A 288,358-nucleotide genomic window follows, 5' to 3' on the forward strand; every position below is an offset into this window, starting at 1 on the left:
GTTATAGGAAAATACCACTTAGCCTGGCTTTTCCACATGGGTGCTGAGTATCAAAATGCAGATCCAAAGGATTTCACACAAGCACTTTATCCACCAAGTTATCTCTCTGGTTCCCAAAGAATTTTTTCTATCCTGGAATATTAGATGTATAGAAATACCAGGCCATATTCTATATGTTATCTAGCAGGAGACATCTCAAAGCTGCAGATAAGAAGGAAAACCACAGAGGTGAAGAATGAATTGTCTCTTACAAACTCCATCTGGTCATCTTGGTCTTCACTTTCTCCTCTCACACCTGAGTCAAGCAAGGGCAGCTGATTTCCTGTTGCTCTTCTTGTTTGTTAATCCTTATGACATTTTCATTGCAGGACTCAGAAGTACTCAGGAAACTTAATTACTATCAATATTAGTTTTTTTTTTTTTCTGCTGCAGCAAAATTTGTAATAAAATAAACTTAAGTAATAAAGTATTTTGGCTCACTTTGACGATACCATCTATGAAGGAGTGGGAGCATGAGGGCAGATTCTTGAGTCCCCTCAGTGCATCACAAGCAGACTGATGAGTCCCCTCAGTGCACCACAAGCAGACTCAGAGACACGGTCAGAGATTTGTTTCCTAAGTGATTCTCAATCCTGTCCAGTTGGCAGTTTATGTTACCAAACACATCATCATCATCCAGCTTTTATACATCTCAAAATTTCCTAACCTGATTTTGAAAATGAATTAAATACATTAAAACTTTTTGAGAGTTCTATAGCGCACTGAGAATTGGAGACTGGCTGAGTCATGGAGACACGTTTGGTTTGTATTACATCATATCCTCTGGGTTTCCCTGTGTGAACACATAGCAGAAGACATTCCTAAAGGAGATGTATCACCCGGATCAGAGATTGCTGTGTGCCAAGCAGTGCTTTAGGGCTTTGCTTTCCTCTACAGCACAGAAAAATGATCTTTCCCTTAAGCATTGAATTTGTGTGTGTGTGTGTGTGTGTGTGTGTGTGTATGTGTGTGTGTGTGTGTGTGTGTGTGTGTGTATAGGGGAAGTGTGGTACATAAGTGCCATCATAAGCATGTGGAGATCAGCAAGCAACTTTCAGCATTTATTCCTCCCCCTATAGCATGTGGGACCCAGAACACAAGCTCAGGTCATCATATTTGGTGGCAAACTCCTTTACAAGCTAATACATCCTGATGCATCTTCTTCCACTTGAAAGATAAGAAAATGAAATAGCAAAGAAGTAATTACACAACTTTTACATGTATAGAAATATCATCCTATACCTCTTGACATCAGTAAGCCTATTTAAAAAATAAAACTTAAAAAGATGATGGAGAAACACATGGATTGTTGCCCATGTCCATCCAATGGCAAAACAAATTATTCTTTCATAAATATGGATTAAACTATCAATCATGGTTCATAGATATTATACAATTTTACTTATCAATACATAATTATGAAGTCCTGAAATTTGGATCAAATCTTCTTATTCTCATTTTCCCAGAATAATATTTTAGCTTTCTTCAGTTGTTAAATCCCTCATAATATAGACATTATGTGCCATATGGTAGGTTCATATTGCTGTGAGAACTTTAATTTTTTATGTTTCTGACATTTTATTTTCAACTTGTCAATTTTATTGTGCCATTAATGCTGGAACTCTTTTTTAACATTTATTTTAAAAAGAATCCCTCAGTTTCAGGTGATGCAGAATAGCACATCCATCACACATCTCAGTGGAAAAGAAAATCCCAGGCACACACACATTTCTGTTCTCCTGGGGAAAGATTTTCCCATAAATCCGCTGTGCCGACATGCTCTTTATTAATGAGAAATAACAGGCTGGATGCTGGTTATTTCCTGCTCCTGATTTATTTGGAAATATTTCTTCTCCAACAGCACAGCCCTGCACTAGCTTCTGTACTGATTCTCGGTTGTGGTCAACTGCACGGTAGGCACTTTAGTAAAGAACAAAATGCTGTGGAAGCATCTATGGAAAGGAAGGATCAGGGCAACAGGGGAAGGGTGTCCATTTGGATAACTGAGTGCTAGCATATTGATATGCTTCTACTAAAAAACCAAGACTACAGACATATACCAGTCAAACCAGCCAGCATACAAGTATGTGTGCATAAACATGTATACTTATGCACACATGTATGTGTATGTACATGCACTTGCAGGAGGAGGTCAGTGGATGACCTCAGGTACTGTTTCTTAGATACCATCTATTTCCTTTTGAGACTGTCTCTTTCTCCACATAGAGCTCACCAATTATGTTAGGCTGATTCCTGAAAAGTGTGTGCATGCATGAACCACTCTAGATCGGGCTTGCAAGAATATACCACCACACTTGGCCTTAAAATATTTCTTTATATTGTTTAATTTATGTGCATTTGAGACGGTGCTAACTGAGGCTAAAAGAGGGTGTCTAATCCTCAGGAAATGGAGTTACAGGCAGTTATGAGCCACCTGACCTGGATGTATGGAACCAAAGTCAGGCCTCTGGAACAGCCATAAGAACTCTTAACTGTGGAGACATTTCTCTATCTACAAGTTTTGTGTTTTAACATGGTTCTGTGTCATCAAACTCAGGTCCTTATACTTGACAGATGAACACTTTATCCACTTTACCAATCACACCCTTAGTCAATAGCTTTTACTGAGAATATAAGATATGAAGAGAAAAACCATCAGGCTTGAGATAGTAACCACCAGTTACAGATTTATAGCCACTTAGACATATTAGGGATAAGTATGCTTATAGTTGTTCATGAACTTGAATTTTCTAGAGATACTAGTAGGCATTAAAAAATAACTTTTGTATTAAAATATTCCATAAATGCAAAGCATTTGTAAAAACCTTAACAATTTTAATAATACTTATATTTATTTAATTTCATCCATATAGATGCACATGAACCATACCATGTTTACAGAGGCCAGAGGGACAGCTTATGGTAGCCAGGCCTCCTGTTTCACTGTGTGGATCATAGGGATCAACCATGTGGGTGGCCAGGCCTACATGCTTGGCAGCAAGCATCTTAACCCACTAAGATATTTCTCCTGCCTTACAAATACACTTTTTAAATTATATATATTTTTAATTTTGCATGTATGTGTACCTGACTGTGCCTTCACAAGATTATGTGCATCAGATATATCCTTGTATCCAGAGAGACCAAAAGAGGGCATAAGATCTTTTAAATCTGAAATAGGCAGTAAGCAGCCTGATTTGTGTGCTGGGAAACAAACCCAAAGGTTTCTGCAATAGCAGTGTTTTTAACTGCTGAGCCATCTAGGACCTTATAAATATGTTTGATAAATGTTCTAAAAAGGTTGTCTCAGGTACACAGCTACTTTTGTCCACATTACATTGAAAATTTTGAATGGACACTTTTCATTTCTCAAGTGCTTTAGAAATAAAAAATGCTGATAAGGAAATGATTTGTTAAAATACTATGAAAAGCAGCATGAGTTACTTAGCTTAGGTCTTTCAAGTATGGAAATGCTTTCCATTCAACTAAGCAATTCTGCGCTCAATACACACTAGTTATCTCAGAAGGTTGGGAAAATTCTTCTACATTCAGCTCTCCATGTAAGAGCTCCTTGTCTATGCAAATTATTGTCTGACTTTTAAATCAGAAAATTGCATTTCTGAAAATAATTCTTATAACTGAAATTCTGGCTGTAGCTGAAGGTTATAACTAGGCAAAGTGGGACAGGATACACTGTAGTCTGAATAGAAATAGATTCTTTCTTGAATCAAAACTGCTGGGCCTGAATCTAGTGTCACTGGGAAATTCCTACTGTATCTCCTAAGACTATGTTCAGAGCAGGGAGAGGTAACATCTTTGAAATGCATTCTCAGTAATTGGATCAAGCAGAAGTATGCTTACTTCTCATATGTTATTCACCAGTGTCACTATTTTATAGTTAGTGTTGTTATATCACCATTGTTTAGTTGTGTCTATACAAGAACTTGGTGATACAGACATTTTCTAGATTCTGATGCCAAAACGGGGGCAGAAAGATGCACTGAGTGTGCCATTGAGAACACCACATTATGCCTGCAAGATGCTTGCCACTAAGGCTGGCAATTTATTTGATTCCAAGTTCTCACATGGTGAAAGAGACCCTATAAGCTGTACTCTGCCTTACACATGAGTGTCAAGGCATATATGCACCCCCACACAGACACAAAAAGAAAGATAATACTATAAAATTTACAATGCCATCAAAGTGTAAGGAAGCCAGAATATAAGGTCAATATATAATCAAAAAGGCCATTCAGTTCTGCCATCTTAAAAACATTTGGCAGTTTGGGCTTTTCCCTTCCAGTTCCTCTACTCATCCTCAGATATAGCCTTATTTCTCTCCAAATCATGTGAGCCATCTTTTCTGAAGCCAAATATTACATGTTTTCTCAGACTATACCCTTGAATATCTCTGACTTGAAGATCATATCTTCTACAGGGATTGGATTCACTTTTCCCTACAAGCTTAGCTTGAGACCCTAAGTGAGGATCCAGTATCTGAATCTTAGACTTACCTGAAATATCTATTTTTTTGTCTAATAGTGTTCTAGCATACCAAGAGAGAGCTGCAGCTTCCTGAGAGTTTCTGCCTTTGCACCCCAACATTGAGGTGTAGAGATGATCTCTCATGGAAGCATTTGGTTCCACGTGAAGATGTCCTAAACAAGATGGGAAAATATTTGAAATTTTCAAATTTTTCTTACGTTAGTTTCAATAAAATTCAAACTCTAATTCAGAAGTTGGCAGTCATTGTCTGAATTCATGGATGTCATGAAGTAGGAGAAAATGGCCCTAAGGTATGCTGACCTATGACCAAAGCGATCTTTCCTCTACTTGAGAGTCTGCTTCTTGCCATACTTCCCCAGAAGTCTCCACTAGAGCACATCTAACAGAGAGACTGGAAGCCCAGCTTCTCTTCACTGTTTCTCCCTTGTCTTTGTATGTGTAAAGTCTATTCATGCGTGTGCATGCAGTACATATTCTCTAGCACACATGTGGAGGCCAGAGGAGGTCCTCAATTGTCCTTCTTTGTGGCACTGTCTTACACCTTTGAGACTAGCTCTTTTGCAGAACCTGAAGACTGTGTTGTTTTCATCTAGCCTGAGAGCAAACAAGCCCCGTCATCTTCTTGTCTCTGCCCTGCCTAGTGCTGGGCTTAGAGGTGTATGTAGCCCCAATCAGCTTTTTATTCAGCTGTGTTCTGCTTTATAAAAGTGGATTCTGGGGATCCAAACTCAGGTCCTCGAACATGCATAGAAAACACTCCTACGAAGCTAGCTGCACAGCCCTGGACATTGTCAGTTTTGTAGTATGTTAAAAATACAGCTCAAATTCAGAGACACCTACATAGTTCTTAAACCCTTTATGGCTCCATTCAAAGGATGAAAGTCTGTCTCTCTCTCTCTCTCTCTCTCTCTCTCTCTCTCTTTTTCTCTCTCTCTTTGAGCGACATGGCATAAGAACTACACTCAAATATACTTTGTTATTATGTTGGCATTGCATGGGATGCAGCAATTTTTAAACCTGTGTGTATGGTATGTATGTGTTCATGTGCTCATGTGTATGAATGTGCATATATATGTGACAAGGAACATGTGTTGAGGTCAGATCATTACCTTAAGTGTCTGCCCTACCTTGCTCAAGGCTGACTTTTTTATTTTTTACTGCTGAGATTCTGGGACATTACTTGTCCTTGACTCCCATTTCACTAAATGAGGGTATAGTTAGAGACCCATATTGCATTTGTATTTCCTGTCTACTTAGTATCTGCCAACCTGTGAAAGATGGATCTTTCATGATCCGGGATGTTTGGAAAAGGCAACTTCTGTATGTTTTACAATGCGTAGACAGAATAAAGTAGAAATTCGGTATCTCGCAGAGGCATGAATATTTCTTGGCAACAATGACAGAGTGAGAAAATGACTCCACTCAAGTCTACCTTGGTGAAGCAATGAGTTTATCAGGGTTACTTTCAGGAACATGGTGAAGGAGTATTCACTGGAGTATGAGTAACAGAAAGATGGCTACAGCACCAAGTTCAGTTACGACCACTTACAGGAGCAATGATGAAAGGATTCCCCATTCCTATAGCAACCCAGCTGTACACAAATCTTTGGGAAGACTTTGGCTTTTATTGGCCTTCCCCCAGTTCCCATACATATGAATGGGGTTAAAAGGCTCAACGTATGCAGGTCTCTGGCTGGTAGTCTTAGCCACTGACAATCCCTACCTGAGGGACGACATTCATTCAATAACAAACAGTTTGTAAAGTTCAGACAAATAAATTGGATGTGTGTTCACTAATACCTCCCCACCCCAAACACTTCTATCACCAAAACTTTCCTCCAAACTGTACCTGTAGACTGGTTCTTCCTTTCTCATCCTCTGTAAACACAGAGATTTTTCTTTCCTAGCCTATTGTCCTCAAAGGTTTGTAATATAAGTATAGTCTTACAAAACATACCCTTTGGGTGCCTTCTTTCATTTCACAAATGGCATTTAGGAGCCAACCAAATTGCTGTATGAATCAATACCTTGTGCCTTTTAATAGAACTGGTATTTTAAGCATGACTGCAGCCCAGAATGTTTATACTTTCATGAGTGGAGAGACATCTGGGCTTTTTCTAGTTTGGGCAAAATGACTAAAACTGCCATAAACACTCATATACTTCCATGTGATCACAGTATTTTATTGCTCTCTGGAAGAAATATAACGCTATATTTTTTGGCTCACACTAGAAGAATGTGATCAACTTCAGGGAAGAGTCATGGTCCTCTTTAAGTCATCAGTTACATTCATCTGCAGCTCATCTATTTGGTTGCTGTTTCTGGCCAGTGAGTCCCAACGATCCCCTTGCTTTTGTATCACCAGTAGATAGATGATCCCTGAAAACATGCCTCACATTGTGGATTCCATGCATATGGTAACCAAAAGAAGTGAGTTTTTAAGAGCAGAAAGATTGCTGTTTCTTAGGCACATGGGTGTGAGTGGTTAGAAGGGGGAAAAGCAGCTTTTCAAGTTGATGATGTTCACCAAAATGATGGAGGCAAAACTGTGTGACTCCTTGTAAAGCCTTTTAAATGAGTATTTGGTGTGTAAATTGCAGGTTTGCTATGAATTTTCAATGAAAATGTTCATTTAACATAAAGATAGGGATGGTGAGTTGCTTATGGAAGTGCTTCCAGTGCTAGCATTAGATCTGAGTTTGGACCTCCAGGACTCCTGGAAATATCATTAATATAGATCCAAGAGGTAAGTAAGACAAAGCAGTTCATACCATCCAAACCCTTTCTAATGTATGAAACTTTCAGCCAGTGTCACTCCATTAGTTACTACCAAATCCTCATATCAGGTGCTTTTCATTCCGTGGTTATTTTTTGGCCATGCTGAGAAGACTTTGAAGCCATTTTACCCAGCCTCATGATGTGAGCAGTGAACTTTTATTACTTACTTGCTCTGGCAACATTTATTGTTACTTATAGTTTTCATTGTGAGATTACAATGCTTATTCTATGAATTGTAATACATATAATACATACCATAAGATGATGGAACTCCTCATGGCTGGGCACCTTCTCAATGGCCATAGGATACTTATAATCTGCAAAGTGCTAATGATAACCTGGTGCTGTTATTTCTGATCGTCTTGGAATAGACTTCTCCATGTCTGAGTTCTTTTTCAATGCTTTATCTGTTTTAGTTCTTTTGTCTACCCACTGTAATATTAGTCAGATTTTAATACATATACATATGTATGTCATACATATATATATATATATATATGTATGTATATGTATATATATATATATAATACACATACACACACGTGTGTATGTGTGTGTGTGTGTGCTTACCTCTTTATGTCTGCTTGGTCAGAGAGCTGCCATAGACCCTCAAACAGTATTGTTGATTCCCATTGACCTTGGTTACCCTAAAAAAATTGATAGTTAGGCTATATTGCTGAACAAACCATATGCTTGGGTCACAGAATACAAGAAATCAAGCAGTTACTATGCTGTACACAGAGTCCCACAAAGACCAGCCAAAGCCCACTGGTGCAAAAGCAAAGAGTTTTTTTTATTGTTACAAATTAACTCAGGACTCTCCATCTGTCTGATGCAGCAGCAGAGCAGGAGAAACCCCAAGTAGCAATGGGGCAGGGTTTTTAAAACAAGAGGGCTTGGGGTCTATAGACTACATAGAAACAGGCTTAGGATTGGTTTATATGAGTAGCAATCATGTTAGTAACTTTTAATTGGCTAGGGTTAGTTGGAGGTTACAGTTATCCATTTTGGGGCAGGCCTGGACAAGTCCCACGCTCTGTTCTTGAGCTGCCATGGAGGCTGGCTGGCCTAGCATGTTCACACTGACTCATGCATACAGCTCTAAGTTGCTGAGGGGTCTCAGACAGTAAACAATTGGCTGAACCTTGAGCAGGCAGAGCACATGCAGAAAGGGAGCTACTTTTGTTTATGGCCTTTCCAGAAGCTGCTTGCTCCAGTCTCAGGAAAGTGAAATTGAGGCCTGATCTCTGAGAGGAGACTGAGTAGCCTGTTATCATGTCTGTTTGGGCCTTTCAACTGACCTGGAAACTTCAGTCCTCTGAGTAGCTTGAATAGTGCTGAAAGGAAAAAAGTAATCATTAATCACACAGCAGGTTTGAACCCTGTGATATCCAGTAATGACTGGCCTGGCAAGACATGCACACTATTTTCTACTGTTTCTCATTATTCAAGGCTGGCCAATTTGTTGGATTTGGGCATATTTTCCATGTCTATTATTTTGATTGGTTATTTGAGCATTGACAGATTTTAGTTCATGTTTTTTAGTTTTGTTTTTTTCTTGGATGAAACTGGAGTCTGAACACACATCCAAGATCTTTGTCAAGGAGTAATTTATTGTTTCATCCTTTTGAGTTTTGTTCTCATTCCTGTGATGCTAAGGGCATCCCTCTCCCTCCTCCTAGAAAAAAATGCTCTCCTTGTTCATAGCTGAGGAAGAAAGGTCAGAAAATCCAGGTACCATTTCTGATCTATCCTTCATCTCTGCCCTGAGTACAGTGGGTGGTCCTTTGTGTTCTTTATGTCTCCAGTGTTCTTTGTATTCAGCTGCTAAGTTTCATTTAAAAAGAGCCTATCAATTTCTATGGTGTTCAGGGGTTTTTATATAGACATGAATGATTGAACGTGACCTTCACTAGTCTATCCACTGCTGAATAATCTCTTCTTACTGCATTTGGTTGTATAGTTCAAGTGAGTGTTTTGTTTCCCCTTGATGTCTTATCTGTTTACCAGGATTCAGTTAGTTGCTATGTAACTTCAGTTTTCAATACATACAACAAAAACTAGGCCCTTTATTCAGTGACAATAAAAGTAGTACTCATCCATATTTTTCTATTTTCTAGAATAGCTGCCATCAAATTTGTGTGAAAAATGACACTATGACTTGATATGAACATTTATTTCATTAATCAAAGTGCTTTGTAAGCATGTGATAATAAGAATCATAATGATAAAAATAATGAAAGTTGGTGTTTATTAACCTTTGTCAAGGGTTGTAGACTTTTTCAAAATATGCTCAGCTCTTTTGTCCTGAAGCCATATTTTAAAGGTTTAGTTTAAAGGTTGGAGATATACTTCAAAGTTTAAAAGCACTTGCTGCTCTTGCAGAAGTCTGGGCTTTAGTTTGTGATGCCTACATGTTGCCCAACAGCATCTATAGTTCCTGTTCCAGGGATCCTGACATTTTCTTCTTGCCTCAGCTGGCACCAGACAGACACATAGTGAACAGATATAAATACAATATCCACACATATACACAAAATTAGGAGTTATATATAAGCTGTTAAAAAGAAAATTTGTATGATAGAAATAAAATTGATGATTGTCTTTTTCAGTAATGTTCCCAACTCCCTTTACTTAGCATTGGTATCATTTACAGTTTCCCTTGAAGCTTAGGTGTTGAGTGTCTTCAATACCTTGGTGAAGTGCTTATGTCATTTAAAACTTTTTTTTTTTATTTTTTATTTTTTTGAGACAAGGTTTTTCTGTGTAGTTTTGGTGCCTGTCCCGGATCTTGCTCTGTAGATCAGGCTGGCCTTGAACTCACAGAGATCCACCTGGCTCTGCCTCCTGAGTGCTGGGATTAAAGGCGTGTGCCACCACCTCCTGGCTGTCATTTAAAATTTAACAGGCAAGATAATCCAGCATAGAGAACAGATTCCCAAAAACTAGCTAAGCACCATGGAAAGGTCCTGATCTTGCTGTGAGGAGCCTTACAAACAGACCAAGCTACACAACTGTCACACGCATGCAAAGGGCCAAGGTTGATCTCATGCAGGCTCCCTGTTTGCTGGGGTGCAGTTTAAATACCCTGTGGGCTTAGTCTTGAGCATCTCTGGGGAAGGAGCAATGTTTGGCGGGGGCTTTCTGAGGGGTAGAGTATGGACAGAGACATAGGGCTTCCGCCAGAATGTTCCAGCTTCTTTGGGCATGAGAGCCCAGGAGCTCAGGTCAACTATCTCTGTGGGTTCCCCCATCAGGACCTTGCCCCCCCCCCCTACCCCCCACCCCCCAGCTCATACTCTCCCTCTTCCCTTGGCTGTGCTTGGCTATGAATCTTTACATCTGCTTCCATCAGTTACTGGATAAAGGTTCTCTGATGACAATCATGATAGTTATCAATATGATTACATTAGATGGCCAATTCATGTACCCTCTCCGTTACTGCTAGAAGTCTTAGCTGGGGCGATCCTTATTGATTCCTTGGAGGTTCACTGGCATCAGGTTTCTCTCTACACCTGAAATGCCCTTCCCATCAAGAAGTCTCTTTCCATACTGCCCCCCTTCCTGCCCACAACCTGCTTCTCTCAAGTTCCCATTTCCCCCTAACCCTGTCCCCAGTTTTCCAGGAGATCTCTTCCATTTCCCCTTTCCAGGGAAATCCATTCATTCCTCTTTGGGCCTTCTTTGTTATCTAGCCTCTCTGGGGCTGTGGATTGTAAGTCGGTTATCCTGTACTTTGTTCCTAAGAAGCCTTGATGCAGAGGAAAGAGCTTGGTCCTAACTCAACTTAATGTGCCATGTTTTGTTCAAGTCCATGGGAGACTTACCCCTTTCTGAATGGAGGCAGAGGAGAGTGGATGGGGAGGAGGGTAGATGGGAGTTGAAAAGTTTGTGCACCCCAATAAGCCTCTCTCTTGACACAGCAATCCAAATCAAACCAAATTAGAAAAAGCCTCTATTTAATGGGTAAAGTGCTCCCTGGTGATTTTCCAGCTGCCCCCTACCCAGAGGAGTGAGGAAAGAGAGACAAAAAAACCAAAAAACAAAAAACAACAACAAAAAACAGGTGTCTGTTTTCTGGGGTGCAGTTAAAATACCCTGTGTCTCTGGGGTAGGAGCAATGTTTGGTGGGGCTTTCTGAGGGGCAGAGTCTGGGCAGAGACATAGGGCTTCCACCAGAATGTTGCAGCCTCTTTGGGCATACGTATGCCAGGGTGCCAAGGGCTGAGGTGGATCTTCCACCAGAACAGGAGTCAGGGAGTGAGGAATGGGAGGAGAGGAGGGAGGGGAAACTGAGGTTGGTATGTAAAACAAATGAACATAAAAGTTAATTAAATAAAAAAAAATAGTGGGAAAAATGCTAGAGAATAAAAAAGACAAAATTAGTTATTTAAGTGGCTTTTTACCTTATTCCTTAACTAAGATCTCCTTTATCTTTAAAACAAAAACCGTCTCTCTCTCTCTGTGTGTGTGTGTGTGTGTGTGTGTGTGCTTATGTGTTCACACTAATTTGTGTGAGTGCAAGTGTGTGCTTGCCACACTACGACTGTGGAGGTTAGAGAATACCCTGAGATGTCAGTCCTTCCCTTCCTCCTTGCTTAACGCAGGGCCTCTTGTCCACTCCCGAGGATGTCAGGCTACCTATATCCTTAGATGTTGGAGATTCTCCTGTCTTGACATCCCATGTCACAGTAGAAGTGCTGGGGTTCCAGATGCATGCTATCAAGTCTGATTGGACATGGCCCTGGGTTCTGACCTCTCTAATCCAGGCCCTATAGCACATCAAATGCTCTAACTACTAGACAGATAATCTCCTAGCCTTCCTCCATCCTTTATAAAGAAATCCCCCTTCCACTCTTTTTCAGGACTAATCAAGTAATTAAAACTTGACATAATACTTAGCAAATCTTCAATATTATAGTAACTTTTGATTTGGATAATGCAGAAGGTTGATATTCAAAGCCCTATTTCAGTAGTTTTGACAGTGTGGAATATTCCCTTTTGCCTTACTAGCTGTCCAGAAATACTCTTAATCATTTCTTTTCACTGCTTAAGCAACACTGTGGAATAAGGTTGGATCCCACTGTTTTTTCATTGGGAAGCTTTGCTAGTTCATGATTATCTTATTTTCATTCCTTGTCAGGATCTCTGAGTGGCAGGGTTTTATCATAACAACTGCAGACTTGATTGTCAGGCCTCCTTGGTCTTCTCAGCAACTTTGCAAACTCCTTGAGTTGTGTTTTTTATTTTGTTTTTACTTAACTGGATAGTTGTTGCCTACAGGCAGCCTGTGTCCATGTGTTTTCACATTCCTCTCCCTTTCATGTTTAACCTACTTAATGTGATATAACCTTTCATTTATTTCTATATGCTCAATGGCCCTTAAATTTCTTGAAATATGGCCACAATAAGTACTCTTTGAAAACAACATATATATATATATATATATATATATATATATATATATATATATACACACATATATGTATGTATACACACACACACACACACACACACACACACACACACACATATATATTATATAGTTCAAGTTTAATACGCTGCACGTGTTGCTCATCAGGATGCATTTGGAGTGCTTTATATTGAACAGTATTCATATTTTACAGTTCGCCCTTCACACTGGACATTTATTTTCATTTGGATTTGCATTTCTTTTATACCAATGATCAAGATTACATGTATAGAACAAAACAAAACAAGAAAACCACCTATGGTTTGTACAAATAATTGAAAGAATATAAAATACAATTACATGACCAAATACAAATCTCATTTAGGAAGTCAGCCCATTTCTCACCATGAGGAAGATGTAAACATGTGATTAAGTAATATTTCCTGCTGTCCAATGACTTTATTTAATGTTACAATCACATGATTTTCTGGAGTGTTTATTGAATTCTCCAGTTAGACCTAGTGTTCAACACTTAAACCTGTGCTATTTAGTACTGGCATGGTCCTCTCACTACACAGTTGTGGTACAGGTTGTAGAGGCAGCTCAATTGGCAACTGCTCATAGCGCAAATAGAATGATGTGAATTCTAGCTCCAGAACCAAAACAAAAAGAACCTGCCATAGAAGTGGTCCCTTGGAGTCCTGGCTCTGGAGATTCAGTCCAGTGAGTGAACCTATCTAAAAATCAAGGTATGTGGTGCTTAAGGCTTACCTCAGGCCTACACACACACACACACACACACACACACACACACACACACACACACACATGAGAGAGAGAGAGAGAGAGAGAGAGAGAGAGAGAGAGAGAGAGACATAGATAGAGAGACAGAGGTGAGATGGGGCAGAGAGGGAAAGAGGGAAGAAGGGAGGAAGGGAAAACAAAAGACCACAAAAAAAGAGTGGTAAATTCTCCATTTTAGAAGTTATGTGTTACTTTGTTCTTGGGAAAATAATGAGGAAAAATAAATCGTCAATTTGTTGGGAAGTTCAAAACTGTTTACTGTTGTCCTCAGGATACAAGTCCCACAAGCAAGACCACCACAGAACCAATATCGGATGCAAGCAAACAGAGGTTTTTAATAACAAAACAAGCAAGTTTGGTCCATCCAACATCCGACACAGCAGGTGGAGGACAATGGCCCTGACCACTCACTTTAAGGGGTTTATATAAGAAAAGTTTACATGCAGCTTGAGATTGGATAAGGGGGTTAGGGGCGAGGCAGTTCTTTGAAGTTCCTGGCTGAACTGTAAGCATGAGGTTACTGATGGCTAACAGGATTCAGGGTATCTACACAGACATAATTTTTTACTCCCTAAGTCCTGCTTTTGTTGAACCCAGGATATATACATTCAGATTTATTGTTCCAGTCCTACTCTCCTCTGAGGTCAACTTCTGGTCAGTTGAGCCCATTACTCCCCATATTTTGTTTTACCAAGTCCAAGATACATAGATTTATTGTCCCAGCCTTATAAGTTCAATTTTTGGTCACTTCTAAAACTGCTGGTCAGCAAATACCTTTGGAGGAGGAGAGGGGAAAGCATATCTCAAGATGGCTACTGATTTTTCCCTTTCATTTACCTCTGAACTCATCTGAAAGATGGAATTGAACCCATCAGAAAAGTAAAATTTTCAACTGCACTAAAAATTTGGGGGAACTAGACCTGATGGCACAGACTTTTAATACCAACACTTAGAAGGGAGAGGGAGGCAGATCTTTGTGAGTCTGAGTGCAGCTCGGTCTAAATAATGGGTTTCAGACTACTCAGGACTACATAGTGGAACATTATCTCAGAGCAAAATAAAACAAACAAACACAAATGTTGGAGTGGCTCAGTGGTTAAGAGCACTTGCTGCCCATCTGGAGAACCAGAGTTTGGTTCTAAGCTAACATGTTAGCTGGCTCACTTGTAACTTGTAACTCCAGCCTCAGGGGTTTGATGATCTCCACTAGTATTTGTGAGTCCTGTATATATCCAAATGTACACATGTACTCTTCTCTCTCTGTCCCTGTCCCTGTCTCTCTTGTCTCACACAGAGACAAACATCAATACACATAAAAAATAAAATAAATACTTAAATTAAAAAATAAAATTGCCAGGCAGTGGTGGTGCACGCCTGTAATCTCAGCACTCGGGAGGCAGAGGCAAGCGGATCATTGTGAGTTCGAGGCCAGCCTGGTCTACAGAGCGAGATCCAGGAAAGGTGCAAAACTACCCAGAGAAACCCTGTCTCGAAAAAACAAAAAACAAAAAAAAAATAAAATCAATGATGAGCTTTTAGCATTGACAGACCCACATATGTCATATGTATGTAATTCTAAAATTAAATAGAGTTCTACTGGCACTCTTCCCTGAATTGATTTAACAATGGACTACAGAGACAATTCCTCCCACCCCACTCTGGCACATACTCAGTCATTCAGTTATTGAAGGTGTATTCTGAATCACATGTATGTTGACTTCACAATGGGTCGTTCTTGTACCATCACATATAAAAAGAGTTAGCAACTGTTTAATTGTTACATTTTTGAAATTTGGGAACACACTGGGCTTTTTAAAAGAATTAACTTCTACGGTAATTGGATTTTATTTTATATGTATGTAGACATAATTATTTCCTGTGAAGTATGAATTAATAGATCATTGTTTTAAACCACTTTGTATACTACAGTAGTTATCAATTTAACAGGCAGAGATAATTCGGGTGGAATTCATATTTAAATTGTGCAATGAATAAATTTTTTTCTTACAGTTTTATGATTTTTTTGGACAACCTGCAGTTCTGCAGAATCCCTGATGAGAACTTTACACAAGATGGAGAAATAGGTCACAGAAGGTAAGTATGGGATCCTTAGGGATCTGTTTGTCATCTGAATAGCTAGTGAGCTGACAGGGACTGTCTGATGCAGCTATTTTAGAAATCTGGGATCAAATAGAACTGTAAAATAGCCAGGGGAGTACTTGGCCAAGAAAATGATGTATTTGAAGTCCAGAGAGAGGGCTCAGAACAGAACACTGGCTCCTCTTCTAGTGGCCCTGGTTTTGATTCTAGGCACATGTAGATCTGATTCCCACCTGTGGCCTGTGTGGACAATGCACATATGGTGCAAATTTACACACAGACAAAATGTCACTATACACACAAGTAAATGTTCACAGAAGACTGATGTATTTTGACAAATTTCAAGTTCAGCACACTACGCAGCTATGTTGACAGTTTCTCTTTCTATAGGTCCTCTATCTGCAATTCTTCTGTCTACAGGTCCTCTGTTTACTGGCCTTCTGTGTACAGCTTTTCTGTCTAGATAATCTCTGTAGCTTCTATCTCTAAGGTTTCTTTGCCCACAGATTCTCTGTCTACAGGTTCCTTGTCTACAGATCAACAAAATGTGGATCAAAAACAAGGCAAACATAATTGCCATTCTACTGAACACGCAGTAAAGTTTTATGTATCATTGTTCCATTCAGCCATGTATTAAGTAGCTATTTCTATGTCATTTGCATTATTTTAGTAAGAATATATGACCAAAACATTTTAATATGCAAAGTTGTATGTGAAAGTTATATACATAAAATATAATATTTTTTGGTAAAGAGCTGAGCACCTATATACTTGCAGTAGCATTGAAGAGTCCTGAAAAGAATGTGGCTATTATTCTTCTTTATCCACAGCTCTTCTGCCATCTGTCATGAGGAGCATAGCAAACATCATTTTGTCTTCTCAAAGTTAGGTAGTATGTGTTTTGATTGCTATTCAATGCTCTTTATTAGTGCATAAAAGGCATAGATGTCAACAATTTATAAGCCTGATTGTGGGAGCCCACAGTGACTCCAGCTCATGGTTTGATTCCATCTTGACTTAAGGTCCAAGAGTTCAAGTTTGTTTTTGCTCCTTAAGGCTGAATAACAGGATGATTGGCCAAAGGTATTATTATTCAGTGTTTTACTCCTCAAGGCCAAATGGCAGGATGATTGGCCAAAGGCTTAGTTACTAGAGGTTTTCAGAATTAAGGAGGTGTTTACACTTGTTTGTTCCTTGAACCATTGTAAGGAAGTCTTTTGCCTCCCACCCTGCTTTGGGTATAAAAAGACTATGACAAATAAATTCAGAGTTGTTGCAGTATTCACTGAGAGCCCTCCCAACTCTCTCTTCTGTCTCTTGTGTCTTTCTTTCTTAATCCTCACTTCCCTATTCAAGTGTTATTCAACAGGTCTTCAGGTCCCGACACCTAATGGAACAAACCAGGTTTTCAGGTGAGAAGAGATTAGAAGGACAGAAAATTTATAAGTTCCTGTCTATATGCAGTAACAGTCACATGGAAACATCAATGACTACTCACATGAAAGATTATAAATAGTCTAGTGAATATGATTGAAAGTTTCTACATACAAATCATTTAAGTTCTTAAAAAGAAAGTCATGGCTAACAAGATGTCTCAAGAGGTTAATCCCTTTGCTGACAAGATTGATGATTTGAGTCCAGTCTCCAGCACTCACATAGTAGAAGGAGAGAATCAATTCCTATAAGTTTCTCTCCCCACTGCTGTGGATATCACTCTGTATAAATAAAGTGCTGATTGGCCAGTAGCTAGACAGGAAAGATAGGGTAGACAGGACAAGGAAGAGGAGAAGGCTGGGAGGAGACACTGCCAGCCGCTGCAAGGAGAAGCAACATGTAAAGACACCGGTAAGCCACAAGCCACATGGCAAAGTATAGATTAATAGAAATGGGCTAAATATAAGAGTAAGAGCTAGACAATGGTAGGCCTGAGCTAATGGCCAAGCAGTTTAAATAATATAAGTGTCCATATGATTATTTTATACGTGGGTTATGGGACCACGGGGGCTTGGTGGAACCTGGAGAGAAGCTCTACAACTACAAATGGCACCCAATGTGTTGGCAAGAGTTTCCACCTAAAACCTAAAAAAAAAAAAGATTCTATAATGGAGCTAAAAGCAGCTTCCTAGTTGTCTCTCTCAAGTTAGCGGCAGCCTGCCGGCTTCAGCTACTATGGCAGGTTCCTGGCATGTGCATGTGTCTGACCTACAGTGTGGCAGGAATGAGGAATCTACAAGTGACACTTTACTCTGTTGCATGGTAGATTTAGCCTTTGCTAGTTAAAAAAAAAAAGTTTCTGGGCTATGCACTGCTTTGACAGAACAGCTTCTGATAGTTGATGGTACACATGGCTCCGGACCCAGAGCTGGCCGTAAACTGTACCCCGCCACGTTGGGAAGCTGAGGTGGGTGGATCCAACAGCCACAGTGGTGTTTCAGTCTTACAAAGATGGATATTATACAGAGAATCTGGTTTGTCTTGTCTTTGGGATTTTTAACTGCAGAAAAAGATTTGATTGTAAAAGCTGTTGAGTTAAACAAATATATAAATTTTAAAGGTACCTTAACTTCAAAATTTGGATATAAGGATATGTTGCTTTAGAAAAGAGTCTCTGCTTTTGTTTCCACAGAAAGCCGGAGGCTATGGATTTGTTCCAGATTAAGATACATCATGTTTGATCGGCCAAGACCACCTGAAAGGTCTCCAATGACACCATGGCCCAGATGATCCAACATCCAGAATGGTTTCAAGGCAACTGGCTCAGAGGTTTACCCTCACCAACTACTCCATAATCCTAAAATTTTCTTTGTGTCCCTATAAGATACAGCGCCTCCCCGCCCAGCAGGAAGTAGTAAGAAATACTACGCCCAAATTCCTAGCTGGCTTTGGAGATGGAATTAGCTCACTCTTTCTCTAAACCCAAACACATTGTTAAAAAAAAAAAAAAAAAGGTTAAGAGCTTCTTACGTCCCAAATCAGAAGAGCCCTCTGGTGTGGGACAGAGAAAAACCACTATTTTAATTATAACAGGTTGATTATAAATACAATCTCTTTCTAAAGATAAAAAGGGGATATGATATAGATATGATAGGATGAAAGGGTAGATTAAGGAACTTACTTCTAAAGAGCAATAACTCATTTAAAATGTTTTACATTGGTTATAGATTTTAGTCTATTGATACAAACTTAAAGTTAATTTTGTTATACTGTGTGTATATTTCTACTCTTGTTTAAATATTATGTTTGTACAGCTCATTTAAAATTGTAATGGATAATTAAAAATAGATTAATAACTGGCCATCTATGATAATCATACTCATAGCCATGTTAGTTGTGTCTTCTAGGTATACACAGAGATATTTCAGATAGACAGGTAATCTTCAAACACTTCAAAGGTCTACAGAATATGGCATTTAAAATATTTTTAAAATTTAGACTTTCTAGACAGTGAGACATGTCTGCTCCTGGCAGCACCAATTTACTTCGGAGAGGAGGATGGGCATTGAAGACACTTCATTTGGAGTTTATCTTTACCTTGGCAAAAATAGCCATTTGAACAAGAAACTGTTCTTGCCTGGACTGCTTGATCGCCTGGACATGCAGGACCCATAAAATGGTGACCACTAAACTTTGCTTGACAAAATGGTCCTTCAGTTTCCTGCTTCACAGAGGAAACTGCCAGACATTCTACAGGACATTGAGAGAAGTGACCAAGAGACTCTAGCCCTGTGGGCTGAAGACAAATGCCCTAACTTTACAAAGGAACATTAGATGACTGTCCAGGCTGCCATCTGTCTCTGTCTACTCTTGCAGGACTCCCAAAAAATGCTTGCATCCTTCTCCTGGTTCTCTGGTAATATTATATCATTCTGAGGCCTTGGATATGGTTGAAGACTAGATAGTTATAATTTCCTCAGTTATAATAAAAGATAAGTTAGATATAAAACCTTAGACTCACAAATATAAGATAGATAGGATATCTTCTTTAATATTGTAACTATAATTCTTGCTTGATAATTGTTTTATTATCTAAAATTCTACTATATAAAAGTTAAAACCTTGCCTTTAAAAAAAAAAGAAAAGGGGAAATGCTGTGGGACGTTCTGTATGTCAAATGTGTTGCTCTAATTGGTTAAAATAAATAAAGTGCTGATTGGCCAGTAGCCAGACAGGAAGGATAGGGTAGGCGGGACAAGGAAGAGGAGAAGGCTGGGAACAGGAAGGCTGGGAGGAGACACTGCCAGCTGCTGCTAGGAGAAGCAACATGTAAAGACACTGGTAAGCCACAAGCCACATTGTAGTTAAGAGTTTCCCTGCCTGGCCCAGAGTCAGGACAAATCTCTCTTACCCGCCAGGCCCATAGATGCTCAGACCCAACCAAGTAAACACAGAAACTTACATTGTTTACAAACTGTTTGGCCATGGTAGGCTTCTTGTTATCTAGTTCTTCTATCTTAAATTAACCCATTTCTATTAGTCTATAAGTTGCCAAGTGGCTCGTGGCTTACCATTACCTTACATCTTCCTTGTCATGGCAGTGGCTGGCAACATCTCTCCCCTCAGCCTTCCTATTCCCAGAATTCTCTTCTCTCTTGTCCTGCCTATACTTCCTGCCTGGCCACTGACCAATCAGAATTTTATTTACACAGAGCAATATCCACAGCACCACGTGGCAAAGTATAGATTAATAGAAACGGGCTAAATACAAGAGTAAGAGCTAGACAATGGTAGGCTTGAGCTAATGGCCAAACAGTTTAAATAATATAATTGTCCATATGATTATTTTATATGTGGGTTATGGGACCACAGGGGCTTGGTGGCACCTGGAGAGAAGCTCTCCCACTACACCCCACCATATGTATACTGTGGCATACACATACACACACACACATACACACACACACACACACTCAAATAAATAAATAAATAAATAAATACAACAAGAATTTAAAGGAAACACACAGAACCTGAAAATTAAAGAACTGTATGTCTAGTATTTCCATGACATAATATTTAGAGTGTTTATTCTAATCTAAAACAAGCATGCAAAGAGATAGGAAGTATTAAGCAACTGAATAGAAAAATAACTTGAAATAACCATTTCCTTTGTTTGTTTGTTTTTGAGACAGGGTTTCTCTGTGTAGCTTTGCGCCTTTCCTGGATCTCACTCTGTAGACCAGGCTGGCCTCAAACTCACAAAGATCTGCCTGGCTCTGTCTTATGAGTGCTGGAATTAAAGGCGTGCACTACCACCGCCACCGCCACCACCACCACCACCACCCGGCTCATTCCCTCTAGTTCTTACAGTCTGCTCCCAATGCTTCAATTGATCCTTGAGGAGGAGAGGGTGAAATATATGTTATATGTTATATTAAGGGTTGAAGACTCAGCAATCTTTCATTCTTTATATCTTGACAGTTGTGAGTATCTCAGTCATATCTACCATGAATAAAGCTTTTCAGATAAAGGTAGAAAGACTCCCAAACTGTGGGTATAACAATACATCATTATGAGTTAATTTAATACTGTTTATGTTCATTACAACAATAGTAGTGGGTATTCTGATATAGACTATGATCTGTTTAGGCACAGGTTCTTGCCCTGATAATGGTGCCAGGCATGGTTGATGTCTTGGGGAAAAGGACTACATGCAAGCAGAAAGTGGTTGGTTACTCTCTTGTTGTTTGTGACACTGTTGTATCAGCGAGCATGTCTTTTCAGGCCAGTTATTATTATAACTCCCAGGATTTATAGCTGAGCATGATTCATAATGGATTTTCTCCTGCAGTAGTATGCATGGCACCTTCAAATACTATGAAATACAGTCCCTAGGAATCAAGCTTCCAGGTCAGTTCAAAGTTGAATTTTTCATACTTTTCAACTCAGGTATGTGGTATCTTGTGCAATATCATCTTACTATCAAATTTGGACAGTGACAAAAACAAAGGTAATGACATGTATGATGTTTGATATTCTATGAGACCTCACTGGTAAATAAGTACTAAAGAAGTAGCCCACTACAAGCAAAGGCTTTTTGTTGTTGTTGACCTATGGTGTCTAGTAGAGACATTGTTTCTCCATTACAGGGAAATTCCATTTTAAATAATTTTCTATATGTTATTTTACAGTGGTAGCTGTCCATATATCCATTTAAAGAGGTTTTTGGTATTATTTATCTCTTCCCATAATTCCTCCTACACATTGCCTACTACTTTTCTACCAAAATATAAATCCTTCTCTTCCATTATTCCCTTTTAGCAGTTTGTAGTAGTGTATTCTATCTAAATTCCCTTATAAGCCTCTCTTCATGGATCTATTAGTAATTTCCTAGCCTTCATGAATGTTTCAAATGAAGAACATGTATCTGAAGATTCAAAGACAACATACATAAATGAGAAATAACATGATGCTTGTCTTTTTGAGTCTCTGTTATCTCATTAAAAATGATTGTTTCTGACTCTATCCATTTATTTGCAAATTTTATTTTTATTAAAGAAGAATAATGTTCCATTGTGTAAATATACTACATGTTCATTATTCATTTTTCAGTTGGTGGACATCTAGGGTATTTCTATTTTCTGGCTATTGTGAACAGAGCAGCAATAAACAGGAATTATCAGTATCTACAGTATAGGATATGGCATAGAGTCTTTTATACCTTCAAGAGTGGTAGCATTGGGTCAGGTGGTAGATCTTTTTTAAATTTTTTGGGAAACCTCCAAACTAGTTTCCATAGCATGTTCATCAGTGTGTACTCCCATCAGTATGAATACACATTCCTCTTTTCCCACATCCGTCTTGGCATTTGTCATCTTTGATTTTGAGAATTTAGCCATTTGGACTGGGATGTATGAAATCTCAAAGCATTTTTAATTTTAATTTTTCTAATGGCTAAGAATTTTAAAGACAAAGCAAAAACCAGAAATAACAATAAAAACATAATAAAACAAACCAATAAAAAGTTCCTCAGCTATTTGAATTTATCCATTTCAGAACTCTGTTTAGTCCTATGCCCTGTTTTTGTTGGATTGTTTTATGTTTACTTTTTTGAGTTCTTTGAATATTTTGGATAGTAAGCCTTTGGCAGATGTAATACTTGTAAGGCTCATTTTTTTTTCAATCTGTGTGTTCCTTCTGTTTTTGAGCTATTTGGTCTTCGTTGTATAAGAATATTTTGGTTTCAAATGGTCCAAATTTTAATTTGTTGGTCATAGTGCCTGTGCTGAGTCCTGTTCAAAAAGTGCTTTTCTGTGCCATTGAGCTCAAGTATATTCTCTACTTTTTTCTCTTTCACTGTAAAGGTGTCAAGACTTATGTTGATGTCCTTATTCCATCTGGGAGTTGACTTTTTATGTGGTGAAGTATAAGGATCTTGAAGAAATAATGACTAAAATTTCCCAAATCCTTTGAAAGTCTTGGTTATATACATATTCAAGAAGCTGAGTGAACCTGAAACTGGTTAAATATTAGAAGGTACGTGGTGAGACACATGAGAATCACATTTTTGAATTCTAAAATGTAAAACTGTGGGATCATCCAGAGATGACTGGTCACCTATCAGATAACAAAATCATGAAAAATCACAGTGAGAGCTTATTGGAGGTAGGGGAGGACAAATGGACTGTTGTAGTTATATTGTTTTTAATTGATTAATTTATTTTTTACTATTGTTGTGGTAAAATACTGAGAACTTTGGGAGGAAAGGTATCATTCATTTTATAACTATCAGGTAGATCCCATGGTTAAGGGAAGCTAGGGCATGAATTTAAGATAGGAACTTAGTGGCAGAAAATGATACCCACCACCTTACTCTCCTGCTTTCACACCCTTTCTGCTGTGGAGTGTATCCACTCAAACTGTGAGCCAATCTGAACTCCACATTCCTTGAGTTCCTTTGGTGTTTTGACACAGCAATGAGAAGAGCAACTGATAAGAAAGCTGGCACAAAGAGTGTGACGATGTTGGTGACAGAACTGGATGCATAGGCCTTGGAGTTACAGTCCTGTTATTACAACTACATTCTGTCTGTATCCTGAACATGTGAGTGAGACTCAATCCAGAAGTCATGGACTAAGTTCTGGTGGAGAGACTGTCAAGTCGGCATACTTGTCTGCTGTGACACTATTGTTCTCGACGCTTCCTTAGGTCTATGATAAGAAAAAGAAGAAATATATAAAAACAGTACAGCTTGATGAGGAAAGGAAGATGGCTGGATTTAAAAATGCTTTCAAGAGTGGTCTGTCTGGAGAAGGCAACTGCAACTGTTAAAGAGTTTTGGGCCATAGAAAATGATTTCTCATTCTCTTTACTTGGGCCATAAGAGCCCTGAGGATAAGACTTCATCCATCAAATGCTACAAATACATAAAAATACAAATTAATTCAAAATTGCAAATCTTGCCAAACAATGTCATTGAAGGGCCTTCTGCTTAGAAACAACCACCCACAGAAATGCTTTCCCATGTTCAGCTTAGGGTGTACAGAGAGGCCTTTCTGTCTGTGCTAGGAAGCTAGACTACAGCTTGAGCTAAGAGCAGAGCTGAGCAGTGTCATCCACAGGATTCTGATCTTGCAGCCATACAAAATGTAAGAATTACAAGGTCATGAAAGATTGTAATAAGGGTACAGAAATCCACTGAGTCTAGTTAATGTGTGGCAGGGTTATATTCCTTTCAAAAAAGCCCAGAAATGCCTGCCATTCCATGAGGATGTGACAGAGACTCCATGATGTTGGAAATGCCAGAACCATGGGACATTGCCATAGAAAGCTGCAGGCACAAAGTAGAGCTGGCCCAAGTGGGGCTGTATGTCTGATCTTATTGGAGACCAGATGATGCCACAACAAGCCTCAGATGATGGACATGAAGTTTCAGGGAATATCGAATGAGGAATATTCCCCTCCTCCTGTGGTGTTGTATGCCAGAAGAAGGTGTTCAGGTTTATTTGTTTGTTTGCTTTTAATTAGGACATTCACATTTAAGAAACTCCTTACAGTCTTAGAAGGTATCTGAGATATTGAACAACAAACACCAAAATTGTTAAGATTAGGATGATTCTTACAGAAAAACTGCATGCAAGAGTGGAATGTTATGACTTCAGGTTTTATGTTTGGATTTCAAGTTGTTCAGAGGGCAGACCTGTGATGGTTAATGTTTTATGTCAGTGTTACTATATATAGAATTAGTGGGAGACATACGTCTGAGCCTCTATGGTATATAACATACCATATGCTACATATGAGAGACCATCCACCATGAATGTGGGAGCATCATCCCATGTGCTAGGTTCCTGAAGTGAATAAAAAAGAAAAAGAGAAGAAATTGAGCCAAGAACCAGATTATCACTGCTTGAGCACTGTGAATACATTGTGGCCAGCTGGTTCACTCTTTCAGTAGCCCTTCCTAACTTCAGAGACTGTGCTCTCTCAGACAGAAACCATAATTAACCCTTTCCTAACTTGTTTCTGTCAATTGTTACATCAAAGAAATTATAAAAATCACGAATAAATCTACTAATTATAAGTTTAAGTCCACTGGAATGCAAAGTCTGGAGTACACTTGGTGACAGCAGAAGGAATGGGGTGTGTTCAAGAAACGGTTTTTAGTACTAGTGAAACTACAATGAAAATGAGCTTGAATTAGCAGTGTTCTTGAAGTTAATCACCACGGATATAAACAAAAATAACAGAAAATTAACAACTGGAATGAAAATACAGATTTAGAGCTAAACACAAAAATTACAATAATGAAAGAACTGAAGGAAAAATTAAAAATGAAACCAAATTAAAGAACATGCAGAGGGAGAGACAGAAAGACAGAGAGAAACAGTGACAGAGACTAACACAAGAAACAGAAAGAGAGAAAATAGTAAATTATGAAGTATATTTTTTAATCAAAAATGTAATTAAATTCATGTATTAAAATACAAGCTGGTAGATTAGGTTAAAAAGGTGAAAAATCTACAAAGTATGACTATAAAAATTGCACATTAAAAATAAGAACATAAAAATATTAAAAATAAAAGAATACCCCAAAATTAATCATTCAAATAGTAGCCAAAACAGACTGAGTTAGGTATGTATATTCAGATAAAATTTATTTTAAGTCAAACAGGTAAAATTCAGATGAGGAAAAGTATTATAAGTTGATCAAGATCTCACCACAGAAAAACATGTAACAAATATAAACCTGTAGTAGATGAAAACCAGTCCTCAAAATATGCAAAGAAAATGGGAAATTAAAAGAAGTGGCAAGTCATGTGGTGGCATGGATGGTGGAAAGATGCCTTTTCCCACTTCTTTGCCCCTTGCCACCTGTAGCAAGCAGGAGAACTGGTCCTGGGGTTATGAGACTGAGAGATCTGGCTCTGCCCCCCATCAGCTGATCAAAGCAGGCAATAAGGCTTATCTGGGCAGCACACTCTGTTGTCAGGGGACATGGAGAGCCAGCCATAAGGGCATGAGAGTGGGAGAACTGGCCCTGGTCCTCACTAATTGCAGCATTCAGGAGAGAGGGCCCTGCACCTTTCTAGGTCAAAAGAGTAGAATTGTCTCCAGTGGTGTGGGTTCAGGTGAGCTGGCCCAAGGGTGTGAGAGCAGGAGAACTAGCCCTTCTCCTTACTGCCTACTGCATTGGAGGAACTAGCTGAAGCATTACCAGAGAGCTTTCCCTGATGGAAACTTTGAGAGGAAGCTGGGAGACAGACCCATAACCAGGGCTATGAGTTAGCTCACCTCAACATCCATCTCATCTGTGAATTGCTGGAGCATTTGAAGCTCTACAGAACCAAAACTGCAGGATCTCCATGACCCAAGTCAACACCAGGATATCAAAGAGGAGCTCCAGTGAGTACTCAGTATCAACTTAGTGTAGGAGAAACAGGTGACCTTGAATCAGACCAATGACTTATTGCAATGAATACTTACAAGTAAAAATATACAGAGTAAATTATATACTGTGTGACTCACTGGGCCACAGCTTCCATGGCTAGAGTTTCTGTTGTTGTTGTTGCTGTTGATATTATTGTTTCTATTTTAAATTTTATTTTATTTTGGGGGACAGGTTGCCAGGCTAGATGACAGATATGAAGGATCAGGCGATGAATAGATTGGGATGCATGATGTAAAACCCACAAAGAATCAATGTAAAGTTTTTAAAAACAAGAAATGCTAAATCAAAACTACCATAGAATATCATTCTAAGACCATGTGACTGACAATCATGAAAATAATCAGACTTGCAGACTTTGATTGCAGACTTGCAGACTATATACATGTTGTTTTGAAAGACTGAAACTGTCTCCAGGAGATCAGGGAAAAGGAAGAAATTTCTATTTTTAACCTCTATTCTGTAGGTAGATCTAGCAGGAGCTAACTAAGCATGAAAAAGAAAGCAAAGCCATGAGTTGGAGAGGCAAAAGTAAAATTGCACATGGCTACAAATGACATGACTTAGAATTAGAAACATTCAAAGGTCTATATTTTTTTAAAAAATGCATTAGAGATTAAGGAACAAATTTATCCAAATTCAGTCCCACACAAATGCAGTAAAGAATCTTAAAGGGCTTTTGAACAGGCGAGGTTAGAATAGCAACAGCAAAGGACAAAAGATTTCTGAATAATGTAAACAAAGGAGAGGAAAGATTTGTAAACCAATTATTTCTAAAAGCATCTATAGTGATGAATGAGGACCTGATTCATGGAATGATGCTCTGATATCATTGGTTGGAGGCTGACACTGTCAGAAACAATTAAAAAAAGCAGGTACACTTTTGCTCTTCTTTGGGCTTTTAGAAAATCAAGAATTATTGTTTAATCAGAAGGTGCTCATGGTGATGAGAGATTTCACAGTTAGATTATTTTATGAATATAGGTGATGATCAAAATATTACTGTGTCCAGTATTCAAATGAACTTACTGTGTCTTTGTGGCCATGGTTGGTTCAGTAGGAAGGTTTTAGATTGTCAGCTTCCCCAAAGGTACATGCTTCTAAGCTACCAACCCACAAAGTTTCTGAATATCAAATGGGATTTTAGAGGCAAAGGTTGTACAGTGACATAGGACACTCCTTAGGGCAGAATCAGCTTTTAGGCACATGGTTATAATTACTTACAAAGCGACATGAAAACAATAACAGTAATGCAACACCACAAAAACCCTGGATGAGAGTATTAGTGACATTAATAAGTAGCTTTAGTATCTATGACTATTCTCCCTGTATTCAGGGCATAGTTTTCTGTCTTAAATTTCCTGAATAGCAAATAAGAAAATGTAAACTTACATGTTTCATTGGAATCATACAACTAACAAATCTCTTGGGGATGGGCCGGTGATTCATTTGGTAAAGTATTTGTCATGCAAGCTTGGTGATCTGAATTTAGACCTCTGACACCCATGTGACAAGGCAAAAATGGCTGTGTACATCTGTAATGTCAATGCTGAGGAGGCAGAGACACAATGATCCTTGGGACTTGCTGGCCATTCAGTCTAACTGAAACAAGGAACTTCAGGTTCAACTAAAGAGCCTGTCTCATAAAATATGGTGTAGAAGAAATGTTGACTTTTGGCCTTCACAAACATTAGTTCACATGCACCCATACTTGAAGCTCTTATGCAAATGAACATATACATATGCGAACATACATACAAATAAGCATTTTAGCAAATATGCAACTGTTCTTGTTGATGAAGCAGGTTATATCTTCCATCTTTATTTGCAAAGAAGAATATTGATGTTCACAGAAAATGTCTGTAGTAACATCTACATCACAGACAGCTTGTAGACTCAAGAAACCCCCATTTAAACACATGTCTAAAACATCTGTGAGCCTATGAAATGGCTTAGGTGTAAAGGTGCTTACCACCATTCCTAGCAATATGACATCTATCACCAGAAGCCATGGAGTAGAAGGAGAGAACAGGCTTCTGCAAGTTGTCATCTGACTTCCAGACACATGACAACACACAGAGACACACACACATTCACACTATTGTAATAAAATTATTCATCTATGGAGAAATGTGATGCTCTAATTAATCCCTCGACTAAATTCCACATGGGTTGATAGGCTTTTACTTCCTCTTTTTTCTTTAACCTTATTCCCTGTCTGACTTGAGGAGCTTTGGGGAAGCAGACTAATGTAATATAAGAACCCCCAAATGCCAAATTTCAATAAGGTTTCATTAGAATTGAGTTTTCATCACCTGGTATGAATGTCTCCCATGATCCCTGATACCCAGAGGGTCTCACATTCCTACTGTTTCATTTTTGATTCTAGATACATTGATAAGCACCTTCATACACAGAAATTTTCAGTACAACAAGATAAATAGAAATCTCTCTTTTGTTTCCCTAAGGCTGACAAAGCAGATTGAATGAAATACTTTGAAATATGACCAATTCCTTGAAGATAAACTAGAAAGAATTCTCTTTATCCTGCTGTATTTCCTATGGGTATCAAAACAGTAGCAGAATAAGACCTTGTCATTCCAAATTGACTATATTTGTGTATGACAGAAATATTCTTACAATGCTTCTGAAGAACATAACAGTTTTTCATTCACTTATTCAACTAACATTTTCATGAGTACATATTATATATTCAAATCTTTCAAGACTGCAAAATAGTCACCTCAACATTTTCTGTGGCAGAACTTGTAGATTAACAATCAGGAGTCCATGACACACAACTTCTCTAGAAAGCCTTAATAATGGCTCGAACAAAAATATGTTGATGATATTAAATCACTAGAAAACACATTTTAAAGATAAGGATAAAACCAGAAGAGTGAAATGATCTAAATTCATTACCAGATTCATTGGTTTCTATAACTTTTTGTACACAGCAGAACCTTCACATTAAATTACCAAGTTCTCCTCTGTATGCATTTCTGTGTGTATGTTTGTGTGAACATGTGCATATGGAGATTGCATATGTACCTATGCGTGTGGAAGGCTGAGGTCAAACTCAGGTTTTATTTCTTCAGTAGCTATCTATTTTTTTCAGAGAAAGAGTCTTTCCTTGGGACCTGGTGCTCTCTTATTAGGCAATGTGAGCTAGCCAGTAAACTCTAGAGGTCTACTGGTATGTTCTTCTCCAGCCCTCAGATTACAAGTATGTGCCATCATGCCCTCCTCCTTTTTCCCCACAGGAGTTCTGAGGATCAAACTCAGGTCCTCAGGAATACACAACAAGTATTTTACTGACTGAGCCATTTCCTCATTCCCACCCTTTTAGGTTTTTGCCATGACAGAAGTCTATGGCCTGCTTCCATAGGGTAAAGAGAAATCTCTTCTTCATCATGTAATTTATCTTAGCTGACTCCTGCATGCATGTCTAAAGAAAGGACAGAGAACCAGTTCTCTGCATTCAAGGAGGCAACAATACTGACTAAGAACTGATTATTAACTTTTACCATTTTTATGTTCCATGAGTCAGATAGAGATAAGCTGTAGTAGGAAAGGATACACCTAGGTTTTATGCAGATACTGTTCATTTGAAGTAAAGACTTGACCATATGTGGATTTAGGTAGCCATGAGATTCCAGGAATCATTATGGACACTATAGAATGACCACTCATAGTAATCTCTATTGAATGTAATACGTGGTGACTCCATTATATTAGATAGTAATAGTGAGATGTGGTTGAACAATGAAGAGAGTCATACAAGTGACTACATGGCCTCCATTCTCTTTCTATCATAACCATGCTTCTCTTAAAACCTGCCTCAACTAGTGTTTCTGTATTCTTCTACCTCTCTTCTTTATCTTTCTTTTCTTTCTCTGACTTCTCAATCACTCTCTGTTTTCTCTAGGGATTTTCTACACTGATTTTCTCACACACATGCTTTCTCTTCTTACTGGCTCTTACATGGGATTATGTTATAGAATGTTACTACTTGTGATACAATTTAACTATCTAATACACAGAAAGACAGTAGATATTCAAACCTCACTTTCCCACTACACATCTCAACAACTTGCAGCATGCTTCTGCTAAGCAGAGTTATGAATGAGAGAGAGAGAGAGAGAGAGAGAGAGAGAGAGAGAGAGAGAGAGAGAGAGAGAGAGAGGCAGGCTGGGTGATTGGTTCAAGAAAAGAGCTGAAACAAAATTCCCCTTCAAAGTCAGCTTTATTCATAGAGTCCCATGACCATGGTCAGAGAGTATGGATGGACATTGTCAGGCCTTGAAGTGGGAAAGCAATTAGTGAACTATCATATCATAGAAAACATGATGAGGCCCTGAAGAGATGGAAAGCCTTTCAAAAGCCAGATTAGGACAGAGCCCTGAAGGAGGACAGCAAGCCTTCGAGTCAGGTGAGACAGTCACCATGCATGACATGAAATGAACCTGAAGATAAAAAATCTTTCATATCACCCGAACAAAGGGAATTTATGATGTTTATATATTTCCAGACAGTGGGGCACAGTGGGGAGTTCCATGCCATGTGATTTTAATAGATGCCAAGGGGCACAGAGAGGCCTAATTGCTCACTGTAGAGGTTATCAGTTCTTTCTAGAAACAGATGTGGCTAGAGTAGCTAGAGGCTCTGTGATCTAACAAGAGGGAGCTCTAGTGACACTGACCAGGAGTCTGGAATGGTCACTGCCTGGGGCTGACCCTTTAGTAAGTCCATTGCTATCTCCTTAGCAGTTTCTTCATAAGTCACAAAAGTAGGTCTGATTGTTTCTATGCTCCTACCAGCTCTGGGAAATGTAACTTTCTTTCTTTTCTTTTCTTTCCTTTCCTTTTCTTTCTCCCTCCCTCCCTCCCTCCCTTCCTCCCTTCCTCTCCCCTTCCTTCCTTCCTTCCTTCCTTCCTTCCTTCCTTCCTTCCTTCCTTCCTTCCTTCCTTTTCCTTCCTTCCTTCCTTCCTTCCTTCCTTCCTTCCTTCCTTCCTTCCTTCCTTCCTTCCTTCCTTCCTTCCTTTCTTTCTGTTTGCATTATAAGCATGGGGATTATACTCCTTCACTGATTGAGGTAGAATGTTAATGCCACACTGGAAATCTCTTCACACAGCTGAATCTCCACAACTCCACTGGAAAGGGCCACCCACATTCCAGCAGCTGTTCACACCATGTACTTATTTATTGCCTTATTTGGTACAAAGGGCAGGAAAATAGAAGTACATACCATTTTTGCTTGTTCCTTTTTATACTCCTGGGGAGAAGCCTCCAGAATCTTTCAATTCTGCTTCCAGACCTGTGACCTATCATTTACCTCATGAGCCTGATTAGTCTCCTCTTGCAGGATGGAAGGAATGTTTCAATTCTGGGGAAATTTGAATAAATACCTCTGAAGCAGTCTGAAACCTGACTTGTTTTTAGTGTGCTAGTGCCCACAAGGACTGTAGTCCTTTTATTTATTTGTTTGTTTGTTTTAGAAAAAAGACAACTGCCAGGCGGTGGTGGCACACGCCTTTAATCCCAGCACTCAGGAGGCAGAGACAGCTGGATCTCTGTGAGTTCAAGGCCAGCCTGGTCTCCAAAGCAAGTTCCTGGAAAGGCACAAAGCTACACAGAGAAACCCTGTCTCAGAAAAAAAACAAAGCAAAACAAAACAAAAAACATGCAAAAGAAAAAAGACAACTGTGTTCTGTTTTGCATAATGTTGAAATATTTTCCATTATTTTATAAATATTGCTGGTTATATAGGGCTTAGAGTGCCTTCTTTGCTTGTATGTATGTAGGGGGTGTTCATATATGTTCATGTATGTGTGGATTTATATACATGTCTAAGCCAGAGTGCAAACAAATGTGTTTTTCTCCAGCATATCTGATCTTTTTTTTTCTTTTTAAATATGGGACAGGCAAGTTCCTTAATTGGCCTGGCATTTGACAAGTGGGCCATGCAAGCTGGTCTTGAATAAAACATTGCTTGCCATATTTGGATTGTGTGGTGTTCAGACTTTTTTTAATAGTTAACTGAGTATATAAGAGGCACAGCTGATTGAGCTGGAGGAAAGTAGAATATGACCTTGCCTTCATATTACAGTCATGTTTATTTATTTTAGTGAGATTTGTATGTTTCTGCTGTGGTTGAGTTTTGTCTGACTTATTAGGTTCTGATTTCTAGGGTTAACATAAAGTTTGATTAACAAAAATGTTTATGGATAACAAAATATATATGTTGCACACACCACACAGTACAATTGTACACTCAGTTCTTCATTCTATTACTCTATTATGCACATTTACACACCTGAGAAATACTTTGAAATCTGAGCTTAACGATGACAATGGTTGGAGCATTCCAGCAAACATTACATTCTAATGTTTCCTACTCTCAATTGATTAACAGTCAACTGTGAAGTACTAATGTTTGAGACTTTTCCTGGGGAGAGGTGATCAAATGTCTATCCATTCCAGACATGGCATTGATTGAAGATCAAAGAATGAGGTCACCAAAGTTCAACTGAGTATTTCAAAGAGTTCATTAGTGTTATTTACAGGAGTTTGGATGAGGGGTTGGTTACAGTAACATGGATGACTCAAAGCAACTGCATCACTGAAAATCTCACCCCAGCCTGATTACAATTCACAAAAGCTGCAATCTTCAAGTTTTCAGAAACTCTACAGGCCAGACTACACTTATAACTCATGGAAGGTTAATTTTTATGAATCTGCTAGGCTTTAGGGGCTTCCTGAGATTTCTGAATTGTCAAATCTAGAAGTTTAAAGAGACTTGTCCTCATGTAATGTGTCAATTGAAAGGAAATTACTATTTAACAGGTACCCACATTTACTACTGAGTGTCAAGAATTCAATTCATAAAATTCACAGGAACTAATGCCTTAGAAGTTATATTATGTGATGTTTTCTGGAGAGATGTAAACATACATGTATTTACCCAAGATAGGGCATCGAAGACAGACCAAATAAACAATTCTACTCCAGTGCACATGAGTGAACCAATGAGTTCTTTGGGATTGCATATAGGGGAATAGGTGAAAAGAGTTTCTTACAAGAGCATGTGTGACTCCACAGAAACTACACCACTGACTGAAATGCCACACAATATGGATGATGTTTTATGAACACTGTATCTTCCACACTCCCTGATCTACTTGTAGGCAGCTGCAGCACCTTCCCCCCTGCCACACAAAACTGTGTACTGATTTTGTGACTGTAAGAATGTAATGTTGGAATCAGCAGCTGCTTTGCAGTTACTGACAGGCAGCCCTACTGGGACATTGTCATGAACTAACAGCCACCCTGTGTCCTGCCATTTCACCTGGAAAGTGAACCTATGGCAAAGGGGTGCCACATCCTGTTCCCCAGCCCTTCTCCTGCCTCCAGCCTGGAATCAGAAAACCTGGCTGCAAGTCCTTGCTATTAACCTGCCCTCATATGCAAAAGGTACAAGAAGAAGCTCATTTCTCTGCTACACAGATTCTGATTTTCTTTGATGACTCTACAGTGTTGTGTGTCTCTGGTCCTGGAATCTGAACTCTTCTGAGGTCTTCCTTAAGGCAGCTGCTACTTTGTCTTCTTGTCCATGATGTCATTAAGTCTCATAAAACAAAACAAAATGAAACCCCCCCCCAAAAAAAAAAAAACCAATGAAAAACTTCTTATTTTCACATAATACACTTCAGTGTCATTGGAAACTAACTGCCTTGTCCTAAAAATGAGAATCAACTTGTACACGACCTCATGAATCTTGTCACTTTCCATTTCCTGGTGTTAGTGAGCTTGTTGAGCCCTGTAAATGTCCTTAGCTTCTTGAGTTCTATGAGCTCCCTTCTTCCTCTAGGAGTGATGGTGTAATTCTTAAGGAATATCTACAGAACAGAAATGAGGTATCTTATAAAAAAAAGAATATGAAAACAAGAATTCACGAGAGTGATGATTAGTGCTCATGTGACTTTTATGAAATGACCTGCTTTACAGTTGACCAAGATAGTTGAAAATGTTCTCTACTGAAACAGAATATGGTTTTCCTGAAAACAAATTCTAGGGATTCTATAATGACATTACACAGTTTGGTATCTAAAATATGGAAAGACACTTACTGGGCTTTCAGGATAATTGACAACCTCTAGAGACATTTTGTTCTTTTGAATCTGGGGTTAGGTATAAGTCTGCTACAAATGTAGTGTGCATTGAGGTGTCTTAATTAGGGCTTAGATTGTGATTGCTATGAAGAGATTCCATGACTGTCACAACTCTCTAAAAAGGAAAATATTTAATTGGGGTGACTTCCAGTGTCAGAGGTTTAGTCTACTATTGTCATGGAGAGACATAGCAACATGCAGTTAGATATGCTGTTGGAGAAGGAGCTGAGACTTCTACATTTGATCTACAGGCAACAGAAAGTGAACTGTGACACTGGACATTGTTTGAGCATAGGAGACAGCAAATTTCAACCCCACAATAACATATTTCCTTCAACTAGGCCATACCTACTACAATGAAGAAACTTCCCAAAAGTGCCATGCCCTTTGGGGGCCATTTACTTTCAAGCCACCACAAGAGCACAAGGGTTCTTCTAGCATCCTGCATAAAGGGAGAAGGTCCCTTAATATTCTCCAGAAAGAAATTTATTAAATTTATTTTTTAAATAATTATTAAAATTATATATGTATATGTATATTGTATGGATGTGTTGATATGCTATGTATGTGGCAATAAAAAAAAGTGTGTGCTTGATCTTAGCCAAAAGGCCAAGAAGCAATGGGATCTGTGGGTAGTATGTAGAGTGAGTAGAAAATTTCTTAAAAAAACAAAAATGAAAAAATAAAATAAAATAAAAAAATGTCAACTATGTCCAAAGCTCAGAACTATTTTTTTAAAATGTCAAAGGTATGTACAAGGAGATGGTGTAAATAAGAGATGGAATGGAAGTGATTGCTTAAGCTTAAGATTCAATTCTAAGGTTGGCCTTTGGTCATAGATATAAATGATTCACAGTTATAAACAGGACACAGTGCTCACACTTTAATACCTGTCTGAGCTTTGAAAGCAAAAGATCAAAGTTCAAACAGGGTAGTCTCTAACCAAAATGAGTGTTTCACATAACCCACATTGTGATAAATCGTATGACTAGTGAAAATTACTCAATTTCTATTTCAATTTTCTTGTTTGTAACAGAGAAGATTTGAAACAGATATTCTAATGCTCCCTTAATGTTAAGAAACTCTAAAATATTGTATCTATGAGACAAATTGTGAAAAACTCTTCTACATTTCTATCATTTTCTCATTTTCTTCCATCCTCTCCTTCTATTCTTTCTTTCTTTTTTGTGTGCTTTTGTGAGTTTACATGTACCAGTTCATTTTACTTACCCACAGAGAACTGAAAAAAATCCTAGACTATCTGGAACTGGAGTTAAAAAATTGTGAACTGTCTGGCATATGTCATTAGAATCCAACTGTCATCCTTTGCAATTGAGACATAAGTATGGGTTCTGTGTTTCAATCTGTTTACTAACACAAACATGTGTGCATATTGTCTCACTCAGTCTCCCTCAAACAAATGTACATACACACACACACACACACACACACACACACACACACACACACATTTGCTTCTCAACATTTGACTTTAAAAGCACAAAGTATAAAAGTAAATTACTGTAGGTTAGCTGGATAATTAGAGTTCATCAATGCTGATATAAGTTTCTTGTGAAATCTTTCAAATACTCATTTAAAGAAGTTCTTTATTCAACTTGAAATCAGGATGATAAACTGAATAAAATTAATAACTTAAGTGATGTTTGAGATAACTTCTATATTGTTTAGTCAGTTCTTGTTTTGTTTTGTTTTTGTTTTTGTTTAGTCAGTTCTTTAACAGTCATGAGATAGGGAAGAAATCTTTGTTATGTTTCTAAGTCATCATCAGCTATGATTAGAAGATTGTTACTTAAATTCATAATTGGTCATCACAGCAGCAATGTTATCTGACATTGTCATTGCATTTGACAAAAATATCATAATCTATCAAAAAGAACCTCATAGACATTGTAAAGGACTTCCTTAGGAGAAGTGTATGTGTATCTTATTATCACAAGAAATATATACATGAAACCAGTTTGTGTGATAAAGATTAAACATTTATGGGACCAGAAAGTGTAGAAGGGATTTGAACATCTTCAACACCTCTCAGAATAGAATTTCAAACAGTCCTTGCCTGACACAAGCAAAAGAGGCCATGTTCCCAGTCTTCTGATACTAGTGAGGAAGTTATCAGTTTGGCAGACTAGGTAGCTTAAGTGTAAGATGAGATATGAACACTCACAATACTGTCAGGTTCAAGTAACAAAACATTTCTTCAGGAACAGATCTATCACAAAGGATGAATCAGAAGATCCAAATCATATCACAATTTGTGAAGAAGCCGACAATTTGCTCACACTGGCAATAGGCAATGTGAGGAAATGATTTTATATTGAATAGATTTAAGAGAATGGAATTAGGAAGCATCTACCAGTTACCAAAATTCAAGGTTGTAGACAACTTCATATTTTCAAGATGCATATGCATGTGATTTTATCTCTGCAATTCATACAGTTTGTTGTCATCTTCTTCATGCATGTTGAGGAACACTGATTTTTAAATGCATGGCTTGGAAGACTGAAATAAAAAATTGAGCTCTGAGCAAACAGGAGAGGAGTTTTAGTTAAGGGTATGATGAACAAAGATGACAGCTCTGGCCTCAGGCAATTTTTAGAATTCTTGCAAAAACCATCTAACATACTCTTAGTTAACCCCTAAGCACATGACACACAGTGACATTTTACTGCAATGAGGTAGCATTAGAGCAATAATCTGTCAAAGACAGTGGATCCCAGTGAGAAGATGAGCTAGCAAAAGATAATGAGGAGACTGACACTAGAAGGCAGAGCAGAAAGATCAAAGTGAGAGATGGCTAAGAACCCAAAGCAGATGTCACTGCAGCAATATTCCATTTTTAATCTTAGATTACTTCATTTCTCATCTTTCTTGGGGAACACAACTCCTAAGTTTGAAAATGCAGTTTATATATAAATTGACTCAATGGTACATTAGTTGGAGTGGGACAAAGAGATAAATCTTTACCAATCTTTCAAGCAAAATGCATTAGATCTTAAAAAAAAAACAACAAAAAACCTTGTAGTAATATTAACACTGGATGTAGAAACATCATCTATCTTCCATCATCTGTGATAATCCATCATCTATTAATAATCTTTCCATCATATATCATCCCTTGTCTGCCCATTACCTATCATCTACCAATCATCTATTCACATAATTAACCATCCACTGTCTGTCCACTACCTTTTATCTATTAACTATCTGTAATCTGTCCAACTTCTCATCTAACTGTCTATTGTCTGTCTGTCTATCTTCTAGATGTCTATGTATCTATCTATATGTCTGTATATGTTTATATATCATTTATCTACTTATCTGCATAAAAAATCTGACATATTTTATTTTTATAATCTATCCCTAACCAATATATTTGTCTATCTACCTATCATCTATTTATTTACCTGTTATCTACATATTTCTTATCTATTTGTTTATCTATCATTCTATTTATTTTTACATGGCTGTATATCAAAACCAAGTTCTTAGAAACACAATATGGAGACTTCTTACTCCACAATATTTCTTCACCTATATAGTTAAAAGTCATTTCACCTCTGTGTAAGCTTCTTACTTATGTAATCTTACTTTCACACTCACTCTGTGGCTGGCTGGGTGGCAGGCCCCTGGCATTCTCCTCTCCTTGTTCTCTTTCTCTTTCTTCTTTCTCCTCCCAGATTTCTTCTTCTATTTATTCCCTATTCCTACCAGCTGTGCCTATCTTTTTCCCCTGCATCACTATTGGATATTCAGTTCTTTATTAGACTGTCAGGTGTTTTAGACAGGCACACTAACACAATTTCACAGAGTTAAACAAATGCAACATAAACAAAAGTAACATACCTTAAAATAATATACTACAACATTTCCCCCTTTATGGCTATTTGAATTTAGCATATTCAGAGAAAACAATATATTATTAGTCCTATCTTAGTGAATCCAAAGTTTTACATCTAGTTTACTTTCTATCATAACTAAGGAAAACTGCAACTATAACTATCTAGTCTTCAACTAGAAGACCCAGAAGAATGTAAAGGAATCTAACAACAGAGATATTTCTCTGTCTGTTCAGCACCCAGAATTCCTCTGCAATGTTGGAGCCTTGTCAGCCTACAGACCTAGAATATCTGGCAAACTTTCAGTGAAGCAGAAAATGTGAAGGACTATCCTGCTTTGTATTGCAAAGTTTGTCATTAGCTCTCCTCTGTGTCCTGCAGAATATCTGGGAGACTCTTCTGTGAAGCAGGAATTTTGAAGGATCTTGCTACCTTGTTTTGGCAAAGATCAACAGTCTTTCTCCTGTGTGTCCCACATGTCCAGTCTGTACAGCACTGTAACTAAAAATTTTCCTGTGTTCTGCCTGGCCCACCATCAGGAGATATCTCTCTCACCCGCCATTCCTGCAGTTGCTTGGACTCAAGTAAACACATAGAAGCTTATATTATTTATAAACTGTATGGCCATTAGCTCAAGCTTATTGCTAACTAGCTCTTATATTTAAATTAACCCATAATTCTTATTTATGTTTAGCCATGTTGCTTGGTACCTTTTCTCAGTTCTGCCTTCATATCTTGCTTCCTGTGTGTCTTGATGGTGACTCCTGACTCAGCCTTCCTCTTCCCAGAATTCTCCTTGTCTGCTTATCCTGTCTATACTTCCTGCCTGATGCCTGGCCACTCAGCATTTTATTTATCAACCAATCATAGCAACACATTCATAGTATACAGAGCAATATCACTCATCCTTTCTCCTTTTCTTTCTATATAAAAGAAAGGTTTTATCTTCTATATAGTGTAATTACATATAACAAAACAATTATCAAGTAAGAATTACAGTTACAATATCTAGTCTATTTGTATTTGGCAAAATTAAAGAAAATATTCTATCTATTCTATATTTGTGAGTCTAAAGTTTTACATCTAATTATCTTTTATCATAACGAAGGAAAATTATATCTAGTCTTCAATGACATCAAAGACCTCAGAAGGATACAATATCATCTAAGTAAATAGGAATAACATTGTAAGTAACTTCCAAAATTCTAGAACAACAGAGACAGCTGTCTTCCTGAACAGTCATCCAAAGTTCCTCTGAAACACTGGGCATCCATCTTCAACCCATAGGGCTAGAGTCTCTCAGTCACTTCTCTCTGTATCTTGTAGAATGTCTGGAAGTTTCTTCTGTGAAGGAGGAACCTGAAAGACCATTTTGCCTTGCAAAGTTCAGTGGTCACCTTCCTATGGGTCCTGGATGTCCAGTCAATACAACATTTTGTCAAGCAATCCAGACAAGAACAATTTCTTGCCCAAAGGGCTATTTCTGTTAAGAAAAAGATAAACTCCATATGGAGTGTCTTTGATGCCCATCTTTCTCTTTAAAGTAAGTCAGTGCTGCCAGGAACAGACATGTCTCTTGTCCAGAAAAGTCTAAGTTTTAAAAACACTTTATATGCCATATTCTGTAGGTCTTTGAAGTGTTTGAAGACTATCTATCTAATGAAATTATATCTATGTATGCCTAGAAAACTTAAGTAACATTATAATTTTTGACTATCATAGAAGACTATTAATCTGTATTTCTTAATTATATATTATAATTTAAATGAGTTATATAAACATAATACCTTAAATGAGAGTAAAAATACATACACAGTATAAAAAGTTAACTTTAAACTTGTAATAGATTAAAATCTATAGCAGTATAAAACATTTTAAACAAGTTATTGCTCTTTAAAAGTAAGTTTATTAATCTACTCTTTTATCTGATCATCTATACTATCCCCTTTTCTTCTTTAGAAAAATATTAACTATAACCAATAACAATTTGTAACCAACAACCTAAACAAAGACAAAAATCCATAATCCAGTGTTTGGTAATGTGGGTATAGTTTTCTAGGCTACTTCCTGCTGATAGAGGGCACTGAATTCTTGTGGGGATACTGAAAAAATTAAGAATTAATGGTCAAGTTCTGACTGGAGTAGTCTGTGATGCTGTATTTTCTGAGCCAGTGTCCTTGAAGTTGTTTTTGGATATTGGATCATCTGGGTCTTTCAGGGGTTCTTCCTTGATCAAACCTTATTAGCCTGGAAGTAATCCACAGGTTCTCATCTTCTATAGAAAAAAAAGCAGAATCTCTTTTCCAAAGCAACATATCCTTAGACATAAATTTTGAAATCAAGATATCTTTAAAATATACATATTGATTTAACTCAATAGCTTTTACAATTAAATATCTCTCTGCAGTTAAAAATCCCCCCAAAACCCAATATAATCCAGACTCTCTGTGTAATATCCATCTTCACATGGCTTTTTTAAATGTTACCTTTACAGTCTCTATAAAGATTTTATTTTTTAAATAAAAATCTTAGAGGTTTATTTAATATGAATCTGACTTAATGTGTGAATCTCTTGCTTTAAGCTGCAGTGGTCAGTACTGAAAAAGCAGCCTTGCCTCCTGACTCTGCTTGTATCATCTTTTGAACATGGTAGAGATAATTCACCACCAGCTTTGGGAGCCATGCTGTCAGCTGACTCTGGGAGGCAGTGTGTCTATGCTTCTATCAAAGCAGCATGTAGCCCAGAAACCTGTTTTTTTTTTTTTTCCTAAAATAGCAAAGGTTAAATCCACTATGCAGCATAATGTGTAGCTTGGACAGCATTCCATGAACCCGCCATAGAGTAGTAGCTCAAGCTCACAGGCTACGGCTGGCCTGAGACAACTAGGAAGCGGTTTTTAGCTTTGTTTTAGGATTTTTTTAAGGCTTTCTCAGATTTATGTGGAAACCCTTGCCCCACATTTGGCATTATTTGTAGCTGAAAGTTTTCCTGTGTCCTGCCTGGCCCACCTTCAGGACAAATCTCTCTCACCCACCAGTCTTGCAGTCGCTTGGACTCAAGTGAACACATAGAGGCTTATATTATTTACAAACTGTATGGCCATTAGCTCAAGCTTATTACTAACCAGCTCTTAAACTTAAATTAACCCATAATTCTTATTTATGTTTAGCCATGTGACTTGGTATCTTTTCTCAGTTCTGCCTTCACATCTTGTTTCCTCTGTGTCTGGCTGGCAACTCCTGACCCAGTCTTCCTCTTCTCAGAATTCTCCTTCTCTTCTTATCCCATCGATACTTCCTGACTGACTACTGGCCAATCAGAATTTTATTATCAGTTCATTAGAACAACAGATTCACAGAATACAGTACACTGTCAGTAGTCAAAGGCAAGAACAGTTTCTTTGTCCAGTGGCTAATCTTGCCACAATGAAACAAAACTCCATAAGGAGTCTCTTCAATGGATATCATCTCTGAAGTAAATTGGTGTTGCCAGAAGAAGATGTGTCTAATTGTCATGAAAAAAAACAAAAACAAAAACAAAACAAAACCTTAGTTTAACAAAAAAATTTTAATTCCATATCCTATAGGTCTTTGAAGTGATTAAAGACCATTTACCTATTTAAAATATACCTATTTAACCTATAAAACATTTCCAATGTGACTAAATTTTGATTATTATAGATTTACTACTAACCGCATTTCCTATTTATACATTGCATTCTTAAATGAACTGTATAGGTACCATATCCCAAACAAGAGTAGAAACATATATACAGTGTAACAAAATTGACTTTAAATTTGTATCAATATACCAAAATCCATGCCAATGTATAATATCTGAGGTTAATAGTCATCTTTTTATCCTATGTTCCTATATTCCCCTAAATTATAACAAGCATCCATAGCCAACCAAATAACCAAAGCCTCCCACATCCTCAACTCTTGGGAATGTGGGCATAGTTTTCTCCATACTGCTTCAAGTTGTCTGTGGGTGAAGCACCTTTACATTACAAGAGACAAAATCTGAGATAATGGTCAGGCCCTGGGAAGATCAGCTATAATCTTTGTTGATCACCTGTCAAAATTTAGGAGGTCTCCCCTTGTGAAACCTGATCCATCTGATTCCTGAAGGAATCCATGGACTCTTGTCTCTTGTGGGAACAAAACTCAAAAAAAAAATTTAAATTTACATTTGAAAAAAATATTTTTTTGACTTCTTTTAAAGTTAAGGCATTCCTGAAGTATCTAGATTGGTTAAATTTAGCAGTCCAGTTCACAATCCCATGTCCCTCAACAGTCATTATTTGCTTCTCAACATTTAAAAAGTTCAAAATCAACAGAATATTATAGAGGATCCAGGCTATTTGTGTGTGTCCCATATTTACATGGCTTATTGTTTTTTATGTTTCTTTTACTTCTCTCTTCAAAGACTATTATTTTTAAGTTATTTCTTTATTTCTATGACTGTCCATACATGTTTTCTTCTTCCCTTCCTTCCTTCCTTCCTTCCTTCCTTCCTTCCTTCCTTCCTTCCTTCCTTCCTTCCTTCCTTCCTTTCTTTCACCTATGTACATTGTAAAATACGCTGGAATCTGTTGAGAGGTTGTTTCCATCTGGATCCCTTTTACTATGTATCTCTAGTCTTTTTTGACCACGTGAGAATACCTTTAAACTGCTAACCCACCTGAATCCTCTAAGCACCTCTCTTGGCTGGATCTACCTACTTCTAGGTTCATGATAGCCAGGCCTCAAGCTTGCATTCTGGTTGGAGGTTTGTTTCTCCTAGAACCACATTCAGTGCCCCAGCTATGGAATGCCGGTGCCCTGAACTGCAGCAGACATTTTTTACTTACTTTTTGTTTCTATTTTGTGAAAAAACAAACAAACAAACAAACCCCTTTAAGTGTTCTGCTGTACAGCAGGGTTTCTTAAATGAGCAATGTCCTCCTTTCTTTCTTTCTTTCTTTCTTTCTTTCTTTCTTTCTTTCTTTCTTTCTTTCTTTCTTTCTTTCTTTTTTTTTATTCTGCTTTCTCAGACCCTAGTGATATTTGAGCCCCACATTGGTACACCGAAATAGTGTTGGTTGTTCTACTCTTTTGGCTCTTTGCCCTTTTGGGGACCTGCCACCTAGCTCCCAAATAATTACACACAGAGGCTTACTATTAATTATAAAAGCCCAACCTTAACTTAGCTTGTTTCTTGCCAGCTTTTCTTAACATAAATTAGCCCGTCTCCCTTTTGCCTATGGGCTTTTTCCTATTCTTATTTCTGTATCTTACTTTCACTTACTCCATTTGTTGGCTGTATGACTGGCCCTGGCATCCTCCTCTCCTTATTATCTTGCTGCTTCTTCCTTCTCCTCCAAGATTTCTTCTTCTATTTATTCTCTCTGCCTGCCAGCCCTGCTTATCCTTTCTTATGCCTCACTATTGACTGTTCAGCTCTTTATCAGACCATGAGGTGTTTTAGGCAGGCACAGTAATACAACTTTATAGAGTTAACAAATGTAACATAAACAAAAGTAATACATCTTAAAACGATATTCTACAACATATACCAAATTAGCTAACCCATGAACTGACAGAGAATTCATGTCTTTGCATCTCAGTTTCTATCATGAATGGGGATTTCAGAGGGCTTTGCTGATGAGTCTGAACTTTAAATGGGTTCTGGGCATCCACACTTGAATGTCGGGATTATAGAGCAAGAAATTTTACTCATTGACTCAAACTACCTCCCCAAACTTGGTATGTACCATTCTTTTTAAAATTTATTTTTTTTTAATTTGCTGTGAATATCTTTTTTCTTCTTTTTTATTAAGAGATTTTTTAAATTCATTTTACATATCAACCCCAGTGTTGGAAATTTCTTAAGTACTATATTATATCATTTCTGTTTTTTCTCCTCCCTCCAATTCTGCCTACATCTCCCCACATGCTACATCAAATGCATCACTTTCTCTTCTTTAATTATTATTAATGTACATAAAGAATTCTGAGAAAATAACTGATTCTCAGCGGCCATTGATTACTTATAGTACTTTATCTGTGACTGGAACTTTTGAAATTTCTCTCATTCACATGGATATGTCAACTGTTATCATTGTTATGCAGATCTTATTAAGGCAACTGTATTGTCATGATTTCTTGGATGCAGCCTCACTGTCATATATAGTAGACAATATCACACAACTGACATACTAGTCTCCAACTTTTACAATCATTCTGTCCCTCTTCTGTGATTTTTCATGACTCTTAAGTACAGGTATTGTATCAATTTGTATTGGGCACCCCATAAACACCATATAAATTAGTCAACAACATTTTTCAAATTTTAAAGCAGTAGAAATTGAAAGTAGATTAGTGGTTACTAGAAATGAAGCAGAATGAACACAAGGAGAATGTGGCAGTAGCTTTAAGAGGGCCATGTGACAGACATTTTGGGACATGGAACAGCATTATAATATGATTGTATTAACATCCATATTTTGCCTATAATATGGCATGATTTGGAAAATGTATGAAGTGTGATATCTCTGCGTGATTTTTGTCAAATGCATATGAGTCTATAATTATCTCAAAAATATAAAATATCGTGATGATGAAAGTAAAATGGATTGGGAACACAGGCTCTTGTAGCCTCCTTTCTTGAGTTCACACTGAAATAGAAGGAAGGTAAATATATGTAAATATCATGAAGAATTAAGCTGTGTACTCAAGAAACAGATAATTTTATAATATCATCAAAGCTCTGTTGTGCTACACATTGTAGATTGTACCTGATGTAAAAGTTATCCATTACCACACACATCACAACACCAAAGTCCAATCCTTAACCATCTCTGTATATTAGTTTCTTTATGTGAAAGATTTATTCAAATATGGGCTAGCAAGACAACTCAGCTAGTACAAGTGCTTATAACAAGGTCTGGTGACCTGAGTTAAATCCTTGGGTCCCACATAGTAGAAGGAAAGGGAACTGCCTCCCTGGAGTTTTCTTTTGACATCTATAGGTGTGTCATGACCTGCTTATGCTCTTCTAGCCTTATATAAAATAAATAATATGTGTTTTAAAAGAATTATTTTTGGTTAATTTTTTATTTAAAATTGTTTTTATTCATTTTACATATCAACAACAGATTACCCTCTCATCCTCCCAACCTCCCCCCCCCACCTCCCATCCCTTCCTCCAAAAGGGTAAGGCCTCCCTTGGGGTGTCAGCAAAGGCTAGTAAATTCAGTTGAGGAAGGACCAAGCCCTCTCCCCCGGCCCCCGCATTCATCAAGGCTGAGCAAGGTATTGCACCATAGGTAATGGGATTCAGAAAGCCAGCTCATGTACCAGGAATAGATCCTGATTTCACTGACAGGGGCCTCTCAAATAGAAAAGTACACAAACTGTTTCCTGCTTGCAGAGGGCCTAGTCCAGTCCCATGCAGTTTCCACAGCTGTTGGTCAGAAGTTCATGAGTTCCTAGGAGCTTGGTTCAGTTGTTTCTATAGATTTCCCTATGATGATGTTGACCCCTACTTGATCATATGATTCTTCTTCCCTGTCTTCTACTGGACTCTTGGAGGAGCTTGACCTGGTGCTTGTCTGAGATTCTCAGCATCTGCATCCATCAGTTAATAGATGAAGGCTCTATGATGACAGTTAGGGTATTCACCTATCTGATTACTGGGGTAGGATAGTTCAGGTATCCTCTTCACTATTGCTAGTAGTTTAATCTGGGGTCATCCTTGTGGATTCCTGGGAATATCCCTAGCAGCAGGTTTCTCCCTTATCTAATAATATCTCCCTCTATTAAGACATCTCTTTCATTGCTCTTCCACTATGTTCCTCCCCCAGCTCAACCACTCTATTCCTTAATGTTCTCAACTCTCATACCCTCCCCTCTACTACCCCCCCTCATCCCCACTTTACTCATGGAGATCTCCTCTGTTTCTCCTTCCCTAGGTGATCTATGCATCCCTCTTAGGGTCCTCCTTGTTTCCTAGCTTCTTGGGACCTTTGGGTTGTAGTCTGATTATCCATTGCTTTACATCTAGTTTCCGCTTATGAGTGGGTACATACCATATTTGTCTTTCTGAGTCTGGGTTATCACATTCGGGATGATATTTTCTAGTTCCATCCATTTGCCTGCAAATTTCATTTTTTTTTTTTTTACAGCTAAGTAATACTCCATTGTGTATATGTACCACACTTTCTTTATCCATTCTTTTGTTGAGGGGCATCTAAGATATTTCCATTTTCTGACTGTTACAAATAATGCTGCTATAAAGTTAGTTGAGCAAATGTCTTTGTGGCATGATTGTTCATTCCTTGAGTGTGTGCCTAAGTGTGGTATCAGTGGGTCTTGAGGTAGATTCATTTACAGTTTTCTCAGAAGTCACCATACTGATTTCCAAAGTGGCTGTACTAGTTTGTACTTCCACCAACAGTGGAAGAGTATTCTGCTTGTTCCATGTCCTCTCCAACATAAATTGTCATTAGTGTTTCTGGTCTTAACCATTTTGACTGGTGTAAGATGGTATCTCAGAGTCATTTTGCTTTGCATTTCCCTGATGACTAAGGATGTTGAGCAAGTCCTTAAATTCTTAGAATTCTGTTTAGATCTGTAGCTATTTTTAAATTGTGTTGTTTGGTATTTTGATGTCTAGTTTCTTGAGATCTTTATATATTTTGGGAAATCAGCCCTCTGTCAAATGTGGGGTTGGTAAAGATCTTTTCCCATTCTGTAGGCTGTCATTTTGCATTATTTACCATGTTCTTTGACTTACAGAAGCTTCTCAGTTTCAGGAAGTCCCATTATTAATTGTTTCTCTCAGTGTCTGTGCTACTGGTGCTATATTTAGGAAGTGGTCTCTTTGCCAATGTATCCTAGGCTGCTTCCTACTTTCTCTTCTATCAGATTCAGTGTAGCTGGATTTATCTTGAGGTCTTTGATCCACTTGGACTTGAGTTTTGTGTATGGCAATAGATATGGATCTCTTTGCAGTCTTCTATGAGTTTGACAGCCAGTTATGTCAGCACCATTTGTTGAAGAGGCTTTCTTTTTTCCATTGTAGAGTTTTGGCTTCTTTGACCAAAATCAAGTGTTCATTGGTGTGAGGATTAATGCCAGGGTCTTCAATTCAATTCCTTTGGTCATGTCATTTTTATACCAATACCAAGTTATTATTATTAGTATAGCTTTATAGTAGAGTTTGAGGTTGGGATGGTGATGCCTCCAGAAGTTGCTTTTTTGTAAAGAATTGTTTTAGCTATCCTAGTTATTTATTCCATATGAAGTTGATTATTGTTCTTTTCAGGTCTGTGAAGAATTTTGATGGGGACTGCATTGAATCTATAGATTGCTTTTGGTAAGATTGTATTTTTATTATGCTGGTTCAATCTATCCATGACCATGGAGATATTTGAATTTTCTGATATCTTCTTCAATTTGTTTTTTCAGGACTTAAAGTTCTTGATCTACAGGTCTTTCTCTTGTTTGGTTAGAGTTACCCCAAGATATTTTATATTATTTATGGCTATTGTAAAGGATGATGTTTCTTTGATTTATTTCTTGGCACATTTATCATTTATGTAAAGGAGGGCTACTGAATTTTCTTTTAGTTAATCTTGTATACCACCATATTATTGAAAGTGTTTATCAACTATAGGAGTTCCTTGGTAGAATTTTTGGGTTCACTTATCATATCCTCTTCAAATAGCAAAAGTGGCTTCTTCCTTTCTGATTTGTGTCTCCTTTGTCTCCTTTTGTTGTCTTATTGCTCTAAATAGAACTTCGAAAACCATATTGAATAGATATGGAAAGAGTGGACAGCCATGTCTTATTATTGATTTTAGTAGAACTGCCTTGAGTTTCTCTCCATTTAATTTGATGTTACCTGTCAACTTGCTGTAAATTGCCTTCATTATATTTGGGTATGTTACTTGTATTCCTGATCTCTCCCAGACCTTTATTATGAAAGGGTGTTGGGTTTTGTCAAAGGCTTTTAAACCATCTAATGATATGATCATGTGGGTTTTTTTTTTTGAGTTTGTTTATAGGATGGAATTAATTGGAAGATTTTCATATATTGAACCACTCCTGTATCTCCTAGATGAAGCCTACTTGATCATTGTGGATGACTTTTTTGGTGTGTTCTTGGATTCTGTTTGCCATTATTTTACTGAGTATTTGTTTATATCAATGTTCATGAGAGAGATTGGTCTGTAATTCTCTTTCTTTTTTGTGACTTTTTGTGGTTTTGGTATCAGGGTAACTATAGCATCATAGAAAGAGTTTGACATTGTTCTTTATGTTTCTATTGTGTGGAACTATTTGAGGAGCATTGGTATTAGCTCTTCTTTGAAATTCTGGTAGAATTCTGCACTGAAATTATCTGAACTGGCTTTTTGGAGCCTAGTACCTATGGTGAAACACTTTGTACAGACTTGGTGAAGGGAGGTGGTGCTTGGACCTACCTCAAATGAACGTACCAGACTCTGCTGACTCCCCATGGGAGACCTTTCCTTGGAGGAGATGGAAATGGGGAGTGGATTGGGGGAGGGCTCAGGGGTGGGAGGAGGGAGGACAAGGGAATCTGGAATTGATATGTAAAATGAATGGAAAATCCCTTGATAAGAAAAAAAAAAGTGAAAAAAAAAACATATTCAAGGTAGCAGCATTATTAAAAAACAAACTTCAACTAAAAAAAAAAAAAAGAAATTATCTGAACCTGGGATTTTGAGGCTTGGGGGAGGGAGACTTTTAATGACTGCTTCTATTTTCTTAAGGTTATAGGTCTATTTAAATTGTTTATCTGGTCTTGATTTAATTTTAGTATGTAGTACATATCCAGAAAATTCTTCATTTTTTTTTTTAGATTTTCCCAACTTTGTGTAGTACTGGTTTTTGAAGTATGATCTGATGATTTTCTGGATTTTCTCATTGTCTGTTGTTATGTCTTCTTTTTCATTTCTGATTTTGTTAATTTAGAAATTCTCTCTCTGGCTTTTGGTTAATTTGGATAAGGGCTTGTCTATCTTGTTGATTTTCTCAAATAACCAATTCTTTTCATTGATTCTTTGTATTATTCTGTTTGTTTCTATTTTATTGATTTCAGCCCTCATTTTGATTATTTCCTGGTGTCTACTCTTCCTGGGTGAGTTTGCTTCTTTTTGTTCTAGAGCTTTCTGGTGTGCTGTTAAGTTGCTACTGTGAGATTTCTCCAACTTTTTTTATGTAGGCATTTATAGCTATGAATTTTCCTCTTATTACTGCTTTCACAGAGCTCCATATATTTAGGTATGTTGTACCTTCATTTTCATTGAATTCTCAGAAGTCTTTAATTTATTTCTTTGTTTCTTCCTTGACCCAGTGGCGATTCACTTTAGCATTATTCAGTTTACATGAGATTTTAGGCTTTCTGTATTTGAGTGGTTGTTGAACTCTGACTTTAAGACTTGATGGTCCAGTAAAGTCCAGGAGGTTATTCCAATGTTTTGTATCTGTTGATATTTGCTTTGCGACCAAGTATGTGGTCAAATTTAGAGAAGGTTCCTTGGGGTGCTGAGAAGGTATATTCTTTTGTGTTTGGGTAGAATGTTCTGTAGATGTCTGTTCATGTTAATTTGAGTCATAAGATCTATTAGTTCCTTGATTTCTCTTTTAAGTTTCTGTGTGGCAGACCTATCAATTGGTGAGGGTGTTGTAATCTCCCACTATTAGTATGTGTGGTTTCTTGTGTGATTTAAGCTTTAGTAATGCTTTGTAAAACATTTACTTTGTGAAGCTTTTACAAATGTGGGTGCCCTTGTATTGGGGGCATAAATGTTCAGAATTGAGATTTTATTTTGATGGATTTTTTTCTGTGATGAATATGTAAATGTCTTTCTTCATCTTTTTTGTTTAATTTTAGTTTGAAGTTTGTTTTGCTAGATATTAGGATAGGTAAACCAGCTTGCTTCTTAAGTTCATTTGATTAGAAAGTCTTTGTCTAACATTTTGCTCTGAGGTAGTATCTATCGGTGAAGTTGAGGTATATTTCTTGTATGCAGCAGAAGGAAAAATCCTGTTTTTATGTCCATTCTGTGTCTTTTTATGGGAAAATTGAACCCATTGATTTTAAGAGATATTAATGACCAGTTATTGTTAATTCCTGATATTTTCTTTTGGTGACAATGTGTGTATTTCCCTTCTTTGGGATTTGTTGGTGTGGGATTTTCTATTATTTGTTTTATTGTGGATGCATCTAACTTCCTTAGGTTGGATTTTTCCTTCTATTGCTTTCTGTATGGCTGAAATTGTGGATAGCTTTTGGTTGAATCTGGTTTTGTTATGAAATATCTTGTTTATTTTGTAAATGGTGACTGAAAGTTTTTCTGGGTATAGTAGTCTGGGCTTGCATCCATGGTCTCTTCATGTCTGCATTACATGTGTCCAGGATCTTTTGGCTTTCAGAGTTTCCATTGAACAGCTGTGTGTTATTCTCATGGGTCTGCTTTTATATGTTACTTGGACATTTTCCTTTGCAGCTCTTAACAGCCTTTCCTTTTCTCTATGTGTTTTGTGGTTTGGTTATTATGTGGCAAGGGGACATTTTTTTTGGGGGGGGGGTCCAGTCTGGTGTTCTGTAAGCTTCTCATATCTTCGTATGCATTTCCTTCTTTAAGTTGGGAAGATTTCTTCTATAATTTTGTTAAGTACATTTTCTGTGCCTTTAAACTCTTCTTCTTCTTCTTCTTCTTCTTCTTCTTCTTCTTCTTCTTCTTCTTCTTCTTCTTCTCCTCCTCCTCCTCCTCCTCCTCCTCCTCCTCCTCCTCCTTCTTTCCTTATTATTCTTGGTTTGGTCTTTTCATGGTGTCCCAGATTTCCTGGATGTTTTATATTCTGACTTTGTTGGCGTTAATATTTTCTTTGACTGACAAATCCATTTCCTGTATCATATCTTCAATGCCAGAGATTCTCTCTTCCATCTCTTGCATTCCATTGGTTATGCTTGCATTTGTAGTTCCTGTTCATTGACTCAGATTTTCCATTTCCAGCATTCCCTGGGCTTGTGTCTTTTTTAATTGCCTCTATTCCAATTTTCAAATCTTGAACTATTTACTTCACCTGTTTAATTGCTTTTACTTTGTTTTCTTGACTTTCTTTAAAAGATTTATTGATTCCTTCCAATTTTTTGTTTGTCTTTTTCTCAATTTCCTCAATTTAAAGGAATTTTTAATTTCTTCTTTAAAGGTTGCTATCATCTTCATAAATCATTTTTAATGTTTTCTTCTGCTTCTTCTATGTTGAGATGTTGAGGTCTTCCTATAGCAGAAAACTAGATTATGGTGGTGCCATATTTATCTTTATGTTGTTGAATCTATTCTCAAGCTGGTCTCTAACCATCTCTTGGCCTGCCCCAGGAGACTTGCCTGCTGGCATGCAAATGGAGATGTAATGGGTTGTGGTACAAGGGCATGGGTTGTGCCCCTGGGTCTATAGCCTAGATGCTGGGATGACTGAATAGGAGAACAGGTATTCACCTCTTTGACCAATCACAGCTGGCAGAGTGTCTCAGGGAGCAGATGCAGTCTCAGGTGATTTGTGGGTTTGGGGGATGGAGTGCAGCTTGTAGATTACAGGGTCCAATGAGGTGTAGTAGTTAGGCCTACCTCCAGGAGACTTGCCTGCTAGCCTGCAACTGGGCCTGCAATGTGTAGGGGTTTGAGGGCATGGGTTGTGCCCCTGAGCTTAATGCCTAGAAGCTGGGATGACTGGCTAGGATAACAGTTATTTACTTATTTGTCTAATTGGAGCTGGCAGAGTCTATGTGGTCTCAGTGTATGGTTGGGTTTGCGGGACAGAATGGGGCTTGTAGATTACAGGTTCCAGTGGGGTGGGGGTAGTCAGACCTGCCTACAAAAATCTTGCCTGCTGTCCTGAAACTCTTAAAAAGAACTCTATACCTGTTTTTCATTGCCTTTTTCTTTTCTTTTGAAATTACATTTGCATCATTTTCCCCTTCCTTTTTCTCTCTCCAAAGCCTCAAATATAATTCCCATGTTCTCTTTCAGATTCATGGCTTCTTTTTTCATTAATAGTTATTGCATGCATATATGTAATGTCATATCTATTCCTAAATATAACCTATTAATTCTGAATAATACTAGCCATATGTATGTTTTCCGGGCTGACTACATGGTTTTGGATAACAAATTGGAATACGCTTCTCTGGGGAATATTTTTCTTACTCCTCAGCATCTGTCAGCTGCCTGTCCTTTTTTTGTGTAGGGCTGAGACCTCATTGTCTATTTCCTGTACATTTAGCATTCCCATTGTGTTGAACTTGTTCAGCTCATGCTTACATAGTCATTTCTGTGAGACTTTATGGATGTAGCTTCTGTCATTACTAGAAAATACCATTTCATTGTAAACACTCTGGTTTTCTGGCATTTACATTCTTTCTGCTCCCTCTCCTACAATGTTCCCCAAGTCTCAGTTACAGGAGTTCTTTTTAGATGTAGCCATTGGTACTAGGCTCCAGAACTCTGAATTTTATTTCATTAAATTAACCTTGGATTGAAGTCAAAATATTTCTGATTCTCATACACAAGTTTTTCACTGTTGTTTACATTTTCTTCTTTGCTTTTCTACTGACTTAGTGGATAAATCTTCTAAGAATGTAGCAGAAAAGTTACAAATGGTTGGGATATAATATATAGCTAAGAGCTCAAAATAATTTAATGTTTAGATGTGTATTCTCTAGCCTGTGACTTTCCTAATGAGACAAATATTTAGATTTAAAAATGAAATAAAAAGGAGTATTTTATCATTATCATATAAACACTTATCTAATTTTAGATTAAATTAGGGATTTAAGGAAACATTTTTACATTGTGTATGTGTGTTTGTGCATGTGTTTTTGTTCATATATGTATAGAGCACATGTACAGAACACAGAACAATGTTGCTGTTGTTCAGTGCTGAATACACAAGCTTGAAATCATTCTGCAATATTTGGTGAATTTCAAGCTTACCAGAGCTACATACTGAAACCATTTCAATCAAAGAAAAAAAAATACTCATTTACTCAAAGTATATCTGAAGCTCCACATTTTCTACATGTATTTTAAAGTCATAAAATGCTTTAATATGTTGTATTTGATATATAATAATGGCCACACTAAGAAATTATAGTGTGAAATTTGAATATACATGTCCTGTGTGAAATGACCAGATCTGGGAACCTGAAATTGCCATTACTCAAACTTTACTTTTTCTTGCTGTTAGAAACTCCTCAAAGTCCTCTGAAATTGACATTTTGAAATAGTCACTTACTTATTCTAAACATCATTATTAAATTGTGTTATTAGCATAGGATATTCTTCCTTTCTGATGTATTTCGGCATCCATTTACCATCCTTTCTGTCTTCTTTCCTCATGTCTACTTTTTGATTCTAGTAACAGTTTGTACTCTCTGTTTCTTAGAGATCTTCTTTTCTTGTGCGTGTCTTTATGTTCCATCCATGTTATGACAGAGATGGTTCATTGTTAATAGCTGAATAGTATTCATATCATCTATCTATCTATCTATCTATCTATCTATCTATCTATCTATCCCATCTATCTATCTGTCTGTCTGTCTATCTCTCTATCTCTTCTATCTATCTATCTACCTATCTGTCTATCTATCTATCTATCTATCTATCTATCTATCTATCTATCATCTATCTATCTATCTCTTAGTTAATTTCCTTGTTAATCAGACAATGAATACATGAGGTAGTTTACATTTTCATGATCCAGCAAACATGTGAGTATAGAAATAACATTAATATTCTCTTGAGGATTTGTTTGATGTTTACTGCAATAGAGAGTAGGCCAACTTGCCTAGAAAGTCATTTTTAAAATTAAAAAAAAATTTTTCTTTTGTTTGTTTGTTTTTCAGGACAGGATTTCTCTGTGTAGTTTTGGTGCCTGCTTGGAACTCACTCTGGAGACCAGGCTGGCCTCAACCTCACAGAGATTTACCTGGCTCTGCCAGTGCTGGGATTTAAAGGTGTGCACCACTGCCACCTGGCTCTTTAATTATTATTGTTACATGTATATACATATAAATATTTAAATAGAACATGCTGTCTATGTTTAGTGTGGCTCATATGTATAAGTTTTTAAGGCTAGCCTCTTGGTATTGGATGACCAATTAAGGGGCTCGTCCCCTGAGAAAAACTTACTTTCTCTTGCTTAGCAGTCATTGTTTTTTTGTAGCTCGTGATCTAGGGATAGGATTTACAATGTAAAGAACTCAATAAACCAAAAGTCAAGAAAGGAAATTATCCCATAAAATGGGCTATAGATCTGAACAGAGAGTTCTCAAAAGAAAAAGAAAAATGGCTAAGTGATGTCTCAAAAAGTGTTCAATATTCTTAGAAATTGGGGAAATGAAAATTATAACTACCCTGAAATTTTATCTTACCTCAATCACAATGCCTAAGTTCAGGGAAGCATTTGACAGCAAGTATAGGAAAAAGGGAACTCTCATTCAGTGTTGTGGGATTGCAGTCTTACATATCCCCTCTGGAAATCACTGTGGAAGATTCTCAAAAGGTTAAAAATAGATACACCATATGACCCATCTATAATTCTCCTTATCATATGCTCAAAGGATTCCATATCTTACCCCACATACAGTTTCTCAGTCATGTTCATTGATGCTGTATTCATAATAGCAAGGACACTGAATCACCTCTCCAGCCCATTTGAATTTTCTGTGAGGAACTCTGTATTGTTTATCACAATGGCTCTACTAATTTACATTTCCATCCATGGTACACTACCTTTATACCTTCAGCAATGATGACTTTAAACAGCACAAACTCCACCATGCTAGAGAAGGTATGGTAGGAGTGGATATTGCTGTGGAGGCAGCTAGCTCACATCTCTGGACGAGAAGCAGAGACAGGCCAGGAAGCAGAGACAGGCTATACAATCTCAATGCATCCTGTGTCTTCTAGCAAGACTATACCTCCCAAAGGTTTTAAAACCTCCCAGAACACACACACACACCATGAGCTGGATAAAAGTGTTCAAATTCATGAACCTGTGGGAGCATTTCACATTCAAGCCATTTGGCACCATTATGGTTGACATTTGAGATCCTTTGTCTTGGCACAAAGTTTATTATTTGTTTGGGGCCAGGTAGTCATTTTATGATAGATTTCAGTTATCTCAGATAGAGCCCTATGCCTTGTTCATTAGTAGCAACCCTGCTTTATTGATTTGGAAATTGAATCCAAGAGTGAAGGGTGTTGTCTAGAGTAATGGTTCTCAATTATTATAATGATATGACTCTTTACTTCAATTCCTCATGCTGTGATGACCCCCAACAATAAAATTATTTTGGGAGCTACATCATAACTGTAATTTTGCTTCTGTCATGAATCATAAGGGAAATATCTGATATGAAGGTTATCTGATAGTGACCCTGTGAAAGGTTTATTCTACCTCAAAGTGTTTCCAACTCACAGGTTGAGAATCACTGGTATGCAGCCAGATAGCAGACCACTGGGAAAAATTATGACTGTTGTACAGGCTGGTTGGCAGTAGCACAATGCACCCCAGCCATTCTCACACAAGGCAGTGCAGCCATTAGCCCAGCAGCAAACTCTTACTCTTGTACCAAGTAGCCATGTACAGTGCAGAACACAGGCTCAGCAGCCTGTGATTGGTTGGACCTTTTGCTGTTTTCTTCCTCTTAGTGATGCATCCTACTGGACTGGGAACAAAAAGAAAAAAGTAAGTGAACCAAATACCACTTTCAAGAAAGTGAGTGACAGCGGGGTTTGAATGCTCTGTTGTCATTTCCTTTCTGCTCCTTTGTATATGTGTGAGGTTCATGTTTGTGTTGGGAGAGATGAATGTGAGTGCATATGTTTGTGCAGTTGCACATGCAGAGGCCAAAGGAGGACACTGAATGCCCCGCCCTATCACTCTTTGTAGCTGGAGTTATCTCCAGTCTCACCCAGGCCCACAGCCACTCAGACGCAAATAAACACACAGACGCTTATATTATTTAAACTGTTTGGCCTAATGGCTCAGGCTTCTTGCTATATAGTTCTTATATCTTAAATTAACCCATTTCTATGAATCTATAAGTTGCCATGTGGCTTGTGACTTACTGGTACTTTACATCTTACTTCTTATGGCAGCAACAGTTGGCAACATCTCCTGACTTAGCCTTCCACTTCCCAGAATTCTCTTTGTCCTGCCTATACTTCCTGCCTGGCTACTGACTAATCAGCATTTTATCAGTCAAACAGAGCAAAACATTCACAGCATACAGAAAGACATCCCCAGCAACTCTTTGCCTTGTTCACTTGAGACAAGGTCACTCACTGAACCTGGAATTCTCCAAACTTAGGTTAGACTAGTTGGACAGCAACTCCAGTGATCCAGAGACCCAGTGCCCCTGTTTTATTTCCTCAATTGGTGGGCTTACAGGTTTGCATGAAACTGTACCCTGATTCCACATGTGTGATAGTATCTATACTCAGGATCTGATGCTTGCATAGCAAGTGATCTTACCCACTGAACCATCTCTCCAGCCCCTTCTTATTATGGGGTGTGAGTCATCTTCCTAAAATGTTAGTAATTGAAGAGTATTTCCCATGTCCCCATAAACCCCACACATAAGCACTCTATGTACACAGAGCCACTTGTTCAGACCCTGATTTATGCCAAGAGGTTTACTCTACCACCAAAGTCATAGGGACTTCCATTTTTTGAAAATTTAAAAATATAGGAGAAGATGGAATTATTAATTTAATACAATCAACCTATTCTTCCAGCATCAGAATAAAAGCACATGTAACATGCACAAAGTTTCAACAATTTAGAATTTGACAGAAAAAGTAACTTCATGAATATTTATTATAATTATAGATGTCTGTTTGACAACATTGAAGTAAGCCATTATTCACAACCATTAAAAAATACAGCCAGGAAACAAAACTTTAAAACTTGAGTTTCATCCTTTAGTTATTTGATATTCCATTTCAGGATGCATTTTCGTTTTCTGGATAAATAGAAATTCTTCTTTGTTCTGAATAGTCAGTCAAAGTTCAGTTATAATCAGTGAGAAAGAGAAGAATCAATACTGTAAGTTTAAAAGTATCTTACCCTCTCTCTCCCTGTCATTGTGTATGTGCATGTCTGTGTCTGTGTCTGTGTGTTTGTTTGTGTGTGTCTATATGTATGTTCTTGTATACAGGCACTCTTGTATGTATAGGAACATACACACACATGCGTGTGTGTGTGCGTGTGTGTGTGTGTGTGTGTGTGTGTGTGTGTGTGTGTGTATGTAGAGTCCAGCAGTCAAACTTCAGTACTGTTCATCAGATGCATCAACTCTTGTTTTGTGAGACAGTCTCATTGCTCTAAAGCTCAAAAACTTGACTAGACTACCTGGTCAATGAACCCTAGGAATGTAACTGTCTCTGCTTTCCCATTATATTGCCATGTTTGGTGTTTTCACATGGGTTTGGGGTATCAAGTTTAAGTTTTCAAGCTCCCAAGGAAAGCATACTACCAATTGAGTAATGCCTTACAATGCCCTTTATGCTATGACTGGACAGGCTTAATATTCAGAAAGTTACTCCAAAGTGTGAATTAATCAATCTGGAGTTTTTGTTCCTAGTCCAGGTCCTTTCAGTGTTTCTCTCCTCTTATATTCTCTCGAAGCCTCCGGATTGAAGCTACTCAGTGTGTGAAGAATGTGAGTCTCCTCAGTGGAATATTCCAGGCACTTAGCCTCTTACTCTATCAACTCCTCAGTGGCTGCCTTTGACATTTCATCCAGAACCTTGGAGCACTGCTGAGTGTGCTGTCTACTTCCAAAACACAGATGGCAGTAGAGGACTAAACTAAAGCCAGAGCCCTTTGCTAAAAAGGATGCTGGATGGACAAGGCATGCTCACTAGTGAAAGGAGATTTATATTCTTGACATTCTAGCTGGGTTGTTCTGGAAAAAAAGCTTATCTGGAGCATGGTTAGAACCAATGGCACAGCCTGAGCCAGTCCTGCATCTATTCTTTCAGGTAGGATTGGTTCCCATCCTCTATGTCATTGTTTACTCAATTTCTCAGTACACAAATTTTTATTTGTTCATCTTAGAAACAGGTTAAGTAGTTTATTTTATTATTCTTGGCTAATAAGGAATATATAATGGAGGACTGGAGAGATGGCTCAGCCATTAAAGGCTAGGCTCACAACCAAAAATATAAGAATATATAATGGAGATAGGAAGTGATGGAAAGGGGCTGTGAAGGGAGAGAAGACTATCCATTAACTCACTCCTTTAGTCAAAATATATAAGTAAATAATATAAGTTAATAGGACAATTTTCATAAAACATAATAATCAACTTAGATAACTTCCATTAGTATGTTGTCTTTTAGAATAAAGAAACAATGTCATGTTAAGGAATAAGTTCTTCATAAGGAAACAACACACCATGACTACTTTTTCTTCACATGTGTGGGAGTGTCTATGATGCAATGCTGATCACATGTGTGGTTAATCTCTGCTGTCAAGGTGACCAAATTTAAAATCACAAAGACTGGTGGAGTACACCTGTATGTGTGCTGGTGAGAATATTTCTAAAATAGATAAACTAAGAGGAGATGATCCATTTTGGATTTGGGAGGGACCATGCCATGGCTTTCAAAGGGGGAAACTGGAGACAACCAGCCAAGGTCTAGCATTCACCTCTCTTTGCTTCCTGGCCCAACAGGATTTGGGATGTTCTACTACATTGTAACCTCTCTTCTATCATAGAATGAACTTCCTGAAACAATGTGACAATATACATCTTTCTATGCTTGGGTCATTTCTGTAAGATACTTTGGTCATTGTCACATAAAAGTCATTAATGTGACATTCTTCCAAGGTGCTGTTTTGTACCTTTGTTTTATAATGGGTCTCTGCTCATAGACCATGACATCAGCTCTGATGTTGACTCATTTAGGATAAAAAAATTGAGCAAAGTGTCCCTGTGCAAGCCCAAGGTTCCAAACAGCCAGCTCATGCACTAAGGATAGGTCCAGGTCCCACTGCCTGGGTGCCTCCCAACCAGTTCAAGCTATTCAGTTGTCTCACTTATCCAGAAGGCCTGATTCAACTGGGGGCTCCACAGTTTTTGGTTCATAATTCATGGGTTTCCATTATTTTGGATATTTGTCCCTGTGCTTTAGTAGAGCAAAGGACACGGTCAACAAGACAAAGTGACAGCCTACAGAATGGCAAAAGGTCTTCACCAACCCCACATCTGATAGAGGGCTGATATCCTGAATATATAAAGAACTCAAGAAATTAGACATCAAAATGCCCAACATTCCAATTAAGAAATGGGTTATAGTACTAAACAGAGAATTCTTAACAGAGGAAGCTCAAATGGTTGAAAGACATTTAAAGAATTGCTCAACATCCCTCATTATCTGGGAAATGCAAATTAAAACAACTCTGAGATACCACCTTACACCCATCAGAATGGCTAAGATCAAAAGCACAGAAGACAGCTTATGCTGGAGAGGATGTGGAGCAAGGGGAACACTCCTCCACTGCTGGTGGGAATGCAAGCTTGTAAAGCCACTTTGGAAATCAATATGGCACTTCCTTAGAAAATTGGGAATCCTTCTCCCACAAAACCAGCTGTAGAACTTTTGGGCATATACCCAAGGAATGCTCAATCATAATACAAGGGCATGTGCTCAGCTCGGTTCATATTAGCATTGTTTATAATAGCCAGAACCTGGAAACAACCTAGATGCCCTTCAACTGAAAAATGGATAAAGAAAATATGGCACATATACACAATGGAATACTACTCAGCAGAGGAAAACAATGACATCATGAAGTTTGAAGGCAAATGGATGGATCTAGAAAAAATCATCCTGAGTGAGGTAACCCAGACTCAGAAAGACAAACATAGTATGCACTCACTCATAGGCACTCATAGGAGGATATTAGATGTAAAACAAAGATGACTAGACTGCTACACAACTCCAGGGAGGCTACCTAGAAAATGGGACCCTAGGAAAGACACAGGGATTGCCCAATGATAGAGAAATGGATGAGATCTACATTAACAACCTGGAGGAAAGGGGGAGTAATGAAGGGCAAGGTTCGAGGGAAAGAGAGCTTAGGGGAGTAGGAGATCCCAGCTAGATCAATGTTTCTTCATAATTCTTTGCTTTATTCACTAAGTCAGGGTTTCTCAATTTAACTTGACAACTCATATGAGTCTAGATAGCCACCAGCCTCCAGGAATGCTCCATCTCCACCATCAAATATTGTAATGACAAACAGCCCACCATAACCATGCACAGTGACAGGGAACTACATGGGTGTTACATGGTTGCTGAGAACAGCATTCTAGTCCTCATGCTGTTGGAAACTGCTTTATCTACTCAGTTGTATCCCCATCATGATTCTTAAAAAATACCTTTTACAAAAGTTACAAATTAGTATGTTTCTCACTTCTATTTTCAACTTGTTATGGCTAAATATCACATTGGATGGATGTTAGATATTTAATTGTTAAGTATTGAGTTACATGTATTCATCTCTGGAGATAATTTTATACTTTTCTCCACAATTGTATCAATGTAATTTTATATTAATATATTTCAAATGTTAATTTATGATTTTCTGTTTTCCAATGAAGTTGATACATGCTTTAAATTAATTTATTTACATAAATATTTACTAAGTATTATTAAGAGTATAATCAGAAAAAATCAACTATTCTCTTTGAAAGTAAATTTATTTGAAGAAGGACAAAGATACAGAAAAACAGATTATTTGTATTTACATATCACTGAATTTTCATAAAGATAATAACCTATGAAGTTAATGCCCCATTCTGGAAACGGAGCATTACAAGAACTCCCAAAAGCTGATCATTTTACATTTTATTCACTAGCTTAATTTACTATTTAAATTTATTGATAACTGATAACAGAATGTCATAAGAATTGAGCATATTTAAGGAGCACTGTGTGATGTTTAATACATGTTTAATACACCATGTAACATATATATCCAGTTAAGCACATTTATTCTTACATTTGCATGTGTGTGTGTGTGTGTGTGTGTGTGTGTGTAGGCAAGAGGAAAACCACAGGTGTCAATCATCAGGAATCATTCATTTTCTCTTCTTTGAATCATGTCTCACTGGCCTGGAAATTGCTGACTTGCCTCTGCTGGCTGGTCATCCTCTGGGAAATGCCCAACATTGTGATTACAAGTGCACACCATCATGTTCAGCTTTCTAAACACCGTTATTGCGATGTAATTCAGATCATCATAATTATGCAGCAAGGACTTAGCATTTGAACCATCTCTCCAGCGCCACATTTATCATTTTGACAATGAGCATATCCAGTATATTTTCTTTCTAGGCTTTTAAACTACAGAGCTGGTATCTCCAGTCATCCTATGGTGAAAATGCATAGTTGAGTGCCCCCTTTTATGGCATAGGAATGTTTATGTACTTCCCATGTGTGCAGATGAGATCACACAGTACTCATCTTTCTGTGAGTACATACATAGTCTGTATTCCATGATAATACCCAGTTCAATCTGCACTGTCACAAATAGCAGGGTTTCATTGTCTTTTGAACTAAATAGCATACCACTGCTTCAACTTTTTCCACTGTGGTGAATTTTAACCATTTAGATTAGTTTTTATTTCCTTCCTAAGGGATGCAGTACATAGTGCACATCTTCCCATCTTTTAATATAGCAGTCTTTGTTTCTCACCAACATTGTTTCATGTTTTTATTCTTGTTGTCCATTGGGAATATAATGTCAATTCTTAATTTTTATGAACATATTTGAGCAAACTTGTAATCATTTCTAGAATCTATTAATTCTTTTTTTAAAAATATTTTTATTTTATAATTAATTTAATTTTACATATGAGCCACGGATTCCCCTGTCTTCCCTCTTCTCACCCCTAGCCTTCCCCGCAATCCACCCCCCCACTCCACCTCCTCCAAGGCACGGTCGCTCCTGGGGAGTCAGCCCAACCTGGTGGATTCAGTTGAGGCAGGTTGATTCCCCTCCTCCTTACACAAAGGCTGAGCAAAGTGTCTCAGCATAGGCCAAAGGTTCCAAAAAGCCAGCTCATGCATGAAGGACAGGTCCCAGTACCACTGCCTGGGGGTGGGGGACAACATGGAGTGTTTGAGTTTCTGTTCTGACTTACTTAGATGATAAGCAGTGATGTAGAAGTATAAGCCAAATAAACTTTTTCTTCATCAAGTTCCTTTTGGTCATGCTATTTCATCACAGCAATAGTAACCAAAAATAGGCCAGGCCTCATGAGCTCCTTCTCCATCAATGCTGGGATTTGTTGTGGCTTGATCTTATGCAGGTCTTGCATAAATAAACAAAGTTGCTGTATATCCATGATTACAACAAATGTAATTTACACAAACTAATATTGCATAGTGCTTACCCTCATCATTTGAATCTTACTTTTTTGTTTCTCCTTCTCTATGATGATGCCTGAGCTGTGGAGTGGGAAGGGGTTTATAAAAAATACCCATTTTTGTCTGAGAACTCATACTCATAAGTTATTCTCAGCACTCTGACCAGTTATGTGTCTCTACACTGACATATAGAAATTATTTTACAAGTGGAATCATAATGCATACCTCTGTAATTCTCATTCTTATACTTAGCATACTGATTTTTAGCTTTATTTTATGTATAGATTTTTCCTTTAGATTACTGTGCATAATTTTAGTGTACACAGTTTGTTTAATCACACATGTGTTGAGGGATATTCATTTTATTTCTACATTTTGTCTGTCTACAGTATTGTTTATAGATTGTTCATAGAAGCCTTTGCCTAATCATGTGTTTCTCTCAGATAAATATTTATGACTAGAAGAGAAGTATCCTTTATAATATTTGTTTTTAAGAACTCTCTAATCCTAACACTTGGGAAGTTGAATTATGAGTCCTCAAGTTCATGGCTAATCTGGACTACACAATGAGATCCTGTCTCAAAAGCAAAAAAGAGCTAAGGTGTTTTTTGAAATGGGTTTAACATTACAGTTTAATTATCCCTCTAGTGGTGTATGTGTGTTCACATTCTCCCACATCCTTACAAACATGATGTTGAGGTCTTTCAGTGGAGGGGTTCTCTTAGCCCATCTATGCTATTAATTTTGATTTATATCATTCATCATATGCTTTTTTGCCTCTGTATTATCCCTTTATTAAAATAGCTGATCAAATATTCTACATACTTGTTTTAGTTTTGGCTATGTAGACATAGACTATTTCTGTAACTACCCAGGTACATTTAAAACTGTGAGTTCCTGCCTGTAGGTTGGATTCTATTACAACTCCCTATGATTAATTGTAGGTTTACTATCACCCATTTCTCTTTCTACAATTTTATCGTTGTTGATCACTGAATTTCATTAGCTTGATGCATTTATTTATTTGTATTTTCCATATATGTGCCTAGTCTGTTGTCATTTTGTCTACTTCCCTTTACCTGTAAACAGTTTGATCCTACCTAGGCCTTTGGGATAAAATTTTACCATCTTTAAACCTTCAGCCATTTGAGCATTGGGTAACTCATTGGGTTGCATAAATTCACTATGGGAATCACTGCTCCCTGACTTCCACCCTGGTGCCTAGCACAGAGAAGCTATTTTCAACTCCTCTCATTCTTCAATGGCTGTGTTCTTATGTGACTGAACATGAAAAAAAAGCATGGAAAACAAAAATAGTAGAAAAGCTAAAGTAAAAGGAAAGAGAAAGTAGTATATAGGAGAAAGAAAAAATATGAAGAAAAAGAAATTATCTAATTGCTCAAAATGGAAATATATGGAGATATAATATGTCTATAAAGTGCCTTAGCTAGCTATTGCCTCTTTCTGAACATGTTGTTATAGCATACCATTGTGGATATGCAACTCAGCACACTTTCTGATCTATCACAGTTTCTATCCTTGAGAATTCAATATGTATACTTTGTGGAGACCTTCCCCCACTTTTTCCAGGGTACTCTTGAGGAGAGAGAGACAAGAAAATATTAGGTAGAATGATAGACCTAGTCAACAAGAAGAAAGATGGAAACATAGAATATCTTTGGGAGGATCTACATCAAAATCCGCCAGCCCCTTCTGTCCCTTCAAAGGGGCTTTTTATAACAATGCTAAGGAGTGGAGCAAAAGACCTGCTATTTGCTACAATAAAGCATACCACACAGCCAAATGCAGACCCTTCCAAATACCTGGTTATTCATGTGGTTAAGTCATCCCCTTATGCAGCCCTACAGGGTAAAGCAAGCTCAGATCTCACTAGGAAACTTCTGTGCAATCCCACAGGTCCCCTTTATTAATATAATACAGGGGCTCTCAGAACCCTCAGACATACTGTGTCTGCCTTAAGTCATCTTTTTCAGTTAGATAAGCCTCATCTGTCATGGAGATACCCTTTCCCATCAAGCATATTCTGTCTTAGGTTGGCGGTTGGCAGTTGGCTAGAAGAACATTACCCTTCTCTGACTACCATACCAGCCTCTGGCAGGAGGGAGTACAGAGCTTCACTCAGCTGTAACTCAGATCCCTACTATGAGCTTGCAAGCAGCTGGAACAAGAACACTAACCCGTAGGGCTGCTACATCACCCAGTAAAGGAGTAGAGGATAATAAAGATGAAATGTTCTTTTTTGAATGGGTCTAAGATGTCTATAATAGCCTTAGCTGTGCCAAGCCCTTTTTTAAAATCAATAAACTCTTGATGTAAATGCATCAAATAAATTGCATCAAACTTAAAAGTTACCTTAGCTTCACCAAATTACTAATTCTAGTATGAACATTACTACACAACTAGCATGGATATTTACTATACATATTTATACTTCTTACAAACTTACATTCAACAGCAAACTCTCTATAGGACTATTTTGTAAATTTTAGCAAACATCTAAAAGACATCTCGTAACAGAATTATTTACAGTTTCTTCCAATGTGGTGATAATGTGTTCCTCAAAATGTTGTGTACCCTAATAAACTTATCTGGGGTCAGAGAACAGAACAGCCACTAGATATAGAGGACAGAAAATGGTGGCACACAAGCCTTTAATCCTAGCATTCCAGAGGCAGAAATCTGTCTGGATCTCTGTGAGTTCAAGGCCACACTGGATATAGCCAGTCATGGTGACTCATGCCTTTAATCCCAGGAAGTGAGCCTTTAATCCTAGGAAGTGATAGCAGAAAGCAGAAAGGTATATAAGGCTTGAGGACCAGGAACTAGAGCTGGTTAAGCTTTTAGGCTTTTGAGCAGCAGTTTAGTTGAGAGGCAACCAGTCTGAGGAAACACGACCAGCTGAGAAATTGGCAAGGTGAGGAAGTTGTGGCTTCTTCTGCTTCTCTGATATTCCAGCATTCACTCCAATAACTGGTACTGGGTCTGATTTTATTAATAAGAAATTTTAAGATTCTTGCTACATTCCAACACAACAGAGAGTATATGAATTGTGAGTCACCACAGTTAAAATTGTAGGTGAACTCAAAATTGTTTCATTTCTGATATTTGAAGTTCACAATCAGTTTTTGATAACATCCTTAAAGTTCCACTAACAGTGTGAAATCAGAGCCTAATTTGTCAGTTGCTTGAGAGTTTTTATGTCCAACTCTTTTGACCCTGGAATTTGGTGAATGCTGCTGCTAGGGGACTGTAACACTTGAAATAATGTCACTCCCCCAGAGCCACCTTTCCTTTTCAGCCCTCATAGACATTCTGAAACTGGCAGAATTGTGCCCAGCAGTGGACAGTTGCCAGCTGGGGAGCTGTTTCTTACTCACTGAAGCTCCCCTCAGTGTCACAATTCAAACAAACATTGATGAAAACTTCACTCCCCTCTAGAGTAACACTTTATGACAGTCTTTCCCAAGAATCTTGCTTCCAGGTGGGGATGGTCATGATAGTTAACTGAGCTGCCTCTCTGTTCAGCTAGTAGGACTCAGAAACTGCCTCTTAAAGGGGCCACACATTAATTTGCTGCTAGTAAACAGAAGCAGTGTGGCCCCAGGCTCCATTTCATTACCAAATGGCAATGAAACCTTTGTCCCAAGCTCCTTCTCAGCAGTCTGGGTGCTTCCTTAGTCTCCTGCTTTCCCCTGACTGCCCAATGGGACACAAATAACTGGATCATTGGTTCCATTAGCACATCAGAGCTAGCTTTCCTTTGTTCCATTCATCACACCAAGTGCTCAGGCAGCCATCAAGCTTCATTTGATGACTGAGTGTACAATTCCTCATTCTTAATTTTTTGAAGCTGCATTTAAGACTGCTGTGAGCTCTCTGAATGATGCCTTGTCTTTGATAGATTTCTATTAGCCCAATGCATCCCTCTTTTTCATGTCCAAGTTCTTTGTTTGCCCTTACATTTGTTCCACACCCAAAGCAACTTCCCAGTGTACCTACCACTTTTTTTTACCTTGTTTTCTAATGAGTCTTAAAGTGGCTTGACAAATGGCATTAGCATTTTAATTGTCTCCTAACAGGCAAGCTTTGTTCATCTGTTTCCATTTTCTAGGAGATAAGGCTAACAAAGCTTTGGAAAAAATGGCACTGTGGGGCTGGAAAAAAGTGGCATTTGTGGCTGTATTGGTAGCAAGCCATTTTGAACTCCTTAAGTTGTTTAAAAGGAATTTGGATCAGCATCCCCATGACATTTCCCTAGGTGTCTTGCTACTTTATTATGGGGCACATTTTAAAGCCTTATCTGGACTCACCATGGTCTAAAAAGGCTCTTTTTTCATGGTCTATATTCATATTGAAAATCAAGAACAAGCTTTTGGTATTTGTTATGGGAGGATTCTGTCCTCCTCAAGTTCATCTTAGGATACCTGCATTATTGTTTGACAGGTATATTCCTCAGTCAAACTCCCCACCTGGCACTCTCCCTGGAGCAGGTCATGCCCACCTGCACTGGTAGACAAGCATTTGGCACCAGAAGTGAGAATCCCTCAAGGCTTGCCTCTCCCACCTCACTGGGTCAGTGAAAACATGACAGGGATAGTGGAAACAAGAGCCTTTTTAGAGAGATTTCCTCCCTGATAGATCCCTTTTGTCCCTGCTGATTTCCTACCCCCAGATGCAGAGTCCCTGATGCTGCCTTCTGTTCTGGGGGCAGGGGCTTGTTTCTCCATTTCTGCCTCATAAGTATGGTCAAATGCAGCCCCAGTATTTTTCATTCTGCCATTGCAGCTATTGCTTGGGGCTTGCACTCTGCTCTTTTCATTGCAGGGAAAATTTCAAAGCCTCTGCTACTCTCTCTATTCCAAGGCTCATCCCACCTGGTGACTTGTCAGCTAGCAGCTTTACCCTGAGTTCTGCACCACCTCTGCTGTGGTTCCACCCTTGGGGATGCTGTCTGGTGACAGCAGCAACCCCAGTGTCCCTGGAACATGCTCAAACTCAGAAGTGGGAAGTGCCTGCTCTTTGGCTCTCTGCTAGTTGCTTACTGAATGCTGGCTTGAAGAGGAGACAATGCTAAACATTGAGGGTTTGCAATGCACCAAGGGGTTTTTGTGCTAGGACAATAATAGGTAATTTTCCCATTCTGATAGATGTTGCCTCAGGTGAATTTAATTCTGCCCCTACAGAAGGAAAAGAGACCTGAAGACCTTCCTGTTTTGAGTAAGAGAAATTACTAATTTTTAAGCCTTCCAGTTCTTCTGTTCTTTCATCCAAGACCTCTGTTCTCTAAACTTGGCTTCTTGGCCAAGGAGGAACTGACCCTGAGTGTACAGTGCTATAAAAGTGGTTTTAGGCACTGTTGGCAGAATGGGAGGTTTTGTCTCACCTGCATCTGCCTCAGGGAAAATATTCCCCCTGCTACTCAGGATTCAGATCTAAGGTGTCCATAGGCCAAAAGCTCCCACAGGAATAATTGCTGGTCCGTATTCCTCATAATATTTTTGTGTTTTGTGTTGGTTAAAGTGGTGATGCTGGTGGCTGGCTGGGCAGCTATGCTGACAGAGGGGTGTGCTGGTTGGCGGAAGAATCATGAGCCATGGTTACCTTTCTAGAGCTTTATTGGGATAGAGGGGAATACAGGAGGAGAGAGGGAAAGAGAAGGGGAGACAGAGAGAGAGGAAGAGAGACATAGAGAGACAGAGAGACCACGCAGAGGGTGGAAAGAGAGAAGGCGGGCACACAGAGGGCCTGCCCAGTTCTTAGGCTTGCCCATGTGCCAGGATGATGGTGTAATTAAGGACAGAACCCTTACATTTTGATTCCAATTCTTCCCCAGAAGTCTGCATCCAGAATCCTATACTTGGAAAACCAAAGACATAGTTCCTTTGTACTTGTTGCTTTTCTACCTTACTCTAAGTTTTTCTACATTATATTCCTATACATAAGCCCTATATTTTCCCTAATTTTAATAGATAGAAATTAAGAGAGAGAGAGAAAGAAACCTAGACAGACAGAGATACTCTCTGTAGCCTAATCCATTCTATATACAATTTTTGCTCCTGAAGAATAAAATACAACCACTTTCCCTTTTATTATAAAACTGGACATGTCTAACTGCTTCCCATGGAGTACTTTCCTACTCTTACTTAACTTCCTCAGCACCCAAGTTCCTAGTTCTGGCACAATCTGTGGGGGTTCCTGAACCTAAGTGCCATCTGTGGAGTAACCTTCCCCCACTTTTTCCAAGGTACCCCTGAGGAGAGATGGATAAGAAAATATCAGGTAGAATGATAAGCCTAGCTGACAAGGGGAAGGCCAGAAACACAGGATAGCTGCAATAGTACCACTATCAAAATACACTGGCCCCTTCTATCTCTTCAAAGGGGCTTTTTATAACAATCCCAAGGTAGGGGTAAAAGACCTCTCCCTTGCTAGATTAAAGCATACATCACAGCCAAGTGCACTCCCTTGCAAATATCTGGTAACCATGCATGTGGTCAAGTCATCCTCTTATCCTGCCCTGTTGGGTAAAGCAAGTTCAGAACTCACTAGGAAACCTTTGTGGGTTCCCACAGTATAGAATTTTAATTGTTAGATAAAATTGGACTGAGATACAGCTTAGTTGGTAAATGATTTCCTATCATACATAGAGCTCTGGCTTCCATCTCCAGCATTGCCTTAAATAATCCTAGCACACAGGAGGTGGAGACAAGGTGATCAGAAATCAATAATATTTTTGCTTACCTAATGAGTTTGAGGCAAGAATGGGCTACATAAAACCTACAATAAATTAAAAAGGAACAACAATGAACAAATAATGAAAAAGAAAATTATATACACTATACACAGATAATTTTGGAGATAGTATATTTTCTTGGGTGCTACCTATTACTAATTTTTAATATTCCTACTGGTCAGAGAATGCATTTTATGATGTATTCTGTATACACCAAATCAATACAGTTGAATGCTGGTGTTATTTACATTTAACTATTCTTAAGTTTGTGTTAACAGGTCTTCTGCATCACAATTAAGAAATGTGTGCCAAGCAAGAGGAAAGTCCTTCTGCTTTGAGGAATGAAGCTAGTATCTAATCTTTGGTGTAACACTGGGCTAATTTCTGACATTGGGTTATTTTCTGACTTAATGAGATTGGAAAATAGTAACTAGTCATGGATTCCCTATTGTAATCATCTTAACATAATAACATTGAATTACACATGTTTTTTAATATGTATATAATCATACATATGCATTTATTTAATGTATAAGCATATACATATGACTACATATATACCTAAGTACATATATATTTTACATGTAATGTCATGTATAATCTCAAATAGACAGAAATATATAGAAGAATAAAGACACATTATGGGAACATATAAATAAAAAACCTGAGCAAGAAGAAGAAAAAAACAAAATAACTACTGAAGAAAATGATGTGAGAAAAAGTTTTAAATTGACTTCAACTGAAATGCTTAATAATAGGTAATGCCTATATTTAATAATAATCTCTGAAAAATAGAAAGTGATAGTGGTCTGCTCAAATCACATTACAAATTTGGAGATCATTGAAGACTATATTTAAAGAATGTACAACAATTGTGTGAGAAAATATAACTATTTATTTATTAATTTAGCAAATAATGACAATTAGTTATTAAATCTTTACAACTAGCAAGTACTTAAAATGGTATATTGCAATGCTAGATGAATTGGAAGCCATATAAAATTGTCACTAAACATACAAATAAAAGCTAGGTGTTCATGTATTTATAATGCTTTCACAGGAATATTGATGTATTAAAAAACAAGTATAGAGAGATTTTAAAATGAGAGATCTACAAAGGACAGAGGGTAAAGGAATAAAGGAGAAAATATTTCCTTAAAGAAAATGTCTTAGAAATTCATACAAAAATTAATTAGTTAATTATGTTTTCTGTGAGGAAACAAATCCAGGGGCTCACACATGCCAGTCAAGGACTCTACCACTGCAACAAGAGCACAGGAGAAGATCAGAAATTTCTACTTATATCAAATTTCTGCCATGGTTTTGAAGAAGATACCTGAAGAGAAGTATTTCTATGGATATAATATATGTATATATTCTTTACACACACACACACACACACACACACACACACATATGTATATATATATATATGTGTGTGTGTGTGTGTGTGTGTGTGTGTGTGTGTGTATAGTGAATATATATAAAGCCTAAAATTATTTAATAGAAATTTGAAGATAATTATCCATGCTTGGATAAGTATTAAAGTTGTCTTAAAAAATATCAGAGGATGATGTTCAAGCTCTATCTTGTGGGAAAATTGTAATCAACCTCTGCCTCAGCCCTTAAATTAAGAATTCAAGAAAAATACAGTGTTTGAAACTGTACTAGTTTTGTTACTACATCTACGTAGTACATACCACAGAACAAATTCATTCACATTAACATCTTCATTTTTCCTTTAAAATTTAGAAAATTACTTCTTTAATACATGAAAATTTATTTTCTAATTTTTATTGAAATAACTTATTAAGACATTTCACATTTTATCATTATATGTGTATGCATTTAATGTGAACACATAATTGCATTATGTGACTTATTATCATTGCTGATAAAACTAATGTGATTACAATTGTTTACAGCTATAGTGAATTACAAATTAAAGAGATTCATTCTTTATTAATTATTTTGTTAGCAAAAAAAGTTTTATATAAGTAATACATGTAGTCATAAATGTGAGCACCCTGTCTTTAAATAGCCATGCATCATTTATTTGGAAAAGGGACCAAGCAAGAACATAATAAAAATCCAAACAATAAAGGCTACAATTAAGCTAGATATACATTTTTTGGGGGGGAAGAAATGATCCTTTAACCCAGAGATGTAGTGAAGAGTTAATCAAATCTGTTTTCAGAGGATGTTGGCTTCTTATCTGTGTTGTTCTTGCTTGCAGAGAATTATGTTAGACGTGTGTATGACTGCTGAAAGTTGTAGAAACTTATGAAAGCAGGCAAATCAACTTTCAGAGATGAAACAAATTATCTATGGCTTCTAGTCAAATGCAAGCATAATGGTTACATTTGGTAGTTGGGAAGAGGGGAGCAAAGCGTCAAAAGAGTTAGGCAGAGATGATTATATCACAGGGAGTTGTCTGTCATTGACAAGTATCTTTACAAATTATCCATCTGATAGATGGTCAGTGTAAAGAGATGAAGAAAAAAAAATCAAGAAAACAACACAGTTTAAAAACAGGGTACAATACTAAGCAGTGACCTCTCAAAAGATGAAATTCAGATAGAATGAATTCCTAAAGAAAGGTTCAATATCCCTAGGTAAGAGGGAAATGCAAATTAAAACTACTTTGAGATCTCATCTTCCCCCATTCAGAATAAATTAAACAAATGAGAGTACATGCTGGTGAAAAAGCCAGGAAAGAACACTTATTAATAGCTGGTGGGGGTGAAAACTCATACAGATACTATGGAAATCATTATGGAAATTTCTTGTTAAGCTGGGAAAGAATGTACTTCAGAATCCAGTCACACCACTTTTGAACATGTACTCAAGATGCTACATCCTGCTATGGAGATTCTTGATCATCTATGTCCATTGCTGTTGTATTGATAATAGCCAATATTTGGAAACAACTTAGATGTCTGTCAATAGGTGAATGGATAATGAAAATGTACATATACACAATGGAATATTATTAAGTTGTTGAAAAAAAAATAAAATAATGAAAATTACAGGTAAGTAGATGAAACTAGAGAAAACATCATGCCCAGTGAGGTTATCTAAATCCCCAAACTGTAAATGCTGTATGAGGATGTTAGCTTTTCAGCTTTTGATTCATGTGCTACCATCTGGATAACCCCAGAGGTTCTGTACCAACAGAGAGGAGAGACTTTCACAAGAAAGATAAATAGAACATAATAATTTTATGGAAAGGAAAAGGAGAAACTAGAAGAGAAGGATTAAATTGGAAGGGGATGGGAGATAAGTGTTTTGGAGGAGATAGATAGAGGGACAAGTAACACTAAAGAATATCTGAAAATCCATATAAAAACTACTACTGTAGAAGCTTCCTAAACATATACATATAAAAGACTCTAAGTTGATTCACCATGTAATAGGAAAGACAACTCCTTAATTCATTATATTATGCTACAAAGTAAAACTTCCAGTGCTAGGTAGGAATAGGTTACCTCTTATTGAGTCTTTGTCCAAAAGGTTCCCATGGAAACCTTGAAATATGGAGGCTTGATAAGGCTATTGGTTATTCTCCACAACCTGATAGTAAGGTCCTATTGCTAAATTTAGCACTTACTTATGTAACTGAACATGGACAAGTTGAGCTGGTGCCTAGAGGCTTCATCCCGAATGACTAGACTCATGGTGCTGGATGGTTCTTTGTACACTACCAGAGGAGAAAGACAAACACCAATAACACTCAACTACAAATCCCGAGGCTTACAATAATAACCTCCCTGCAAAATACACTGTTGCAAGAGGGGAACAAAAGTTTTGGGAATGGACCTAATGGAAAAATTTAATACTATTGTTTGGCTAAAGAAACATGGCAGTGGAATGACTCCTAAACATACTGCTATATGCAGAGATCATCAGAGATCATCAGTGAAGCTTTTACAATTAGTATATAGAAGCTAATACAGACACCTACCTCTGGACAATGTGCAGACAGTGCGAGATTTTGGAGCCCTAAATGGGATCTTTTTCAAGCTTTCTCTCAAAGTTTAAAAATTTACATGTGTGAGGAGGTAGGAATATTGTAAGACAGATAGATGACTCCAAGGAAACAATGTTTTATAGACACAATAGGACTGCTACACATATGTATATATAGAAACTCTGGCAGCAGGCACAGGGCCTGTACAGGTTAAAAAAATAAATACACTCAGCAATGAGAAGTGAATGTGTACTTAAAATCCCACCTGTAGACAAGAAGTCATTTGTAATTGCTATGTTCTTGGGAAGGGAAAATTTGCTTCCAACAATAGCGTGTCACTGGGTGTGCCAACAAAATTCCATGGCAGGTTCCATGCAGAAGAGAGGTTGGCCAACACAAAACAAACTCCATGTTTTGGTAGATGCTTTGTACCCTTTTTATTTGTTTGTTTTATTGGTCTTTTTGATTATTTTGATTTTCGGTTTTCCTGAAAGAAAGACAGACAGAACATAAAATTAAGTATATAGGGAGGATCAGGAAAGAGTTGGTGGAAGAGTAAACATTGTAAAACTATATTGTATAAAATTAAAAAAATATTTATAAAGAAAAATGTTTACATGTTAAGATGTGTGATTTTTTTGTGTCATGATCTGCCAAATTTAAAGTTCTGTAAACAAGCTGTACTTCCAACTATTTCTAGTCAATCACATGCCTTCTCCAATAAATCAGGCTAGGACTCCTCTAAAATCTCTCTCTCTTTCTCTCTCTCCTTTCTCTCTCTCTGTCTCTCTCTCTCTCTTTTCTTTAACATTTGCTGTTAATATTCTCTACCTGAATTCTTTCTTTTGTTATAAGACTTAATAGTAGGATAGAAGACCCCTGCTAGTCCACAGGCCTCATCAGCCACCAGAACTCAAGGTGGGCCACATGGTCATGGACTAACCACTCTCTCAGGATGTGCACATTTTACTCTGAATGGCTCCTCCCCTCCTCATCATTTTGTCTCAGATCCAACTCAGGCAGAGACCCTTTGATCTACCAGAGTTCACAACATCTGCAGACCTCTCCCACTCTCTGAGTATCAGCCCACTCTTTGCCAAGTTTCCCTCCACTCCTCATCACTGTTTACTAGCTACCTACTAAGGCACAGACAAGGGGAAGTCTTTTGTCTCTCCTCTTGCTAGTATATAAAAATCCCATTAGAAATGAACTTGAGGCTACTGGGTATTAACCAAGGGACCTCCCAAAGCTATCCTGTGTCTTTATCTTTTTCATTCATCTGCTTCTATATTTCCTATGTAGCATTTCTCAATTCCTCACTCCTGTCCTTTTAGTGGACCCTTTGATAGGTAAGGGCTGGACCCCGACACAGAATTCCCTTCATTTGATTCTCTCCACCAGAGGCCATATAGGCTTCCTGAACTACAGGAAGACTGCCAACCAACATGGCTCCTCACTTTTGAGCTGTCTCCCAACCCTATTTCCAATCCACCTGCCTGTCCTTGTAACTGTGTTCCAACCCCTAAGGCATGGAGAGACACACTTTTTTCACAGGCCACACCAGCCAGAAGATCAGAGAGGAGCTAGAAACTGAAGAAAAAACTAATATCCAACAAAGAAAATCTTTGAAATTTGCACCTAAACCCATAATCTCCCAAACTCATATGTCTAGATGCCATTGTAAGAACACAATCAACAACAACAACAAAAAAAACCAAGGTAATATGTCATTAGCACAGACAGCTATCCTACTACATCAAGCCCTGGATATTCTAACACAGAAGTAGTTGAAAAAAAAGACTTTATTAAAAAAAAAACAACTAACTTTATGAAGATGATAGAGGAACTTAAAGGGGAAATGAATAAATCTGTTAAAGAAGTCGAGGAAAAGATATACAAATACTTGGAGGAAATGAATAAATTTCTTAAGCAATCCAAGAAAACAAGAAAAAACAAAGAAACAAATGGTTGAAAGAAATAAGTAAAACTGTTTAGGACATGAAATCAGAAATAAAAACAATAAAAAATCAAATGGAGGGAATTCTGTGTCAGTATCCAGTGTTGGGGTCCAGCTCTTACCTATAAAAAGGTCTCTTAAAGGGGGGAGTAAGGAATTGAGAAATGGTACACAGGAAATGTAGAAGTAGATGAAGAAAAATGATAGAGTCACAGATAGCTTCAGGAGAACCCTGGGTCAATACCAAACAGCCTTGAGTTTATTTCTAATGGGATTTTTGAACACCAGCAAGGGGAGACGCAAAAGACTTCCCCCTTTCAAGATCAAAGTGCAATGTATAACCAAGTGTAGATTCTTCAAAACACCTGGTAACCATACCACATGGCAAAGCATCTTGTGATTAGACCTTGAAGTAGAAGACGCCTGGTAATCATGCTTTTGGCCCCTATCATGCAGCCTTGGAGAACAACATAAACTCTGACTCTCTGACCTTGAGTTAAACTACAAGTTGGAATCTTTGTGGGCCCCCACAATTCTAGAAATGAAAAATCTAGGTAATCTGGCAGGAATTAATGATGCAAACATCAGTAACAGAATACAAGAGATCGAAGAGAGAATCTCAGGCACTTAAGATATCATAGAAGAAATAGATGAATTAATTAAAGGAAATGATAACCTAATAAAATCCTGATATAAAAACAGCCAGGAAATTTGTGACACTATGCAAAGACTGAACCTAAGTCTATTAGGAATAGTAAAAGGATGAGAATCATAGCTCAAAGACCCAGAAAATATTATCAAAAAAAAAATCAAACAAGGAAAATTTCCTATCATAAAGAAGCAATGACTACAAAGCTAAAAGAAGTTTACAAAACAACAAATAGATTGAACCAGAAAAGAAAAACCATCTACACAATAATAATCAAAACACTAAATATACATAACAAAGAAATAATATTAAAAGTTTAAAGGGATAAAGGTCAAGTAACATATAAAGCAGACCTATTAGAATTTCACCTGATTTCTCAATAGAGATTCTAAGAACCAGAAAGGCCTAGAGAGATGTCTATCCAGATATCTATCCAGAAATCTAGCCCTATAGAAGGTACCAAATGGAAAAGTCCAACCCAAGGAAGTTAATTATATGCATAAAATCCCAGAAAATAAATAATCTTATACCAGCAAAGTCAAATGAATGGAAGAACATACACAAATGCACGCACACACACACACACACACACACACACACACACACATACACACACAAACATAACTACCACCATCACTAATACCTCCAACACCAAAAATAAAAACAAAAAAACCCCCAAGAATTAAAAATAATTTATCATTAATAAACTTAATATCAATGGACTCAATTCTTTAATAAAAAGAAACCAACAAACAGAATGGGAAAAACAAAACAAAACAGGATCCATCCTTCTGCTGCATACAAGAAACACACCTCAACATCAAAGATAGACATTATCTCAGAGTAAAGTGTTAAGAAAATATTTTCTAAGCAAAGGCACCTAGGACACAAACTGTTTTACCCATTCTAATATTTAACAAAGTAGACTTCAAAGCAAAATTAATCAAAAGAGATAGGTTAGGATACTTCATACTTTTCAAAGGAAAAATCCACCCAGATGATCTTTCAATTCTTATAATCTATGCCCCAATATCAAGGACACCCACCTTTGTAAAAGAAACATTACTAAAGCTTAAATAACACATATAACCTTACACATTGATATTGGGAAGCTTCAATATCCCACTCTTAACAAGGGACAGCTCATCTAGCCAAAAAGTAAAAGAAAAATTCTGTAGTAAACAGATATTAGAAACCAAATGCAGGATAGATAACTACAGAACATTTTATCCAAACTCAAAATAATATACCTTCTTCACAAAACCTTATGAGACTTTTTCCAAAACTGACCTCATATTGGGTCACAAAGCAAGTCTCAATAGACACAAGAAAATTAAATAATCCCCTGAATCCTATCAGACCACCATGGATTAAAGCTGGATTTCAACAATGGAAATAATAGAAAACATACAAAGTCATTGAAAGTGAACAACTTTCTAGTGAATGAAAAAATGAATTTAAACAGTAACAAAGAAAGAAATTAAAGACTTTCTAGAATTCAGTGAAAATGAATGTAAAACATACTCAAAGTTATTGGACACAATGAAAGTGGTGCTAAGAGGAAAGTTCCAAAGCACTAAGTGCTTACATAGAAACAATTGGAGAGATTTTTGTTTTGTTCTGTTTTGTTTTTCCAGACAGGATTTTTCTGTGTAGTTTTGGAGCCTATCCTAGAACTCACTCTGTAGACCAGAGTGGCCTTGAACTCATATGGATCCACCTGCCTCTGCCTCCTGAGTGCTGGGATCAAATGCTTGTGACATTACTGCCTGGCAATAGTAGAGGTTTTATACTAGGAACTTAGTACCACACCTGAAAGTTCTAGAACCAGAAGAAGTAAGCATACCCAAGAGGAGTAGAAGGCAGGAAATAATCAAAATGATGGCTGAAATTAATAAAATATCAACAAAGGGAACAATTAAAATAATCAAAGAAGCAAACAGTTGGTTCTTTGAGTAAATTAAAATGATAGACAAACCTTTATCTAAACTAACTCAAAGACTCAGATATAATATCCTTTTTTAACAAAATCAGGAATGAAATGGGGGCCATAACAACATACAGCACATACCATTTACCAAAGTTAAATCAAAATCTACTAATCTGAAAGCTTTGGTAAAGCAAAGGATACCTAAATAGGACAAAACAGGAGTATTTGGAATGGGAAATAATTTTCATCAACTCAACATCTGTCAGAGAGTTAATATCCAAAACATACAAAGAACTCATGAAAATAGACATCAACAAATCAAATAATAAATTTAAAAATGAAGCACAAATGTAAACAGAGTATTCTCAACAAAGGAATTTCAAATTGGCAAGAAACACTTAAAGGTATGTTTGGTGAATACCCTATCATCACAGAGCTTTTCTCTAGTGACTGATGGAAGCAGATGCAGAAATCTACAGCCAAACACCAGGCAGAGCTCCAGGAGTCCGGTCAAAGAGAGAGAATAGGGATTCTATGTGCAAGTACATCAAGATCATGCTGGGGAAATCTTCAGAGATGACCAAACCAAACTAGTGGGAACTCATGAAAGTTGGATCAGTGGCTGTGGAGTCTGCAGGGGACTGGGCTAGATCCTCTGCATGGTAAGACAGTTCTGTAGCTTATTCTGCTTGGTAGGTCCCCTGGCAGTAGGATCAGAATCAATTCCTGGTGCATGAGCAGACTTTTTGGAGCCTACTACCTATGATGGGATACCTCTGCAGCCTTGAGGCAGGGGGAGAGACTTGGACTTGCCTCTACTGGATGTTCCTCCATGGGAGGCTTTGCCTTCTTGGGGGGGGGGGGGGGGGAGGGGGGTTGTGAGGGGGATTCTGGGGGAACCAGAGGAGGGAAAGAGGAATCTTTGATTGGTGTGTAAAATGAATGGAAAAAATTATTAATTAAAAAAATAACAAAAATAACTTTGTTCATAGTTAAAAAAAAAAAGAAATGTTGAAATTCTTAGTCACCAATGAAAGGCAAAAAAAAAAAAAAACAGCTCTGAGATTCCATCTTATACCTATCTTAATGGCTAAGACTAATAACACAAGTGGCAGGTCATACTGGAGAGGAAGTAGAGAAAGGGAAATACTCCTGCATTGCTGGTGGAAGTGTGGACTTGCACAGCCACTTTGGAAACAATATGGCAGTGTCTCAGAAAATTAGGAATCTATCTACCTCAAGATCCAGCTATACAACTCTTGGGCTTGTAAGCAAAGGATGCTCCATCCTACCAGGAGGACATTGTCCCTACTGTGTTCATGGAAGCTTCACCAGTAACAGCCAGTAATTGAAAACAATGAAGATGTTGCTCAACTGAAGAATGGATGGAGAAAATGTGGTACATTTACAAAATGGATTATTACTCAACTGTTAACATGATAACATAATGAAATTTGCAGGCAAATGGAGAAAACTAGAAAAAAAAATATCCTGAGTGAGGTAACCCAGACCCAGAAACAGAAACATAGTATATACTCACTTATAAGCGGATATTAGCTATAAGTAAAAGATAATCATGCTAGTATCCACAGACCCAGAGAGGCTAATAACAAGGAGGAACAAAATGGAAAATAAGGAGGGCTGAAGGGGGGTATATGAATCTCCTTAGAAGGGGGAAATAGAATAAATTTTGTGGTCGATTGGAGGTGGATGGGAATAGGAACAGGAGGGACCATGTCAGGAGGTGGGAGAGACAAAAGGAGAGAGTACATCCAGGATGAGACAACTGGAATTAGCATACATTTGGTGGGCCATGTGGACACCTAGTACAGCAGAAACTTCCAGGATTCTGGAAGGGTGATCCTAGTAAGGTGCTTTAGAGTCTGAATTGGCCATCTTCTGTAACAAGACTAATTTCAGTGATGGGACTGGGAAACAAACCCAGAAGAGTGACAGGAAGAATTATTATAACAGCCAGAGGATTCAGGACACCAGGAGAACATGACCCACAGAATCAACTAAGCCGGGCTCTTAGGGACTCACAGAATCTGGAACAGCAATCACAGAGCCTGCATGGGTCTGAGTCAGATCCTCTGCAAATACGTTATGATTGTTAGGTTGGGTTTTTGTAGGACTCCTAGCAGTAGGAGTAGGGGTATCTCTGACTTTCGTCTTCTCTTGGGATCTTCTTACTTCTACTGGGTTGCTTTGCCCACCCCTGGTATGAGGGAGTTTGCCTAGTCTTATTGTAATTTATTATGCTATGGGTTCTCTGATATTGGAGTAAAAGGACACAGTTGAGTTCTCCATATTGGGTCCTCTTTCTGCCTAATATTTGGCTGTGGGTCTCTGCAGAGGGTCCCATCAGCTACCAGAGGAAGCCTCACTGATGACTATTGGGCTAGACACTGATCTGTGAGTACACAGAATATCATAAAGAGTCATTTTATTGATTGTTTTTATATCCTAGATCTGTAAACTATCCAGCCTCTGTTTTCTATTCATCCACATAGTTTTAGGCATGAGCTTTCTCTCATGGCACAACAAGTTCTGTGACTCCATTGTCCTAGCATATCTTGTAGGCAGAATTGATTGTAGAATGAAGGGGGAGAAGGGAGGTAAGAGGGACTTGGGATAAGTGGAAGGAGGGGAAACTGTTCTTGGGATATGTTGTATGAGAGAAGGATATAAAAGAAAAATAATAATAGCATGCTTTTTCCTAAGTGTTATTTAACTACTGAGTTTACTTCAACCATTTCTTGATTGATAGATACATAGAAAATAGATAGTATGTTTTTCTCAAGAAGAAACACCAGGAATATAGTTAATTACATAGCAAATACTCTGTATGTTTAGCAGAAAGTGAAAAACTTTCTTACACGAAGCTTTCCCTGTGAAGATGCAAAACTAATGTGTTTCAGTTGGGGTGGGAATGGAAAAAGTAATAAATCTCATTCAGATTCAGTGATGAGTGAGTCTGAGAGGCTGTTGACAGACTGTTTTGATCCCTGAGTAAAGCTAGCATGGCTGGTGACATTAGTCTCTCAGTTGCAAAACCAAATGTTCCAACCAACTCAAGCAACTTTGCCCATCTCTCTGCCTTGTGTGCTAGCTTCCTTGCAGAGCTGCCTGATACTGGGAGTGCTACATGGCTGGGAGTTTCCTTCATGCCTGTCTTTCAATATTAACCTTCAGGCCATCCAATTGCCTCAGTGAAGTACCATAAAATTCCTCCTTAGCTTATTACATTGCTCAAGTTATGCATCATGAAGTAAAAATAAACAATCATGTTTAAACCTTGACCATATATTTAGTGTAGTATGAAGAGGGAGTCAACAATAGCTTTGGAAGTTACTGAAACATGTTGCCTATTATTTCTCAATAAGGCATGACCTTACCTAAAGAAAGAACTAAAGGTTCGTGCAAATGATTATAGCACCTAAGTCAGGATGAGGATAAAGAATAGTTTTCTGGGCCATTAAGAGGGTTCAATTGGGTAAAATGAGTTTCTCCGCAAATCTCTTGAGATGAGTCTGACCCCCAGAAGTCAGAATTCACATGCTGGAAGGAGAGAACCAACTAAGGGAAGTTGTCCTCTGGCCTCTACATATGTGTCAGGGCATGCACAATCCTGCCTTTACTTACACAAACATATCCACATGCACCTAAACAAAAACATTTATCAATTTTTTTTTAATCAGCTTAGAATCAGATGGGCTGTGACTACAAATACAACTGTACCATCCTGGTTTGCAACATCAGTGTGGAAAACCTTGTTTGTAATTAAAAATTCCATGCCTCTGAAAAACATATACTGAAGCGTTAATCACCAAGAGGACATATTTAGAGATAGAGGCTATAGTTTAGATGAATTCATAAGAATTAGATCCTGATTTGGTAAGACTGACTTTCTTAGATATACAGAAAGTTGTAGCTGGAATTTCTCCTTCCTCAGATGAACTGGAGAAAGTGCAGACTGATTGACTAATACATTGAAGAATACCAAAAACCAACCCTAAGACCACCTAGAAATGGAGTCACAGTGTTTTATGAAGGCAGCCCAAGCAGTTTAACATAGATCTATCCAGTAATGTACTGGGGAAACTGAAACTATGCATGTGCATGCTCTCCTGTTTTTGCATGTGAATGTGCATGTCCATGTGTATTCAGGTGCATGTTTGTATAGTGTCCAGAATAAACTGAGGGTACTGTTGCTTAAGTAAAATATATGAATTTATCCTTTAACAGTTTTTTTAAATACTTTTCCATTTTCATATGCTCTACCACAAACACAAGCAAGTGTAAGCAAGACAACAGATGGGAAGATTAGGATGTGCTTTTTCTGTGCAAAATAGACAGACTTAATTCAGGGGTGCTTTTTTTGTTCCCTTGTCTTAAAACATTTCTGTAGACAAAGGGCTGGGACTTTGCAGGTGATTACAGAGGTAAGAAAGAGACTAATTTATACTAATGTTTGAATTTTATTTCTCCCCACTGACACCACTCACTTGTATTGCTTGTGTGATGTTGTACTGAACTAAATCCCATTCTTTATATGCAAATGGTACTTGGAGCTTTTTTCATATTGTAGTTGTTTCTTTATATATTCCATTTTTTCACTTCCAAGCAAAACTGGGTATGTTTGAAAGAGGAGAAATGATTATAAGGCTTTACACATAAACCACAGCCTCTATGTTTATAATTAAAGTCCTACACACTGGTGAAAATGCACAGACATGTATGTGCTTAACAGGTATCACATCCTCAGAAGTGGAATATGGGCAAGTCAGCTATTTGGTTGTCAGGAAATCTCTGTGTAGGATGTATCCCATTGCTACAGATTGGTATGTCTGTTCACATGCTCTGGGTGTGTCTTTCCTGTGTCAGAATCAGCATCAGATGGTGGGAGGCTTGGTAATTAGATTAGTGCAGGCCAGGAAGGACTGGTACTTACCAATCACTGTGTCTGCTTTTCTTTTTTCTGGTTGGATACCAAGATTTTATGTGTGATATTCCCATGTGAGAGTATCTTTATTTGATCATTTGAGCCCACAAACATCAGTAGCTGTGAAATACATCAATTATTTCCTAGTACAAAAGTGAATGCAACTCTTTTTATATTCAAGCAGAAAACGAAAATTTGAGCCGCTTGCCTATTACACTACTATTTTTTGTAATGCCAAAGCAGAACAGAAAGAAAGAGAGAGAGAGAAATTTATAGATGTGGGAAGCAGAAAAAGCTCCCTCATCCTGGGATCTGGGTGAAGACTCTTGACAGTTGAGAACTGGTAATTCCAACACAGTAATATGGGTTCAGATTTTCCATTTTTGCTAAAGCCTGTAACTATAGGTCAGGGGAATGGAGATAGATGGATTCCTGAACCAGAGAACTCGAGCTGCAGTGAGAGATGCTGTCTCAAAAAAAGAAAAAAAAGAAAAATTAAAGAGAAATATGCCCAACTTCAACCTTTGGATGCCACACACATCTACACAGACAATCACTTACCACATGCCCACATATATGTAGCCATTTATAGGCACGCGGGTGAACATTATAAGCATTTCCCTCCCACCCACCCTACACACTCCAATACAATTAAAGACATTTATGTTAACTTTTCAATCTTTCCAGATAAAACTTGCAGTCATCTAGCAATCTCACCAGAAAATCCTACGTTAAAGGGCACAGCCTCATGCCATGTTGCTAACATAACGCCTCCTGATTTTATCACATTGCAATCTCATCCAAGTCACCCCCAGAGCCCTCTGATAATCTTATTGTCGAAAGGTAGAAAACATTTTCTAGCAGCCCTAATTCAAATGCACCCTGAGAGTAACTACAATGGTGTCTATATGCTGTTATGACACTTAGATGAGATGCCTACATTTTCGTGTATGTAAAATGAATTGCTAAATAGTCTTATTAAAAATTAAAAAAACAGAGCCAGATAATGGGATAAAAACTGAGAGATCAGAGGAATAGACAAGCCACAGCCAACTTCACCTTACCAACTCCTCAGCTTCCAAAGAGATCTACTTCCTGTATACCCAGGCCTATATGCATTTCTGTCCCTGCCATCTCACTTCTTCTCATCACTTCCTCTTTTTTCCCAGCTCTGTCATTTCTTGCCTGTCTGTTCAGACCTCCAGACCCTTATGGTTAATTAGTGTTGGAATTTAAGGTGTGTGCCACCACGCCTGGCTCAGTTCCCGTGTGGCCTTGAACCCACAGAGATCTGGATAAATCTCTGCCTCCAAATGCTAGGATTAAGGGTATATGCTACCATTGCCTGACATCTGTGTTTAATATAGTGGCTGGCTTTTTCTTCTGATCCTCAGATAAGCTTTATTAGGGTGAAAAATATATTAGGGGACACAACATATAGCCACACATATATAATTTATTCTTTCTGAAATCCATAACTTTATGTTTTTAATAAATTCCAGCTCTGCTTCCTACTCATTCATTCTGAAATGTTCTTCAGTGTTGAAGCCAAGGATCCTGTTTAACCTGAGTCAAGACCTGTAAATGACTATGTGAACTCTTCATGCTGCTGAGGACAAGAGTGTGGTGGGCCTAATTCTCTGCCACTGCTGACATTACAACTCGATTCTTTGAATCAAAAACGTAATTATTGCTCTCATAATAAAATGAGAGAACAAATATTAGCAATGCATACTGCGTTGACTTTCATTGAACAAAAAAACTTACCTGCTGAGAATAATGCTAGCCCACAGAATGTGGGAGGATCAGACCTGGAATGTATGCTTTCTGAGAGAATGTTTTGATTAGAATCTCTTCAACTAACTCAGTAGGGCTTGATACAAGTACCTGTCAACCAAACTTAATACATCACAAATATTTCACAAGTTCCTATTCCTCTAGTGCATCTGATAGAGCCCCTGATTGACAGTAGTTAATTCCTGCTACCATGCCCACAGTCAGACCTATCTCCTCCCCTTGACTGTGTTCTCTACTTTCCTCAGAAGTAAACCTTGGGAATGAGAACAAAAAATGCCATTCTCTCCTATGGAAAAGCAATGAGCAACCTTGCAAAAATTATCAAAATCAGTGGTGGAAAAAACTCAGAATTAACTAGAGGCTTGCCAAATTGGTTTAAGAAAAGTTGCCAAATAGTAGAACAAGGGTAGTTTTAAAATAATTTATCCTAAATTTATGTATATATTATTTATTTACTTATTTGTGTGCGTGTGTGTGTGTGTGTGTGTGTGTGTGTGTGTGTGTGTGCCTGAGTACATCCATGTGCATGCTATGCTTGCTAAAATCACACAACTTTTAGGAGTTGATTCTTTTCCTTATACTATTTAGGCTCTGAAGATGGAATTCAAGTTGTCAGATTTTGTGGTGATATTTTATTTGTACTGAAATGTTAATAAAATTGACTTGGGTCAGAGCAAGCTATAGCAGAAGCTGGGTGGTGCTGGCACACACCTTTAATCCCAGCACTTGGGAGGCAGAGCTAGGCGGATCTCTGTGTGTTCAAGGACACAGCCAGCATGGGGACACCCACCTTTAATCTCAATACCAACCATAGAAGGCCTGGAGGTCTGTACAGACAGGCAGTGACTAGGAGGTCATGTGGCTGTGTTTACAACCAATGAGAAGGCAGAACAGAAAGTCTATATAAAAGACAGGACACAGGAAGTAGGTCTCTTGTGGAGAGGAAAGACTGAGCGGCAGTGAAGGGTAAGGTTTTCAGCTCTCAGCTACTGCTCTGACCTCTGGGCTTTTAACTCTGCAATTGGCTCTGTGTTTCTCATTTAATAAGATGGTTACATCTACGAGATTTGGAAGCAAGCGCATTTACTGCTGCACAGCGAGTCATCTACCTGACCCAGAAGAACAATTTTGTGGTATTTTTGTTTTTCCCTTTTCCTATCTCACCTTTAAGCTCTGGAGTAGTCTAGCAAACTGGTAACCCCTTTCCTAGGGGCTTCACTGGAAAATGATTAAGGAATACAAAAGTTGTTAACCTGTGACCTCTCTAGGCACAAGCATCCAAGGACATGTACCACTTCATTAGCAAGAACACAAATAAATGCACACACACAAACACATGTACACACACACACACACAAACACATGTACACACACACACACACACACAAACACATGAACACATATGCACATAGAGAGAGACAGAGAGAAAAAGAGAGTATTTTTTTGTCAAGTAAATTTTAAGACAAAGAGAAATCCAAGGTATACATATGATGGAATGTCAACATTGCAACTATGCTGAGTAGTCACTGAACAGAAAACAGTAACCATCTATGGCAGGGGTTCTCAGCCTCCTAAAGCTGTCACTCTTTAAAAGAATTCCTCAAGTTGTAGTGGCCCCAGCTGTAAAATTATTTTCATTGCTACTTCATAACTTAGATTTTTCTGCTATTATGAATCATAATGTAAATATCTGTATCTTCCAATGGCTTTAGGTAACCCCAGTGAAGGGAACATTCCACCAACCAAAGAGGTTGTGATCCACAGGTTGAAAAACACTGATCTATGGGGAGAAGGAAGTCTTTATCATAATGTTTCCTATTAACATTTATGTCTGTTTTTCAACAAAATTATTAGACATGAAAATGAAATAAAAACACTAGAAGGTGCTGCTAATATGCTAGAAGGATAATTGGTAAATATATACAAAGTTGGTGCATAAAAACTGCCCATAAGGAAGTCTAGATGGTAAAATAATTATAGGATAGCTCTAAATCAGTTAACTTCATATGTCCAAATGTAGAATAAACTATGACCAAGGGATGAAAAGAATTATGTGAGTGACAGTTTCTATAAACATTATAAAGAAAACAAAAGAGAAATTCTGGAGCTGGAAAGTACAAAACCAATTTTAAAAAACTTTTTTTTTGACTAAAGAGACTCATGCATAAATTTTAACAACAAGAGGATTAAATAAACTTAAAGATATAAAAATCGACAATAAATAGTCTGAAGAACAGAAAGAAAAGAAGATGAAAAACCATCAGGAGAGACTAAATAGTCATTTGGGTCACAATCAAATATACATCTCCACATGCACCTACAAAGTTATACGCACACATGTACATGTGTATAGATGAACATTGCCATATGCTTATTCTTATAATTTGGTGTATAAACATACACATTAGATGTCCAAGAAATGGAAAAAATGGCAAATTTATATCATTCTGCCTCAAGCCAGGTAAATCAAACATACCTACAACTAATTACAGTATAAAAAAAGAAAGTTCATATCTTGGAGTGAGGGAAAGGGAGAAAGAGAGGCTTGGGAGTGAGGGGAGACATAGAACATAGGAGGACAGAGCTGATTTCACATGAGAGTAACTTCTATTGATAATAACAAGTAATTCCCCTGGGAACCATCTAGACTGAAATCTGGGTGAGGATAGGAGAGGGCACATTTAAAATATTGACAGAAAAACTGCCTACTAAAGTTTTAGACTTCTTAAGCAATTCTTCACAAAATTTGAGATGCTTCCAGATGAATAAAAACAATAACAACAACAAAAAAATCACTGAAAAAAAATCTGGCATTATGTGAAATGAAGGGATGTTAGACATTAGCCTGAACCCCTCATGAAGCAATGAACAGCAAAATTAAAGAGCAAGCTCTTAAGAAAACATTAAGTGAGATACAGAAACCTGTAGAAACATGTCAGTGTAGCTCAGACTGTGCCTGTAGCAGACTCACTATAACCTGAGTAAAGTTGTAACTAGAAGTTTGAGGTTATACAACTATCAGCTGCAAAACTAAAGGACAGTATCAGGTAGTGCAGGGACATGAATCCAAAGTTGAGGTTAAATTAGTACTAATTCAAATAACTGTGTTATGAGTTGATCATCCTCAGGGAGGTTTGATACTAAGGAATTGACTAAAATTTTATAACAATCCTTAGGGATTTTTCTGCAATACCTAAGAAGACAATTATAACACAGTGAAGGGGGGTGAACAATGAAATGAATTGCCGTGTTAGAAATATCTGCATGATTACCTCATAAATCTAATCATGACTGTGCTTTGAAACATTTTTAAAGTATCTCTTTGTATTAAGTAAATGCAACTAGATGAACATATTATTTAGCTGAAACACATTGGTCAAAGGATGAACAATTCTCACACATGGCATGGGAACAAAGCTAACACTAGTTTTGTGCTCCCTCCATTGTTATAAAATCCATTCCTTTTTATGTCTATTTTAAACTTTTAATACTTGAAGTCATGTCAATTAAATCCGATATTATTGGCTTCTAATGACTCACAGTATCTGTCTGTGAAGAGTCTCAAATCAGCTGTTTCTCCTGTTCATATTCAGTTACATTCTGTAAAAGGATGTTGATGTACAGCACAAAATATCCTTGAGATTTTTATGTGAATACATGTATTCATGTATGTGTGTGCAGGCATGTGGGCACCTGTAAATGAGAGCCATAAGTCAATGTTGGTTATCTTCCTCTACTGCTGTCCACTGGATCTTGGAGCTAACCAATTCTGCAAGATGTGCTGCTCAGAAGGCCCAGGGACCTACCTTTCATGCTGGGTTGAGTATTTGGTACTACATCTATCACTTTGTATAGGATCCAAGTGTATGGTGCAAGCATTCTATTGTCGGAGCCATCTTCCCATTATCCAGAAGCCCTGTTTCGAGGCTTTGGTGAACACAGATATGGAAAGGTGAGTTATGGCAACCTCTCTATTGCTTAACTGTAAGCATAGGAAATAATATTAGAAACAAAATCAAGATCATCTCACTGCAACCATCACTTTGTCAAGACTTTACTTACATTACCAACACAGCCAGATTTTTTGAATTATTCATAAAATCCTAAGATTAGTGTTTTATAATCACTTGCATAAGAAATAAATGTCAGAATTTGTATGGGTATAGGTGATGCTGAGACCGATTTAAAGTTAAGTTATATTCCTGTTTCCCCAGAGGTCATTTAAAAGTAGTTGGATTTAGCACCCTCAAAATGGTAATTAACTGTGTGTCCTAATATGATTTATTAATAGGTGCTCAATGTTGAATAACAGCCCTTATCTATGGGGAATTAATTTGAACTCTGGGTCACCAGAAGTGAGGGAGATTCAAAACGGACAATGCTCCAGGAGCTGATGAAATGAGCTGCAATAGCTTCACATAAATCAGACTGCTTTAAGTCTCGCCTGTGTTGCCTTTGTGCTTCCCTGAGGGTGGCTGTGTCCACTCCTGTGGGAGGCTGGTGGTAAGAGAGCAGTGATTATGTTTTCGATATCCTCAAATGCTCAGATGGGTTCAGGATAAGTTGCATTCCAGTACTTGAGCTGAAAAACAACCGACTAATGACTTTTGCTTTGCACTCTTTTGCAAGAAAAGAGAGTTTTGAAGCCTCCTTCATAGTCAAATCTGTTACAGGGCTTTTTCTTATTGGGAAGAAGGTGAATGGTGGGAAAAGCAAACTATTTATGTAACTAGCACAGACATTCTTTCCAAAAATTATTTTATTAAATCTACTTATTTATTTAGTGTTTGTATACCTTCATGTGTTTACATGTGTGTTTGTGGGTGTGCAGGTCATGGCAACATGTATGGAGGCCAGAAAACAGCTTGCAGGAGTTGATTCTTTCTATCTTGTGGGTATGGGGGATTGAATTCAGGTTATCATGCTTATACAACAAGTACCCTTACCTCCTAGGCCGTCTCAAAGGCCTAAGCTATTCTGTATCCTTAGCTTTATACCTTGTGGTACTGGGAATTCATCCCAGAGTCTCATGTATCACAGGTAAGACCTTTGCCATTGAGCAAGATATTTGTAATGCAAATCTTTGCACAAGTTTGAGTATCAATGAGGTGTCCCCACTAAGTGTTTAGGGTTGACCAATGAAGGAAATTGTTAGGGTACAGATTCTTAGGGGATACAGATTCTTGCATTCCAGGCAAAGCAGCTAACACCAATGACAACAAAGATAATAATCAAGTGAACCTTTTGTCTTTTAAATTTCAAATTAATTTTGTTAGCATATGAAGTATTAGGTTTCATCTTATCATTTTTCTAGCGTAAGTTGTGCAGCTCCCTCCCCTACTTTCCTCCCTCATTCACTTGTCATATTCTTCACTTCAAGTAGTACCAGATCTGGTTCTATGTCCCAATCTTCTCAACACCCTCCTCCTTCCTCATGACCACCCACTTTTGGCTACTTGAATGACATTGTTCTAGAAAGTCTGAAGAGTAATCTATGATAGAAGTACTTTAAGCAAAAGTAAAGGAAGAACAAGGAACAGCTAAATAGACACCACTGATAGAACATAAAACATCATCAAATAAACTAACTATAACATCTGGCAGAAGCAGGAGCAAGCAAAAGCAGAAACAGCAACTGGACACTTAGAATATCCAGCAGAATTGACTGTGGAAATGGCAATCATACGAGTTCCCAATTAGAAGTCTCTCCATTGATGAGCTTTGAACTTCCTGTTCTCATAGCAGGCCTTTTTATATCAGGAGATAAACAGTTGTGGCCTTTATTGGAAATGATTTACTTTATAATTCTCAGGGACATCATGATAGCTGTTGGCTGTCTTTCCATTTCCTTCTTGTAGAGCCTAGGAGTGAACTTGAACAAGAATGGGGATGTGGGTGGAGTGTGGAGTTGATAGGACATTTAACACAAGTTAAGTTTTGCCTAAGTTATGCTTAAGTCTGAGAAAAGAGAGTGCTTCCTCCATCTTAGAGTTGACTTACAACATCCTCAGACAGCACGTGATGATTTATTAATACTGTGTATATTACAGACCTATGCTTGCAGAAACACCCAGATACATATATATGTAAACATTTAAAGCTGACTTTGTTCTTCTTCTAGCACAGCATATGTACTTAGCTATCTTAGAGAAACTTAGCTTTACATCCATTGAGCCTAAAGCCTTTATGCTGAAGTGGAGGGCTAGTAGTATACATTTTATCATCGGAGCTTAAGGAGGTCCTGTTAATTCAAATAGACAATGATTGCTGATGGACTTGATAGGCTTGTATTTCAGATAAATGAGAAAGATTTCTGACCAAGGGGTGTGCTCAAAGATTCATTCACATCCAAATGATATGATGTGCATTTATAAAATATGCATTCTCTCTCTGCCTCTGAGACTGCAACTCCCCCTTTTTTAACCTATAAAGTATGGATCTCAGCAAGGAGAGGTGTCTCAACCTGCAGTTTTCCTCAATGCTTCACGACTTCATGAGATGCACACAAATTTCCTTTTGTTGTCACTGAAAATTTGAGTATACACTAAATTGAGGGAAATTGATTTCTTTTTTGTCCCTTCTCACCCATAGTTGTGGACTTGAGTTCCAGGCTTCAGCACTGATGATCAATGTGGTTTGGAGCATGTCCTTTTGCACCACTGTGCACTCAGTTCACTTGGAGGGGCAAGTCTCTAAAAAGGTGGATTCATACCCTCGGTCTCAAGGGAAAGCAGGTCAATAATAGAACTACTGTAAGGGCAAAGGTATGAGATAAGCCCAAAGCAGGTTGGTTAGTTATGGGAAGACAAAAGGGGAGTCATTCTGAATTCTTCATGTGTGGTGATATTTTATTTTTGCTGAAATGTGATATTTTATTTATATTCTAATAAATAAAGTTTTCCTGGAGATCAGAGGTCATTGTCAGCCATAACCAGAAGTCAGATGGTGGTAGCACACACCCTTAATCCAATCACAGGGCAGGCAGAGTCTATCTGTGTTCAAGATACAGCCAAGCATGGTAACACATGCCTTTATTCCCAGTACCAACCATAGAGACCTGGAGGTCTTTACAGACAGGCAGTGATGAGGAAATTATGTGGCTGGGCTTAGAGCCAATGAGAAGCCAGAATAGGAAGGCAATAAAAGATGCAGATTAGACAGGAAGAGGCTTTCTTGGTAAGCTACTGCAGGACATGGTGAGCTAAGGTTAGTTGGCAGCTATTGCTCTGATCTCTATGGCTTGCACTCATGTATTTGGCTCTGTGTTTCTTATTTAAAAGACTGTTTAGAAATTCATCTACATTCATGTGTATGCATGTGTGTGGGTGGTCATGTATGTGTATGTAGTATGATATATCTTTAGATGTTCAAATATGTGGACATATTCAAGTGCATGTATGTGCATGTACAGATCACAGGTCAACTTCATGTGGCTTTCTCCATCACACTCTATGTTATTTTTTGAGTCAAAATTTCCCACTTATCTAGAATTTGCTGACTGGGGTAGGTTGACCTGCCAGCAAGCTCCAGAGATCCGCACATATCTACATACCCAGAACTGGAATTATAGGCTACATCTGAGTTTTTAATGTGGAAGTTGAAGTCAGGTGTTTCTGCTTTGGTGGAAACTACTTACAAACTGCTATATACCGGCTGAAGCTGTGTCAACCACAGTAAATAATCAAACAAAGTGAAGAATCAGGGCCTAGGGTGATGAATCTTTACCTCCTAAGATTGGACCTGCTAAAAAAGAAAAATGCAATAACAAATATAAACATTTACCCATACCTTGTATTATACCTTTTTCTCCTAATTGTTTTTATATGATTCAACATTTATAAATGCAGCCTTCTCTGTTTTCTCAGACATAGAAGTAAATATATAAGATAAAGCAAAGAACAAAAGACCTAAAAATTAGCAAAGCTTCTTCTCATTCTAAAATTCTAAGCCATATAGATCCATCCTGATGTTCCCAAAGATACTGGTGTTGAGGCCAAAGTTAGCATGTGCTTTGACCTTATTATAGGCTGTACAGTCACTTGTGCATAGGAGATAAGTTCAACAAAAGATAAAGTTATCATTCTCAGTGTCTTTCCAATATGGAACAATAAATAAATAAATAAATAAATAAATAAATAAATAAATAAATAAATAATCATATATATGAATGAAAACGTTTCAAGGTTTACTCACCCACTCTGATCACAACTGACTTAAAGCTTAAGGCAGCAGAATCTTCTTTACAGTAGGATACAAAGCCAGGAGTTCCTATACTTTTCATGAACATATTCTCATCTCCTTCATTCATTTCTCTAATTTTCACCTCAGATTATGTTCTCATCCACCCACTATCCCACTTCTGTGTCCACAGTGGGTTGAAACTATTTGAAAATGTGATAACATGATTTTGGTGGCTTGAATGAGAATAGTTCCTATAGACTTATGTATTTGAATGCTTTGTGGAACTGTTTTGGAAGGATTAGGAAATGTGGGCCTATTGGAAGAAGATGACCTTGGAGGTTCAATAGCCCATATCATTCACAGAAACCTGTGGTGATATTTGTTTGTGATCTAACAATTAAAGCTTGCTTAAAGATCAGAGTGCAGAAATAAGCCACTAGTTAGCCATAGAGGCCAAGCAGTGGTGGCACACAACTTTAATCCCAGCATTCAGTATGCAGAGGCAGGCAGATGTTTGTGAGTTCAAAGCCAGCCTGGGATTCACAAGGTGGATCCAGTATAAACAAGAAACATAGCCAGGAAGTGGTGGCACACACCTTTGATTCTAGCACTTGGGATCTCACACATTTAATTCCAGCACTAGGGAGGTAGAGATAAGAAGTGATATGGCTGGGCATGGAGAAGAATATAAGGTGGGAAGAGACAATCCTCCTCTTTAAGGTTAAAGATTCAGTAGAGGTAAAAACTAGTGACTGACTGATCTCCTTCTCTGGTCTTTCAGCATTTATCCCCATATCTGACTCTGGGTTTTTATTATTTAAGACCAATTAGGATTCCTGCTACAGTTACTGCCCTCCCCACACACTTTGCCTACTGCTTGTGGATCACATGTAAACTCCCATCTACTGCTTTAGTGCCATGTCTGTCTGCTCATTTAAAGCAATAGGGAAAGAGGAATTAAGAGATTTCAAGAAATGTGCCATGATTTGGTATGGACAGAGAGCCACAGTTTAAGGGTATGTGGAGGTTATTTGGAATTTCTACTATGTTGTACCATTTCACAGAAGGCCAGGAATCATTTTCATAATGATATGCCAAAACTGGAAGATCATGGAGAAAATGTTAATATAAAATTTTTATGTTTTACATATAACCAATTGAAAAACAGAGAATAATCCATCAATCACACACAAAATATCTAATACCTGAGAAGGAATAGAAAGATAAAAATTCTACTTATGTTTCAAAAATTATATACAGGAATAAATAAAAATGTAATAAAAAGATTTAAAGAGCATACTGGGTGAGGGGAGCTAAAAATTCTGTTCAGTGATTTTTTTTTTTTTTTCGAGATAGGGTTTCTTTGTGTAACTTTGGTGTCTGTTCTGGATCTCACTCTGTAGACCAGGCTGGCCTCAAACTCACAGAGATCCACCTGGCTCTGCCTCCAAAGTGCTAGAATTAAAGGCATATGACACCACTGCCTGGCCTATTTCATTGATTGTTTATCACACTGACTTGCTCTTATAGAGGACCCCAGTTTGATTCTAAGGAGCCACATAGTAGGTAATGTCCATCTATAACTCTGGACACCCCTCTGTGGCCTCCACAGGTACAGGCTGCATGCTGGGGCAATACCCAACTACATAATCAAATTAAATATATAAAAAGTTTATTGAAAGTGGATGAGATCTGCATGAGTGGACTGGGTGTGGCGGGTGGCAGAGGGCGAGGAGTGGGGAATGAGAACACAGGGAAATGGGAAATAGGAGAGTCAAGCTGGAACAGGGACAGAGTGGGAGGGCAGGGAGGAAGATACCATGATAGATGAGGACATCATGGGAATAGGAAGAGGCAGGGTGCTGGGGAGGCTCTCAGGAAATCTACAAGGTTGACCCACTTTGGTCTGCTGGCAGTGGTCCAGAGGGTGACTGGACTGGTCTACTTTGGTGACCACCCTAGCACATTACCTTGCTGTCATCTTAGAGCCTTTGTCCAGTGATGGAGGCAGATACAGAGATCCATGGCCAGGCACCAGGCTGAGCTCCAGGAATCCAAATGATGAGAGAGAGGAGAGATACTGCAGGTGAGGGACATCGAGTTCATGATGGGAGGACGTGCAGAGATGACCGGCCACACTAGTGGAAGCCCATGAACTGTGAACTGGTGGCTGTGGAGCCCCCATGGAACTGGACTAGGCCTTCTGGATACAGAAGACGGTTGTTTGGCTCGAACTGTTTGTGGGGCACCCAGGCAGGGGGATCGGGATCTGTCCCTGGTCTATGGGCAGGCTTCTGGAACCCGGTGCTTGTGGTGTGACACCTTGCACAGCCTTGGTGCACTGGGAAGGGGCTGAGATCTGCCTAGGCTCAGTGTGCTGGGTTTTGCTGACTCCCCATGGGAGACCTAGATTTGGGGGATATGAGGATGTGGGGATGTGGGGTGACTTAGGAAAGAGGCTGGGGGGGGAGGAGGAAGGGAATCTGAGGATAGTATGTGGAGTGAGTAGAAAATTTCTTAATAAAGAAAAATGAAAAAAAGTATATTTATATTTTTGGAAAGGTGGCACATCCACAAATCAGTTTATTGATTCAACATAATGCTGATAAAAATTCTTTTAAAGAAGGAAACTGAAATATTTGTTTTAAGGTTTATGCAGAATATGCAATTTTTCTTTCTAGAGTCTGCCACATAGTATTTTTTGAGGCTCATTGAAATTGTAGCAAGTGTCAATACCTTTATTGTGAAAGAACCAAAATATAATTATACTGATAGAGCATATTTTAACAGAAATGTTACTAGTTGAGAGATAATTGGAACCATTTTAAGCTCTTCCACAAGAAAAATAAGCTAACATCAACTTGGGCACATGATCCATTTGCCAGGACACTAGTTTTCAGTTCACTTGAGAATAGAAATAATCAACTAAATGCTAATCCTATCTTAATTTATGTATTAATTGTAATCTGGTAATTCTGCACTCAGGTACATGCTATAGTTTGAGCTTTAAGTGTCCTCCAATGTCCATCTATTCTGTGCTTGGTTCCCAGGGTAAAATTGTTGACAGCTGGTAGAATCCTTAGGAGGTGGCGTTTGGTCATATTTCCTTAGGTCTTTGTTGGGGGGCATTCTCTCAAATTTTGTGATGTAGGCTCAGTCTTTACTCCACGTCACAGAGGAAAAGTTTCCTCTAACATGTATACTTCATGCCATTAGCTCCCAACACTCCTGCAAGGGTCCACATAGAACTGCTTCAGCCAATCCCTTTATAACCATAACTCTAACTAGAGGCCAGAATGATGGCTCTGCAGTTGTCTGCTCTGGCAGACAACCTGAGTTTATTTCCCAGAACCCATGTCAGGTGGCTCACAACTACCTGCAGCAACTTCAGCTCAAAGAGATTCTGTCCTCTTGTGGTTCTATAGACATCCACATGCATAGGCACATTCACCCACAAGGACAGACATTAATAAAATAGACCAAAACCAAACTAAAATGTTTCTTTAATAAATTCTACCATTTGTTTTATTGCAGTGATGAAAAATTCTGTAATCCATAGTATGTAATCATCTAAAGATAACTATCAGGATACACAATGAGATATTCAGTTAAATAAAAATTTAGCTGCAATTCAAATATTAATAATAGAATAAATATTTTATTTTTATGTTTATCTATCTATCTGTTTATCTATCTATCTATCTATTTATTTATTTATCTATTTATTTATTTATTTAGAGAATGGCTCTCTCTGTGTAACAGCTCTGGCTGTCCTGGAACTCTCTTTGTAGACCATGCTGGCCTTGAATTCACACCAATCTGATTCCCAAGTGTTGGGATTAAAGGCTTGCATCACTACTGCCTAGTTTTAATATTTTGTTTGTTTGTTTGTTTGTTTCCACACAGGGTTTCTCTGTTGTTCTGCCTGTCCTTGAACTCATTCTGTAAAGCAGGCTGGCCTCTAATTCAGGGAGATCCACCTGCCTCTGCCTCCTGAGTGCTGGGATGAAAGGCGTGCACCACCACAACCAATCTGAATAGTTTTTGATACACTGAAATTTTGCTGTTTATATAAAATTGAAGTGAACAGACTGCTATAAAGAACAAATGATGAAAACTGACAGACTTGTGGAGTAAGGGAAGCCAGACTCTAAGTCATTTTTTCCAGTTTTTGAAATTCAACAGGAGGCAGAATTAGTTTTCAGTACTATAGAAGGGAGGAGAATGGTTAAAATGAGAAGAGGGGGGACAATAACTGGAAGAGTGTCTGCAGGTTTCTAAAGGAAGCATTATGTGTTTGAGTTGTCACCATTCACAGATCTTAAGATTCACAACAGGTGCATTTTTCTGAAAATGCTTTGTTTCAGTTGATGGTTTGTGAAAAGATGTTGATTATCAATAAATGCATTAGGACTCCTTTAATACAAGTGATCTGAATTAAATTATTCCCTGGCTTTTGCTGACATGGATGTCAACTAGTTATATAAGGGTCATGATGGTCTGCCTCAAGTTGCAGATCCAGGAAGAAGTGTTGAGGACTTTGTCTGGTCTTAACTTGATCTACATCAAATACACTTCCCTGAGTAAATGCTGATTTTATTTCAATTCTCCACTTAATCTCTTGATAGTTATTTTGTTTTCCAAATTTTTCTGTTTGATTGCTCTTGATTTACATTTCTGCCTAAGGAATCACTTTTGATTAAGAAGTAAATAGGGCCAGGTGGGTGGTATATACTTAAAATCCCAGCACTCAGGAGGCAGAGCCAGGCAGATCTCTGTGAGTTTGAGTCCAGCCTGGTCAACAGAGTGAGATCTAAAACTACATAGAGAAACCCTGTCTCAAAAAAAAAAAAAAAAAAAAAAAAAGAAAAAAGAAAAAAGGAAATTTAAAGAAGTAAATAGGTTAAAATTTCATGTTCTTTCTTTGGGTTTCCCCACATGTAGTTTCCTATGTACAGGTTGTATTTCTACTAAAAAACAATATAAGGACTTTGATGAAACAAGAAATTCATGAAAAGGAATTCTCCATAGTGACTGTTTGGAATTAATTCGTTAAGGTGCCCGATAAATATGTTTGAGGAGGGACATGAAGAATGTTTCTTCCTGGAATAAACAAACTCAAGAAAAAGTCAAGTCAGTGTATTTTAACAGCTCCCTTGAGGGGACACAAGTTCAAGCTCTATGAGTTTTATTGGCTCTTCTTAATATGGACCCTCTTTGGATCTGTGTGGTTTGGAGAAAATGATTCTCCAGAGCACAAGATTTTGTTTGGATGATACTATGGAGGGGGCAGGTTCTTAAAGTGAACAATCAGACTCCAGAGTTTAGGATACTTAGAATTTCCATTCAGCTTAGACTCAAATTAATAGCCATGAAAAGCCTAGTTAAGAGCCTTTAGTTGAGAGACTTGATGTTGTTGGGATGGAAACATAATTCAAGAGTAGAGAGCTTGAGTGGCATAGGTGAGGTTCTAGGTTCAATTACCAAAAGAAAGGAGAGAGAGAGAGAGAGAGAGAGAGAGAGAGAGAGAGAGAGAGAGAGAGGAAAAAGAGAAGAAATTACCAAGAAAAATGGGCAACAAGGAAAACATTTCACACTAGAAGTCAGTAAAAAACCCTGTCTTCTTTCTGTGATTGAAATATTACCATTTCACCCACTTCTATCTATGATTAATACTGGAAACAGACTGCCTAATCCATGAAGTATGATACTAATGTTCTGTTTTTTGTAACTTTTTATAACTTTTCATCATATTAAAATACTACTTTTTGTAAGTATGATTTTACCAAAAAGTATATAGCATGAATGTTTGAGACTCTTAAAGGAACTTTAAACTGTATTAATTTTTCTCAGATAATTACATATTAAACCTTCATTCTGTACAAGTCCATATTTACATCTAAGGAAACATGTAGATGATACTGTTAAATTCTCTCTACGTCATGATAATGTTTAAAGCAAGAAGACATCCACATTTGTGTATATGTGTGTGTGGTTCCACAGCCACCAGTCCACAGTTCATGGGCTTCCATTGGTATGGCCGGTCATCTCTTCATGTCCTCCCATCATGATCTTGACATCCCTCGCCTGCAGTATCTCTCCTCTCTCTCATCAGTTGGATTCCTGGAGCTCAGCCTCGTGCCTGGCCATGAATCTCTGTCTCTGTCTCCATCAGTCACTTGACAAAGGCTCTATGAAGACAGCTAGGTTATTTGCTAGGCTGATCACCAGAGTAGACTGATCCAGACACCCTCTGGACTATTGCCAGCAGATCAAGGTGGGGTCAACCTTGTAGATTCCTGAGAGCCTCCTCAGCACACTGCCAAAATTATATATATATATATATATATATATATATATATATATATATATATATATATGATTTTTCCTAATAAATTTGTTTCAGTGAACTTCATTTGAAACTTAGAGGAAAGAAATTCTGAGATGTCTGATTTTCAATGTAACATAATGATAATGCATGTATCATGTATTGAACATATAAGATTTATTGTCACTGCTCTCCTCATGATCTTTGCACTCTCATCTCCCTTTATATCTTTGAATGTCATAGAAGAAATAAGAGTCTTTGCAGGTCCCATGAGTCTTGAAACCCTCACATTTTTTTCTTTTTTCCCTCATTCAAACTAGAGTAACAGAAATATTGAAATACTGTGGAGCTTGCTTCAGATTTCCTATTTCACATTCAACACACACACACACACACACACACACACACACACACACACACACAAACACTTTGAAGGGTATGCTTGAATTCTCCTGCCATGACCTCCTCTATAAAAGAAGCGCCTCTCAGCAAGACATCTTCCAATTTTCCTCCATGTCACACCAACTTGGACTGTATCACCAAAGGACAGCACCCATTGAAGGTTGATCGAGGGGACCTCCTAGAATATTTCAGATTCTAATTTTATTTTCAAGACATCTATGGTTATTAAATTTTTTGTTATGAATTTAAAGTGATGCACCTAATTTTCTTCCATTCAATGTTATTCCATTGTTTTTATTCATCTTGGTGATATAGCAAAGTGCAAGAGGAAACAGAGGGAGAAGAACATGGAAAGAGAACGGAGTATAAGGGAGACACTGGGGACCTAAAGAATAGGAGGCAAAGGGTTTATTTATTTTATTATAAGCTGATGTGTTGGTCTGGTTTAATGCTGTCTCTCAAGCTGGCTTGGAACTCACTATATGACATAGATAAGTTTGAAACTTGCAAGGATCTTCCTTCCTTCCTTGAATTCCTAAGAGTTGATATTATAGGGATGAGCCACTGTACCCAGCAATGAATAATGGTTTCAAGTTACCACTTTTTCATGAACACCTTCAAGGAAGAGTGAAACAAGACAAAAAAAAAAAATGAGCATCTTGCGTTTCCTCACACATAGTTTTGTAGAGAGCAATTTGTCTGAGGACACAGATAACAACAACAACAAAACCTCCGTGGATGGTTTGGATATAGTAACATAGTCAATGATTCCAGTTCTATATGAACACATAGAACTGGATAACTGGAAGGATAAGTGCACAAATGTCAGAAATATATGCATTACAATCTTATATAATAAATTTGATTTTTGTTTTCATAAATTGCCAGGGTATAATATTAAAGAGGAATTTCTTGAAGGACACTAGCATGTTTATTCAGATATAGTAAATTAACTTGGTCAACAGAAATTACTCATGTGGCTTACAATGTAACCTCTCCTTCCTGGAGCACCTAAAGATTTGAAACATTACAGTATGGCATTTATATGTGTATAGATACCAGACTACATTATATAATGTCCCTCCATGAGCCTACAATTACTAAGCATTGGGAAGCATAACAAATGCTATTCTAAAGCCATGATCACAGGTGGGGAAGGACCCATAGTAAATAAATAAATGGCAATATTCTCTTTATATAATTCTTGCAGTACCTGGAATGGATCTGGTAATATACAAAGGGGGCAATCTGCTTTTCTTATTCCCCTATATTAATATCAAAAGGCAAGACAAAATTGTTAGAATCAATGTTGTCAGAATTCTTAATAATAGTAACAGTTTATAGAAACCAAGGACATATTGCATCAGGCAAGATGTAACTTGGGGTCCTGAAGAGAGAACTCAGCCACAAAAGCACATACTACTCTTTACTCTTGCAGAGGACACCACTTCCTGGAGATCTGATGCATTTAGCCTTCATGAGTACCCATGCTCATGTGGACATGACTACATGTAGATGCATATGTTCATTGATTTGGGATGTTCTGTGTGTTAAATATGTTGCTCTGATTGGTTAATAAATAAAACACTGATTGGCCAGTAGCCAGGTAGGAAGTATAGGCAGGAAAAGCAGAGGGAAGAATTTGGGAAAGTGGAAGGCTGAGGCAGAGAGACATTGCTAGCCGCTGCCATGACAAGTGAAATGTAAGGTAAACCACGAGCCATATGGCAACTTATAAACTAATAGAAATGGGTTAATTTAAGTTACAAGAACAAATAGCAAGAAGCCTGCCATGGCCATACAGTTTATAAGTGATGTAAGTCTTTGTGTGTTTACTTGGTTGTGTCTGAGCTGCTGCAGGACTGGCAGGACCAGGAAAATGCCAACTACAAATGGTGCCCAAGGGCTTGAGTTTCCACCTTAAACCTGAGAATATTAATAAGCAATTATAAACAGAGCCAAAACCAGGTTTCTGCTTTATGTCTCATACAGGTGGCTAGACACTGCAACATGTAGGTTTGAGCTACCATGGCAGGTTCTTGGCATGCATGTTTGACCATCAGTATGGAGGGAATGAGGACTCTACAAGCTGCTTTGATAAAAACATAGAACCATTAATATAAGAGTTGATGTCTCCCAGAGCTGGTGGTAAACATACCATCACCACCATGTTGGAAAGCTGAGGAGGGCAGAGACACCAGGCAAAGCTGCCATTTTAGCCTAGTAATGCTGCAGTTTAAAACAATAGATTCCTAATAAGATAGTTTCAGATGGAAAAAGACTTTAAATGCTTTACAATGTGTGTAAAAATGTACATGGGCTTGAAAGAGAGAGAAAAGGGAATATATAAAGTTATATAAACAAACAGATAGTTTTAAAAAATAAAGTCTTACTCCCACTGTCATCCAGGTTGTTCATGTAGATCTCATCCATTTCTCTGTCATTGAGTGATCCCTGTGTCTTTCCTAGGGTCCCATTTTCTAGGTAGCCTCCCTGGAGTAGTGTAGCAGTCTAGTCATCTTTGTTTTACATCTAGCATCCTACTATGAGTGAGTACATACCATGTTTGTATTTCTGAGTCTGGGTTACCTAACTCAGGATGATTTTTTTCTTTTTTTTTTTCTTTTGAGCTGAGGATCGAACCCAGGGCCTTGTGCTTGCTAGGCGAGCGCTCTACCACTGAGCTCAATCCCCAATCCCTAGCATGATTTTTTCTAGATCTATCCATTTGCCTGCAAACCTCATGATGTCATTGTTTTTCTCTGCTGAGTAGTACTCCATTGTGTATATGTACCATATTTTCTTTATCCATTCTTCAGTTAAAGGTCATCTAGGTTGTTTCCAGGTTCTGGCTAATACAAACAATGCTGATATGAACATAGCTGAGCAAATGCCCTTGTGCTATGATTGAGCTTCATTGGGTATATGCCCAAGAGTGCTACAGCTGGGTCTTGGGGGAGATGGATTCCCAATTTTCTAAGGATTTCCAAAGTGGCTGTACAAGCTTGCATTCCCACCAGCAGTGGAAGAGAGTTCCCTTTGCTCCTCATCCTCTCCAGCATAAGCTGTCTTTTGTGTTTTTGGTCTCAGCCATACTGACAGGTATAAGGTGGTATCTCAGAGTTGTTTTGATTTGCATTTCCCGGATAATTAGGGATGTTGAGCAATTCATTCAATGTCTTTTAGCCATTTGAAAGGGCAAGGTTCGAGGGAAAGAAAGCTTAGGGGAGCAGGAGATCCCAGCTGGATCAAGAACAGAAAGGAAGAACAAGGAATAACAGATTATGATAAATGATGACATGAAAACAGGAATAGGCAGAGTGCTGGAGAGGTCCCCAGAAATCCACAATGATACATCCTCTGTAGACTGCTGGCAATGGTTGAAAGAAAGCCTGTTCTGACCTAGCCTAGTGATCAGATGGCCAAACACCCTAATGGTCATGCTGGATCTCTCATCCAATAACTGATGGAAGTGGATGCAGAGATCCTCGCCCAGGCCCCAGGTGGAGTTCCAGGAGTCCAATTGTTGAGAAAGAGGAGGGACTGTAAGAGTGTGAATTGTTGAGACCAAGATTGGGAAATCACAGGGACAAATGAATGGAAGCACATGAATTATGAACCAATGGCTGAGGAGCCCCCAACTGGATCAGGCCCTCTGGATAAGTGAGACAATTGAATAGCTTGAACTGTTTGGGAAGCACCCAGGCTGTGGGACCAGGACCTGTCCTTAGTGCATGAGCTGGCTGTTTGGAACCTTGGGCTTACACAGGGACACTTTGCTCAGCCTGGAAGGAGGGGACTGGAGCTGCCTGTACTGAATCCACCAGGTTTAAATGAATCCCCAGGGGAGTCTTGACCCTGGACGAGATGGGAATGGAGGGGAAGGGCCGGGGGGAAGGTGGGAGTGGGTGCAGGAGGGGGAGGACAGGGGAACCCATGGCTGATGTGTAAAATTAAAACACAAATATAATAAATTAAAAAAATAAAGTTTTTAAAGAGACAGTAAAGGTAGTATAAAAAGTAAGCCATGTAAAGATGGATATTACACAGAAAATCTGGATTGTGTTGTCTCTGGGATTTTTAACTAAAGAGAGATATTTGATTGTAAAGACAGTGGAGTTAAACCAATATGTATATTTTTTTCAAGGTACCTTGACTTCAAAATTCGGATGTAAGGATATTTTGCTTTGGAAAGGAGGTTCTGCTTTTGTTTCCACAGAAAGCCAGAGGCTCTGAATTTGTTCCATATTAAGATACATCAGGTTTGACCAGCGAAGACCCCCTGAAAAGTCTCCAATGACACCATGGCCTGGATGATCCAACATCCAGAATGGTTTCAAGGCAATACACCCTCATGGACTACTCCAAAATCCTAAAATTTTCTTTGTGTCCCCATAAGATATAGTGCCCCTCTCTAACTGGAAGTAGTAAGAGAAGCTACACCCAAATTCCCAAATATAACAAGCTGGCTTTGGAGATAGAATTGGCTCACTCCTTCTCTAAACACAAACATACTGCTTAAAAAAAAAAAAAAGTTTGAGAGATTTTTTTTGGCCCATATCAGAAGAGCCTTCTGGGGTGGGACAGAGAAAAAACAATATTTTTATTTAAATCAGGTTGATTGTAATAGTGATCACTTTCAAAAGAAGAAAAGGGGATATTATATAGATATGATAGGATGAAAGGGTAGATTAATGAACCTACTTTTAAAGAGAAACAACTTGTTTGAATTATTTTACATTTTGCATAGATTTTAGTTTTTTGATACAAATTTAAAATTAATTTTGTTATACTGTATGTGTATTTTTACTCTTGTTTCAGGTATCATTTGTATACAACTTATTTAAATTGTAATGGAATAATTAGTGTTCTATGATAGTCAAACTTATAGTCATGTTAGTTAAGTTTTCTAAGTACACATAGATATATATAGACAGGTAATCTTCAAACACTTCAAAGACCTACAGAATATAGCATTTAAAATATTTTTAAAATTTAAACTTTCTGGACAATGAGACATGTCTGCTCCTGGCAGCACCAATTTACTTCAGAGAGGAGGATGGGCATCAAAGACACTCTATATGGAGTTTATCTTCTTCTTGGCAAAATTAGTCATTTGGGCAAGGAGCTGTTCTTGCCTGGACTGCTTGAAGAAATGTATCAACTGGACATACAGGACTCACAGGAAGGTGACAACTGAACTTTGATTGGCAAAATGGTCCTTCAGGTTCCTGCTTCACAGAGGAAACTGCCAGACATTCTAGAGGACACAGAGATAAGTGACTAAGAGACTTTAGTTCTGTGGGCTAAAGACAGATGCCCCAACTTCACAAAGGAATATAAGGTGACTGTCCAGGCTGTCAGCTGTCTCTGTCTACTATCATAAGACTCCCAAAAGTTGCTTGCATCCTTCTCCTATTTCTCGGGTAATATTATATCCTTCTGAGGTCTTTGGTGTAGATGAAGACTACATAGTTATAATTTTCCTTAGTTATGATAAAAGATAAGTTAGATATGAAACCTTAGACTCACAAATATAGGATAGAAAGGATATCTTCTTTAATTTTGCCAGATACAAATAGACTAGATATTATAAATAGACTAGATAATGTAACTTTATTTCTTGCTTGATAATTGTTTTGTTATCTGTAATTTTACTACATGAAAGTTGAAACCTTCCTTTCTGAAAAAAAAAAGAAAAGTGGAAGTGCTGTGAGATGTTCTGTCTGTTAAATGTGTTGCTCTAATTGGTTAATAAATAAAACACTGATTGGTATCTGTAATTTAATATGTGAAAGTTAAAACCTTCCTTGTTGAAAAAAAAAGAAAAGGGGAAGTGCTGTGGGATGTTCTGTATGTTAAATTTATTGCTCTGATTGGTTAATAAATAAAACACTGATTGACCAGTAGCCAGGCAGGAAGTATAGGTGGTACAAGCTGAGGGGAGAATTTGGGGAAGTGGAAGGCTGAGGCAGAGAGACGCTGTGAGGCACTGCTATGACAAATGACATGTAAAGTACCAGTAAGCCACGAGCCACGTGGCAACTTATAAACTAATAGAAATGAGTTAATTTAAGATACAAGAACAAATAGCAAGAAGCCTGCCATGGGCATACAGTTTATAAGTGATATAAGTCTCTGTGTGTTTGCTTGGTTGTGTCTGAGCTGCTGCAGTACTGGCAGGTGAGAGAGATTTGTCCTGACCAAGGGCAGGCAGGACCAGGAAAACTCCAGCTACAATGTATACTTAAGTAGAAAATAAAAATAAATAAATCTCTTTTAAAGATGCACTATTTGAAATATACAAAGAAAATAGGGCTATTTAAAAATTGTAGAGACTGTGTAAACAGAATGGAAACATTTTGAAAGACTTTTTGTATAGTCAGAATTTTGCTATCTGAATGTGATAGTTACTACTGATTGTCAGTTTGGTGGGATTTAGAATTATCTAGAAGATATATTTCTGGATATGCTTATAAGGGAATTTATAAACTGAGTTAGTGGAAGTGAGAAGACTCACCAAGTATGTGGACTGCTGTAGATGTATCCTGCTTGTTAAATAAGAAACACAGAGCCAGTTGCAGAGTTAAAAACCACGAGGTCAGAGCCAAAGCAGAAAACCTTACCCTTCACTGCTTCTGTGGTTCCTCCTCTCCGCCAGAGACCTACTTCTGTGCGTCCTGTCTATTTAAAGACTTTCTGTTCTCCTCCCTCATTGGTTGTAAACCCAGCCACATGACCTCCTCATCACTGCCTGTTTGTACAGACCTCCAGGTCTTCTATGGTTGGTATTGAGATTAAAGGCGTGTGTCTGCCATGCTGGCTGTGTCCTTGAACACACAGAGATCCGCCTAGCTCTGCCTCCCAAGTGCTGGGATTAAAGGCATGCCCCACTACTGCTCGGCTTCTGCTCTGGCTTGCTCTGACCTCAAGGCAACTTTATTGACATACAAATAAAATCACATTTCAATACAAATAAAATATCACTATATTTCCCCTTTTCTATTTTAATAAAAAGAAAAAAAGGAAAAAGTTATAACTAATAAAAGAAAAACTATATACAAAAGTACAATAACTATATATACCAAAATATACAAACAATAAATACCTAAACAATGTCTAGACCATTTGTAATTGACAAATACAGAGAAAATAATTCCATTATCTATCCTATTTTGGTAAGTCCAGAATGTACCTGATTCACTTTTTATCCTAACTTATATAGCTAACGGAACTGTCTTATAACGTCTTTCAAATTTATACACTTACAGCTCTTAGTGAGTTTTTCTGAAATCCTTAACAAAGATAATGATAACTATAACTAACTGATCTTCAACTCCCTCAGAGACCCAAGAAGGAAATAATACTACCTAATAAAAAATAAAAACAAGAAGTGCATGCAAGCAGCTTCAAAAAAAATGTGAGTTGACAGAAACAGCCAGCTGCCTGGACAGTCACCTGAGGTTTCTCCACAGTGTTGGGGCATCATCTTCAGCCTATAGGCTTAGTGTATCTGACAGACTCTTTTGTGAACTAAGATATATACAAGGTCAACAGTTTGACCTCACATTTGGTGAGAGCAGTCCATGTACCAGAAACACCTGAATTCCATTAGTGTCATGTCATGATTCAGGATTTTAAATTCTGGAAATTATTGATGTCTTTTCAATTCAGCTGTCCATTTTTCTTGGCTGTGTATATGTGGCTTCATCTTGGCATCCTGTTCTTCTCCACATCTCTCTATTAAATGCCAGTCTACTATTGAGAGAGGTGAGCTTAGTTATTCCTCAAGAATAACTGTTTCATCTGCTGTTCCATTGCATATCAGAAACCATTGGCCCACTCCCTGTTCAGCTGCCTTCGAAGAAAAGGGCACGGTACCTTTTACAGATTGCAAAGGTCACTCACTTCAGGGATGGTGCCATATTGTCCTGGCTTCAGAAGATGCCTTTTGTTAAAGCCACAACCACACTTGTTTTGGCAAGAATTGGTAGTCCTTGGTTTCATGTCCTGTCTGTCCTGTTTGTCAGCAGTTGATTCAAGGATACTTTGTTGTCCAGTGGCTGACTTTTGCAACAATGAAAGTTAGTTCCATATGCAGTTTCTTCAATGCCCATATTTTCTCTGAAGTAGATTGGTACTGCCAGGAGCCGTCATGTCTCATAGTCATAGCAAAAAAGAAAAATTCTTAAGTTATTAAAACATTTTAAATGCCATATTCTGTAGATCTCTGAAGGGTTTGAAGATGACCTGTCTATCTAAAATATATCTGTTTGATCTTGAAAACACACCTAATATGACTACAAGTTCAATTGTAATGTCTAACCACTAATTTTCATTTCTATATATCCTAATAGTTGGTAATTACTAACATTCAAGGATTAGCAAATTGCATTACATTGTTAAATGAATGGTATAAATACAATATCTCGAACAAGATTAGAAATACGTATATGGTATATTCTAACAATCTCAATCTCAATAATAATAATTTGTATACAATATAAAACAATCCAATTGAATGTAAAGTATTTAAAACTAGTAATTGTCTTTTTCTTTTTTTCTTTTTCTTTTTTTTTTTTTAACAAGCACCTTTTGCCTAGCCCTTTTCCTAACCCTTAACAACAACTTGTAACCAACCCTCCTAAACAATGAAAACTATCCCAGACCCAATACCCATAAAAAGACCAAAAAACCACCCACCCCACACCACCCCTTTGGGAATGTGGGCGTCAAATTCTTAAAATTGCTTCCTGCTGGGTATGGGCGAAGTTATCTTTATTCTGAAAAGAAAAATTTTGGGTTAATTGACAAATTCTAGGAAAGATAACTATATTCTTTGTTATCCATAATGCCAAAGTTCAGGGTTTATCTCAAGTCCTTATTCAAGCAGTCTTTGAAACTGAATCATCTCAGCTAGCCATCTCAGAATTGCTCTAAGCACTTTGTAGTCCAAAGCTGATCTGTAGATGATGTTTGTCAGCTTAGTGATATTATTTTCCACGTGGAATTGTCATTGTGGGGCCCCATCTTCTTCCTGGAGATTTCATTTGATGTTAGGCCTGGCCGTGATTTCCTGCAGAAAACTGAAAAGAGACTTGAACACAAAGACATGTATAGGCAGCTAATCGAAGCCTTTTCTCTAAATTAATTAGTACTCATATGACCATTATTATCTCAACAAAGTTTAAAATATATATATCTTGTGAATTCTGATATAAAATTCATACTTTAAGAAAAGTTTAAAGAATCAGAATAGAGTCAAAGAATTGAGATTAGTAATAGAATAGTCCCTCAATTAATTTGTTTTTTCTCCTGTCTCATGTCAGAAGATGGCTCTTTCTTCTGGTATGATACAGGGAGTTTTCATTTTCTTTTTAACAACATGCTTGAGTTTAAAGGAGGAGAGAGCCATTCTCCAACTCCAAAATCAGCTTGAAGCTTTAATTGAACTGGGACTACAAGAAGACTAAGAGTATTAATTTTTTAGAGAGGAGCAGAAACAAACATTTAGAAAGATTTATGAAATTTTGTAGATGATATACCAATAGGCCATTTTACTCTTTTTCCTGGGACAGATGATTTGTCCTTTTTCTTCGGTTTTCTCATTTGTCCAGTGTTCTTCAGATTCCTTAGCCTTCATTCTCCTAAAAGACAAAAACAAAAACCCTTCCCCAAGACTAATTTTGGGGAGGTCCCCTTTTGGCAAGTTACATCTGATTAAATGAAAAGGCATGTATTAATGGTATAAGTGAGTTTAAACTGGATGGTCATGTTGGTTGATGAACTGTCATCTTTTCTAATTAAGAGGTCTCTCTTGTTCAAATCGAACCTTTATCAGTTTTGATGGTACCCACAGCTTATCTTCTCCTGCAGAAACAAAAGCAAAACCTCGTCCCCAACGTAACACATGCCCTGGTTTCCATTCTGAGGTCAGCACATCCTTGAAGTATATAGGCTGATTTAATTCTGTAGTTTTTTTCTATTAACCAATGTCTCTCTGCAGCTGTTGTTCCTTTCTCATTAGCATTGAGAAAATTCAAAGTTAATAGAGCATTGTGCAGTCTATTTCTGGGGTTTTTTGTTACCCCTTTTTGTTTATTTATCATGTCCTTTAGAGTTCTGTTGGATCTTTCTATAACTGCTTGGCCTGTAGGATTATGTGGTATACCTGTGATATGCTTTATATTATAATAAGCAAAAAACTGTTTCATTTTAATAGAGACATATGCCGGAGCATTGTCAGTTTTAATTTGTGTAGGTATACCCATGATGGCCATAACTTCTAGCAAATGAGTGATTACAGAATCAGCTTTTTCAGAACTCAAAGCAGTTGCCCATTGAAATCCTGAATAAGTATCGATAGTATGGTGTACATATTTCAATTTTCCAAATTCTGCAAAGTGAAACACATCCATCTGCCAGATTTCATTCCTCTGAGTACCCTTTGGGTTACATCCTGCTGGTAATGGTGTCTGATTGTAAAAGAAACAAGTAGGATATTACATTAAAATTCCCTTAGCTTGTTGCCAGGTTATGGAAAAATCCTTTTTTAAACCTTTACTATTGACATGATGTTTCTTATGAAATTCTGAGGCCTCCAGCACATTTCCTATCAATAATTTATCAATCTCATCATTACCTTGTGCTAGAGGGCCTGGCAGACCAGTATGGGATCGGATGTGAGTTATATATAAAGGATGACTCCTTTCCCTGATTGTATCTTGTAATTGAATAAATAGTGAAGTTAATTCTGAAGCATCAGGGATAAATTCTGCAGTCTCAATATGTAATACCACTCTTTCAGCATACTGAAAGTCAATAACTATATTGAGAGGTTCTGAAAAATCCATTAATACCAAGAGAATAGCATACAATTCTGATTTTTGAACTGAATTATAAGGACTTTGAACCACTTTACTTAAATTTTCTGATTTGTAACCTGCCTTTCCTTGCTTGTTGGCATCTGTATAAAATGTCCGAACTCCAGATATGGGTTTTTCACGTACAATTCGAGGCAAGATCCAATCAGCTCTCTTTATAAGATCAATTCTATTGCTTTTAGGATATTTGCTGTTAATTTCTCCCAAAAAATTACTGCAAGCTCTTTGCCAAGGTTCACTTTCTGTCCATAATTTTTCAATGTCCTCTTTAGTTAAAGGTACAACAATTTCTGCTGGGTCTATTCCTGCTAATTGACGACGTCTCAATTTTCCTTTCAAAATTAAGTCAGAGATTTTTTCCACATAAGTTTTTAATTTTTTATTTGGTTTATTTGGTAAAAATATCCATTCCAATATAATATCTTCTCTCTGCATTAATATTCCTGTAGGAGAATGCCTAGAAGGTAAAATAACCAAAATGCAATCCAGCTTTGGATCAATACGATCTACATGTCCTTCATGTACTTTTTTTTTCTACCAAGGCCAATTCTTTCTCAGCCTCAGGTGATAATTCTCTTGGACTATTTAAGTCCTTGTCACCTTCTAAGGTTTTGAACAAATTATTCAGTTCATCATTTTTTACCCCAACAATAGTTCGTAGATGAGAAATGTCCCCAAATAATCTTTGAAAGTCATTAAGAGTCTGTAGGCTATCTCTCCTAATTTGTACCTTTTGAGGTCTAATTTTTTGTAGCTCTATTTTATATCCTAAATAATTAATAGAATCTCCTCTTTGTATCTTTTCAGGAGCAATTTGTAATCCCCAGCCAGGCAATATTTTCTTTACTTCTTCAAACATTCTTTCTAAAGTATCTGCACTTGAGTCAGCTAGTAAAATATCATCCATATAATGATAAATTATAGATTTAGGAAATTTTTTACGTATCACTTCCAAGGGCTGTTGTACAAAATATTGGCACAGGGTTGGACTATTCAACATTCCCTGTGGGAGGACTCTCCATTGAAATCTTCTAAACGGTTGAGAATTATTGTAAGTAGGCACCGTGAAAGCAAATCTTTCTCTGTCTTTTTCTTGTAGGGGTATTGAAAAGAAACAGTCTTTTAAATCGATAACTATGAGAGGCCATCCTTTAGGTAACAGAGTAGGCAAAGGAATTCCAGATTGTAGAGAGCCCATTGGCTGAATTACTTTGTTAATTGCTCTAAGGTCTGTTACCATTCTCCATTTACCAGATTTCTTTTTAATAACAAATACAGGAGAATTCCATGGGCTAGTAGATTCTTCAATATGCTGAGCATTTAACTGTTCTTCTACCAGCTCTTCTAAAGCCTGGAGTTTCTCTGTTGTTAAAGGCCATTGATGAACCCATACAGGCTTGTCTGTTAACCATTTTAAAGGTAGAGCTGTTGGTGCCTTTGGAAGATCATCAGTTTTTCTGCCCTGTTCTTGTATAATATGGATGGCTGGTGACCACTCATTAGAATAATACCTTCTAATATTTCTCTCAGAAACATGTGCTAGTTTATTATTTATTTCTGAGGTTGGAGGGATGTTAATCTGAGTATTCCATTGTTGTAACAGGTCTCGACCCCACAGGTTCATGGCTATGTTAGCCACATATGGTTTTAATCTGCCTCTCTGTCCTGCTGGGCCTATACATTCGAGCCATCTTGCACTCTGTTTAACTTGAGATAATGTTCCAATTCCTAACAGTTGAACATTTACCTCCTGAAGAGGCCAAGATGGATGCCAAAATTCTGGTGCAATTATGGTAACATCAGCACCTGTGTCTACCAGACCAGACAACAAAACACCATTTATTTTTATTGTTAATTGTGGTCTTTGTTCATTTATAGAAGTTTGCCAAAAAATTTTCTTTATGGTCTCTCCTGAATTTTCTGTTCTCTCTGTCTCAGTTGTTCCATTACTCTGAGTAGCCTGGTTTATTCCAATAGGCATTTGGTCATTTAACTGCTCTGAGTAGGGGTCTCCTCTACAATTGCAGGAAAAGTCTGAACTGGATTCACTGTAGGGGCCTGCCTGAGGCCCCTCTGGGAGTTTCCCAAAGACTGAGGCAAAGTATTACCTTGTCTGTCCCTTGTTGATCTACATTCATTGGTCCAATGTCTTCCCTTACCACACCTTCTACATACTCCTGAAGGAAGGGGCATTCTGTTGCCATTGTTCCTTGAAGAAACATTGTTTCTAGAAGTGCCCTGTTTACAGTCCCTTTTCAAATGTCCTTGCTTTCCACATCCAAAACATCTAACATTCCTCAAACCTCTTGAAATTGCTTCTCCTACCCACATATTATCATGATCATGAGCCTCAACATTAACTGTGTCTCTAATCCAATCTTCCAAGGGTGCAGATCTCGCCTTTAACGGCCTGATTATTCTCTTGCATGCTTCATTTGCATTCTCAAAAGCCAAAGATTCAATTATTATCTGGCTAGCTTCTGAATTTGGGACCATTCTCTTTACTGCTGAAGTCAGTCTTTGTAAGAAATCTGTGAAAGATTCTTTTGGGCCCTGTATAACCTTTGTAAATGACTCAGTTTTCTTCCCTGGTTCCTCAACTCTGTCCCATGCATTCAAGGCTGCCATTCGACATAGAATTAGAGTTTGCATATCATATAAACATTGTGTTTGTACTGCAGCATATTGGCCTTCTCCAACAAGCTGATCCTGGAAGATTTGTATACCTCTATCACTACATTGTTTTGCTATGGTTTTAGCTTCCTGTTTGAACCACATTTGCCACTGGAGCTGCTGTCCGGGTTCTAGAACCGCCTGTGCCAGCTCCCTCCAGTCCTGTGGTATAATTCTCTTATAAGTTGACCAGGAGTTTAACATTTGTTTTACATATGGAGAATGCATGCCATAAGATACTGTTGCCTCCTTAAACCTTCGTAAGTCTAACATTTCAACTGGAGTCCAAATATTTTGTGTAGTCATTTGACCAGGCTGCTATTGTATGGTTACCGGATAAATTAAGGGTGATTGTGTGAAAACAGGCTTTCTTTCTGTAACCTTATAATCCAATCCTGAAACAACTTCACTGTTAATTTCTTCTGTCTGAATCTGAATTTCTCTATAATTCATTTTATCAGGTTTAACAGGTTTTTCTAAAATTTTTATCCTGGCACTTAAATTGACTGTCTTTTTAAAGTGTAAAATATGGATAAGAAGAATAACAATGTACATAATTCGATCAACATTAATCTCATATAGTTGTTCCATTACCATACTGCCTAAAATTTCAAACAAAGCCCAATTTTCTTCCAATGTACACATAAAACCCATTTTTTTTAATGTGGAAAGAAATCTCTTTTAAATAGTTTCCTTTAAAATATCTGATATAAATGACTTACCAATTCTGCATAGAACAGTAGAAATCCGAGGGAATTTCCAAACAGCTACCTAGTGTCCGAGGTAGGAATCCAGAGAGAGAGAGAGAGAGAGAGAGAGAGAGAGAGAGAGAGAGAGAGAGAGAAAGCGTAGCCACGATCTGGCTAAAAGCTTGAATCCAACCGCTTCAATGTTCCGGTCTGAGCCGAGTCGAGCCTGGGCTCTGGCTTCCTTAAGCTCCGACCGACGGGGTGCGCTGGCATTTCAGCCAAAAGCAGCCTATCTGCAGTTGCGTGTAGCTCCTGCAATTAGCGGTAGCTCCCGCAGGCCTGAGTTGTTTGTAGTACCGGCTTTTTAAGCAAGTAACTCCAGCTGCGGCTGTAACCGCTTGTGGCTAAGGTAGGTTGGGCCTGAGTCCTAAGCTGAGCTAGGCCTGGGTTAGACTGGGGCTAAGCTGGAGCTAGGGAGCCAGGCCTGCCCAGGCGGGAAGCTGGACCCACTGCCAAGGCAAGCGGTTTTTTAATGAATTCTTGCCACATTGGGCACCAATTGTAGATGTATCCTGCTTGTTAAATAAGAAACACAGAGCCAGTTGCAGAGTTAAAAACCACGAGGTCAGAGCCAAAGCGGAAAACCTTACCCTTCACTGCTTCTGCGGTTCCTCCTCTCCGCAAGAGACCTACTTCTGTGCGTCCTGTCTATTTAAAGACTTTCTGTTCTCCTCCCTCAGTGGTTGTAAACCCAGCCACATGACCTCCTCGTCACTGCCTGTTTGTACAGACCTCCAGGTCTTCTATGGTTGGTATTGAAATTAAAGGCATGTGTCTGCTATGCTGGCTATGTCCTTGAACACACAGAGATCCACCTAGCTCTGCCTCCCAAGTGCTGGGATTAAAGGCATGCCCCACTACTGCTCAGCTTCTGCTCTGGCTTGCTCTGACCTCAAGGCAACTTTATTGACATACAAATAAAATCACATTTCAATACAAATAAAATATCATTATAGACTGCATCATGAGCTGGTGACACATATTGAAAAGAAAAATGTAGAAAATGAGCTGAGCCCAGCATTCATCACGCTCTGCTTCCTGACTGTAGATGCAACCGAGATGCTTCAAGTCCCTGCTGCAACAGTTTTTCCACCATGATAGATTGTACAATTGAATTACAAGCCAAAACAAACCTTCCCTTCTTTATATTAACTTTGTTAGGTATCTTGTTATTACAATGAGAAAAATAACTAATGCACTGTGCTTTAAATTATTTGATTCATTCACAGAACATGCATAACTAAGTGCTTGTGATGGTTTGAATAAAAATTGTCTCCTATAGGTTAATATTTGCATACTTGATCCCAAGTTGGTGGGGCTGTTTGGAAAGCTTTAGATGGTAGAGGTTTTCTGAAAGAAGTATGTGGGGCCTCTGAGAGTTCTTACCGTCATCCCATTTGTATTTTACCCTCTCTGCTTCTTGTTTAACAATGTGATCCCCAGTTTCTTGCTATTGCCACTATACTTACCCTCTACCTCCACCACATCTGCCTTCTGTAGCTATAATAAAGTATAATAATAGAGAGTCAAAATAAACTCTCTCTTATGTTGTCTTTCATCGTGGTGTTTTATCATAGTAATAGCAAAGTAACTAACACAGACTGTAAAGACAGCAAGTATAGTTAAGGAATTTAGGGGGATCTTAATGTTGGGTGTATTTGAAAATTGCAGGCCTGTTGCATGCAATGGGCATGCAATATTCAAATAATCCTACTCATGATCCTAATCACTGCTAATGGGTGGGAGGTTGGTGGGAGAGATTAAGCTTCAACATCTGCCTTATTGACTGACAGAATTACTCTTCGGATAACGTATACAAGAGACCACTTTTGCTGTAACAAATGTATCCAAATTTCAACTCTCCAAAGCTTCCATAGACTTTTTAAAGTTAACAAAAAGTGGTAAAATTTATCTACATAAGCAGGACCATTTTCTGTTTTAATCTGATAATCTGATTTGAAGTTCTCACTGTAGAGAAAACAATCAAGATACATCTGTAAACAGTCCAAGCAATCTCAAGTTTTTGATCCATAGTAAAATAAAATCTGAAAAGTTATCAACATTCATCTATAATAAAACAGAAATTCCCTGGCAGAAAATACAACAAATGGGGAGAAGAGCTTGAAGGGACAAAGACTGTTCTGGGGTAAAAGAATGAACAGTCTTTCCTTTGCCCCATTGTCCTCACACCATTACCTCAAGATGACTGGGTGGCTACAGACTGGGCAAAGATGCTTCCAGAAGAAGAAGAATCACATTTTACTCTATATTTAAAATGCAAATGACCAAAGAAAGTTTAAATTTATGAGCCTGTGACTTTGATAATTTTGGGTACTTATAAAGTTTTAGTAGCCTGTGCTTTTAACTGTTACCAAAGCAGATTGATCATCTATGATATCTCTAATGATTTAAGCAAAGGTTTAACATTGCTGTGTTAAATTTTGAACTTTGAAATTTTAACATTATATTGTCATCCTTAAATATCATTTTTCACATTCCTTAAGTCATGTCCTCAGACTCTTAACAACAGGATAAATCTTGATTTTTTTTTTCCTTAACACTCTAGAAAATTCCAGCTGCCTTAAACTTTAAACTTTGTACTTTTCCTTCACTCTGCAAACATCTAATCGTTTACCAGGGGACAAATGTGCTTGGCTACTGAGAGTAGTTGTTGAAAAGGCAAATCCTTATTAAATCATCGTTGGAGCATAAAAGCTAAGCAAAAAAATCATAATAAATAAATAAATAAATAATGCTTTAAGTCCTTAAAACAGCGAAAGAGTTTTGAGTTTGCTTTTTCTTCAAAATCTACTTCTGAGTTTACTTACCTCAGCAGGAAGCTTGTTAGCTCTAGGAAAAAGCTCAGCCTGCCTTTCACTCTTAAAACCAATTTCGGCTTGTAGGTAATTGAGCTTCATGTTTGAAGCTTTATTGTTTAAGAGACTTAGGTAATTTCAACTTTTTTTAAAGCTCTCAGACTTGAATTATCTGCAAGCAAAATGTCTACCCTTTGTTACCAAAGTTATTGTATAGTCAGAATGTTTTTTCCTTATATTAAAAATAGATATTTTTTTCACAAATACTATATTCTGATCATAGTTTCCCCTCTAGTACCTTCTTCCAATACTTCCATACTTCCTCTCCTATATGGATCCCTTCCCTTTCTGTCTCTCACTAGAAAACACGATTATACTGGATGATAATAAAATGTAACAATATAAAATACAATAAGATAAAGCAAACACTATGACATCAGAGTTGGATAAGACAAACAGAAGGAAAAGAGCCCAAAGAATAGGCAGTAGAATCCTAGACACACACATTTGTATACACAGGAATCTCATAAATACACTAAACTGGAAGCCATAATATATTCAGAGAAGACTTGGTGTAGGCCCTGTGCATGTTTATTCAATCTCTTTATGTTCATATGAGCTTTTTCATGTTGATTTAGAGGGCTTTGTGTGTGTGTGTGTGTGTGTGTGTGTGTGTGTGTGTGTGTGTGTGTGTGTATGTGTGTGTGTGTGTGTGTCCTCCATCCCCTCTGGCTCCAACATTCTCTTTGCCACTTCTTCTATGGGATACCCTGAGCTCTGAGTATAGAAATTTGAAAAAGACATCCCATTTAGGACTGAATGTTCTAGGGTCTCTTACTCTACATGTCTATAAAGTCAGAATATTTTCAAGGTGAAAACATTTTTCTTTGTCATTGTTGTATATGAACTGACCAGGAAGCCTCTGGAAAGATGGTGGCTGAGGCTAGCTTGATGCTATAGCAGCAAGTGACAGGGTGGCTAAATTATCTGATAGGCCCTGGGACAAGGTGGGCCAGCCGTTAATGCCCGTCAAAGATATGTGAGGAGGAGAAAATTTACCACAGTAAGCATAAGTAGGGACCAAGCCACCTCTATATCAATTAAAGGAAAGAGAGATTTATCCAATATTTGGACAGTTAATCTGGATTCCTCCATGTTAAAACACTGATGGTTTTCTTGGAGCTGTGATCCCAGGGCCATGTCAGTCTTAGACCATCAGGCAAGAGAAGTTAAGAAAGATTTTCTTATGAGGAACTTGGAGGGAATTACCTACCATGGTGAGGCAAAGAGGAGCAGGTGACCCTCCAGTGTCCTGCATTTCCACAGCTTGAAAGGGGCCTTTGCTCCAGTGAAGACATGGGTGGTGCATTTCTTTGCCCAGTGGCCAGTATTGCTATGCCTGAAGCAGAATCTTCATGTAGAATCTATTGACACTTCACAAGCTTTTGAGGAGTGCTTAGTTTAGGCTTTTGTTTATCAATTAGCCCTCTTTCTGTTTGCTCAATTTGAGTCTAGCCTAAGCTGAGTCCAGAATGACATTTAGGACACTGTTAGTGGCACTACCCTCTTGGAGCCCACTTTGCAACTAACAGTTGCCTTCTGCCCATTCCAGAGAACGTAGTTTGAGTCTAAATTTAAAAGTAATGGACTAACTTGTGGAATGGAAAAAATGTTAAAACAGCATAGTTTTTGTATTGCTGATTTCTCTTATACAGATCTACAGTGAAAACAGCCAGAGGGGCAGAAAGAAGTACAAAATGTAAAATTTGAAGACAAAAAGAACTGAAAGCTCACTGTTGAAGCCAAGATTTTTGCTGAAAGAGAGACTGATTGTCAAGGAGATTAGAACAGTTAAGAAAAGACCTCTTGCTCAGCACAAGAAGAAAGGGATGAATGCCCCCAGGGCAAGACCCCACCCAACTAAGCATGCAAATAATAAAAGAAAGCAAAAGGATATGTTTGCTGTTAGCAACTGAACACAAAATGTGCTGCCAATATGATTCAAGAGGTGAATGTCTACTCTAGCCTGGGAGCAGAACTTGACAGTGTCATCTGTGTGGCTTTAGAGGCATGAAGAATACAAGGATGGAGGGATCTGTGGTATCATAGACCAGCTGAGACCAGGTAGCACATGGCAGCAAACTCCCCCATTAAGGCCCTGAGAGGGCAAAGGCTGTGAGAGGTCATTGGGGATGATAAGAAAATTAAGCCTCCGTAGCAGTAGAGAACCCAAGATATGAGAAATGTCACGGCCACTAGACGCCTGCCAAGGGGAGCTACACACGGGCAATGAACCAGCCTAAGAGAGAGTTGTAAGCTGAAGACAGCAAAGCTGGATGGACAGAGAATTTAGGCCTTTAAAACTAGATTCCCAGACATCAAAAACAGGGATATAGATTTTGACATTTACCCTGCTTCGGTTAAGTTTTGCTTTGGGCCAATATTTCCTTACTATGTCTTTCTCTCTCCATTTTGAAATGGTAACATTTTCTGTATTACTACTGTATGTTTGAAGCATGCAATTATCTAATTATCTTTTTGTTTCATAAGGGGTTATAATTAAGAGATTGCTCTGAATCTCTAAAAACAAAACTATGGACCTTGGAATTTTAAACAGTCTTGAGCCTGAATAACTGGAGATTTTTGAAGTCGGACTATGTGCATTTTGTACTATGATATGCCCTTGAACTTATGAGGAGCAGCGAATGGAATGTGGTGGTTCGAATGAAAACTACCTCTTGAGGCTCCTGTATGTGAACATTTGGTCCCTGGTTATTAGTACTGTTTGGGAAAATTTCAGTGGTAGAGCCTTGCTGAAAGAAGTATGTCATGTGAAGGTGACCTTTGAGAACTTATAGCCTCATCTCACTTCCAGTTTGCTCTGTTTCAGGTTTTCAATTTAAGATGTGATCTCTCAGCTTCCAGCTCCTGCCACTGTGCCTGTCCCTTGCTCCCTTACGCCATCACCATGATGCACACCTCTGAAAACATAAACTGTCTTTGGTCATGGTATTTTATCATAGCAATAGAAAAGGTCACTAATATACTGCATTTTGCTCAGCCTGAATTCAGATGCTGTTCCTGTAATGAAGCCTAAACATAGAAGTCTTCTCTAAGACCAGTTAGACCTGCAATGAGAAATAGACAAATATTTCCAGAGCTCTTACCATCAGTCTCATGTACAATATTGTAAATGTGAATAGTAATCAAACTAATTAACACGTCACAAAACAAACAGATCATGACCCACTGAATCTTTCTTAATGTTGAATTGGAGGGGGTTGTGGAATATTCTAGGAGACCTGCCAAGAAGCCAGGGCTTGTATTGAGGTATTTGTAGGGCTCTTACTGTTGTACCCAGGCCACAAGACCCCCAAGCAAGACCACCACACAGCCAATATCTGATGCAAGCATGCAGAGGTTTTTTAATAACAAAGCAAGCCCTGGGCTTGGTCCGTATTCCAAACACTTGATATAGGGTGGAGGAGGATGGCCCTGAATACTCACTTTAAGGGGTTTATATAGGAAAGGTTTACATCTAGAGAGTTATACATCTTAGGATTGGATCAGGGGGCTAAGGGTGAGGTAGATCTTTGAAGTTACTGGCTGAACTATAAGCATGAGGTTACTGATGGCTGACAGTATTCAGGGTATCTATAGAGACATACATTTTTTACTCTCTACGTCCTGCTTTTGCTGAACCCAAGATGTGTGTAAAAAATATTCAGATTCATTGTTCCAGTCCTATTTTCCTATAAGTTCAATCTCTGCTCAGTTGAGTCCATTACTCCCCATACCCTGTTTTACTAAGTCCAGGAAATATAGATTTATTTTTCCAGCCTTATCTTCCCATGAGTTCAACTTCTGCTCAGTTCTAAAACTGCTGGTTAGCAAATACCTTTAGAGGAAGCAGGTGGGGGGAAGGAGCATCTCTCATGATGGCTACTAATTTTTCCCTTTCAGTACAGTTGTGACTTAACATTTAGCATTGGAAATGTTCCCCCAAAAGGAAGTTTAGTATGATCTTGCACAGTATACTTGCTTAAATGTCAGTCCTGCAGAAAAACAAAGGCCTATTCCTCTATGCTGTGGAGTTTGGCATCACAGGATTTATCCTGTGATATTACAAGTGAGGACGGTTGGAGTGATAACTTAGTAGGTAAACTGTTTATCATGCATTTCAATCCAATAGGTGTGGTGGATCATGCTTGCAGTCCCAGACATTGCTGAGGTATAGACAGGCTGATCCTTGAGGTTTTATGACCAGCAAGTTGCAGGACAATGAGAGACCCTGTCTCAAAAACAAGATGAACAGACCTTGCGAAATAACTCCTACTTGTAGTGATTAACAGTTAGTCTGGAGCACATGTACTTGAGGGTTAGAGAGAAGACACCAAGCTTTCAAGAAATTCTTGCATCTAGTGTGAATTTCAAATAATAGAGAATGATTAAATAATACTTCCATAAGAAATTACACTCAAATTTTTCCATCAAGGATTTATGAAGTCTCACTCCTTGCTGAGGAGCTATTGGTGATTGATGGCTGCTTATGAAAAGAGAGTAAGTTTTCTTCAGGGATGTAGCTCCTGGTAGGCTGCCCATGTTCCAGTGGATGGACCATGCACGTACCGGTGTCACTAAGTGGACTCAGTGAGTTTTCCAAAGAAAACACGTTGTTGGGAAGAAGTGGTGTATGAATTGGATATTAGGTACTTTCTTGTTGCTATGGTAAACTACTATGAACTCAGCAACTTAGAAGAGTTAATTTTCCCTTACAGTTTCAAATGTGTACAAGTCCATCATGTCAGAAAGGCATAACAGCAAGTGGTAGGCATAGTAGCAGGAGCAAGAAGCTGAATTATCACATGGCTAACCCTAAGAACAAATCCAAGAGTGCAAATAGGAAGTATAGGAAATATATATAATATATATATTCATTCATATATATATGAAATTCTCAAATAACAAAAATGGGACCTCTTAAAAATCTTAGCTGGGCAGTGGTAGTGTGTAGTGATATTGTGTTCCCCAATATATTGTGCACCCTAATAAATTTATCTTGGGTGAGACAACAGAACAGCCACTAGACAGACATAGAGGCCAGAAAATGGTGGCACTCCCACCTTTAATCCTAGCCTTCTGGAGGCATGGATCTTTGTGAGTTCAAAGTCACACTGGAAATAGCCAGACATGATGACTCACACCTTTAATCCCAGGAAGTAATGACAGAAAGCAGAAAGGTATATAAGGTGTGAAAACCAGGAACTAGGTGGTTAAGCTTTTAGGCTTTTAGCAGCAGTCAGCTGAGATCCATTCGGGTGAGGACACAGAGGCTTCCAGTCTTAGGACACAGAATCAGCTGAGGAATTGTCAAGGTGAGGTAACTGTGGCTTGTTCTGCTTCTCTGATCTCTCAGAGTTCACCCCAATACCCAGCTCCAGGTGTGTTTTTATTAATAACACCTTCTAAGATTCATGCTACAGTAGTACACTTTTTTAATTTCAGAACTCAGGAGGCAGAGACAGGTAGATCTCTGTTAGTTAGAGGCCTGCTTGTTCTACAAACCATATTCCAGGATAGCCAGGATTACACAAAGAAACCCTGTCTCAAAAAACCAAACACCAAAACAAAATAAAAATCTTGCCCTTAAAACTAAATTGAGAATAATAGAAAAGGGGGCAGGTTTAAACTGAGGAAGTGGTGCACTGTAGGGAGAGTATATTCAGCAGTCCAGAGGTAGAGAAGAACGTGCACCTACCATGTGCAGAGCTGTCAGTCCAATCCCTAGAGCACAAGAAAAAGAAAGAGTCAAGAAAGCTCAGAGCAATTGGAATTTGGTCAGAAGAGTATAACAAGATAAATGATAAACTCTATTTAAATAAATGTATGTTTAAACAAGTATCTTTCTCCTCATTAAGTAACATGGAATATTAGATTGTTCCTTTGCAGTTTATTCTTATATAGTTTTATAGTTGTGGCTATTTTTTACTTCATAACAAATAACATAGCATTAAGAATGACCTATGAACAGACAATAAAGTGGGTAACTGGAGAAGAATATTTGCCACATAAGGCATAATTTGAAAATCTCAATACCTGGAATACACACTAAAAATAAACAAACCAACAAGACATGGTGGTATACATTTCTAAATCTAGAACCCCTACAGCAAGGTGGAAGGTGTAGACAGGAAGGGAAATTGCCATGAAGTTCAAATGCAAGCTATCTCAGAGTACATCTGGTGAATTGGTAGAAACAAAGAGAGAGACTGCCTCAGAAGAAAGTGACAGGAAAGAACTGACTCCCATATGCTATACTTTGATCTTTACATGTGTTCTGTGGCCACACCACTCACACACAAGCATGTACATACATACTAATATAAACACACACACACACACACACACACACACACACACACACACACACACACACTGTCACTCATACATACCATTCATACACAGAGACATACAGAATTCAATATGAAATATGGGTACATTATTTGAGCTTTTAGGCTGGCATGCTACTACACGCTGGGTGAATGGATGGACAGAATCATAGTGATAATTTTGTTTAATGAGTTTACAGACTCCTGTTTGCACTTGTTCTAGGTCCATTGTCTTTCTTCAGCTCTTGTATAGAAGCATGCATCTGGTAAAGAGCAAGATTCTCAGTAGGCATTCCCATGAACTGGTTAACCTGTGTGTTACAGTTGTAGGAAGATGGCCCAAGCAGCAACTAGGAACACTCAACAACATAAAAAGGAAGAATGTGGTGAAAGACTTTTTCAAGTAGTTTTTTATATTTACTACTGAACAAATTTTGAAATACAGTATGTATTTATTTGGGCTAGGAATTAGAGATAGTATTGACTGTGACAGAATAGATAGAAAGATACATATGGGATTTATTAGATTGGATATGGAATGTGGTTATGGAGTTAGGGTAGTCTAACAATGGTTAGTTAATTATTGGGAGCCAGGAGCCTGATAGTTGCTCAGACCATGAGGCTGGAGGCCTGGAAGATCCTGGAGATACGTTGTTCTTCATTCCACATTGGAATGATAAAGAAATTTGCTCTAGTTTCAGTGAAGGAGTTGCCACAGCAACTGGATAGATTAACTTGCCAGAGAGAGTAAGGGCAAGCTGACAAAAATAAAAGGGTCCTTCCTTCATGTCCTTTTATCTGGGCTGCCACCAGATGTGCCATCAAGATTTAGGGTGGATCTTCCTGCTTTAATTTGATGAAGAAAATCCCCCAGGAGTGAATGGCAGCCTGCACTTTATTTTTTATTCTAGATCCAGATATTTTACAACAAAGGTTAGACACCACATAGGCATAGATTGCGAGATTTACAGTGAAACTTAAAAATGGTGACCTTATCTTTTTGATTCTTAGTTTCATATTCCTAAAATGAGTAAGTGAATATTCACCCCTTCACTGTTAGAAAGATGAATGAGGCAACTCTTTGTAGAGATGAATCATTTTTGTTTATGGTGTTTCAAACATTCTTAGTGTTGGGCTTGAGAAATAGCTCAGTCAGTAAAGTACTTACTCTGCCAGCGTGAGGACCTGGGTTCAATACCCAAAACTCGCATTAAAAACTTGGTGTTACATTTGCAATCCAGCTCTGGGTGAGAGAGATAGGTAGATCCTATGGGCTTGGTGATCAGGCAATCTAGGGAAATTGAAAAGTTTTATGAGAGAGGAAAGAGAGAGAGAGAGAGAGAGAGAGAGAGAGAGAGAGAGAGAGAGAGAGAGAGAGATTATTGAGATAGAGCACTTGCAGTTCTTAGAGGCCACACCTTTCTTGCTCAGCTTTCCTCAAGGAATGCCGAGTTAATTATTCCTACCTCTTGTTGGGATATTTGTGTATGTGAACTTCCTAGACATTTACCAGTCTCAATGAACTAAATTTACATATTTATCACTACCTTATACTTGAGAAAATTAAATGTAGGCATGGAAAGTGAGAAGTCAGTTGAATCTAGATTTTTCTAATTGAAGTTCTTAACATCAGACCTTTCTATCACAGAATCAGATCTGAGCTGAAAAATACAAACTTTCTTAACTTCTAAGAAAGTACCACTGGCACATGAGAAATAAAGAAGTTCATCTGCGTCACTAGAACATACAGTGTGGAGATTAAAAATGGAAATAACTAATACTTCTTCTCAGGTAGTATTGAAAGTTGTAAGTTTATTGGTAGGGATACAACAGAAAATATATACAAGTTTATACAGTAGCTTAAGGAAATATAATCTAATGAACCCACATCAATATTCATTGTCTTATATACATACCTCTGAACCTCATATTTACACACACTCACACAATACACATAAAGTATTTAAAAATTTATATTGCTAACTTATGTAACTATAATAATGCCTAAATTTTCATAACTATCTATAGCTCTAACTAAAAATTTATATACTAACTTACATAGTAAACTCAGTATTATATACAGCTAGGTTATACTCTAATTATATACTCCAAATCTTATATAATTATGTGTCCAGTTTTAGCATTATTATAACTTCTCTTTTGTGTTACTGTTATAAATTACCCTTGCAAAAGCAACTTGTGGGAGAAAGGAGCTATTTGACTTACAATTACAGTTTATAGTGCATTACTAAGGGAAAGAGTCCCAGCACATGCACGGTTTTGAGCAGAGAACAGCAAATTAATGAATTCACATTGTGCTCATCTGGTTTTCTCTACCCTTACACAATATATAATGCCCTGCCCAGGGAATGACACTCTCCATAGAGGTTGTTTCGACCACAATTAATATAAGCAAGCTAGTCCTCCCACAGACCTCCCCACAGTAAAAACTCATCTAGACAATTCCTCATTGAGACTCCCTTCCTAGGTGGGTCTACACTGTGTCAAGTAGACAATCAAAATTAGTATATATAACTTAGTTATACTACTAAAATTATGCAGTCATAATCCTTAAATTTAAATGAACATCTCAATAAATAATCTATACTACTATCTACTCATTTATCTCAGACTATTATAATAAGAAAGGATTATTTTAATTTAGTCAATACTAAAATTGGGAAGTTAGCAGCCAAGCCTAGGTGTCCCTCTGTGTTCTTCCACTAGAAACAAAGATCCTCATGTACAAGTGGCTCTACTGTCATTTAAAAAAATAAAATAATAATAAAAGATCTGAAGCTGAGGATTCCACTTGAAGAAGTTTAATCCATTTGTCCATCTGGTTGGTCCACATGGAATTTGTTGTTCTTATCTCACCATCTGTGCTAGAAACTCCCTAGTCTTGCATGGACTAATAATGAAATGAAGATATATAAGGAGGTTGAGCAATCACCTTGTGGCTATGACAGCTTTGTGTGGAATCAGTTTTGATTTGTGACCTAATTAAGTTTGTCTCCATCTCCAGTGAATCTGAGTAATTGCTTATCAGAATAGGAACAGAGTGGGATCCTGTGACTTCTGGGAAAATAAGAGAACAGAAAAGAGGACAATCTGACTACAGATGTCCCCCCAATCACCTAAAAATACAAAAAATAAACAATAAAAATTATAACATCTGGAAAAATGCTTCCCCATGTGTTTATTTGTGTGTGTTTATACTTGCATGTGCAGTACATATATATGCCTGCACATGGAGGCCAGAGGACTACCTTGCCACCATTCCTCAAATGTCATGAGCCTAGATTTTTGAAACATGGTCTCTTCCATCCTGGAATTCATTCACCAAGTAGGCTTGGTGGTGAGGGGGTGGGCTAGTAAGCATCAAAGATCCTCTTGTCTCCACCTCCCCAGTGCAGAGTTTTAAAATGTATACCACTATCCTGACTTGTCATTTGTGTGTTGGGGTTCAGACATAGGTCCTCATGCAATAGCAAATACTTTACTGATTGAGCTGTCTTCCCATTCCAACAACTGTCAAGAGCACCAGAGCTAAGATACCCTTCCACATCACTGACAGAATCATTGTGAGTAGATGGGTGGGTAGGCTAATTGTTTTGTTTCTGGCCAACAGGACCAGAAAATTAGCTGTCACTGGGAATTCTGCTTGTACATTTCACCCAAAGTTGGATGCTGCTCTTCCAAGTAAGGCCTATGAAGTTTTACATGTCCCCCAGAACCAAAGATGCCTTTCTGTGGGTGAACATTAAGAACATGTCTATTTCTATTATCTCATGTCAGCAATTTGGCTGCTAACACCCAGTGCCTCACATCTCATTGTGATAGCTTTCACAAGGCAAGGTATTACCAGCTACTTTTTAAAAATGTGTGTGGCATGGGGTTGTGTACCACAGCATGTGTGTGGAGGCTAGAATACAACTAAAAGTATGTCGTTTCCTTTCACTGTGTATCATCTGGCTTGCAGGGCACATGCTTCCACCCGCTTAGCCATCTTGCCAACAGTTTACATGCTTTTGTGAAGAAAGAAAAATCATCTGACTGAGATTTTCTTCAGGTCCATTAAACATTTCATTAGGGTTGGTGTGATGGGCCTGTGCCAATAGTAATGCATCTAAATGCTAGGCACAGTCCGCAAAAGCATAAAGACATACCCACAGTGTAAGTTAGAACATGAGTGGCTCTTCTTGTAATTATACAATTGGCATATTTAAAGGCATAAATCCAAATCTGTCTTTTTCTTGTTACAAACTTCTCTCATTCTAAGTGAGACTACCTTATATTATATCTTCAGTGAGCTTACATTTTAATGACTTCTGGTAGTTAGGAACTGTTTGAACAGTTAGAGCTCAATGGCAAAATGAAGTCTCAAAATGGAGACTCTTTAATGCAGAGACTGTATGATGAGACCTTTTGACACAATCCATCAGCCTGGTTCCTCAGTCCCTGGCTTCATCTGAGAAAGGACAAAATTTCTGATGATAGCCATGATGTTATGAAGTGAAAGTATTTGCTTGGTGTCTTAATTTTTTTTTTTGTTTCTGTGTTAAAAGCAAAGTGAAAGAACAAAGTGTTTGTTTAAGCTCACAGTTCAAAGTTACAGTCCATCATTTCAGTAGAAATCACAGCAGCAGGAGCTCAGACGGGAGCAATGGATGGCTGTCTGCTTGTTGCTGCTCAGTCCCCTTCATATGTATACAGTTCAGAATCCTCTTCACAGAATGAATCCACCAATCATAGGCAGGTCTTTTCATATCAATTGATGTAACAAAGATAATCTCCCAGACACATGCTTAGATAGATGTTCATCTCCAAAGTGATTCTAACATTCCTGAAGAAGACAATTAGCCCTAACCTGGAATTTCTATATTGAAACCCTGGTCCTGGGGTCAAGTTGGCTGGGCTGTGGAATGTGAAGATAGTGTGTAAATTATTATTTTTTAGTACTTCAATGAAGGTGTATCAGGAACAATGTAAATCTACACTTTGTAGATGAAGTTTTCCTGTGCTCGTCTGGCACCAAGGACCCACAGCCACTTATACAATTCCTGTGTCTCTCCTGGTCCTGCAACCATTCAGACCCAGGGCTTATATTAATTAAAACTATTTGGCCATTTGCTCAGGCCTACTATTTACTAGCCATTATACTTAACCTCAGCCCATTTCCATTAATCTAAATGTTGCCACATGTTCCGTGGCTTTACCTGCATGCCTTTACATGCTGCTCCCTGGATGGTGGGCTGTTGTCTCCTGACTCAGCCTTCCTCTTCCCAGAATTCTCCTTGTTTGCTTATCCCTCCTGTACTCCCTGCCTGGCTGCTGGTCAATCAGAGTTTTATTTATCAACCAATCAGATCAACACATTCACAGCATACAGAGCATCTGACAGCAATACTCTAAGAAAAGGTTTGCTCTCACCATGTGAAAGACATCAGTCCCTTGAAGAAATATAGAAAAAAAACACCAATGGCAAAAAGTGAAGGAAAAGATATTCTCCATCCTCTTTAACTGTGAAAACTACTTCCTGCTGGAACTCCTGATTCCTGAAACTTTGGAATTCAGAGTGGTGCTTCCCATACTTGTTGTCATGCCTTTGGACTTAGACTGAATTATACTGAGGACGTTGTCCATTCATTCTTCAGCTTGCAGACAGAATATTATGACAACTCTGAACCTCTACATTTATCAATAGAACTTATGAATTTATGCCCACATGATATCTCCATAACACACACATACACACACACACACACACACACACACACACATATATATATTGAAAATTCTGGACCATAGGTGACCACAAACTTTATGCTATATATATTTTTTTATTCTTTAAGATAATTATTTTCTTTCTAGGGGCTGATACATATAAAAAAGAAAATCATACAATATAAATTCTCCCTCTTGTTCTCTCTCACACACACACATACACACAGACATATATATGCATACATATATCCACATAAACACAGATTTATGTATTCTATGTATTTATATTTATATGTATTACATTCTATACACACACACACACACACACACACACACACACACACACACATATATATATATATTCAATAGGATAATCATGTATGTACATATATATATTGAAAACTGAGGGTGTTAGAAGTATAGCCTTTGAAAGATAATTATTCTGGTGCTGAAAACCTCATGACTGTGATTAATGTCCTTATAAGTGCAGACATAATAGAAGTAATTGAGATAATTGCTCTTTCTCCCAGCTAAGTGATAGCCAGGAAGCACTGCTCTGTGAACCATGTAGGATGCTTTGTCTGGAATGAGATTTAGGGATACTGTGACCTTGCTTCTTTTTCTTTCAGAACTCTCAGGTGTAAATTCTGTGTGTGTTTATGAATGTGTATGTGCATATGCTTGATATATTTTTGTGGAGTATATACACACATGCAAGTATGGTGGCTTGAGTAGTGTGCTCTACAACTTTCTGCTCTATTCCACTGAAACAACTTCTATTACTGAGTGTGGCAGCCAGCAAGCCCAAAGCATCCTTCTGTCTCTAACTTTATACCGAAGGGGTTACAGTCATACCTGGTTTTTTGTGGGGTGGTTAGGTACTGCAGATTTGAACTAAGATTATCACGCTTATACAGTAACAGCTCTTATACGCTGAGACATCTTCTCACCTTCAGGAAACAAATGTTTTCGAATCCCTCAGGCAGTTATGTTTTCAATTTACCCTGTACTAAGACATGAACAGAGTTGGCTTGGTGCTCACTCCATGTACTCAGATGTTGCTGTCAGCTTTCCCTGTGCTCCAATCTGATTTCATAGCTTTGAGTAGCTAGTTACCTGAAGAATAAATATCTCTGTTCTCAGCACAGGATTAGACTCCAAATGTTAATCAGTAGGAAAAGTCTGCCTGAGGCAAAGCTGGGCACACAAGTGCTGGCCCTCAAATGACAACAAACTTTAAAGTGTTTTCTTGGATTTGGGATGCAAGACAACTGTCTTCTTCACAGGGGCCAAGACATCTGGTAAGTCAAAACAAATGTTGCAGGGAGAATGCATAAAATGCTTGTAAGCTTCTACGGCAAGATGAAGATGTGGAACATTTATGCACCTATATAATCTTTGCCTTTGCTTTATACTTTTCAGATGGTTCTGCATTAAATAAATCAGAATGTTTTGTTTATAAATAAAAGACATAGGGAACATCTTAATAAATTTGCTGCTGATTTTGATTAGCAAATACTAAGAGGTATGCTTCAGTGAGGGGTTTTATTTGCTGTTTGGAACTTTTGTCTGGGGACAGACATGCTAAGCAGTACTGGAGTAAATAAGAAAGGCAAGCAAATACAGAGCAATGGGCCTGTGAGAGTCAAAGAGGTGGTTTAGAGGCTGAGGACACTTACTTCCAAGCATGACTACTAAAGGTTGTAGAGGGGTGGGGTTCAAGAGGTACATTGAGACAGATTACTAGGGAGTAAGGAGTTTATTAGAAAACCTATTAATACAATGGACAGGTAAACAAATGCATGGCAGAGGCTCTGAAGAGAGTTCAGGCCCCAGGCCAGTGGCAGATAGCATGGTTCAGTCTCTGAAGAGAGCAATGGGAGTACTTGTAACAGAGTTGGTTCTGAGAACTTTGTTCTGAGATCACATTTTCCATTACTTCTGTTATTTTATGATTGTTGAGATACAATTAGCAACCTTAATGGGTATTTCCCCCATGACCTTGAAAAATTGTCTTCTTTTGGTATTGAGTAAATAAGTGTACAGATGTCAATCATAGGTATTCTATTTGCAGTACTGGGAGGCTGTTTATCTCCCTACTGATTTCCTGCATGGTTGGTCTGTCAGTTCTGGAGTTAGTATCTTGGATTCAAATTGTGAATTGGCCTGTTTCACTTGTTAGTTTTAACAGTTTTTGCCTCATAAGTTTGACATTGTGATGTGCAGTACATATAACAATTTTGAAAAATCTTGCCATTTTGAAGAATTGTCATCTTTATTTTTAAGTATTTCACAAAAACTAGATATTTTTTGAATATTGTTTTATGTATGATATCTTTATCATAATTACCTGTCTTATTTTATTGTTAATTACTGATATTTATTTATTCTGTGTGCATGAGTATAGATGTATGTAGTTAGAGATTTCCTGCCTGGCCCACCCGTCTTGTTAAATAAGAAACAGAGCCAAATACAGAGTTTATAACCAAGAGGTCAGAGCAATAGTTGAGAGCTGAAAACCTTACCCTTCACTGCTGTTGCTGTCTTTTCTCTCCGCAAGAGATCTACTTCTGTATGTGTTTTCTTTTTATAGACTTTCAGTTCTGCTTTCTCATTGGTTGTAAACCCAGCCACATGACCTCCTCGTCACTACCTGTCTGTACAGACCTCCAGGTCTTCTATAGTTGGTATTGAGATTAAAGGCGTGTGTTGCCTTGCTGGCTGTATCCTTGAACACACAGAGATCCAACCTAGCTCTGCCTCCCAAGTGCTGTGATTAAAGGTGTGCACCACCACCACGCCGCTTCTGCTCTGGCTTGCTCTGACACCAAGGCAACTTTATTAACATACAAATAAAATCACATTTCAATACAGATAAAATATCACTATATTTCCCCTTTTCTATTTTAATAAAAAGAAAAAAAGGAAAAAAGTTATAACTAAAATAAGAAAAACTATATACAAAAGTACAATAACTATATATACCATATATACAAGCAATAAATACCTAAACAATGTCTAGTCCATTTGCATTTGACAAATTCAGAGAAAATAATTCCATAATCTATCCTGTTTGGGTAAGTCAAAATGTACCTGATTCACTTTCTATCCTAACTTATATTCCTAATGGAACTGTCTTATAACGTCTTTCAAATTTATACACTTACAGCTCTTAGTGAGTTTCTTTAATGAAATTCTTAACAGGGAAAACTATAACTACAACTAACTGATCTTCAACTCCCTCAGAGACCCAAGAAGGAAATAATACTATCGAGTAAAAAATAAAAACAGGAAGTGCATGCAAGCAGCTTCCAAAAAAAATGTGAGTTGACAGAAATAGCCAGCTGCCTGGACAGTCACCTGAGGTTTCTCTGCAGTGTGGGGGCATCATCTTCAGCCTATAGGCTTAGCATACCTGACAGACTCATTTGTGAACTAGGATGTATACAAGGTCAAGAGTTTGATCTCACATTTGGTGAGAGACCAGAAACACCTGAATTCCATTAGTGTCAAGTCATGATTCAGGATTTTAAATTCTAGAAATTGTTGATTTTTTTTAATTCAGCTCTCCATTTTTCTTGGCTGTTTATATGTGGCTTCATCTCGGCATCCTACTCTTCTCCACATCCCTCTATTAAATGCCAGTCTACTATTGAGAGGGGTGAGCTTAGTTATTCTTCAAGAATAACTGTTTCATCTGCTGTTCCATTGCACATCAGAAGCCATCGGCCCACTCCCTTTTCAGCTGCCTTCAAAGAAAAGGGTGCGGTACCTTTTCCAGATTGCAAAGGCCACTCACTTCAGGGATGGTGCCATATTGTCCTGGCTTCAGAAGATGCCTTTAAGCCACAACCACACTTGTTTTGGCAAGAATTGGTAGTCCTTTGTTTCATGTCCTGTCTGTCCTGTTTGTCAGCAGTTGATTAGAGGATACTTTGTTGTCCAGTGGCTAACTTTTACCAGAATGAAAGTTAACTCCATATGCAGTTTCATCAATGCCCATATTTTCTCTGAAGTATATTGGTACTGCCAGGAGCCGACACGTCTCATAGTCATAGAAAAAAAGAAAAATTCCTAAGTTATTAAAACATTTTAAATGCCATATTCTGTAGATCTCTGAAGGGTTTGAAGATGACCTGTCTATCTAAAACATATCTGTTCCATCTTGAAAACACACCTAATATGACTTACAAGTTCAATTGTAATGCCTAACTACTAACTTTCATTTCTATATATCCTAATAGTAGGTAATAATAACATTCAAGGATTAGCAAATTGCATTACATTGTTAAATGAATGGTATAAGTACAATATCTCGAGCAAGATTAGATATATGCGTATGGCATATTCTAACAATATATATATATATATAATTTGTATACAATATAAAACAATCCAATCCAATGTAAAGTATTTAAAACTAGTGATTGTCCTTTTCTTTTCTCTCTTTTTTTTTTTAACAAGCACCTTAAATCTAAGCTCCTTTGCCTAGCCTTTTTCCTAACCCTTAACAACAACTTGTAACCAACCCTCCTAAACAATGAAAACCATCCCAGACCCAAAACCCATAAAAAGACCAAAAAACCACCCACCCCACACCACCCCTTTGGGAATGTGGGCATCATATTCTTAAAATTGCTTCCTGCTGGGTATGGGTGAAGGTATCTTTATTCTGAAAAGAAAAATTTTGGGTTAATTGACAAATTCTAGGAAAGATAACTATATTCTTTGTTATCCATAATGCCAAAGTTCAGGTTTTATCTCAAGTCCTTATTCAAGTGGTCTTTGAAACTGGATCATCTCAGCTAGCCATCTCAGAATTGCTCTAAGCACTTTGTAGTCCAAAGCTGATGTGTAGATGATGTTTGTCAGCTTAGTTATATTATTATTTTCTACATGGAATTGTCATTGTGTGGCCCCATCTTCTTCCTGGAGATTTCAGTTGATGTTAGGCCTGGCCATGATTTCCTGAAGAAAACTGATAAGAGACTCAAACGCAAAGACATGAATAGGCAGCTAATCAAAGCCTTTTCTCTAGAATTAATGAGTACTCTATATGACCATTATTATCTTAACCAAGTTTTATATATATATATATATATATATATATATATATATATATATATACATATATTGTAAATTTTCATATAAAATTCATACTTTAAGAAAAGTTTAAAGAATTAGAATAGAATCAAAGAATTGAGATTAGTAATAGAATAGTCCCTTAATTAAGTTGGTAGGGTAGGCGGGACAAGGAGGAGGAGAATTCTGGAAAGTGAAGGTTGGGGCAGAGAGAGACTGCCAGCCGCTGCCATGACAAGAAGGAGATAAGGTACTGGTAAGCCACAATCCTCGTGGTAAAGTATAGATTAATAGAAATGGGCTAAATATAAGAGTAAGAGCTAGACAATGGTAGGCCTGAGCTAATGGCCAAGCAGTTTAAATAATATGAATGTCTGTGTGTTTATTTTATAAGTGGGTTGTTGGACTAACAGGACTTGGCGGGGGCTGGAGAGAAGCTCTCCGACTACACATGAGTCTATAAATACATGTGTCACAACCCACATGTGGCATGTTAATGTCAGAGGATAAGTTTCAAGAGTAGATTCTTTCCTTCCACTGCATAGAACCCAAGAACAGAACTCACATTGTCAAACTTGACAACAATCACTTTGTTAAAATTAGTGTTAACACAGTATGTGTTTATTATTCTCATGCTTTTAGTTTTACTGTGGGGAAAATAAATACAAAACATGAATCTCAACAATTTCAAAAAGGGATGATGTTAATTGGTCTCCTTGGTGTTCCACAGATTCCTAAACTTCATCTGGAGTGACTAGAGCTCCCACTGACAAGCCCTCAGCTCCTGGCAGCCAGCCTTCACTTTCATTACTTTACTGTCTTGTATTCTTCAGAAAAGTGGAGTGAGTTTGGTGTCTGACTTTTGAGTGGTCAGTTTTATCAGCATGCTTTATTCAAATATGTCTCTCCTTTTGACTTCCCAATTTTTATATTTAACTAGTTAGATTGGATCATGTTGCCTCTTTCCCATTTATAATCTGTGCCACAAAGCTCTGTATTATGATTGGTGTCATGTAAAAATATGTAGGTAAGATGATTATTGACTTGTTTGGGGTTATGCTACATCTCTGAATGTGTTAATTAGTTTTTTTCTGAAATTGTTTATGACTACGTGCCTCTTTGTTTTATCTTCTTCCTTTTTCTTTTTTTCTTTTTCAACTGTCACTCCAAATTCCCAGGAAGCCTTACGGTAGTAGGCACTGGTTCTTCTCAGCATGGCTGATGTCCTGTCAGAAAGTTCACAGTTAGTGATTGTTAAAGGAAAAGACAGATGAAAGAAAGGTTTGGGACTAGAATGAGGAATGCAACAAAAACAGAAAGGAGCGTGAGAAAGCAGCATCAGCAGTAAGAATGCTTGATAAGAACAAAACCAAAGATGCTACACTGTAATAAGAAGCCTACACATATTTCATTTAATTATCCCCAAATTCTCCATAAAAAAGACAGGCTTGGAAAGTCTCAAGATATTTAATATACTTTCCAAGAGCTCAATGTAATTTTCAGTGGCAGGACCCCACTCCGAGGCTCTGAAGTCTTCAAAGCTGACAGTCTAATTTCAGCAGACACACCTTTTCCTGGCGTGAAAATGAAACTCAGAAGGTTTTGATTAACCAGACCCCTGTTATTAAGCTCAGGTTTTACTTGGCAAATTAAGTGATCAGATTGTGTGTAAGAACCACAGTTAGAAAAACAATGTTCATCCAGGGCTGCAGTATGGCTCAGTAATGTGCTGCCAGTTTGCCATGCAGCATATAGACCCAGACTTCCTCACTGGGGAACCTCGGCATAGCTTAGCACACCTCAACTTTGGGGTTGACAATGGAGACAAGCAGAGCATTGTGTCTCCCTGGCAGGTCAGCCTAGTCAAATAATGAGATTCAGAGTCAATGAGATCCTGTCTCAAAAGACAAGGTGAAGAATGATTGAAGAATACATCTAACATTAACCTTTGGACTGTACAAATACACTGTGAATGTGTGCTTGCACACATTCTCACACAAGCATGTCCATACATCATAAACATAACCACATGTATTATTAATCCAAAGATTTATTGTAAAGATGACTTCTGCTTCCAAGTTAATAGTAATGATGCTTTTCTGTCTTTTTGTTTCTTGAGATATTTGTTTTATTTGTCATCAAAATCATGATTCATCAAACAAGCATGACATAGTCCCCTAAAATATATTATATACACAAAATTCATAGTTCCAATGTTGAGTTTATGTATGGAAACTATTTGTTCGCATGGACGAGTAAGTAAAATATTTATTTCTGGAAGGGAAGAACATCAGAAAGAAAGAAGACATACAGCAGCAATGAAAGGTGCCTCTCATGAGAAGATGTGTTCACATCAGCATAAATATGGTCAGAAGCAGAATAAACCTGGTATATAAATAAGTAAAAGGGGAAATACAGTGTCTAATATCTAATATATTTATCTGAGAACAGCGTACCACAGACATCACCTGTCTATCAGCAGCTCTTTGACTTTCACTGGGGAAAAAACATCTGGAAGTGAAGAAGTTAGGAAGAGAGAAAAAAATTGGAAATTTTAATGTTATGTTTGTATCGAAAATGGTAGGGGAAAGAACTCAATCTTAAAATACAAATTTTGAGCACAATTCAATCATTGTTAATACTGTCCTTCTAGGTACAATGGGGAATTTGCTGACTCCTACAAGTCTATCCATGATTTCCAGGCATGCATATAAAAACATACAGAAATATACATACATTCACAAATAAATAAACATCACAAAATACTTGTTTAAAAGACACAATATCCAATTTCTTTAGCATACTTTGGTTAAATTGGATGTAATAACTTAACTGAAACATTTAGTGATCTCTTCAGGGTCTCAAACTGCAACACTAGTAATTTCTTTATAAATGTCATGGTACCAATCATTACCTGTGATCTCATTTTTCGTAGTTTTATTTAGTTATATATTTCAAAACTCTGATCCCAGCTATGAACTGTAAGGGAGGGAGGCCCTCTTGGAGTTGGTGTAGGACACACACACACCCCAAATTCTCAGCACAAAGCAGGAGGGCAGGTTGCTGAGGAAGACAGCCAGCAGCAGTGGCAGCAGCAACAACAGCAGAATTAAAGTAAGCGGCAAGTGTTTTTGTTTATTTCTTTGTTTGATTTTTCCAGGAGTGGGTTGTTAAGGAGAAAAATGGGAGTCTGTGAGTTTGTAAATCCTAATTAGATATGTTAACCAAATAATGAATTTTGATTGACAGACTTGGTGTTGTGTCTCAGGAATGAGTAAGTGGCCAAACAAGAGCATGGACTTGGGGCCTGTCTTTGGGAATGTACTCTAACAGTTTTAACCGGGGAGAGGAAAGGGAGAAGAGGGCAAGAACTGGTGGCTCCATGTTTGCCATGATTGGGCTTATGACTGCCAATCTTAGGCCTGCTAGAACACTTCATAAACAATTTCTGAGTTTTTTTTTTATTTTATTTTTATTATATTTGTATTTTAATTTTACACATCAGCCATGGGTTCCCCTGTCCTCCCCCCTCCTGCATCCACTCCCACTTTCTGCCCAGTCCCTCCCCTCCATTCCCATGTCCTCCCGGATCAAGACTCCCCTGGGGATTCATTTAAACCTGGTGGATTCAGTACAGGCAGCTCCAGTCCCCTCCTTCCAGGCTGAGCAAAATGTCCTTGTGTAAGACCAAGGTTCCAAACAGGCAGCTCATGCACTAAGGACAGGTCCCAGTCCCACAGCCTGGATGCCTCCCAAACAGTTCAAGCTATTCAATTGCCTCACTTATCCAGAGGGCCTGATCCAGCTGGGGGCTCCATAGCCTTTGGTTCATAATTCATGTGCTTCCATTCAATTGGCTATTTGTCCCTGTGCCTCTCCAATCTTGGTCTCAACAATTCATGCTCTTACAGTCCCTCCTCTTTCTTGATAATTGGACTCCTGGAGCTCTACCTGGGGCTTTGCTGTATATATACTCCCTCAGACCAGCAAGATGACTCAGCAGTTATGTCACATACCAGCAAGGCAGTATTCAATACAATTTGAGTTTATTCCCAGGAATAAGCATGGTACAAGGAGAGGACCTATTCCTGAAAGTTTTCCTCTTACCCACACCCACAACTAAATAGATAAGTAAATGAAATATTTTCAGAAATAAAAGACTTTCTCTGTGTGTTGACAGTGATTTTTACAGATGGATGTATTGCTACATGACTCCATCCCTATGAGTAAAAAGACTGGGAATCTAAACATGAGGCCATAGGAAAGAAGCAAAAGAGAATGCTTACTTGGAGCATAAATAGAGTGGTAGAAGCTAGGAAATAGTTTCTAACCAAATTTGTAACTATTTATAGTTAAAAAATATTAAATGTAAAACTTGAATGTTTGGTTCATTTGATGCCCATGGATTTCTTTACAGATGATGGTGATACTATTAAATGTATGAAACTTGCTTATTTCTTGAAATTAAAAATAAAGCATGAAGTTTAGAAACAACTTGTCAGTGTAAGGTGATTAAATTGTTCCTTATTTTCCCTGAAATTGCAAAAAAAAAAATGAATTCTATCTTTTATTTGCTTCTAAAAAGTTATTCACAACATCCTTTGTTAGTTACTTAACTGTTTTATCATTCTTTCTGGAAATGAAAATTCTGAGATACAATAAATGCAAAGAAAGCATTAACAACTACTTAAATAATCATTTTGTACTCATCACGGAGACCAATAGAAATTTACCTTATTTCACCCCTGGCTCTTCCATTAGGGCAAATTGAAATATCTCTAATGTGCATTCCAACCTCATGTGAAGAGCATCTCTCAGCAGCTCCCAGAGGGAAAAATCCCCTCACAGTAGATGGTGGATTTCAACCTGACCCCAACACGACACTCTAGTATCACTGTGTCATAGCTTCTGTCCTGGACACTGACTTCTATTATGAGCCATCTATGTCTGCTGTTTTCCTGTCAGTCCTTGGAACCCGCCAGTGTTATTAGAGTTCTCACTTTCCCTTCTTGCATGTCTTCCATGTCTCAGTGACAGATTCTCTGAGAATACCCAGGCTTGTGAGATCCTACCCATGCTGCTGAACACTGGTTGTCAACTTAACAGCAGCAAACCCCACAAACTGATGAGTCTCTGGACATCTCCAGTAGAGTTTCTTGATTAGGGTACTTGAAATGAGACAATCTACCCTAAGTGTGAGTACCATGCCGTGTCCTGGAATCCTGGAGTGAATCAAATGAAGGCTCAAGCACTCTGGAAACTTAGTGATGCAGCTCTCTGTGAGTTCTGATCAACACAAAGTGATCAACACAGGGAATTTCAGGTCAGCCAAGGGGAATTAGCAATCCCATCTTGAGGAAAACAAAACAAAACAAAATAAATAAAAACAAGGAGAGAAATCTGCTTGGACACCAGCTTCTATCACTCTCTGCTTCCTAGCTCTGGTGCAATGTGACCAGTTCTTCACACTCCTTAAGCCTGGCCTTCCCTGCCATGATAGATTGTATCCTAGAACTATGAACCTAGATAAACCCATTCTTCCTTCAGGTATTTTTCTCAGATAGTCAAGAGCTAACATGCTAATCCTGCACAGGCTATTCCACCTCCTTTATGAATATTTGGGAAAAGTATGCTGAATCTCCCAAGAGATCAACTCAGAATTATTTTTGCAATGTCATGGCTTGTCAAATATGACCCTCCCAAGTAGTTTTCCAGTCAAAATCTGGTCGTCTTCTTGTTTAATTATAACATTCACTTTGATCCCTAATATCCCTCTTATAATTTGGATTCCTTTGTCTTAATTAATTGGTATAGTTCACAGTGAATGCCATTTGCTTTTATATCAAGGTGACTTTTTAGGGTCTCACTACTACAACCTCTGTGACAAGGTGACAGGGTACAGAAGAAAGCCACCAGATTTGTTCTGGTGCACAGGAGAGCATGACAGACCAGATCTTTTTCAGCAAACACCCTATCTAGTGGTATCCAGGGTGAGCTGCAAGGAACCATCACATGGCATCGTCCCTGGACACCTTTGTGAAAATGAAAATTAACATTAGCATTCTCTGGGCATTTGAGAGTAAGTGCTCCCAGAAGTACCTCATCTCTGAGACTGGAACTGTCATTCTTACACAGAGGGCCAGGACTGGAAGATGGAGCTCTTTGCCCTTGAAATATTTCCAATCATGCATATTTTTTGGTGGCTGACCATGTTGAGTTGCAATGAGTCTTTCCACATAGTTCTTTTCATGTGGAGGTTTATAGATTGAAAGCAGGTACTCGGTATTCTTTTCAAAAGTGATCATGAAACATTTCTTAATATGTTGCTAGCCCTGATAGCTAGACTCTGTTCCAAATCCAATAATAGCAGTCCACCAGTTTACATTGCCTATGGAAATTTTATTTAAGACTTTTTCTTCTTTTCCTTCTCCTTTGAAAAACCAAATTACTGGGATTGTGGGTGAAACTCAGCAGTAAAATAGTGGCCCATCATGTGTTAGGATATAGATTTAGCATCAGTTCAGAACAAACAAGACAACAATGAGGTATCTACTCATGTCAGCAAGACTTCTCCAAGCAGGGATATAATCTTTTTCTTTCTTTCTTTCTTTCTTTCTTTCTTTCTTTCTTTCTTTCTTTCTTTCTTTCTTTCTTTCTTTCTGAGAAGTATGTGTGTGTGTGTGTGTGTGTGTGTGTGTGTGTGTGTTTGTGTGTCATGTGTACGTGTGTCTATTGTGTGCACATGAATGTATGTCTGTAGTAATGTTTATATATAAGTGCATGTGGCAGCTGGATGTTGATACAGGATATCTTCCTCAATTGTTCTCCAACTTATATTTTGAAACCCATTTTTTTTTCCCAGAGTGAGGACTGAACCCAGGGCCTTGTGCTTGCTAGGCAAGCACTCTACCACTGAGCTAAATCCCCAACCCCTCCAATTTATATTTTGAGACAGGGTCTTTCAATGAACTTGGAGCCATCAATTCTCTATGCTGGCTAGCAGTGACCTCTGGGGATCCACCTGTCTCCTTTCTTCAGTATTATTGTTGCAGATACACATCACCATGATCAGCTTTTATATGAATGATAGGATTCACATCAGTGAATCACATAGGATTCACATCCTCATGCTTGTACAAAAGTCACTTTACTCCCTGGAGCTATGTTCCCAGCTTCAGTGTAATCATTTCTTGATATGATTAGACCAACCCATTCACTGGTCCCTAATTATAGAGCTTTACTGGGATTTATAGTGGTATTACACTATTACTCTCACTGACATTGCAACATGGAATCATATCTTGAATATAAAATATTCCCCACAGATTTGTGTTGTGAGCTTAATACTCAACCAGTAGTGATGTTTGGAAGGTGATTTTGATGTCTAGCCTTAGTTCTCAACTTAAATATATCTGGAATTAGCTAAAACCCAGCATCTTGTTATACCTGTAAGGAAGTACTCTTGAATGCATTGGCACCATGCATTTCTAAATATAACACCAGTAGCAGAGACACTGAGAGAAACAAGCAATCAATGGGACCTGTTGAAACTGAGAAGCTTTTGTAGAGCAAAGGACATGGTCAACAAGACAAAGCAACAGCCTACAGAATGGGAAAAGGTCTTCACCAACCCCACATCTGACAGAGGGCTGATATCCAGACTATATAAAGAACTCCAGAAATTAGTCATTAAAATTCCCAACAGTCCAATTAAGAAATGGGCTATAGAACTAAACAGAGAATTCTCCACAGAGGAAGTTCAAATGGCTGAAAGACATTTAAGGAATTGCTCAACATCCCTAATTATCCAGGAAATGCAAATCAAAACAACTCTGAGATACCACCTTACACCTGTCAGAGTGGCTAAGATCAAAAACACAGAAGACAGCTTATGCTAGAGAGGATGTGAAACAAGGGGAACTCTCCTCCACTGCTGGTGGGAATGCAAGCTTGTACAGCCACTTTGGAAATCAATATGGCGCTTCCTTAGAAAATTGGGAATCCATCATGTTCAATCATACCACAAGGGCATTTGGTCAGCTATGTTCATATTTGCTCAGCATTGTTTGTATTAGCCAGAACCTGGAAACAACCTAGATGCCCTTCAACTGAAGAATGGATAAAGAAAATATGGTACATATACACAATGGAGTTCTACTCAGCAACGATAAACAATGACATCATGAGGTTTGCAGGCAAATGGATAGATCTAGAAAAAATCATCCTGAGTGAGGTAACCCAGACTCAGAAGGACAAACATGGTATGTATTCACTCATAGTAGGATACTAGATGCAAATCAAAGATGACTAGACTGCTACACAACTCCAGGGAGGCTAGAAAACGGGACTCTAGGAAAGACACAAGGATCGCCCAATGACAGAGAAATGGATGAGATCTACATGAACAACCTGGATGAGAGTGGGAGTAATGAAGGGCAAGGTTTGAGGGAAAGAGAGCTTATGGGAGCAGGAGATCCCAGTTGGATCAAGAACAGAAAGGGAGAATAAGGAATAACAGACCATGATAAATGAAATCCACAATCATACATCCACTGTAGACTACTGGCAATGGTTGAGAGAAAGCCTGATCTGACCTACTCTGGTGATCAGATGGCCAAACACCCTAACTGTTGTGTGGAACTCTCCATGTTCAATGAGTTCTGTGGATATTGTTAGCAATGAGGCCTTGCTGCCCATTTACAGAGAGCAGTATATTATCTTTGCACCTGCTTGGGTTGTTCGGGGATTTCAATGGGACCCCTTTGGCCAACAACTCAATTGGATGTGACCCAGTTCTGGTACTAGAGTATTTGTTTGGTGAGAAAATATGGCCAATTGGTACTCCATCTCCTTCACTACTTGTTGACTTCATTAGGATCACCTTCATGTATTTCAGGAAGTTTCCAGTTCACCAGGTTTCTATATCACCCAACCAATGACCCTAAATTGCATCTGTTTCTCCCCACATTCCCTCCCTTAATTCTACCTTCCCTCCCCCTCTTCACCTGATTCACCCATTTCTATTTCCCCAGTCTCCTGTTCACTCATGGTATATAATCTATTTCCCCCTCCCTGAGAGATGCATATTTTCCCCCTAGTTCCTTCCTCTATATCTGGCCTCTCTGAGACTACACATTATAGCTTGTTTATAATTTATTTAAATGTCAGTATCCAAATATAAGCAAATTAAAAATACACTTACATTTTGGAGTCTGGATTACTTCATTCAGGATTTTTTTCCTAGTTCTACCCATTTGCATGCAAATTTCTTGTTGTTATTTTTAACACTTAAGCAATACTGTTTTAAGTAATTTGTGTAAATGGACTATAAATTTTTTATCCATTCTTCTGTTGAAGAACATGTAGGTTATTCAAAATTTTGGGCTGTTATGAATAAAGCATCAGTGAACATGGTTGAGAAAGTGCCCTTGTGGTAGGATGAAGCTTTCTTAGGATATACCTGTCTTGTCAGGGTTTCAATTGCTATAAAAAGACACCAGGACCATGGCAACTCTTATAAATGAAAAGAGTTAATTATAGTGGTTTGCTTACAGTTCAGAGTTTCAGTCCATCATGGTGGGACATATCACCTGGGGGTATGGTGGTGTGCAGGAAAACATGGTTCTTATATCTTGTATCTTAGATTTCTTATATTTTGACTCACAGGCAACAGGAAGGAATCTGAGAAACTAAGTAAGGCTAAGCATGTATGAGACCACAAAGTCTACCTCCACAGTGACATACTTCCTCCAACAAGGCCACACCTACTTCAACAAGACTCAACCTCCCAATAGTGCCACTCCCTTTGGGGGCAATTTTATTTCAAACAACCTCATTCTATTCCTTGTTCTCTAATATCTCAATGGAAAATTCAATTCATTCCAACTTCAAAATTTCCATAGTCTATAACAGTCTCAAACTTATTTGAAAGTCTAAAGTTCCGAGTCTCTTCTGAAATTCATGAATTCTCTTAAGTGTAATCTCCTACAAAATAAAAATAAAAATAAAATCACATATTTTTGCCTTATAATGGCATAATATATGCATTATCTTTCCAAATCACAGGTAATAGAACATAATGAAAAAATACTGGACCAAAGTAAGACCAAAATCCAGCTGGACAAAACTTCAAACTCTGTATTTCCATGTCTAATGTCAAATATTCTTCAGATCTTCCACTCCTTTCAGTTTACTTAATGGAAACATACTTCCTTATCCTGGGCTGATTCTACTCATATTTAGCAGCTCCCCCCAGCAGGTACCCTGGGGTGCTGGCATCTCCAACATTTTGAGGTCTGCAAGATAATCCAGACTTTAATTTCACAGCTTCACCCAGTAGCTTCTCTAGGCCTCTATTCAGGGGCAACCTTGACACATGTCCAGTCTCAGTATTTCTCCATATCAAAGGAGGCAAATTCCACAGCCTCTTTCTTCTATCCTTGACTCCAGAACGACATGGCCTATGCTGGCAACTGCTTCTGCTCAGTGGGGCTGGGACATGGGTCTCTAGGTCAATTATTTCTTCACCAACTTTCTGTTTTCAGTGGTTTCCTTCACTGTCTAACTTTGGCTGTCCTAAAACTGGATCTGTAGATCAGGCTTACCTCAATCTCAGAGACTCACCAGCCTTTGCCTCTGTAGTTCTAGGATTAAAGGCGTGCACCACCATAACCTTCTTTAAGCTTTTCTTCAATTTCTTTAACAAGAAGCAAATGTATTTGGGTGGGATTTTGCCCAGAAGTCACTACTCCCTTTATTCCATTTCTTAATCTCTTTATCTAATTGAATACAGGAGTTAGTTCCATTCCACTTTTGGTGTTTATTTTCTCATGAAACATTTTTTCATAGCTCAGTTTGTTCCTTTTCCTTATGCCTTGATTAGAATTAACAACAGTAACTACACAATGGAGTCTATGCTAAAGGTTTTGAGATTTTATTTGCCAAAAGAATTAATAAAAAAAAAACTCTTCATTTTAGCCTCATGCAAACTTTTCAGACAAGGGCAAAAAAAAGTCACATTCTTCAACAAATTATTACAAGAATGATTTCTAGGCAACATGTTAAAATTCTCCTCTGAATCCTCTTGCGCTAGCCCTTATCCCTAGCTCAAATCACAGTTAGCACCACTGTTTTCCATGCTCCTATTGTTATGGCCCATTAAGAACCACTTAAAGCATTCAACCACTTCCCTAACCCAAACTTCCAAAGTCTAACACCCTCCAAACAAAAGCACGGTCATATCTTTCACTGGTACCAACTTCTGTCTTAGGACTTGATTTGTCTGAAGAGACACAATGACATTGCCATCTCTTATTAAGGAAAACATTTAATGGGGTGGCTTACTGTTTCATAGGTTTAGTCCATTATTATCATGGTGGGACATGGTAACATGCAGGAAAATATGGTACTGGAGAGGAAGCTAAAAGTTCTTGCATCTTGACTAACAAACTTCAGAAAGTTATCTGAAACATTAGGTGTGGCTTGAACATATATGAGACCTTAAAGCATTACCCCCACAGTGACACACTTCTTGTGACAAGAGCATACCTCCTAATATTGCCATACCCTTTGGGGGGCCATGTCTTTCAAACCACAACAATGTTGAAGAGGAGTTTGTAGTCAGAACATCCACTTCTAATCTTGGTCTTCTGAGTTTGGAAGGTCCATCTTCAAGCTGTATCTTTTGATATGGGGATTGATGCATCTTTTATCTAGGCCATACCTTCTGCTGGCAACCTATTTAAAGACATGGAAGAAGAAAGCTTCGTCTCTGACACTGCTTGCCATCACTTTCACTGTCAAGTCTATTCTGTCACTGGCATTGTATTCTATTTATTTTGAACCTGGTTTATACTGAAGACCACCTGAGACATTAATCTACTGAACTGAACAACTACTCTCCTTTTGGACTTTGGTAGATATTGATTGTGAGACTGTCATAATCATAGCCTGTAAGCTGTTCTAATAAATCCCATATGTGTGTGTACAAATTTCTTCATATATATATATGTGTGTGTGTGTGTATGTGCAAATGTATGTATATATACATGTTTACATATATATATAAATGTGATAATTAATATATATCAATATGGAATAAGTTTTGCTCCTATAGAGAACCCTGACTAATACAGTCATAGCAATTTTCAAAGATGAGATATTACAGGAGCCATAAAATGGAACATCATGTTTGATCTTTCTCTCTTGTGTGCATGCTCTCTTTCTCTCTGTGTGTGATTACTGTTTTCTCCCACAAATGATATTGTGTCTCAAGTTATATCCAAAATTAATGCATCAAAGGATTATAGATGGGAATATATGAAAATCTCTATTGAAACAAATTATTTTTACTGCATAAGTTGTTTGCATCAGGAACTTTCTCACAGAAATGAAGAATAACACACTTGGTGATTAACTAAACTAGTTCTAGATTTCTCTTGTAGTTCTTGGTTTGGTTCCACTGTCCATTCCTTATTCATAATGGCAAGTTTGTAGTCAGAATGATGCTGATAACATTTACATAAGCTTGGTTGTTACTCTATACCAATAACTGTGTTGAAAAATATTAAATACATTAGCTTATTTTATTCACCTAGAGACCCATTTTAACATGAAGCACTTTTTTGACTTTTTAACTAAAGAAATGGAAGCTTCAAAAGGTAATTAATCCATCCAGTATAACACAATAGTTACATGATAGGTAAAGATTCCATAATGTGTCTATTGGACTCTTAAACTTGTATATATATTCTTTTCTCTTTCACATATAGAATTATATTTAAATTCTGGTATATTTAAGCAAACAAACAAAAAACATTTGAAACAATATACTCTTGTTCCATTGTGGCTGGCCTTGCTTTTATTGTGTAGGATGTAGTATTAATTAGGTTTTCTATTGATGTAAAGAGACACCATGAACATGGTGGCTCTTATAAAGGAAAACATTTAGTGGGGGAGCATTACAATTTCTGAGACTTAGTCCATTATCATCATGCTGTAAAATGTGAGTGTGCAGACAGATATTGTGCTGGAACTGAAAGTCCTGCATCTTGATTGGCAGGCAACACATGAACAGAGACCCTGGGCATGGTTTGAGCATATGCAATACACCAAAGCACTCCTCCACAGTGACAGACTTACTCCAACAAGGACATATTTACTCCAACAAAGCCATTCCATATGATCATATTGGGGCCGATTAGACTTAAACTACCACGTTCCACTCCCTGGACCCCATAAGCTTATAACAATACCAAAATGCAAAATTCATTAAGTCAAACTTCAAAAGTCCACAAAGTCTATTACTCTATCAAAAATATTCTAAAATACAAAGTTCAAAGTCTTTTCTGAGATTCAGGAAATCTCATAATTGTAATGCTCTACAGATAAAAAAAAAAAGCAGATCATATACTTCCAACATATAAAATGAATGTCACAGGATATATATTACCTTTCAAAAATGTAGGGAAGATAGCATTGTGTGGAAATACTGGACCAAAGAAATACTGAACACTAGTTGGGCAAATTTCAAAGTCTGCATCTCCATGTTTGATGTCAAAACACTCTTCAGATCTCTAACTCCTTTCATCTTTGTTGACTGAAATATACTTCATTCTCTTTTGGGGCTGTTTTCCTTCACTGTTAACAGCATTCCTTGGCAGGTATCCCAGAGCACTGCCATCTCCAACATCATGGGGTCTCCAAGGAATTCAGGCTTCCAATTCACAGCTCCACATAATGACCTCTCTGGGCCTGCATTCAGGAATAATTTTGACACATGCCTGGTTTCAGTGGCTTTACTTGTTCAGAGAGGCAAATTCCACATCCCCTTCCTTCTGTTCTTGTCCACAGAATTATATAGCTGAGGCTGACAAGTTCTTGGGCTTTATGGGGCTGGAACATGCCCTCTAGTTCAATTACACCTTCACCAAGTTTTGCTTTTCAATGCTTTCCTTCATTTACTAAGATTGATTTTCCTGAAACTGGGTTTGTAGGCCAGGCTTGCCTCAAATACAAAAATCCATGACCTTCTGTCTTCTGATTTTTGAGGTCAAATTCACATACCACCCTACTTTTCATTAAGCATGTTGTAAATTCTTTTTCAAAAATTTGAAACTTAGCTGGGCAGACTCCTGCCCTGAGGTCACCAATCCCTTTGTTTTATTACTTAATATGTTTTTCTCCTTGAACAAAAGAGTTAGCTCCATGCTACTAGCTAGTGCCCCACTTCTCAAATCATACATTTTGTATTTTTTCTTTCTCATCTTGATGCTTTTCATTATAAATCTGTATAAGAGTGAACAGGAATAACCACACAACAGAGTCAATACTAGGCTTTTTTTTTTTAATTTCCTCTGCCCACAGACTTCAAAGGGGGCTAAAAGAATTTCAGGAGGCCAAAAAATGTTTCATGGAGCCACTCCTGAGAAGTAGGTACTGCTCCAGTTTAAATAGGATTGTGAGAATGAAAATGCTTAGCTAGCATGCTACAGTTAATAAGTGGAGGTCAGTGATCTTCAGTGTTATACTTAATCTCCTAGGTGTCTTGGTGACACATTCTCAAACATACTTGAAAAACATTTACCATACCCTACCTTCTGGAGAATCCAACCATATGGCTACAGTCCCTAGGCTTACTTTAATGCTTGCCAAAGCTAGCCATATTGGGCTTTCAATCCCCATTGGCAATGGAAGGGGAGAGTTTTTCACAAAAGCCCAATAAGTCTCTTCCATGTTGGGCTTCAGCTGCAGCGACAGGACACACTCAGTGATCAGAAACCCAATGAGGAATTTCATTGTCCTTAATAGTGTAATGTTTCATTAAGGGTTGCTCAGTAATTGAGTAAAACCAAATCTTATTATAAGCAACTGTCATCCTAGGGTCCTCCATGCCATATATATATATAGCTTTATGGTTCTGTGTGTTGCAGTCTCATTGTTCTTTTCTTTCTATCTATAATCCACTTATGAGTGAGTACATACCATGTTTGTCCTTCTGGGTTTGGGTTATCTCACTCAGGATGATTTTTTTCTAGTTCTATCCATTTGCCTGCAAATTTCATACTGTCATTGGTTTACTCTGCTGATTAGTATTCCATTGTGTATATGTGCCACATTTTCTTAATCCATTCTTCAGTTGATGGGCATCTAGGTTGTTTTCAGGTTCTGGCTATTACAAATAATGCTTCTGTGAACATAGTTGACCATGTATCTTTGTGGTATGGTTGAGCATTCCTCGGGTATATACCCAAGAGTGGTATGGCTGGGTCTTGAGGTAATTTGATTCCCGATTTTCTGAGAAACCGCCATACTGACTTCCACAGTGGTTGTACAAGTTTGCATTCCCACCAACAGTGGAGTAGTGTTCCATTTGCTCTGCATCCTCTCCAACATTGACTGTCATTAGTGTTTTTGATCATAGCCATTCTGACAGGTGTAAGGTGGTATCTCAGAGTCATTTTGATTTGCATTTCTCTGATGATTAAGGATGTTGAGCATTTCTTTAAATGTCTTTCAGGCATTTGTGATTCTTGTTTTGTGAATTCTCTGTTTAGCTCTTTAGCCCATTTTTTAATTGGATTGTTTGGTATTTTTATGTCTAATTTCTTGAGTTCTTTACATACTGTGGAGATCAATCCTCTGTCAGATGTGGGGTTGGTAAAGATCTTTTCCCATGCTGTAGGCTGTCTTTTTTGTCTTATTGACCATATCTTTTGCCCTGCAAAAAGCTTCTCAGTTTCAAGAGGTTCCATTTATTAATTGTTGTGCTCAGTGTTTGTGCTGTTGGTGTTATATTTAGGAAGAGATCCCTGGTGCCAATGCATTCAAGAGTACTTCCTATTATCTCTTCTATTAAGTTTAGTGTAACAGGATTTATGTTGAGGTCTTTGATCCACTTGGACTTGAGTTTTGTGCATGGTGACAGATATGGATCTATTTGTAATCTTTTACATATTGACATCTAATTGTGCCAGCACCATTGGTTGAAAATACTTTCTTTTTTCCATTGTATAGTTTTGGCTTCTTTGTCAAAAATCAGGTGTTCATATGTGTGTTGATTAATGTCAGGGTCTTCAATTTGATTCCATTGGTCCATATATCAGTTTTTATACCACTACCAGGCTGTTTTTATTACTATAGCTCTATAGTAGAGCTTGAGGTCAGGGATGGTGATGCCTCCAGAGGTTGCTTTATCATATAGGATACTTTTAGCTCTCCTGGGTCTTTTGATTTTCCATATGAAGTTGAATATTGTCCTTTCCAAATCTGTGAAGAATTGTGTTGGGATTTTGATGGGGATTGCATTGAATCTGTAGCTTGCTTTTGGTAAGATTGCCATTTATCCTACTTATCCATGAGCATGGGATATCCTTCCATTTTCTGATATCTTCTTCAATTTCTTTCTTTAGAGATTTAAAGTTCTTATCAAAAAGGTCCTTCACTTGTTTAGTTAGTGTTATCCCAAGGTATTTTATATTAGTTGTGGCTACTGTAAATGGTGATGTTTTTCTGACTTCTTTCTCAGCCCTTTTATTATTTGTGTATAGGAGGGCTACTGATTTTTTTGAGTTGACCTTGTATCCTGCTACTTTACTGAAGAAGTTTATCAGCTGTAGGAGTTCCCTGGCAGAACTTTTGGGGACACTTATATATACTATCATATCATCTTCAAATACTGAAAGTTTGACTTTTTACTTTCCAATTTGTATCCCTTTGATCTCTTTTTTGTTGTCTTATTGCTCTAGCTAGAACTGCTAGTACTATTTTGAATAAATATGGGGAGAGTGGACAGCCTTATCTGTTCCTGATTTTAGTGGTATCAGTTTGAGTTTCTCTCCATTTAATTTGATAGTGGCTGTTGGCTTGCTATAAATTGCCTTTAGGAATGTTACTTGTATTCCTGATCTCTCTAAGACCTTTATCATGAAGGGGTGTTGGATTTTGTCAAAGGCTTTTTCAGCATCTAATGAGAAGTTCATGTGTTTTTTTTTTTTCCAGTTTGTTTATTTGGTGTATTACATTGACAGATTTTTGTATGTTGAACCATCCTTGCATCCCTGGGATGAAGCCTACTTGGTCATGATGGATAATTTTTTTGATGTATTCTTGGATTTGGTTTGCCAATATTTTGTTGAGTATTTTTGCATCAATGTTCAGGAGGGAGTTGTTCTGTAATTCTCTTTCTTTGTTGTATTTTTGTTTGGTTTGGTTATCAGGGTAATTGTAGCTTTATAGAAAGAGTTTGGTAGTGTTCCTTCTGTTTCTATTGTGTGGTATAATTTGAAGAGCACTGGTATTTGTTCTTCTTGAAAGACTGGTAGAATTCTGCACTGAAGACATCTGGTTCTGGGCTTTTTTTTGGTTGGGAGACTTTTGATGACTGTTTCTATTTCTTTAAGGGTTATTAGTCTATTTCCATAGTTTCCCTGGTCTTGATTTAACTTGGTATGTGGTATCTATCCAGAAAATTGTCCATTTCTTCCAGATTTTCCAATTTTGTGGAGCACAGGTTTTTGAAGTATGACCTAATGACATTCTGGATTTCATTATCTGTTGTTATGTTTCCCTTTTCATTTCTGATTTTGTTAATTTGGGTGCTCTCTCTTTGCCTTTTGGTTAATTTGGCTAGGGGTTTGTCTATCTCATTGATTTTTTCAAAGAACCAACTCTTTGTTTCATTGATTTTTTTGTATTGTTCTCTTGGTTTCTATTTCATTGATTTCAGCCCTCAATTTGATTATTTCCTAGCATCTATTTCTTCTGGGTGAGTTTGTTTCTTTTTGTTCTAGCACTTTCAGTTGTGCTGTTAATTTATTGGTATGAGATTTCTCCATCTTCTTTATGTGTACATTCAGGGCCATGAATTTTCCTCTTAGTACTGCTTTCATAGTGTCCCATAAGTTTGGGTATGTTGTACTTTCATTTTCATTGAATTCTAGGAAATATTTAATTTCTTTTTTTATTTCTTCCTTGACCCATTGATGTTTCAGGTGAGTATTATTCAGTTTCCATGAGATTGTAGGCTTTCTCTAATTTTTGTTGTTGTTGAAGTCTAACTTCAAGGCATGGTGGTCTGATAGGATGCAGGAGGCTATTCCAATGTTTTTGTATCTGTTGAGATTTGTTTTGTGTCCAAGCATGTGGTCAATTTTTGAGAAGGTTCCATGTGGTGCTGAGGAGAAGGTTATCCTTTTGTGTTAGGATGGAATGTTCTGTAGATATCTATTAGGTCATAACATCTGTTAGGATCTTTATTTCTTTGCTGAGTTTCAGTCTGGTAGATCTATCTTGTGGTGAGAGTGGTGTGTTGAAATCTCCCACTACTAGTGTGTGGGGTTTGATGTGCATTTTAAGCTTTAGTTATGTTTCTTTTATGAATATGGGCGCCTTTGTATTTGGGGCATAAATGTTCAGGACTGAGACTTCATCTTGGTAGATTTTTCCTGTGATAAATATGTAATGTCCACCCTGATCTCTTTTGATTAATTTTAGTTTGAAGTCTATTTTATTAGATATTAGGATAGCTACACCGGCTTGTTTCTTAGGTCCATTTGCTTGGAAAGCCTTGTCCCAGCCCTTGTTCTGAGGTAGTGTCTGTCTTTGAAGTTAAAATGTTTCTTATATGCAGCAGAGGGATGGATCCTGTTTTCTTATCCATTCTGTTAGTCTGTGTCTTTTTATAGGTGAGTTGAGACCATGGATATTGATGGATATTAATGACCAGTGATTATTAGTCTTGTTATTTTTGTGGTCTTGTTGTGTTGTCCTTCTTTGGTGTTTGTTGGTGTGGGATTATCTAATGCCTGAGTTTTCATACGTTGGATTTTCCTTCTAGTGCTTTCTGTAGGGCTGTGTTTGTGGACAAATATTGTTTAAATCAGGTCTTTATCATGGAATATTTTGTTTACTCTGTCTATGGTGATTGAGAGTTTTGCTGGGTATAATAGTCTGGGTTGGCATCCGTGGTCTCTTAGTGTCTGCATAACATTTGTCCAGGACCTTCTAGCTTTCATAGTCTCTATTGAGAAGTCTGGTGTTATTCTGATGGGTTTGCTTTTATATGTTACTTGGTCTTTTTCCTTTGCAGCTCTTAATATTTTTTGTTCTGTATGTTTAGTGTTTTGACTATTATGTGGTGAGGGGACTTTTTTTGGATCCAGCTTATTTGGTGTTCTGTAAGCTTCTTGTATATTCATAGGTATTTCTTTCTTTAGGTTAGGAAAGTTTTCCTCTATGATTTTGTTGAATATGTTTTCTGTGCCTTTGAGTTGGTATTCTTCTTCTTCTATCCCTATTATTCTTAGATTTGGTCTTTTCATGGTGTCCCAAATTTCTTGGATATTTTGTGTTACAACTTTTTTGTCTTTAGTGTTTTCTTTTACTGATACATCTGTTTTCTCTATTGTATCTTCATTGAGATTCTCTGTTGCATCTCTGTAGATGTAACCGTCTTGTTAAATAAGAAACACAGAACCAAGTGCAGAGTTAAAAACCAGGAGATAAGAGCAAGAGCAGAAAACCTTACTCTTTGCTTCTTCTACTCTCCTTCAGTTGGTTATGCTTATTTCTGTAGTTCCTGTTTGTTTAGTCAGGATTTCTATTTCCAGCATTTCCTCAGTTTGTGTTTTCTTTATTGTCTCAATTTCATTTTTCAGATCTTGAATGTTTTTCATCTGTTTCATTACTTTTTCTGGACTTTCTTTGATTTCTTCCAATTTTGTGTTTGCTTTTTCTTCCATTTCTTTAAGGGAATTTTCTATTTCTTCTCCAAGGGAGTTTTCACTTCCTCTTTAATGGAGTTTTTCATTTCCTCTTTAAGGGAATTTTTTATTTCCTCTTTAAAGGAGTTTTTCATTTCATCTTTAAGTTCCTCTATCATCTACTTAAAGTCATTTTTAGGGTTGATTTCTTCTGTTTCTTTTGCCTTGGTATGTTAAGGTCTTGTAGGTTGTGATGTTGTCATACAGGTCTTCATGTTCTTGCCTGTGTTTTTGCACTGGTGTCTACTTATCTCTTCCTCTGTTCGGAGCAGGCAGTGTCTGTGTCTGAAGGTGCCTCTCTTGTTCTAATTGTTAGTCTTGGTTCACTAGGATTTCTTAGTTAAATTGGTGCTGTTGGTCTCTGTTTCTATGGGATCATCTTAGTCAAACCTGTGTCTCTTGGAGCAGTTATTCCCAGTTGGTGTAGGGTATGCTTATGGTGTCAGTAGTTGTTAGGTTCATAGGGGTTAGTTATTTCTTTTGTTCTTTGTTTTGGGGGGCTCTTGGGTGGAGAGAGTAGGGAAAGGTAGCTGTATTGTCCCTGGGACTCCAATGGGTAGGGCCTAGGAGTTAGAGACCTTATCTGCCAGTCTGGAGATGGGAGCTTACCTGTTCTCAGTCTGTGAAATGTCACAATTCTGGTGATCTGGTTAGGTGGCTGGGTGGTACCTTCTTTTGTGTTCTCAGGTCACATTTTGCTCTTTTGTCAACTCCTCAGCTGCTCTTGTTTCTTCAGACTGCAAACTGTAGGTTTCTGATTCCTCTCCCAGATGGATTTCAGCTGAGTAGGGTTGCCTCAGTAACACCTTCAAGTTGTTGGGTATCTGAGGATCAGCAGCTGAGCCCTGGGTTGGCCTCAGACAGTGTTCATATCCATTCTGTTCTCCTCCCATGGAGATGGCTCCTTCCCCAGGTGTTGGGATTAAAGGCCTCCTTGTTCCAAGCTCTTGATTAGGAGCTTATTTTCACTAACTCCTCAGCAGATGGTAGCTCCATTTCTGGTTTTCATAACAATTGTGTTTTGGCCACCACCTGGCCACTCGACCTGTGTGCCTCTGCCTCTAATACCTTTTTAAAAACAACTAACAAAGAACATAATATACTAAACAAAAATACAATCTGTGTTAAGTGTATGTAGAGAAGAGCAGAAACAAATATTTAGGAAGACTTTTGAAATTTTATATGTGATATACCAGTAGGTCATTTCACCCTTTTGCTTTGGACATTTTGTTTTACTGGATGATTTGTCCTTTTTCTTCAGATGTCTCATTTGTCCAGTGTTTTTTAGATTCCATTACCTTCATTCTCCTGAGACATAAAAATAAAAACCCTCTACCAAGACTAACTTTGGGGTTGTTCCATTTTGACAAGTTATATTTGATCAAATGAAAAGAATTTATTAGTAGTATAAGTTAGTTTACAAGAGGTGATATTTTGTCAACCAATATAACCACTCAATTTCAATCAACTTATACTACTATCAAATGCTTTTCATTTAATCGCCTCTTCTATTCAAGAGGTCTTTCTTGTTCAAATCAAATCTTTTTCATTGTTGATGGAATCCATAGTTTTATTTTTTTCTCCTGTAGAAACAAAAGCAAAACCTAGACCACAACTTAATACATAGATTGGTTTAAAATTATGATGTCAGTATATCCTTAAAGTATATAGGCTGAATTAATTCTGTGGTTTTCCCTACTATCCAATGTCTCTCCACAGATGCTCTTCCTTTCTCATTAGCACTGAGAAAATTCAAAGTTAACCAAGTATTATGTAATCTATTTCTGGAAGATTTTGTTACCTCTTTCTGTTTATTTAGCATATCCTTTAGAATTCAATCTGATCTTTCTATAACTGCTGTCCTGTAGGATTATGTGATATACCTGTAATATCCTTTATATTGTAATAAGCAAAAAAACTGTTTCATTTTACCAGATACATATGCTGGATCATTATCAGGCTTAATTTGTATAGGTATACCCATGATGGCCATAATATCCATCTGCCAGGTTTCATTCATCTGAGTACCCTTTGTGTTACATCCTGCTGGTAGTAGAGTCTGACTATTAAAAAAAAAAAAACAAGTAAGACATATCCTTACAATTTTTTTGTCTTGATGCTAGATTATGAAAAATTCCTTTTTTAAAACCCTTACTATTGACATGATTTTTTAATGAAATTCTGAGGCCTCCACCACATTTCCTATCAATTGTTTCTTGATCTCATCATTACTTTGTACTAGGGGTCCTGGCAGACCCACATGGGACCAGGTGTGAGTTATATATAAGGGATGCTTGCTATTCCCGATTATATCTTGTTACTGAGTTAATTCTGACTCATCAGGGCTAAATTCTTCTGAGGTTTTGAACAAATTTCTCAGTTTTTCATTTTTACCCCAACAACAGTCTGTAGATGGGAAATGCCTCTAAAACATCTTTGAATGTCATTAAGAGTCCATAATTGATCTCTCCTAATTTGCACTTTTTGGTTGTCTAATTTTTTGTAGACCTATTTTATATCCTAAATAATTAACAGAATTTCCTGTTTGTATCTTTTCAGGAGCAATTTATAATCCCCAACAAGGCAAAATTTTCTTTACTTCTTCATTCTTTCTACAGTATCTGCATTTGAGTCAGCTAGAAAATATTGTCTATGTAATGATAAATCATAGACTTGGGAAATTGTTTAAGTATTACTTTCAATGTCTGTTGTATAAAATATTGGCACAGGGTTGTGCTATTTAACATTCCCTGTGGGGCAACCTTCCATTGATATCTCTTAACAGCTGAGAATTATTATAAGTAGCATGGTGAAGGCAAATATTTCTCTATCTTTTTCTTGTAAGGTTATTGAGAAGAAAAAGTATTTTAAATCAATAACTGTAAAAGGCCATCCTCTAGTTAACAGAGTAGGAAAAGAAATTCCAAACTGTAGAAAGCCCATTGCTTAAATTACTTTGTTAATTGCTCTTAAGTCTGTTACCATTCTCCACTTATGAGATTTTATTTTAATAACAAATACAGGAGAATTCCAAGGACTGGTTGATTCTTCAATGTGCTGAATATCTATCTGCTCTAGTACCAGCTCTTCTAAAGCCTGCAGTTTTTCTGTTGTTAAAGGCCATTGCTGAACCCATACAGGCTTGTCTGTTAGCCATTTCAAAGGTAAAGCTGTTGTTGGTTTCTTTGAATGTTCAGCAGCTGTTTTTCACTGTTCTTGTATAATATGGATGGACAGTGACTTTTTTTTTTTTTTTTTTTTTTTTTTTTTTACAATACCTCCTAGCATTTCTCTCAGAAACATGTGTTAGTTTATGTTTTGTTTCTGAGGTTGGAGGACTGTTAATCTGGGTAATCCATTGCTTTAATAGATCATGGCCCCATAAATTCATAGCTATATTAGCCACATATGGTTTTAATTTTTCCCTCTGTCTTTCTGGACATATACTTTTGAGCCACCTTGGACTCTGTTTCATTTGAGATAATGTTCCAGTCCCTAAAAGCTAAACATTATGCTCCAGAAGAGGCCAATTTGGATGCCAAAATTCTGGTGCAATTATTGTGACATCTGCTCCTATGTCTATAACACCCTTGAAGATAATGTCATTTATTCATATTTTTAATTTTGGATTTTGGTCATTTATAGAAGTTTGCCAAAAATTTGCTTTATGGTTTCTCCCAAATTTTCTGTCTTCTCTGCTATTGTGTTCTATCACACTGATCACTATGGTTTATTCCAATAAGCATTTGTTTATTTAATTGCTTTGAGCAGTGGTTTCATCTACAATGGCAGGAAGGGACTGAACTGAATTCACTGTGGGGGGCTTTGAGTTGCCCTTGAGGGAGTTTTCCAATGACAAAGCCAAAAGATTATCTTGTCTGTCCCTTATTGATCTACATTCCTTAGTCCAATATTTGCCTTTACCACACCTTCTGCATAGCCCAGAAGGGAGGGGTGTTCTGTTGTTATCATTCCTTGAGGAAACATTGTTTCTAGGAATGACCTGTTTACAGACTGTAGCATGAATCTTAAAGGTACTTATTAACAAAATCAAACCTGATCCAGGTATTGGGGTGAATGCTGGAAGATCAGAGAAGCAGAACAAGCCACAGCTACCTCACCTCACCAGTTCCTCAGCTGATCCTGTTTCCACAGACTGGAAGCCTCTGAGTCCTTATCCAAATGAATCTCAGCTGAATTACTTCTTGAAAGCCTGACAGCTTAACTGGCCAAAAGCTTCTAGTTTCTGGTCTTCACACCTTATTTATCTTTCTGTTTTTCCCATCACTCCCTGGTATTAAAGGGTCATTTCTTGGGATTAAAAGTGTGTGTCACCATGCTTGGCTGTTTCCAATGTGGCCTTGAACTCATAGAGATCCAGATGGATTTCTGCCTCTGGAATGCTAGGATTAAAGGCGTGTGCTACCACTGCCTATCCTCTATGTTTAATATTTTGGTTGTTTTGTCTCTGACCCCAGATCAGTTTATTAGGGTGCACAATATTTTTGGGGAACACAATACCACCACAACAGTCCCTTTTTGGGGGACCATGTTTACTTCAATTAAATCATCTGACATTATTATTTTTCTTCAAACCTCTTGACATCACTTCTATCTACATATCATCATGGTCATAAGATTCAACACTAATTAATTGTATTCCTGATCCAGTCCCCTAAGGGTGCTGATCTTATCTTTAATTACCTGATTACCATTTTGCAAACTGTATTGGCATTCTCGAAAGTCAAAGATTCAATTATTATCTGTCTAGCTTCTGAACTTGTTATCATTATTTACTGCTAAAGACAGCCTTTGTAAGAAATCCATGAAAGTTTCTTTTGGGACTTGAATAACTTTTGTAACTGATTCAATTTTCTTCCCTGTTGCCTTAATTCTGTCCCAGACATTCTTGGCTCCCATGCTGCAAAGAATTAACATTTGGTCACATTGTCTTTGGGTTGTTTGGATTGAACTGAGCAGTTGGGGGGTACCCAGGCAGGGGGATCTGGATCTTTCCCTGGTGCATGGGAAGGTTTCTGGGAATCCAGTGCCTGTGGTGTGATTCCTTACACAGCTTTAATGTAGTTGGAATGGGCTTGGACCTGCCTATGCTCAGTGTGCTGGGCTCTGCTGACTCCCCATGGGAGACCTTGATTTGGGGGATGTAGGGATGAAAGATGCCTTGGGAGAGAGGACTAGGGGGGTGGGGAGAGGGAGGAGGAAGGATCTTTGGGTGGTATGTGGAATGAGGAGAAAATTTCTTAATAAAGAAAAATGAAAAAAAAACCATTGTCTTTGTATATCAATATTCGCCTTCTCTAAGTAGTCGATCCTGGGAAATACCCACACCTCTAGTCCTCCATCTTTGTTCTATAGTTTTAGCCTCCTTTTTCTACCATTTCTCCTCTGTTACTGTCTATTGGCCTCTATTGTATCTGTAACCATTTTTTTCCAATCCTGAGGGATAATTCTATTACAAGTTGACCACAAATTTAACATCTGCTTTAAAAATGAAGAATGCATACAATACGATACTGTAGCTTCTTTGAATCTCCTCAAATCTAACATTTCTACTGGAGTCCAGTTAGCTTGTGCACACCCTTGAGCATTTTGCAGTTCCTGTAAGGATACAGGTAGATTAATGTTTGTGTCTGGCAAACTTAGACTTTTTCTGTAACCATATAATTCAATGCTGAGACAGATTCACATTTAAATTCTTCTGTCTGGGTCTGAATTTCTATACAATTCATTTTAACAGGTTTTCTAAAGTTTTTATCTTGGCACTCAAGTAGACCAACCTTTTTAATGCTAAAATAAAAAATGATCAAACAAATGATATTCATAATTGATGTTACATGCATTCCATCAACATTAATTGTCCTCTCACTTAATTGTTCCATTTTCAGACTGCCTAATGTGTTATCAAACAGAGACCAAATTCCTTCCATTGTAATAATGTTTTCCATTTTGTAATGTGGGAAAAAATTCTCTTATAGCTGATTCCTCCCTTTAAGATATCTTAATTGACTTACCAAGTCTGTCACCTGCACAGAACAGTAGAAGTCTGAGGGAATTTTGAAGCAGCTATCTAATGTGGTAGCAGTCCAAGATGGGAATCCAAAGAGAGCCTACTACCCACCAGGAGAGAAAAAGCCAAAGAGACTCTGGCCCACATGGGTGGAGATCCAACTGCATACAGCTCCAGTCTGAGCCCAGTTCCTTTAAGGCCACATGCAGATTTTTTTTCATGAATTTGTACCCCACAATTTGGATGCCAAATGTAACACAAATCTTAGAATGTCTTATTAAATAAGAAACCTGGAGCCAGATATAGGGGCTAAAACCTGAGAGATCAGAGGAAGAGGAAAAAAATCACAGCTAATCTCACCTCACCAACTCTGTAGCTTGCAAAGAGACTTACTTCCTATATACCCATGCATATATACCTCTCTGTTCTGTCACCTCCTTTCCTTTCTTCCCAGCTATATCACTTCCTCTTCTAGTCCAGCTTTGTTACTTCCTGTCTGTCTGTTCAGAACTCCAGACATTTATGGTTAACTAGTGTTGGAATTTGAGGCATGTGCCACCACTCCTGGCTCTGTTCCCACTGTGGCCTTGAACTCAAAGATATCCAAATGGATCCCTGCCTCCTGAGTGACAGGATTAAAAGTTTGTGCTACCATTTCCTGACCTCTGTGTTTAATATAGTGCCTGGCTTTTTCCTCTGATCCTCAGATAAATTTCATTAGGAAACGCAGATAAAATATCACCACACACCATGGATACATACCTACTAAGATGCCCTTTGGAAAAAATAGTCCATATTTTAAACTTACATATAAAATGTGCTTATCTTTCTTGTTTATGAAACACTAAGTGTCTATGTTAACCTTTATGTAGGTCTTTAACTACATTATAATGGGCACTAGTTTTCTAAAATTTATTTGCTATGATCATTTAATATGGTCAAGACAATCATTTATATATGCTTCTCTTTGAAGCAAATTCAGTGTAAAAGGTCACTTGAAGAGAGATACTTTGGACAGGCGAGGGGAGTTCTTAGTCAATGAAGTGCTTACTATGCATGGTGAAGGATTTAACTTTTGTCCTGAGAACCCACTTTTAAAATATTGGACATGGTGTTGCACTTTTGCAGGTCTTTCACAGGTGAAGCAAAGTCAGAGAGATCCTTGGGGCTTAATGATGAACAAATTTCAGGTCATTGGGACATCTTGATTCATAAAATATGAGAATAGTATAAGTGGTGGTTTGAAGGAGAAATAGCCCCTTGTCTGTATTTTAGCATTTGGTTCATGGCTAGTGCAACTGTTTGGAATTTTATGGTACCTTTAGAAGGTGGAACTTTGATAGAAGAAGTAAGCCTCTGCAGTTCAGTTTTCAGTACTTATAGTCTTGCTACTCTTTCTGTTCTCTTTGTTGCTTCCTGTAAGTGGATGAAATAATATGACCATCCAGCATCCTCTCCATCCCTACTGCTTGCTGCCATGCCTTCTCCACTACAGTGGTCTTTAGCCCGAAGGCACCATAAGCCAAAATACTACTTTCTTCCTCAGTTGCTTTTCTTCATGGTATTTTATCCTAATAAGCCAGTCTTGGAGCAGATTATTACAAATTACTCACCACTCATTGCATACTGTATTTCCCTTTTCTTTGCTGTTGTTTTTGTTTGTTTGTTTTATTTTGTGTTTTGTTTTAAATAGTGGATTAAGATGAACATCTCATCAATGGGGGATCTTTGTAATTTACTATCATTGTGTGTTGAAAGGAGCTGCCATAAAACACAGCTAACAAGGCAGTAAAAAAGCATTGAACAGAATTCAGTGTCTGAGAAAGATAATTGTCAGATTATGATAGCTGAAGTAAACAAAAACATATAAACAGAACAGATTGCCTCAACCTTTTGTGTGAAAGATCAGGATACCAACAAGAAGATGGAGTACGCTATGAGGAACATTTTTGTCCATTACCAAAAGCATTAAGAACATAAAATGTTTTGCTATGGTGCCAAATGAGTTTCTTCACTCACCATGATCTTTCCAACTACTTATAGCAGATTTGGAGAAGACTATGCCTTTGTGCCCTGCAGTGCATCCTACATTAATGGCAAAGAGTAACTTTATGCTCATGATTACCTTAACAGGACATGGCTACTGCCTTTCACAGAAGAGAAATCTGAGGTGTCATGAAGTTAAATGACTTGCCTATGAGGGTTTATGTTCATTGTCAACTTGCCCGGACCTAAAATAACCTTGGAGACTAGTCCCTGAGGGTTTATGTAAGAGAGATTTTAGATTAAGTTACCTGAGATGGGAATACATATCATAAAAGTCTTTAATGCATTTCCATGGTATGGGCTTCCTGACTACATGAAAAGGAAAAGAATGACCTACACATGATCTTTAATCACTCTGTTTCCTGATTATACGTGCAATGTGACCAGCTGACTCACACTTCTGTCACTCTGACCTGCATACCATGATGGCCTCTACCTGAAAGCTTTGAGCTAAAGTAAACCCTCCCTTCTTTAAGTTGATTTTGTAGGTAGTTTTTTTTTTTTCAGCAATGGAAAAGGCAAATAACCCACTGCCCAGAATGCCATCATAGAGGATGCTCCTTTTACTTCCATCCAACCACAAAGCAACATCTACAAATCAACGATAATTTACTCTATGATGTGAGGAAGCAGTCTCAGCTGAACATTGTGTATGTATTAAAATTGTATTATAATTACACACATATACAAACTCTTTTAATCTCCAGAGCATATAGGTATGCTAGATTTCATTATCATATCTTTATAAGAGCACAAAATAAGATGCAAGAAGATGAAAATTCTAGAAAAGACCATTCAGTTTGCAACTATCAGCAAAATATTTAAATCAGCATTTGCCTAGCTGCAAAGATTGTGTTTGCTCCACTAACTTCACAAGAAAAGGAATTGTATAAATGTCTTTTTATTATCTTTAAGAAATGTCCTTTAAAGTTCACAAAGGATATTGTTCCATTGAATATATTGATCATCCAAATTGGCAGGATTTCTCCATGAATAAAATGTAATTACTTCCCTCACTAAATTGTTGCCTTAGAGCATACTCTTTAGCAGAAAGCTAAAAGCAACTGGCTGATTCCTTCAATTTCAAAGTGAGGAGGGGACTTAATTATCCATCAGTATTTCAGGTAGGGTAATTTCCTAAAATCGCACTTTGATGTGGCTTTCAAGAAGCTGCCATTTCTTCCAGAATCATCTGTAGATTTGAGTAGAGGAAATGAGATGCTTTTCCTGCTAATATCCCAAGTTTATTTAATTGGTGTTCATAGTGGAAAGCCCTGGGTATCTCTGATAGCAGAGGCAGAAAGTAGAACAAGGTTGGGATCCCAAAGATGAATGATATCTGCCGACATAGAGTCTTTCAGATCTGAAAAACACAGGGCACAAAGGCATCAGCATGACACTTCTACAGTATTTTATCTTTCTGCTTTGGGACTCTGCTTTTGGCTGTGAGGGACTGAACAAGTATTTAGCAAGCAGCCCAAGAGCATCAGAGCTTTCATTCTATGTAGGGAAACAAATGAATAATTCACAGAAGGATATTTGTACTCCATGGAGTATCAACCCTTGACATACTCTTTCTGGGACTGGAACAGAGAACTGGTGTATTGTGTGTGCAGCTTCTTGGCATTCCTAAACTCTGCTGAGAGGACTAGAGTGTTTTTTAAAAATTATACATACAAGCCAAGTTCAAAGGGAACAAGCTTAATTTTTCAACAGGGATCTGTATCATGATTTATGATGCTGCAGAGACCAGCACTTATAAGTAAATCTCTATTTTTTTGAAAAACAACACCTCAGAATACCCCTGGGATATTTCTTCTCTTAATGTGTGATTATACTGAGTAAAAGAAAACATAAGAGATTTTGGCCATGTAGATGGCTCATCTGGTAAAGTTGTTTGCTGCCAAACCTGGACACCTGAGTTCAACATGGTAAAAGGAGAGAACAACATTTCCCAAGTTTCCCTCTGTCCTTCACATACCTGCATAGCACAGGAGGGCCTACACATGTGCACAAAAATAAATAAAACAAAAGAAGAAAACACAATTTTCATAGGCCCTAGAGACTGATCAATTAATAAACTGCCTATAACACAAGCACCCACATAAATCAGGTGTGGTGGCACAGATTTACAAGCCAAGTGCCAGCACCATGGAAATAGACAGATTCCTGGAGTGCCTTGGCTAATCAGCCTAGCCAAATGGGTGAACTCCAGGCTCATTGTGACTCTATCTCAAAGCATAAGTAAAAGCACTGAGGAATATATGTTACACCTAGCTCTGGCATCCATTTGTATATCTACACACAGCACATGTACACACATGATCCTATACACACATTCACATACACAGAAATGAGACCAAATTAGTTCAACTTCCTCTCTGATAAGCACAAACAAATCATATGCAAAACCCTGAATCTTATTTTGATTTCTCTATTTCTGTGTATGTCATGTATGTTTTTGATTGAGTGTGTGTTGTGTGTAAGTACAAGCATTTGCATGCCACAGCACAAATGTGAAAGTCAGAGGACAACCTCTCTGTGGCCCTCACCTCCTACTTTGTTTGAGACAGGGCCTTGTTCCCCTTTGTTTTCACTATGATTACTGGCCTATCAATGTCCTCCTGTCTCTATCTTCCATTTCACAATATGCATGTGGGATTATAGACACATACTATAGCATCCAGTTTTAGATGAGTTCTAGAGCTGTAAAGCTAGGTACTTGCATTTTCTTTACAAACACCTTCTCTACTAAGTCATTTCCTAAGCCCTAACTCTAAACCTTGATGATTTCATCTGAGTTACCTGTACTCACTATTTATGAAGCCATTGCGAAAGTCAGACAATAATAAGCTGATATCCACAGAGAAGGCAGACTTGTTAGCTCCTTGCTATCCAAACTGGGGTTTCACAGTTTACTTAGAAACTTAGAATAGTTAACTTAAAAAAACACGTCAGCTTCATTTTAAATCTGAGATTCTAAATACAGAAAGCATAAGGTTTTGTTTCTGTAACTGTGTATTTATTGAAGTCAAATCCAGTTATTAACAGTAAAACATTTACTCATTTTCTTTAAGCTAAAATGCATGTGCTAATGGAATATATCCATTTATCTTGTTAAAAAATATGCAAGCAACAATTCTTGTGTCATCAAATATTCATTCAGATATTCAAAAGTAGACTCAGATAGACTTACTAACATTGGTGCATTAGAAAGCCTTAAATATGGTAAATAAATTTCTTCCCAGCATTGCACAATCCCATGTTTAACTTAGTACTCATAGTTAAAAGTCATTAATTTTATACTTATGATCTTCATAATTTACTAAAGATAAAATCTTTTTCTACATTTATATAAAAACAGAATATCAAATTTTTATATTATTTATTTATTTGTGTGGAAGTTGGGGAACAACTTACAGGAGTTCTTTCTTTCTTTCTGTTATGTGAGTCCCATGTATCCAGCATGGGTCGTCAGAATTGATGGAAAGTGTCTTAACCCACTGAGCAATACTTCTTCAAGAGATAAGAAATTACAAGTATTCATTGATTGATGTCAGATCCTCTGTGTGAAGAAAGACTTTGATAAAGGAAGGAGAATCATAATCTTTATACAGGAGAAAGGAGGATACTTGTAACTGTAGGGTCAAGAGCAGAGGATGGGATGATGGAGAGGTGAAATCAAGTTCCTCTTAAACTAAGCAGGCTTGAGGGTTTTGCCAAAGGCTACTTCTGTTCATTGTGAACTTAAGAGCCACATTCCCTGTATTTAAATATGAGTTACATTGTCTAAGGCTCTATTATGGTTAGACTATTGGTTCCTGAGAAAGTGCTACAGATTTTCATCAGGTCATGCCTAGGAAGAAGTCTTTAGGCTTTTGGGAGTATGCCTTATAAGAGGACTGTAGGGTGCCAGTTTGTCTTTGTTTCCATTAAAACATGGAACATTAATTCTAATTTTTTTCTTTTTCTACTTTTTTTGAGTCAGGATCTCTCTTTGTAATCCTGGCTGTCTTGGAACTACCTATGTAGACCAGGCTGGCCCCAAACTCACAGAGATCTGCCTGCTTCTATCACTCATGGACTCAGATTAAAAGCATGAACCCTGTCCCCTCAGCTGTGATCATTATCTCTTATATAGGTTGATGGCATGTTGTGTTAATGACTTTCACCAGGAGCCACATCAGTGGATGAATGTACATTGGCCTTTGAATTTCCAAAACTCAGACCAAAATAAATTATTACTCTTTATTGTTAGCTGCTTCAAGTGTTTTACAATATTAATGGATAATTGAATAGAATAGTACCTAAGAATATGCAAACAGTTCCATTACTGTGAGATCCTATGATGATGTCATATTCAATGACCTCCACATAAACTAAAATGTCTTTTGAAGGCTGTCAAGATTAGATCTTCTTGGGTTCTACATAACTGGAACTCATCCTCTCCTACTAGACCTGAGAAACTTAATGAAACCAAGTGAGTCTGATATTTACAAGAAGGGGCACTTTAAAGTCATAGTGAAAATCATGAAGAAACTAGTTTGAGCAGCTGATCAAATAACCAGGACCTTGGCAAATTCAACTTACAGCCAGCCCAAAGTGACATGCCTTGAAACCCTGTGGTGCAGTGGCTGCCATTGGCGGTGGCTGGTAGACTCAGTTCCTGAGGTTAGTGAGTGTGCTCTGATTTTTCTCTCCTTTTTCTTTATCATCAGTTTTAGGTAAAGATTTTAGTAGGGACAACTAGTTGGGAGCTGAAAGCAAGTCTTGGCCTGGGTCCCAAGAGTAGAGGAGGCTTGACAAAATAATTATCTATCATTCTTTTGGCCTGTAGAAAAATGGAGGCTTCTGAAGCAGAATTTCTTCTATATTTAGGTTAAGAAAAAGACAGGCCAGATGGTGGTGGTGCATGACTTTAATCTCAGCACTTGGAAGGCAGAGCCAGATGGATATCTGTGAGTTTAAGGCTAGCCTGGTTTACAGAGCTAGATTAGGACAGACACCAAAACTACCAAAGACCCTGTCTTGAAAAAAAAAACAAAAACAAAAACAAAATGAAACAAAAACAAAACAAAAAAGACAGAAAATTATCTCAAGAAGTAATTCTTAATGTCCACTACTGGTTGCTGTAGCAATTATATTTTTTATTCAACAGTCCTCACCATTTCATGTTGCCACTACAGTATGGCTGCTTAGCGTCAGGTGGTAAGCTGCCTAATCAGTATTAATTTTGAGTAAACAAGGAAAGATTGCAAAGTTTCTTTTTCTACACACACACACACATACATACACACACACACACACACACACACACACACACACACACACACACACAAGGGGTGCAGGTATTTTTGTTGTTGTTGAGATACTTCTGCTAGTATTTTTTTTTTCCACAGCTGATTTTTACTTGTAAGTTATCAAATTAGTAACTGGCCAAAGATAATTAAATTACTATGGTGGACGTAGAGTTTGTCATAATTTTGTTTTCTATATTTCAGAGAATCCTCCTAACAAACATTAATCTGTAAGTTGTAAAAAGGCGTGAGAATGTCAGATGATGCAGAAAGTTTACAAAATGATCTCTACTGGCTGAAATTGGGGTTTTGAATGACTGAGTTTAAGTAAACCAAACAATGGATAAATAGAAGACAGATGATATACCGACAGATAGATAGATAGATAGATGATAGATAGATAGATAGATAGATAGATAGACAGATAGATAGATAGATGGATATCATCACATTATATTTTGAAATCATGTAGCAGAAATAAACTGGAGAAGCTCTATAGAGGCTGTCGTCTGGAATTCCTATTTGAAAGTCCTGGAGAGAGAATAGTGTCCTCTTGGATGAGGCTTTTAACTTAAAAGAACAAACAGGAACAGATGAAAATACCATAATCAAATCAAGTGTTTACAATATCTAGTAGAAACTGACTGGGGAATTTGAGGTAGTCAGCTGCAGTTCCCACTTGGGCATTCTCTCCAGGAATGAGTAACTTAGTCACTTTTCTGTTTCTGTGAAGAAACACCATGAGCAAGTCAACTTCTGAAAGAAATCATTTAATGAGAGGCTTGCTTAGAGTTTCAGAGGGTAAGTATGTTACTATCATTGCAGGGAGCATGGTAGCAGGCAGGCAGGCATGGTTCTGGGACAATAGCTGAGGGCTCATATCTTATCTGAAAGTTGAAGGCAGAGAGGGCTAAGGAATTCCAGTTTGCTTTGGAATTCCAAACCCCACCCCTAAGTGACCTACGTCATGCAATGAGAGCACGACTAGAAATCCTTACCAAAGAGTTCTAACAGGGAACCAAGCATTCAGATATATGAGGCTATGGGGCTGTTCTCATTAAAACTACCATAATAAGTATCCAGTAGCTAAGCTTCTTGTCCCTGTTTTCCACTGCTGCCATTTTTATATCATGAGATAAACTATAGTAACCTCTGTTAGAAATGGTTCATCCTCTAGCTGACCTCAGGGCATAATATACTGACTCATGAGCTGCTTTAGCTCTTCTCTTCCTCCACTGATACAGAGTTACTGATGTCAGCCTACCTCCAGAAAAGGCATCTTAGAGGACACTTGGCCTAAACATGGCTGAATCAGAAGTCAGAGAATGACAGCCCCCTTCAAGAGCTGGACTTACAGTGAGATCAAGCAAAAAATTACTGTCTACCAATATAATGTGCATTACAGTAGGCTGGAAGACAGTAATGGTATCATCCAAGGTCAAAACTTATAATGACCAAATCCTATAGTTATGAATGACCCACATGTTGTACTTTCATTGCTAGCTTTTCTAGGGTTTTGGTATACTGTTCTTGCAAACACAAACCTAATCCATTCCTCTTGTTTTTCTTCATAGTGCCATGGCTATAGACTAAGGGTGTTCTAAAACATACAAGAGTGTTAGTAAAAGGACTGGGGTGTGGTTTTGTTGGTAGAGTGCCTGTGTGTTATACATGAAGCCATGGGTTTAATACCATACGCTAGATGTTTTTTTCTCAGCACTTGGAAGGAGGAGGAAATAGTATGAAGACTTCAATGCTATTCTCTGCTACATAAAAAGTTTTAGGCCAGCCGAGGATACATGACACCCTGTCTCATAAAGAAACAAATGGTTAGGAGAAACTGACTGACCTTCATAGAATGCCCACATTCAAGGCTGTTTCACTCATCCCTAAAACGAACAATGCAGGAGAATGAAATTTGAAGGCCAGAAAAATTCCTTGAGATTATCATTTAACTATTGTTATTTGAATAATTTTTGCTTTGTTCAGTTTATATTTTCAAACAGGATACAAATGTTAGAGCAGCAATAAAGGTCTATTTAGGAAATTTTGTGGACAAGAAAACGGAATTTCTGGCTCAAGTGGAAACCTCACATTACAGTTAGGCCTTGTTAATCACCTGGGCAAATGATTAGCCATAGGAAAGCAGGTTCATTGTAACCCAAACTAAAGACAGACATGGAATAATCAGTTTTTTTTAATGAGATACTGCTCATTTCTCTCTAAGGATCCCTGGAACTTTACAGTGGGGCAACAACTACTCAGCTCTGAATGTCTGCTTACTTTTCTTCTAGGCATGTTTTTCTTATCATTTTGGCTTTCTCCAAAAATTTTAGGCTTGTATACTTTTTCTTCAGTGCCTTCCATACCTAAAGGATGTTCAATCATACTACAAGGACACTTGCTCAACTGTATTCATAGTAGCATTATTCATAATAGCCAAAACCTGGAAAAAACCTAGATGCCTCTCAACCAAAGAATGAATAAAGAAAATGTGGTACATATACACAATAGAGTATTACTCAACTGAAAAAAAATGACATCATGAAACTTGCAAACAGATAGAACTAGAAAATATCATCCTGAGTGAGGTAGCCCAGACTTGGAAAGACAAACATGGTATGTACTCACTCATAAGTGGATACTAGATGTAAAGCAATGGATAATTAGACTACAACCCACAGCTCCAGAGAAGCTAGGAAACAGGGAGGACCCTAAGAGGGATATATAGATTGCCTTGGTAAGAGAAAGAGATGAGATTTCCATGAGTAAACTGGGGGTGAGGGGGCAATAGAGGGGAGGGAGTGGGGGATGAGAACTTGAGGGAACTGGATGGTCGAGTTGAGGGAGGGACGGAGTGGGAGAGCAATGAAAGAGATATCTTGATAGAGGGAGGCAATTTGATGCTGGAGAAGTTCTCAGGAATCCACAAGGACAACCCCAGATTAGACTACTAGTGGAGAGGGTGCCTGAACTGGCCTTCCCCAGTAATCAGACTGGTGAATACCCTTCCTGTCATCATAGAGCCTTCATCTAATAACTGATGGAAGCAGATGCAGAGGTCCACAACCAGGTACCAGGCTCAGCTTCAGAAGTCCAGTCAAAGGGAAGATAGGTTATCATGATGGGGAATTCTACAGAGACAACTGAACCAAGTTCCTAGAAATTTGGGAACTTTTGATAGACAGCTCTGGAGCCTGCATGGGACCAGACTAGGCTCTATGTACACAGGAGACAGTTGTTTAGCTTGGTCTGTTTAAGGGCTCCTGGCAGTGGGATCAGGATCTATCCCTGGTGCATGAGCTGGCTTTCTGGAGCCCATTCTCTATGGTGGGAGCCATTGTTCAGCATTGATGCAGTAGGGAGGGGCTTGATCTGGACTCAACTGAATTTACCAGGCTTTGCTGACTCCCCATGGGAGCCCTTATCCTTTTGGAGGAGGGGATGGGGGTAAATCAGGGATGGGAGGGTGGAGGAGAACAGGAAAAAGGATGAGAGGGGGATCTGTGGTTGGTATGTAAAATAAAAAATTATTTCTTAAATAAATAAAAGCTTTCATTTTGAACATGTGTCTGCTGGCATAAATTTTAACTTACTTTCTTTAATCCATCCTTGTCTGGGATGTTACTGAGGGTTATAGCTTGCCAGTGACGAGTTAATGACTTACAGGCCTCAGGTCTATTCTTAAAGGCCTCAGAGGAAAAGGAAGATTCCAGCCGGAGACTGAAACCAAACTGTGTCTGATTCCTGGATGGTGAAGGGAGAGGGAGGAATTCTGGGTAAGAATGTGTGACTTTCAGGATGTGAAAGGCATGAGGAGGAGGGGTTTCCATTATCAAGGATCAGTGTCTTCACAGGCAGCCCTTGAAGCCCTGAGGTAGTCTGGTAACCTATTCTATAGCTTGATTCTCCTGGAACAGTAAGCCTGTGAAGTTTGTTTACTCACACAGACTGGCTCTTGGGAGAAATCTATCCCTTTCTTCTACTGTGGCTGTGATTGACAGGCCTCTGCAGGGGCATGACCCTAGCAGCAATCTGGTCTGAATTCCAAAAAATTCTCATAATGTTTGAAGTAAGTTTGAAATTTTGTGTTGGGATAATTTCAAGACTCTCGTCAACCAACTGAAGCACATGAACTATGGGTTACACATGCCTGAATATATCTGAAAAGCTCATGGGCTTAGGGCTTGTTCCTTTATGTAGAATTCTCAGAGAGGGCATTGGGGATGTGATTGAAAATAACTCTAATGTCCTGAGTGAATAATGAATTTATGAACTTCAATTTAATGTCCTATGACAGATGAGTATAAACTTGAAGTGGTGGGCCCTGCTGAAGACAGTTGGTCTTTAGCAACCTTTGGGTCACGACTCTTTGGAGGGTTGAATGACCCTTTCAAAGTGATTGCCTAAGACCATCAGAAAACACAGATGTTAACCTTATAATACAAAGAGTAGCAAAATTACAGTTATGAATTAGCAATGAAAATGATGTTATAGTTGTGGTGACACCCCAACATAAAGAACTGTATTAAATGATCAGAGCATTAGAAAAATGGAGAACAACTGTCCTAAGGTGTAGTTTTCTGTTGCTTCTTGATTTTTTTTGCCCTATACATTTGTCCCAATAGAGGTAAGAAGCTTCTTCCATTATTCACTCCCTGCCATGATGTTTGGCTTTAAGATGAGCCAGGCAGCCTGGTAATGAGAAGCTGGAACTTCTGAAAGGCTAAGCCAGTAAATTTTCCTTTTAAATTGTGTTCTCAAGCATTTTGTCATAGAGGCTGATTAACACAACAATCCACAGCAACAACAATGAAATCACTGATTTTATATTAGTAATAGATGAAGGATTTAAATTTTCCCAAATGGTACAAATGTTCTAAATCCACATGCATTCAAGCTTAGCCTTTCAGGAGCACCAATTCAGAGGAACTGAGGTGAGAAGGTTCTAATTTATTAAGGGGGCTTTAAAGGTTATCTAACAAACTCACGTATCAACATCTCTGTGGGCACTTTCTAGCCTTGAAGATAAGGGTAGAATAAGCACTATTTGCATAGATCCTCTTTGCACAGATAGGCTAGTATTTCTTAAAGAAGTGAGATTGATAAGTTTAAGATTTTTTTCAACTTCAGCTGTGCTAGGTACTTTGAAAATAGTTCTCTACCTTGTCAGAGACATAGTAAACTACAACAGTGAATGATGAATTTGAATTCAAAAGTCTTCCATAGACTCATGTTCCAGAAGACTTGTTTGCCAGTCAGTGGCACTATTTGGGAAGATTATGGAAACCATAAGGGGTGATGGTAATGGGTCAGTGGGTAGGGGGTGGTGCTTGAAGTTTTGTAGTATTTCCCAGTGGATATTCTCTCTCTGCCTCCTGATTGCTCATACATTGTGACCAGGTTTCATTCTCTTGCTGTTGTACCTTCGTGGGCATGGTGAATGAAAATATAAGCTGGAGGAAAAGGATCACATGGAAATAATTGTGGCTATATTATTATTTCAAAAATAAAAATAATATTAAAACAAACAGAAATGAACAAAACATACAAGCAAACAAACACAAGACAAGCCAGAATAACTTCTTTTTTCTTAAGCTGCTTTGGTTCAGGTATTTCATCACATGAAGGAAGAAAAGTGACAAATACCATGAGGTATTCCAAGTACTCATTGTTCCAAACTTTACCAACTAACTGTAGAGGCAATACCAGATTTCTAATATTTCCAGTGTGATAACTTGAACATATAACAGACTGGCTTTGATCAGTGCTGATGGGGGAAAATTCTTTATTGGTTGTTGTTATTTGTATATCAACATTGTAAACAAAAGTTTCACTGCCTTATGTTTTCATTCCTATTGACTTTCAAGATATTTTAAAACACAGTCAATGCTAATAATTTTTATTATATAACATTGCAAATACCTTCTTTTCCCTGTCAATGTCTTATACAAGACCTTTTGTAGTGGTGGTGCACAAAACATTCAAAACCTAATCTTTTTTTCTTTCAATAATATGTTTATCATGCCTTTTGCTTTAGCAATATCTCTCTCTGTCCATAAACTATTTTGAAAAAGATAAATATTATTTGTTATACCTTAATTACATGAAAAATTATTGTGTGTGCACTTGCAGGGGCATCCATGAACAAGGTTGTAGGGATGTCAAAGAGCATGTTTCAGGAGCCAGATCTCTCCTTGCTCCATGTCAGTGTGAACTTGAACAAGAAAAATAGTCAGCCTTGGTGGAAGCCCTTTACTTTCTCAGCCATATTAGCCTCATAAACATTATCTCTTGTACAGATATTTAATCGATCTGGAATTAATTGTTGATAATTGTGTGGAGTAAAAGTCCTGATTCTTATATATTTACAACCACATTTTCAAAACTACATAATTATTTCAACAAATGTTGGAGTTGGAAATGATGTATCAGTAATATGTCCACTTATTGTATGTGAAGGAGGCTGGTTTTAAGCTAATCTAATCCTATACTCTCACCTCCCCAATTCTCTGTTGAAAAATGTCACACTGTCATAAGAACTACACCTTCTAAAGAAAGCCTGGCATCTGACTGAGTGAGACACAGTCCTCCCATTCTTCCCTTTTGTGATAGTTTTTTATTTATTTCAACTTTACTTGACCTATAATTACCTAAGAAAGGAGCCTCAGGGCAGGCCAGTGATGAGTTACATAGATTAGTTTCTGGGGGGATTTCTATGAATTATTTTCTTGGTTATTTTAATTAGGGTAGAAACAGACACCCAAAAAGTGGGTGGTACCATTTCATGTACAGGTTCATGAACTAAATAAAAAAGAGAAATAGCAGCAATATCACTAACTATAGATACAGTGTGATCAACTGGTCCTGAACTTCTGATATCAATACCTTCCCTCCTTGAAACCATGTTTTCTTCTCCACCATGATGGAATAACCCCAAAGGCAATATGCTAGAATATACTCTTCCCTCCAAAAGTTGACTTCTTCATACTATATCATCACATCAACAAGAAAAGTAACTGTCATACTTTCCAATGGCATCTTGAAAATTTAAACACCCATGTGGATTTGTATAATTAAATCCAGTTGAGGTGTGGGTTGGGATTTCATCAAATTCATAAGACAGTTGGAAGAAAATAATTCCTTGTAATAGTGTTAATGTATAATTATGGCATTTTATACATGCATTTATATCATTTTAAATGATGTAAAAATTATAAAATGATATTTACATTGATTTTAACTATACTTTTGCTTACTTTATTTCTGAGTTCCCTATTACTTGAATGTCAGTAACATCTATTACTAAATTTATAACTTTAATAAGTTCTAGAATAAGAAGTCAAATGGAATGATATGAACATTAAGGCACACTATAAGTAGTTATACAGATAAATCAAGAATCAGGGTTAACCAAATTTCATGTATGTCTTCAAGTCCGGTGAGATCTCTTTATTATAAAAAAAACAATAAAATATATTACAAGGTTGTTTATGCTTTATATAAAGCAAAACATTAAGATGTTGCATCAGACTATGTAAAAACTACAATATATTATTAACATATATTTTAGTTTCTCTTCCATTCTGATATCTACATTATTTGCTATCATGTCTTAGTGGCTGGGCCATCATCACTACTACAAATGAGTCGTAGCAAATGTCAGCATCTTGTCCTTACTACTTATTTTTTAGAAAATGCTTTTAGTGTCTGGAGATGAACATGGTGCTTGTTGAGACTTTTGTAAACATGTTTTTCTTGAATTAGGAACTTGCTATTCCTAACGTCCAAAGACTTTTTATGAGACCATGCATGCTAAATAGTATTATTGAATGTACTATGGTTATACACTTATTTTTATTTGTAGTACTTAACCAATATGGATAAATGAGCATTTCTAAGAATTATATATTTTTTCTAAATATTATTTTAATTGCTTACTTATTTTATATAAAACAATTTTATGTGTATAAAATATACAGGGATTTAAATTTCCTTTTTTTTTTTTTTTGGTTTTTTGAGACAGGGTTTCTCTCTGTAGCTTTGTGCCTTTCCTGGAACTCGCTTTGGAGACCAGGCTGGCCTTGAACTCACAGAGATCCACCTGGCTCTGCCGCCCGAGTGCTGGGATTAAAGTCATGTGCCACCACCGCCAGGCTAGGGATTTAAATTTCATGTAAGTAATATACTATTTCTAATTTCACTTGGGTATGGTGGTTTCATATCAAACATTGAATATTTTGTTCTTATTTCATTATTAATTTACTATTGCTACTATTGCTTCCTGATTTTCATCAAGTGTTTAATAAATAAGCATTACATTGAAAGTCTTTATTGAATTTTTGTATGTTTTTGAAACTTATTTGTGTTTATTTTACATTTCTTCTAGCAACTTTATGTAAATTCTGTAATTATATATTTGGGTGTTAAACTGTAGATTTTAAAGATAAATATTTATAATTGCTTTATCAGTACTTTTAAAATTTTGAAATATCAAAAGACTTTACTATTACTTATATTAAATATTCTAAACATTTAATTGTAATGTAACTGAGTATTTAAATGTTCATTTCAATTAAAGTATTACATTTTAGATGTTTGAAATCAACTGTTTCATCTCTGTTACTATATCACAATTTCAGTATCTTATGACTAGAGTATTCATTTTCCTCATAGAGTTTTCTTAAATGAGTTTGTCTTTATTTTATTTGTGTGTTCATGTGTGCATGTTTGTGTGTGATATATGTGTATGTTGTGTATGTATGCAGGTGTACATGTGTGTTGATGCACATCTTTTGTATATGCATATGCCACAGGAGGACTCTGAGTGTCATCCTCTCTAGCACTCTCTTCCTCTTCCTTTGAGACAAGGTCTTGCTTTGAACTTGGAGGTACTGTTTATTTTAGCTAGACTGGTATTACAGATGTGCTTAGAACTATATTTGGCATTTATATAGGTATTAGGATTTAACTCTGGTCCTCATGTTTGGGCAACAAGTATCAATTTTACCCAAATCTGGACATATTAGGGAAATGGGAATTTCAATTAAGAAATTGCATTCATCAGATTATTCTGTGGGCATATCTTTGAGGCATTTTCTGAATTATTGGTTGATATAGGAACTCCCAGTCCATTATTGGCAGTGCCATACCAAGGCAAGTAGGTCTGGAGTATAAGAAAGTTAGCTGAAAAACTGACATGGACAGAGCAGTGATCTCTGTTTCAGTCCTGCTTCCAGGTTCATTCCAAGATCTCTGGTGCTTGCATCCTTCATGATGGACTTTAACCTATATGATGTAATAAGACATTCATTCCTCTCTTGACTAGTGTTCTGTCAACTTGATTCAGGGTAGAGTTATCTGGGAAAAGAAATCTCAATGGAGAAAACACATCCATCAGATTTCTTGGTAGATAGATAAGGAAATAAATCATTCCTGGAATGAGAAGAAAAGTCAGTAATAATTAATATTTGTCTGAATATATCAATTATGTTCAATAGATATTTTATACCTGAACTCTTACTCTATTACTTTACTGTGTGCACATGTGAGAAACAGAGAAAGAGAGAGAGAGAGGAGAGAGAGAGAGAGAGAGGAGAGATACATATGTATGCATGTGTACATATGTGCATGTGAGTGTGCACATTTGTTTGTACATTTGCATATGTGTGTGATGTGCAAATATGTATGCATGCATGTACATATGTGCATTTCAGAGAAAATCTGTGGCTATTGATGCTTTCTTTCTCATTTGTTTGAGGCAGATTCTCTTGTTCTCTGCTGCGTAAACCAATAGTTTCTGGGGATTCTCCTGTCTCTACCTCTGATCTCATTGGGGAGCAGTGGAACTACAGATGTTTGTTCTCTTATCCTTGTTTTTTTGTGAGTTCTGGAGATTTGAACTCAGGTCTTCACACTTGAGAATCATATGCTTTATCCACTGAGCTATCTTGTCAGCTTATGATTTCTTTCTTTTGCTCTGGCTTTCTTGGTTTTATGATTTTGTAAATATATATGTATGCCCAAAATGTAGTGTTATTTTCTAGTAAGAATGCCTATTGTCTTAATTAAAGTTTCTATTCCTGCAACAGAACACTATGACTAAAACAATGTGGGAAAAAAAGGGTTTATTTCAATACACTTTCAGGTGACAGTCCATCATTGAAGAAAGTCAAAGCAGAAACTCAAACAAGGCAGCAACCTGGAGGCAGAAGCTGATGCAGAGGCCATGGGCGAATGTTTCTTACTATCCTGATCACCATAGCTTATTCAGCCTGATTTAAATAGAACCCAGGACCACCAGGCCATGATTGGCACACCTAGAGTGGGCTGGGCCCTCCCCCAGCAAACACTAATTTATAAGGGTTCCTATTCTCAGATGACTTTAGCTCATGCCAAGTTGACATAAACCTATCCAGCACAATTGGCCTCTTCTCAATTTGACATACAAACATATCACATCACCTTTAAGCCACCTTTCCTTTGTCATTCTTCCCAAAGATATACTAAAAGTAACCACTTAAATATTATCATTTTGATGAAACATTAAGATTACTAAACTGATCTTCAGTTTGTCTGTTGTTGAAGGTGAGCTGAACAGAAGATTTGATTATTGAAAAAAGTCTCTACTAATGATGACCCATGTTTGACTTTCTGTCTCACACTGACATAGCATTCCCATACACACTCTTTTATAGAGCCCCAAATTAATTAACTTTGAAATATATTTTGTGAAACTTAGATCCAGTTGGATAAAATTTCATGCTTCAGTCTATAAACAGGCTGTGTTATCTTTTTCAGTTATGCCACTTAGTCAATGACTTTGTTTATAGGCACAAAGAGAACACTATGGGGAAAATATAAAGGAATATTTAGCCAGCAGGGAGCCCACTGTGCCTGACCTTGGAAAACTATAGGTAAAGATCACATGCAAAATTTTCTTTGCCCCATTGTTCTCTCTAATAAGTCATATTTAAATGCCTTTTAGAAGGTAGAGGTTATAGATATGTTATTTATTTTGTGATCAGACACATTTTATGGTTAACTTTGGCATCTGAGACTAATGTAGATAAATGTGATTAATTTAACTATATTCTAATAGAGACGCCTTTATAAAAAGAAATATGTCAGTTGTGGAAAGACTTGTTTACATCAAAGGCTATAACTAACCTTGCAAGGACTTTGAATTAAGGGTTGATTTCTCACCACTACTTCTTTGTCCTTAGCTTTCCTCTTTCCTCAAGTATCCCTTTGCTGATTATGATGGCAGACATTGAACACCAACAGAAATAATAAATTTAAGACTTCTTGATAAATTCCAGTAATTCCTGACTATTTGTGAGGCGACCATGCTGGTTTATGAAGAAATGCCAAAACTTCATATACTGGTCTGGCAGGATGGCAAGATGGCTTAGCAGGTTAAGGGGCTTATCACTAAATATGATGATGACCTCAGTTTAATCTCCTGAACCCACCACAGTGGTAGGAGAGAAGCAATTCCAGGAAGTTATCTTCTGAGTTTCACATACATGATGTGACATGCATATACCACCCCCTAACACACACACACACACACACACACACACACACACACACACACACACACAGAGAGAGAGAGAGAGAGAGAGAGAGAGAGAGAGAGAGAGAGAGAGAGAGAATAGGTAAACTGTAATAAAATATTACAGTGTAGAAGGGGCAACTAACTAATGGGATGATCAGGGTGAAAGCTTTCTCACTCACTGAGACCTATGAGTATGATTAAGGTGACATATATTAATGATAAATAAAATGGCACAGCATGTAGAGTCTGTAAGACTGACCTGAGTTTGATAACTAGGGACTTTATGGTAGACCCAGAAAAATGACTCTGTAAGTTGTTCTCTGACTTCCATATGTACATATGAACCTTGCGACACTCACACACGTCTCCCAAAGATATACATAAGTGAATGTGAGTTTATAAAAACCCTTCAAAACTCATGACAATGACCTGAAGTAGCACTCTGCATATGAAAATCTCACTGAAACAACTAGCCATGTTCTAAAAGCACTCATTAATGTTTCTTAAGGACTTAATATAGCAATGAAAAATAATAACATTGATATCAGAGTAACTGGAAGCCAGGCCAGCTCCTCCTTTCTTTGTGAAGTTGTTTTTAGATCAATTAATTTATGACGATGTCTGATGTGTCTTTATAAAAATTTGGAGTTTAGGAAAAATGAGAATTCCTACTGTTGTTGAAACTATCATTTATGTCTGTACACTGGGCTGAAAGCAGCTCATAACAGTATAGTTCCTCTTCAGTGTTACTATCTAAGGTCTAGGGTAAGAGTTGAGGGAATGGAGGATTGGAGACATATTAGCCTCTAAAATGTGCAAAGCTTTGTGTTAAGGCATGCTACCATGAAATTTTACTAAATAAATATTACTAGAAAATTTGTTTCAGCTAGTACAATATGAAACAGAAGAAAATAAGTAAAATAATAAAAAACCACCAAGTTTAGAGGTTGCAAAAAGAGGATAATTAATTCTTATAATTAATATTTTTTTTCACTTTCCCTGTAATTATCTATGAATGTAGGGGTGTCTAGGCTAGTAAGCATAAGCTCTTTACAGAGGCCCTCCCTTGAGGATGATAGTGAAATTTCTGAGGATGCATCATCATGGTGAGGATCAGAAACTGATAGTCATTTTGAATGTATTGTTTATTTGGCTCCAAATTTGGGGAGCTTCTAAGTAACTCAACTTATCACTCTACAAAACCAAGCTCATTGTGGCACTCTTACAGGGCACCAAGCCATAATTTAATGGTGCTCTTCAAGCTGCACTACTTTTCTGCCTTTCCCATTACATTGCTTCTAAAATATATGAGGTTATTACTTTCATGTTGACCACATCACACGAATACACCACTTGGCACATGGCCAAAAAAGAAAAAGCAATTTACTGTCCTTGACAATGTTACTAATTTGAAAACACTCTCCATTCATCTTCCCTTGTTAAGTCCACTACCAAATTCAATCTGTGGAGACTTAATTTCCCACTTTTTGACAATATCTGAAGTGGCCAAGCCTAGCCTTGGACACACTACATAGCTAAGGATGAGAACTTCTGATCCTCCTGACTCCACATCCCAAGGGCTGAGATTATAGCTATGGACCACTAAGCCAAGCTTTTGGTGTGCTGTGTTTCTCACCCACAGTACTGTGAATGCCAGGCAAGTACTGAGAACTGAGCTTCATCTTGCCTTAACTTTGTAAAAAGTGAAATTAAATATAACCATCCAAAGATCAAAGACATTATTTGAAGGTTCACAATGTGCTACTATTTTTCTAATAATTTTAATATAGTTCTAGATATTACTATAGAATATTGTCTGGGGTCTGATTGTGAACTTAAAATGTCCTTTAAGGTGAAATGACATTCAAACAGTAATAAGAGATTAAGGTCTAAGTAATCAAATAGCTCATTTTTATAATATGGACTAGAGAGTATCTCATAGATACAGCATAATTTTTTATGAAGCTCTCTAGGATATCTGTCTGTAAATCAACTGTCCTATTTATCTTTAATGGTAAACTTGACACAACTGAGAGTTGCCTGAGAAAGGATACTACATTTCACAGAATTATAGTTCAGACTGGACTTTGGGAGATAAGGTTGACTGTTGATTGATGTAAGTGGGCTGAGTCCACTGTGGGTGATGTCATTCCCTGATCTAGTAGTCCTGAGCTGCATAAGAAATCTAGCTAAAGCTGATATGCCTGTAAATGAGACAGCTTTGATTTCCTTCATAGTTTCTTCTTAACATCCTGCCATGTCTTCCCTCAAATGTGACCTGGAAATGGGTGCTGGCTTACATGGGAAATGCTCAGGTATTTGATCACTTTGTCCTAGAAGGTGGTTTCATGTGTGCAAGTTTTGAATATTTATGGGGTGCTGCCTTGCTGGAGAAAGTATATCACTGGTTTTAATAGCCTTTCTCTATTTCTACTTTACTGTTTCCTATTGGTGGATGTAGATGTGATGCCTTAACTTCCTGCTTTGCCCCTGTTGCCTGCATCCTCCACAATTATGGGATCTTCTCTTGGAACTCTAAACTCAAATAAACATTCTTCATAAGTAATGATGTTTTATCACAATGTTAAAAAGTGATGACCACATTGAATCTAATAAACTCCATCCTCCCTAAGTTACTTTTGATCAGAGTGTTTCAGCACATCTACAGAATAAATCATTATCTAGGAGGAAAGAAGTAAAATCTTCCACAAAATATTCAGAAATGAGAGTCAGAATTAAATCATAGAAATGTTCTTTGATGAATTTTGAGTTGGAAGATATATGGGAAAGCAAGGAATGAAGGGATGGCAATGTGTTCAGCATAGAAGAACAGATGGTATAATGATGCTTAAAATTTCCTATTGGTACCCAAGTCTGATTCTAGATCCACCTCTATCAGCTGTGATAGTTAATCTGTAGCAAAACTGCATAAGACCTTTTCAGTGACCTTCTGCTGATACCAAATCCTCTGAGGCAAGATTTCCTATTCCTGGGGGATGAGTTTGCTGGAAAATTCATACACTGACTTCTGAAGAGTTAATATTTTTTAGCTTCTTACTTGTGCCATCATTGCTTTGAGGGTCTTGTCTGTGATACTTCAGGAAAGAAAGCCCCAGAAACACCCATCAAATCAATTGCTAAGCATTATACAAAAGGCCCTTTCTGAACAGTACAGATGAGGTTCAAGGTTTTGAGGATCCCATACTAAGATAAATGAAGGAAAATATTTCACATCCAGTAGTTATTATAACAAAACAAAAACAAAAACAAACAAACAAACAAAAATCAAAGAAGATTTTTGGTTTTTTTTTGCTCTATGTAATTCCAGTTTATCTGGAAATGTATTTGAGACAGTAGGGATATATTAAATCAAGCACCTAGGTCATATATGTGTACAAACCAATAATTTAAACAAGAATGAGGCAGGTTGATTACAACACAAGTTCAAAGCCAGATTGAGCTATATAATGAATTTAAGGCTATCCAAGGTCTACATAGTAAGCCCTATGCTAACAGAGAAAAAGTAAGAGAGCATGAAAAAAGGATGAAGGAAGTAAGGAGAAAATTGAGTGAGGTAGGAAGACAAGAAGAAGGGAAGTGAGAGAGAAAAGAAACAGGAAAAGTGAGAGAGATTGAGGAAGGAAGGGAGGGAGGAATGAAAGAAGAGATGGAGGAAAGGATGAGGAAAAGGAGAGAAGAGGATGGAGGGAGAAAGGAAGGAAGGGAGAAAGGAAAGGAGGGAGGGAGGGAAGCAGGAAGGGAGGGAGGGAAGCAGGAAGGGAGGGTGGGAAGCAGGAAGGGAGAGAAGGAAGAAGGGAAGCAGGAAGGGAGGGAGAGAGAGCAGCAGGAAGGGAGGAAGGGCAGCAGGAAGGGATGGAGGGAAGCAGGAAGGGGGAGAGGGGAGCAGGAAGGGATGGAGGGAAGCAGGAAGGGAGGGAGGGAAGCAGGAAGGGAGGAAGATTGCAAAGGAAGGAAAGAAGCAAGGTAATATATCTTGAGCTTCTGCTTTTTCTTCAAATTTTCTTCTGCTCTTTTCTTTTCTCTGATTTTTTGTCTCCAATGATGGGTTTTTTGGCTTATAGTAAAGAAAAATCTGTCCCAAGAATATTGTTCACATGGTGATTGAAATGTTCTTGCATCCATTCTGCTCTAAATAGAAGAGAAGAAACTCTTTGCAGATAAACACCCAGACACTGAAATTTCTCAGTAGAGAAAGCCTTGGAACTAGTGGAATGTATGCAATTATAAATTCCATTGTTAAATCACAACACATCCCGATCACCCTAGCGTGTCACCCTTAATGGGCAATATATTCTTCAAGAAGTCAAGTGCCCTGCTAACAATATTGAACCAAATCATCAAAATTCAAAAACAGGACCATAAAATGTGAGATTCTATCAACAGAGTGCAAAGTGGGCTGCAGCATGTAGATTAATGGGGAGCCTGTCAGGTATTTTTATGTACACCTCAGTTGTTGAAACACATGTGTTGATTAGTAAAGTATTTGGCCTGAGTTGTAAAAGATATAAAATAAATTAAAGTCACGACACCATCAGAATTAATAAAGCATTTGGTTAGACAGTATGGATAAATCACATGTACAGATTAAATAACCCCATATCCAATGTGTCCTCCCAGAGCTAAGGACTCACACTGGCCTCTTCTCTGGAATCCTTCCAGCTGACAATGGCTGTGAAAGAGCCACTGTTAAAAGTCTCTGTAAAATCCCATATGAACAGCTCTAAGCCTTGAATATTAACCAACATCTGTAACTGGCATCACTCCTGTTCTTTTAAAGTTCCAAATATGAGATTTCTTTTTCTTAAGCCTGTGCAGACAGTCTGTCACCTGAAAAGCAATTTTCAGTATTTCCTTTGAAGCATGTCACTGAAAAAGCAGGAGCTGAAAATGTACAGCAGAGAAGTGATGGAATAAATAAATCCACATTTCTGTTCTCTCTCTGTCTCTCTCTGTCTGTCTGTCTCTGTCTCTCTGTCTCTCCCTACCCTTTTCCTTTTCCCTTCCTTCCCCGTCCCTCTTTCCCTTCCCTGTCCCTTCTTTCCCTTCCCCACTCTCTCTGTACCCCCACACCACTCTCTATCTTGTGTTTGTGTGTGTGTGTGTGTGTGTGTGTGTGTGTGTGTGTGTGTGTGTGTGTGTGTGTGTGTGTGTGTGTGTGTGTGTGTGTGTGTGTGTGTTATTATAGGCTTGTGTGCATTTAGGTGTACAACTATAGAATGCCATTTAAGAATTAGCTCTCTCCTCCTTCCTGGTTAAGGAGGCACCTCCTTGTGTTCCACAGTTCTCTACAGTTAGGCTGAAGCATCTGGTAAGCTTCCCGGCAGTGCTCCTCTCTCCACCTCATTTCCTGACATAGGAATCCTGGGTTGCTGTTGCAAACCACAGCATCTTACTTCTTATATGTATTCTAGGGACAGAAATCTGGTCCTCAGACTTACAAGGCAAGCACATTTACCCCTGAGTCATCCTGCCAACAAAATCCACATTCTTTCCAGTGGTTGGTGCATATTATAAGAGCTAGTAGACATGAAATTTAGAGGGTTTATTCAAGGAAATGAGTTCGGGTGACTAAGTTAATTAAGGTCAAGTCATCAGTCACAGGATTCACCTTATTACTTCAGTCTTCAGGAGCAGGAAGCAGAGAAGCTGTGATAATTTTCTTACAACCTTTAATACTCATCAATGAAACCCATTAGAGAACATGATAATTTGAAGAGGTAAAAGATAATCTTTGGAAGTAAATATTTACTGGAGAAAAGGCACATTATTTTACTTTTAATTCATTTCTTTGTATGTAATATATGCCTATGTGCATAGGTCTATATGCCCATGAGTGCTCATGTGGATATATAGAAGCCAACAGATACCGCCAATGGCTTCGTCTGTATTTATCTCCATGTTTTTTTTTTTTTTAAATCAAACATAGCTTATTGTTAAATCTGGAGCTTGGCATTTTGGTTGAAATGACTGAGTAGAAATGCCCAAATGATGATTATGTTCCCCCCCCAGGCCTGAGGTCACAGACTCATGTTACACTTACTTTTACTTGAGTCCTGAGGACTGGAACCCAGATATTTTTATGTTTTTATAAAATGCACATTTTCTACTGACCCATGTCTCTAGCCTGAACATTAGTTTTATGAGGAGTTATAATTTATCCATGTTTTCTGTTGCAAGATTTACTTTCATTTCAAAGTTAGGTTCAGCCTAGTATCAGGATTTAAAATTCATACAAAATACATTCATCCTGATATGAGAGTGGGCATACATTGCTTTTTTGGAATTCACTTTTGAGATAATTATAAAAGAATGTGCAAATTTCCCTGGCAAAAATACCAAAAGGATGCTCTGAGAATAAGTTGTGGTTTGTTTTATTTAACAAGAGTAGTGCTTGGGTGTTGGGGATGTTCTCCTCATGAAGAATGCCTCTGATGAAAAAATGAAGACAATTTTAGAGGAACATATGGAATTATCTGTGTTTTTACATAGAACAAGAGACACTCATCTTGAATAGGAAGGGCACCTAGGGTAACATTTGGATAATAGTTTCCAGAACATTTGTTTTTAATTATTGAAAGTTGATTTTATCTTTTCCCACAGATGAGAAATCTGCCAGGAAATTAATTTCATTTCTTCTTTAACAACTTTCAAATGATGAACCAGTTTCTGATGGCAATGAGCTTTCTATGAACAAAGCTGCTCAGATGTTCATTAGCAGCTTGGAGAATTGTTGAAGGGTTTTAACCTTGGCTGCCTGCATCCCTGTGAAATTAGGAAGATGCTTCAAGAGAGAAAAATATTCCTGGAAAGTTGTCCATTGGGAATACAGACTCCACAGACAGGCTCTGCTATCCTACCTCACTACAGACTTTTCAGTGTCCTTTGCCAGATGAATACAAATACCTGAAGATATAGTCAGATACCTTTTGAGACATGAAAAGACATTGTTCTTGGCCCAGAGAATGTGATGAACATTTTAACTTCTGTATTACTCACTGTCTTACTCTTCTCATGGCTGTGAAAATACCCTGACTAAAGCCACTTAATGCCAGAATATTTGGCTCACACATCAAAAGTGCAGAGTGTCCTAGCAAAGAAGGCATGGTGGCAGGAATGTAAAGCAGTCTATTATATCTACCAACTAGGAAGCAGAGGCAGATAAATGCTGCTACTAAATTTCCTTGTCCCCTGCCCCCCCTTTTTTTTTTAAATTTCAGGATGCCAGCCCATAAAAGTGTGCTACTCACATAGAATCTTCCTGCTTCAACTAACCCAATCTAGGGAAACCTCCAACAGACATGCCCAGAGTCTTGTTATCTAGGTGACTCTAGATCCCACTGAGGTGGCAATTCATGTGACCTTCATGGCTCCTTCATGTTACCTTCATAGCTCCTTCAAGTTACCTTCACAGCTCCCTCCCCTGTTATTATTTGACTAGGTCACGGAGGTTGATGAATTAAAGGATATAAATGATTTGGTCAATGCAAACTTCTGGATGCTAAAATAGACAGTAATAGTTAATAATGTCAATACCTATAAAACATCAAGTTTTATAGTGCATTTGTTCTTTTGTTCATGTTCTGACTGAAAAATCATTAAATGACTAGAAAGGGGATAAACATGAAAAGGATAATTCATACCAAAGTATGATTTTAATATCTAGCTAGCAGTGATTCCCCCCACAATAGCCATGTTAATTTGCAAGCACATTATTCCATACTGTTAAAAATCCTGTTAAATAATTTTTAAATTATTTAATTTTGATTATGAGTATGTCTGAGTGTCTGTATGTCAATATGTTCACATGTGGCCAAAAAAAAAGCATTGGATCCCTTGGTGTCATAATTGCAGATAGTTGTGAGCTTTTTGACATGGGAGTGTGGAGCTCTACATGAGTACTAGGAAATGAAATTGAGTCCTCTGCAAAGAGTGCCCAGTATTCTTAATGACTGAGCACTTCTCCAGCTCCACACACACATTTCTAATTTTGTAAAAGATAATCATCACCTTCACCTGTAACCAAGTGTTTCCCAGAATGCATTTTTTAAAATTCATGCAAATAGTTCATCTTTTATCTGTACTATAATTCATTTGCTCTAATCTCATTTTTTAATATTTGACCTACCAATTAAATCAATCTCGTATTTTCAAATGACACCTTTAAACAACTCAGCCATGTAAATTTCTTTTTAAGAGTTAAGAGAAGGCTAACATGGCTGCTCAAGTTGATGATGCCAGCTTTTATGAATATAAGCAGAAGGGTCGTAAATTTCAGGTCAGCCTAGGCTACATAGTGAGACTCTTTCTAAACACCAAGAACTGAGCATGTAGTTCCCTGGTAGAAAATTGTCTTAGCTTATAAACAGTCCTAAATCTATCAGCACAACAGGAAAGTTGAAGGGAAAAATAATGATCTTTTCTATTGCCAAAAGAAACACTAAATCTGAGCATGGTGGTGGCTCATGCTATAATCCCAGGATTTGAGATATGAAGCAGAGAAATAGCTACAAGTTTGAGGTTAGTCAGGTATACACAGTGAGTTTTCGAGTAATCTATGCTACAGAGTAAAAAACTACTTCCAAAAATGAGCAAGAGAGAGAGAGAGAGAGGGAGAGGGAGAGAGAGAGACAGAGAGAGACAGAGAGAGACAGAGACAGAGACAAAGATAGAGAGACAGAGAAAGAGGAGGGAGAGAGACATTGAGAAGAGGAAGTGAGAAGAGGAGGAAGAAGGAAGGCAAGGTAAAGCATGGAAAAAAGAAAATGAATAGAAGGAGATAGAGAGGAAGGAAGGAAAGAAAGGGAAAAGGAAGGAAGGGAGGGAGAGAGGGAGGGAGGAAGGAAAGAAAGGAAAAAGGAAGGAAGGAAGGGAGGGAGGTAGGGAGGGAGGGAGGAAGGAAGGGAAGGAGGACATGGAGAGTACCTGAAAATAAATGTCACTCTCATTAGAACAAACAAAACTTAGGAAAGGAATGACTTTTCAAAGCCAGTTTATATCTCATAATCTGATATCACAATTAACATAATAGAGACTCATTAAATTTTTCTAAGTTCAACAGTTTGGATGAGGAATTAAAAAATAACTTTTGTTAGGAGTTTTCAAAATAAATGTGTATGTTTTAACACATTTGTATTTGCATATTTTCTACCTGTAGAGGATTCTAAGACATATACCTCAATAAGACAGTATTCATGCATTTTGATGAAATTGCCAGCCTCCATCTTAGGCTTGACAGCCATCTCATAGTAAAGACAAACTAGGTTCATTCTTGTTTATGATTAAACTTCTTTTTCTCAAGGTTTGGGCTCTGCCCCACCTATAACCTTAATTGGAAATAGCTTTTGTACTACCTATCCAGGAAATGACAACCATGTTTTTCCTTCAAAAAATGTATTATGACCACCTTGGAACCTTATCTTTGTTTCATAAGGTTAATATAAACATCCTTTGTTATGACTACCTTGTTATAATAACCGTTTTATGATGTTCTGAATCTATAATCCTGCCTCTTTTTCTGTTGTGGGATGCCTCATCCCTAACAGGCTTGAGGGCCAGCTGGCCCAAATCAGTAAAAAGATACTTTCTGAGAGCCAACCTGGGTCTGCCTAAGGGCCTTAGCAACAGCAGCTAAGACCTGATCTGCAGATGACTTGGACCAATAAGAGGCAGCCACATCACACGAGCAGATGCATATTCATCAGACCTTCCCCCAGGGTGGGGTGGAGGGTATATAAGGCTTGCCTATTACCGAATAAACTGAGCTTGTTGTTTCAACACTCTCCCAGAGTCTGTGTCATTGACTCTGTGCCTACTTATCCCCCTCTCCCAGAGGGAACAACAGCAAGGACCCTGCCACATTCTGCCAACCCCCCAATTTGGAAATCACCTCCCCTTGAGCTGCGCCATTTGTAGTTAGAGGCATTCTCCAGCCCCTGCCAAGCTCTATTAGTCTGACAACCCACTTATAAAATAAACACACTGACACTTATATTATTTAGACTGCTTGGCCATTTAGTTCAGGCCTACCATTGTCTAGCTCTTACTCTTATTCAGCCCATTTCTATTAATCTATACTTTGCCACATGGCTCGTGGCTTACTGGTACCTTACATCTTCCTTGTCCTGGTGGCCACTGGTAGTGTCCCCCTCTCCATTCCTGTTTTCTCAGTTCTCTTTCCTGTTAGTCCTGTCTATACTTCCTGCCTGTGTACTGTCCAATCAGTGTTTTAATTATACATAGTGATATCCACAGCACTTCCCCCCCTTTTTTTTTCAAAAAGGAAGGTTTTAACTTTCATATAGTAAAATTACAGATAACAAATCAACTATCAAGCAAGAATTACAGTTATAATATCTAGTCTATTTATAATAACTAGTCTATTTGGCAAAATTAAAGAAGATATTTTAGATATCTTATATTTGTGAGTCTAAGGTTTCATATCTAATTTACCTTTATCATAACTAAGGAAAATTATAACTCTAGTATTCACCTACATCAAAGACCTCAGAAGGATATAATATTACCTGAGAAATGGGAGAAGGATGCAAATAACTTTCTGGAGTCTTGTAGGGTAGACAGAGACAGCTGGCAGCCTGGACAATCATCCAAATTTCTTCTGTAAAGTTGGGGCATCTGTCTTTAGCCCACAGGACTAGAGTTTCTCAGTCACTTTTCTCAGTGTCCTGTAGAATGTCTGGCAGTTTTCTCTGTGAAGCAGGAACCTGAAGGACCATTTTGCCAAGCAAAGTTCAATGGTCACCTTCCTATGGGTCTTGCATGTCCAGTTGATCAAGCAGTCCAGGCAAGGGCAGTTTCTTGTCCAAATGGCTATTTTTGCCAAGGTGAAGATAAACTCCATATGGAGTGTCTTTAATGTCCATCCTCCTCTCTGAAGTAAATTGGTGCTGCCAGGAGCAGACATGTCTCACTGTCCAGAAAGTCTAAATTTTAAAAATATTTTAAATGCCATATTCTGTAGGTCTTTGAAGTATTTAAAGATTACCTATCTATCTGAAATATATCTATGTATACCTAGAAGACTTAACTAACATGGCTACAAGTATGATTATCATAGATGACTAATTATTAATCTATTTTTAATTATCCATTACAATTTAAATGAGCTGTACAAACATAATACCTTAAACAGAGTAGAAATATACATGCAGTATAACAAAATTAATTTGAAGTTTGTATTGATAAACTAAAATCTATACCAATGCAAAACATTTCAAACAAGTTGTTGCTCTTTAAAAGTAAGTTCATCAATCTACCCTTTCATCCTATTATATCTATATCATATCCCCCCCTTTTCTTATAAAGAGACTGAATTTATAATCAACCTGATTTAAATAAAAATATTGTTTTTTCTCTGTCCCACACCAGAGGCTCTTCTGATTTGGGACACAAGAATCTCTTAACCTTTTTTTTTTTTTTTAAATCAATATTCCTGGGTTTAGAGATGGAGTGAACCAATTCCATCTCCAAAGCCAGCTTGATATATTTGGGAATTTGGGCGTAGTTTCTCTTACTACTTCCTGCTAGAGGGGTGCACTTGGGACACAAAGAAAATTTTAGGATTATGGAGTAGTCTATGAGGTTATATCTTCTGAGACAGTTGCCTTGAAACCATTCTGGATGTTGGATCATCTGGACAATGGTGTCATTGGAGACCTTTCAGGGGGTCTTGGCTGGTCAAACTTGATGTATCTTAATCTGGAACAAATCCATAGCCTCTTGCTTTCTGTGGAAACAAAAGCAGAGCCTCCTTTCCAAAGCAACATATCCTTAGATCCAAATTTTGAAGTCAAGTTGTCTTTAAAATATAAAGATTAGCTTAACTCCACTGCCTTTACAATCAAATATCTCTCTTTAGTTAAAAATCCCAAAGACAATACAATCCAGATTCTCTGTGTAATATCCATCTTTAAGTGGCTTATTTTTTATACTACCTTTACTGTCTCTTTAAAGACTTCATTTTTTAAAAAACTATGTATTTCTTTATATAACTGTGTATATATATATATATATATTTTTCCTCTTACAAGCCTACATACATTGTTATACACATTGTAAAGCATTTAAAGTCTTGTTCCATCTGAATTTGTCTTATTGTGAATCAATTGCTTTAAACTGAAGCATTTTTAAGACTGAAAGGACACTATAGCTTCTGGCTCTGCCCACCTCAGCTTCCTAAAGTGGCGGTGGTACAGTTTACAGCCAGTTCTGGATCTAGAGCCATGTGTACCATCAACTATCAGAAGCAGTTATATCAAAGCAGCATGTAGCCCAGAAACCCCCCCCCCCCCTTTTAACTAGCAAAAACTATATCCAACACACAGAATAGTGCACAGCTGGGAAACACCTCTGTGTAGGTCAAGCCCATGCACAAGCATGCCAGCAACCTGCCATAGAGTAGCTCAAACATGCAGGCTGCAGCTCAGTTGAGAGAGACAACTAGGAAGCTGTTTTTAGCTCCATTTTGAATTGCTTATTAAATATTGTCAGGTTTAAGGTGGAAACTCAAGCTGTTGGGCACTATTTGTAGTCAGAGTTTTCCTGCCTGTCTCACAATCAAGACAAATCTCTCTTACCCACCAGTCCCACAGTCGCTCAGATCCAACCAAGTAAGCACACAGAGACTTATATTGTTTACAAACTGTATGGTCATGGCAGGGTTCTTGTTATCTACTTCTTCTATCTTAAATCAACCCATTTTTATTAATCTATACTTTGCCAAGAGGCTTGTGGCTTTCCAGTACCTTACATCTTTCTTGTTTTGGCAGTGGCTGTCAGTGTCCCCCTGCCCCAGCCCTCCAGAATTCTCCTCCTCCTTATCCCGCCTACCCTATCCTTCCAGCCTGGCTACTGGCCAATCAGCACTTTATTTATTTTAACCAATCAGATAAACACATTTGACATACAGAACATCCCACAGCACCTATGTCCCTTGCTGATCTCTTAAACATCACTGTAGGGGCAGGCAGCCTTTGTAAACTAGTAAAAAAATTACTTTTTTTAATTCATTGTTTTAATTAATTTGGAGATGATGATTTGGGTTGGTGGTCTTTCTACCTGTATTTTGGGATTAAAATTTTCAGTTACCTCCTAAAATATTCATCAGCATTTGTTAATAACAATTAATTTTAATATTTCTTTCAGGTGTGGTGGCACATACCCTTAACCCCAGCACTTGGAAGGTGGAGGCAGGAGGATCTCTGTCAGTTTGATGCCAGCCTCATCTACATAGTGAGCTTCAGCATAGCTAGGACTCCATAGAGAAACCTTGTCTACAGAAACAACAACAACAACAAATCCTTACTATTTCCATTATCTTATTGTTGAAGGAAAACATTTTAAAGATAATAGACTCATATAAAAAAGAATTAAAAATGCCTGGAACATTATTTAGTTTATAAATTAATGAGCCTAAAAAGAAATTATAACTGATTCAGATGATTTGAAATGCACATTCATCACTTGTACAAAAATGGTTGCATATCAGAAATATATCAAGGTAAATTTATAGATACAAGTCTTTATTCTTACTTTCACCTGTCAAAATTTATTTAATGATTTAAATTCAATGCTAGAAGACCTTGATATATTTCCTTTTCCTCATGATCTATATAGCTGGCCCATATTTTATCTTGAGCTATTTATTTATTTCTGAAAAAGTATGGGAAATCTTTATGAACTTTATAGTATTTGCTACCTTCATATAAGATGTGTCTTCATAAAAATCCAATAAGGTACAGTTCTTTGATTAAGGTATCATGTATATTTAGCACAACATTCATACCTTCAACTATCTGTGGTTGTAGATCCCCATGTCATTTTTATGAAGACTTCACAATTGTTTGGGCTCAAGGTTTGATCATTGTCCCAGTAAATGATAGTCTAGTAAACAATGACTGTTTTCCATTTCATCCAGACTGGCCCAAGCTCTATTTACTATCTGTCTTTGTGAGTTTGTCTGTGATAGGCACTGCCCTGTCTGTAAGTGGAATCTGCATGATGGCTTCTAGGTTTCCCTCCATTGCACTGCATATCAAAAATACACTGGCTTCTTTTGACCTGAATACGATGCACTCACTTTATATATGATATGGTTTTGTCTATTCATTTATTAATGTGCAGCATCTAAGCTGACCCTACCATTGACTATTAGAGATACTGCTACTAGGAGCACTCATGTAAAGTATCTCAACCTGTTGCTTCATTTCCATTATCTTGGGGATAACTGTCAGAAGTAGGGTTGCTGAGTCATATGATATGTATGCATTTATTTTAATAAGTGCATCTATTGTGCTTTTATGTTCTCCCAACCTATGTGAATGATTTTCTTTTCCTCTTTCTTGGGAAGCTATCCTTATCTCCTTCCTGACAAATGTGAGGGGGTATCTGCAAGTTCTTTGGCATGGTCTTGCCTGAAGGTTGGCAATGGTAAGCACCTGTCCTCTGCCTTGGACTTTGTCAGCTTTGGGAAGTCTTTACTGATATCTTTGTCTCTTTTTAAGTTGGTTGTGTTATTTATGTTTTTGTACTCATGAGTTCCAAGTATATATTTTTTGAGTTTCATGTATATTTTTGATATAATGTGATGGTTAATTTTGATTGGCAGCTGGACTGGATTTGGAGTAAACTAATACACACATACACTGGTCAGTCTTTCCAGGGTTAATTGAGAGATCATTTGCCCTCAGAGTGACAGGCCTTATCAATATGTTTAATGATAAAGCAGTGCTGTGTGCCTGCCTTCATTGCTCATCAGTGGATGTGTCCACTCTGCTGCTGCTGTGGCAGCTGCCCCTGCACTCCACACCTTACTCTAACTCATACACACTTTCTACCACCTCTCCCACAATTTTGCCTATAAAGTCTCATTCTTAAAGTCAGTAGTTCCCTATAACATGACCTTATTGTGAAAGTAGAACATTGCACATTCTTATTCCAAGAGTGATGTGTTAATGCACATAAATGGGAGGGTTATGGTATTGGGGAATTTTACAACATAGAAATTCAACAACTGTAATAATAGAATTAATAGTCTAGAATAACTAACATGAATTGAAATAAAAGGCAAGACTTTAGAATTAAAGAATAAAATAAGCAAAATAAAAACTCTGATAATAATTCATTAACAACATAGTTTTAATTCCTGATATTAATAACCTATAATTAAACAGAAGAAAGCATCTAGAGTCAATTTGCAAAGGAAAGAATTTTATATAGAATGCATTATAAAGGGACAAATACAGTGTTAAAAATTAAAGTAATAATGAAATACACAATTGTAATATTTTTAAATATTGTATTGACATATTTTGCAATAATTTCAAACTCCATAAAATCATATATTCCCAAGAAAAAAGGTATAAAATGAATATTTCCTCAAAGTCTCTGTATGTAAATGTGACTTCATTCCATCCCAAAGACATAACTTGGTGCTCTAGATCCTGTCAAGTTAGCAATCAATGTTAATAACCATACAGATATAAAGTTACATATAATAGGTACAAAAATCTGACATTTACTGATAATACATCATAAAAATGACTTAAAGTAATTCTGTGGCATACATATAACTTGAGGATTTATTAAAGACAAAAGCAAGTTTATAAACCAATGAGATAGATTTCCTTGTTTACCTTTACATAGGGAATTCTCAGTTGAATGTCTGATGCTACAGAACCAAGAATGTCCTCAATATGTCTCAGAGATGAAAGACGATTTAACTTTATTATCATCAAAGCTGGAACACTGTTTCAAAAACAAACTTTGTAAAAAAATGGCGATTTTAGACATTACTGGAAACTCAGCACTAATCCTAGGCCAAAACATATTCAGTGTTTTTTTTTTTTTTAAGAAACTGATATCAACAATTCAAACAGTTGAACAAGATATCATCCAAAGATGTACTAATCTGATACTTACCTGAAAAGAAATGGCACTAAGATATCTTAAAAACATGTTCTTTATAAACTTCTATCTTCCTATGAGAGAAGAAAGTTTGCATGTCAGTAAAAACACTTCAGTTGATAACACACAATAGTCTTGATTCTGAGTCAAATTATTTCAGGCAGCATTATGTGTGTCATGTGCAAAGTGCACATGTCTACTCAGAACAAAGGCTGCAATGAAGTCTGTGGTGTGGCTGTGGAGAGCACTGACAGGTATTCCTTGGGTTCATTATGTGCCGTTGTTGTCACCAAAAAGTTTAGTCACCAAAACCTTTAAATTTGTAAACTACTTCCAAAATTTACCCAGGTTATTCTTTAAAACTTTTTACAGTTTTGTAAATGGAGAAAATCTGCCAGTTTAATTTTGAGCATCCTGTACTTCTTTCATAAAATTATACTTCATAAATCACTTTAAAATATAATTTATTCCTTTTTTGAGACTCCAAAATTTACATAATAAAGACTCTTTCCACATAAGTTTTATGAAATATATTCTAAAAGCATTTTGGTTTAGTTGGCAATAAGCACACTTAGAGGTAAATATTTTGACAGTGACTTGTCATTTTTATAAGTGTGCGTGTGTTATGTCCATGCCCACATACTTATAGGAGAGATGTACACATGTTGGTTATGCAGGGCTCTCTGTGTAGTGGATAGCTATTCTGTCGCTCACCTCAAAGAACCGCCTGAAGAGATGCAGCAGGTAACTGCTCTATCTGCCTATAACATTGAAGTACATGCCTCAAGGGCATGGCCTCTCGACTACCCTTAAGAGTTGAAACATGTAGGCATACACTCTTTATATTCCCTCATGGGATTTGGATGCCGGACTGACTCAGAAAGTCTGAAGAACACTCGAGAACCTTCGTTAATTCTGTTCCATACAGTGATTTTTTTTCTCCCTTAATAAATTTCTTTGCCCTTTGAGCAGACTCCATTGTTTTTTTTGCATTATCTGTGGAAGTTTAAGGACTACCTTGGGTGTTTTCCTCAGAAAGGCTGTCTATCTCCTTTGAAATACAGTCTTTCATTGATCTGGAACTCAACAAACAATAAGCTAGACTAGATAGCCACTGAACTCCAGGGATTCTCCTGTGTCTACTTCTGTGATGCTGGGGTTACAAGCACATGTCTGAGATTATCATCATAGCAGGCATTTTTATACCGATAGTGGGATCAGTTAAACTCAGGTTCACATACTCAAAAGGCTAACATTTTACAGACCAAGCTACTTTTCAGTCTATATCATCATTTTTGATTGAGGGTGTTCCTGTGAGGACTCTTTGCTTTTCAGTTTCTTTTCCTGTTACTATGTTAAAATACCATAGCAAAATCAATATAAGAGAAATAGAGTTTCTTCTGCATCACAATTCATGGTAAAGTCCATCACTGTCAGCAAGGCAAGGAAGGAGGACCTTGAAGTGGCTCATCACAAGGCAACCCTTGTTAGAGTACAGAGACTAATGAATGCCTTCTTGGGCTCAACTTGCTTCTTTCATGTATACAGCCTCAAAGCTTCTGTTTGGGGAATGGTCTTGCTTATAATTACAGGAATCCTCCCACAGTAAATAATTTAATTAGAGATGACAGCTCAAGGACATTTTCAGAGACTAGACTTTATTTAGATAATCTTCCAAGTGTGTTCCTTGAGGATTGTCTCATGGGTATTCTAGGTTCTGTCAACATGACAATTAACACTAATAATTACACTTTTATGTATTTGAATATATAGGCATTCTGTTTCATTTATATAAAACTCCTCAGTATTCACTTGCCAATAAAAAACCCCATAAATTCAGTTACTGATTGCAAATGTACTAGCACCCAAAAGTTTAGTAAGTATTAGTTTATAAATAATGTAACTAGAGGTCTATGAGAAAGTACTTGTTGTGTTGTCTGAGTTTTGTCTGTCATTTTGGCATCTGACCTTCTACTAGGAATCCATCTCTGGCTTCTGAGACTGGTTCAGTGCCTTTGACAGATGTTTAAGGATGAATTAATCTAAAATTTTTGTCATCATTAGTTATAAAAAAGCCATATTCCATTTAAAAATATTTCCAAAACATTCTGAAAGCAAAACAATAACAACAAAACTTCATTGTATCAAGCTTGCATACTTGATCATCTCTTTCCCCCTCTTTTTCTTCCTCTTCCTTTCCCTCCTTCTCCTTTCCTCTTTTCATCCTTACCCAAAGGAATGACATACTTCCACTATACTTACCAAATTTGACAAAAACTGCAATTTGAAGTCTTCCTGAAGATTTTTTTCATTGACTTGTGATTATAAAAATTGCCTTTGCAATGTTATATATTGGATCTAATACATTTTATTAATTGTTCAAGTTTGATAACTTGAAAGTAGTTTCATAGTGATATCATGTGATGGTATTGTTCCAAATCTTATAATAAGAGACCGTTGTCTATATTGGTTTTGACAAGCATTTGGAAAAGTGTCTATAAAGAGTTTGTTAATAATCTTTTTTTAGCAAGTCTTTATCAGTATTGCTGCCATGTCTTGTGTGTTCTCCTATTCTCCTTTCCTTCCCTCATTAGTGTGTTCTCCATATGAGAACACTGTATTCATATTTCATATTCAAAGTTGTTGTCTTCAATTTCCAGGGGAGTTACAACATTATATCCATTCACCCAACATAGGTACCAGTGACACTCCAAACTCCACCTGCTTAGACCAAGAGTCAATTTGGCATCCCAAAAAAGTTAGGATGAAGAATTACTTATAGGAGTGTAAGTGATAAAAACACAGTTGCATTGTCACAAGGTCCAAACTAATCATTGATAAGAATTGATGAAAACTGTCTCATGGAGTCTGGCTTTTAATTTACCTGCCAGTTTCTGTGCTCTGTAGTATCTCTGGAGATCACTTGCTGTTGGTCAAGAGATTAATGGTTAAGAGTTGTATTCCAGGGACAGGGTCTCCTCACCCCACTAATACATGTCATAGCTCCATTTCCATAGACCCAGACACCACTTTGCTGTTTTGCCTCCCTTATGGTTGCTACAGGGCAAAGTTCAAAATGGCATCCTATCATGACCAGTGGAAAACTTTTTGTGAGTATTGAAGGTTCCTCCTTGTGATCAAATTTCTGTGAATATTCTTAGTTCAGAAACATTAGAATCTATGATATATTTGAAAGTGAGTTATGCCAGTAATATTGCTTAGAAAAATATACTTGTTCACTGTTAATCAATAGCACAGGTAAAGAAAATTAGTTTAAGAATTTATTACAAATAAACTCATTGTGAGAATAACTAGTTGTACTTTATTTCTTTTCTCCCTAATATTAAGATGGTATTATGCAAAACAAACAAAACCCCAAAACTTCTAGTCTTACACTTTTCAATATATCTGTAACTGAACTTAAATTGAACATTTTTATCCTTGGGATAAGTAAATCTTTAGCTTTTGTTCATTAATGTTTGGAGGGTATATGGGAGATTTAACCAGAAATTAAAATTGTTATATTATCAATACTTACTGTTTTCTCTTTAACACCTGCATTTTATGTATATCTAATTTATCACCATGTCTCCAAGGTAATATGTAACTTAATTCACAGCCGATCTCCAGAAGGTAAGTTCAGAAATGGGAATTACATTGTAAATTTCATGTCAGATTATTATATTATCACATGGAAAGTTTTGGAACAAAATGCTGTAGACAGGAGTCTGTGTTAATAAAGAGAAGGTACCTCAAAATTCCCTAAGATCAGACGCAAAATTGTGAGACTGATAGTGTAGTGTAGTTCAAGATCAAAGTGACAGAAATATATGGAAGAACACGCATGCCTTCATATACTGCCATGTATTCTCTGGGAACAGATATGCTATTGAGGGTTGAGGTGCAAGACAGATCCCAGATAAGCAAACAGATGCCAGACAGGGAAAAGCTCCACAGACAGACAGGAAAGATGACAAGCATCAAGATTGTTTCATGTCTGAGATATCACCTGACCTGAGAAAAAGGAATAGTGGACTTTGCCTCCCTCCAGCTGTGTCTCCTTTCTAGTTCATCAGTCCAAGATGCACAGGATGTTCAAGGCCAGTCCTGGACATGTTTGCCTGAAGCTGCGGGCATATCAACTCCCTATGTATATTGACCAACCCAATCCTGAAGAAATCCTTATCACCATAAACATGATTACTAGAAAGAGTGGTCCTCTGAGCTCAATTTTCTTTATTTAAGATGAGTAACCCAAAATTACAGACAGGGGACTCATCCCAAGCCACTCCAAACATGTAAAACCAGCAACCATCAAAAATCTCTCTCTGCTTTGTAGGAACTCTCTGCCCATCCTCCTCTTCTTTCCTCCCCCTTCATCTCTCTCTGTGTTTGTGTTTGTGTGTCTTAACTTGTAATGATATTGTTACCTGCTGCTTCATGTTCTGTCTGAGATATTTTTCCTGCTTTGTAATTTTTTAATTGGCAGAGAAAATGTCCTTGATCAAGAACCTCAGCTGGTAATATTGTTACTCCCTTCTGGCTCATTCAATCATCTCATTATTTCTCCTTCTTCTTCTTCTTCTTCTTCTTCTTCTTCTTCTTCTTCTTCTTCTTCTTCTTCTTCTTCTTCTTCTTCTTCTTCTTCTTCAATTCCTTGTATATCTATGTTCCTCTGAGTGACTGTGGTACATATACACTACAATATGCATATGGACAGTAAAACACAACCTCACTTTTTATTTGTTTATTTGTTTGACATGTAATGCTTTCTTATTCTTTGCATAGATCATAGTAACTACACTGGTAACTTCTAGGGATTCTCCATCTTACACCTTGCCATAGGAATATTTTGAATTTATTTTTTCTGTGTCTGAAGCAACAACTTGGATCTATACCTCAGCTTATAGAATGCATATCAAATCCTCCTCATGCTCTAGCAACACTCATATAGTTTAGTACTTTTTGTATGCTTATCTTTTTCATAACACTTTGCATAACTCGAATCTGTGACCTTGATCTTCACAACTTTATTCAAGTACCCTGAATTACCAGGCTGCCAGGAATTTCCTCAGGATAAAAATGGACTCCAGAGAGCTGGGTGGTGATGGTGCATGCCTTTAATCCCAGCACTCTGGATGCAGAGGCAGGTGGATCTCTGTGAGTTCAAGGCCAGCCTGAGCTACAGAATGAGTTCCAGGAAAGGCACAAAGCTACACAGGGAAACCTTGTCTCAAAAAACCAAACCAAACAAAAATGGACCCCAGAAAGAAGAGGTAGATACAATAGGGAGTCATTGGCTGTCTCCTTCTTTATAAAAATAGCACCAAAGAACATCCTTTACACATTTTTGAACATACAGAGGAAAAAAGATTGGAAGGCAACCTGATTTCTGCATACCTATTTATTTATCTGCCTCCTTCTGCTCACTCAATGCTTTCTTTTCACAATGATGTGGATGTGGTATCCAAAAGAAAGTGATTCCCTCCTGGGCCCCTATCTATAAGTGTTGAAAGGATCTGGAGGGTGAGGAGTGGTTGACTAGAAGTCAGTCCATGAGACAAAGAATTGTATCATCTGGAAGGAAAACACGGAGATACAAAGAAAGTAAAAGTGAAAGATGTGAGGAGCAGAAAAGCCAAAGGAACCAAGAATGTCATAGGTGCGAACAAAGTGAAAGAAGAAGCAGCAGACAGGGAGGAGAGAGAAGAAAATAGAATGACAAATGTTATTACAGCAAACAGCTGTGATGAGGACTCATACCAGGGCTTTGACTCCTACAAAGGGCCTTAGGGATGGAGATTTTATAGGATACTGGGCACCCCCTTTCCCGAGTCCCTCTTTTTGTGTCTTGTTGGTTCTGCTCAGATATCCTTTCTTGGGTGGTCTCTTCTCACCAGATGGCTCCCCACCCCCCAGGCATTAAGACTTGCACCCATTGCTAAGACCTGGTGGGGTAAGAAAAAGCCCCAGGAGTAAAATGTTCAGACACTGAAGCCTCTGTGGGATATTTCCCTTACAAACAGTAAAAGAGGTTGCTCTAATTTCTCAAGCTCAGGATGCCTGTGAATTGTGTAATTGCTAATTTATTTCTCCCTCTCCTCCATTCAGAGTGAAGGTTAAGAGCAAAAGTTGGATTTTGTTTTTCAGCACTTTATTCTAGCAACTTAATAATCAAGTCAAATACATTATAAACTCATGAAAGGGAACCTTTGCTACTGAATAGCAGTAGGCAGCCTGCAGGGAAGCAGAATGAGTGAAAAGTAGACTGTTACTCCAAACTCTTTTCATCCTTCCCAAAGAATACAAAGACCCACAGCACAAGAAAACACACAGATGGACATTTTATCACTTTGAGTACCTTCTTCCAGGTGCCTGCCCTGACTTTCTTTGATAATGAACTATGATGTAGAACTAAATTTACAAAGTCTGTTACACAATATAGTGACCTTAGGAACTCTAGAAATAAGTACTACAACCTGTATTTAGAAGCAATTTTAATGTTCCCATTCCACCATGAAAACACCACCGAGACTAGAAGTGCCCTGCAAATAAATTTAGGAACATTGTTGATAGACAAGTAGACAAGGACACGACAAAGGTGTGTGGTTATTATTTAATGACTGGAGACAGAAATGTTATATAGGATTATATGTTAGATGCCTGCAGAAATGCCTTGTTCCCCCCAAGGATCTGAGATTAAATTGAGTATGTAGATTTAAATATAATATGTGACTCCTCTTAAAGGGACACAGCCTTCTTCCTCTGTCAGCTGAAGTCCCCCCCCCGCCCCATGCCCTCATAAAACACATCATAAAATGTAATACTAGAGTAGAATTTTATTGAAATATGAATAAAATTATGAGATTTACATGGAGATGGATGAATCTGGAACATGTAATATCAAGGGAGATAGCTGCACATTCTCCTGTACCTGTGTGATGGAGATCCCAGGCAGGACCTGTTAAACATGTGTGTGCAGCTTAGAAAGTGTGGGTAAAGAACAGGGAACAGGAAAAAGACCAGTGTGACTGGAGAGAGGGGGGGGAGGGAGGGAAGAAGGAAGGGAGAGAGAGACAGAGACAGAGAGACAGAGAGAGACGGAGAGACAGAGAGAGACAGAGAAGCTGAGAATAGTGCGTTAAAGAAAATGAAAGAAAATAGAACAAAGAACAATGGCAAGTCCTGGACCCAAAGAGTATAGGAGAAAAAGAGGGTTGGGAAGTGGAGTTTGGATATGAAAAAAAATGACATGTCCATGAAAATCTCATAGGGAAGGAAACCTGTTAATTTGTAAGTTAATTTAAGAAATAAAAATAGGGCAGAGGAGATGACTTTGTTGGTAAAGGTTCTAGAATCACAGCAAGACTGATGAACTGGGGTCCTTCTCCAGGATCCACATGGTTAAAGGAGGGAACTGACTTCCTCAAGGGTTCCTGTAATTTCCACATTAGTGCTGAGGCACGTGCACACACACATACATACACACACACACACACACACACACATACACACACACACACACACACACACACACACACAAGTATACATGCATGTGGAAAAATGAATATACAGATACATTCATACACCTATGAATGAATCACAGCAAAATAAAATTAATAAGTGTAGTTCTTAAATTAAAACATTTTAAAGATATATATTCTTCTTTTTAATGAAAGAAAATATGTTGTTACCATGTCCTAGAAAGGAAAGAAAAACTCCAAAAGTCACATGCCTGATCTTTAGTGAAGCCAAAAGAAACATGAAAACTCTAAGCTCTCTTCTCACCATGATTGGCAGAGAGGGTTTGACTTTGCCTCTGTCCCAGTGCTTAATGACCTTGACAATTAAGAGAATTATTTTTTTTTCTGGGAATTTGCAGTCACAGGAAAAGTTCAACCCTTTCAAAAAGAGTTACATCATCTAGTTCCTGTCTAATTTCTGTCCTTCTGTGTGGCTGTAACCCTACATTTTCAAAGGTTAGAGATCCCAGTAATACTTTATCTGCAAGCAGGTGGGAGGCTCTTCAAAGTTACCATTTTTAGGACAAACACAAAACTGATCTCAGGGACTGTGATCACACAGTCAAACCTTAAAGGCTGGGTTTACTTGTCAAAGAACAGAGATGAAACGGAATCAGAAACAATCAGGAGATGAGAACAATGACTAGGCATTAGTAGTTATCATATTTTTGAGATTCTGTAGGAGCCAGTCACTGTACAGTGTGATCTATGCAGCTCTTTCCTACAAGAATGTGTCTACCATCCATTCCACGATCCAGCTTCCAAATGTTGAATTCTTACTTTTTGTTTCTTAAATTTCCTTTTTGCGAATAAAATCCAGACTGTGTTTATCTTAAGCTCAATAAGTAAATAAAATTATTTCATCAGTTGAAGAAAAAAAAAGCAAATCATACACTCTGTGAGGAAGGCACATGAGTCAGTTGTAACTCAGTCAAGAACCTGTCTGACTTTGTGAAGTCAGAGACATTTGCCCATATTCCCACTAAGGAAAAGTGCATGGAGAGAAAAGGGAAAGGGTCAGTGAATGGGCTTAAGTTTTCTAAGCTGAGAAAACTGCCTCATTATGTTGTATAGCAGTTCCTGACAAAGCTCCTTAAGATTTAAGATGTTCTGTAGGAAACATGGGGAAATAAACAATTTAAGACTCTAGAAGTTCCTAATGCTGACCTGACAAATGAGGCCTCCAAAGACTGTATAAACAGTAAAGGACTTCTGAGGAGACAGAACCCAATAGGTCTTCCAGGATGACAGCTGTGGAAGGTGCAAGAGACCAGGCTAGCTTCCTAGAAGACACGCCAGGAGCTGTGCAGCTGCCTGCAAATCATTCAGAGCCCCAGGTGTCCAGCTTCATGAGTCACCACCTCAGCTAGGGTGAACTTTCAGCTGCCTTTGAGTATATTCTGCTCCTGTAAGCAAACATCATCCTAACTTCTAGAAGGAACCTCAATAAAGTCAATGCTTCCCTAGTTGGACTTTTTTTTGGCATCTAAGGATCTATTGCCTTAATCTATTGCCAATTCCCAATCTGGGGTGAGTAGACATTTCTTCTTGACTCCTTATGAACACTGTCACACAATACAGGACTACATACTCTGACAGCCTGAAGTAGACCATACTACATATTATTTTAATGTATATAGTTGTTTTATATATTTTTTAACTTCCAGAATTGATACTGAATGTTACTGTCATTACAGTATCACAGTAGTTTGAAATTTTGGCATATTACATTTTATACTGCTTTTACTTTCTAATGCTTCTTATTTTAATTATGTATCTTTTTGTGTCATGTTCTCATTACATAGCCCAGACTAACTTCCAACTCTATCCTCCTGCTTCATTCTGACACCTATACTGGCATGCAGCACCAGGTTCAGCTCTCTTACATTGCTATTTACCCTTTGTTCATCCGTTTTAAACTCACACATGTTGCAGTCCCATTTTCGAATAGCTATTATAGCTCATTATACTGGTTCTGGTATTTTTTATATAACAACTCATGGCATTTACTTCTTGTTTGAGACAGATGCTCTGCTGAATCATCTTATTATAAAGCATTATTAGGAAATGATGTTACTGTGACTGTCTTAGAGGAAATTGAAGGTTCTAGAAGATAGGCAATATTTTCAAGATCAGCCAGTTATTGACAGGTTCAGTAGAGGAAGTCAGGCATAAATTTAATTTATCTGCTTTCAGATTGAATATATAACCTTCATTTACATCTTACCAACTTAAATTTATAAAAAGTCCTTTTATTGAAGAATCTACAGTTAATTTCAAATTGTAAGAAAGTGATTTCTTAAGATATTGATAGGTTTTTGCAGCAAATCCTGATTATCTGAGTTCAATCTACAGAACACACATGGTTGAAGAAAAGAACCATGTCTTGGCAGCTGTCCTCTGAACATCACGTGGGGTATAACATGCTTACTACCTCCTATCACCAAATACATAAATACATAAAAAATGAATACCTTTCCTTACTCTAAAGATAAGACCATTTATCTTTTGAAGACCTATTGATGTGTTTTCAGATGACAAAACAGAGTAGCTTAGGAACTATAAAATGGAAGAGAAGAGGACACATTTGTGAATCATTTAGAGAAATCTCATGGACTGAACTGAGAGGGAGGGAGAGCAAAGAAGGGACCAATATCAAAAGGAACATGCACAGGCAGAGGCCTGTCTCAGATGATATTCCAATAAATGGAATTGGTTTTGGCAAGAGAGTAAAATTATAAATTTTAAAATTCCAAGACAATGCTGTGTATATATAATCTACAAAGCTAGGTGAAATTCAGAAATACTTGTAAATGATCTGAATTTCATAAGAAAAATATTTTGGAGACTGAAGATCTAGCTCAGTTTACAAAGCACTTACCTTTCAAGAATGGAGCCCTGAATCTGATTCCTTGAGCCACATTAAAAAATAAATAAAAATAAAAGCCAGTGATGGTAGATTTTGTAATCACAGTGCTAGGCAGGTAGACACAATGGATCTGGGGCTCACTGGCCAGTTACTGGAGCATTGACCAAGAATGGAGACATAAAAAGAATTCTGAGTGCTTATGAGAAAATTCCAAGAAAACAGGACAAGAGTCTTGTGACCTCAAATTCTTCAGAATACCTAATTGTTCTTGGAATGTGTTTTTGTGCTCTTTTCAGGTGAACCAGATAGGAGTTAGCTTACTTCAGCTGTTGTTGGATTCATATGGCTCTTTGGAAAAACCTACTTTGCCACATATGGCTGTCCTTGTGATTGAACACATTATTCATGTTATTCTTCTAAAACTGAGAGTGTAAAATGCTCACTGATCTGAATAAAGATGGCTATTGCATGAGACTTTTTTTGCTCTCAGTTTTAGGCCTAACTCTCCCATGATCATGGTCAGCACTGACATTATAAAGTCAACCATCCCTGGCATTTATTTATTCATTTATTTTTTATTAATGATTATGCTGCCAACTAGAGAAGTAAACAGGCAGTCACCTTGGTCTTCTTTTCAAGTTCAAGTCCAGTGAGAGACCATGGATCAAAAAATTATAGTTGATGAGTGAGGAACAACACCCAAGGTGCTCTCCTCTTCATATGCAAGTGTGCATTTACATATACCCACACACACTAGAAGGCTTTTGATATGTTCCATATATGTCTGTTGTTGAAACGAAACAAATTTACATTTATGAAGCATATAGCATGCATTTTAGAACAGTAACTAAAGTTGATGAAACAGTTCCTTGCCCTTTTATAATCTTGACCATTTTAAGAGTGACTATTAATAATTCACAGATCTCTGTTCTTTGATAACCAGAATATTTTAAGAACTGTTTGTCACACACCTGCACATACAGGAATGGTGAAATTCAGCTCTTGTCTTTAGCGCAGCTGAAGTAGGAAAACAGCTACCACAGTCTAAAGAGCACATTCCTGGGGCACCTCCTATATGCTAAGGATTGCACAGGCTAGATGACACTGTCATTGTCCATGACTTCCTTATTACTGATATAAGGAAGACTATGACAATGGTGTTTGTTCCTGTATTCTATTGCTTTTCCTTTTTCTTTTCCTCTGTAGTCTTTTGATTTTTGTAAGATCACACTTTAATTACTTTTTTTCTTCACTTTCCTTTCCTCTGTTCCTCCTCAACCACCTCTTTTTCTTTCTTCTTTTATTTTAACTTTGTGTGTACAAGTGTGGGCAGTAAGATGTTTACACAGTAAGGTCTCTTCCCAGCCTATGCTCCCTCTCCCTTCCTTTTTTCCTTTTCTTCATCACCTCCTTCTCTTTTCCTTCCTTCTTTCCTTGATTTCTCTTTATTTCTTTTTTCCTTTCTCTTATATTTTATTTAAAAGCTTTATTTTTTATTTTATTTTTAATTAAGTGAAAGTCTGTGTGGCTATGTGAATGTAGATGCCATCAGAGGTCCCTTGGAGAAGTTACAAAAGATTTGAGTCACCTATTGTACAATCTGGTTTTTGAACTTGAGTCTTCTTTAAGAACACTATGAACAATTAACTGCTTATCCATCTCTATAGTTTTTATTTCCTTCCTTCTTCCCTTCTTCTTTCTATTCTTTACGATCATCCTTATTCCTGCCCCTAGTTTTCTATCTTCTCGTTTCTCTCTGCCATTTTTCCTTCCTCCCTTTCCTCCTCACCTTGTGCTTTCTCTTTTATTGTTTTTGAGGAACATATTTTTAAATGATGTTATTTTTATTTAACTAAATATTTCTTCTGCTTTATTCATTTATATTCTGATGTTGAACCCTCTCAATTTTGAATTCTATTATTGAATATTTTAGCTTCAAATATTTCATTTAGTTTCTTTTCCTCCAGCACAGGGTATGCAAAAAAATCCACAATGTCAGCAAGAACTAAGAGGAGTAATAGAAAAGAAAACACAAGTGTTCTGATGGTAATTTTCTCTTTTAATTCATTTTTGAAAACTCTCCTCTGAAAAATCTTTCTGTCTCCACACAGCTACATATCTCCTTACACAGCTACATATTTTTTCTATCCAGCTACATATCATTATTCTACCTGGCTACTCATCTCTTTTTTCACAGCTTTCTCCAATGGCAAAAACACTGGGCACACATGAGTTACATTTTGAGGGTCAGAGCATTCTGATATCACATGGAAAATCACACAAATTCTGTCAAGGTACTTGGCTGTTAGTCAAATTCCCTGATGTGCAGTCTGTAAAACAGAGTGAGGAGGCCATAGGCTGAGTATTGAGGATTTCCCAATGGAGCATGACATTGAAATTCAGGACCTAAACAATAAACAGTTAGTTGGTTGTACCTTGAGTCCTTCATCATAAAACTGATGTTAGAGGTACATGCAGTCAGTTGCTGAGACAATCTGTGCAGGGAGTTACATCTTTAATGTTATCAGCCAGACTTTTGCAAGTGAAGAATTGACACTAAAGTTGTTTTATGGCTGATCTTGTTTCAACAACCTGGGAATCTGTTCTTGTGCAATTCATTTGAAGTGGCAACCAGTCCACTTAGAATTTTCTCTGAGGTCTTAAGTCAGCTAAATGTATAAACAGTTGCCTATGTCAGTCTTAGCTATGAAAGGTGTCCTAGTATAATTTCTATTTATCAAAATCATGTAGCTTAGGAAGACATCATCTTCCTGACCATCCACAGTTAGGTGTGTGTCCAATAGATGTAATATATACACAAGGTAAACACACAGGCAGTGGAGAAAATACCCATAGCTATTTTTTAGGAAAGAAATGTAGTGGAACATGAGAAAAATAATAGACAGAAGCAACCAGTTTTCAAAGTGTGGTCCTGTAAGCATTTCTTGATGAGGTTCCTCCCTTAGAAAGTTGTTCATCTGGTGGGTATATAATTAAATTATTAATTGCCATCATTGTATTTATTTTATGGCCTATGACATTTTTGTAATCACTTTCTACATGCATTATTTTTCTGAACACACAGAATATATATGTTACCAGTTAAATGCTATATTCAGTAATTCATACGCATCATTCCTTACCTATGGTTCCTCCAGATCATTGACTTCTATGCTTCATGAATATCTCTGGTTTCAGTTACTAATGGTCACCCATGGTTTGAAACAGTTAAGTAAATATTATAAAAGTTCATAGTATGTAGGTTTTTAACCATGCACTTTGCGAAACAAAACAATATAATTTTGAATTATCCAAGTCTGTTTTGCCCAAAATATTACTCATTATTTGTTCAGTATAGGCTCACTCAGTGTCTAACCTTCCCACTAGCTGACTCACTAAAGCTGAGTTAAATATGCTGGAGAGATGCTAAGTGGCTAAGTACAATTGATGCTTTGACAGAGGAACTTGATTTGGTCCCTCTCCTGTGAGGATGACTTCACTCATTTCACTATGACAGGGTACCATATTCACCAATAACTATATTGCTATTGATATAATAAAACCAGATAACATCAGCAGAGAATGAGAACAGAATGAAATTCTGAACCATAATGCTATGATAGGTCACCTGCAAGGGGCTGCTCAGATGCCCCTGAAACAAAATGCTCTTTCTTTCTTTTCTGTGTGAAAGTTAACAGATCTTGCTAATTGAATGTTAGAAGAATGCTAAATGTGCATTGGCTAATTACAGAGCAGCATAATGATCAAAGAGTATTAGTTACTTTCTCACTGATATGAAAAACACTCTTACAACAGAAACTTGTGGAAGAAAACATTCATCATAACAAAGTTATCACATCATGGAGAGAAGTCAAGGCAATAGGAGCTTAAAGCATCTGGTCACACTGAATCCAGTGCCACAATACAAAGAACAATGAAAGTATGAACACTACTGCTCAGCTTATCTATCCTATCTATGTGAGTTGAAGTGCCCTGCCTAGAAAATGGTCCCTTTCACAATTAATATATGTTTTCATGCATCAGTTAATGTAATCAAGGGAATCCCTTACAGAGGTTATCAGACAAAAGCCTAAATCTAGCTAATCCTTCACAGTTGTGCCCTGACTTTACCCAGTGACCATTTCCAAGGTGATTGTAGATTATGTAAAGTTCACAATCAACACTAACAATGACAATTCCACTCCTTGTCAATCTGATACTCAAGAATACCACATTTAAGCCATGATCTTACACACCTTGTTCCTATAAGCTCATAGACCTTATAATATAAAATGTGATAAGTTGAGCATCAAAATCTCTATATTCATTAACAGTTTCAAGACATTAAGTATGAGTACCTACAAAATCAAAACTATGTTATATGCTTCTAACATATTAGTATTAATAATATAAACATTTCTGTTCCAAAAGAAAATAATCAGGCCATATCAGAAAAATGACTGAAGTGAAACAAAACCAAATTCAGTAGGTAAAACACCAAATCCAGGAACTCTGAGTCTAGCATCTGGACACATGATGGAAACAGCTCAGCAATAGGAGGAGGCATGTCCCCTACTCTGTTGCTGTTTGCAATGCACAACCTCTGTCTTGGGTTGAGTCCACCATTTGTGTTCAACCGTCCTTGGCACACTTCCCATGGCCCTGGCATCTCCAATAATTTGTGGTCTCCAATGAAGCCAAAACTTCACCTTAATAACTCCATGCATCTTAATCTCAGGGCCTCCTTGCAGGGACCTAAATTTTACAAATTGCTTCAACATAGTAACTGTCCAAAATGATGAAGCTAGACTCTGAGACTTCCTCAATTTTTCATGATTCATCTCTCCATAACAAGACTATGTGAATGATACTGCCAGATTCTGCTGCCAGGATGGCATGGATCACAGTTATTTTAACCTCTGTGTACTGGGTCAGAAGAACCTCTATAGGCATTTGTGTTTCAGAAGCAGGGAAAAACTTTGGCATGTTTAACTTAGATTATTTCTTTTCAAATATCCTTTCATTTTCATGAGTTGGAGCCTTCAATGGGTGGCTTCTTGAATTTAAGTAACCTTTATTATTTTTTCTGTGCAAAGTCGTTTCTCTTTAATGATGCTAATATCATGAATAATTATAGCTGCACAATAAAGCTTAACATGTGACTATGCAGAAACTCCTTTACAAAGTTCATGTGAAGATGAACATGGGGTCTATAGCTAAAGGGTCTAGAATCAAGTGTGGTCTCTGACTGTGCAATATTAGAGGTCAGGGGGCCATTAATTACGTGTTCTCCTAAGGATGAGGTCTATCTATAGAGGGAGCATCTATGATAAACATTCTGAGTGATTTGTGTGAGACCTGCTTCTGAAGCCAAAAGGTGGTGAGGTTTGCCTCCACAGATAGCCAAGAGGTCATCAGCTTCTTAACAAAATGCACTCTCACCTTTCTGGAAGGAATTAGGGTATTTGATTTTATCTCCCCCATTCAGGACCACTGCATGATTAACACTCCTAATTCCCTAGTACTCTGTGGACTTAGTGTCCCCAACAATATAAGGGAAAGAGAATTTAATGTGTCCATCATCTGAAACAAGTTAGGTTCTCTGATAGGCTTTTCATTTTAGTTGATCTTACTGGAACTATTTGAAGTAGAGATGGCTAGTTTTATTTTTAATTAGAAAAGTGATGTTTATTCTATAAGAAACACTAAGTGCAAAGTGATAAACACCAGAGGCTCTAAAATGTAAAGATACAATGTGATACTGAAGCCTAATATTGTTGTAAATTTTGCTGGATCTGGAATTATTTAAAATACAAGCCATTGGACACTCCCATGAGGGATTTTCTTGATCAGATAATTTGAAGCATCAAAACCCATCCTACATATGACTGGCAACTTTTGGTGACCACACCCAGAAGAGGATAAGAAAGAAGGAAACTGCAGCTTTTACCTGCTTGCCCTCACTTTTTCTGGCTAATTCACCTATTCTGTTCCTGCAGCTTGCTTTTATCAGCATTAGAACCAAATTTGTCAGGCTTCCCATGTAGACAGAAGAGAAGAAACCTCCAGGTCCTCAGCTCCAGATTTGAACTGCTGAAGCACCAAGACTTGTAGACTGAACAACGACCAAACTTGTCCATTATGAGAAGTCACTGTTGGACTAGCTGAACTACAACTTATAAACCAACTAATAAACCTCAAAAACACAGGTATAGACACATAGATACAGACACAGACACAGACACACACACACAGACACACACAGACAGACAGACACACACACGTATATATCCATAAATGTACATATATTTTTCATTACATTGGTTCTGTTTCTTTAGAGAACTTTGAACAATACATTGATGAATTACATTTATTTTTTTTCTCATTATTATTTTTAGCAAACTACACCCTCATGATTAACACTTAAAATCAAGAACATTTGAATGTTGAATTTGTCATGAGATTAAATAGCATACTTTCAAAAACTTTGAAAATGTTTATATGTTACTTGGTGGTTATTGTAACAAATATTATTTTCAGTATTTATTAGCTTCCTGAACCAATAAAGTATGAAAATCAACTACAAAAAAGCTGAGCAGTCCAGCACAGGTGAAATCTAGATGAACTTTTTCTTTTCTCCTTGACATTTGAGAGTCATAGTTCTTGCTCATATTCAAAATGTTCTTTTCAAGGGTTACTGTGTGATAGCAGTAGTCATCACTCTATCTAATCCATCAACTAGTTAACTGGTTAATGAGTTGCAGGTAACTGTGCAATAAAATAGGCTGAAAATAACTAGGGGATTTACCAAATTATATCTTTAGAAAAGCAAACTATCCTTGTGTTGTTGGCTGTAATTTTCATTGTCTTTCAATAAAATGATTGAGCCTGTAGCATCATAAAAACAAGATATGAAGAAGGGCAGAAGGATGAGCCTGAAATTACACCTAAACATAAAGGTACAAATGGGAATGGACACCACTAAGGTAAATAACAGATAGATACAGAACTTCATAAAATTGATTGTGTAGGGGGAGCCTTATCTGTATGTGTCTCTCTCCACTACAGAACTGTAGCTGTGTCTCTTTTCTGGGAGAGGAGGAGGCAAGGCTTCATGTTTCCTCCTATCCATGGAGACAGTGGACAGAGGGGACACATTCCCAGGAGAACCTACGGCAAAGGCTGAGTTCTGTGGGGAGCCCCACAGCGGACTACCATGAGGCTCGCCGGGCCTCTCTGGATTTGAAGGGAATCCTTTGGAGTCCTGTCTCAAAGCAAAGAAAGCAGCAGAGGATTCTGAGAAGACAATGCCATCTCTACTTCTTCCATCTCTTCGTGGGATCAGAGAGCCATAGATGGCAGGTTGGGAGGCCCTCTGTGGTAATTCTGAATGAGAGAAAGAAAAAGACTTTCCCATGGAAAGACTTGCACGATATCAAGCCAGTCAACATTATAGCATTAAGGAGGGTAGTAATCATGGGACCTGCCTCTATATGAGCTATTTAGTGGGTGAGAGTGGGAGACTGAATCAAGAGTTTCAAAGGCTGGTCTCTAGTATGTTGTCCATGTTCCAGTGCATGACTCTAAACATATATTCAAACAACACTAATTATACTTAGAGAGTTATGGAGGGTGCACATGACATTAGAGGCAGGATACAGTGAGGATCTCTGGGGAAAGTTTGACTATTGAGGTGATGAGTATGAACAAAATGTATATGCATGAGTTCTCAAAGAATAAGTAAAAATATATTTACAAATAAATAGTATATAATACAACTTTCAAATATATATTAGAACTTTTCTGTTTTCATTTATAAAATAAGGTGCTGTATGTTGGGTATGCCAGTATGTTGTTAGTTGGGTGTGTTATAGTATCTCTGTTACAGTTCTACTGTCAAGTTCTAGTTGATACTTAATGGACAAAGAAGGGACTGATCAAGGCCTTCATGAAGTTCAGTTATGAATAAAAATAATATTTGTCTGAGGTGAAAAAACAGGAGAAGGCTCTAGGGAGTAGGAAAGCATAAGCAATGGGATATAAACACAGAAGGTCTCAGCACGATGGAGACTATCCAATGAGAAAATGACATTACCCATCATGTTATTACTGAGAGATCATGTCAAGTGCTTGTCCAGTGCTAGCATCACATGTCACACTCCATTCCCAGCATTTTCATGTGGGTTCTAAAAGAAACTCAAGGCTTTCCTCTTTACTAACTTATGTCTTTGTTCTCTAAGCAATCCTTTGACCATCTAAAGACCATTCAGGTCTGTGGCATGTACTATTCCATGCTAAAGAAAATAGTCCTTAGCTATTTTATAATTCCTTTTTAAAAACACAAACTTCTTGTTTTCTTTTCTTTTTGTTAAGAAATTCAGGTTTTGTTTTGTTTTTATTTTTTGTTTTTAGTTTTGGTTTTTCAAGACAGGGTTTCTCTGTATAGCTTTGTGCCTTTCTTGGAACTCACTTTGTAGACCAGGCTGGCCTCAAACTCACAAAGATCTGCCTGCCTCTGCCTCCCAAGTGCTGGGATTAAAGGCGTGTGCCACCACCACTCGGCCCTAGAAATTCGTTTTATATATCAACCACAGATTCTTCTGACCTCCCTCCTCCCATCCCCCAGCACCCTCCCACACCACCCCTATTCCCACCTCCTCCAAGGCAAGGTCTCCCCTGGGGAGTCAGCAGAGCCTGGTATATTCATTTGAGGCAGGTACAATCCCCTCTTCCCTGTACCAAGGCTGAGCAAAGTGTCTCAGCATAGGCACTAGGTTCCAAAAAGCCAGCTCATGCACTAAAGATAGGTCCCAGTCTCACTGCCTGGGGGCCCCTAAATAGTACAAGCTAAACAACTGTCTCACTTATCCAGAGGGCCTAGTCCTGTTCTATGGGGGTTCCTCAGCTATTGGATCACCATTCATGTGTTTCCACTAGTCTGGATAGTTGTCTCTCTGCTTTTTCCAATCATGGCCTGCCTCCATATCTCTTGTTCATATGATCCCTCCTCTCTCTCATCGATTAGGTTCCTGGAGCTCTGCCTGGGGTTTGGCCGTGCATCTCTGCATCTGCTTCCGTCAGTTACTGGATGAGGGTTCTATCATAACAATTAGAGTGTTCAACCATCCAATTACCAGAGTAGGTCAGCTCAGGCACCCTCTTGATCATTGCCAATAGTCTATAATGGAGTCATCTTTGTGGATTCCTGGGGACCTCTCTAGCACTCTGCTTCTTCCTATTTCCATGGTGTCTTCATTTATTGTGGTATTCTGTTTTCTTGTTCTGTTCCTGATCCAGCTAGGACCTCCTTTTCTCCTAATCTCTCTTTCCTCTGACCCTTGCTCTCCATTACCACCCTCATCCCCAGTTTGCTCACATAGATCTCATCCATTTCTCTATTTCTGGGTGGTCCCTGTGTCTTTCCTAGGCTCCTCTTTACTAGCTAGCCTCCCTGGAGCTGTGAGTTGCAGTCTGGGTATCCCTTGCTTTACACCTAGTATCCAGTTTTGAATGAGTACATTCCATGTTTGTCATTTTGAGTCTGGGTTACCTCACTCAGGATGATTTTTTTCTAGTTCCATCCATTTGCCTGCAAACCTCATGGTGCCATTGTTTTTCTCTGCTGAGTAGTACTCCATTGCGTATATGTAACACATTTTATTTATCCATTCTTCAGTTGAAGGGCATCTAGGTTGTTTCCAGGTCTTGGCTATTACAAATAATGCTGCTACAAACATAGTTGAGCATGTGTCCTTGTGGTATGATTGAGTATTCCTTGGGTATGTGCATAAGAGTGGTATTCCTGGATCTTGAGGAGGATTGATTCCCACTTTTTTAGCTGTATAGCCCATTTTTTAATTGGACTGTTGGGTAGTTTGATGTCCAGTTTCTTGAGTTCTTTATATACTCTGGATATCAGCTCTCTGTCAGATGTGGGGTTGATGAAGATCTTTACCCATTCTGTAGGCTGTCATTTTGTCTTATTGACCATGTTATTTGCTCTGTGAAAGCTTCTCAGTTTCAAGAGGTCCCATTTATTAATTGTTACTCTTAATGTCTGTGCTACTGGTGTTATATATAGGAAGTTATCTCCAGTTCCAGTGCATTCAGAACTACTTCCTACTTTCTCTTCTATCAAGTTCAGAGTAACTGTGTTCATGTTGAGGTCTTTGATCCACTTGGACTTAAGTTTTGTGCACAGTGACAGATATGGATCTATTTGCATTCTTCTACATGTTGAAATCTAGTTATGCCAGCACCATTTGTTGAAGATGCTTTCTTTTTTCCATTGTACAATTTTGGCTTCTTTGTTGAAAATCATATGTTCATAGGTGTGTGAATTAATGTCAGGATTTTCAGTTCAGTTCCATTGGTCCACATGTCACTTTTTATGCCAGTACCAAGCTGTTTTTATTACTGTAGCTCTATAGCAGAGCTTGAAGTCAGAAGTTGCCTCCAAAGATTGTTTTATTGTACAAGATTCTTTTGGCTATCCTGGGTTTTTTGTTTTTCCATATGAAGTTGAATATTGTTCTTTCCAGGTCTATGAAGAATTGTTTTGGGATTTTGATGGGGGTTGCATTAAATCTGTAGATTGCTTTTGGTTAGATTGCCATTTTTACTATGTTAATCCCACTTGTCCTTGAGTATGGGAGATCTTTCCATTTTCTGATATCTTCTTCAATTTCTTTCTTCAGGAATTTAAAATCCTTGTCATACAGGTCCTTCACTTGTTTAGAGTCACCCCAAGGTATTTTGTAACATTTGTGGCTATTGTAAAGGGTGATATTTCTCTGATTTCTTTCTCAGCCCATTTGCCATTTGTATATAGGAGGGCTACTGATTTTTGTGTGTGTGTGTGTTAATCTTGTATCCTGCCACATTACTGAAGGTGTTTATCATCTGTAAGAGTTTCTTGGTCGAATTTTTTTGGGTTCACTTATGTATACTATCATGTCATTTGCAAATAGTGAAAACTTGACTTCTTCTTTTCCAATTTGTATCCCCTTGATCTCCTTTCAATGATCTAGCTAGAACTTCAAGCACCTTATTAAATAAATATAGGGAGAATGGACAGCCTTGTCATTCCTGATTTTAGTGAAATTGCTTAGTTTCTCTCCACTTATTTAATTTGATGTTGGCTGTTGGCTTGTTATAAATTGCCTTTATTATGTTTAAGTATGTTCCCTGTATTCCTGATCTCTCCAGGACCTTTATCATGAAGGGGTGTTGGATTTTATCAAAGTCCTTTTCAGCATCTAATGATATGATCATGTGGATTTTTTTTATCAGTTTCTTTACATGGTGTATTACATTGACAGACTTTCTTATGTTGAACCAACCTTGCATCTCTGGTGTAGAAGTAATTCTAAACAGTCTTATTAAATAAAAAACACAAAGCCAAATAAAAAATTAAAAGCCAAAGGGGTCAGAGCAGTAGTGAATAGCCTTTAGATTACCAGTTGCTGCTGCCCTTCCCCTGAGAAAAGAGATCTACTTCTTGTGTATCTGTATTTTTAATTGACTTTCTGTTTTGCCTTCTCATTGGTTCTCAACCCAACCACATGACTTCTTCACCACTGCCTGTCTATACAGACCTCCAGGTCTCTAAGGTTGGTACTTGGATTAAAAGCATGTGTCACCAACCTGGCTATATCCTTGAACATAGACTCCACTTGCCATGTGATCAGATTAAAGGCATGTGCTACCACTGCCAGACTTCTGCTAAATGCCTTGCTATTAGCTCTGACCCCAGGTAACTTTATTTATTAACATAGAAATAAAACCACATTCAGCACAAATAAAATTTCACCATATCTCTGGGATGAAGCCTACTTGATCATGGTGGATAATTGTTTTGATGTGTTCTTGGAGTCTGTTTGCCAATATTTTATTGAGCATTTTTGCATCAATATTCATGAGGGAGATTGGTCTGTAATTCTCTTTCTTTGTTTGGCTTGGAAATCAGAGTAACTGTAGCCTCATAGAAGGAGTTTGGTAATGTTCCTTCTGTTTCTATTGTGGGGAATAATTTAAAGAGTATTAGTATTAACTCTTCTTTGAAGATCTGGTAGAATTCTGCATTGAAACAATCTGGTCCTGGGCTTTTTCTGGTTGGGAGACTTTTAATGACTGTTTCTATTTCCTTAGGGGTTATTGGTCTATTTAAATAGTTCATCTGGTCTTGATTTAACTTAAGTATGTGGTACCTATACAGAAAATTGTCCATTTCTTTTAGATTTTTCAGTTGGGTGCAGTACATGTCTTTGAAGTATGACCTGATGACTCTCTGGATTTCCTCGTTGTCAGTTGTTATGTCTCCCTTTTCATTTCCGATTTTGCTAATTTGTATTCTCTCTCTCTCTCTCTGTCTCTCTCTCTCTGCCTTTTGGTTAGTCTGGATAAGGGCTTGTCTATCTTGTTGATTTTCTCAAAGAACCAACTCTTTGTTTCATTAATTCTTTGTATTGTTCTCTTTGTTTCTATTTTATTGATTTCAGGTCTCAATTTGATTATTTCCTGGTGTCTATTCCTCCTGGGTGACTTTGGTTCTTCTTATTCTAGAGCTTTCAGTTATGCTGTTAAGTCACTAGTATGAGATTCCTCCAACTTCTTTATGTGGGCATTTAGTGCTATGAATTTTCCTCTTAGCACTGCTTTCATAGTGTCCCATAAGTTTGTGTAGTACATGTGCTTTCATTGATCTCTAGGAAGTCTTTAATTTCTTTCTTTATTTCTTCCTTGACTTCTTGGTGATTCCGTTGAGCATTGTTCAGTTTCCATGAGATTGTAGGCTTTCTGTAATTTTTGTTATTGTTGAAATCTAACTTTAAACTACAGTGGTCTGATAGAATATAGGAGGTCATTCCAATGTTTATGTATTGGTTGAGGTTTGCTTTGTGACCAAGTAAGTGGTCAATTATAGAGAAGGTTCTATGGGGTGCTGAGAGGAATGTGTATTCTTTTTTGTTAGGATGGAATGTTCTGTAGATATTAAGTCCATTTGAGTCATAACATGAATTGAGCCCCTTATTTCTCTGTTAAGATTTGATTTGGCAGATCTGTCCAATGGTGAGAGTGGGGAATCTTAAAAGGTCTTATTAATAAAATCAAAACTGGAGCAAGGTATTGGGGTGAATTCTAGAAGATCAGAGAAGCAGAACAAACCACAGCTTCCTCATCTCACCAATACCTTAGCTGATCTTGTTTCCTCAAAGTGGAAGCCTCTGTGTCCTCCAATGAATAAATCTCAGCTGAACTTCTTCTCAAAAGCCTGAAAGCTTAACCAGCTCTTGTTTCTGGTCCTCATGCCTTATATACCTTTCTACCTCCTGTCACCACTTCATGGGATTAAAGGCTCTTGTTACCATGCCTGGATCTTTCCAGTGTGGTCTTGAACTCATAGAGATCCAGGCAGATGCTAGGATTAAAGGTATGTGTGCCACCATTTTCTGGCCTCTATATCTAATGGCTGTTCTGTTCTCTGAACCCAGATAAGTTTATTAGGGTGTATGATATATTGGGGAACAAATTATCACCACAGTGGTGTGTTGAAGTCTCACACTATTAATGTGTGGGGTTTTATGTCTAATTAAGCTTTAGTAATGTTTCTTTTATATATGTGAGTGCCCTTGTATTTGGGGCATAAATGTTCAGAATTGAAACTTCATCTTGGTGGATCTTTCCTGTGATGAGTATGTAATGTCCTTCTTGATATCTTTTGATTTATTTTAGTTTGAAGTCTATTTTGTTGGATATTAGGATAGCTATACCAGCTTTCTTCCTAAGACCATTAGATTGGTAAGACTTGTGCTCTGAGGTAGTGTCTATCTTAGAATTTGAGGTGTGTTTCTTGTATGGAGCAGAAAGCTGGGTCCTGTTTTTGTATCCATTCTGTTAGCCTGTGTCTTTTTATAGGTGAATTAAGTCCATTGATATTAAGGGATATTAATGACCAGTGATGGTTAGTTCCTGTTATCTTTTGGTGGTAGTGTGTTGTATTTCTCTTCTTTGGGATTTACTAGTATGGGGTTATATATTGCCTGTGTTTTCATGGGTGTATCTGACTTCCTTAAGTTGGAATTTCCTTTCTAGTGCTTGCTGTAGGGCTTGATTTGTTGATAGGTATTGTTTAAATCTGGTTTTGTCTTGGAATGTCCATCTCTGGTGATTGAAAGTTTTGCTGGGTATATTAGTCTAGGCTGACATCCATGGTCTCTTAATGTCTGTATTACATCTATCCAGGTCCTTCTGGCTTTCAAAGTCTTCATTGAGAAATCGAGTATGATTCTGATGGGTTTGCCTTTATAATTCACTTGGCCTTTTTCCTTTGCTGCTCTTAATATTCTTTCTTTATTCTGTATGTTTAGTTGTTTAATATTATGTGGCAAGAGGACATTTTTTGGGGAGGTTTAGTCTGTTTGGCGTTCTATAGGTCTTTTGTATCTTCATAGGTATTTCCTTCTTTAAGTTGGGAAAGTTTCCTTCTATGATCATATTGAATATATTTTCTGTGCCTTTGAGTTGGTATTCTTCTTCTTCTATGCCTATCATTCTTAGATTAGGCCTTTGTAAAATACAATTTTATTTATTTATTTATTTATTTGTTTGTTTGTTTATTTATTTATTTATTTATTTGTTTATTTATTTATTATACAGAAGATGGTACCAGATCTCATTACAGATGGTTTTGAGCCACGATGTGGGTGCTGGGAATTGAACTCAGGACCTCTGGAAGAGTAGTAAGCGTTCTTAACCTCTGAGCTATCCCTCTAGCCCAGATTTCGTCTTTTTATGGTTTCCCAGATTCCCTGGACATCTTGTGTTATAACTTTTTTGCTTTAGTATTGCTTTAAATAATGAATCTATTTCCTTTATTGTATCCTGCACACCAGAGATTCTCTCTTCCATCTCTTGTATTCTGTTGGTTATGCTTGTATCTGTGTTTCCTGTTTGTTTACTCAGATTTTCTATTTCCAGCATTCCCTCTGTTTGTGTCTACTTTATTGTTTCTGTTTCCCGTTTCAGGTCTTGAACTATTTCCTTCACATGTTTAATTGCTTTTTTCATGGTTATCTTCGCTTTCTTTATTGATTTCTTCCAATTTTTTATTTGTCTCTTCTATTTCTTTATTGATTTCTTCCTATTTTTTGTTTGTCTTTTCCTTAATTTCACATTTCATTTTTTCTTGAAAGGCCTCTAGCATCCTCATGATGCTATTCTTAAGGTTGCTTTCTTTTGTTTCTTCTACATTATGATCTTCAAGTCTTGCTGTTGGAGGAGGGCTAGGTTCTGGTGATGCTGTATTGCTCTTTATGTTGTTGGATTAATTTTGCCTTGACGCCTTCCCATCTCCTCCTCTAATAGGTATAAGAGGTGCCTGTGTCTGAGTGAGTTGCTATTGGTCCACTCTGTGCTTGTTGTGTCTGTGTCTCAGGGGGCCCTTCTGGGTCCAGTTGTAGTTCTTGGTCTAATAGGAGCAGTGGATTCTGTGTTTCTGGAGCTGCTCTTGGGTCAACCCAAGCTCATTGATTCTGTGACTCACTGAGCTGCTCTTGGTCTTATCAGGGCTCCTTGGTCCATTCAGAGTTGACAGATTCTGTATTTCAGAAAGACTCTCTTGGTCCAATGAGAGGTAGCATATTCTATATCTTAGAAAACCACTGTTGGTCTCTTGGTCCAAGGAGAGCTGGAGGTTTGATTTCCATGCCTCAGAAAGTGGCTGGGTTCTCAGGCAGATGTATATGGGGGCAGGGCATGTAGACTGTATGGTCAGTAGGAGTTCTTGGTGAGGGAGGGACCTTCCCCAGGTGTCCTGCCTGCTGGCTGACAATTGGGCTAGATTTGGGTGGGTGTTCCTGGAGAATGTCTGTGTCACAGGAATGGGTCCAAGGGACAGGACTCTCTGGGTATGAGCAGAGTCACTCACCCCTTGGTCCAATGAGAGCTGGCTGTTTGGTTCTAAAAACACAAACTTCTTTATCTTAATATTTTGTTTCCTTTTTAGTGAGATGGAAATTGTATCTATACCCTTTTTGCCATGGAAAACTCCCTAATGTTAAGACAAATTACAGCCCATAATTTCATTTAAGAAAGTGTATTAGATATATAGGGGTAAGGCTCAGTGTTTAAAGTACTAGCTGTGTACACATGAGAACTGGAATTTGTAAGTACAGAACCCACATAAATGATCAGTACAGAGCCCACATGCAATTCTAGCTTCTGAAAGCAGAGCCTAGTGTATCCCCAGGGAAAACTGGCTTGCAAGATTAGTCATTATGAGCACTCAGACTGAGAGACTGTAGTTGGAAAGTTTATCTAGTCCCACCAAGCCTCTGAAGCCTGCTTTTAAAATAATCACTCAGAAGCTTATATTAATTATAACTTCTCAGCCATTAGTTTAGGCTTATTACTGACTAGCTCTTACTTTTAAATTAACCCATAATTCTTATCTATTGTTTAGTCATGTGGCTCGGTTCTGTGTTGTCATCTTGCTTTCTCTGTGTCTGGCTGGCAACTCCTGACTCAACCATTTCTCTTCCCAGAATTCTTGTCTGCTTCCCCTGCCTATACTTCCTGTCTGGCTACTGGCCAATCATCATTTTATTAAACCATTGTACAAAAGCATTATCCCACAACATTTCCCCTCTTCTGTCTAATCAAAAAGGAAGGTTTTAACTTTAACATAGTGAAATTACATATAATAGAACAGCTATCAAGCAGGAATTACAATTACAATATCTAGTTCACTTGTATTTGGCAAAATTAAAGAAAATATTCTATCTACCCTATATTTATGAGTCTAAAGTTTCATATCTAATTTATCTTTCATCATAAGCAAATAAAATTATAATTATAACTATATAATCTTCAACTGCATCAAAGACCTCAGAAGAATATAATGTTACCTGAGTAAATAGGAAATGCATTTTAAGCAACTTCAAAAATTCTGGAAAAGACAGAAACAACTGCTTGCCTGGACAGTCATCCAAAGTTCCTCTGTAATGTTGTGGCATCTGTCTTCAACCTATAAGCCTATTCTTTCAGTCATTTTTTTGTGTGTCCTGTAGAATGTCTGGCAGTTTCTTCTGTGAAGCAGGAACCTGAAGGGCCATTTTGCCTTGTTTTGGCAAATTCAGTGGTCATTTTCCTATGGGTCCTGCATGTCCAATCAATAAAATATTTTGTCAAGCAGTCCAGGCAAGAAAAGTTTCTTACCCAAATGGCTATTTTTCCCAAGAAGGTAAACTCCATATGGGGTGTCTTTAACACCCATCTTCCTCTTTGAAGTAAATCGGTGTTGCCAGGAGTAGACATGTCTCACTGCCCAGAAAGTCTAAGTTTTTAAAACATTTTAAATGTCACTATCTGTAGGCCTTTGAAGTGTTTGACGATTACCTTCCTAATTGAATTATATCTATGTATACCTAGAAAACTTAACTAACATGACCAAAAGTTTGACTATCATAGAAGACTAATTATTAATCTGTGTTTCTTAATTATATAGTACAATTTCAAATAAGCTGTACAAACATAATACCTTAAACAAGAGTAGAAATACATTATAACAAAATTATCTTTAAATTTATATCAATAAACTAAAATCCATAGCACTGTAAAACATTTCAAACAAGTTGTTTCTCTTTAAAAGTAGATTCAACAATCTACCATTTTATCCTACCATATCTATATCCTATATTTTTATATCAAATCCCCTTCTTCTTTTAGAAAGAGATTGACTATGACCAATAACAATTTGTAATCAACAACCTAAACAAAGACAAACATCTATAATCCAATTTTTGGGAATGTGGGCATAGTGTTCTAAGATACTTCCTGCTGATAGGAGGCACTGTTAGTCTTATGGGGATCCTGAGAAAATTCAAGATAATGGTCAAGTCCTGGAAAGACCAGCTATAACCTTTATTGACAGGTACTATCTGTTAAGGTTCAAGAGGTCTGACTTGATCAACTCTGATCCATTTTAACCTGGAACAAATCCATAACCTCTTGCTTCCTGTGGAAACAAAAGCAGAGCCTTCTTTCCAAAGCAACATCTCCATAAACACAAATTTTCAAGTCAAGATACCTTTAATATATATATATATAATTTAACTTATCAGCCTTACAATCAAATATCTCTCTACAAAACTCTCTGTGTGATTTCCATCTTTATGTGGCTTATTTTTTTTATTACTTTTTACTTGCTCTTTAAAGACTTTATTTTTTAAAACTATTTATTTTTATATAACTGTCTATCCTCCTTTTCCTTTCTCTTCCAAGCCTACATACATTTTATACACACTGTAAACCATTTAGAGCTTTATTTTACCTGAATCTGTCTCATTGTGAATCTATAATCCTTCTCTGACCAGGAGTGATTTTAAACTTCTAAGCTGCATGTTTAGGACTGAAGTGGCAGCCTTGACTCATTTCAGCTTTTCAACATGGCTGAGGTAATTCCCCTCCATTTCTGGGAGCCATGTTCTCCACTGACTCTGGGAGGCATTGGGTCCATGCCTCCATCCCGCAGCATCTGGCCCAGAGACATCTTTTCTTTTTCTTTTCTTTTCTTGTGTCTGTACTAGCAATAGCTATATCCATTATTTACCATGCTGCATGGCTTGCAACCACCATTGTGTACAGTGGCAGAAATCTGTCATGCTGCATTCAAGCCCATATGCTGTGAACCTGCCATACTGTAGCTCAAGTCTGCATGCCATTTCGTCTTTGTGGCATCTCTGTATATAGACCCCCATGAGACCTAAAGTAGAAAGCTGTTTTTGGCTCTGTCACTGGGTGTTTAGAAGCCCATTTTAATATCTTTTAGGCCTTATGGAAATTGGAGAGCCCAGTGTTGTTACACCAAGAGACATTGATTTAATAATATGGAAAAATTAGTAGTGACAGGGAATGATTCCCAAGAGCAAACTTGGCCCTCTTCATCCATGTCATGTACACTTTTTGTGTATACACACATGTAGACATGCATACAAACAGAGGTGAACACACATACACAAACATACATGTCTGTGCATGTTCATACACATACAGAGGACTTCATAGAAGATACAGGCAGAAAGAAGTTGAGAGCGAAGATTTAGGAGGGACTGCTGCAGAGCAGTGTCTTCTGGACCTTACAGTCCATTGCACTTACACACTCACACTAGCTATGGGTGCCTGCACAACCACATGCACGTGAAAACTGAATAAAAAGAAGAAAAGGAAAAAAGAAAAAAAAACATTGTGTTATTTTTTTTCTAATTATTCATTATTATTAAGTGTTTCCTTTAAAATTTTGTTAATATGGAAATTAGCCTTCAAAACCAAAAGTATATAAAATTTCTTAGGAATCTATACAGTTTAGTTAGGAGAATAGATTTTCAGCAGAACTCAGTAACATGAAAAAATGCATAGAAAACATTGAGATGCCTTAAAGCTATTCTTTATTTTAATTCAAAGGCAATTGCATAAATTCATATTGAAAAATAAAGTTCTAATACTTGCATCTTATTCCTGGAAGAGTTTAGACTTTATTCTACTGTTTACATGAAATAAATACATTGTAATGAAAATGGCTTTCATAAAAGTTTCCAACCTCCTGCTACCTGCTGTGTGCTGACAGCAGAGGCAGCCATTCTGCTGATGCAAAATGATACCCAATCACAATATCCCACATCCACAAACAATTCAGGTGGAATATGTGGATAAGGCTAAATTTACAGACTCCTCTACTACCCCATTGACCTTGTGGTATTTGTTAGCTTTGATGACTTCCAGGAACTTTGGCAGAAGTGGAATAAGGATTCTATTTGAAGGTGTGATGCTTACACAGTTCACATCTGGGACAACATTTCAAAAGTGGAAGGATTCAGAAAGCTTGCAGGTGAACAAAGTCTCACAGAGGGAGCTTCAGGGTAAAAGAGAATCTCTCCTGCCCTGAGAGCTGTTTGCATTCTATTTGTCCAGTAACATCCTCTGGCAGCCATTGGAAAGATACAGACCTTAATGAACCAGGGTGACAGAAAGGGAGGGGGTGGAAGGCTTCATGAGAGGATTGCAGCATGTGTAAGTGCAATGGTACAGTTAGGTCCAGAAGACACTACTCTGCAGCCGTTCTTCATAAACCTTAGCTCTCAATTTCTTTCTGCTTGTATCTTCTATAAAGCCCCCTGTATGTGTATGAACATGCACAAAGATGTATATTTGTGTATATGTGTGTTCACCTCTGTTTGTATGCATGTTTACATGTGTGTATACACAAAAAGTGTGTGTGTGTGTGTGTGTGTGTGTGTGTGTGTGTGTGTGTGTGTGTGACATGGATGTAGAGGACCATGTTTGGGATTAGGAATCATTCCCTGTCACTACTAACTTTTCCATCTTATCAAATCAATGTCTTTTGGCATACTAACACAAGGCCCTCCAATTTCCATAAGGCCTAAAAGAGATTAAAATGGTCTTCTCTGAACTGTTATCCAGCCCCAATTGAATGTTGTCCTTAATAAGCATTGCTGTGGTCATGGTGTCTCTTCAGAGCAATAGCAATCCAAAGAAATCAGTTGCTATTGTGTGCGAGGTATTGCTATGATAGTCTGGACTCTCTTTCTTGAAGTAAGGTTAACTCTGATATTTTGGATTAAGAAAGCAATTGAACACTTAATAGGCCATAATAGTAGGAGCAGAGAAGACATTGGTTTAGAGAGCAATTCAGATTATGACAGCCCTGATAAAGAGGTGTCAGAGGAGAATAATGTGAGAATAACATGACTGTTTTCTGCCCTTGTCCACAAAATCTGCCTGAGGTTAAATTGAAAGATTTTAGTTTAATGACATTGGTATAAGAGATTTCAAAACAGCCTAGTATTGACTATGTTGTGTGGCTATTATTAGTTACCGGTCTTATGCATATCTACAATAATAAAGAGCAAGGTGAGCAAAGAAAAATACAAAATGGGCATCTTAAAGAGAAAATTATCACCATAAAACAGTTTAAAGAAGATCCTGATTATAAATGGAATAAAGGAAGTAGTGAACTCAGGGTAAGAATCCACCCAGCTAAGTTTCCAGTTTATGAAATGGAATTTAAAAAAAAAGCTTGTTGGCATAAATGTTTAGTCCCAGAATTCAGGAGGGAGAGCCAGAGGCTGGTGAATCTCTAGGTTTGAGGACATATTGGACTAGAGAGCAAATTCTAGGACAGCAAAGCTTAGGCAGTGAAGGAAATAGAAATCTGTTGAAAAACATAAATCTGGTGAAAATATATATGAATGAGAGTCCATGTTCCAGTCCCAATAAGCAGAAGAACTTGTCAGCTCTGTGCACTTTGTTCCAGCCTTAGAGTCAAGAATACAAGAAGGGGTTGTGGACTCTCCTTAAGTGACTAAGGAAAGCTGATGAGGCCATGCATATGTGAGGGGTGTCCCTGCATGGAGACCCAGAAAGGACATTTTGTGAATCTGTGAAGGTAAAGCCTGGATTGCCTTGCAGTCTCCAAAGTGTTAAACATGACAAAGTTGTGGGGTACCTGCTAAGGAGAATTGTTAAGAGAGAGTGGAACAAGCCCAAGAATGAGAAATGTTTTGCAGTTAACAAGGCTGAAAGGAGGTAGAAATCTGAAGAGCATTTAGACATCAGACCTGGAGATAAAGAGATTATTGTTTGCCCACATGGTTTTCAGTCTTGCTTTAATCCAGCATTTCCTCTATATGCTCCCTTTATTCCCCTTTGAAATAGTAATGCATATTCTGTGCCATTTTATGTTGGAAATATGTGGTCTACTTTTTTTTTCTGCTTCATGGGATATTACAGTTAAGAGATTGCCTTGAGTCTCAGAAAATACTCTTTACTTCTCATTTTTTAAACCTTGTTGAGTCTCTTACAGACTGTGGTGACTTTTGAATTTGGATTGAATTAAATTTCTGCATTGTGATATGGCTCCGAGCCTATATGGCCTGGGAGTTGAATGTGGTGTTTTGAATAGGAATGCCCCCAATAGGCTCATGTATTTGAATGATTGGTCATTAAGGAGTTGAGATATTTGACCAGAAATTAAGAGGTTTGGCCTTATTAGAATATGGGTGGTCTTGTTAGAGGAATTATGCCACTTATTTTGAATGCTCAAGATAGGCCCTGTATCTTTTTCTTCTGGCTACCTTCCAAATGTAGAACTCTCAGCTACCTCTCCAGCACCATCTCTGCCTGCAAGCCACTATGCTTCCCATCATGATGATAATGGAATAAACCTCTTAACCATAATCCAGCCTCAAATTAAATATTTTCCTTTATAACAGTTGTCATGTTCATGGTGTCTCTTCACAGCAATAAAACACTGTCTTAGACACATTTCATTTTGCACCTTCCCACAAGGCCTGGCCCACATTAGGCTAGCTGTCAATTCTTATTGGATAAATGATGTAGCCTCAAGTGTGGCTAATACATCTTCTGGCAATAGAAACAAATACAAGTAGCATGTGAATCACATTTAGTTAGTTTGACCTTCCTACCTAACATAGACATATCTGCTGGGGTGTGAATGGGAAGGGCAAAAGGCCAATTAAAAAAGATGATGTCAACTTAGGAGTGTGGGTCATGGGCCCTGGAATAATGAAAAAAATACAGGATGGTAAACTCTTCTAATCACCCACATGGACCTTACACTGGAATCTCAGAATATAGCATATTACTAGTAGAATCTGTGGTCAACTGACTCTTGGCAGTATTTCTCTATTCTTTACTTTCCCAAAGCACAACAGAAAATGCATTTTCTTATTAAAATCCACCAACATCAGTGTTTGAATTGCTATGAATCAGTATAGGGTTGTATTACACAAAAAAATAAGGGTTCTATCCATTAAACTTTGGTTCGAAATGCCATTCTAGCCACTCCCTAGTTGTAGATCTTTGGCCAAGTAGTATGCAATCTCCACATAGTGAAAAGTGATAACAGCAGCTATCAATGGTTTTACTGAGGTCATTTCCTGAATCCAGGCATGTGAATGGCTGATAATAAAGAAAACATAATGCAAGCTATGAAGTTAAGCCAGCATTTACTGAGCAGTGCTGTCTGCTCCTACAGACACTCTAGGATGGCCCCCAAAACTTGGAACACACACTCACCCTCATAGCATGGCTCATAAGGACATATGCTGCCCATTCCACTCTAATGTTCTCTAAGCAGCCACTGTGGACCAGGCATAAGTTCCAAGATGTCAAGAATTTGAAAAGAGATTGGGTTAAATTTTTATACATTCTAGATAGGTGGTAAAATTTAATTGCAACAAAGTATTAATCTACTATATATTACATTAATAACAAGTGTGAATCTACATTCTAAATAATGCCAGAGTTGTGGGATACCTGCTGAGGAGAGCTATTAACAGGGAATGTAACCAACCCAAGAGGAAAAAATGTGTTGCAGCTAAGAAAGTTGAACAGAAATGGAAATCTGAAGAGCATTTTGTCATTAGACACAGCAATACAGAATTTGGAGTTTTTCTAGCTTTGGCCTTACATTGGTCCAGTATTTGTTTACTATGTCCTCTTCCCTGTATTTTGGATTGGCAATGTATGTCCTGTGCCATTATATGTTGGAAGTAGGTGATCTGCTTTTTTATATTGATTTCTACAGGGAGATTAGATTTAAGAGATTGCTATGCTTCTCAGAAGAGACTTTGGACTTTGAAACAAGTTTGACAGTGTTATAGACTATGGGGACTTTGGACTGAATGCATTCTTTGCATTATGATATGGTTATAAAGCCTTTGGGGGTCAGGGAGTGGAATGATGTGGTTTGAAAGAAAGTGGTTCCCAAAGGGAGTGACACTATTAGGAGGCAGGGCTTTGTTGGAATGGTTATGGCCATGTTGGAAGAAGTATATTATTGTAAGAGCCACAGGCTTTGATGTTTATTTTGTTCAAGCTTTGCTCAGTGTGAATTATATAACAAAAACATACAACAACGTTTCTAGAAGTATTCATAAGAACCTAAAACATCTGATACTTTGCAAAACAAAATGTTCAATTTTTTTCTCTTAAAACTTAAATGTATTAAAGCGATTGTTGTTCAAATATAAGTACCTGAGCTGGAGCCATGAAAGCCATGTAAAAAGGTGAACACCTGCCTCTTCCTGTAACTGTAGCACTGATGTGAAGGAAAGGATAGACAGCAACAGCCAAATATTTCCCTTGTGCTGGCCAACCAGCCTATCAGAGCCAGCCTACCTGAGTCATGACCTACATATAGTTTCAGTGAGATGTCCAAGAAAATAAGATGGCCTTCACATGCATATGCACAAGCAGGCACATCAGTGTGTGCAAACACACATTTATATAGCATACCCACATGCATATAACACTCACTCATATGTCACATGCACAGGAGAGTATCCATAACTTACTAAGGATCCAACCAGGTCTCTAGCTCTGTTTCATTCTTTGCTCTGACTGTCATTTCTCTTTCCTTTTCTTAATACTGTTTCTCCTTTATTTATATAATTTTATTGTGTTTAAAGTATACAATTTGGTGTCCTGAAGTACACCTTCACTGTTCTATAGCTACCAGAACTATTAATTTACAGATTCAAATAATTCAAAGCAATTACACAATCACAGATAAACACACTGTATCAAGATACAATCCAGTCATTGAACAATCCCCCATTTCTTTCCTGACATCCTTCTACTTTCTGTCTACATGCATTCTATGCACCTGAAGCATGCTTTTTAAATGGAATAGCATAATATTTTATTTTTAAGTAATGTCCTAATATATCCTGTAACAAGCATTTGAAATTCAATTTTTCAGGCTGAATATTTCATTGCATGTGTTTGCCCAGAACCATTCATTTACCTACAAATTTATTAGTTAACTCAACTTTTTTCCTAACTATTGTAAACAGTGCAACTATATGCATGAGTGTATAAGAATCCCCTCAAGATCCCGGTTCCCAGACTATTAAGGATATACCCTGGAGTATGACTGCTGAATTACAAGATTTGATTTCAAATGGTTTAAGGAAATGCCACAGTGCTTCATATGAGCTACAGTACTTGCTCTTTCATGGATCCTGTGTGTGGTTTCCTTTTCATACAGTGTGTGATGGTTATTGCAAAGGCTTGTAAGAGATCAAAGTGATGAGAATATCTGACTGTTAAGTGCTTAGTCCTAAAAAGGACGTCTATATCATCTTCCCAAGTGAAAGAAACATCACAGAAGAGGGTGTAGAAAGGATAAGCGGGTGTGGTAAGGGCCAGAGGATGGGGAAGACTTTGGTGAAGTGCTGTGTTCTAGCTATGATATCATCTTTGTACATATGAATAGATAAAATGTACATATATACAAAAAAGAGATTAGCTAGAAAGAGGAATCATATCCCCCAGAGTGGGGGAGATAGGAGAGAGTAATGGGGGAGATATGATACATCACATGTATAGATGAAACTGTCAAAAAGTTGCAAACAACTACCAGCAACTAAGGAATGCCAAGAGTGGGAGAAAGTCTTCCATGGAAAGAATACACCAATTGGTTACCTTATACCAAATAGTCAGTCATGAATGTATACATACAAGTACAGACTGGACAGGTAATATTTAGAAATCTATATGTATAAATGCATGTTCATATATGTATGTGTGTATGTATATACTTGTGGTTTGAATAAGAATGTCCTCCATGTATTTGAATGATTGGTCACCAGGGAATAAAACTGTTTGAAATGATTACAAATATTAAGGGATGTGGCCATATTGGAGCAAGTATGGCTTTGTTGGAGTTGAGTTATTGGGAGTAGGCTTTGAGGTTGAAAAATACCATGCCAGGCCCAGTCTCTTTCTCTCTCTGTCTTCATAGTAATAGAACAGTTACTAAGACATATGTATGTGACTATATAAATACATATATGTATATAAATTAATGAAATTCAAAAGCATGAAAGAAAGGGTATATAGAAGAGTTTAGAGGGAGGAGATGGGGGAAGAAATTATGTAATTATATGATAATCTCAAAAATAGAAGAAATTTCTAAAATTTGAAACCATTTTCAATTTTTCATCACGTTCTTCCTACCACTTGTCACTATCCCTCTGTTTTAATGGGCATTCTAAAGGGTGCACATGTCATTTCAATTTTAACTTTCTCTTCTTTCATAAAATAGTCATTAAGAGCATCATCTCACATGCTTATTTATTTTTTATATGAGTCACTTCAACTTTGCCCTTGATTAGAAAGATTTGGGGCTTTTGTTTTACTAATGAAGTGTAGCAATGCCCCACATATTCTGCATATCAAAATAAATCAGATTCAATGAATGTACTTGAAAATATCATAAGTGTATGGCTACCAATGAATGCTGAATAAAAAACAAAACAAACAAACAAACAAACAAAACCAAAGTTTTGTTAGTTTAATTGGTTGGTTGGTTGGTTGGTTGAATTTTTTATCATGGAAATAGGAATAAACTTCTGTCTGTTCATTCTTGGAGAATACAAAAACAGAGAATGGCAGAGTGTAAGAGAGTAACCTGCACAGGTTCTACCTTGTCTCTACAGCATTGTTTTCCTGCTTATTGTTACTATTTATTATTATTATTATTATTATTATTATTATTATTATTTGAACAAAGTTCTGTACTTTGGTGTAGTATTATAAATTCACTTTTGTCTTTTCTTGTGTGTTTATGGTATATTCTCTGGCCAAATTAAATGTCTTGGAGATATTAGAAGTTGTAGAATTTGGAATCTCTTCAGGCACCTGATTGGTTTTGAATAGAATAACTAAGATACAAGTTCATTCTTTTGTGCATTGATTTTCACTTTCCCTAGCACTGCTTATTGAAAATAAATCCTTTCTTTTCTAACCACTCACAAATGAAAAATTAATTTTCTCCAACTGGTTCTCACTAGAGATGCAAACTACTTCTAAGGAGAGCACCCATGTACACACCCAGAAGAATATAATATATACAGAATGAATTCAAGGCATCTATGGAGTTTCTTTGTCTCATAATGTTGTGTCATGTCCTACATTTCTTTCTTTTTTTTCCCCCCATACTCCTTGTTTCTTTACCTTACAGGTCCTTTGTGTATATATTATAGCTTCTAGTTTTGTATTTTTATGGGATTCCTATATGTGTGAACTTGTCTTTGTGTATGTGTGTCTCTTGTGATTTTTATTGCTGTTTTGGTTCTTTTGTTTGTTTTTTCCAATTCTGAATTTTTGTTTTTGTTTTAATTCATTTTATTATTTTCTTAGTTTTTTTTTTTTTTTTTTTCCTAATGGTACACAGAAATGGTATATATCCAAAGGGAAGTGGTGATGATCTGATGAGTTAGAGCATGGGAAATCATAGTCAGAATATATCTAGTGAAAATTTGTTTTTGAAAAAAGAAATTAGCAAAAAGATAGAATCCTGTCTTTTACTAATAGGATAGCCTGGGGACATTTCTCATAATGACTGGTGCATGTGGGCTTTATTTCTGGTCCCTCCTCTATCCTCTGCTCTTCTATATTTACCTTTATCACACTGCCAGGTTTTGTTAACATATCTTGTTAAGTGTGGTGTTTTGAATAAGAATGGCCCCCCATAGACTCAGTTTGAATGCTAAGGGTGTGGTATTAGGAAGTGTGGCTCTCTTGGAGTAGGTGTGGCCTTGTTGGAGGAAGTTTTGGTATTTAAAATGCTCAAGCCAGGCCCAGTGTCTCCCTCTTCCTACTGCCTGCAGATCCAGGTGTAGATTTCTGCTTCTTCTCCAGCATCATGTGTCCCTACACACTGCCATATCCCACCATGATAATAATGGAATAAACCTCAATTAAACGCTTTCCTTTATAAGAGTTGCCTTGGTGTCTCTTCACAGCATTAGAAACTCTAATTAAGACAGTAACAGTTTTGAACCAGAACATATAAAGCCTCCAATTTACTATTTGTGTGTGTGTGTGTGTGTGTGTGTGTGTGTGTGTTATGCAATTATATGCACATGCAATTGCCCTAACATGTGCACATTGAGGCCAGGGATTTACTTTGAAATGTCTTCTTCAATTATTTCTCCTCTTGATAATTTTTTAAGACAGAATCTCTGTCTGAACCAAGAGCCCACTAGTAGCCAGACATGCTGCTCAGTGAGTATCCTAGAACTACCTGTTTCTACTCCAACATGTTATATATGTAGGCCTGTGCCAACATGCCTGGCTTTTATAGGGATATTAGGTATTGGGGATCTGAATTCAGAAGCTTATGCTTAAACAGCATTCAAATTACCCAATGGATAATTTTCCAAACCCCTGCTTTTCCATTTAAATAATGATTAGGTTATTGCAAGATGGCAATATTCTGAAAATATGTTCACATGAATTTTATGTCCACATAATGTCTTGAGTACTACTGGCCATGTCATGATGGTGAGTTTTTCAATTTGTGTACATTGAACACATCTCTAAATACTTAATCTTTAATGTCTTTCAACAATTTTTAATTTGTTTTAGGTAAATTAATAAATTCTCTCTTAAATTTTGAAAGATTTTTATTTATATAGATATGTTTATATGCACATATATATGCTTACATGAATGCAAGTGCTTACAGAATCTAGGAGATGGCCTTGGGCCCTCTAGAATTAAAATTATAATGCATTATGAGCTGCCTAATGTGGGTGCTGGAACACAATTCAGGCTTACGTAAGAGCAGTATACATTCTTGACCACTGAACCATCCCTCCAGCTTGTTATCTCTTGTTTATTTCTAAATAGTTTAATCTTTCAAATTATTTGGGAAATAGTTTTTTTTTTTTGTAGTCATGTTTGATGGTTCATTGTTAATACATAGGAAGAAGGACTACTTTTGTGTGCATCTGTTGTTTTTCACACTTACCTTCATTGCTTTATGTATTTTCACATTTAACACTGAAAAATGACTCTTTCCTACACTTATTATCTTTCCTTTGAATTATTTTGTTTCTATTTAGTCATTTTGTATACAAAATAAGTATGCACACATGGACACACACACACACACACACACACACACACACACACATACACACACACTACAGCACATATGTGAAAATGTGAAAGTCAGAAAACAATATCTGGGAGTTGGTTTTTTCTTTCCATAATGTGTATCACAAGAATTGAACTCAGGTTGTTAGGCTTGCTGGTAAGTCCCTTCACCTACTGAGCCAACTTATCAACCCACAATCTCATTTTGAAAAGAGAAATCTTATACTTATAATGAATTTCTCTATTGTGCATTATGGAAGTGACTTTCCATAGTATGATTACAGAATGGTAAACAGGTTTATGTGGATTATTCTGAGTGACCCTGGCAAGCATTTATCTTTTCTTCACTTGATCTATTAGCAGAAGGTTGCCTGTAAATGGACTTTATTTTGATACAGTAGGTTCCTCTTATTCCTGTGTCACTAATTGTAACTTAAAAGACTGTCAGATTTTGTCAAATGCTTTAACAATAACAATTGAAATCATCACGGACTGCTGTTTCCATTTGGTTACCATGGTATCTGATATTGATAGATTTTCATATGCCAAACAATTCTGGCACTTCAGGAATAAAATCTACTTAGGAATGGTGTATAACCCTTCTAACAATAACAATTTTTTCTTTTGTAGGATTAGGAGAAAAATTTTATGTCAATATTCATCAGGGATAAAGATCTATGCTTTATTTTATAGTCTGAGTTTAGTGTCAGTTTTGTATGTCATTCTGTGTCTCTGTCTCTATCTCTGTGTGTGTGTGTGTGTGTGTGTGTGTGTGTGTGTGTGTGTGTGTGTGTGTGTGTGTGTGTGTACCAGTGAAGGCCAGAAGAATATCTGTGATCTTGTAGCTGGGATTACAGGTGGTTTTGAGCCATCTAATGAACACTAGCAACCAAACTCCGACTCTCTGCAAGAGCAGTTCATGCTCTTAGCTGCTGAGCTGTCTTTCCTGTCCCTAGCATGCATTCTGACATATTCCCTCTCCCTCAAGGTTTTGGAAGAATTTTGAAAAAGTTATTACTGATATTCCCTATTTTTGAAGTAAGGAATCATTAGTCAAAGCCACCAGCCACAAGTCTGTCATTGTTGAAGTGTGTTGTTTGTAATTCCTCAGGCTTCAGCTGTGACATAGCCCATTTAACAAGGATGGATTCATTTTATTTACTTTAAAATGTTTTTCACAATGTTGTATACTTATTCCTACAAAAACATTGTTGTGTCTTCTTTAAATTTATGGTTAAGTGTGTTGTCTCTTTTTAAAATGTATTTTGTTTTGTTTTTAGCTGCTCTAGTTTTCTAATTTTTTTCTTTCTAAAGAACTAGCTGTAAGGTTTGATTTTTCTATTTTTTCTGTCATTTGTTTTGCTGTCTTTGCTCTCTACTTTCTTATTCCTTTCCTAATGTTAATTTGAGATTCAATTTGTTTTTCTTTCTGGTACTTCAAAGTATAATATTAAGTTTTGAGATTACATTAACAATAATTCTTAATTAAAAGTATGTAAATTTAAACATATCCTATGATTACTGCTATTGTTTAATCTCTAAAATTTTATTTTGCTTTTAATCTTAATTTCTTAGGTAATCTATAAATCTTTTGTGATTTCTTCTTTTGGTAATTAGTTAAATTGTATTATTTAATTTCCATATTTAAAAAAATGTTTGTATAATTGTGTGTGTGTGTGTGTGTGTGTGTGTGTGTGTGTAGACAAATTTTAAATGGTCTTACTGAATAAAAAAAAACACAGAACCAGATATTGTGGTGAAAAACTGAGAGATCAGGGAAATAGGGAAAGCCACAGCTAAACTCACCTCACTAACTCTACAGCTTCTCAAAGGCAAGTTACTTCCTATCTACCCACACCTGTACACCTTGCTGTTCTACCATCTGATTTGTTCTCTCTGCCCAACTACATCACTTCCTCTTCCTGCCCAGCTCTGTGACTTCTTGTCTGTCTGTACAGACCTCCAGACCTCCATGGTTAACTAGTGTTGGATTTTTTTTTATTAAGAATTTTTTTAGTCACTTTACATACCAACCACAGATCCCACCCCTTTCTTCTTCTCAGCCCCTACCCTTCCCTCCCAAGCAACCCCCAATCTTCACATTTTCCAAATCAAGGTCTCCCATGAGGAGTCAGGAGAGCCTGGCACACTCAGCTGAGGCAGGTCCAAGCTTCACCCCACTGTACCAACACTGTGCAAGGTATCACACTCTAGGCACTGGGCTCCAAAAACCCTGTCCATGTAATAGCGATGGATCTGGTCTGTGTTGGAATTTAAGGTGTGTGCCACGATGCCTGGCTCTGTTCCCAGAGTGGCCTTCAACTGACATAGATCCAGACAGATCCCTGCCTGTCAAATGATAGAATAAAAGGCATGTGCTACCAGAACTCACATAGATCCAGACAGATCCAGACAGATCCCTGCTTATCAAATAATAGAATTAAGGGCGTGTGCTACCATTGCTTGATTTCTATATACTGCCTAACTTTTTCCTCTGATCTCCAAGCAAGTTTTATTGGGAGACACACTATATAGGGGGACACAATACATTACCACATGTGTGTATTTCCTGGTGGGTATGGCATGGATTTACTACAACATTTGTGGAGGTCAAAGGACAGCTTACAAGAATCAGTCCTTTCTGTCCAATATATTGTTCCATGAGATTGAACTCAGGGCATCAATCTTGGCAGCTAGCACCCTCACTAAGCCATCTCAACTATTCTGCTGAGCCATCTCAACTGTTTTGTGCACATTTCTTTGTCTTTCTTTTCACACCTTTTGTTTTTAAATTGGTGAAGATTTTTTGTACAGTTCAAAGGAGGGAAAGATATGATTGTGAGAAAGTACATGGTAGAACTACCTATGAAGTGATGAGTTTCTGTTCTCTTTCCATTTTGGTTGGGAATATACACCATATAAGTTCAATGCCTTTGAATTTGTTAGGAATCATTTCTACTTAGTCTGTAGAATTTGATGAATGTTCCAGATGAGTTTTAAAATGTGCTATTTCTTAGGTCAAGTAAGGCTATTGTTGTGGAGTAGGTCCAACAATGTTGCTGTCCAGGCTCTGTTTTCCATGTACCCTGGGTTGTGATCTTACCTAAATCTCTGCATCCACTGAGCCTTCAAACCACCCTCAGTGCCTTTGCCTCACATAGAAAGGAGTGTTGTGCACACATCAACTTGGACATCTCGTTAAGCACTGCCTTTCTTTGTCACTGATCATATTGTGCTTTTGTTTTGCTTTATTTTGATGTTTTGTATTGTTATGAGCATTGCTTTGAGAGAGGATCTCACTCTATTCTTTGTTTGCCTTGCATTCTCTATGTAAATCCAGCTTTATTTATGTTCTCTGTAGCCCTATATACTGTGATTACAGCTATGCTGCTAACATCCTTTTCACCTGATATATGCAGTTAAATATTAATATAGCAATGGTCATTCATAGGGCATATACTTTTCCAATTTTTTCACTTTTAACTCATGCTTATCCTGAAATCAAAATTAAAAAAATGTCCTTGATGCTTTCTTCTGGTGCTGGGAATTTAACTCAGGGACATTAGCATTAAATGCTTAGTTCATTTTGGGGCTGGATTCTAGCCCCCAAAAGTAAAATTCCTTCTTGGATGGTCTCACTTTTACTGCTCAAGGGAGATTCTGACATGGATTATTTCTTTGGGTTAGAAGATTTTTAGGATAATTTTTTTTACCCCATGGAAAGATGGAAAATCAGGCAGGTCATGGCTTAAGTCAAAGTTGGGGTGACATTTGATATCTCTGGTAGCTCTTAACCACCTTGCTTCTTCTGGGAAACTTACCTGCTGCCATGGTTGCTTCCATTCTGAGAGGAATTCCTTGTCCTTACCTTACCCAGTCTGCAGAGTTTTGCAGCTCTCTCATGCTTCAGGGCCATTCACAGTCTGATGTCTTCCAACCAATTCCATCAGCACTATAAACAAGAAAGATAGAGGAAGGTTTTTTCCTACCATGGCTAAACACGGAAGAACAACCAAGCACACTATGACCACTCCTCCTCCTTCTCTTTTCTGTTTGCATCTGTTATTTCACTCATTCGTTGAGGATTTCAGGCATGTATACAATGTGTTTTTATAACATCAACTCCCCACTCCTCCAATTCCTTACAGACCACATTTGCCTCCCGTCATTACATCCTCTTTTCGTGGCCAACTGAATCTATAAGAGCTTTTCATGTTTGCATGGGCCTAGAATAGTGGTCCTCACCTTTCCAAATGCTCTGATTCTTTAATACTTTTTTTATGTTGTGGTGTTCCCCAATCATAAAATTGTTGTCGTTGCTAATCTATAGCTAATTTTGCTACTGTTTTGAATTGTAAATATCTGTGTTCTCTATTGGTCTTAGGTGATCCCTGTAAAAGGATCCTTCAAGCCCTCAAATTAGTTATGACCCACAGGTTGAGAACCACTGGTCTAGACCTATCGAGAGAAGCATGGGCAACCTGAATGAGCCCACTTCCAAGACTGACTTTTCGTCCCCCGTCTTCAACTTCCTTTTTGAAGTATGAGTTTCCTTGACTGCAACATTAACAGTGGACAGTTGCCTTGTGCAAATCACATGCAGGCAACCAGAGCTACAGTAAGTTCATGAGTTCAATGGCCTTGTTGAACTGAGAAGACCCTGCCTCAAAGCAGTCCTTCCTGATGGCTGGCTCCTACAGTCTTTCTGGCCCCTCTTCTTCAATGGAGCTCTTTCCACTCTGAGAAGGCGCTAAGACTTGCCTGTCTTCCTGGCCATGCTTCATTCTGTTGGTAATGAAGCTGAGGATATGCAAAAGCAGCATAAATTTTTGTGACATTTTGTGTGTGCCTTTTCTTGCATAGACAATTGTTTGCTACTGCAACTGCTTGTCTGGTTCCAGTGGGACCACAAGGCCATTTGTCCATAACTGGTTACTTGTTTTGGGATTCTGTGGTGAGATGCAGGCCCATATCTCCACAGTATGAAATATTGTAGAGTTTCTGGAATTCTCTGTCATCATACTCCATTCTTCTGATAATTATGTGTGGTCATTATGGGCATTGTAGACTATACTCTAGACATATAAATGTTTTAATTGTGTTGATGCTTCCTTAAATACAATCTAATAAAAATAATGTGCACAAAGACTTTTACTCCCCTTTTTGTCATGATGTTATCAATTATACCATTATTGATATGTTTATGCCTAATATTATAACTATATTATAAATTTACTTTTAATTCAAACAAAAAGTGGACAGTGAAGTTATAAATCCTAATTTTATTAATGTTGCTCTCTTAATGTCCATGAAATAAAAGGGACTAGAGGTTCTTATATTTTCATATATCTATGAGCTCCAGTCAACTATATTTTTATTACAACTGAAGGATTCTTTTTTGTCTTGGTAGAAGGTTGTTTAATAGTAATAAACTTTCTCAACTATTGCATACCTGAAAATGTTTTATGTTTTGCCTTCTCCCGCCTACCTCATTCAGCATCTATGAGAATGTAGTAAATTATAGACATATAATCACAAATTCCAAAGAGAAATGTGTGTTGTGGTCATTGTCCCTAGATGAGGGAGTCCACATGCACAATTTCACACACACCTGGAGACCAAAGGTCAAATGAAAGTATAATTTCTCATATATTTGTCCATTTTATTTTGTGAGACTGGTTCTCTCCCCAGCCTGGAATGAACTGATTAGGAAAGCCTGACTGACCTGTAGGCCCCAGAGATGCACCTGTCACTGGGCCATGGAAGTGGAATAACAAGGATGCACATGCACACCACCATGCTTAACCTTTAAATGTAAGATGCAGGGGTTGAACACAGTCTGTCATGCTCATGGAGCAAGCACTTTTTCAACTGATCTGTCTCCTAGCCCTAGAGGGTTTCTCACTTAAGTTTGTTGACCACTACACTATACAGTACTCTTAAGAGAAGATTTATCGGAAGTGTTTTATTCTTCAGAACATAAGCAAATCAAGAAAAAAAAAGTAAAAAACACTCACACTCACATGCACACACACTTAAGCAATCATACAAATCAGAAGGAATGAATCAAGAAAGGGTAGAGAAGTTCTCCACATGCTAAGTGGTGAGAATTCTTTGCTTTCTTTCAATTTCACAAAACATCTTGACTTAATCAATGTACAATAGTCTCCAGTGCCTTTTCTACAGAATCAAGCAGATGTCAAAATAGCTGGAAGTTGCCTCTTAGCAATTCTCTGGATCTGTTTCATCTTCTTACAAGAAAATGCACAGCATAAGGTTAACTGCAGATCTATGTTTGAAGAGCAGTTTGCCTATCCACTTGAAATAAATAACAGTGTTGCTCAAAAGTTCATCTTCACTTTGCTATTGGCTGGTGGAATCTCCAGAATAATAATATTTAGCAGAAAATATTCAGAATCTTTAAGGGAATGCAAGTTGATAGAATCTTAAAGAGTAATTCTGTCCAGCAAGATGGCTCAGGTTGTAAAGCTATTTGCTCCTTGAGCCTGAGGACCTAAGTTTAATCCCTAAAGCCTATATAAAGATGGAAGGAGAGAACCTGTTCTTTGATGTCCACATACTACATTGTGTGGCATGTGCACATGCATACACCTATTGTTTATGTTTGTGAGCCTATGGACACACACACACACACACACACACACACACACACACACACTCATTAATAAATAATCCACCAGCACCCCATCCTGAACGAATTTCACTAGTCCAAGGAGAAGTAACAAACTTGTTTTATGCTTTGATCTGTTTTAAATAAGCAAACTTAAACAGTGGAAAGTACCTTAGCCCAATGACCTCTGGGCACTTTGAGGTACTCCACCCTGTGCTGTAATGCCTTCTTTAACTGTGTGCTCCCTGCTCAGAAAAGCAATTATGTGGTCAACTAGACTGTACTTCAGTTTATCTGTGACTGTTTCCATAGCATTAGGCATTAAGCTTCATTTAAATAAGACTAAACAAGGACTACACAGATAGCTTGTTGATAAAGTGATTGTCATACAGGAAAGAGGACCTGTGTTTGAGCCTCTGTACTCATACAAGAAGCCTAACAAACAGGTAGAGGCAAGAGGATTTCTAAGGAGTTCTGAAGCTCTGTTGTCCAGCCTAGTCAAAGTAGTAAATTTCCAGACAGTGAGGGACTGTCACAAAATTCTAGGTGGAAAGCTTGTAAGAAGCAACAACTGTCTTTTGCACTGTCCTCCACACGAGTGTGTACAGGTGCACATGCACCTACTCATGCACTCACGTAGACACACACTCACAAAAACATTCTTCCTTCCAAAGGAAAGTACATAAAAGGCTATGAGAATTGTTGTGCACTAACTACCAACAGAACTGACACATCTCTCTCTATGAAAGGGTTATCAATGAGAAGTGCAGCTGTGAGCCTTCTGTGCTATGTTGTCTCCTTGTGTATCACTCAGAGATCACTTTATCAAAACTTTTAACTTGGAGTGTGAGAGGAGATCTCTCACTGAACCTAGAATTCTCTCCATGTAGGCTAAACTGACTGCCCTGTAGTCATTAAAGTGCCATTTGTCTCTAACTCCCCATTGCTGGTCTTACAAATACTGGCCACCACAATTGGCTTGTATGTTTGTGTGGTTTTTTTTCATTGTTGTTGTTTTGTTTTTGTTTTTGTTTTTTGATTTTTTGTTTTTTGTTTTTTCAGAGCTGAGGACTGAACCCAAGCTCTATCACTTAACTAAATTTTGTTTTGTATTTTTAGAAGACTGGGGATTGAAACGTGATCATCATACACATGCAACAAGCACTTTGCCCTCTGAGCCATCCAGCTGACATATATTCTTTCTGATTGCCTCAGAAGGCACAGAATCTGCTTTGTCAGAGTGTACCTCTATTTTGAAGATCTAGTAAGAAGCCAGGTGAATATTTGTAGACAATGGCATTCTACAAATTTGAGCCTTTAGGAATATTCTGGCCACAAATGGTATGATGTGGATATTTTGCCAATTGATTGCAAATGGAGTTCATAGTTGCCAACCTAATACTCTGGGCTCACTAATCATTGCACCTATAGAAGAAGTGTGGTCTCTGCCCACAAGTGGATACTAGGATGTAAACTTAGGTAGTCAAGCTTGGTGGCATGTTCTTTTACCAACAAAGTCATCTCATCCCTTGTTTATAAGCTATCTGTGGTTCATCTCCTCTTGAGGCAGGTTTGGGACAAAAAGGATTAGAATCACATATATGATGTAATAATAACTCGTACATGTCTAAGCAAGTCTTCTGAAATCTTCTTTCCTTCTTTTGTCAAGACATGGTTGAAAACATGAAGCCAGTTTTACCTGTATGTGGTATATGGGGTTATATGTCTGTGTGTGTCTGTGTGTGTGACACACACACACACACACACACACACACACACACACACGAGAGCATGCCCCAGAGCAGAAGGTAGGCATTTCATCTGGTAACCTTTGGAGAGCAGATAGTTAGAAGAATTGGAACCTACAAAGGGCAACAGGCAAGGACATTGTTTTCTCTGGGTTCATATCTATCAAAATAATTGGTATTTTAAAATTTACACAATAAGAAAAAATCTACAAAAAATAATTTCCCATTTGTCATGAATAAAAACATTACATCACAATGGGTAATTTCATTATATTAAACTAAATCTAAATACAACTATATTTGCAAAACACTAAATTAAATTGCTAGCACTTACTAATCAATTATCCTAATCCCAAAGATTTATTTTACAGAACCCATTATGCTAATTTCAGCTTACTATGGAAAGATTGCATAAGATATCTGTTAAAACTATAAGGTCTTTAGAAATAGGATCATGAGCTCATGGACTTGCTGAAGAATAATGTACTAAAAAAAATTTCCTATATTGCTCCTGAATAGAAGGTGAGTCTCTAACACTGAAGCATCCTGAGAAGAAGGCTATAGACTGCAGGTGGAGGGAGAATGCTGGGATTAATTTATATTTACATAAAGATTATCTGCTTGAGCATCTATTTGAAGGATTGTCATTAAAAATATTGTCTTCAGAGGTGGGGGATATAGCTCAGTTAGCAAAGTACATGAAAGCCTGAGTTTGTTCCCCAGAAACAACACTAAAATGTAGCCACATATAGTGGCATGTACTTGTAATACCAGCTGTTAGAAGGAGACAGGTCTCTGTGGATCCCTGGCCAGTCAACCAGCAACTGTCCTCCAGCACAAACATCACATACACACACAGACACAGACACAGACACAGACACACACACACAGACACACACACGAGAGAGAGAGAGAGAGAGAGAGAGAGAGAGAGAGAGAGAGAGAGAGAGAGAGAATGGTGTATTCTATTTAGTTTTGAAATTTAAGTAAAAAAAGATCTTGTCAAAAGCTGATCAAATGAAACTGGAAAAAAGAGTTACTTCACTTATCATCTGCAAGTTGTAATCTCTTACTTGACAAAGCCTTTACTTTGGAATATTTTTATCCACTGACAGGTCAATAAAAGCATGTGACATTACTGATTTCCTACTAAATGTGTGTATCTAACCTTCCAAAGTCAATTTGCTGACATGGAAGTATTGGGCACACTGCAGTTCTTCCTTGTGGAAGGAGGTTAAGCAGTCCATGGAGCATTAATTTGAGACTGAGCTGTGTTTTCATTGCAGTAGAGCCCTAGCACTTTGCAGACAGCCATGGTTTAGAGGTGAGGCGCTGTAGGGCATGACTCTGTTATTCCCATTCCCCTACTAAATAATGTTTTCACAAATGATTTCTTCTGCTATGGAAGTATGAATAGATGAATGAAAAGCTGCATCCCAGAGGACTATAGAAAGTGGGAGCAAATGAGTTTTTCCTCTCATATTATGAGAATACCATATTTTAATTTAAACATTAGGCACTAAATGGCTGACAGGATGGCTTGGGAGGTAAAGGGCCCTGACACCAAGCCTTATGAGCTGAGATGATCCCTGAGACTGGCAGTACTTTCTCCTGCCAAGTTTCCTCTGACCTCCACATTCACTCTATGGTATGTACTTAAACAATCATACACACAGATGGAGAGGGAGAGAGAGAGAGAGAGAGAGAGAGAGAGAGAGAGAGAGAGAGGAAATAAATATGTAATGAAAATTTGATATTGAAAAGACACAGGAAAAACATTACAAATTAAAAATCATAACATTTATTGAACTTTCAGCACATTTTATCCAACCATATTTTATTATAGTCTATTTAGTATACATGCTGGCATATATATATATATATATATATCATGTTTAATTAAATATTACTCCACATTTGTTTCACCCTTTGCTTCTATAAGTGTTTATATTGATGAAAGCAATTTGGAAATATTTCAATGTCAAGACAAAACTCCAGAGATTAAGGTTTTAATTGCTATAAATGGAGTATTTAGAATTCTTTAAATTTCTATACTAATAAATAACATCAACAAAAATAGTTCTATAATTTTATGTAGGTTGTCCAAAGTAGAATAAAATTAGTATGCATGTTGTAGAATATTATTATAAGTCATGATACTTTTGTCTATATTGCATTTGCTTAACTTTGTGAAGCTGTGATACTTTGCACAAGTGGTCTAATAAGAAACTGAACATCCAAATACAAGGCAAGAGAAAGGATAGGTGTGGCTGGCACACAGAGAATATAAATAGAAGAAGAAATCTAGGAGGACTCCAGGGGCCAGCCACTCAGCTATACAGCAAGCCATAAAGTAACAGTAAGATTTACTAAACTAAAAGAATAAGAAAATCCCAGAGGTAAAAGGTTGATGGGATAATTTAAAGTTCAGGAAATCTGGCAAGAATCAAGCCAAGATAAGCTGTAGAACCTGTATAAGAATAAACCTCCATGTGTGACTTATTTGGGAGCTGGGTGGCAACTCTGCAAAAGAGCAAAATTAAACAACAGATGTATAAAATTATATTTTATTTATCTACCATCTACCTGTGTACCTTATATAACGTCTCATCTCTATATGTATCTTTTTATCTGTCATCTATCTATCTACATACCTACTATCTATTTATCTATCTATCTATCTATCTATCTATCTATCTATCAGATAGCTTTCTTGTTTCCTAACAAAGAAATTTGTTCCAGATTAGAAACCATGAGCCTATGGAAATTCTTATTTAGAAATAAAGGCATTAGTATATTTTTATTATTCAATCTTTAACTGGAAGAGCAAAGGTGACCTCTTTGGAAGAGCAAAGTTGCCATAGAGAACTATCTTAATACCCAGCAGACATCTCAGGAAAGACTTCTTTCCATGACTTTAAATTTATGTCATTAGTGCCTTTATATTGTGCACTCAACATCTGTTGCATTTGTTTATTTTTAATATGAAGCACTGATCCATGTAGGTTACCCGGCCAGATGAGGGATAGAAGAATGTTGACCATGCCCTGTATAGTTCTCAGAACATAGCATGGAAGGACTGCTTGCTGCCCAAATCAGGCCTAAGCCCATTCAACTCCATAGGAACAAAGTCAGTTAAAGTCATGTTAAAGTCAGTAAATCTTTGGTTTCCCCACCAGAAAATTGGCTCCTCAGACATCATGTGACCTATAGTCTGCCAACTGATATAGCTGGAAAGTGTCTTCCTCCCCTAAAATGTTCCCTCCTTGCACTCCCTCCTGCAGGTTTTTGCTATTGGATTGAGGCATTATTAATGTTCGCTAGCCTTCAACCCTGTAGGCGTATGCAAATTAGGTGCATTCCCTTGTTCTTTTGTCCTGCCTTCCCCCCTGACTACATAAGACAGCTCAGTCACTCCAATAAAGGAGCTGTCCTCTAACACACTCTTCTGGGTCCTGATTCATCCTGTCTGTTTCCTGAGTTCCTCCTCCTCATGAGATCGCTGGTGTACAATGCCAGCAGGGGCAGGGGACCCACAGATTCAGTGCCTTTCAAGTCTTAGACAAACCCTGGACCACTGATCTGTGGCCACAAACCCTGGTTATTTGGAGGCAGGATCGTTCTATGTAAGTAAATCTAGCCTTGAACTTGATATCAATGCCAGGCTGGCTTCAAATTTTTCAGATTGTTGCCTGAGCTTTCAAAGGCTGAGATTGTAGGTGAGCACTGCCTATCCTAATTAGTTTAAATGACCATGCACAAGGTTCTTGATCATGGTGCATCTTCTCAAACTGAAAAACTTGAGAACACTGTTAACAGTTATTATATATTTCACAGAGTTGATGTGAATATTCCCAAATTCCACATGGAATGTTTGATGACATCATTCATTTTATTCTTTTTCTTAGTTACAGAAATTCCTTACACACCAGGCAATATTGGGAGAAATAAATTTCAGATATATTTTCAGTCAACTAAAGCATCAACTTCAGGATGCATAATGTTTGGTTTATTTTCCTGTGATGTGGGAGAGATATGACCTCCCCATTTGTGGCAAGAGCTTAACCACTTCTGTCCCTAGGCCAGCATTTTAAATTTTCAATGGCTATTTTTTAAATATGCCTTATATGAACATGTTTTCTTTTAAAGAAGTATTTTTTGTGTGTAAATGCAATAAATAATTATAAAATTTATGAAATCGGGAGTCTACTGGATGTGAGTTTGTTCTCACATTAAGTTGTTAAACCTACTTAAGGCCTTAATACCTTCATTACCTAGAAGTGTAAGTGATGGTTTTCTTTTAAAAACCTGGTGTGGTGTGTAACAGACTCACTGGAAGGATCTCCTGGTGATGATTGTAAAGCAGTAGATGTACTGTATATAAATATACTCTCCGATGTCCTTTCTTATCATTTCAAATGTAAAGCATCTTTTCAAACACATAATGAATCGTGACTTATGTTATTGGTGGGACAAGTAAGAAAATACAGAGATCTTTAGGTAGAGCCATGGGCAGTCCCTTGAAACTCAAAAAGGGAAACAGAGCTGAAGTTTAAGTAGAAAGAATGGTGTCAGAATGAAATTGACGGCTGTTCTGACAGGCATGGACTCTAGAACCAGATGAGCCCAACTCCAGCTCTCTAAGAGAACATGGTGCACACTTGTCTTTCCACTGCCTCAGTTCCACTTGGAATAGCTCAGATTGGGTTAGTGAAGTGATTTGTTGGCTACACACATTTGCTATGAAATCCTGTTGGCCAGAGTTTAATTCCTCTAGGGGATTACCCATGTAAAGTTAGAATGTAAAAAATAGTAGATTTCATAAATTGTCTTCTGGCCATCAAACATGTCCCATGCAATATGCACCCCCAACATACATTATACAAACTTATTAGTGATAAAATAAAATTTAATAAAAGTATCTCAGATATTTGTGTGTATATGAGTATGTGGTTTTCCTGTCTTCACAGCAATGAGCTTCTACATATAGGTGTTGAAAGCCAGAGGTCAACCTTGAATGTTGTTCTATAAGATGCCATCCACCTTGATTTTTGAAACAGGGTCTCTTAGTCTAGAATTTGCCAAGTCTGATATGTTCACAAGCAAATAAACCTCAAGAATCTGTCTGTCTCTAACTTCTCAGTCTTGTTAATAAAAGCTGATACTTGGCTCTTTTAGGCTGTTGCTGGAGATCAAACCCAGTTTCCCATGCATCTTTAGTAAGCAGTGGACTGACTGAGCCACATCTCCTGCCTGAAATTGCTCAGATTCTAATGTCTTAGAATTACTTTAAAAGCAGGCTTTGAGTAACAGTAGTATCATCCTGATTGTTAAATATGACAGGTGAAAGAGGTGAATAAAACATCATGAAGCTTTACTTTATACTTTCAGTTAATCTGGCTTGGGCAACAGCAAATTCATATCAACTGTGCTTTCAAAAACCATGATAGAATTGCTCTTCATGTTTTTAAGAAGGAGAGTTCTTCCTCTGCCTCTAACCCTAGCCAAACTGAAGATGAATCATAAGATGTAGAGAAAAGAAAGACAGTGAATGTTCTCTCTTCTCTCTCTCTCTGTCTCTCTCTCTCTCTGTATATATATATAAAATACTTATAAAATTTTCATGTCACTTTACAAACTTTTATAGGGGCAGGAGAGATGGCTCAGGCATTAAAAACACTGACTGCTCTTCCAAAGGATGTAAGTTCAGTTGTCCAGTTGTCTTCACCAACTCAGGTGGCTTATGGCCACTTGTAACTCTAACTGCTGGGAGATCTGATGACTCTGACCATACATGGTACCTGCACTCAAGTATTCATATATATGTGCACGTCTCTCTTTATATATATATGGACACACATAATTTTAAAAATTAATAGATTAAAAAAAATATATTTTTAGTTTGTAAAGAAGGTATAAAGGCAATATTTCATTTCCATGAGTAAGTCATGCTATGGAAGTGCTTTCCTCTGTCTCCCTATCTGTTCTATCCCTTCAGACTCTGGCAATCAGGAATTGACAGAGAAACATCTAAGAAAGCTCATAAATGCAGCTGAGAAGATGACTTACTGGGCAGGAGAATTTGCTGTGTGTGCAAGCATGAGGACCCATGTTTGGACCCAAGCACCCAACCCTACAAAAAGCCAGTGCAGTTGTACACAAGTCTGAAACCTTAGCATCACAGGGGTGGAGACAGGAGGATTGCTCAGGCCTCCTGGTTGCCAGCCTACCTTTATGTTCTGTGAAAGATCCCATCTCAAAGCAACAAAGTAGGGAGTAAGAGAGCAGGATACCTAGTGTTTCTTTTGGCCTCTGCATAAGTTCACAGTTGTACACATCTGTATAGTGAATATACATACACCACACACACACACACACACACACACACACACACTCTCACACACATACTCACGCACACACACATATCCAAGAGGAAAAAAAGAAAGAAAAGAAAATGCATAAACTAAGAGAGCAAGATTCTCTTTGGAACATTTATTTCTTAAATAACCCATGGATCACAAATAGGTATAGGAAACCATGGTTATTTCATTTGTAACCCTGTCTATAAAAATAACGGTAGGTATTGTGTTTGGTAACATAATGGATTCTGATCCTGTATAGGATGGTTTCATATTTATTATTTATCATTTTCTGTCCACACAACAGACTCTGCAAAATACTGAGAAATCAGGCAGCTATCTTGATAGAAAAGGCTCATGTGGCTTCACACATTCTCCTTGTTATGCTTGGGTGGAGAAACCTGACCAATGCTTCATCTTTACAAATATCTACCAGGGAGAGTATACAACAATTTGTGAAGAGAAATGATTTGCCAATAATGATGCAATATTTTCTTAAAAATGAAAAATTAAGTTCAGCAGCCTCACCTTTAATACCAGTCAACGATCTGCTGGTTTCTAGCTCTGTTTTTGGATTGATGGGGAAAAAAATTACAAGCTCTGTTGTTACTGGAGTTCTTGGGGTGAAGTATGAACTCTTGCACAATAACAACTGAGAGTTAGCCACTCACTCTCTATAGTCCAATTAAATAGACAAAGTAACAGTGAAAAATTAAAAAAAAAAAAAAAAAGACAAGCAGAGAAGTTCAGTGACCCCATATTCCATCTCCAGGTCTTAGCATGAGGTTAAGGTTTACATAGAATACAAGAAGAATTCAAAATTATACAGCTCCAGTCAAACGTAGCTCCATTCTCTTCTGCAAGATTAGGAAAAAATGCTGGAATGGTAGGAAGTCTCTTTTCCATCTACAAGTTCCATTTGACTGGTACCTGAGCCCAAGTCCTTTCCTTTACACAGCAGGATATTTCCGGGGAAGTTCCTGTTTCTTGAGGTCCATCACTTCAATAGTCTGATGAACAAATGGAGACACAAGCATGTCGCCTTACAACAGCTTTATTCCCGCCAGGGAAGTTACTCTTGATGTGAAAACTATGGGGCTTACATTTATTACAGCTGCACTAAAACAAATGGAACCTTAGGACATGAGGAAGTTTTAAATTAACATCTGGAGTCAGCTAGAGAGAAACAAGGGGTTTTAAAGATATCCAGCTGTGTTATCTCAGCAAACGGACAAATATAGAGTAATCACATGTGTGTCTGGTTGAAGTCTAACCTAGGAGCCTTGAACCAAATGGAAGCACAGTGATTGATTTAGTTAACATTGAAGTAGTGAAATCAGAATCAAACAAACATATCTGCAAGTACAGTTCAAATTCCATCTCTTAACTAAAGGGTGAGCCCTGATTTAGACAGAAATAGGCAGAATGCATTCATTTAATTTCAAATACAGCTCACTGGGGCAAATTCAGCTGGGCTAGAGAAGACTCATATGGGTTTCTGTGTTGAAAAGCACTATTTCAAGACATTGAGCAATGAGGAAGACTAAAGAACCATGCAAGCATTAGCCTTCATCAGCCCCAAACTGTGACTTAATCTCCCACGCCTGCCTGGTGTCTTCTCTCTGCACTCTCTTACTCACAGGGACTTTCTTCAAGGCTCAAAGTTCATTATGTTTATGCTTCATCAGAACTTGAGTTTTCCTAATGTAAACATGTTAGCATGAGGGTTTGTGCTGTGGAAACACTGACTTGGCCATTTCTGCTGCTTTCCTCAGACCAGTTTGAGTAAGAGTCTACTGGGTCTCGACATTTGCCAGGTTAAGTCATCCTGATTTTGTCCATTACTAGCCATTTTGGGTTTGGAGTTGAAGAGATGGGTCATTTGGAAAAATGCTTTCTGCTCAAGCAGGACGACTTGGACTTGATTCCCTGGGTCCCTGCTAAAATTAAATAAACAAAGTTATGGCATTGTGCGCTTGTAATCTAGCACTGGAGAGGAAGAGATGGAGAGTCACTGGGACTAGCTGGTCATGAATTCTAGCCTGACTGGTAAGCTTCACTTTTTGTGAGAAACCTTATCTCTAGAAAATGTGAAGTGGGACAAAGGAAAACTTTGGATGTCAACCTGTTGTCTCTATTCTGCCTTTATACATGCACATGTAGAAACAATCTCATGCATGAAATATGTATTCACAAATAAATTATTTTAAAATAATTAAGTAGAAAAGCAATGTTGTGTCTGTAAAGAGATTTGTTAATCAAGTAAAATGAAAATTCAAAGAAAATGAGCGCTCCTTAAATATTTTCCAAAATAACCCTTTGGCAGAAATACATATTTCAAAAAGCTAATAGGTATTTTATAAGCAGACAAATGTGTCTATTTTTTGTAAGTGAGTATTTAAGACAGAGCCACCTTGAGATCATAAAGATGCACATGGTGGGCAACTAAGAAAATACATGCATGGTGGGCAACTATGGAAATGAACATGCTGTGGGTAGCTAAGGAAATGCACACATGGTGGGCAGATGAGGAAATGCACACATGGTGGGCAACAGGAAATGCACACATGGTGAGCAGCTGAGGAAATGTGCACATGGTGGGTAGCTAAGGAATGCACACATGGTGGGTGGCTAAGGAAATGCTTACATGGTAGGCAGCTAGGAAGTCTGCAGTAGCTGGAGAGAGAGAGTTCAGTAGTTAAGAGACTTGATTATATAACAAAAGATTGGAGTTTAATTCCTAGCTCTTACATCAGGCTGCTCATAACTGTCTGTAACTCCAGAGCCAAGAGACTGACATACACATTGCCACACAATGGCACACATATATAAACATTAAAATAAAATTAGCATTTCTTTAAAAAAAAGAAAAAATAGTGTTTTGATTTGTGTTTAACATTGTAAATCTGTACATAAAGATAAATCTTAAATAATAACTTCACATTGATTAACTTTGCCAGATTCCTAACATGTAGGACAAAAAAAAATCTATGTTGCAATTTTATTTTTCTGGCAGATTGCATATTTAATAAATGTTAGATATTGCTAATCTTGAGTGTTGATATTTTTATTTTTCTTGGGACAAGGATAACAGATTGCTACATTCAGTATTAAATGGCAACGTATTATTCTACTGACATGGCATCAGTAATTGGCCCAAATATAGTAGAAATCTAAAAGGCAGCAATCAAGAAACCTAAGACTTTGTGATTACTGCTTTCTCCAATGTCTTGAAACATGAACAGATAATGAGAAAACTTTGAGAAAGGCCAGATATGAATCTCAAAATTACCACTTACTAATTCAGTGACATTAGGGGAATTGTAGATTTCTATAATACAAACAGACAAAGGTGTGCATCACCTCATGACACGGAAGGCTAAGCAAAGGAGATTAGATTTAAGGTTCTTGTTAAAAAAATACATATAAATGATAGAATAGAGGGTAGATTATTGAATCTACTTGGAACAATAAAGAGAAGATATAGATATAATAGATAGTTGAATCTACTTTTAAAAGACAACTACTAGTTTTAAATACTTTACATTGGATTGGATTTTTGTATATTGTATACATATTATATATTTTGAGATTGATATTGTTAGAAAATGCTATACATATATTTCTAATCTTGCTCAAGATATTGTACTTATACCATTCATTTAACAATGTAATGCAATTTGCTGATACTTGAATATTATTATTACCAACTATTAGGATATAAAGAAATGAAAGTTAGTAGTTAGACATTACAATAGAACTTGTAGTCATATTAGGTATATTTTCAGCATTGAGAAGACATATTTTAGATAGATGGGTCATCTTCAAACCCTTCAGAGATCTACAGAATATGGCATTTAAAAAGTTTTAATAACTTAGAAAAATGTTTCTTTTTTTTTGTTATGACTATGAGACATGTCGGCTCCTGGCAGTACCAATCTACTTCAGAGAAAACATGGGCACTGAAGAAACTGCATATGGAGTTAACTGTCATTGTGGCAAAAATTAGCCACTGGACAACAAAGTATCCTCAAATTGAATGCTGACAAACAGGACAAAATGTACAGAGAGTACATGAAACAAAGACTGCTGATTCTTGATTCTTGCCAAGACAAGTGTGGTTGTGGCTTTAACAAAAGGCATCTTCTGAGGCCGGGACAATATGGCACCATGCCTGAAGTAGCCTTTGCATTCTGGAAAAGGTATAGTGTCCGGCCCTTTTCTTCAAAGGCAGCTGAACAGGCAGTGGACCAATGGCTGCTGATGTGCAGTGGAACAGCAGCTGAAATAGTTATTCTTGAAGAGTGACTAAGCTGACAGAGTCTAACTTCGCAATAGTAGACTGGCATTTAATAGATGGATGTGGAGAAGAACAGGATGCCGAGATAAAGCCACACACACACAGCCAAAAGGAATGGACAGCTGAAGTAAAAACAAATCAACAATTTCCAGAATTTAAAATCTGGAATCATGACATAACACTAGTGGAATTCAGGTGTTTCTGGTACATGGACTGCTCTCACCAAATGTGAGGTGTACATCCTACTTCACAAATGAGTCTGTCAGATATGCTATGCCTATGGACTGAAGATGATGCCCAAATGCTGTGGAGAAACCTCATGTGACTGTCCAGGCAGCTGGTTGTTTCTATCAACTCACATTTTTTTGGAAGCTGCTTGAGTGCACTTCCTGTTTTTATTTTTTTTAGGTAATATTATTCCCTTCTTGGGTCTCTGAGGGAGTTGAAGATTAGTTATAGTTATAGTTGAAGATTAGATAGTTATAGTTAGTTAAAGTTTAGATAGTTATATTTTTCCTTGTTAAGAATTTCAGCAAAGATACTCACTAAAGAGTAAGTGCTGTGGATATCGCTCTGTATAAATAAAATACTGATTGGCTAGTAGCCAGTCAGGAAGTATAGGTGGGACAAGTAGAGAAGAGAATTCTGGGAAGTAGAAGGCTGAGGCAGAGAGACCTGCCAGTGGCCACCATGACAAGGAAGATGTAAGGTACCAGTAAGCCACAAGGCACGTGGCAAAGTATAGGTTAACAGAAATAGGCTGAATATATGAGTAAGAGCATGTTGGGGATTTAGCTCAGTGGTAGAGCACTTGCCTAGCAAGCACAAGGCCCTGGGTTCAATCCTCAGCTCCAAAAAAAAAGAGTAAGAGCTAGACAATGGTAGGCCTGAGCTAATGGCCAAGCAGTTTAAATAATATAAGCATCTGTGTGATTATTTTATACATGGGTTATGGGACTATGGGGGCTTGGTGGCACCTGGAGAGAAGCTCTCCAGCTACAAGTAAGTTTATAAATTTGAAAGACATTATAAGATAGTTCTGTTAGTAATATAAGTTAGGACAGAAAGTGAATCAAGTACATTTTGCAATTACCAAAATATGATGGATAGTGGAATTATTTTCTCTGAATGTGTCAAATGCAAATGGACTAGACATTGTCTTGGTATTTATTGCTTGTATATATTGTATATAGTTATTGTACTTTTTGTGTATAGTTTTTCTTATATTAGTTATAACTTTTTTCCTTTTTTCTTTTTATTAAAATAGAAAGGGGTGATATTTCATTTGTACTGAAATGTGATTATATTTGTGTGTTAATAAATAAAGTTGTCTGGGGTTCAGAGCTACTAGCAAGCCATAGCAGAAGTTTGGCAGTAGCACATGCCCTTAATCCCAGTCACATGACAAGCAGATCTCTGTGTGTTCAAGGACACCACCAGCATGGAGATACACACCTTTAATCTCAATATCAACCATAGAAGTCCTGGTGGTTTGTATACACAGTCAGTGATGATGAGGTCATGTGGTTGGGTTTACAACCAAAGAGAAGGCAGAACAGAAAGTCAATAAAAAGACAGATACACAGGAAGTAGCTCTCTTTCTCAGGGGAAGGATGGCAACAGCAGCTAAGGGTAAGAAAGGCAGGTTTAAGTCTCAGCTCTTAGCTACTGCTCTGACCTCTTGGGCTTTTAAATCTGCATTTGGCTCTGTGTTTCTTATTTAATAAGACTGTTACATCTACAAGTGAGACCTAATATTAATGAATCATACATTAAAAATCACAGGGTTGATTAAAAAATATTTTAATGGTATTGAAAATTATCTTCAAATGGGGTTATTTCACCTCTGGCACTGACCAACAGCTTCATGAATCCCCTACCCCGTATATGTGTGTGTGTGTGTGTGTGTGTGTGTGTGTGTGTGTGTGTGTGTGTGTGTGTGTGTGTGTATGTGTGTGTGTGTGTGTGTGTGCAATATTATTCATGCTTGTTAATTTTAATCATCAATTTTACATAACCTATGATCATCTGGAAAGATTATTTTTTTAAGACAAGATTGTTTTGTGTAGCTCTAGCCATCCTATAGCTCAATACATAGACCAGGCTAGCCTCAAACTCACAGACATGTACCTGCTACTCTCTCCTTAGTCCTGGGATCAAGGCATATACCATCACACCCAGTATTGGAAAACAGCCTTAATAACTCTCTGGATCAGGTTGGTCTGTGGTGATATTTTATTTGTGCTGAAATGTGGTGATACTTTATTTGTATATTAATAAACAAAAATCAGCCATTTTAGGGAAACAAGAAGTCAGGAAGCACACACCCTTAATCCCCCTAGCAGGTAAGATCTCTGCGTGTTCCAGGCCACACTAGGGAAGAGAGCCAAGTGTGGTGACACATGCTTTAATCCCAGTACCAACCATAGAGGCCTGGAGATCTGTACAGACAGAGAGAAAGTGACAGAACTGCATAGGAAGAGGAAGTGAGGTAGCAAGGTTAAGAGAGCCATTGAGAGGGCCGAAAACCAAGGCATATAAAATCTGGGTAGACAGACAGTTGACAAATTTGGAACCTGCAGAGTTGGTGAAGTAAGGTTGGCTGGTCGTTTTCTGTGATCTTTCTAATGCTTGAAGCCAAATTTCTGGCTCTGTGGGTTTTTTTAAAATTATTATTATTTTAATAAGACAATTTGGAAATTCGTCTACATTGGCCTATAGACATACCTCTGTAGGACTGTCTTCATTACTAATTGATGTAAGATGACCCATCCCATTGTGGGTGGCACCATTCCCAAGGCAGGGGAACCTGAATAGTACCCAGTTGAGCAGAAGCCACCAAATAAGTAAGGACCCATACCTTTGTCCTCTTTCTTCTATTGGCTGTAGATATGATGTTTAAGAGTCTGCCTTGACATAAGCTGGAATTTTAAACCAAATAAACCCTTTCTTCCTTACATTGTTTTTACCATGGATTTGTCAGAGCAAGAGCCATAAAACTAGGACAATTTTTTTTTTTAAATTACTAACCTAACTTTTTATACAACAAGAATAATCACATGTTTGCTGTTTAGTTCTCTTTTCTGTTGCTGTTATAAAATACTCTGACAAAAAGTTTAGGGAAGAAAAGTTTTATTTTGATCTTCCAGTTCAAAGTAAGAAAGTCAAGGCAACAGGAGGCTGAAACATCTAGTCCCATCACTTCAGCAATAAGGAAGCAGAAGGGGATGAGTGTTACTCAGTGTCTTTTCACTTGTACAGCTCAGCATCCCATTGAAGGGCATGGTGCAACCACAATGAGTGGGTCTTCCCACCACAATTAATGTAACAGATTTAATATTCCATGGGCACGCTAGGAGGCCTGATGCCCAGGTGAATCTAGATTCTGTCAATTTGATCATTAACATCAATGATGAATGCTTACTTAATGCCTTAGCATGGATTCTCTTCAGATCCATCATCAATCTTTTGGCTTGTAGTCAACTATGTGTTCACATGTTATGCAGTATCATAAAACTATACAAAATATACAGCAATAGCACACTGACATATCCCCAGTCAGAACCCCACAGTATTATTAAACAATAAAATCATCGTTTGCTCCTGTTGACATGCAAGATAGAAAAAATGAGAAAATTAACATAGTGGGCGCCTGGGGCATGCTGAATAAGGAATCAACACATCAGTTCTACCTTAAGACGTAATACAAGAGGCTTCGTCACCAGAACAATTCCATATTGCAGTATGACTTCTACTGGGGATCTACAAACTATGTCACTCCAGCCAGACAGAGAACCAAAGACAGACTAGAGTCATTATTCCATCAAAGTACAACTTTCCAAACCAGCAAGTTTATTAGGGTTACTTAACTGTCTGTGAGACCTTAAGGCAGTGGCATCAATGAAGAACACACCTAGCCTGGGTGCTCAGTGTCTCATAAAAACTATATATCTAGATCTTTCTGAATGACTTGCAGGTAGTTGGATGGGTAAGAGCTTATCTCCACCAGGCTTAGCTATAAGCATCTCCTCTTCCCTGCAGTATTTCTCCATAAGATCTTCCGTAGTTTTAAAAATCTTGTTAGTTTCAGTGTTCTCAGACTTGTGAGATGTGGTAGGTGAATCCACTTGTAGTTGAGACCCTTGAGGCAGGAAAACACACATTTATCTGGGCCACACCTTCTGGAATGGTATGTAAAGATATGGAAGAAGGAAGCTTTTCTTCTTTGCCGGCTTGTCCTTACCTTGCTATCACATCTATTCCTCCACTGGCATTGAAGCCTACTTATGCAGAAATCCAGGATAGACTGAAGACTACCTGAGACATCCAGCCTTGTGAACTGAGCAACTACTGGACTCTTGGACTTTCCATTCACAGACAACAATTGTTGGATTATCTGGGCTGCAGCCTTTAAGTCACTCCAATAAACCCCGTGTGTGTGTGTGTGTGTGTGTGTGTGTGTGTGTGTGTGTGTGTGTGTGTGTATGTATGTATATATATGAACATATATGTATATGCATATGTGGGTGGGGGGTTATACATATTCTACAAGTACTGTTAGCCATCAGAGGCTTACATACTTCTTGAGCCTCATGTGCTTACCTCAGCACCACCAGGAGGGAATGTTTTGAGTCAGAGGAAATTGCTGGGGAACATAGTTTTGTCAGATAAACATGAAATATCTCTTTAAATTCTGAACTGTCTAATAAACCTGGATTTCAAATAAGCACATGGTTTATTTGATAAAACAGTGATAATAAATGGTTCTATACTACACCAAGTTTAAACAGAAATAAAAGAATATAATTAACATTTGTCCAAAAGGTCATGAAAAGTAATTAAAATGGAGCTAGGAGATGCTCATTTGATGAGACATATGCTGGACAGAGGAATTTAGCTTGGGTTCCCAGCACCCTGGTAAATGGTGTACGTACACTGTGGCCTCCAGGGAAGATAGACATAGGACTCTCCAAGCTGAATCTTCAAGGTCTGGGTTCAAGTGAGAAACCCTGCCTCAAGAGTGAGGTAAAGAGAAGTATTGAAGGAGGAAAATATTTGAAGATAACAGCATGACTCTACACACATGTGCACCCATAAATATGTCAACACACAAATGCACAACACATATGGATGCACATCTAAAATAAATAGACATAATACGAACCAATTATAGTAGAATATGCAAAATTCAAATTTCTTTTTAGATTAAAAACTTCAGAGAAGTCTCCATGTGAATGTGTTAGTTTGTTGGTTATAAAAGCAGACAACATAAGCAGCATGTATAAGTTCTTAATCTGCTCATGAATAAACCTACTGATGATCTTTGGCACTGGGAGCCCAATTAGTATTTGCTTTTGTTTCTTTTTTATTTTTAATTTTCTCCATTCATAGCTTTCTAACTCAGTAGGGAAATAAAAAGTGTGTGTTTAGGAAGTAATTTTCATTAACTTTTAAAACATTTCCCTGAGTAGAAAAGAAAATTACCCCCTTGCAAGGGCAGAATGGGAGTTAGCATCATGCTAAATTGGTTTTCAGTATGACTTCCCCATTTTATAGATGTCAGAACTAGGGTGTATTAAGAAACATCACTTTTCTCACTCTATTCTGCTGTTGTTATTTTATTCTTGTGACTCTTTGCTCTTAGGGGCCCATCTGCCAGTTCCCAAATAAATACAGAGTTTTATTATTACTTAAGTATGCCTGGCTTTAGCTTGGCTTATTTCTAGTCAGCTTTTTTGGTTTTTTTTTTTTTAACTTACATTATCACATCTATCCTTTGCCTTTGGGCTCCTTTGTTTCTTACTTTTGTAATCTTACTTTCACTCGTACTCCATGGCGGGCTGTGTGGCTGGTCTGTAGTGTCCTCCTCTCCTTGTTCTCTTGCTCCTTTTTTCTCATTCCTTGGCATTTCTTCTTTCTCTCTTTTCCCCCTTTTATATATTTTCTCTGCCTTCCAGGCCTACCTATCCTTTCTCCTTCCTCGGTGTTGGTCATTGAGTTCTTTATTAGACCACCAGGTGTTTAGACAGGCAAAATAACACAGCTACACAGAGTTAAACAAGTGCAATGTAAACAAAAGTAACAAAAAATAATATTCTACAAAAATACTGGTAATCCCAGAATTCAGGAGGTAAAGGCAGGAAGATCATAATTACAAGGTCATCCTGTCAATCTAGTGAGTTCCAGCTGAGCCTGAGGTTCCAGGTTAGCCTAAGCTACATGAGAGTGTGTCAAAAATAAACAAAACTTCCCTGGTATTCAGCATACCAATTTTACTACCTAAGTAAAAAAAGAGGCAATCTAATTTAAAAAATGAAACTTAATAACAGCATCTCACTATCAGGCCATTGATTGAGATATATAGCAAGAACAGTGAACACTTTGCCAATTAAAAAAGGACATGATGTTGGTGATCTATGTCGGGGGAGAGAGGAATAAGTATATTAATGCATTGTAAACTTTCATAATTTCTATGTTTTCAAACAATATAAATGCATATCAAATAGTTTGAAGGTCAGAAATATTAAGTGTTTCTTATATGACAAAATCAAAGTTCATATAGGGCTTCTTACCTTCTGCTTATTCTAAGAGAGATCAATTTTTTATGTTTTTTCTTTCTAAGTGTGTGTATTCCAGCCTCATCCACTCTTCCTCTAGTTTCAAAATACGTCTCTAACCTGTGCTTAATCTCACATCATCTGTTCCATTCTGGTCCTTTTGCCTCTCTTTTACTTGACACATCACTATATTAGACCATTCCCAAATGAGCTCCTCATAGCAACATTGTTAACATCTGTCAAGTCCCTTTACTGGGGGATTAAGATTTGGACATCTTTGGTGCTGCATTATTGAATATATCCCAAAGAACTAGGTCAGAATACATTTGAAGACAGATGGTTGATCTGATTGAGAAATTATGTGGCATGTTTCTTAAATGGTAGTAAGAGAATCCAGAAATGAAAAGAAGAAGATGTATATCAAAGTTTAACACTTAACATACATGGTCATTTTAATGTAATTCAATACTAACAAGTGAAATGTCCCCTGACAAATAGAAAATATGGAATTTCCATTAGGTCTCCTTTGTAATTACAAGATGCATTGTAGGAAGTATGTCATACAGGTATCCCATTTGTAAAGGCTATTTTTGGGGAAAGAACTAGAGGGTGTGATTTAACTGTATTATGCAAATTAATCTTTTGTTCCCAGTCTGTGCCCAGTTTATGAGGATAGAAATTACAATTTTCTTCCAAACCTTTAATTTAAAAATGTTACATAAATTTTCCCCAGGAAATAGATATACATAAACCTGATATAAATGAAATTCCATCAAAAATGAAGGAGTCCATGGGAAGTTACTGTTTATAAATTATTTTGATATTCTATATCAAGAGAGGCTTTCTGAGAGACAAAGCTAAGTGCATGCTCTACCAGGTAGGTTTTAATTTGACTCTGAACTTTATCACCTGAAATACAGGTATACATATGCCTTCTTAGTAATGTTTTTGTTATTAAAGAGAATAATACAGTAAAAGTACTTGGGCTTTCAAGAAAGCTCAAGGTGAAAGGACTTACCATTTGTGCCTGGTGACCAGAGTTCCATCCTCAGCACCAAAGAGGAAAGAGAACCAACTCCAGGAATTTATTCTCTGACATCTCCATGCACATTGTGGGATGCATGAGGGTGCATGCATGTGCCCACTCACCAAACACACACACACACACACACACACACACACACACACACACACACACACACATAAGTTGTCCTATGACTCATGTACACATTCACTCTTGCAAGCAAAATAAGTAAATAGATCCTTTAAAATTAAAATAAAACTAACAAAATTATCTTGCAGTATGATTACAGTTGGTTATAACTGAGTCATCTAGTTCATGGAATCAGTGTCCTTCTACAAATGTTCGTATAAGTGTCTTGCTAAGCATCCATTGACAGATGTGATGCACAGGCAAAGTATTTTTGGTGTATGTGCACAATAAAGGTTTCTTCCTCCACAAAGGAGAATAGAAGTATGTCATTTTCAGACAATGAATACAACTTGAGATCACCTTGAGTGAAATATCTCAAACTTAAAAGACAAATATTTAATGAATTCTCACGTATGTTGGCCATAGACTTCATAAAGGTGTATATACATATGTATATCAAAGTGAAAGGAAGAAAATTTGGTAAGAAAGGGTACTAGCAGCAATGTGTAACCAAAACACATCCCAGGGGAGAACTGGACCACTCCCTATGGAGCTCATCAGGAAGAGACAGCTTCTTTACATCAAACTCACCTTCTACTAGAGTGGGGAAATGACCACCTAGCTGTAAAAGTTCACACTATTGAGGGCACAACAGAAGGATTTTGCGGATCTGAAATGGAGAAAGCAGAGTGTCTTTCACTATGACAAAGACCTTCTATCCTGAAAATAAGCAATAACTCAGAGGTATGAGTTAGAGTCCAGTATAGCCAGCAGCCACCAAAGTCACTCATAACACTGGCTGATGAATTGTTTGTGCCCAAACTAGAAAAATGAAGTTCATCAATATGAGGTTGAAGTTTATCATACCAGCCTGAGGGTAGATTTCATTATGTGAACCAATGTTAAACATTCAAGGATTCTGAGTAGAAACAAGTAACCAGGACATGCTAGAAACAAGGTCACAAGATTTTACACCTTAAGTAAGGCCCTGAAATTGAATGACATGCTGTGGAATAATCCACTTGTACACTGTAAAGATATGTCACTTAAATTGGTTAAATAAAACACTTATTAGCCAGTAGCCAAGCAGGAAGTATAGACAGGACAATCAAACTGAGAATGATGGGAAGGAGAAGGATAGAGTCAGGAGTTGCCAGACAGATGCAGAGGGAGCAGGACATGAACATGCCTTGCTAATAAAGGTACCAAGCCACATGGTTAATCATAGATAAGAATTACAGGTTAAGTGTATGAGCTAGTTAGTAATAAGCCTGAACTATCAAATGAGCATTTATAATTAATATAAGCCTCTGTCTGTTAATTTAGGAAGTAGCTGCTGGGTATTGGGAACAGGTGGTTTGGGCATGAAAGGTCTGATTACAAAGAAGTCAAACTTCTTCCCTTGGAAAGTATGAATAAAATTTAAATGTAGATGAATGCTTACTCAAGATAATGGAAAATTACAGATTTTGTTATGAATTCTAAGTGGTCTAAACTTGTCAGGATGGGTTTCGCTTTCTAACTAGCTAATATTAGTCTTGGACATATGAATTATAGAATCACATTCTACTAATAGGCAGAATTTGGCAGACAGGAAGAAAGTGTAGTGGTATCATGTCATTGCTTCATGACACTTTTTGAAAATCAGTGAAACTTGAGTATTCTTGGTGATAAAAGCAGAACTAACAGCTACTTGGTATGTAAGGATAACACCACAATTTCTGAATTGTTTATGTACACGGTAGAAATATTAAACTTAAGAAAAAATTTGTGGAACTAAGAAGATGGCTTAGCAGGTAAAGATCCTTGCTGCCAAGTCTGAATATCTAAGTGCAATTACCTTGACTCACATGGTTGAAAGAGAGACTGCATCCTATAAGTTGTCGATGGAACCCCTCAATAAATGAATTAATAAATACATGTTATTTGAAGCTTAAATAAAATTGATTTTTTAAAAAAAGAATTAAATTTGTGATTTCCACATATGAATGGTAAATTTGAAGTATATGTATTCTTACTTTGTCTTTTCACATACTCAACAAAACAAAACAAAACAAAACAAAAACCAGATTAATGATGAGGTGTTGGAGAAACAGGAAAGAAGAAGCAAAGAGATTTTTCTGTTGAGGTGGGTTTTGTTTTGTTTTGTTTTAATTTTGCTTTTTCTTTTGTTTACTTGCGCACACTTTGATTTGTTTCCTATGTGGGGAGAATAGCAAGGATGTGGGAAAGAGTATGGGGGACTGGGAGGTGAACAGAATTGGGGTGCGTGATGTGAAACCTCCAAAGAGTTAATAAAGAAATTCAAAAAGGAAAATAAAGAAAAATGCTAAATAAATCATTTTCTGCACTCCCATACTGCAGACAACTTTACAAATAAATTTTAGTATTCCAAAATAAACCAGACACTATTTAATTGAGAGATCAGATGTGAATAGATTCAGGAGTAAAGAGACCAAAAAAACCTATGCTGGATTTGGTAGGAGTCCTCAGAAGACACTGACTGAAATGTCACATGGTCATGTCATATGTGATTTATCCTCCCAATTGAAGAAACATATTTCCAAAGTCTGGAGCTAAGAATTAAGATGCCAGCAGGGTACAGGACAAGCATTTTTTTTTTCAATTTAGTGTAACTAACAGCCAGTAATAATGAAATTCAGGTGTCAGGAAATATATATAGATATAGAAATGGTAAATAATTAGGATATAAAGTTTTAAGGTACTCACAAAAAGTACTTTGAATCAAGATAATAAAAATAATGAATTTGCAAAGAGATATATCTGAAATGGAGTATAGCAATGGTAAGAAAATTATTTCAGAAGTAGTAGTTTGTGGGATTATTTTATTTTATTTACTTCTCTGTGCTCTTGGAGGTTTTGCTTTTCTCTTCTCAAAAGGGATATCAGAACTGGTGAGATGGTGTAATGGGTAATAATGCCTGACACACAACTGTGAGGATCTGAATTCAGATCCTTAGGACCAGTATAAAAGGCCGAACTTCAGCATTTGGTGAGGAAGGTGCGGGAGGACACCTGAAGCTTGAAGTCTTCCAATCTGGCCCAGACCCTTTTGCAAGAGAATAAAGTGGACTGATAGAGCAGGATACCAGACATTCGCATGTGTTTTCCATAGTCAACTGTGTGCGCATACACTACATCCAAGGACACACACCACCACTACCACCACCACCACCACTGCATGCTTACCTCCACCACTGCCAACACCAAAACAATTAAATAACCTACCTCAACTTCATATGCCATGCTTTCTAGACACCTATGGGAAGCCTGCCCCTTTCTTAATGAAGATAGAGGAAGAATGACTTGGGGAGGGGAAGCAGACAGGATTTGGGGGAAGGGAAAGCTGTAGTCAGGATGTAAAATAAATAAATAAAAAATTAGTCAATAAAAAAATGAATGAACAGTTACTTTAAGAAGGAAAAATCAGAAAGGTATGGAGATGGTGCTAAACATGTGCCATGTCTTGGTAGCCAATAAAACCTCACTGGGATGCCCTATGGAATTCAGATCCCTTAAGTGTGCAGTGATCTAATACCCTTGCCAGTTCTGAGCTATGTTAAGGTTCTAAATCCTCCAGGTTTAACTAAATTCACAATGAATTGGGCAATTAATGGATCCATTAATGCTTAAAAAATATGTGTGGAAAACTGTTCAGAAAATAATGTTAAATCAAAGCAATCTGTATACACCATACTACATATGCATTGTTGGTAATTTTAAAGAAACAGAAGTATGCACTAAAATGATTAGAAGAGAATGTAGCATAATATAAATAGGTGTTACCTTAATTTCATAATTTTTAGTAAAATTGTGTAGGACAATTTTTAAGAAAAGAAAATGTACACCAGTAATTATGGAAACAGATATTATAAGATCTCAAAGGAAAGTTCTGATCACATTCTAAATATTTTTGTTATCATAATGTGTAAAATAGAACATACAAAGAGCATATTCCTCCATGTGTAGTGAACATTAAACTAATCTTGGACTCCTGACCCATGCCAGAGTGAAGACTCCATTGATTCGCTCCAGCCATCAGAGAAAAGCCAGATAAGACACAACTGTGCCTGGAGGCTTGGATTTATTATATTTCTAGTAAAAAGCAATTTTTGAAATAAAATGATACTTTTTCTCTGAATTGTTTCATTAAAATTTGATCGGAGAGAAGAATGCTTCTACATTATCTAGAAAATGTAATTTTGGCTTCCTGCCATAGACAGGGCTGTTCATGATTGCATATATTGCCTGGGTGAATTATATTTCCTTGTAAACAGTTAGTCGAAAAATGTGGCCTTTGGGAACAGACACCATGCTGCTCAAAGGCCTTGCTTGGTGAAACTACCAACTTGTACATTATAGGTGTTGATAATATCTGCTAGCAACCTATTTATTCCACATGATCTCAAGCATTAAGAAGTAGCAATGTCATTTCAAAAGAAACTTTCTTGTGCATTAAATATGTAACCATTCCTTTTGTATCCTGGAGACATCTTACAGGCATAAGTTCTGTGCTTGCAAAGATGGGAGAGAGGACACAGTTTTGCTCAGTATTCAATTTCATTGAGACAAAAATTTTAACTTATCTAACTGAAAATATTTACTATAACACCAATTTAATTTTGTGCATGCTTTGGTTAATACCAACAAGACATTAAAGAGCAAGATTAATAGTATTTAAAGAGTAGAAAGGAGGGAATGCACTTAGAACTGTTATCAGTGAGAGTATTTCTCTCTGTCATATATCTCCTGCAGAGTAATAATTGGCCAAGGGGTGTTAAGGAAAGAAACTGATAATAACAAATGGACAAAGCAATTGTAAAACACATCACAACAAATGGATAGAGCAATGGCACACCACATCACAGGGAACAAACCAACATTTTAAGTCTGTTGCTCTTTAATTTGACTCAGAAAATTAGAACCAGGGGCCTATGGTTTAAAATGTAAAACTAACTGAAGCAAAAAATATGTCTTTAGTCTACACATACCTAAACACACACTCCCCACACCTCCAAAAAACAAAACAAAACAAAAAAACAAGCAAACATCTCAATAGATATGCAAACATACTCACAAATACCTAAACACTATCAAAAGCACAAACACATAAAACAAATACACATAAACCAAGCACACACATGCGTGCACACACACACACACACACACACACACACACACACACACACACGCATGCATGCACACACACACACAGAGCAACCCAAAGAGCAACCCAAATTTGAGGACTGATAGGTAAAATACTTATTATCTTTGCCCCTGGTACCAATTGCAATATGTTGCAGTTAATGGGAAGATGAGATTAGCTCAATTTGGCTATGGCTGGGCACATCTATGGAAAGTGAAGTAGTAGTGTGAGTTCAAAGCTACTTGAAACTGCACAAATATATCCTGAATTGTAAAGGTAAATAGCTGAAAGGGTAAAGAAGGACAGAGTGGGTACGAAAGGGAGAACTGGAGAGCGAGGGGAAAAAGAAGGTGGAGAAAAGGAAGAAGAAAGAGAGAGGAGGAAGAAGGGGCCAAGGAAGAGGAGGAGGAGAAAGAAGAATGTGATGAATATAAGACAGCTTTAAGGGATTCATTTCTACTGGGTCAGTGGGCAAGTCTCAAGCACGGTTAAAATCATTTAAAATCACTCTTAATTCTAATGAATAGAACTTTCCAGATGTACTATAAACACTCCTTCTGTTGCTCATTCTGGGAGTCCTTGCCTGTGCTGCCTCACTGACATTACAACATCAGGTCCAATCAAAGGCTGCTCTTGAAGGTTTGTCCTTTGAAACATTTAGTAGTATAGGCTAAAATGCAAAGAAAGACACAGCTATCCTGCATCAGCTGTGGTGGCTGAGAAGTCCCAGGCCTGAGCTCCAAAAGCAGCAAGGCAGCCAGCTGCTGGACAGCTGGAGCAGCAGAGTTGAACAGAACAGGAGCAGCAGGGGCAGAAAAGAACAGGAGGCAGGGGGCAGGGGTAGTGGAGAACTGAGGCGGAAGAAAGGAAGGGAAAAGTGTAAGACAGTGACAAAAGATCCCGATGTCAGTAGAGAACACTAGGGCAGATTGTTCCTCGAGGATACAGATTTCTTTAACTTCAAAAAGAAAAAAAATGGTGAGCTCTCAATAGAAGGGAGAGGAGTTTGAGACCACCAGAGTAGAAAAGGATGTCAGTTTTAAGGCTTCGTGGTATGTGTGTTGGGGGTGTGTGATGAAGACATGGAGCGTGGGGAGCTGGGGGTACTGGGAGCAGGCAGGAGGCATTGCACAGTCAGGAAAGAATGTTTTTAACATTATACTTAGAGATGGTGTGTAAAGTGGGGGAGGAGGGAAAGAGTAGTCAATATATCCATTATACAATAAGAATTAAATACCACAGAACAGGGAGGCGCTCGGTCCTGCCTCAACTTGATATGCAATGTTTTGTTGACTCTCATGGGAGTCCTGCCTCTTTCTGAACTGAGAAAAATGGATGAGGGGTAGATGGAAGGTAGGGGATGGAACAGGAAGAGAGGAGGGAGGGGATACTGTGGTTGGTATGAAAAATAAATTTAAAAAAAGGAACCACCATAGGGTGCTTTTCAGTTTCCCGAGCTTGGTTATGTGGGGAGCCTTTGAAGCAGTGAGGATTACAGAATTTACAGACAACCCCTTCACAAGGTGCCTTTCACTTCCTCACAAAAGTGCAAATTAGAGTAGCTTATGAAGGTAGAGATGTACAGAGCAAAAGATGAATACAACCTGAGCAGCATCTGGTCTGGGATAAAAAAGTGGAAAGGTCCTGATTCCCAAGTGTCCCAGATTACTATCATATCTGTAGTGCCCTGGGGTACCAACGCCACAGGCTAAGAGCTATAACACTAATTGGGTTAAATCCCAAAGCATCTGAACTCCCTAAGCCCTTACAAGCTTGCTGACATTGGCTAATGCAAAGGAGTAAGAAATACCACTAGCTGGGCCATCTCAGAAGTTATACAGTAGCAACAGTTAATGACTGAAAAATCCCAATTTATTATACAAACAAGAATCCCATAGCATCTGAGGCCATGGAACCATATAAGAACTGCAGCACTAAAGCATGACACCTAGTATGTCAGCCAGCTTGCTGCAACCACTCATTGCTTACAATTACCAAGGGAAACACAATCTACCAATGCTCATCACTGAAGCAACTTTCCCTTGCCTGCCTATGATTTCCATCTGAGCAGAGTAACAAAAGAATGCCCCCTAGATGACTGGATAAGGAACAAAAATGGTACATTGAAGGAAATGCATAGAATAATCATAAAGTACCACACACTCATACTTCTCTCAATGCCATACCTCCCCACTCACAAATAAGTTCCTATAAAAGTGGTGAAGGCCAGAGCTGGAGAGATGGCTCCACGGGTAAAGCACATACTAAGTAAACATGAGAGCCTAAGTTCAGATATGCAGAACCCAAAAGTTATGTCTTCTTTTTATCTTAACTTGACACATGCTAGAGAAGAAATCTCAGTTGAGAAAATGTTCCCATCAGGTTGGCCTGTATGCAAGCCTGTGTTACTTTTTTTGATGACTGATGATTGATATAGGTGTAGTTATCCCACAAGAGGTGGTGTCACCCCTGGGTGGGTGGCCCTGGATGGTATAAGAAAGAAGGATGAACAAGTCATAAGGAGAGATTTAGTAAGTAGCACCCATAATTGGCTTCTACATCAGTTCCTGGCTCTAGGTTCCTAAACTTCTTGACTCCTGGTCTGACTTCCCTCAGTCACAGACCTAGAAGTGTAAAATGAAATAAACTGTTTCCTCCCGATGTTGTTTTTGGTCATAGTGTTTTATCACTGTAATAGAAACTCTATGTAAGTCCACACATAATGTTGAGCATGGTAGATTGTGTCTATAATGCCAATAATCTACAATGAAGTAAGAGGGAGAGATAGAAGAAAATTGCAAGCTAGCTATCCTTATATACACAGAGGCAAACAACAAGAGATCATATCTCAATTAGGTGGAAGGAGAGAACCAACGTCTGTGTTTGTAACCTGACTTCCACATGAGCTCTGTGGCACAAGAGTGCCCACACTTAAGTATACTCTTATACAATAAGCATGTGTTCATGGAACACACACACATACTCTCTCTCTCTCTCTCTCTCTCTCTCTCTCTCTCTCTCTCTCTCTCTCTCACACACACACACACACACACACACACACACACACCATACATACACAAGAACACAAATGTGTAAAGTAGTTTTTGAGCAGCACAAATTAGTTTGGGTTCTTAATCTAACTATTAAGCACACTTCTGAAATTTCTTACATGAAGTTATACATAGTTTGTCCTTAAAGGAAGTTTATCAAAGGGCAACTGAAATTTTTTGATTTTTAAAAAATTAATGTTTAATATATATATTCTTTTTAGTAAATCATATAAGTGTGATGAATCCCAGAGCTCTTTCTTTTTATTTTGGACAACAGAAAAATAGATTGATTCCCATTTTGCACTTATCACTTGGCCAGATAATTTATAAAATGCTTTAAAAATACTATGCAATATAATACCTTGACTGATGAATAGAAATGTTTATCAGTATTTTCAAGTGACAAACAATGTACTTGATCCTCAAGAAATAAAATGACTCATTCTAGATCACAAATTTACATGGAACAAGAGAGAATGTGAAGATCTAGCCATTGAAAAATAACACTTGTCCACAAAGGACCAGAGACTAATGAAGAATGAAGTGGGAGAGGCAATCTTAGAATCCTGAGACAGATCTTATTTCTTCTTACTCCTCTTAGAGTAAAGATGGGGAAAGGCAAGATATTTAGGGGAAGTTCACTGACCTCCCATAAATAGTTCATGGAATTAAAATTATATGAATGCATAAAAATGTCACATTTATTCATAAAATTATCCAACTAACTAGAATCGGTCTTTGTGTTTACTGACTATCGATTAAAATCAAACACTCACATGGCTCTCTTGGTGATTTGAATGAGAAATGCTCTCCACAGGCTCACATATCTGAACACTTGTTTCCCAGTTGTTCAAGCTGTTTGGGACAGTTACAGAGAGACACAGCCTTCTAGAGGAAGGACATTGCTGGGGACAGGTTCAGTTGTTCACAGTGTTTGGGACAGTAATAGGGAGGTGCAGCCTTGCTAGAGGAAGTCCATTGAGGGGACTGGTTTGGGGAGTACACAGCCTTGTTTCCCCGGCAGTCATCACGCTCTGCTGTGTGTTTGTAGTTAAACATGTGAGCTCTCAGCTTCCTGCTCTCACCATCATGGCTGTCACCTACTGCCATGTCTTCAGTCCATGATAGACTCCTATCTTTCTAGAACTGTAAGTCAAAATAAGCTCTTCACCTTCATTTGATTTTGGTCATGGTTTGCTATCACAGCAACAGAAAGGTAACTAATATAGTTCCTAAAGCCTAACACAAATATCAGGGTGTTTTATTAGGAATTCTACATAGTCTGACTCATTGATGGAAGTGACTGCCAAAGACTTCTTCAGTAATCTGTGTTCAGGCTAGGGACTGGCTTTTCTCTTTATTTCAGCTCTTAACAAATGGCACAGACCTGCCTACTGATAGAAGGTATTTAGTTCCAGGCTCTTCTGACTCTCCATGGGAGACCTTGCCTTGGAGGAAACAGGAATGGGGGGTGGGTTGGGGGAGCTGGGAAGGGGGAGGAGGGAGGAGAGGAGGATCTGTGGTTGGTACATAAAATAAATAGACAATTTCTTAATAATAATAATAATAATAATAATAATAATAATAATAATAAAATAAATCTGTAAAAGAAAAACATTCAGAATATGTTGATTCACAATGAAAAATAAAGGAGGGTATTAATATAACAAGGGACTTAGTATATAATGATATCTGGAACCTGTTCCTACTAACATATGCTATTTAAATAAACATGTATTTAAGCAGAATGATATAGATTAATAGGTGAGTGCTACATTAAGTATCATGGTGCAGAAAGGTCTTTGAGGTGATGTCTCTTTGTGTTTGTATCTGATGATGCATTATTCAATATAAAGCAGGTCATTGTGAACCTCTGTTTAGTGAGCAGGTCTTCTGAACTTCCATTAAGAAAAGTCAGTGCCACTACCCCCATTATCATGAAAAGAGAAGAACTTAATGAGTTGCCAAGCAAGGTTCAGAGCATATGTGCCCAGGAAATCCATGAGGGAAGCTTGAAGGACATCTACAGCATGACAAGGCAATTCAGAGGCTTCTTCTGCCTGTTAGACCATATGTTCCTCTTGTGCTTTCCTGAACCATCTGGGAGGTTTATTGGTGGCTTCAGGATAAGAGTGAGTTATAGTTAGAGTTTTCTTGCCTGGCTCACACTCAGGACAAATCTCTCTCACCTGCCAGGCCCATAGACGCTCAGACTCAACCAAGTAAACACACAGAAACTTACATTGTTTACAAACTGTAGGGTTGTGGCAGGTTTCTTGTTATCTACTTCTTTTATCTTAAATTAACTCATTTCTATTAATCTATACTTTGCCACATGGCTCATGGCTTACCAGTACCTTACATCTTTTTATGGTAGCGGCTGGCCATATCTCTCTGCCTTCGCCTTCCACTTCCCAGAATTCTCCTCTCTCCTTGTCCTGCCTATACTTCCTTCCTGGCTACTGGCCAATCAGAATTTTATTTATACAGATCAATATCCACAGCAGTGAGTATGTTCTTAAAGAGATCAGTCCATGTCAGAGGTAAAATAAACTGCTGGACAAATATAAGTATATTTAACCTTCAACAATGGAAATTTCTTGTTGTTCAACTTATTTTATCAAATAGATCAGGGGCTGGCAAGATAGCTCAGCAGGTCATGGTGGCTCCCACCAAGGCTAATAACCTAAGATTGATTCCCAGACCAAATTTGGTAATGAAAACATAAACTCCAACATCTATATGTGTACCATGACATGTGAGTGCTGCCCCAACACTCATGTTCCCACTTACAAGCAAGTAAGTAAATATGACTTACAAATAAAAAGAAAAGATCATAGTGGGTTTGGGATATAGCTCAAAAAGTAAAGTACTTGCTGCATGAGCATCTGCTTTTGATCCCCAGCACCCACATAAAAGACAAGCTTTGTGATACCCACATGTAATCTCAGCACGAAGGAAGCAGACTGGAGAATCTTTGAGCCTCTTGTCCAGTGCAGCTGAACCAGTGGCCTTCAGGTTTCTGAGAGACCTTTCCACAAAAAGAAAGAGTGACTGAGGGAAATGTGGATGCGATATTGACCACAGCTCTGTATAAGCAAGTGCGTGCGCATGTGCGTGCACGCACGCGCACACACACACACACACACACACACACACACATACACAAATTGACTTGGGCTGTATATAAGCAAGTGTGCATGCACACACAAATCACATACTACACACACACACTTCCTACAAGCACACAAAAAATAAAATATAAAATACTTTAAATTGTAAAAGTAAAAAAATGAAAAATAACCTGAAAATGTACATTTCTTTTTCTTCAAGCAAATAGTGCAGATGCTTTGACAGCTTGTTGTGAGCTGTACAACAAGATTTAACAAGCAGCTTGTCTCTACTCACATAAGAAATAGACAAGTCTTGCTTCCTAGGCCATCAACAGGGTTTATCTGCCCATGGCTTCTACCTACACAGTAGCAAATGAGCATAAAATATGGAATCTCCTAACTTTCTGCCGGGAATCATCACACCATTCACTAGTTCTCATTAAAATCATTTTCCTGCTGATGCCTATCTTAAATTTCCTTTCATTAATTTCTTCCATTATGCCCAGTCATGCCCCATTTTACGTGAATATATGTGTGGCACACTTTAAAAATATCCTTGCCAGATTATTTGAGGAGAATATTTGATTATAACACTTGAGGGAGCACAGACTTGGTCCTTTTATACAAGTTGCTGATTCATATGAATGTTCATGGCCTGTTCATCATAAACAAAATCTTTTTTATTATGCAAAGTTTTAATTGTTAATAAAATTTCAGTAGTATATATCGGGGAAGCTCAAGAAATTCAAGAGGCTCAGTGAAATGTAAAAGATCTGCTGCAGTGTGGAAGCAGAAGGAGGGTCAGACATCATTTATCACTGCCAGGATTAATTGTGGGGATGGCTAAGCAGGTAACAAAGCAGGGTTGATTTTATTATTCATATTAAAATAATAGCAATGTTGATAAGCATGCAAACATGTTTTTATTGTATCTGTCTTTTATATATAACTGAGTTTACATCACACTTACTCTTTCCAACAACCAGAACATTCTCTCTCTCTCTCTCTCTCTCTCTCTCTCTCTCTCTCTCTCTCTCTCTCTCTCTCTCTGTGTGTGTGTGTGTGTGTGTGTGTGTGTGTGTGTGTGTGTGTGTATTGCTTCAGGGGAATGTTTATAAAGCTCTCTTACTTAGCCTTCATATCCACTATTAAATCCACTCGACTCCTTTATATCCAGAATCTCAAATCAATTTTTTTGATTAGGCTTTGAATGTCTGTATGCTATGTGCAATATTTGCTATGATCTACTTTTTGCCATGACCCTTCCTTCCCCCTTTTTTTTAGGGGGTGGCAGTTGAGACAGGGTTTCTCCGTGTAGTTTTGGTGCCTGTCCTGGATCTCACTCTATAGACCAGGCTGGCCTCGAACTCACAGAGATCCACCTGGCTCTACCTCCTGAATGCTAGGATTAAAGGCATGCACCCCCTGCCTGGCCTGCCCCTTCATACTCTTGCATATTGAAACACTTTCTACATAAAACTTGTGTTAGTTTTGGGAACATGGACAGGAGACAGGATTTAAGAAAGAAGCATTGTTCGTTTACTTTTTTTGAAAAAGGTCTTATTAACCCAGGCAACAGAAATCAATGGTCTTATAGAGAATTTACAGCCAACAGGTGAAACAAGGTGGCATTTTTAAAAGATATATTTTATATTTATTTCTTCTGCTAAGAATAACATAATAACTGAATGGAGTCTTCCCTGGAACTTCAGGTAGGTTATTTGCTATTCTCTTGCCTGTCTGCCTCCTGTTAACCCTACCCACTACTAAGTCTGGCACCTTGCACAGGCCCCTGGGAAGATTTCCTCAGAACTCTATACATATCTCTGTGACCTATTCCTCTGCCTTCCTGCCTGTTATCCACCCCATACAACACTCTAATAGGCACCCTTCCTGCTTGGTGACTGACTAGAACTCTAAAATTAGCATTTTATAGGTATGACCAGGAACTCAAACTTGTGCTATCCAAAACCACTATCAGAACAAAATGATCCCTATACAGACTTATGAATATTGGCAAAGAATACCTTCTAAGCCTACAAAATGTTACTGCCTAGATTCAGAAGTTGCACCAATCCCTATAAAAGCGAAAACAATTTCCTATGGTTACACTGACACACAGACTCAATACTGAACACCATGCAATGTTTAGCTGGTTTACACCCTGACAACTTGTGTTAATCCAAAAAGTTATCCAAACAATTGCTTTCAAAGGGCAAGAAGAGATATCCCACAAAGAAACACTGCTGAGTGCCTAAGTCAAACTACAAAACCACAATGTGAATTAAAAAAAATATATTTCCTTCAATATTTGAAAATGTAATTTAACAAAGATAATTTTTTGAGAAAATCTAACATGAAATAAAACTGAAAATTAAAATGTCAATAAGTCCAACAAAAAGCTCAGTCTCACCAATAAAGATCATTAAGAAGAAAGAATATTAGTTCCGGAAGACAATGCATAAGAAATTGATCACAAAAAGACATCAAGGTATGTCTAAAAATACCATGGATGGGCTGCATAAGCTGGGGACACAAACAAACAAAAAACCTAAACAATCAGTTACAGAGGAGGAGGAGGACCAGCTCAAAGGCAGAGAAACAATTTCAGCAAGATGGAAGTATAAAATTTTTCAACACTTGGGATGCTGATAACTATTAAGGTCCAAAAAGCATACAGAACAGCAAACATAGAGGAATAGAAAAGTACTTTTGAGTTCCACATTATAATCAAAACGCTAAATGTACATCAAACAGAAAGGATAATGAAGGTTACCAAAGAGAAAGACCAAGTCACAAAGGTAAAACCATCAGAATAACACCTGACATCTCAATGGGAGCTTGAAAACCAGAGTGGCCGGGATTGTTGTTCTTCAAGTTCTAATAGACCATAGATGACAGCCCAAAGTACTACACCCAGAAAAATTATCAGTTTTAATTGTAAAATTAAAGAAAATTTCCAATATATAAACAGGTTTAAGGAACTTATGTACCCAAAGCTACAGGGATATGAGAAAGTATATATTGTCTGAAGAGAATAATAAACATACCCCAGAGGAATATATAATTCTAGAAGAGTTACCCCCCCCAAAAAAAACCTAAGAAATTACCACTAAAACCCATAGAAAACCTAGATTATTAAAATTACTCAATAATTTTCAATATTAATGATGCTAACTTCCCACTAAAAGGACATAGACTAACAGGTAGGATTAGGAAACATGATCTCTTTTTTTTTCTGCCTCTAAGGAACACTCCTCATTACCAGTGATATAGCCCATCTTATATATAGTACAGAAAAAAAATCTCCAAAGAATGGAACCAAAAAACAAGCAGGTTTCTCTGTCCTGAAAAGAATAAACAACAAACCAAAATTAACCATAAGATACAGAGAAGTGCATTTTACACTCATTAGGAAAAATCCATAAAGAGAATATTATTATTCTAACCATATATATACCAAAAACAGGTGCCCATTTTTATATAAAAATGAACTCTATTTTATCTAAAACCATAGATTAATCTCAACACAGTGAGATTGGGTGATTTCAATAATCCCCTTCACTAATAGACAGATCATCCACAAACAAATTAAATAGAGAAGTTAAAAGACATCATAAACAAAATGCTTCTAATAGACATCAACAGAAAATTCTATTCAAACAATAAACAATAAACTTTCTTCTCAGGCTACCTTGGTACCTTCTCCAAAATACACCACATATTAGGACACAAAGCAAGTATTAAGAAACTTAGAAAAATTGAAATAATATCATGATATAAATATAAACAACATCCTGACCATAAAGCTATAAAGCTGAATGTCATCACAGAAAAAGTGAATAAAATTAATACAACTAATAAAAATAATTAAAAATAAAAATGTAAAAGTTAATGAAATTAAAAAACTCATAGATGCTAGTCAGTTTAGTACTGAATGATATTTTATGTGAGTGGGAAATCAAGAAGGAAAATTTAAAATTTACATAATTAAATAAAAACAAAACAAATGCAACATATTAAAATCTAAGGAACATAATGAAGGCAGTAAGTCCTAAGAGGAAAATTATTGTGTCTATATCAAAAAACATGAGATTATTGTATATCAATAACTTAATATTCCACTTGAAAGCCTTGGATAAACAAGAATAAACAACAACAGGAAAGATTATATGGAGAGAAGTAGTAAGTCAGGGCTGAAATCAATGAAGTAAAAATGAATAAAAAATACAAAGAATCAATGAAACAAAGAATTGTTTCTTTGTAAAGCTTAAAATGATCCAAAAACATTTAGCCAAATTACCAAAAGAAAGAGAATAGACAAATTATTAAGAGCAAAGGTGAGAAATGAAGTATTAAAATATACACTGAGGAAATTTAAAGAATTATAAGAACATATTTTTGAAAAATATACTCCACTTGACTGGAAGATGAAAAAGAAAGGGATTAATTTCTAGATATATATGACCAACCAAAATTAAACCAAGATGAAGTAAACAATTAAACTGAACCATATTGACCAATGAGATAGCAGCAATAATTTAATAGCTCTAGACTAAAATGTTTCAGATCTAGATGATTACAAAACAGAATTCTACCATTGAAGGAGTTTTAAAACAAATGCTCCTAAAATTATTTGAAAAAAATGAAAGGAAAACTATTTTTTTTTTTTTTTTTTTGGTTTTTCGAGACAGGGTTTCTCTGTGTAGCTTTGTGCCTTTTCTGGAGCTCATGTGGTAGCCCAGGTTGGCCTCGAACTCACAGAGATCCGCCTGGCTCTGCCTCCTGAGTGCTGGGATTAAAGGCGTGTGCCACCACCGCCTGGCCCAAAAGGAAAACTTTTAAGTTATCTTCATGAATCTACTATTATTGTGACACAAAACAAGACAGAAATTCAACAATAAAATAAATATTTATGAGCTAATCTCTCTAATTAAGGTAAATGAAAAAATTCTCAATAAAATATTTGCAAACTAAATTCAAGAAAACATCACAAAGATTATCCATCATGATAAAGACAACTTCATCCCAGTAACGTAGGAATTTTTTTAATCTCATAGGGAAAAATGGCAAATATGCATAAATTTATAGACAAAGGAACAGACTTTCTCAACAAACACTGGTAGTATAGACAGAATTAAAGTGTGTGGGGGGGAATAATGAAAATACAATATTCACATTTCAAATTTTAAATTAGTTAAAATGCAAAGTCACTTAATAGTCTATTTTAAAATAAGACCAAAAATTGAAAAATGGGTTCAAATAAAACCAAAATTTTTGTAAAAAGTACAACTGTCTTTTGAGTTAAGATATAGACTTCAGAATAAATCATATCTTTACCAGCTTTACATGTGACAAAAGGTCAGTATCTAGACTATACAAAGAGTTCAGAAAACTAAACATCAAGAGAATAAGAAACTCAATTAAAAAGCAGATGTAGAATTAAACAGACATTTCTCCATAGACACAATATAAAAAGATGAAATATAAAAAGAATAACAATTTTTTTGACTTATAAAGTATTTAGTCGTCAAGCAAATGCAAATTGAATATGCATTGATATTTCTCTTATTCTGGTCAAAATGTCCAATATTAAACAAACAAACAAACAAACCAATAATGCTAGCATGGAAGTAGGAAAAGGGGAAGACTTATTCACTGCTGGTAGGAGTATGAACTGGAACAACCACAATGAAATTCAGTATGAAGTTTTCTCCAAAACCTAGAGACAGATCTCTTATAAAATTCAGCCATATCACTCTTCAATTGAGCATGCACTTAAAAGTCATTGTATCTAGCTGCAGAGATATTTGCTCTCCCCTCCACATTGCTATCCTGCTCACCAGAGCCAGGAAATGAAAACATCCTAGATGTACATCAGCTGAAGAATGGATGATGAAAATATGATATGTTTACACCATGGAATATTATCTAGCTTATAAGAAAAAAATGAAAATTTCATGTAAATAGATGGAGTGGAAACAATCATTCCACATGAGATAATCAAGACCCAGAAAGACAAATGTTTCATGTTTTCTCTTATTTTAAGATGACACTCTTTATTCTTGAATATGTGTGTTGCATTTTGTATACCAAAAGAGATCAGGACTTTAGTAACATTCTATGGGGAGCAGGGCTTTCAAGGAAGGGAGAGAAGACACAAGTTATACAGAACTAAAAGGGAAGAATAATAGTGGGATGGAAAAACTGTGTTTGGAATTGGGAAGGCAGGCTAGAAAAAGGAATATAAGGAGGCATAATTAACACTAAACACCTTTTTAAAAAGTTGTATGGAAATCCTACTATCACAGAAGTTTCTTAAAATATATACATATATATAATTTTTAATTGTCTTAATGAAGTTACTCTAGAATGGTAGAAATAAACCCAGATGGATATCATGTGTTAGCAAATGAAATACCTAGTTTTAGAACAGGCTACATCTTCATGAGTTGTTAGTCAATTGGATCCAATAGACCCTAAATACAGTGCATTGACAAGACTATAGGTTTTCCTACAGAATATGAGACTAAGATCCTTTTGGTGCAGATACAATATTCTTGAGTCAGAAATCTGGAGGAACCAAGTTGGTATTCTTCTGGAAACTTTATTGTTTGTGGATAGTTTCAATCATAATAGAAGGTGATATCCATGCAAATAGAGAAGAAAGTGAATTATTAGTCTCAACCATCTGTTAATCCTGCAGCCTTCTACCTACCGTCATTTATTATGGATATTGTGATTCTAAAAACAATACATTAGCTCACAAATTCAGATTCATATCTACATTTTAGTTTTCTCCTTATTTCCATGTATCATACCCATATTCCTATTCAATGTATTCCCTTAGAACACTAAACAGATGTTCTACTGTACCTCCTCCATGCCTGCCCTTCCTACAACTCCAACATAAAAATTAGCTAATAATTGAATACAAAATGCTTAACACAAGGTTAACAGATTTGGAGTAAATTGTTTTCAAAAGAGGATCTTGCTATATGACCCAATCTGTATTCAAAGTCTTGCTACTCCTGACTCAGCCTCCCAATTGTTGAGATTTGGAGAAGACATGTATGTCTAATACCCTTAATGTCCCCCATTCTATCATTCAAATGATCATTGTCTGTGTCTGACCTTTAACAAATATTTATTTTCTGGTATCTCAATTGCAACTGTGCCAACCACTTGTTCATTTCTAATATACCATCAAGACACCTTCTTACAAAACACAGACCAGATGTGATACTTTTTTTTCCATTCAAATCATTGTGTTCATTTCATCCCATTTTTGAATAAAAGTTTACATCATAACGTAGGTACTACATTCCAAATAGATGCACATCACATCACTTGCTATTGTTTCTGTGGAGCAGCCTCTGGCTTCTTTTCTCTCATTCCTTCCATTCTTATACACTCACTTCCTTACTCTTTTATATCATAAGTTTTTGTTTGCTTTTCTCTTCATCTGTACTGTATTTATTTCATCTAAACTAGCACCACAGCTCCCTTCTTCATGTTTCTCAGAAATATTCCAGAAAAGATCTTTAAATTGAACTATCCCTGACCACCTACCTACATTTCAATCACCTGCCCCTATCCACTATATAGCATAAGTCACTGACACCTTAGCTATTATTACCTTTTTAAAAATATCTCCCTCTAGAACTGAATGTCCATGAAAATAGGAACCGGTTACTTGAACTTGAACTGAAACTGTATTCATTAGAGAGTTCAACATACAGCAAGATTTCAAGAAAATCTGCAGCCAATTGTGAATAAATTCAAACAGCTAATAATAATTAGCATTATTATGATAGTACAAGGATGCTTAGATAAAAATCACAATCTTACGCATACCATAATATCAAAGTAAAGTTCAAACAGAAAAAAAAAATTACTCATTGGGTGTGATGGTGTGTGGCTGCACTTCCTTTATTATGGAGGCTGAAACAGGGGGATCATGCTCTAGTTTTATTGATTTGCTGTGACAACTACTATGCCCTAAAGAAACTATAGGGAGGGATGTTTTAATTAGCTTACACTTGAGGGAAGTTTATGCATGTGAAGTGCAGAAGAAGGGATAGAGAGTTGGATGTGACAGATGTAGTGCTCGGAGTTGTGGATGAGCAGCCTAGTTTAAGGCAATGGAAGTTGTCTTAGAGTTTCCATTGATGTGATAAAGCATTATGACCAAATGCAGTTTGATAAAGAAAGAGATTATTCCTCCTGACATCTTGCAGTCTCCCATCTGAGGATACAGAGGCCACAGAGGAATGCTGCTTCTTGGCTTGATTTCTATGGCTTGCTTAGCTTGCTTTCTTAATGAACCCAGGAACATGAGCCCAGCAGTGACACTGTCCTCAGAGGCTGACCCTCCCACATCATCAGTCAAGTAAAGGTACTACAGTCCTACCCACAGGCCAAGCTGGTGTGGAAATTTTCTCAATTGAAGTTTCCTATTCCAAAAAACAACTCTAGCTCTTGTCAAGTTGATGTACAAGTAGCTGGCATAATTGATCCCTTGTCAGCTTGGCACACAAGCATATGACTGTTGTACTATAAACTTTTCTTCCTTGTTCATCACCAAGATCTCATATTAATATTAATACCACACTACATTTCAACTTTTAAAAGTTGAACAGTTTTTATACATCCAAACACTTTAAAAGTTCAGTTTCTTTAAAATAGCTTAAGACTGTTAAATTAAAAAGTCTCTCAAATCTTAAATAAGTTAAATAATTCCTTATTCTAAGAGAGAAGAAACAGGGTCCAGTAATAAATCAAAGCAATGGTAAAGACCATCTGTATACATCTCAGTGTCTTACTTCTGAGTTTTAATTACCATGTTCTGAACTCCTCCAAAAACTTGGAAAGCCACAAACAGTTCTCAAGTAAGAATTACATTTTAATAATTTGTCTGTTTATAGTTAGCATTTTAAGAGAAAACAATGCATTATCAATCCTTTAATGAATCCAAAGTTTTATACCTAATTTATTTTCTATCATAACTAAGGAAAACTGCAACTGTAACTATCTAGTCTTCAATTCCATCAAAGATCCATAAGGATGTAATATTATCTAAAAAAAAAAAAAGACGTTTGACTGCTTAGACAGTCACCCAAAGTTCCATGGCAATCTTGGGCATCTATCTTAAGCCTATAGGTCTAGAATATCTGGCAGACTTTTCAGGGATGCAAGAAATTTGAAGGACTGTCCCACCTTACATAGGCAAAGTTCATCAGTCACTTTCCTCTGTGTCCTGCAGAATATCTGGCACTATACTGTGAGGCAGGAATTTTGAAGCACTGTCCTTCCTTGTTTTGGCAAATTTCAACTCTCTTTTTCCTGTGTCCTTCATGTCTAGTCTGTACAGCACATTGTCATCACTCAAAGGCAAGAGCAGTTTTCTGTTCCCAGTGACTAACCATTGCCACAATGAAAGCAAACTCCATAAGAAGTTTCTTCAATGTCCATCATCTCTGAAGTAAAATGGTGCTTCCAGAAGCAGCTATGTCTCATTGTCATGAAAAATCTTAAGTTAACAAAATACTTTTAAAACCTTAAAAATGTACCTAATGTGACTACAAGTTTGATTATTGTAGATTTACTACTAACCTCATTTCTTATTTATACATTGCATTTTTAAATGAACTGCATATGCACAATCCACCAAACAAGAGTAGAAACATACTTACTGTGTAACAAAATCAACTTTCAATTTGTAATAATATACCAAAATCTATGCCAATGCAAAATATCTTAGATTAATAGTTGTTTTTCACCTAATACTCCTATATTCCCCTAAATTATAACAAACATGCATAACTCACCAAATAATCTAAAACCACCCTTACCCACTAACTATTGGGAATGTGAGCACCAGTTTCTGAAACCACTTCCTACTGTCTGTGAATGAAATACCTTTTGGGTCCCAGACAGAAAATTTGAGTCAATGGCCAAGTTCTAGAAAGACCTGCAGTAGCCTTTCTTGATAGATATGTCAAGATTCAAGAGGTCTTCCCTGATCAAACCTGATCCATATTATTCCTGAAAGGAATCCACAACCTCCTGCCTCCCATGGGAACAAAACTCCAAAGCATTTTTGAATTTCATTTTAAAAATACATTTTTTTTACTTATTTTTTAAAGTTAAGATAGCCCTAAAGTATCTAGGTTGGTTCAGTTGTGCTGTCCTTCTCAAAATCCCATGTCTTCCAGCAGCTGTCTCTTACCCATAAGCCATCAAAAAATTTCAAAATACACAGAATACTATACAGGATACTGACACCCTGTGTATTTCCTATCTCTATTTGGTATATTCTGTATTAATTTTACTGTCTCTAAAGACTTTATATTTTAAAATTATTTATTTTTTCTGTGACAATCTATACTCTTTTTCTTCCCTTTCTTAAGCCTGCACACATTATAAAACACATTGGAGCCTGCTTGCAGGTTTTTCCATTTGAATCTCTTACTGCCTATCTTTTAGACATTTTTGTCTGCATAAGCAAAAAACTGCTAGGACCTCCATGCAGCTTTGATGGTTGGTTTGCCTGCTTCTTGGGTCTAGAAAGCCAAGCCTAAAAATCATGGCCTCATCATAGTTTCATGACTGCATTCAACCTTCCTAGCTATGAAAGCTGGTATCTGCATAGCCAAAAGTGGTCTGCCAGCTGAACATCAGAGCCTCTTAAAGAAGCCATGTCCTCTTTCTTTCTTTCTTTCTTTCTTTCTTTCTTTCTTTCTTTCTTTCTTTCTTCCTTTCTTTCTTTTTTCCTTCTAGTTTTTTTAGGGCCTACATGGAAATTAATGCCCATATTGGTACACCAAAATGTTTTTCAGCCTTTAATGGCCCCTCATTAGAACACCGAAAAAAATTTTTTTCTCTTTTGCAGGCCTGCAATCCAACTCTAAAATTAATTACACAGAGAGGCCTATTCTTAATTACACATGACTGTGTTAGCTTGGCTTGTTTCTTACCAGCTTTCCTTAATTTTAAATTATCCCATGTATCGTTTGCCTCTAGGCATTTTCCTTTTCTTCCTTCTGTGTATCTTACTTTCACTCTTACTATGGGCTGGCTGTGTAACTGGGTGGCTGGCCACTAGCATCCTCCTCTCCTTATTCTCTTGCTCTTTTATTTCTCTTCTCAGATTTCTTCTTGTATTAATTCTCACTGTCTTCCAACCCCATTTATCCTTTCTACTGCCTTGCTATTGGCTGTTCAGCTCTTTATTAGACCATCAGGTGTTTTAGACAGGCAAGTAACACAGTTTCACAGAGTTAAACAAATGCAACATAAACAAATGCAATACATCTTTGTATCATTAAAACAAATATTCCACAGCATAACAAATGTAGCACACCTTAAAATAATATTTTACAACACACTGTTCTCAATATTTTTATCTCCCATGCTCCTACAGAACATCTCACTAAGTTCTCAACAATAAATGGCTTTTCTAGCCCAAAGTTCCAAAGTCCTTTCATGATTCTCCCAAAAATGTAAAGTCATGTCTGTACCCTATATTCTGGCAACAAGTTTTATCTTAGTTAAGGTTCCCATCGCCGTAAGAAAGCATCATGACCAAAACCAACATGATAAGGAAAGAATTTATTCCCTCTTCTACTGAAGTCAGCAGGGACTTAAGTAAGGCAGGAACTTTGAGGCAGAAATTGATGAAGAGGCCATGGAAGAGTGCTGCTTATGGCTTATTTCTTATGTCTTGCTCAGCCTGATTTTTTATAGTACCCAGGACCACTAGCCCAAAGTTGACACTGATTTTTGGATCTGGAAAGCCAAGCCTAAAATTCATGGCCTCATCAGAGTTACATGACTGCATTCAACCTTCCTAGCTATGGAAGCCAGTATCTGCATTGCCACAAGTGGTCTGCCAGCTGGACATCAGACCCTCTTAACGAAGCCATGTCAATTGTCACTCAAGAAAATGTACCACAGTATTGCACACCAGACAGTCTGGTGGGGGAATTTTCTCAATCAATATTCTCTTCCAAAATGACTCTAGCTTGTGTCCAGTTGACACATGGGAAGCAATGAAGCAATCAGGTATGATATGCTGAAGAGGCTGAGGGGCACTGATCATGCATTTGAGGTTAGCATGCAGAATAATGAAAATATAAATATAGATATTATATACATGGAAAAAAGTTTCGTAATTAATTCCTTTATTTTAAACAATGAATATATGCTACAAAATGCAAATATATGAATAGCTTTTAAAAATGGGAAAATATTTTGTTTCTTAAAAAAGTTATGCTTTTATGTATCCAAAGACAATTGCATGAACTAAATGACAAGATTACATAAAAATGGGATAAATCCTTAAATTAGTAATTGGCAGAAGCAAGCTGGAGGTTTATAGGAAGTACAGGCTCCATACATTGTACAATCTTTTTTTATTCTTAATTTTAGTATTATTATTATTATTATTGTTGTTGTTGTTGTTAGTGCGTGTGTGTGTGTCTGTATGTGTCTGTGTATGTGTGTGTGTGTGCATAGATGTGTACGTGTCACAGCATGTGACTGAATGTTAGAGGACAACATTGTGCAGTCAGTTCTCTCCTTCTACCTTTTACATGGGTTCCAGTGATTAAATTCAGGTCTTTAGGTTTACATGCCAATTGCCTTTACCTGGTGAGTCATCTTATGAGACCCACTGTCCAGTACCTTTTGTTATTGTTATTGTTTTGAGACATGGTCTCACCGTGTAGTCCTGGCTTGCCTGAAACTGTATATGTAAAACAGGCTGGCCTTGAATTCAGATATTGTCTGTCTCTGCCTTCCCAGTAATGGGTTCAAAGGCATGCACCAGGACACCCAATGGCTGTACTATTTCTGCTATATAAGTCATGAGCACAAAACTGATCTAAATTGAGGTGCACTGTAAGAGCAAATTAAATTCCAAAGACAGCTTGAGAAAAAATAGCAAACTTAGCAGTAATTATTTTATATAAAAAATATGGGAATATTTCTAATAACATATGGAAAAAAATTTAGATCATTGAATTAAGTATTATTGGGATTAATTTCATTTGTCTTGATTGTTTTACCTGCTAAAATATGTGGCTACTAGAATATTTTAAATATCATGGGTGACTCAAATTCTTTCTCTATGAGTCTCGGAAAGATGAACATAGAGTCAGAATGTAAGTTCATATTATGTTTGCTAAGAGTAGAGTGAGCTGAAGTAGGGCGCATATAAAGCTCAGAAGACAAGTTTCAGGAGCAGGTTCTTACCTTCTATCATGAGACCCAGGAATGGAACACAGACATTTGGTTTACAACACCTAGAGCTTTACCCACTTTACTGTCTCCTGGGACACAAGGTTTCCATTTAATTTTATGTGTGTAAAGTAGAATATGCAGTAAGCCTGAGAAGACTGAAGTGTGGTGACTAAGGCTCTAATTCAGCTACCTGCTCTCAAATCCTAAAGTTTGCCTACAAATGTTAGTTTGAATCAACTAATTTGGAGTCACAGACTGATATTAAGGTTTAGACAGGTTATTTGTTTATAGTATTTATTTACTTACTTCTTTTGTTTTTCCTTCATTTAATACATCACCATCAGTTTTTCTTGCTCCTCTTCTCCTACCCATCCCCTCATCTCATTGGCATGCACTAGCACTCCATTTCTCTTCAGAAAAGGGATGGCCTCCAAGAGATATCAACCAAACATGGCTTATCACGTTGCAGTAAGACTAGGTACCATACCTCACATTAAGGCTAGATAAGGTAACCCAGTATGAGGCAAAGGATCCCTAAAGAAGGGAAAAGAGTCAGAGACAGCCCCTGCTCCCTCTGTTAGGAGTTCAACAAGAAAATCAAGCTACACAACCATAAAATATGCAGAGGGCCTGGGTGAGACCCATGTTAGCTCCCTGTTATTCTGTTCCCTTTCTGTGAGTCCCTACGGGCCTAGGTTAGTGGATTAAGTTAGTTTGTCACCTCTGGGTCCTATAGTCCTTCGAATCCCTCTTCCATAGGATACTCTGAGCTCTGCATATTGTTTGGCTGTGAGTCTCTGCATCTGTTCCCATCAGTTGCTGGATGCCTCCTTGATGACAATTATATAATCCTTCTGTCTACAAGTCTCAGTATAACAGAATATCATTTGAAATAATTGTATTAACTTCTCTTTCCTTTTTTTTTTCAAGTTGTATTTGGTTCTATCTTGGAGATTTGGCTACCTAGGCTCTGGTTCCTAGCCATACAGGCAGTGGCAGTGTTGGGATCCCTCTCGTGCCATGGGTTTCAAGCTGGACAGGACATAGGTTGGCCACTCCCCCAATTTATGTACCACATTTATCATGGCACATCTTGTAGGTAGAACAACTTGTAGTCTAAGGCTTTGTGACTGGGTTGGTGTCCTAGTCCCTCCACTGAAGCCGTATAAGGTTATAGGAGATGGCTAATTGAGGCTCTGTGTCCCCTTTTACTAGGCCTCTTAGTTAGTGTCACCCACTTTGTTCCTGGGAGTTACCATTGTACTAGGTTTCCACCTCACCTCCAAAGTGCCCCTCAACTCTAATTGTCTCTCAGCAGTCTCTCTATTCATCTTTTCCCCATCTGATCCCCCCTGCTCCCATGTCCACCCTCTCAAAATCCACCCACTATATCTGTTCTATTTCCCTTTCTCAGGGAGATTTATGTGTCCTTCACCCCTTGAGTCCTCCTTGTTACTTAGCCTCTCTGGGTCTGGGGATTGTATTATGATTATCCTTTACTTTACAACTAATATGCACTTATGAGTGAATACATACCATGTTTTTATTTCTGAGTCTGGGTTACCTCACTCATGATGTTTTGGTTTGGGTTTTTTTTTCCTTTCCACCAATTTACCTGCAAATTTCACAATGTTATTTTTTTAACATTGGAAAAATACTCCATTATGTAAATAAACCACATTTTCTTTATCCTTTCTTTGATTAAGAGACACCTAGGTTGCTCCTAGGTTCTGGATGTTGATAAGTATTTTTGGATCCCCAGTATTAGGTTTCTCTATTGACTCATTAAACCAAATCAAGTTGAATTAAAAGTCCAGGTTCAATGAGCAAAGCATTCCTGGGTGATCTTGGAGGAAGGAAATATCATGTGGCAGGTCTATGGACTTGAGCTTAAATACTCTATAGGAGTTGTATTGGTCTTGAGCAGTTCTGGGGGAAATTCCACTACTTGGCAGGCTTTCTGAGAGGAATTGGAGTTTTGGAATGAGGGAGATTTCTCCTTACACTGGAGCTGAGCTTCCAACTTTAACATCCCAACCTTCCTGGATATATGGGCACAGGTATAAGTATGTCTACTGCCTGCTGGCACAGGATGACATGGGAAGGAAGAAAAGCATTCAATTAACTGGAATCCTGGAGAACTCAGAGATCTGTTTCTTGAGAAAGCAGAGAACATGAGTTTCTAGGAGAAAAAATAGACTATGAACACTGACAATATGAATGGAACTACTCATGGCGAATGTTGAGACTGCCATTAAAAATGGAATGGAGATTTGCCCTGGTTCTACAAAGATGAATGAGTAAGTCAAAAGAACAGCTAGGCCCTTCATTGGGACAATTTGGAAAACCAGAGGGTGGAGGGTCCCAGTATAGATCATCTATTCTGAATAGGTGCCCACTTGGGCTTGGAGGAGTGGTACCAGCACTGATGTTCCATTAGCTTGGGGGGATAGCCTGTCAAATTGGAGGATGATCTGTTCAAGGAGTGCCTGAGCCATCATATCTGGCTGTTTCCCTGGAGGTGGGGAGTTTCTCCATCTATCCTGTAGAGGTATCAATAAGAGTTAAGAAATAACAGAGCTTTTTATGATTGGACATGTGAATGAAGTCAACCTGCCAGTCCTTGTGTGGTTGGTATCCTGGGAACTGGTTCAGGGACTAGCAAATCTGGAGGTCCCACTGTGGGTTGGCCTTGGCACACATCTGTCAGGAGTAGACCTGTAAAATATGGGCTTGAAGATGAGTGGGATTGAAGAAGTTCTCTAAAGACTG

Source organism: Onychomys torridus, chromosome 11 (assembly GCF_903995425.1).
Source record: "Onychomys torridus chromosome 11, mOncTor1.1, whole genome shotgun sequence".
Classification (NCBI taxonomy): domain Eukaryota; kingdom Metazoa; phylum Chordata; class Mammalia; order Rodentia; family Cricetidae; genus Onychomys; species Onychomys torridus.